This window comes from Pyrgilauda ruficollis, unplaced genomic scaffold, assembly GCF_017590135.1.
Source record: "Pyrgilauda ruficollis isolate IOZ18807 unplaced genomic scaffold, ASM1759013v1 scaffold25, whole genome shotgun sequence".
Lineage (NCBI taxonomy): Eukaryota > Metazoa > Chordata > Aves > Passeriformes > Passeridae > Pyrgilauda > Pyrgilauda ruficollis.
In genome coordinates this window covers 9,037,189-9,325,546 of record NW_024523822.1, presented here as the reverse complement: position 1 = coordinate 9,325,546, position 288,358 = coordinate 9,037,189, and the positions used below count along the sequence as shown (strand labels likewise).

General features: G+C 43.9%; 3 protein-coding genes across 3 annotated transcripts; 2 read left to right on the top strand and 1 right to left on the bottom strand.

Moving 5' to 3' along the window:
• Positions 1-5,849: 5,849 nt before the first annotated feature.
• On the top strand, positions 5,850-63,952 carry NCALD (neurocalcin delta). The gene is made up of 4 exons (XM_041470813.1): positions 5,850-5,951; positions 46,862-47,258; positions 53,547-53,652; positions 53,850-63,952. Exons 2-4 carry the CDS (start codon positions 46,881-46,883, stop codon positions 53,945-53,947), a joined length of 582 nt encoding a protein of 193 aa, XP_041326747.1. The 5' UTR covers positions 5,850-5,951; positions 46,862-46,880; the 3' UTR covers positions 53,948-63,952.
• A 6,579-nt stretch (positions 63,953-70,531) lies between these two features.
• Positions 70,532-223,414, bottom strand: GRHL2 (grainyhead like transcription factor 2). Its single transcript, XM_041470564.1, has 19 exons — positions 223,358-223,414; positions 221,034-221,951; positions 132,125-132,182; positions 131,104-131,193; positions 118,429-118,661; positions 115,429-115,496; positions 113,509-113,893; positions 110,972-111,024; positions 107,591-107,744; positions 105,473-105,584; positions 100,349-100,443; positions 91,475-91,633; positions 85,912-85,999; positions 85,686-85,825; positions 83,635-83,666; positions 82,435-82,529; positions 77,343-77,428; positions 72,031-72,095; positions 70,532-70,820 (listed from the first exon to the last, which is right to left on the bottom strand). Exons 1-19 carry the CDS (start codon positions 223,412-223,414, stop codon positions 70,706-70,708), a joined length of 3,003 nt encoding a protein of 1,000 aa, XP_041326498.1. The 3' UTR covers positions 70,532-70,705.
• ZNF706 (zinc finger protein 706) lies at positions 221,446-226,908 on the top strand. Its single transcript, XM_041470702.1, has 4 exons — positions 221,446-221,602; positions 224,552-224,688; positions 225,884-225,991; positions 226,604-226,908. Exons 2-3 carry the CDS (start codon positions 224,554-224,556, stop codon positions 225,977-225,979), a joined length of 231 nt encoding a protein of 76 aa, XP_041326636.1. The 5' UTR covers positions 221,446-221,602; positions 224,552-224,553; the 3' UTR covers positions 225,980-225,991; positions 226,604-226,908.
• The last annotated feature ends 61,450 nt before the right edge of the window (positions 226,909-288,358 follow it).

Sequence of the window (288,358 nt, the reverse complement as noted above, 5' to 3'; positions counted from 1 at the left end):
TCATGGTTCAAGATGCTTTTCCCATCTAAAGTGAAGCTGAGGGAGTTTCCCAGAGTGGAGGTGGGGGCATTGCAAGGGAAATGCAGGAGAATAAGTCAAGAAAGGAGCGGCTGGCATAGGGGAGGAGATGCAGGGGGGATGCACAAGCCCCAAAAATGATCAGTTCCTATGAGGAAGCAGGTGCAAGCAAAACTTTTAAAAGAAGCTGTTGCATATCTCAGCAGTAGAAACAATCAGTGCAACACTGCTTAAGGATAGATGATGGCATCATTAGGCTCAAATGCCAGAAAAGTTGTTGCAGACCAGGTGATCCTTTCTACAGAATGTGTCACAAAAAGGCAAATCTCACTGCAAGAGCCTTTCCCACCCCTCAGCAGAGGCCTTTGCTGGGACCAGGTCCTCACTGCTGATGCTTAACCCTGGCAGAGACTCCCTTCAGTCTGGGGGCTCTTCTCACCATTAGGAAGGGTGCTGGGGCCCCCCCCCCAAAGCCACTGGTGCTGTACAGGAAACAAAAAATATTGCTTTGGAAAGCAGAATCTTTCACCCTCCCTGGGAACAGGAATTAGTGGCAGTAAAGAGTCATGCCAGATATATGGAGAGTGTAGGATCTTCTTACGGTGCTGCATTCCTGGAAAACCATCTTCCACCTGATTTGACTCAAACAATAACTCTTTCACTGAGCCACCATCAGTGAACAGGGTGGGCTGAACCACTTTCTCTTCTTGTTTTTGTTTCAAAACCCCCTGTGCTAGTAGTGCCATGACAGCTGTATCAAAACCAAAATGTCTTTTCCTGAGGGTTTTTTTTTCCATGTTGTTTTTCTACAAGAGCAAAAGTCAACATGACAAGTTTGCTGAGCCCTGTTTCTGTCTCTTTTTTATCTATGTAACCAATGCCAATGGAAACATTAGCCACTCTTTCAAACAGCAAGCTGCAGAGGCCAGCAAAACACATGTGGTTTGTTCTTTATTAGATCAAAATCATGCCTACTTGCCTTTTCCTTCCTTTTATTTTTAAAAACAGTAAAAAGTAGTGGATGTTTGAGGGAAGATTCCAAGATGAAACACTTTCTAAGCATTGTTTTGACAAGAGGAAAGCCAATAGTAGATTCTCAGCTGCTTGCATGGATGTGGCTCCTTCCTGAGAGCGGGGATTGACGCCAGGGAAGATCTAGTCTTTTGGGTTCAAAGAGCAACCCATATAGAGTTTCTGCTCCCTGCATGTCTTCCATTTAATGGGCAAACAAATGTTATCTATTGTTAGCTCTGCAGAGACAAAAGAAGTGCAGGGGGGAAAGCTGGATGGTGCCCAGCCTTGTAGTACTGCATTTGTGTGTAAGTTCCTACACAGATACATGTGTGTTTTAGGCCTAGGTGTATGATATATCAGTGTGTGTATTGTGATACATACAACACACTTTGCTGCAGTCAGTGAAGTTCTGGCAGACTGTCCATCATCTAAGGATGCAGGAGCCAGCCCCTGTTCCCTCCTACTGCCCTCCATGGGCCCCAGACCTGAGGGGTGGGAGGGATGGAGCTGCTCCCAAACACACAACAGAAACCTCTCCCCTGGAGGCATCATATTCTTGCAGCAGGAGGAGTGCCTGTGTATCACGGTCCCAGATGGATGCAATGCATTTGTTTCTCAGCAGGCTTCAGATTTTTAATTGTAGAATGTTAAGGGTAGGAAGGAACCCCAAAGATCATCCAGTGCTGATTCATATTCAACCTTCCATCAACCAGGACCCCCAGGTCCCTTTCTGTGGGGCTGCTTTCCAGCCTCTCATTCCCCAGCCTGCCTGTACATCCTCTCTACACCCCATCCCAGGTGCAGAATCCTACCATTTCCCTTGTTGCACTTTAAGCTGGTGATTGTTCAATCCCTTATTTCTCTTCAAATTTGTTCCTTTTGATGCAGCCCTGAACTCAGTTGGCTTTCTGGGCTACCAGCTAAAACAAAATGTATGAAACTAAACTAAACTAAACTAAACTATAAAAGAACTTTTAAAAACCCTAAGCTTTCTAAACTAAACTAAACTAAACTAAACTACTCTAAGCTTTCTAGACTGCCAGCTCATGTTGAGTTCTTTATCAGCCATCACTCACAAGTCGTTCTCTGTTTTGTATTTTTCCTGTCAGTGTTCATGGCCCATGGCTTTGAGCTTACTTGGTTCACTGAAACTATAGAGGAAGCTGGTTTTATGTTGAGGGTTTTATCATGGAAAAATTAATTCAGGGAATATAGGTTTTTCTGCCACTTTTTGCAGGATGCTTCAGCTTTCTGAAGGACAGATGCTGCTGCTTTCATTTCTGCATCTGTCTGATGGTGTAAGTCTCCCTTGACCCTAGTCCTGGAAAGCTTTGACAGTTACACCGAGAAGTAGGGATTCAGTCAGCAATTTAGAAAATATCCCTGTGGAGGAGCCACATCACTGGGGAGGTGCAGGAAAACTTCAGCCAAACCTTACTAACTGGGAACATCCAAACCTACACTGCCATTATCACATGTTCTTCAGAGCATTGGTCTCTCTTTTTTTTCACTTAGTATCTTTCAGCTGGCTGAAAATTATAACCCTCTCAACATGTAATTAGTACCCCCTTATAAACACTGTGCATGGTTTAAAAACTCCTCCAAGCTCTTGTACTGCAGCAGAAATATCCTGTAAAGGTGAGTGAAAGGGATATTTTTATGCTAGAGGACGAAGGTGCTCTGCATACCCATGTGTCTGCAGGCTTGGAGGACCAGATTTACACAGGAGCAGAGCAGGTGCAGGTCCTCGAGGAACTGTTGGGGTTCTTCAACCTGGAGAAGAGAAGGATCTGGGGCGACTGTAGAGCAGCCTTCCAGTACACAAAGGGGTTTACAAGAAAGATGGAGAGGGAGTTTTTACAAGGGCATGTAGGGACAGGACAAGGGGTAGTGACTTTAAACTGAAAGTGTGCAGACTGAGATTAGATATTAGGAAGAAATTATTCTCTGTGAGGGTGGTGAGACACTGAAATATGTTGCCCTGTGAAGAAGAAGAGAAGTGGTGGGTGTCCCATTCCTGGAAGTGTTCAAGTCCAGGCTGGATGGAGCTTTGGGCAAGCTGATCTAGTGAAAGGTGTCCCATGGCAGAGGGATTGAAAGTAGGTGGTCTTTAAGGTCCCTTTGAACCAGAACCATTCTGATTGTATGATCCTGCCTGGCTGTCTCAGCCAGCTCTTTAGGGAATCAGCAAAATGTTTTTTTTGAATGTTTTGTGACCATCAAAATGCAGGTGATGTATTGTCCCCTCTTGTGAAAAAGCTTTTATAAGAATTAAGAACCATTAAAATCTCTCAGGTGCAAGCATTTTTGTCAGACCAATAGAAAGGAATGCACTACACAGTGTGGAGAGATATCTTTTTAAACTGCAAACCCAAATTTTATGTAGTATTGTACAAACATTGCCATTAAGTGAAAGAATACATCTGTAAGTTATGATACAATTTTATTGGTGGGTGTTGACATGAAGTGTCAGCCTTCTATATCGGATTAATATGTGGGATTATGTGCAACACATGTAGTAATCAGTGGGTTTCTAAAATTCATCACATTATTCTTGTTTTGTTAAACAGTCACAGGTTTCCTAGATAATTGTGAATATCTTCTTTTTATGGCATGAGTTTTAGACAGTGGGGGCTGCCTTATTCTATTGTAATAACTCTTTGAGCTCTCTTCACTGCTTTGCACTGAGACCCAGGGGGCAGCTCAGGATCTCAGAGGGCTTTGCCCCTAATACCAGCTGCCCAAGAAAGCTCCAGTGCAGTGCTGCTGCTGGAGAGGTTGTTGGTAAACTGTGCTGGAGGTGCCCTGCTCACGAAATGCTGTGTAAACCAGCGTTGGCAGTTGTTGATCCCAGGCTCACAGAATGATTAGAAGGGCCACTGAAGGTCATCCAGTTCAACTTCCCTGCTCAAGCAGGGCTCCCCAGAGCACACTACTCAGGATTGTGTCCAAAAAGCTTTTCAACAACTGCAGAGAAGGAGACTCCACAATCTTTCTGGGCAGCCTGTTGCAGTGCTCTGTCACCCTCAGAGTAAAGAAGCTTTTTCTCATATTCAGGTGGAACTTTCTATGCAGTTTCTGCCATTGCCTCTTGCCCTATCACCTGGCACCACTGGGAAGAGCCTGGCTGCTTCCTTTTGATACCCTCCCTTCAGATGCTGATAGACATTGATAAGGTCTCCTCTCAGTCTTCCTTTCTTTGGGCTATACAGGTCCAGTTCCCTCAGCCATTCCTCAAAACGGAGATGTTCCAGTCCCCAAATCATCTTTGTATCCCTTCATTGGACCCACTCCAGGAGTTCCATGTCTCTCTTGCACTGAGGAGCCCAGAACTGGACACAGCACTCCAGATGTGGCCTCACTAGAGCTGAGTAGAGGGGCAGGGTCACCTCACTTGACCTGCTGGCCACACTCTTCCTATCACCCCAGGATACCTTTGGCCTTCTTTGCCTCAAGGGCACTCTTCTGGTTTATGGACATTTTGCCGTCCACCAGGACCTTCCCTGCAGAGCTGCTTCCCAGCAGGGCAGCCCCCATCCTGTACTGCTGGGGTTCTTCAGCAGGTGCAGGATCTTTGCCTTTGAGTTTCAGATGGTTCTCTGCCCATCTCTCCAGCCTGCCCAGGTCCTTCTGAAGGGCTGCACAGCTCTCTGGGGTATTGGCTGCTCCTCCCATCTTTTTGCCGTCAGTGAACTTGCTGAGGGTGGTATCTGCCCCTTCATCCAACTTATTGATGGATAAGTTAGATGATACTGGACACAGTATTGAGCCTTGGGGAACACCATGAGCTGCAGGCCTCCAACTAGACCCTGTGTCACTGACCACAATCTTCTGAGATCTGCTGTTCAGTTTTCTTTCCACTTCACTGCGCACTCATCCAGACCTGATGAGCTCAGAAGCATTTTCTTGCTGCTGACACTTTGTCTTTCCTCCCTGCTTCTCACAGGTGAGTCTCTTCTCCAGCCTCTTCTGTGTCCTACTCCTGGCACATGCATGTGTTGTGGGGCTCTGGTAAGGTGGAGAGAGAGAGAAAAAAAGGAAATTAGGAGGAAGGAGTGGATTGTAGCTAGAGTTACAAGGGAATTGGAGACACTGGTGTTGTGTCTCTTCCTGCGGGAGTAGGCAGCACAGGTGAGTCAGAATCAGATGGAAACATGTGCTACTTTGTCCTCCTTCCCGTGATGTTTTGCTGAGAGCAGCTGGAGAAGCATCCCGTGCAGACTAGCAGAGGGACCAGATGCTGAGGCTAAGGGCAGAGGCCGAGCTGGCCAGGCAGCTCTGGGGGCCAGCCCGCAGCCCTGCACGGCCGCTGCCCACATCACTACAGCAGGACCACTGCTGCCTCGCCCGGATCTGGGCACAGCGTGGGTGACCAAGCATGTGTCACTGTGGCTATGAATAAAACTTCAGCTGCGTGTCATTTAGAAAGACCCTAATTTTAGCTAGCCAGCATGTCACTGCGGTGCCCCAGCACCCTCGCGGGGCAGCTTTTGTGCCCCTTTGCTTGGGCAAACCAGGTGTATAATGTCTTTTTTTCCGCCGGAGGTTGGGGATGCAGGAGGAAGGGAAGAGCGGCGGTCTCCCAGAGGACAGGGTTAAGGGAGGGCCGGCGGTGGGAGCAGCCCCGTTGCAGGCAGCCCCACAGCCCGCGCTGCTGGCGCGGTGTGACAGATGACCTGCTGCCAGGATTTGGGAGCAGAGCCGGCGTTGCCGGGACAACCAGCGCTCCCGGGCCGGCCGGGCCGTGTGACGGCGGCCTGACGTCAGCCGGAGGCTGAGCCTGCGGCCCGGCCGCCCTCGGAGCCGGCAGAGGCAGAGACAGAGCCCGGTGGATGCTGCAGTCATCCCCGCCGCCGCCGCTGAATCCCAGGGGCTGCCAGAGCATGGACTATTAAAAACTTGCATTTCTGCAGTGTGAGGTAACCATTTGCTTTATGTTCTCATCAGGTTTGGATTATTTTCCTTTAAAGAGAAAAAATAGAATAGAAAGCAGCTTGTATCAGTGACTGATTTTTTTTTTTTTCACTTGTTTGTTTTGGCTGGAAGTTTGCCTTGATGATCAAGCCCAGCGCTATCAGATAAATGCAGAGCAGCTTCCAGTTACTAATTCTGTGTGTAGACGGCAAAACGGTGTTAAATATAGGTTAATGATCCATAAAAGGAGAATAAAATTATATCGTTCTCATTTGACACTTTAGGAATATAAATGAACGTGAGTAATCCTAGGCTAACGCATTCAGGAGTTAAAAGAAATGATGTTTCGGCACTGTGTTTTTTATACCTCTGTTGGAATTTGTTATTTTTTAGTTCTGCCCGGCTCAGGCGGGTTTATACCCAGCGTGTCCAGTGAGGGGGAAGCCAGCAGTCAATGCAGCCAGGAGCAGCTTAAAATCCAACTCTCAAAGTTCAGCATTTAAATCATCTTTGTTCAGGCGCAGTCCCTGCGCCCTGCACTCTCCCCGGGCTTTCTGCCCCTCTCCCGGGGCACGCGGCACCCTTGACTGTGTAGTATTTGCAGGGAAAGAATCAAAACCTTCCTGAAAAATTGTCTGAAATATACCAGGAGAGCAGCGTTGCTGTAATACGGGCTTTTACCCTTTTTCTCACAAGCACACACACACAGGGCTTGTTTATTCTCTCTCTCTTTTTTTTTTTTTTTCTGTTGTGCATTGAGATCAGTTAGAATAGCTAAAAAAAGAACAGCAGCATGAGCAGCATGATTTTTCAATCACCACAGTGATTGAAAAATAAAATTCTATTTGGGTCTTTTTGTGAAAACAAGAGGGAGTTTGTGTCTGTTTCTGTATTGCGCTTACTCTGAGGTGGCTGTTGTGGGGAAGGATATCCCAGAGCTCCTGAAGTTTAGTGCCACAGGCTGAGTTTGTTTGTGTGGGAACATATAGATTTGTTTTAAGAACAGATTACAGCTGAAGCATCATGTGCGTTGTTTCCTGGAAAAGTATGTTAGATCTTTCTTATCTTCTCTAATTATACACTCCTGTTCCCTTCCTCCCAAAGTTCAAAGGGTTTATCAATAATGGTAATGATTCTCTAAAGCAGCTGCTGGTCTAACAGTGTGGAGCTACAAAACAATTTAAAACACAGAGCAGTAAAAGATTTTTAAAAGATCTATGAAAATGATTCTATGTTATATGATGTTATCAAATGCGGCATAAGTAATTGTTTCAGAAAGAGAGCCAAGACAGATATTAAAACTGAAGGCACTTCTCTAAGGAAGTTATGGCTTAGTGCTCTGGATTTCACTGCATTTGGCATTCTTAGCAGAGAACAAGGATAAATGCTGAAACATCTGAACTGTCTAAACGGTCTGAAATATCTAAACCATTTCACTTGGTGTTATCTCATCAGTCCTTTCCTGTTCCACTGATGCCCTAAGACATTATTGTTGGGGGCGGCTGAAATATTTCAAATTGTCTTTATTAAATTCTTCACCTGATGCCACTGCAGCAGTGCATGGGGAATCTCGCCTGGCTCCTCACAGGTGAGTTTTACCCAGGTTTACAGGAGCCTTGCAGCATTGGAGGGGGTGGCACCCCATGTGCAGCCTTGCCACGGGGAGTGAGCTCTGGATGTCCCTGCCTGGTGACCTGCCTGGGCTGAGCTGGGCTGCTGTGGGGAGCTGTGCTTCAGCCCGTGGCATTCATCCCCCTCCATCAGCATGTGAGTCCCCAGAGTGTAGAGGTGGGCTAGCAGGGGAGGACAGGGAGGTGGTTTATACAGCCCACGACCCTCTGAGGTCTGCTTGTTCACCAGTTTATACAGCTGGGGCAAGTCTGCAGAGGGACCAAGGCGTGGAGTATGGGGACAGATTTGAGCTGAGTGGCACCTGCCATTCAAGAGAAGTCATTCATCATCATGTCTGCAGGATTTGACTCTGTGTGTAGCTGCTGTCACCTCCCAGATTGGACTTGAATGATGGTGCTCAGTGTGGGCTGAGGCTTATGCTCATTCATTTAGGCTTGAATACAGTGTCCTATAGCATTTGATGCCTTGAAGCCACCTGTAAGGGGAAAAACAATTGATGCAACTTTTGCTCAAGAGCTATTCATTAGAAATGTCTTAAAAATACCTTCCTCATCTCCAGATGGAATAGAGATGTCTTTCTTTACTTGAAAAGGCTCTAACTTGACCTTAGAGTGAAGGATGGCAAACTGCTCCACATTTTAGCAGAAGGGTCCTGTACATGCTGCTGCAAGAGGTCTGAGAGGCAATGTCATAGGGGAAGCGGGTAAGTGCCACTGAGGTTGCACAGGGATGCGTCCTGCCTGGAAGAGTGACACCTCCGTCCCCTCTTGATGAGTCTTTGGGGGCTTTGTGCATCCCATCACCAGGCTCCACCCGTTTTGCCCCAGAGATGGGAATGAGTTGCAGGCAGGCAGCTCACAGGCAGTGCCAGAATCTGCAACTGGAGGTGACACAGATCCCTGCTCAGGAGGGAAGGGAATGGTGTGTGACAGTCATCCTGGGACTGTGTGCCTCTGCTTGACTATTTCATGCTCTTGTTATCACTGGTCAGCTCTGTGGCAAACCCTTTGGACAAGCACTCGGGTTTACCTTGGCAGGGTGTGAAGCTGCCAGGAAATGTGATGCTAAGCATCCCTCCTTCTCTGAGCTGCCACGCTTGCATGCCCCATGAGAAAAGAGCAAACAGCCTGTAGGTTCCTTCCCACCACCGAGAGGGGAAGGTGGCTGCATCCTTCAACTTCTGCCCAATGCCACAACTGACACTGCCAGCTTCCTTGGGCTTGAAATCCTGTGACGTAAAGAGAAAAAATGTGAGATGCACATGGGCTTGGCAGCACTCCACCTTCTTTTAGGGAGTCTAGACTGACCCTCCAACTTCCCATCAGCCTTCATATCATTTGCAAATGTCACCCCCTTTGCACACACACGAGGAAGGGACGATCTCTTCCTCCAGTCTCCATGTCCATGGCGAAGAGCGAGCAGAGCAGCAATTCCCGAGGAGTTGGAGCACTGCACCTTAGGAGAGAGCTTGGCTAAAGTCACATCTGTGATCTCCTCAAGTCACTTCTCACACAACTGCAGACAGCAGGAAAATCAAAACCAGATGTGAGCTGTTGATGCCTCTAGCCTCATAATAATAACACACTCAGTGTGCTCTACCTTGGTCTGGTTGAGTTGATGGGCATTGACAATCTAAATTTAGGCCAGTATCATAATAAAACCTAAAAACCCCTTGCAGTGCGGAACACTACTCCTTGAATTTTTTCAAACAGAATGCAATTTCTGCTGTCTTTTTAAAGGTCCTAGCTACTGCTGAGGCAATATTTATGGGGGGGAATAAAATCCTCTGCAGAGGGTGGCAGTTGTTAGTGGGAACTGGTGCTTCAGTATGGAGTTTCAGCATCTTAAATTACTTATTGCAGAAGTTGATTCCCACTCTGCTAAAAATCATTACATTGTGCTAATTTAATGTCTGCATCAACATTAGGAACAACTGGTTTAAATGATAGCTGATCTGCAATAGAGATTTGGCATTTTAACCAACAGTTGTTTTTCCAGTTAAACACAGATGCCATACGTAGGGCACTCTGCAAAATAAAAGCTGACCTGGCTGTTGGTTCCAAGCTAAAGCAACAAAAATCCTAACTCTGGAATGTTTTTGGTAGTCATATTTTAGACATAATCTTCTATGGTGAGCCAAAATCTGTACAGACAGCTTTAGTCAGATAACAGTTTAAAAAATAGACTATGTTTTGGCTGTACTTTTGCAGCTGTTAAATTTATCTTCTTAAATAGCAGGGAGTATGAGTTGAGGGTTGAGAAACAGTAATTTTGTAATTATTTTATATGGATTGAATTATTCTGTCATCAAATTTGCATTTCAGACAGCATTACGGTATGAAAATATAATTAGAAACTGTAATTCAGGAATTGCTGAATGTGATATTTCCCAGAGGGAGCACTGTGAAGAAGCTGCCCTTACTACAACTTTAGCAAATGTTGAAATCCTATAGGTGGAAAATGTGAAGGCTGAGTTGTAAAGTTCCTCTCCCTTCTGTGGTCTTCACCATACTGTCAACTTTCTGCTTAACTTCATTTTTCATAAGATTCATTTCCACAGAATTATCTAATCATTACGAGCTGAAGGGCTCAGATCCTGTTCTGCTGAATTTCAGACTGGCTGTGCTGATAGCTGCTGAATTGCTTTCAGCCACAAAATGACACTGAGATAATGTAAGGATCTGATTTACATGCAGAAAAACCAAGAAGCTTGACATTTGGTCTGAAATGCTGCTTTCAATTTGCCCAGCACCTGAAATTCCCAGCCACACCTCCTTTCACAGAAGATAGCTGAGGGTGGGTCTTGGTTTAGCTTTATTTGTCTTCTTTTGTAGTTCACTATTTTTTGCAGTACGTGTTCACAGTGTTGTGCAAAGTTTTAGCTGTATAAAACCCACTGATGTCAATCCTTATGGTTTTTATTCTTGTGATAGTCTATGGTTCATCATAGACATAGTAGCTGGAAACAAACATGTCTGGTGTTTTTTAGCTGGGCTTGTGTTGATAAATCCCGTGTGCTTTTATTTGAGATGTGCACTTTCTAGGAGAGCATCTCCATGGCAAATTTTTCCCACCACCTTGTTGGGGCATTGGTCAGGTCCTTATGTGAAACCAAGCCTGGGATGCACAAAGCAGGGATGGCATTGGGAGGAGACAGAAGCTGAGTGTGGGGCATGCTTGATGCTTTGAAGTCCCCATACATCTGTCACAGTCCTGCTGAGTGACAGTCACAGTGCTACTGCAGAGGAAATGTCAGGACAGGAAAAGGAGAAGTGTGGACCTGTGACCCCAAGGATGGCATGGATACATGGGCTGGCTGGTGACATGGTTTCTAGTGAGCCAGGGATGCTGTCACCCCCCGAGTGCTCTGAGGATCAAGAGCTTTTCCCATGGCTGCCCAGGGCCACCTTCCTGCACCCAGCCCTGTCACTTTGCCTGGGTGCTGGGGAAGATGTCGGTTCCATCACTCACATTTTGGGTGATGCACATCCTGCCCCTCATGTCTGGTATTTGCAATAGGAGCATAGAACAGGAGCTTCAGGGTGTCACTGCAGATGGCCATTTCTGTAAGGAGGGTGCAGTAAGCCAGGCTGGCTCTTTAGGGACAAGTGGCCTTGTTTGAGGTGCAGGTGCTGGTTTACAGTTGGGACGTGAGCAGTTCCTGAACATCACAACTGCATTTTTGCACATTTACTTAGGAACTGCAAAGGAGCAGGAGGCAGCATTTCAACTGACAGTGTCTGCACAGGTTTATACCTGCCACATGTGTCACAAAGCCTCTTAGCTGTGTGCTGAATTTCATTGTCAAGAGAATGGGTTTGGGAGCAGGCCAGAGCCAGGCTGCCCAGCCACAGGGGCGGGGTGGACCAGCAGGGATGGGACGAGGGGGGAAGAAGAGCCCTTGGCAGGGCTGACTGAGTGTGCTGGCAGGATGTGTCCAGGGCAGGCTGATGTTCTTGCACTGCTGCATCTGCCCATGCAGGGAGCTCTGGCAGTGCTGCCTCATGTCCCTGGGCATCTGCAGAACAGGACAGACAAGACTTTTTGCTCCATGAAACAGAGCTGTCAGAAGGAGTTGGGAGAGTGAAATACTCTGCCTGTGTTAGCAATGATGCAGTGATGTTGTTTAGCTGCCATGTGATGTAGCTGTGGCTAACAGGGCTGCACTCTCTTCTGGGCACTGGGTTCGAAGAAGGGCTGGAGGAACACTGTACAGTCAACCCTTGTGCAGTGCCTGCTACTTAACAACAATAGCTTCATGCTTGTTCTACTATTATAAATAGATCAGCTTTTGGAGACATCCAACATGACTTGTAGAGAGATTTTATTAGACAAGCAGATCAGGTGGTTTACAGGCTATCACCCAAGAGAAGACAAGTTAAAGCTGAAGAAGGTCAAAGTTGGCTTCTTTCCTTAGCAAATTCCCTCACTCCTAGAGCAGCAAGGTTTCCTGATTATGCCTCACACAGTCTTTCTGCATCTCCTCCAGGACTGCAAAACCACAATGGATCCAGCACATATGAAGTATCTAACTTCAGCTGAATAACACGTAAAGAGATTTCATGAAGCAATTCAGCCTGAGAACTTTTAACTCTAAAGAAATATTCTGCTCACGTTGTGCTTGCAAATCCAAGATGCCAGGGGGATGTGAGCACAAAGCTGTTGATTATTTCCACAACTGCTATGTGCTTCCTATCACAACAGTATTCTTTTGTGCAGAATGGCAGCAAGATTGCAGAGTCCCCATCTTTGCAAGCCCAGGTCCAATTAGAGCAATTATATCTCAGCAGAAGCACTGTCTGTTGTCCTCTGGACCTGTCTGTCAAGCATCCTATTCATTGCTGTTTATCACGTATGAGGCTTTTCATGTAGAGTCGTTCTGACCCTACTGAAACAGTCCCACCAGAAGGGTGGACTGTGTTTTTATTTCATCGGCTGATGTGGATGAGAAGAGTGCAAAATTATGGCTGGCCAAGGATACATCTTTCAGTCTAACCATGGTCTCCTCTCACTTGAGTATTATTGCTGGTTTGACACAGCACACAGCTTTCATGTTCAATTATTTCACTTCACCCTTCATTTTCAATTACTTTACTGCTAAAAATTGAGAACATCAGAACTCACACTTCTTCCTTGCCACATTCAAGGGTTTCCTTAATCAAAATCCCCAACGTGAATTGCAAGGCATGTAATGTTTGATGGCACATGATATTAAATCACTTACAGCTCTGATGTCTGTGTAGACTCTCTGGTCTCTGAGTTACAGGATAGTGGGAACTTCTGCAGAAAGACCATTTGTGTTTTGCTTTGCCTGTCCTGACAGGGCCTGATGAAGGAGCTGAGTGACTCCTGCTAAGGAAGTCCCCCTTGTTACCACTAAGGTAAAAGCTGAAAAGCAGAACTCAGTGAAAGGCAGAAGTGCTGAGACTTGGGAAGGTCAGAGGGAAGGTAAAGAGGAACTGTTTCTGAACAAAAAAATAGATATTTACTTTCTCCTACTGCTCTTGGAAAGGAAAATCCAGGGAGCAGTGTTTAGAGTCATCTTTATGAAACAAAGAATTATTTCTGACAATTCAGAAATGAGACTGCCTGTGAGAGAGCATCCCCTGTCCCTGCTGCTACCTCCATGGCATCCATGGTAGTCCTGGCCAGCATGCACAGCAGCACTTGGGCAGAATAGGATTGCTTTAGGAACTGAAAACATGAGCTCAGACTTTGGTTGTTCTTCCTTCAGTATCATCAGGGCAGTGGTTCCCCCACATTTATTTCCTATTTTGCATCTCTTCTGCTAGGTTTTAGCCCAGAAGGGCTGCTTTTGTCAGGTGGAACTGCAGGGCCATCTGCAGTAGTGGTCCAGATGTCACCTGTACCTTCCCTTGGCACAGGATGCTGCAGGCAGGAGAGCAATGCCAGCCCTGACCAGGGCTGCAAAGAGACCTGCCCAATTTGGCCATACCATGGCAAGAAAAAGTGAGAGCTGATCAAACAGCAGTATGACATGCTCCACATCTGCTCCATGGGGGTCTTGGTGAATTTGTTAAAGATGAGTTTATACTGCTTCACTGGATCTGCAGCTTGGCAGATTCAGTTTCTTTTCTTGCAGTGATGGCGTTTTCTGTGAGAACATGGGGCAGGGTTCTCTGCTGCTGTGCAGAGTCAGACCCCTCCACTCACCATGGATACATAATGTTTGTGGTGCTTCAACTAGAAAAATACAACTCTTTCAGAGATGGCCAAAGGTGACAGAAGGACTAGCAGGGTGACTGCTTGACTTATATGCTTTTTGTTAGACACTGGGACCTTTGCAGAAACCCCTGCCTCAATTCAAGGAATCTGATGAGAAATTGAAGAGTATTTCACTATTAGCTCACCAGGTGCCAGTTACTAGTGGGCTGTGGTGTTGCTCCAAGAGCCTGTAGTAAGACACACCCTTCCTGCATGCCACTCCCACCATGAGTGGGAGTGGCACTCCAAGCAGGGCGTTGGGGAGGCAGCTGGGAGAGAAGGAGTTAAAACAAGCCACAATTACCAATTTGAGATGTTCTCAAAAATAGCAGCTTTTCTTTTGTTTGCTGAATTCCCCATGCTTTTACAGTGCTATTCCCATTATTCTTGTCTTTCCCAAAATAACATTTTTAAGCAGAAGAATGACTTGAGTGGGGAGAAGAGGGGATCTGCAGGCCAAGTGGGACAGCTGCATGCTCCTGTGTCTGCAGTGAGGGGTATTTCAGTATTTCAGGCAATTCTGCTTCCTCACTGGCAAGCCCAGTAATTCCTCCCTGACAGCCCTTGCTTCCCAGGGGCAAGTGTTGGGCAGTGTGCTCATGCTGTCCACTGTTTTCATAGCCTGACTTGAAAAGAAGCATCTCTTGCTGGTGGATCCTCCTTTGAAGAAGAAGGAAAGGATGCTTTTGGAAAAATAAGCCTGAAGGAGCCTGGCTCCAGAACTAGTGATGTAGGCAGATCCCATTGAGCTGAGATGCAGTTCCAACATCAAAGCACCTTGTGTGTCCCACCCTAGACTGCTGGCCCAGGAAAGCAGCTGCTCTGGAGGGGCTCCCTGACAGCACCCAGCAGGGCTGGCCGGGTATCCTGCTCCCTTATCCCTACAGTCAGGCATGCAGCCAAACACAAACAGGGTGAGCTCCAGAAACACGTGCCAGCAGCCTTCCCCTAGGGCTACAGGGAGGGATAGTAGCAAAGAAGCTCTGAGAGGAATTAAAAATTAAACGCTCATGGCAGTGGCTTCCTGTCACCACATCTCAGCAGTTCACCTTCACCGTGGCTGGCTTGCTGCCCAAGCACTGGGCAGGAGCAGAGAGAGGAGCATCCCATTCTCACTGCCTTCCCTGGAGATCAGCCAGCTCTCCTGTGGTCCTGGTGGATGAGGAGGAGCTGCTTCACTGCTGCATGCACACAGAGCTGACCAGAACAAGCAGCATGCCTCTTGGTGGAAATCCCCTGAGTCCTACTGAAAGGCATCACGCCCGGAGGTGGCCAGCCCCAGAGGAGTCACATGCCTCTTGAACAGGTGTGGCTGTCCAAGCGCGGGGTGCTGAGAAGCTGAACTGGCCATACCACAGCCCTCTCTGTGGTCTGGAGTCTGCAATAAGCCCAGCAACAGGTGTGCTTAGTGTAGGTGGAGGCTGAGCCCACAGAGACTGGCATTTGGGGTGCAAGGATCAAGCCAGCCAAGGCTGGTATTTGGAGGTAGAAGGGCTGAGCTCCATGGGGACATTTGGCCCTCCTTGGCATCCAGTCCAGCTCCTTGGTGTGCACATGCCCTGAAACCCCTTCAGAGCCCCAGCAAATTCATCACTGAGCCCAAGGCCCCTTGCAAAGCATGTCCCAGGTGATTTGAACTTTGGGTCTAGTTCATAATCTTCTCTTAATATCCCACACTAGGCAAGCATTTACTTGCCCCAAGGCTTGATATTTCTTGTTTTGACACTAACATTCAAGTAGGTGACAAGCTATCCAGTTTCCTGAGATAATGGCTGTGTCTGTACTATGGCCACTGGCTGTGTCCATAATAAATGAAATAGGGGGCAACCCCAGCACCAGAGCTCAGTAGTCAAAATCACTTTCTCTGCAGAGCAGTCCCTATCCCAGTCTAGCTCCCAATCAGTTCCTATCTTCCCAGCCTGTCCGCTGGGTCCATTCCAGGGGGCAAATGGCACACAGTCACTTTTCAGGAGGGTGCAGAGTTCAACAGCACAGACAAGGGAACTTCTGTGCCAGTTGGCCCCATGCTGGGGAATGCACCCAGATGCATTTGCTTCATAGTCACAGGTGATGTGCTAAATGCCATTGTGCATAACTGGGTGAGAATCCTTGGGAGGGGAAAAAGAACCTTAAAAATAGAAGTGTTTTTTCTGAAGCCCAGGTCTAGGTACAGCTCATGAGCTGCAGGCTCTTGCCACAGCCAGGAAATCAGCCCGTTGGAGTGTGACAAAAAGGCTGGCAGCTCCAGTCTGTCAAAAACAGCAATGGGGTTCTAATAGGACCAAAGTGAAGGAAATGAGGAACATGGCTGGAAAAAAGGATAAAGAAAAGCCTTTGGTCCATAGAGCACCAGGCTCTTTACTCCTCTGTTTGTACAGAGGAACATTATCATGTACACTGATGACCTGACTCTTTACAGAGAGTGGGTTTGATGCTGATTTCATGTTGTTTCTCAGTTCTTTCCCCTGTGAGGCTCAGTTTTAATTCTTTTCTAGTTTACAATCCATTTATTTTTATATGTGAAAAATGCATAGGTCAGTATCCACTACTGTTCTACCACTAATCCAGAATAACTAAATTATTATCTGTATTAGACTTCTCAGAGAGAGACCAACATGTTCCACTTTTTTAATGCTGTCTCATGTCTAAAATCTGTTTTCCAAATCCTCCTTTGCCTGAAGTAAGCACTGTGCACTGCACAATGAACTCTCCAGCTCCCTGGGGACTGCCCAGCCCCACGTACAGCACTGCCTTTGGCACACAGCACTGTCAGGAATTTCACATTTCACTCTGCAAAGAAAGAAGTGGTGTCCAGGTGCTGTCCTCCTAAAACTTCAGGGTTGAAAGAGGTCAAAAGCAAAGGACACTTCTGAATGCAGTTTTCTCCCAGTACTTCTGGTTTTGTTGAATTCAACCTTTATGTTTTTGATCTTGGAGCGTAATGTCAGTAGGATTTGAGAGAGCCAGGGGAACATTTGCCTATCTCTTTGCCTGAGGCTCTTCAGGTAGGTTTGATTATTTTAATTACCTCCTCTGTTAGACATGGAGTGTCTTCCACTTTCCCTGAATTTCCCAGTCATGTCTGGTCACAGATCACTTTGTGCTACATGGAAGCCATCATGGAACTCTGATATTATCTGCAGATTTACATCAATGTCCTGCACAGCATGAGGATACTGGCTGAAAACTTTGAACAGTGGGGTTTAGTAAAGCAGGACTTGGACATGACTGTGTGAAAGCATAAAGTTTTCCCTTTTGACTTGCAAACAGGAGTTGCTGTGCTTCTATTGCTCCAAATAATACAGGAGATTTGAGAAGACTAGCATTAAGACAGTTTTTCAGAGTCATTGAATATGTTTTAATCCTTATTAGCCTTGAGCAATTGGCTCCCAGTGAACTCACGGAAGGAGAGGTGTAATTAAAGACCTGTCTTGCGTGGCCTGCTGTGCATTTATAGCTCTGCAACTGCTTTCAGTAGTGAAACAGAAATATGTCTTTCAAAGGAAAGCTCAACAACAGGAAATACTTCTTTCAGAAATATGAACACAAGTGTTTCTTCCAAGAATCATCAGATAAAAGCAAAAATGTTCTTAAATTTCTAGTTCCACTAAGCACCTGGCTCTAATCTACAGTTCCTTGACTTTGTTCATTTTTTAACCCAAAGGGGATCCTATTTTAAGGCATTGTTATTTCATCTGATAATAAAAGTCTATTCAACCATTTGTGTGTTTCATCAGTGTTTGCATTTCTTGTTCTGTACCGTATTTTGCACTTTTCTCCAACCTTTCCACTGAAGAATCAGTGGTGTCCGAACTGCCGCTGCTCAACTGGACATAACTCCCTGTTCCTTGCTATTTGAAGCTGGTTACCTAATTCTGCTGGTGGGTAATTTTGATAAAGATTTCACAGAGTGCTACATTTATCTGCACAGATAATAGAATGACAGGTTTTTCTCCCAGCCATTGCAGAGGTTTATGATTGCTGCTTCTCAGGTGTCTGGCACAAATGGAAGTGGCACCGTTGTGGGACGTGCTTGTTATTCAGGCATTAGCCTTGAAAAAACCTGGATTATTGCATGGTTTGTCATGTCTGTTTAAGCACACTATTTCTGAAACTGCTCCTCCTCCAATCAATTAGAAACTCCATTAAATTGGATAAACATATTAAGAAAATTAAGAGATTTACTCAAGAAATCTTTATTGCATTTCCTTATAAACTACTGATTCTAATGTACAAAGAAGATTGCTTTAATTATAAGTGGACAAAAGAAAGATCTACTCTATGTTCCCATGAGGCAACTATCAGCAACATGCACCTTCTTCATCTAATGCAGTCATGACAAGTAATTAGGTTTGGTAGTTCTCCTGGGAACAGCAGTTACCTGTATTACGGAGCCCCCAAGAGACAATGACATCAGGTGGATTTGATGGGTTTTGTGGGTATCTGTTTTCAGCTGTTTTTCCTTGCCCTGAGGAAACTCATGAGACAGCCATAATGTAGGCAGAGGGTTCAGATGATGAGCTGTTATCTCCCCATCTCATCTCCAGCCAGTTTCACTGCACTTGGTGCTGCCCTTTGGAAGGTCAGAGGATGGCAGAGAGCTCTGGTGGCCCTCTGTGCTTGCAGACACGTGCATGGCTAGTTTTTGTTGTGCAGAGGGAAGTGCCTTGGTGCTATTCACTGTGTTGTACTTTATTACCCTTTCACATCCCGAGCAAACAATTTTCAGAGGAGAAGAAGGAAGAGGTCAGTCCAAGGTGGTGTCCTAGAACAAGAGCTCCCTGCTGCCTGTGTTCTTCCCTGTTAGGTAGACATTTGACAATGGAGTGAAGGTCTGATAGGCAGAGAAATTCCTCCATATCTGTCGTGGTGTGGCTTGGGAGGGAGCGTGAGGCAGCATGGTGCTTTCCCACTGTCACAGCTGAGACAGTGCTAGGCATGCCCTGAGGCAGCAGGATGGCTGTCAGGAGGTTTAGGTGCCTACAGCCTCTGAGCCCAGGTAGGGTCACAAAGTGCCTGATGAGAGTCTGCTCTGTGCCATCCTCCTGTGAGTCTCTGCCAACCCAGAAATCTTGAAAACTGACCCCAGCTAGCCCAGGAGCACATGATCAGCTGATAAAGAAGTCATACAGGTGAAAAAAATCCTTTCCTCCCTCTTCCTGTGCCTCTGTTCAGTCAACACTGTAGTGCAGCTGTCACCCAGTAATTTCAGTGAAGTCATCAGAACTCTTCAGAAGAAAAGAATGGTATTAATAAATTATTGTGTTCCTTAGAGGAGACAAAAGGATGACAATAAAGAGGTGAAATTTTGTAGAAAGCTTGAATTACTCAATACTGAATAGAGACCAGGCATGTCTGTAATTCACTTTCTAAGAAAATGCAAAACTTACTATTTCTTGATTTGGACAACAGCCTGCTAATCCTCTTGACTCCAAGGTTAAGCCCAAGCAGCTGTGAATTTTATTGAGGTTACTTACAAATCTTAATTTCAGTTAGATTTTTTGCAATAATGTATTGCTGCTCTCAGTGCTATCTGATGCTTGAAGTGACAGAGCTGGCCAGGTTTCCTGACCTGTCTGTTTCATCCTGGCACTTGTTCCTCTGCTTGCCTAAAGCTCCCCTCACATTCCTGCCACTCCCCATCACTGATGTGACACTGCCCGCTGTAAGAAGCATGCTTGTTTCTTTGGATGCTGTTTCCCTTCCAGAAGTCAGGACAGCAGGGGCCCTTCTGACTCCCCCAGTCCACTGCAGGTATCCATGTCATATAGACCCTATTTGTGGAGTTTTTAAATTGCATTTTCCCACGACTTTGGCTCTTTGTCTTGTGATCTTTGAAGAAGGCTGTTCCACAGACTTTGCTGCTCTGGTGGTTTGAGATTTGCTTCTCATTCCCAGCCAAAATTTATTATGGCTAGTTTATACCCATTTGTTCTTTGCCAGCATTGTCCTTCAGTTTAAACAGCTTTTCTCCTTCCCTGGTGTTTACCCCCTCTGATGTATTTATAGACTTCAACCATATCCCTCTTGGCCTTTCTTTAGCAAGGCTAAACATCCAAGTGCCTCTGGTCTCCTCTGAGAGCACAGGCTTTCCATTCCCTTATTTGGCTTAATAGCCCTGCTCTGCAGCCACTGCAGGCCAAAATCCCTTTTCCTCAGTGTGTTTTCAACCTGTTTTCCTGGCCATGTACTACAGTAATCCAGGTGAGCCCTCATTTTTTCCAAAACCTGCTCATTAAGAGCATTGGTATTTCACCCTCCCTGAACTCAACAGATTGGTCTCAGCAGGTTCATTAGAAAGCATCCCTTGTGTCCTGCAGGACACATCATATTGGTATTTTCCTGTTGTCTTATGGCTATATGAGTCCTTCAGCTCTTCCTCCTGCTCCATCATTTCTAGTTAAGAACATCAATTCTTCCCACTTGTCCATCACATGGTGCATTTTGCAATAAGGAATTTCATCCCTTTGCACGATTCCAATGCTAAAATTGTCCCATTCTTCTTGTGGGGTAGTCTGGTGTCCACCTGATGGTGCCTGTCACCTTGGTGTCATCAATAACTGCACTGCTTTGAGATGATGCATCCTGGCTATTAATGAAAATGTACAACTACATCCATCCCGAGACTCAGCTTGGAAGAACCCTACTGTAACCACCTTCCACCTGAGATTTCTCCTCTGATTTTAATTCATGATCCTGAAAGAGGAAACGTCTGCCTTACTCTGTCCAGCACATCCCCAGAGGAGCGATTTGCTTTGATTTTACCCACATGGTTTTGAATTAGCCTTTCTATGTACATCCATGTATCTATTAGAAATGAATGCTTATGTGCGGGTTGGAAAGCCAGTGCAGGCAGACTTCCTACAGAGTTTCCATTTAAGGTCAGTTCGGCCAAGAAACTTCAGTTTTAACCTCTAACATTTCTACAGCTTCAGTCTGAGATCTCTTCAGCAGCACTTGCCAACTGTGGTGCTCAAGTTGGGGTGTTAGCAGATGTGTTTTGCTCTGCTTCAGTCTCCCAGTGGGTTACGAAGCCAAATTCTTGATTCAAATGACTACACTTATTTTTCAGACTTAGTACACTTTTTTTTAATGGAAGTTTGGAATGGGGTGAAAATTCTTTTGTGTTCTGGCAAGTGTCCCTCATATCTTGGCCTGCAGAGGAAGAGCAAAAATTATATTTGTACCCTTTACATTCAAAATGTGTGAGATTATAAATATCTTGTAGTCTTAAAACATTCCTGCTTGTTCTTCAATTAAGAATGTGAGATTTCTCTCTGAACATCTCCCTGTGAAGTCTGACAAATATCTGATTGTCTTCTTCTTGGTGCCAAAGGGCTTAGAGACTTTTGGAGGAGTTGGTGGTGACATCTCACAAACCAAATAACCCAGCTACTTTTCTTTTGGGCTCAAACAGACCAACAGAGGAGAAATGATAGAATATTTAGCTGACCATTTGATGACAGGAAAATCAGTCCTTGTCCTCCTTCCCATGAGTAGTTCAGGTTTTGTATAGCTCTCAATGTTATCAGCTACTACTTCTGAATATGTTGTATAAATGAGAACTGAATGAACTGAATGAGAACTAGTTCCTTTAAAAAGAAGAGGAAAAAGAAGAGGAAAGGACCTTCAGAAATGACAAGTCAGTCTAGTTAAGTTTGTTCCCTGCTTATAATTTAACTTTTTTATATGAACATTAGAGCATTCTGTGATCTAAACAATAAGCTTTTACCTTTTCATATTGTGGGCTGGCTGAAAAGCCTTTGCCTAGTGGCTACATCTGAGATGTTGTAAAACCAAAGACCAGATACTCCTGTGAAGTTCCAGACTTCATCTCATTGTTTGATGGACCAGTTATCCTGGATGCTGCTCAAAGAATAATTTATTTGAGGATTTGTCAGCTAAGCAATCAGGTAGAAAAGTCTGTTTTGTCATGAAGTTTCATTTTCCAGCCATTTTTGCTAAAATCAAGGAACTTCACATCAAGAAGGAATTATATAACTCAATCTGACACTCCATGTTGAGCAAACTGAGACTGTGGTCTGCTCAAGCAATTTTGCGAAACTAGATTCTCATATTTCTGTTTCTGCCAGCCATAAATTTGGAATTTGCTCACTCACTCTCTAGATTCCATTTAGAGATGGTATTGACTAGATTTCTATAGCTTGTATAGAGACAGTGAAATTTAGATTTCTGGATCTGGAGTTTTCTGTAGGTAAGTAATGTGGAGAGTTTGATACTAAAACAATCTTCTCCTGAGCTGTTGTTGGAGGATGTATCTTGTTAAAGGTCGATTCTAGATTCAGAGCACTCAATGTGTACCTAGACACATTCTCTGAGCCAGTCCAGCCCCCTTGCTCTGTTCAGGCAGAACAGAGTGGCTGTGAGTGCCCAGTGGTGGATCCTTTCCACCAAGGAAGCTCCCTGCTGATCTGAACCTTCAGAGGGAACACTTTTGCTGGTCTCTGCCTCTCCTGTCAGTACAGGGCACAGACTGGAGATGAGCAGAGCTGGACAGCTGGGTCCCCAGCACACGCAGAGCTCATGGTATCAGTCAGAGAGGTCCCTGGGGGCTGCAGCCCCCGTGCCACCCCACGGGCTAGTGCGGAGTCACAGTGTGCAGCCAGGTGCCTGGAACCAAATTCTTCTCCCCTTTCTTCCCTTCCCACGGCATCATCTCTTGCTGAGAAACTTGAATGTAGGAAGCACCCAAACCAGAAGCATAGGCAGGGGAGTCTGCCAGTCTGCAACTGCTTAGCATCTCAAAAGGAAGACTGAATTCCTTGTATCTGATGATCAAGATGCAGGCAGTCACTTTATTGACAGAATTGGTTCATATTCCAGTCCATCATGTGTACAGATAATGCACTGTGGGATTAAGCTACTGTAGCAATAAATTTCCTAACCTAATTTTAAAAGATAAAAGCTCCAGTGAAGTGAGGCTTCATGGCACAATCCACTCCATTCAATTTCCAGTCCTTCAGAAGAGCAGGCGAGAGCACCCTCCCTCAGGTTGCTGCTCTATGTCTCTGACCTCCTCCTACAAAAGCAAGTTTTCCAGGGAAGGAAATAGAGCAGCACTAAATCTCCCCTCCCTCTGGCTACCAGCATCTGCTGTCACTCTTCTCAGCTCACGTGAAAGGTCATATGGAGCTGGCTCGTGGTCCTTATGGTCTGAGAAGCCCTCCAAGTAAAACAGGGAATGCTGTCTGGCCCCAGAAGATCTGCCTCTCCTTGTCTGCATCCTCCCCTCTTCTGCAGCATTTCCTGACCACCCTACTCTTCCAAGGAGTTTTAGAGAGCCACAAGCACTGCCAGTCCACCGTGCCTTTGATCTGGAAACAGGAGTGGCTTCTGAGTGCTGGTGGCACATGAGGTGCTGGTCCCCACTGGCTATTGCAGCTCAGCAGCAGAAGGAGGGAGAGAGCAGCCTGTGGCACAGTGATGCTGGGTAGATATCTCAGGCCTTTGTTCATGTTTTGGGCTCAGGGAGGGCTGAATGCACCGGCATTGCACAAGGTCTGATGGTGTCTGGGGATTGCTCAATGCCCACAGGCCTCCCGTGGCAGTAACTGAGGGACAGATATTGCAGCCATAAGGAAACCCCAAGAGCTGAGCATTTTAGGCTGGATGGCATCTTAAATCTCAGCAGGGCAACTGCTGAACTCGTCCATCTCTGCAGCCTCAGAGATGGGAATGGCTCTGCTACAGTGTGGTCAGGCCCCAGGGAACGAGGTGGCTGCGTGTGCCTGGAGCAGCTGTGCAGAGAGGCAGACAGGTGCCCCTCAAGGCATCACAAGTCAGAATCAGCAAATAGTTGAGGCTGGGAAGGACCCTTAAAGGTCATCTAGTCCAACCCCCAGGTCTTAACAGGTCATTGATTTCCATTCATGATTGAGCTGCCTTGCACTGCTAGTGACACCAGAGTTTCTTGGAACTTCACTGAATTAAATTTTCATCTGGCCATGCTGCTGGGATGGTATTGTTAGAAACCACAGGCATGAAGCCCGTGTAATGCTGGTGGCAGTAGCTTTATTTCTCTTGGCCATGCTGGAGGAGTTCTCAAGCTCCAGCAGACTTGTCTGAGAAATTTGTTGTCTTCACGTTTGAAAAGGCAGCATTTACACTGCAGGCTCCAGCAATGTGCTTGGTATGTACTAGTTTAATATAATTTTAAGTCATTGATTAGGACAAAAAGGAATCCCTGTGTTGGTGTGTTGTCTTTCTTTCTGAAGGCCAAACTGTTTGATGGTCCAAACAGTGTGCTAAAAGCATCTGCAGTAAGAAGGCAGTGGCATCTTGTTCACATGGAAACTCCTGGAAAAATTATTTATGGCTTCTTTATTAACAAAATCCAAATAAATTAGTACTTTTTGTGCTGTTTGCATTCTTAAAGTGCAGTTCAAAAGGAAATTCATGCAAAAAAATATAACATTTTCAGGTATGAACCCTGCCCATAATTATTGCCTGCATAGAAGACTGCTACAACCTATTTACTTGCACCAGCTTCACAACTGGCCTCCAGCCAGCAGCTGAGGTTCACCCCACTTCTAGATGTGAACCTCAGACAAGGTTTACAGGAAACCTTCAAAAAATACAAGTTGGTGGTTTCAGTAGGGCTCGGCAGCACCAGCTCCCAGGGCCTTCCTTTGCCTGCTTATTTTCATATTATATTTTACCATCTGCATTTCAAAGAGAAGTGTTTGCAACTTTTTTATGAATCAAGATTGATATTAGGCACTAAAGCGGACAAATGCTTTTTGCTTGGATTCTTTGGCCAATATGCACATTGCTTACAAGTTCCCATTTGAAGCAGTTGTGTAAAACAGGTAAAACACTCTGAAAACCCTTTCCTTCACTGCTGGCTCTTGCTGCAAGTGGTTCCAGTCATTGTGCAGAGCTCTAGGGGCTGCTCATCATCTCTGTGCTCAGCACACCCATGTCACCCACCTCCACCTCTGGCTCAGCTTATCTTCCCTGTCTCTGCTGCGATTCTTACTTTACTGGGCTTTGTTTGGTTAATGGCCTTGTTCTTCTCCACTTGTATGTGTCTGAGGAACTGCAGTGCCTAGTGGGGTGCAAGCTGGAATGGACTGTGGCCACAGGCAGGGCAGAGCTTGGGGAGGCACCAGAGGCAGTGGGCCAGGTAGTAGGGTGTGTCAAGGTCAGGTGGTTTTGAGGAATCAGATCAGTTCTGTCAGTTCTCTCTCAGCCAAGCCAAGGAGGTCTCTGGGCTCAGTTCTGCAGGAGTTCCAGAAGTGCTGCTGGACATCACTCTGGTGTAAGCAGTGATTACTTTGCTGATCTGAGGGAGGGAGACAGCTGCATGTTAGGGAAGTCTGGCCCATTTCCATCCTGCTGCATTGTCATTTTCCACAAAAGTATTTACCAGCAGTTGCTCCAGCCACTTGCCAAAAAAAGAGGAGTTTTTCTTCCTTCAAACAAGAGTGAATGGAGCATTAGAACTATATATACATATTTTTATACTTGGTAGTTTCTCACAATAAGTGTACCACATGACATAGAATGGAATTGTTTTAGAGGAACCAGCACACACATCAAAGCTTTGATTGTAAACTTCCAGCTCAGAGAAGGAGATGAGCAATCTCTATGTTCAATTATAACTGCAGATATTTCCTTTTTCCTAAGCTGGTGTCTGTTACCATGGCCACAACCTTCAAAGTTTTCTGGCTGTTTTAAAGTCATTACTAGGAGTGAAAGAGCAGATGTTTAATTACATTCTTCTTATTCCATTCACTAAGTGCAGCTGACATTTTAGAAGTCCTCAGTAAAAAAATAAATCCTTTTTTTATTGTTTATCATTTTCCTAGAGAAAAATAGCAGAAGTTAATTAATATATGCCAATATGCAGTTTGTCTACAACTTCTGAGTAGAGGTGAGGAAAGCAGTTTCCTGACATCTTAAGGACTGGGTATTGGATTGGTATTAGCAATAATCGGAGGTAAGTGAAAACCATGCTGTAGAAAGTACAGCAGTTGTTGTCCTGGTCACTGACAACCCCAAAGGATTGAGACTGTCCTTTGAACACTCTGGTTTCTACCCAAAGAAGTACTGTTAAGCCAGAGCCATGTATTTGTACATCACAGCAGAGTCCTGCACAGACCCTGCTGCCCAGGTGTTGTGACTGTCACCATCCCCACTGTGTGTACAATCCTCTGGGATTCATCAAAACACAAGACTTCACCAGAAACTTCTCCTCCGCCACATTGTGGCATTTCTGGTTTGTGGATAGAGACAATAATTACTCAGGAGATTGCTCAGCCAACAGGACTGCAGGGAACCTGGTCTCCTGGATGTCTCATGGATTGTTCATGGTATGTTCCTCTTTACTTAGACAGCATTACCACTTGTGTCACAGAATAGAAGATTTGTTCATTAAAGCTTCTTGTACTCAGGTTTGCCTAAGTTTAGCATTTTGTCTGTAATGTTGGTGACTCCAGTATGTGAGGAAAGCTTTGTCATCTCCCTGTGCACACCCCTCCCCACTAGACTCTTCTCAGGCCAAAAGAACAACTTGATTATAAGAAAGATCAAGTATGAGGTAGGTCTTGAATCCTACTGAGACTGGTATGTAACTTGGTTAATACTGAGAAATGTCACAAAAAGGCAGACTGATGCCTGCCCACTTCCAGGGACAAATGGCTGCTGAGCAGGGACTTTGGGGTGTTTGGCTTGAGCAGGTTTGGATAGAGCAACCCCACTTCTCTTCCCACTCTTACTTGAAGTGGCTAAACTTACTGGATCTGTGTTTTGTTGCTCTGTGTCTGAGCTCTTCACCAAAGACTTCCTTGATGTACTGAAGTGTTGGGAAGGTGAATGCACTAGAGAAGTGAAAGATGTGAATTCTTATCTTCATATTCAGGCTGCTCTCCTGTTCCCTTCTACAGATAGGTGTTCTAGACCAATGCTGTTAAACACCCTCCTAAGTTTTCTTCGATCACAGCTCCTAGGCATCAGCTTCCTAAGGAGTTATGAGATCTCATTTTTTAGCTGTTTTTGCATAGCTCCTCTCGGTGGTGGAATTTGCTCTAACTAGTACTGCTACCAACTTGAAGGTATTAGTGTATTAAGAGGATCATAATCTCATCTACAATTATGCTGATGAACACTGATTTAAAGATTTTGCAAATTGGAGCAAAGGACGGTGCTATCTCCCCCTCAAAAGCAGAGCTCACTCTATGGAGGGAGACCCAGAATGGGACTGGAACCCCAAGTGGAAGCAGAGATGCCAAAAGAGGGAGTTTAGTTCAGGATCAATGGCTGCAGAAAATCCCATGATAAGAGATGCTTTCAGTGTCCAGCAGCTTCTCAGCATCCCTACTGCTATGTGATGCTTCCAGAATGTCCCCACACAGCTGATGCTGGGCAGGCAGGGGAAGAGCTGGCCAGCTATGGATGTGCCTCTCAGCCACTGCGGAGAGAGTGTTGGCTGCCCAGCAGTCCCTTCTCCTCTGACCATGTGAAGCTTCGCTGTCATGTTTTTGCCTTTATTTTTGGTTATGCAATTATTTTGCTAAGTTGCAGTCTCTTGTGTTGCTGTAAAAGCTGCTCTTGCCTCTGCCGAGTCTGTAATTAAATATGACCCCTCTCATGTTGTGCCTACAGTACACCATGCACTATCCAAACCTCTCAGTTCCTTACACTTTTTCCCATTCGCTTGTTTCTCAGAGACACCAGTGTCATTTCCATGGTTGCAGTGAGTTCAGCAATAGAAGGTTGATCTTTGGGCTTTAGGAACTCATTCCTTGTAGAATAGTAATATAATGCTGCAGACTTACCCTAAGTAACCCAGCCACCTAGTGTGGCTGAGCCATTGTAGGACAGAAACAATCTTCTGCCTACACAGAGGCATAATCACCCTTGAGCAGGAAAGGAGACAGGAGAGCATCCATGGAGAGGACAGCACATTTTTAGGCAATCCCTTACTTAAGGCATGTTTTTAGTTTGCAGTGCTGGAAGGAAAAGTAAATGCCTTGCTTACAACATCTGCTTCACGCTCCATGCATGAGTGCTCACATCCCTGTCTGCAGCAGCTCAGCAGAGCTGCGGTGCCAAGGTCATGGGAAGGTGCAGGGGGCTCTGTGCTAAGCAGCTGTGACAGCTGACCTCAGATCTGCCCCATCCACCAGTTCTGAAGGACCCATTTGGTTCTCTCTTCAGGGCACTCACAGTTCAGTGTGGCATCCACCTCTGCACCCTGCTCCCCACTCTGAGTTGTACTCACCTGCATGGTAACCTAACCAGGGGGTGTCTTGTCTCCTCCTCTTGAAAGGGTGTCCCTCCAGTTAATGCTGTATATATTCACATATGTCGTGTATATAGTTCATACCTGTACATATGCATATATTACATGGAAAGATAAAGGTGGATTTTCAAATTTAAGTAGTTGGAAAAGCTGAAATTTGGGTGATCTGTGCTTTCTCTCTCAACTCTTCTAGTGTGCATCTCTTTCATATAGTAGGAGCATATGTATTAGTGCAGTCAGTTTCCAATATGCTTTCCAATATGCTTCATTTTTGTGACACCCCTTGGAAAGTAGTTACAGAAATCCAAGAGTGGGGTCTCTGTGAATAAGGAAGATGGCTTCAGCCAGGGGGGATTTACTTACAAGTCAACAATTGCACACCCCAGAGTCTTTGATTCAGTGCATTTGCAAGCAGAGAGGGTCCTGCAAATCGGTGGAATCTGCCCAGCATCACACCACAACTCTCCCCGCAAATAATTTGAGTGTACAAGGGGCTTACATGCATTACTGTCCTTCAAAGTGTAACTTTGCCCATTTGCTCGAGTCCTATCACTATATCAAAAAGTATCTGGAGAATTTTCCATTTTGAACAGTCCTGTCTATGTGTCTTTTTCAGAATGAAGATGCATCCGTGTTCCATAGTCATTACAATGCACCTTTCAGTGGTGTCTCAGTGTTTCTAGATCATCTCATCAAGGACCTGTAGTTTCTTCTGTGAAGGTGCTATTCTACACATTTTTGGTCAAATTTTAGTTAAATATGCTTCTGTTATCAGCTAGCTTTGTAAATGAAAGGGATCAGAATATATAAAAACTTCAAGAGTTCCCAGATGAAAAAGCTGATGTCTCAAATGGCCATTGAATAGATACAGGAGTGATAATCTGCTGAGATAGATTCCTGCAGGGGGAAAAAAAAATCAACAGAATAATGCTTTTTTGTTTGTGGCTACTTTCAAAGTTCACATACAGAGGCTCCTTTCCTTTCTTTGAGCATCTCACACATATTCTGCAGAAAGAATATTTTAATGATGAACCTGAGCTGTCTAATCTTCCCTGAGCATCCTTGTTTACTTTGGGCCCACTTCAAAGCTGTGCTTAAAATATCTGTTTGGTTTTTGTTTGTTTTTTTGTTTTGTTTTTTTTTAATAAAGAGCAAAACTAGCTTCTAGGTGAAATGTGTAAAATACTGTCCATGCTTGTGACTGTGCAAGGGAAGCTGGACAGCACATTCTGTGTTCAGTGTAAGGCCCCACCTGCTGCCTCGTGCAGGGGGCATGCAGAGGTATGTCCCCAAGTTTTTGGAAGATGTTTGGACTAGGAAGGTGAGTTCTGCCTTCTGCCTTGGGACAGAAGGAAATAAATCCCCTGCATGTGTTCATAGATGAACAACATAAAGTTGAATATGAGTCAGCAGTGCCCAGGCAGCCAGGAGTGCCAAGCGTGTCCTGGGGGCATCAGGCACAGCATCACCAGCCAGGCAAGGGAGGGGATTGTCCTGCTCTGCCCTGCTCTGCACTAGGCAGCCTCACCTCCAGTGCTGGGGGCAGTTTAGGCACCACAAAATAAGAAAGCTGTAAAGGCATTAGAGGGCACCCAAACAATAGCAACAGTGTTTTTTTTTAATAAAGAGCAAAACTAGCTTCTAGGTGAAATGTGTAAAATACTGTCCATGCTTGTGACTGTGCAAGGGAAGCTGGACAGCACATTCTGTGTTCAGTGTAAGGCCCCACCTGCTGCCTCGTGCAGGGGGCATGCAGAGGTATGTCCCCAAGTTTTTGGAAGATGTTTGGACTAGGAAGGTGAGTTCTGCCTTCTGCCTTGGGACAGAAGGAAATAAATCCCCTGCATGTGTTCATAGATGAACAACATAAAGTTGAATATGAGTCAGCAGTGCCCAGGCAGCCAGGAGTGCCAAGCGTGTCCTGGGGGCATCAGGCACAGCATCACCAGCCAGGCAAGGGAGGGGATTGTCCTGCTCTGCCCTGCTCTGCACTAGGCAGCCTCACCTCCAGTGCTGGGGGCAGTTTAGGCACCACAAAATAAGAAAGCTGTAAAGGCATTAGAGGGCACCCAAACAATAGCAACAGTGAAGGGCCTTAAGGGGAAGCTGTATGTGGAGCAGATGATATCACTTGTTCTGTTCAGCCTGAAGAAGAGGACACTGAGGAGAGACTTCAACTTCCTCATGAAGGGAAGAGGAGGGGCAGACACTGATCTCTGTTCTGTGGCCCATGTGACAGGACCCAAGGGAATGGCCTGAAGCTGTATCAGGGAAGGTTTAGGTTGGATTATTAGAAAAAGGTTTTCACCCAGAGGCTGGCTGGGCACTGGAACAGCTCCCCAGGGAAGTGGTCACAGCATCAGCCTGACAGAGTTCAAGGAGCATTTGCTTCTTGGGCACATGGTGTGACTCCTGGGGATGGTGCTGAGCAGGGTCTGGAGTTGGACTTGATGTTTGTTGTGGGTCCCTTCCAGCTCAGCTTATTCTGTGATTCTCTTACTTAGACCTCCTAGTTATTAAGATGATGGCAAAATCTGCTTGTCTGCAAGGTGAGTGTTCCCACTCAGAGTTGCCTTCTGCCTTTTCTCCATGCTATATTTCACTGTCATCAGTCAAGAATCAGAGAAGTGATCACATGGTGCATGGACATTCGTGCTCATACAGTGTGAAACAGGTGCTGTCAGCAGGATGGTTTAACAGTATAAGAGACTTGTAAGGGAGATAATAGATTTTTATCACGTGAGTTTATAAGCTGTGAAACAGCAGAATCTACCTTTGGCATACACTATTGGGTGTTGCAGGCTGGCATCTACATGAAGAGATCATTAAAGAATTTCTGCCTCAGCTGGAATGAGGTCACACCTGGAAATTAGTTTCTTCCTGAGGTCTCTCTCCCACTTGGTTTCAAGTAGTCCCCCTCCTTTCCCAGTTCATCAGCTGAATTCAATTGTCCCAAGAACCAAGAAGTGTCAAGTGAGATGAGGCCTTGCCAAAGCCCCCACAGTCTTCAAATCCAGTGGATTCCAGATGAATTTTTTACCAGATATGATACAGATCTTCTAATGCACCATCTGGCTCCTTTAAAATGAAGGTGAGACTGCTCCACAGAGGTTAGTGACAACCTCCTTCTCCACCAATATCCCTCTCTGCTCCAAATGTGCTAATTACCCTTTTCTGTCATGCTTATAGTGCATTAACAATGATAAATTTGCAGGCCACCTGTTTCTCTCCTATGTTTATCTCAGGGCTTACTGCTTTGTTTGACCTGCTAAGGCACTTGAGAGAGTCCATTTATTTTTGCCTCATTAGGGGGTCAAATAAAAGATTTGTTACGGCCCCCCTTCACAAACACAGCTTCTTAGCAGTATTTAACCCATCTCATCCAGTTCTGCAGTATTTAGCCTTTTCACATGCAGAAGCTGGTGAGGACACCCAAGCTCTGTGCTAGTGAGGACAGCCAAGCTCGTACTGGTGAGGATTCTCTCCTGGTACTCTGCCCAGGAGCAGCACATGCAGCCTCTCGGGGGCACTAATGCAGATCTTTGGTCAGAAGACAACCCCATGATGGGATTCCCAGGTGCATAACTAAGCAGTGAGTGGAGAAGGGTACACAAAACTTGTTTAGAAAAACCTTTTTTTTTTTTTTTTTTTTTTTTTCCCTGAATATCGAACAGGAAAAATCTAAGTGGTGAGATGTGCATTATTTCACTACAGCTTTCCACTTTGTGCTTGAGGTAGCAACAACTGTTGTGCAAGGACTCCATCAGACCATGTCGCTGCCAGCACATATCCTCAACCCTTGGCCCACACAGGTTTCTTACCACTTGCTGGACACACACAACACTTTGTTGTGGCTAGCCAGCATCATGGGTCAAGTCTTGTCCTCCTGACAAGCAGGAGGAGAGAGACATTTAAAACATGAGACCTTTGTTTTTATAAGGCATGACACTGAGAGTGCAACAGGTTATTACTGCAGTAAGAATGGGGCATATGGGGCACACAGAGCAAGAAAAGAAACTGGAACAAATGTCAGAGACAGAGCTCCATTGGTGGGATTATGATTACGTGAGAGCACATGTCACTGAAAGGATCTGAAATATTTGCCATCAGGTAACTGGTAAATCTTTCATTAGCCACAGGCAAAATATTCTCATCAGAGTCAGCATCTCTCATGCCAGTAGTCCCTGCTAGGGGTCCTAGCATGTCCGTGTCCTCAACTCCTTTGGATGGACCTATAGACGTGTGGCACGTAGACTGCTCCCAGATCTCTGTGAGATAAATCAGGATTTATTCAGGGACTGGGAATGGAGGGCTCAGCATGGGACACCCCTGCCCACACAGCAGTGGTGCACACTTGTTTCTGTGCACATACAAAACTGAGAGCAGAAAGATCCCATCATTTAAGTGAAGTACATGTAGTCGAACTTTGGCCTCCACTGCTTTGACTACAGAAGAAAACAAGGGTCTAAAAATAAGGAAATGTTTGCCTCTTGGAAATTTTCTAAGCAATTAATCTAAGAATTATTGATGTTTCTAATTTTGTCAGAAGAGGGAGGACCATCAGTCACACTCAAAAATACCAGCTCTTTGCTGATAACTCATAAAGTGGAATAGCTTTTTAATGAAGTTCCAGAAGAAAGGTTTGCTGCCAAAATAAAGGATATTGCTCTATCCCACTCATATTACTTCATCAAGGAAACTTCCAAGAAAATTTTGACTTTCTCCCAAAGTTGTGTGGGACTTTGCTTTTTTTCTTTTTTCTTTTTTCTATTTTTTTTTTTTTGAGCGCCTGAAAGCCAACTCCAAAGCCAACTTTACTGCCAACCTGTAAAAGAAGTAATGACAATATATGCTAATAGGAGGTTTCACAAATCAGTATGAGATCACTGAAAGCGGTTCCCATCTGATCACACATGAATGAACAATGTGTGGGTTTGAACTGTGTTCATGATATGATGATAGCTCCATCTTTCATTCAGACTGAGATCAAATTACTATTACCAAGAGCTGGGTGGTAAACTGTTGATAAGTCACTGTTTTATCATCCTGTGGAGACTAATTTGAAAACATCCTGGTTTTAATGTAACCGAGAGATAGATTTTAAAGCACCTCTCAATGAAATGGATATTGTTGCTTAATGTGGCTCCCTAAAAGCTATATGTAGCAAGCAGGAGGAGAGAGACATTTAAAACATGAGACCTTTGTTTTTATAAGGCATGACACTGAGAGTGCAACAGGTTATTACTGCAGTAAGAATGGGGCATATGGGGCACACAGAGCAAGAAAAGAAACTGGAACAAATGTCAGAGACAGAGCTCCATTGGTGGGATTATGATTACGTGAGAGCACATGTCACTGAAAGGATCTGAAATATTGGCCATCAGGTAACTGGTAAATCTTTCATTAGCCACAGGCAAAATATTCTCATCAGAGTCAGCATCTCATGCTTACATACATTTTCACTCCTCTCTGTGTCTGAAAAGTAATGCTTCCCAGGAAAAGGAATCAGATCATCAAAATGTGAATTTGTAGTTGACATTGGTGCTGATGCTGTTCAGAGTTCAGAAACTCTCTCTTAAAAACAGCAGTACTATTACCATGAAGGCAAAAGCAGCAACGCAAAGCATGGTAGATGAAATGGTAACAGTTTTCTATTAATTAGATACCAAATACATCTTTGCTACATATTTATTTTGGATTATTTAACCAGGGAGAGACACAGAGATTAAGCTATAGATTGTCTTCTTCCAAGGTTTCCAAGCCCTGCTGCTTCAAAGATAATATATTTTATTGTTAGGATATTGTTTTGATGGTGCATGGCATCAAAAATGCCATTATTTGCAAATGCTAATAGTAAGAATGGACATGCATGGTAAATGCAGAAAAACTTAAGAGAAATTATATGACAGACTTTTCAGAGATAGTAGGAAAAGTAAGAAAGATTGTGTTTGTTTTTGGGAGCTGAGGAATAGTAGTAGAAAGTAAGAGGTAGGGGAAAACGACAAAGTATAAGAAAGAAAGGACAAGGTTTTATATACTAACACAATAAATAAAAGTCCTAGAAATTGAAAAATGGGGAAAGGCACTAAAACTCACATACAAGAAATCTCAGAGAAGCTGACATCTTGAGAACAGCAAAGAGGCAAAAGTGCACTGGCCTAAAAACGTAACAGCTTTTCTGTTTATTTACAGTCACTAGGAAGTGGTGAATAGTGACATTTTAGTTCATGTTGGATAGAATCTGGTTTTCCTAAAGTTAAACTTTGGAAAGAGCTTTTTGGTACTGGCACTTCTTCTTTTCTACAAGAGTGATACAAGTTGTTTGTTGTTCACATGAGAAAAAACAGTTCGTTTGTTTGAAGACAGTTATCTGATGGACTTTGTTTACTTCCTCAAAGGATGTTAGTAGTGAAGGAAGAAGTGCTGTTAACCCTTTCTTTTGTGAAGGAGTTCATCTTAGTTGAATTTACTGAAAATTTTCAGTGATGGCAGAAAAGTTTTCAATCTCATAATTCATATTGTCCTGGGTTTTATACATTATTTCTTGTTGCAATTTGTGCAATGCTATAAACTTGTAAAAAAATTTCTTGAATTCATGCAAACAATTTTTTACTACACTCTGTTTAATGACTGTATGATACATGGTGTTTCAAGAGTTCCTTTGTAAACCAGCTCTGTATGTGAGTGTTTACTACCTAACTTAATATTGAGAACTGCTGTGGTTTTGTTTATTGATAACAAGCAATAGTAGCAGCATCAAGTTTATACAAGCATTTGTTTACACGTGTGTGACAGACAGACAGAGAAGCATGGCAAATTATTTTTGCACCTAATTTGTCAGATGTTTTTCTATGCCTCTTAAGGGAGTTTGCTTACCGACCTTTACCATGTTGTTCAAACTCCCAAATTCATTCCTGTTGAGTAATTTCTAAAACCAGGCAGCACACTGTGTTATGCATGAAATAGCAGTTGGGTAAGATGCAGCTCTGGGTTTTTCACAGCAGGCTGACTTTCAAAGTGAATACAAATCAAAATCTTCTTCCAGTAACTTTATACATTATATCCAAGCTAAGTTTCCTAAGCTAAGGTTTTTTTTCGGGTTTGTGTACAAATGGTGCTCAGAGGGAGCAGAATCTCCACATTAAATACCTGTTGTGCACCCCCAGATCCATCCCTCCCAGGTCAGCTGTCCATGCAGAGTGTGGAGGAGGTGCTGTAAGGTGGCTTGGTTAATCATCAGATTGTCAGGAAAGGGAAGAGATACTGTCATCACCGATGGTAAATACATCCTTGTCTGTGGAAACTTCTCAGGGGGCACAGCAAAGAAGCTGAGCCGGGGTCCTTGGGTGAGCTTTGCAAGCTGCCTGCATTGCTGGACCAGCTCAGGGGCAATTACATCATTTTCCTGTACCCTATCTGCAGCATGAAGGTTGAATGTGAAGACAGAGAAGAGGTCTTAGGAAAAAACAGCAAAGACATTGTTTTAAAACAAAATTTAAATATTACTTTCATTTGTGCTAAAATCCTTCATGTCAGCATATCTTCTCAAATAGAATTCATATTATGACTTTTGTGGATGAAGTTAACTTTTGAAATAAAATATATTTATTTAACTGTTAATGTTCAAAAATGGGCCTTTATCATGTAGCAAATATTCTATTTAAATTATCAATTTAAAACCTTTGTAAAATGGAAGTAGCTTGCTGCACTGCAATTTGGGAATTACAAGTTCCTTTCAAATGTAGGAGCTGTAGGCTGTGCCATATGTCACTGGGAGGATGTTTTCTCATATATTCACAGGAAAATCTTGGATTTGCAAGATGAATTCCATTAACTTGGCAATAGAACATGAGGAATAAAATAGAAGTGGCTAGCCTCAAACTCCCCTAGACAACTAGAAGCTAGAAACTTGCCATATGTCATTGACTTCCATGAGCAATGCTGAGCAGTGGAATATCACCCTCTCTTGCAGCATTAAATACTGCCCTAAGTCATTAATACAAAGCAGATGGCTTTGTTGTTGATTAGAGCTGGTTAGAATCTGAAATTCCCATTCCAAAGGAAATTTTGACATTTGTATTTATTTTCACTGCATATTGGAACAAAACATCAAAATTTCCCAGTGGGATGGATATTAAAACTGCTCTGGAAACACCAAGTTAGTTCACTTCGTTGGTATTGAATTGTTTTCTCAATAATACCAAACCAGTGTAATTCTAAAATTAATCAAATATAAGTGCCAAAACAAAATTAATAAACACATAAAGTAACACTGAAACATTTTGCCATGTTAAAAGGGAAAGATTAAATTGAAATTATAAATTCTGACATTTTTACAAAATTTGTTTTCTTGAATGTGACAAAATGTTTTGATTTCTAAGCATCTAAGCTGCATTACCCTAATGAAAACGGGCTCTACTGAAAAAATGTTCACCCAGTGCTGTTTGTCCAGGGCCAGTAATGTACAGGATCATCTTGCAAGTTCAAGGAAGTAAAAATTCAGAGAAATAAGACATTCACAAAGAGAAAATTAACACATATATATGCAGTTTGGGAACATCTTTGAAGACTGCCTTAAAAATTCCTACAACTCCCACAAAGTTCCTTTAGTCATCTAGATCTTTCTTACATTAGCTCTCTTGTTCAGGCACACTTGAGAGTGTTAAATGCTGGACAAATCATCCCTGGCATGGACCTTCATATTTATGAACTTGCAAACTCTGACATTATCTTAGTGAGTCTTGTTTCCATCTCCTTAGCAAAATTCTGGTCCTGACTGCCAGAACCTCCCACTCCCAATCTCCAGTTGCCTACTTTCCTGGGGAAAGTTCCAGTATCTTTCTTCAATATGAAACAAAAACTCACAGTTACTGTCCAGGTAGGAACCTTCACAATCATTCCTTTCCCTATCTTAAAAACATCTTTGAAAATATCTAGTTTGCCAGCTAATGGCTCCATTTTTTTCCAGTATCACGATTTCATTTTTTTCTGTCAACACCAAGTCTCTGCTGTGGGATAGGAGACCATCTGTTAACAATTTTTTTAAGGGGAGTCTAAGCACAAATGTCAGTCTTTCGGAGTCACATGCTATTTATTTACAAAGATAAAAAAAATCAATATCATGAATTCACATCAGCTTCTCATCTTACTTTGTGCAACAGTAGCTTTCTGCTTTAGTTTCCACTACCCTCCACCGAGGTATTGCATATAAGATTACATAAAAGAACCAAACAAGATGCAGGACAGATTAGAAACCCGATGAAGTAGCCGCTGGATGAGCTTGGTGACTGGTGTGCTCAGGTGCACTGGGGAAGATTATGTTACTACTGGTGAGTGCCCTGCACAAAGGAGAGAAGCCCTGTGGAAGAAAGGAGAATAAACTGGGTTTGACGTGGCTGGACATGTGGGTATCAGGACAAGGACAAACAGCAGTGACGCACGTGTGTAGGAAGGGTGGCTTTTCTAAAGCACTCAGGCCCTTAGTAGGTACCAAAATCAGTGGTGCTGCTTTCTGGCAGGTCTCAGTTTACTGCATACAGATGCTTTTTGAGAAACTACCTATTGCACAGGTGCCAAAAGGGAAGGTGTGTTTCGTTTGACAAGCCCAAGTTTAATTGTGGGTACTGGGAACTTGGAAAAATGTGACCTTGAGCATTTTAGGAAATGTGGCCCAGAAAGGTATTGTTAATCAAAGAGACTTCAGGCTCACAAGTTGCTTAATAGGAAACACAGTAACTGCAGAAAATTTCCATCATTTGGATCTTGATATATGGTGTTCTGAAAGAATGCTGATAGGTAAAGTCACCTCCAGATGGAACAGGTGAGAGATTTTGGCAACTCCCCTGCTGTCAGCTTAACACTCATGTTTATAAATACTGCAGATGTCCTGTGCTTAGTGAAACAGCTGAATGCAGTAAAATCTGGAAAGGCAGCCTCCTGAGGGTGGATCTTCTAATGTACTGTTAGCAAAGTCTCTCTTGCCCTTTGCCATACAAAATTAGGCAAAGGCAAACATACTTTTACAAAAATACTATTTCCGTAGAGTTTTAAGAAATCAAATACATAAATATATATCTAATTCCCAAAAGAGTCATTTGAAGTCTGCCAAGACAAAGAGTTAGTTATTTTAAAGACCTTAGATCATTCTACCCAGGGTTAATGAACAAAATGTTGTGGTTTTTTCTTATTCACCATATGGTAAAGTGTTGTTTCTCAACTTCACAAATGAATGATTATGAACCAAAAAAGCATGTGAATATTGGCATGGTTTTTATTGTTGTGAGTTCTGAAAGAATTAGGAAGAAATGAAATTAAATAGCAAGACCTTTTCTGAGTGTAAGAGGAGGGGTAAACAAATCTGTATGAGTTCTTCCTCTTTTGTCTGGTTTATATTTTTTTTTGTTTGCTCATTTCTCTTTAAGGAAGAAAAGGTTACTTTCAAGCCATTCTGGATGGGTGAAGCCTTTGGTGGCCCTGGGGAATGACTGTCCACCACTTTTTGCATCATTTTTTGCCCTGCTCATACAGTTATGGCAGCACTTCCCAAAGGGACTCCAGACAAAGCCCAGGACACTGGGAAGGGCTGAAGTGCTAGATGCCTCACTGTGTGCTCAGAGGAGCCCACATTTAACTCCAGACACTTTGGAGGGTCACTGTAGGATCTGGGATTGCTTTATATGTATCTCCAGCAGCCCTTTTCCGTGTGTCTTCACTGCCTGATGTTAACTGAGCAGACAATCTTCCTAAAGATGCCTAGGTGTGCTCTGTCTAAGCAGCAGAGATTTTGTGTAAAGTGAGAGAGCTTCATCCCCCACTCTGTTGATGCAGCATCAGCAAGTACCTGACTGCCAAAAGGTTAATGACAAACCTGATTGCCCCATGCAATCAAAATCTAATGGGTAGAGGTAGCCCATTACAGAGACTCCTCCTTGATGGATAGATGTACACCAAATTTCAGCCAGGAGCAGCTTCAGAAAAATGCAGGACTTTAAGATGGAAAGAGTGGCCAGCCATGAATGAGAGAGGAGTCAGTGCACACACTACAAATGCACATAACATGCTCTTTTCCCCAGCTCCCAATATTAGAAATGCTCATGTGCCCAGTCATCCTTTTTGTGCCACACGCTCCACCTTTCAGGAAATGCTTTGGAAACAGAGACCTTTTCTGGAAGCCCCAGTGATGCTGAAGGTGATGCAAAGGTGAGGGGTGTGCACATCAGCCCTTTCACTGCTTGATTCTGAAACAGTGTATTGGCCTCTAAACAACTCAGCCGGGACTGTGGGCACTGCTGAGAGTAACATGACAAGCCCTGGGCCATTGTCTAGTTAACCCAGCGGTGCTGAAGACCCCAGCATTTACTGATGGGACACTGCCTTTCTGCTGCATCCCCCTCCTACACCCTCACACCAGCCCTCGTTGCTAAAATGCACAAAGGAATGATGATAAAGAGAAATAGGAGATGAAGTGCAGCAGCTGTAGCATTTCTCTGCCAGAGCAAATCTGAAGGGAGAAGAGCCTGGGCTTTTGATGTTATCCATGAGCACCTCCAAGTTTGAAACATGGGAACTCTGTGCAGCTGCTCCTGCTTGGACTGTCTGCCTCAACCAAAACACAGAGCTATAAGGATTTGCTTTTATTTCTGGTTCTGAGTTCCTCCTGGGGTAGCAGGAAAGCACAAATTCTGTCAGGAAAGAACAAATTCTGTCAAAGGAGAAGTTAGGGGCACCTTTGGTAGGGGAAGGATTCCCAGTAAGGGGCTAGAGAAACAGGAAGGTGACACTAAACAAAACAGGAACTTAGAGCAGTGAAAATGTCAGGATCCTGGAATCAAACTAAGATCCTATACAAAAAGATGAGTGAATATTGTGATGAACATGTTTGGAAGTACCAGTGGGCAACTGGATGGCACATGACCTCTCTTCTACTGACAAATAAAGCATAAATACTGAATGATTATCCCATCCACACCTCTTCCTTGGGTTTTCTCCTCTTAATTTCTTCATTAGTCTTCATTCCTCTTTGATGTCAGCTATAGTTTTAGCCAGATGTATTTGGGTACTTGTTTACTCCACTGCAGTCTGTTTACTGCTGTTTCTTCTGAATATTGTAAGAGAATGTCATATTTTTTTTTTAATCTTGCTCATTAATTTAATTCAGTTTTTGCTCTTTGCCAATAGAAAGAGATAAATGGAAGGTGCAAGACTCAAATTTTTTTTCTGTATGTATTTATTTTTTTTGTTAAGTCCCTGTGTGTTTTTTAATAAATTTGGTTGTCTTTCAAAAATATGTTCCAAGATGCTGTTAAAAAATTAAGCAAAAGCCTTTCTTGGCAAGCATCTCCACACTGGTTACTCAAATGAATGTGTGAAAACAAACTAGAAATGGCCAGGAGGAAGCTAAGTGGCTGCTTCCAAGAGCCTGAGGGGTTGTTTTCTGTGGGATGGAAATAAAAAAAAAAAATCTCTTGACCAGGTAGTGCTTACACTTCACGGCAGGAGACTAAAACCAGAGGAGTTATTCTTCCCAGCACAGGTGCTGCTGCTGTTGTCATGATGCACAGTGTCCCACCAGTGGGATCCTGCACTGGAATTTCCAGTGGGACAGTGGAGAGTGGTGCTGGAGGTGGCTCTGAGGCTGTGGATGGGAAGCTCAAGGATTGGTCAGAGTCTCCTGGGCTGGAGCACACCAGAGATCAACAAACACATCCCTGCCTTGCTCAAGTCTCACTGGAGAGCCCCAAGATCCCAAGAGAATGCCTTGCCCACATTTACTATTGGGTTTGCATTCATGATGAGGCCATGGCCACATTGGTATTCCAGCCACAGGGAAGCAGCACACACAGATGGGGAGGGACTGTATCATTTGAGAATTTGAGATAGCTGTTGCTCTGAACTGTCTCATTACATAGCTCATACAGCAGCTAGCAGCATTACAGCCCAAAGGAATAACTGACCTCATGAAAGAAAGTTAAGCTTTTATATCAGATGGTGTTCACCAAGCCTTGACTTTTGTAAATACACATAACTTCCCCCTTTCTGTAAGGGCATGGACACAGATGAACCAGAGCTGCATTTGGAAGTATGTGTACACTGTATGTGTACAAATAACAACAGAGTTTGCAGAGACTGACACATTGTGGTGAGCTGGTACTTGGTACCTGAAGCTTTACCAAGCAATGAGAGCAGCTGGCAGAGGGGAAGGGAGTAGTTCTAATGCAGTGAAGGGAAATAACAGGGCAAATTTTGGCCAGGAAGCCCTAGGGATGCATCCCCAGACAAAGTCTCATCCTGTGAGATGCACCTCAATCTCCCATCGATATCCCTCCTCTTATTGCATGTTAAGGGGATGCCTTTCTGCAAGGTTTGGTCAACAGGACAGAGCAGCACCCCTCCTCTGAGCTTGTGAGAGAGCTGAGTTGCACAGTGACAGCAGAGAAAGAACTGGTAGGGGTGCCAGAAAGTGATGGCAGAGGAATTTGCTTGCCAGAGCTCTATCTGCTGTGCTGTGGAGGCTGGTATGCAGTGACAGAAGACTGCTGGTGGGTAGGACATGAAAGATGAGATCCCTGCCATTTCCAGATGTGCAGACAGCTTAAGAGATAGGTGGTGTATATGGGTCCACTTGTCACACATCCGAATTTTCAGTAATGATCTGACAGGAGGAAAAACCACAGCAGGGATGGTGAGTGGACAATCACACTTGTACGTCAGAGTGGCATTGCCACAGGGGACTGACTCATGCTGGAGCACTGCTTTCTCACCATTGCCAGGTAGCAGAGCTGGCTCAGAGTGATGCTGTTGTCCTGTTCAGCCTTTAGTTCATTCCAGCAGTCATCAGGATCTTGTGCAGCTGCTTGGCAGAGATTGAAATCCCACGATTGCTAGTCTCGGGAAAATTCTCAAATTATGTGTTAGAAATATATTAAAGACAGCATTGCACCCATAAGTGGATTATTTCTTGGAAACAGGTCAAACTGTGTGTTAGAAACCAAGAAACAAAAGTTTCTGAAGACAAAAATCACAAAATTGAACTTTCATTGCTTCTTTCTGAAAAGTTTTCTGCTTTCATTTTTACAGAATTGGTGTCTGTAACCAAGCCTATGGTGTGACTCACCTTGCTGCTCCCACCAGAAACAGATCAGGCAGGACTTTTTTCAAACTGGTTCTTTAGACCTTTGAGGAGCTTTGTGTCCTGTTAGCTATGAAGTACCCAATAGCCTAAAACTTCCATTTTTAGAACAAGGCTTCCCTGCACAAATGCCCCCTTCTCATAATACTTTTTCCCAGCAGGGGACTTCCCCTCAGATTTAGGCCTAAAGGAAAATTAAGAAGTCTTGTTGTCTTTGGCAGACTAAGCTCAATCCAAAAAAGGAAAAAAAAAAAAAAAAAAAAAAAAAAAGAAAAAAAAAAGGAAAAAAAAAGAGTATGGAAAACATTTTATATGATGGGTGTCAATTTTGAAAAGTAAAAGCACTGTTAACATGTGTTGCTAGAACTTGCTTACTATAGCAACATAAAAAAAAGAAAACATTTGTTTTTTTAAAGAAATATGTTTAGATGTTTGCGTTGCATGTTTGTTTGCATTGCACTGCACCCGTCGCAGTGGGCTGGCTGTGTGCTCCTGGTTGCTTCTTCCCTCCAGCTCCTGCAAGGCTGTTGCTTAAGCAGGCAGTGTTTGCCTTTCTCTGGGGTTTCAGATTGAGGTAACAAGTGTGTGTGAGCAGCAGCAAGCTGCTGGCAGAGACACGTGCTAGCAGAGGTGTTCCCTGCCCTGCTGCCCAGGCAGAGCTCCCTGTGTGCGGAGAAGGCTGGAGCTGCACACAGGATCTGCGGCACTGCAGGGACAGGCGTCGGTCACGGCAGGGTCACTCTCGGCTAGTGCTGAATCACCACAGGCCAGCTGTCTGTCAAACAACTCTGTCATCTTCATCTTAAAACTCCACACGTGGACCTGAATAGAGGAACTGTAAGTGTTTTCCTTTCAGGAGTGTGGCCTATGACATTTCCTCCCATAACCAGTGAGCAGGGATTCCTTCTGACGCTTCACTTCCTGACATTCTGTAGTTGTTGGCTGAAATGGTATCAACCTTTCAAACCATAAACATATCACATTCTTTTACCAAAAAATATTGCCTTATGAATTAAGACCTTGGTATTTTGATATGTTGTTCTATGTAGCAAGTCATTCACGTATATTATATCTAACACCATTGTATCAGAGGAAGAAATTGCAGAAATGCACTTAAACATATTCATTAACCACTTAATTTGTCTTTCTTTTTGTACTCCTACAACATCCATTTCTCAGTATTGTAAATATTTTACTTTGCCACTGTGATTGCTGTTCACTATTTACTTGCTATATTTAGAACTTTTAATAATTTTTTAGAAATTTGAAAGGTCTACAGGAATGATAAAGTGTGAAAAGGTGTGAAAATCAGTTTCAATTTCATTTTGTTCTGTGCATTTATTGCTGTCATTGTTAGTTGACATCCTCTTAGCTTACTGCACTCTGCCCACAATCTAATCTATCTCGAAGAGTCAGACAGCAGTCTATGAAGTAATTGTAATGATCTTCAAGTGTCTTCAATGATTTTCTGTACTTGGACTGCAAAAGCATTTTGTTGTTGATAGATAGAATAGGCACAATAAATCCCATTGTTGTGGTTCCTAGAACACCACCTATTAAAAAGGAACATTCTGGAAGGGAAAGAACATGATAAAAATTCATCACAAGTGGACTGAGGAATAGTGCTACTAGTTTTGCCTGGTCACCTGGCATCACAACAGCTGTGGATTTCATTCTGCAAGTCACATATGGCTAGCTGTCCCTTTCTGCCTGGAGAACACTGGGTTTTCTGGTTGTGATGTTCTGCAAGGCAGTGCACTCTACTCTTCTGTGGTTTTTATTATTTGGCAAAAATACGTTGCACCTACAACACTATGCAGCTATAGAGGCATTCATTTTTAGAGTGAAATACAGTCTTATTGGCCACCTCTTGAAGGACACTGCCTGCATCTTACCTCACTATTTCATTTTTCAGAACACTCTCAACTAGAAATGTGCAAGCCGAGTCTTCCATTTTCAAATGTTTGAGTTATTAAAAAGCAGGAGGGGGATTATATGGCTAATTCTAGCTCATTCCCACCACAGCTGGCTTGCACCCTAGTCAGCAGTCTTCCTTCCCTACTCTCTGGTCTGGAAAGTGTGCTGCCCCTGGCACTGCGGAGGAGCTGCCAGCCAGGGGTGTGGGTGTCTGCTACCTACGCTGGGGATTTTACTGGGGGGCTTGTGTTAAACTGGTGCCACTATAAACTGACCCTGGCCACTTCCAGTTGCTCTTCCATCCCACTGGCAGACCCTGATCATGTTGTTTTGCCTGACATAAAGCCCTCTGGCTGCCCTAATGTAATCCATTCCCTCGGCTAATTCCCAGGTTGTTTATTATGGGCCCCATCCAACACTCATGGAAGGCAACACAACGTTCAGCTGCCTTGGACTGCCTATGAAACAGGGAGTTTTTTGCTATTTTCAGGGCATTAAGAGCTTGGATTGCTTAAAAACTGTACAGCATGTTTTGATCAGGATGAAAAGAGAAAAGGCAGTAGAAAAAATTACCTTTGAGGTGGCATCTTCCAGTTTTCAAGTGTTTTGGAGACACTTTGGAGAAAAAGATACTGTTTGGTCAACATAGACAACCAAGCCCCTGAGATTGTCAGCAGATGGATGGGCTCCCATGGGGCAGGATTCTTCACCCTTCCCATCCTCCTGTCTGTGAACAGGGAAGCCTGTTCTCCACAACCATGTAGGCAATATGTTTAGACAGCACATACAGTTACCAAACAGTCATGCTGTTTGGTTTTTGCCTTTTTTCTTTTATATGTTCTCTATATTCTTTGCACATATATTTGTAAATCTGCAGCGTATTGTATTAGTGACTAGTTTTCCCAGTACTTTTCCATAGCCTTTCCCTAGACAAAAAGACAGAACAAATTACAGAACTCCAAGCCCCCGGGGTACAAGGCCCCCATGCTATCTTGGTTCTTCCTGGGAAGCAAGGCTGAGAGTGCTGAGGAGAAAACTCCAAAGAAAGGACTTCACCTGAAGGAAAATTGCATCACCACTTGCATGTCCTCCTAATTGATGCTTTTTATCAATTATGCTAATTTCCTAAAACCCATGAAATTTATTCACCCCTAGAGGGGGTAGGCTTTTGTGGACGTCTTTCAATAACTGCTCCTGAAGGCCTTCAAATAAATATCCACCTGTGTATTACCTCCTTACTAAAATTATTTGAGTTTCATTTCCAGGCTGGGAAAAAGGCAACAGCTATATGCTGCCAGACAGCCATCAGTGAATTCTGGAGACACAGATAGATCTAGGATGGATCCTGTAGTTTTCCACTTGAGAAATACAACTTTTTGGTCATTCTGGTCCAAGAATACAGGAAATTAAGGAATCAGTCCTCTAGCTGCCTTGGGGAGTTCAAAGTCCTTGGGGAGAAAGGGACCTTTCCACAAGAAAAAAAAGTAGCATCAACCTAGGGAAACCTCAGTTTCTTCTTCCCAGTGTCAAACAGAAGAGACAGTAGATTAGCTTCAAATGGTGGTACATTTCTCAGTAGCTGCTCCTGTGATGTATCGATACTCTATTATTCTTTGTCTTTTAAAAGAAATATCTTGGTTAAGAAAGGACATTTCATTGAATGCTCATTAGCCATTCCAGCCATCATTATTAAATCCATCTCTGGGCCAGAGACTCTGTTCTGATAACAGTGTGAATCATGTTTAAATTATTTTTAAATTCTACTTTAGCTATCCATACATCATATCTTAGTTGTGACAGTCATTTGTGTGACAAATTCTCAGGCAGGTTTCTGTCAATAGAGAAGGGCTTCCCACAAATCAGCATAATGTTAAGCTTTCAGTAAAACTGATGTTGCCTTTTGGAGCAAACATACTCAGGCTCCAAAACTTAAAACCCAAAGGCATCCATCATTATAAATGTGCTGCACAATGTGATATGTACCAACTTGACTCAAATGAAATATAATTAAGGTGATTAAATAGAGACTGCATCCAATAATACTTCTTAATGGTTAATTTAAGGGAAATGAATTTCCAATTTCATTGCCTGGGTACAAAACACAGTAACAGTTTGAGTGGGGGAATCCACTGTTGATAAGATCTCTTCAGATTTTATCTTAATTTTGAAGTAAAATGGGAATTTATTTATGCCAAACAAAAGAGGCAGTTTCTGAGTTGCTTTCTGTATAAAGATATATATGGAAGGGCTTTGGAGCTACTGGTTTCAGCATACCCTGCAGTCACACCTTGATCCCATTTTGGAACAAGACCAAGGGAACAAAGGCCTTTGTACCAGCCTGGTTTCCACCAGAGATACAGAAGTTGTGTCTCCTTAGGCCAGGTCCTCAGGACAGTCGGGTGACTGGGATGGAGGGTGTGCTGCAGCTCGCAGCTGCTGTTAGCTGTGCCTTGCAACAGCCATCGCTTGCCTCGTGATTTCAAGGGCAAAATAGGATGGCAATGAATACAGTGTAATTACTGCTCTCCAGACTGTCAAAAGGCAATGCAATCAACATGTAGATTACGTTTATTAATTTTTCCAGAGCATACCTGTAGTTCTGGACATTTTCCAAGGTTTTCGTTGATACCCAAGAGTGAACTACCATCAGAAAACTCAGAATACAGCATACTGTTCTTCTACAACCTCCAAGCTAATCAGTATCAATAATTAATAATAATTCATATGTGTTTGTTTTTGCTCTGCAGGTAATACTTTAACTCCAATATGGGAAAGCAAAACAGCAAACTACGCCCTGAAGTCATGCAGGATTTGCTAGAAAGTACAGACTTTACAGAACATGAAATCCAGGAGTGGTACAAAGGCTTCTTGAGAGACTGTCCAAGTGGACATTTGTCTATGGAGGAGTTTAAAAAAATATATGGAAACTTTTTTCCTTACGGGGACGCTTCTAAGTTTGCAGAGCATGTATTCCGCACTTTCGACGCCAATGGAGACGGAACAATAGATTTCAGAGAATTCATCATAGCCTTGAGTGTAACGTCGAGAGGAAAACTGGAGCAGAAGCTGAAGTGGGCATTCAGTATGTACGACCTTGATGGGAATGGCTACATCAGTAAGTCAGAGATGCTGGAAATCGTGCAGGTATGTGCTGCTCAGGGGCACCCTGGGCTCCCTCCTTGGGAGCAGATTGTGAAGCACTGTTACACTGAATGAAAAACTGGCAGCACTGGTTTGCAATCTTCTATAACTGCTTGGATATAAAATGCTGTTTCATTTGGCAAAGATTGTGTTGCAATTCAAACTACAGCTTAATATCCACTGCAAGTTCTTCCTGAGCAACAGGCTGCATGGATATTTCCTCCCTGGGAGCTCTGTTGGGCTCAAGCTCAGCAACTAACCTGCTGATAAATGTGATTCTCTAACCCTGTCAATTAATTATGATAAATTGCAGTTGGACCAAGTAGGTATACTAGAGCAAACTGGCAGTGTAGTTTTAAGGAAGGCAGGCTCCCTCCACAATAAGAAGCAAATCTTCTTTGAAATCATGTTATTATGAAGAACCAGCTCATCTCACATATTATAAAGGTGTTTAGTCTGCCTAATTCCAGTGGGGTCTGCATTATTAGATTCATACTAGCTGTCTTCATACTAAGTTGACAGTATAGATAAACCTTATCTGAGTAGATGATGATTCCATACATAGCTTCTTTGGTTGTGTTTGCTTGTAGTGTTAGTAAGAGTCCCACGTCACTGGCTTTTTCCAACATGTTTTTGCCCTTGAGGCACATCACTCTACTGAAAGATTTAAAACATTTTTTATATGGCAATGTATTTACACAGCTTGAATCTGTATAATGCAGCACCGGTTAAAAAAAAAAAAAAAAAAAAAAAAAGCCTGTTATCAAGATCCTTTCCTTTCCCTGGAAATTTTGAAGTGCTAACAAGGTACTGTATTATTCAGACTTGTATTTGCACTGAAAACCAAGGGAAAGTAATGCACACAAATTACGGGCTGTGATGGCCAGCTGCACGTAAGGGTCAGCCTAACGGGTGTGCTCCTGTCTTTCTACCAGAGCCCTCCTGAATCCTTCAAACAGTGGCCAGTACCAGCACTTGCACTGCTTCAGCAAGACCAGATCCACAGCTCAGCTGCAAATCTAGAGTTTGTTGTCTTTCACTTGGTCTGTTTTGTGCTCCTGTGTCTGAGTTGAGGAGCAGGACCTCCCTGTCTGTGCCACGACAAACCCCATGGAATATTTGCATTAGAAGATCCTCTGGTCCTTACAAATCTTCCTCTCCCCCAAGCAGGGTAAACAGACTGTCAATTATTGTTTTTCTGGCTGTATTTCTCCACATGACAAAACAAAAAGAGTCTCAAAAGAATTAACGTAGTACACAGGAAACACAGGAACCAAAGCGGGGTGACCACCCACTCCTCTGGAGGAGGAGACACCCTGTGGGCTGCAGGACCCCTCAGTGCTGCTCACTGCCCAGGAAGGCACCGTGCCAACAGGCAGCACAAACCCCCAGGGCAAGGAGAGCTACAAATAGGCAGAAAAAGGCCACAGATTTGTCCATGTCAAATGAAATGAAATTGCTGATGGCTGTATTTGCTGTAGTGAGCCAAACAAGGACCAGAAAAGCTGGAAGCTTTTTCCAGATCTGCTTGCCAGCAAGTCTAGAGGCTGAAATGCTCTGCCTCCTCTTCATGTTTATGTCAGTACCAAATCATAGCATTGTCCTTTACAGCCATGATGCCATCATCAAACAGAATTGCAGCTTAGGGGTCGGTGTGGGGCAGCATTCTGCCAACATGTGCATCCAGCACCAAGCAGCACTTTGGCTGGGCACAGCCCCCAGCCTGGCACTCCAGTGATCCCTCTGCCCTTCTCGGGAGATTTGGCTCTCTCCTTTCAGACTGAATGTGAAACTCAACTGCATGATGCTTATAATCTCACCTCATTTTGAGGGACCCAATTTTGAGGGACCACACAAAAAGCAATTATGGAAGTGAACAGCCTGAAAACCAGTTATTTCTGTACCATGGACTATCAGCAATTTTTAAACCACAAACCCTTTCTGTGATGGAGCTTCCCATAAGGCAATGTGCCTGTAGGTCTCACCCTGTTCTCTTCTGTTTTTTTGTTTTTTTGAATGCATTAGTCTCCCTGCATTTGCACTAGTCACCAGGAGGTCCTTCCAGTGGGATGGGATTTGTTGTGTAGTCTCTGGAAACATGTTCAGCTGACATCTGAAACTGAAGTAGATGAGCATATTTTCTTGCTTTGTTGAGAAGTTCCTTTGATGTAGAGTGATTAGATACAAAAAGCCAGCAAACAACTATCACTTTCATGTATGAAAGATTGTTGTTTTTTCATATGGAATGACAAGATTCTGTATCAAATGTCTTCCTGGGAGGCCTCAGCCATCACAGTTTTTCTGAGAGTGAAAACCAGAACTCTGCCATATCTCTATGTCTCAAAGGAACCCATTGCAAGTCCCTTATCTAGCATAGATTTTCAGATTGATAGAGCGGGATTATGTTTTCATTGGGATTTTTCCTGAGACAATACATCAAAATGAATGCTAAAAGAACACCTTTAGTCTAAAAGTCTTAGTTCAACAGAAAAATACTGTCCCTGTTACTGTGGGATTACTGTATTTTAAGCAGCATAGGGGCAAGGCACACTTTTCTTCTCTTTCAGTCTGCTTTTTTCTGTGCTTTGAAACTCCTCTCTCTGCAGTGATTTTCACTGTTGTGCTGATGCTTCCTTGCATTGTCTTTCCATTGCTCTGGCCGAATCTAACAGCCCTGCAGGCAATGCAGGCATTGCACTCCTGCATTACATCAAGGAGATTGAGGTAGCAGTGGCAGCAGCAGCACTGGAACAGCAGAACTGCTGGCTAAGATGTCCCAGCAGTGACTGGCCAGTGCCAAGGAGATGAAGGTGAATGGTCCATAACAGCTTTCTCAGGCCTGTTTTCCTTGCTAGATGGCAAAGTACCTGCATTCCTTTAAGCTCTGTACACCATCATTCCCTTAACCACGCAGGCACAGCCCAGTGCACTCACCATGCCTGTCCACCAGCATCCCTTGGCCAGTCTCCAGAAAACCCTGCTTAGAGATCCACATGGAGCCAGCTGCACAGTTTGGAAGATGAAGGACTTTAGTGGTGGGCTGACAGTTGTAGAGCCTCAAAAAAGAAGGTCCACAGGATACTGCCACGCTCACCAGGCATAGCACATCTGCAGACTACTGTGGGAAGAGGCTTCATAGCCTGCCCTCTTGACAGACCTTGTCACAGCTCCTCTCAGATTCATGTCTCAGGCTTTTCATGTCTCCCATATGTTTACCTATAATCTAAATAGCCCAGTCCACTCAAAAATAGCTGCAAACCAGTTAGAAGATTTGTTCCCCTTGCTAAGCAGGACATATTTGGCTAGTCTCTTAAAATAAGAGTTCAAATGAGAGATGGAAAACCTTGCTCTAAGGATACATTTTTTCACTGTATGGACTCATAAGGCATTTTAAGAATACTGAGCAGAGACAAGAATAACACTTTCAGTTTAATAAAAACAGAGCACACACGTTTCACTTGCTGGGATAGCTTATTTGCAAGCTAGGAAGAAAAGAAGCTGGTATGGGAAGAAGCAAAAGTTGATATGGCTCTGTAAAGACAGTGTCAAAAATCTCCACGACATTGAGAGGAAAACAATTTTTTTCAGGCCAGTCATTCACTTCATGAGACTTCTAGCCATTAGAATTTATTTCAAAAGAGTAAAAAGGATCAACTGAAAATTTTTGCTGTCATTGCTGCCACCATCACCATAATGAGCTTTTTGACAGTTTGCCAAGCACACCAGGAAAATGCCCTCACCAAAGCTTCTGGCCTGAGTGCAGCAGTGGCAGCCTGCAGCTGGGAGCAAAACCTGTGTGAATGGGCAAAGGGATTGGATTTGCCCCAAAATCACCCATTGCTGCTTATCCACGTGGAGCTGGAAAATCAAAGGAGAGAGTTCAGCTGGGCAGCAGATGAAGCTGGAGCCGGTGCTTGCTCCAGTGATGCACACAGGGCTCTGGAGGCACAGCTTCCTGGTGGCATTCAGGGTGCCAGGGAGCTGTAAGGAGCACACCTGACAGAAGTTCACTTATTAAAGCTGCCCTGACTCAGGAGACTGCTGACAGGTATCAGCTTGCAGTGTGGAATGCCAGTGATGGTTTTCAGCCCAGGTTCTGGGAGGCCGAGGAGTTACACTCCATGTGCAGTGGAACCCCTGCAGCCTCTCAGTCCCAGGTCCTAGCCCAGGACTGGCACAGTACAGCTCTATGTAATTATTGCATGAAACCAAATTCCTTTCAGAGCTTGCTCTTTCAAACATACAATAAAGAGTTTTGTGTAGCTGCACTGAATTAATATGGGGCAAGTCTCAAGATTCTTAATCAGCTTTAGCTGGCTTTTACTTTGGGAAAACTTCCCAATGAACTTCTGAGTAAGGACATAAGAATTTGTCCAGAGTAACCATTTTCAGCATGAAAAGAACGCTCACTATGTTATTCCCATCTGGCTTTCCTAGAATATCTCATCTGTTATTCCCTTCACACGCCTCTGTGAAAAGGACCCTGTAGGATGAAGTCATCCTGAAGTGCTTTTTTTGTCCTAAAAATCTGCATATTCTTACTATGGTTACTTTGATCAGGGTAAACATGCCCTCACTCCCAGTCTGGGGCATTCCTCCCACACTTTCAATGCAGATTCTCTGCTTTGCCGTCCTCTCACCCAGAGAGAGGGAGTGACCCCTCCACCTCTCTTCCTACCCCAGACAAAAGCCAGACAGCTTCAAATGCTTAAACACTGGCAGATTTATAAGCCTCATCTCTGCTCTGACCCTTGCAAGCCTTGCATGCTGATGAGGATGAGCAAGGTCTAAATTCTTACTGTCCACCCTCTCCATTTTTTTCCTTCCATATTGCCTCCTTCCCCCAATTCCCTCATCCCTGTGTTTCCGTGCTTGCATGTTCATCCTTTCTTCTGTGCTCCTGGTATCAGAGTATCGTGGTTGTGTGGATAGCATCCCTGCCTCTACTGAGGCTCTGCCCAGTACTCTGGAACACTAATTCTCCTGGGAGATGTCAAGGGTGAGCTGCTGGCAGAGGAGAAGCCAGCAAGATGGCCAAGGAAGCGGCCGCTCCCTAGTCTGAGTGTAAAATGTCTGTGCTGCTTAGTGGCACCCTCCATCTGTGCTGTCACATTCCTGGAGCCAGTCCTTGGGGATCCTGATCCAGATGATCTGAGCTGCTAGGCAGAGTGACTTCGTGAAGGGAAAGAGGGGAGAGGGGCAACCCAATGAGAAATCTTGGCTTGCACGAAGGCCCCCCCTCCCAAAGCAGGAGGAAAGGAAGAACAAATATCTAAAGCAGTCAGGTGACAGCAGGTGACAGCCAATGAGTTGCAGTGGACAGCAGAAGGGGCCAGTTGGACAAGGGCAATGCTGCCTTGGGCTGGGATGTGCTGCCCCTCCACATGGCTGGGAAGAACCCCCAAGGCCACCACTCTGCAGCCCTCTGAGTGCTGCTGCTCTCCCAGGTGTGGCACTGCAGAGACACCTGACACAAAGCCCTGGTCTCTGCTGGTGCTGCATGCTTATGTTTGCCAGCAAGGTTTGGATAACCAGTGCAGAGAGAGATCCTCATCCTTAAAATTAACCCCTTCTTTCAGGGGCAGCTAGTACCAAAGATGGCTAATGCATTTGTCTGTGCAGAGAATAGCTATGGGTGGTAGTGGTGCTCCGTAGGACCGGAACATCTGGTCTCTGTGGAGAAAATTGTGGAAGGGATTTTGAGCTGTGCACACACCAACCCCCAATAAAAAGGTCACCTCCTTGATGGTCCAGTCTTTGTTATCTGTGAGATGCTGCAAATGCAAGGAGTGACTGCTGTCCCCACAGACAGGATGCTTAAGGGAGGGAGAGAAAGGAGATGGGGGAGAAGCAAAGGCAGGGTGAGGAGACAGGTGTGATGAGGGTGAAGCCTTGTGTGCCCAAAGCATGGAGATTCATGACAGTGTGGGACAAGACCTTGGTGGTCTGGCTGTTCCTCCAGGCTCTGGGAGCTGCCATTGCCCAGCGTGTGGTACAGATATAAATTTGTCCAAAGGCTGTTTTGTTAAGGAAAAATGTAACCCTAGTCCAAACCTACATGGTGTTTGACCATGACTAAATAAAGAAACACAGTATTTCATAAACCAGTGTCCCACTGAAGAGTGAAGCTGCATGTACTGGTGCCACCCCACACCCTTCAGCATCCAAGGAGCAGGTGTTGCTGATGCTCCGAGGATATTTTCTGCCTCTTTCTGTCACAAGAGGATCATTGTATCCTTTCATCAAGATAACGTGCTTCTTACCAGCTTTTTGCTGCTGTCTGTCACACAGGCAATCTACAAGATGGTTTCTTCTGTAATGAAGATGCCAGAAGATGAGTCAACCCCAGAGAAGAGGACCGAGAAGATCTTCCGCCAGATGGACACCAACCGTGACGGTAGGCGCCCTGCGGCTGGGCCGGCTGCGGTGTCCCGGCCAACACGGTGTAGGCAGGCAGGCAGCTCTTCACCTTGCAGGGCTGCTTTCACAGGGATCTTCCCAGCTTCCCCAGCTTCCTTCCATCATGCTTGCCCAGAGGCTTGACAGGCGTGCTGCAGCCCACCACGTGCTCTAAGCAAGCGTGTTTCTTTTCAGGAAAGCTCTCTCTGGAAGAGTTCATCCGAGGCGCCAAGAGCGATCCGTCCATAGTCCGTCTCCTGCAGTGTGATCCCAGCAGTGCCGGGCAGTTCTGAACCTGTACTTTGGATGAATTATGTATCTGCTTTTTTTTTTTTTTTCCTTGCCAAACAACATTCATGGTAGTGTTGCCTCTGTATGGCCAATTATGCCTTCATTTGTGGCATCTTATAGCTTATTTTGTTGTGGATTAATTATAAGAATGCTGAATTGCTCTTAACAATTTGTCCAGAGCATGGGCAGTACTGTTCTAAACAGATATTGTGGTGTTATCATTGTTTTTAAAATTTCATTTTGTTTTTTTTGTTTGTTTGTTTGTATTGGTTTTGGAAAGTAACGTGTTGAGGAGGAGTAAACCAACAACAAACCCCTTGGCAGCAAGACACACTGACAGATTTTAGATTGCTGCTTTAGTTGTTAGGTATTCACCTGCAGGACCTGAAAGTGTAGTAAGGCTGAACCAAAGGGGTTGTGATGAGTGGGGTAGCATTCACCTGGAACCTCCTCTCCTGTCCAGGAGGCACCAGTTGAGATCAAAGACAGGATGGGGAAGAAGTATGAAAGTGCAAAATGTGTGTGGGGTGTATCATCCACTCCTATGCCTTGTCGTTTCAATGCTGTGAACACTTTCCAGGTTGTGAAGAAGGGACAAAATGAAGGTTGACATTTTTTTACTAGGTTTACAGTGGTTGAAGTCATATGGCTTTATCTGAAAATTCAGCAATTTGCAATCCTGATTTCCAAATCCACAACTGACAATACCTCTTGCCGTTTGGGATCAGCAAAAGCAGACACAGATATTAAAAGCTGGGTCTTGGCAATGAATTTAAGGGAGATACGTGTTGAATGTGAAATTTTCAGGTTAGTAATAAAGCAGTTGCTACTAGCGAGAGTGGGCATTCACATGAGGAACTCACAGACACCTGCAAGCAGCTCCAGCTAAGGCACATCTGCTGTTCTCAATGCTCTTGCATAGCAGGAAGTTTTGGGGGTGTTTTTGTCTCTCTCCATGTAGCTAACAGAGTTTCTGGGCCTGCTCTTAGGGGAAGGCTGTCATCAAAACTTGTTTTAAACATAAAATTGTAGCATTTATATTTCATTTATTTTAGTAAAGTTCAAAAAATCTGTACTGAAATGAGGAAATGGTACGCTTTATGATATATTTATATATATAAAATTAAAACAAAAAAAGATCAGCTCTTGAAAGAAATGTTGAATGTTTATCTTTCCGCCTAGGTGCAGAAGTTCTGAAATTTGCTGCTGCAAAATTTTATCCTTTGGTCAAAGTTGCTGTATGCAAAGCTAGTACACACATGTGGGATTTCTGAGGGACTTTACAAGCACTGTTGCAAAAGAAAAGCTGGAAAAGCTTTAGCAACAGGAGGCATTATGCTGACTAAATTGGCATTAATCAGTCATTAGCTGAAGTCTGCTTTGTGATCCTGCTGGAGAGCTACCCATGCAGGCAGCACACAGTGTTGGGAATTCATGAGCTCGTTAGAGTAACCTTTGTCTGACAGGCAAAGTTGGCATTTTGTCAAGTGACCTTGTAGATGCTAATCCCCAGTAGCCTTAATTTAAAATAAACCAAGTAAAAGAAGTCTGCTTTGCAGATGATGATTAGCTAAATACTAATTAGAAGTCACGAATAAGTAGTTGAGCATAAATAATGTTCTGTGGAACACTAGCTAGCATGTACAATAACTGACAGAAGCAATCCTATACCTAATTTTTCCATAGCATCTGCTTTGCCAGGTGTTAAGGGCAAAGCATTTTAAGAGAAAATAAAAGTAAATTGAAAATAACGTTGTTAATCAGTTGTACTAAAATTTTTATGAGTGGCTAATGACACTCAATAAATGTCTTCAAGCAGACATTTTTGTCTCAAACAATCACAAAAATCCAATTGATGATATATTTCCATTAAATTCATCAAAATACTGAGCTGAGTGTGGGAAAATAAGAAAGCAAAGGGGGCCCAGACACAGACACAAACAGATTTTAATACCCAGCACTTTCAGGTGTTAGAAGCAACACTGGCAAGTTTTGCACCAATTCTTCTGGCTGATGAAAACATTCCCTATCTCCTTCTCCCAAATCCTAATTAGACACCATGTGCACAAATCTAGCCCTTTGAAGGATAGTCTGTGCCTACCTTCTTCAAGGTAGTGGCCCTCTCTTCATGTCCATCACCTCATGGATTTTGAAAGTCATGTACTTGAGGGTTGTTTTTCAGCAGAAGAAGCCTGGCCAGACTCTGGATTGCAGAAGGAAGGTCAGTGGGCATGCACAGATCAGCACACCCCTCTGCCAGATGGGAATGACCCGTGCTGCCGCCCCAGCCTCTCTGGGTGCTCCATCACCACCCCTGTGTGGCAGGACAAGGTGACACCAGAGGATCCTTGCTGAATTTCCAACCTCCTGGCTCAGTCCAAAGCAGCCCAGACCTGTGGAAGCTGGCATTTACTGAAGGTGAACTCAGATACCTTCTACGGTTCCACCTTCTTCTTCATGCTGTGAAAGCAGTTGCATGTGACTGAAGCTTTTAAAATGTTGTCTTTTCTTTAAGTGACTGCATACCACCTCTTTTTCATTTTACAAGATACTTCTGTCTCAGAACCTAATCTCTCAGTTTGTTTTTGCTCAGTAGTTTTGGGGTGTTGGGGCCAGGCTTGCCTCCTGTGTTACTCCCATACAACACGTGTTTGAAAGCACAACCTGTGCTGTGACCCCAACAGAGATGTAATGCTTCCCACAGTTCACAAAATTTGGAATAATAAGAATTAGCTTACAGCTGCAGAGGACATAGCTGCAGATAAGGCTATTGTATAAACATTTACAGAGTGAGCTAGGGTTATTCTTTTACCTGACTGCCACTGATGATTGGTACTATTTTAAATTATTAACTATCCCTTTCTTTCTCTGCCTCTGCATGTACTTAAAGAGTGATTCGTAGCTGAAGCTGTGATAGGAACATTTGCAGACCTCAAATCATCAGGACAGCAGTGGTGTGCTGTGCCTCAGATTGAAATTTTCTGCTTTGCTGTCATTTGCATTTGTAATCATAATTGCCTTCATAAAGCTTTTGAAGGCAAAGTGGTGTATCCTGTATAAAATAGCACAGTAAGTCAGACTTTTGAGTGATTCATTAGCAATATCTCCACACAGGAAGGATGGCAGACAGCACATACTATTTCGTATGGCTTCTCAATTTTGTAGATGCATTCTCTACTTCTACTTGCATGTGCAAGAGGCAGCCTTCACTATGTGTTGTCCAAAGGAATTAATGAGTGTATGTCACATGTAGACTGAACTCATGGAAAATGCCAGTCCCATTTATCTGACATTCCCAGTCAGCTTGTAAGACTCCAGGCCAGAACATGTGAAGTGAGGACAATGACTTGTGAATTTTGCAATACTCTCTTTGTTTTAGGGTGCTTTGGGAAAGGAAAAGGGAACACAACCCTTTTAAAACCAACACAGGTGTTTGTGTGAGCACTTCGATTTTGAGAGGGACTGAAGAAATATTTATGTTTCAACATTATTTGAAGCCCTGTCAGTTCGCAGTTCAGTGATGTTCCTGAGGTACCCAGAGCTGTGCTGTTCCCTTGCAGTTATTACGAGCTTGTAGGATTTTTTTCTTTCTGGAGCATTCTTTATTGCTCTGTGTTATAAGGCATGACCTCCACATTTTCTACTGCTTAAAACAGTAAGTCAGAAGTGTGTAAATTTCGTACCTGAATGAGGTCTGTGTGCACAAATATTGCACACCAGCACAAGAAGTAGTCACACACGGCCAAGTCCCTGTGGTTTGAACACTGCCCCTGGGGGATGAGCCCCAGGACTTCTCTCTTCACTGATGGCAGAAGTGCAGTAATGCGGCTCAGCTTGATTTTCTTTCACTGCAGATCAGGTTAAGTCGCATTACCTTGCATTTGCTGTGGGCAGAACCTTGTCTCAGCTGACTCATGGAAACTTGGTGAACTGTGGTAACTTGGTGCTGAGCCCTAATCTGCAGACTAAGCTAAGATGAGAAGATGGCCTTGGCCATACGTCTCAGTACATGTGAACCTGAGAACACGGTGACAACTGGCAGGTCCCGGGGACATGTGGCAGTGAGAAGGGAATCTCCTGCGCCAGAACAAATGCCCTGAGCTGGGCTGCCTCCTCCTTTTAAAACTCTCGTCTTCAGCACCACTGCTGTGAGATGCAACATGATAGCAATATAGCAGGTCAGGATCGAGGAGGCATCCTTCAAGCCTTTGCAGCTTAGCCTGCAAGTGCCAAGTGAAACAATCAGACCAGTCTGATTGTTGGCTGGACAAGTCTTCCTGAACACCCAGTACACCAGCAGCTCCTTTCATCTTTCCCCTGGTGTTCCCTCAGTTTCCAGGCACAGCAGTCCTTGGGCTCAGCAGTTAGATGTCAGGTACCTGGTGTAAGACTGGTGGAGAAGGATATTTCACCTGCCCTCTGCAGAAGTATTTGGATGCATTCTTTGCTCTGTGTCTTACTAAGCGGGATCTCATGCAGGAGTCGGAAAGTGGGAAAAGTTGGTTCTCTTGGTATCACAGGCAGAACTTGCACTTAGACATGCAGAGAAACTTGTCAAGTGCCAGAGAGCTGAGCAGTGCTCAGAGCTGAGCGCAGAGTTCTCCACTGACTGTGCAGCAGGCGGATCAGATAAACAGCAGTGATACGACAGGCACATGGGGCAATGTGTTTCGAGGTAGGGCTTGACTAGAAATGGCACCTTCTATGTGAGCAGCTCTCTGTCTGCAGCATATTCTGTCAGAGGCACTGACAAAATACACTCTAAAATTAAGCAGCAGAGCTGTTGACCATACCCTGGCAGGTATTGAACAAACAGCTGCCAGGATGAGCATAAGGCTTTCCTAAGTGCAGCTGAGGACAAAACGTTGCCTATGGGAGTTCATTCCTGGTCGTGATAGAAAAGAAGAAGGGAAAGCTCCATTGTCTCTCAAAGCCCAGGTGTCATTTTGCAGGCTAGGGACCATGGAATGAACATCTGTGTTTTAAGCACATAGAAAAGACAGCAGGGATTGTAAACTGGCATGGAAGTCAGTGACATTAGAAACCAGGACCACTGCTGAGGGACTGCAGAAGCCATTAGGTGCTTCTGGCCTTCAGAGCAGCAGAACCATCAGTTGGATGTGCAGCCGATCTCCTTGCCCCTTGCAGAAACTATACCTGCATACTATGGGTATCTAAACAGCATCCCTTATTCTATCCTGGCTTTTGCTGCTGTTGTTTCCAAATTACACATACTGAGAAGTTGTTTCCGGGTGAGGATTTTCACAGGATAAGATATAAAGCTTTCCAGATGTACTGTCCGTATCTTAACAAGTTGGAAAGGCCAGATGCAAGGGGCTTCTCATTGTTTCTCACAGGTTGTGTTATTTCAATGTGTAGCTGGGATTAAGCTATCATCTGTAAAGTGCTGACTAATGCTGTCTAATAAGTAAAGCAAAAAAAAGAGCTTGAGTTGTAGTGAACAATGTGAAAAGACTAGAGAAATTAAAAACTGTAAGGACATCCCTGCCTGTAGCCCAGGGTCTGAATTTGCACAGTGAAACCCTCTTAGAACAGCTCCTCTGCTCCAGCCCAGTCAATGGTACCTCCTGGGCTGCTTCAGCTCTGTGTGGTGAGGCTGGGGACTCTGGGTCCTGCCACATGGTCATCTGGGATTATTGGGCAGGCTGAGGGCTTCCTAGATCTCGAGGCACACAACAGCCACCCACCCTCTGCATAGTATTCCCTTACTGTGCACCTGAGATGTTTTAGATCTTCCCCTCTTGCCCTGACCTTATACCAAAGACATTCTCACCTTCCCAGGGCATGTGCTCAGGGTGTCCAGCTCTCCAAGTCTTTGCAGCCACCTCCCAGTTGCCATTCCCAGCCTCTGTGTGAACAAATAACAAACACCAGCCCTTGACATGGGGAGGAGCCAAGCTTGATGCACTTAAATGGAACAGCTTCATGTGGTTTCCCATCTTTGGCCCACCTGTGTGTACCAAACTATTTATCTCCTGTTATTAAGTAATGGCAGTATTAAACATTTTAAGGGCACACTGAACCTCTGAAACAACTTGGTTTTCATTATTGTGTATGTGTTTGTTGAGGCACTGCAGACTGAATGCGCCTGGTGCTCGCTCTCCATGCCCTGTTTACTCCAGGGTAAAGAGCTGGTTCCTTCCAGGCTGCTCCCAGCAGCACCTTCCCAAACATCCCCGTGCAGTGTGTGGGTGCCCCAGGCCTGCGGGAGCACCCAGGTGCTGTGGACCAGGAGATAATTTTGGTATAGTTACATCAGGCAGAAACTCTTCCTGCTATCTGTCAAAAACAAGTGTTGGGGGTGTGGCCTCTGGTTTTCTCCTCCCTGGGGACAGGGGTTTCAGCGGCGTTCAGGGCTGGCCTCACGTTTCCCTACCAAATGGGACAGCAGGATGATGGTGATTAGTAAACCCACCTGAGTAAATCCTCTTAGATTCTAAACTTCATTTGTGCTGCTCATTGGCTGCACTCAGAGGGAAGATTAATGGGTCCAGTGTGGTGCTTTGGGGGAGAACTTGCAGCTCCTTGCCACCACCACCTTTTTATCTCCTGTCATTATTCCCATTTCCAGGGCAACCAAATAGTTTTTTATTAGTATCTAGAAGAAAAAGAAAAATCAAATCCAGGGTTTCAATCCAAGGATCTAAGGAAGGTTACTGAAGACATCATGCTCAATGTTAGTTGTACAAATGTTCCACAAAGTAATGTTTCATTGGTATTTTCTGTTTAATTTTCTTATTCATGTTTCAGGCATGTTTGTGATTTGTTTCATTATTTTGGGTCCTCTTAGATGTAGCCCTGCTGGTCCTTCAGCTCTTATGCAGAAGTCCCAAAGACCTCAGGAGCAGAACTGACTGATCAATTACTAGTGAGGTGGGCACGTGGTGCCTGGTAAAAATGAAGAGCTTAATTACCTTAGGGATTTTTTCTGTCTACATGCTTGCTTCAAGGAGACAAATTGAGCTGCATTTCAGTATGTTTATCTCTTCCACTAGCTCACTTCAATTCCAAGCAGTCTTGTAGTTAATATTTGTATATTCAGCAGTTTTTTGCTCTTGAACCTGAAGTGGCCAATATTGTCTTCCTCTGACAGGAGTACTTAATACCTTCTGATTTTTAAATATTGCTGAGTGATGTGATGGATGCGAAAGTAGTTACACATTTGTGTGCTGGCTTTGGCTGTGATAGAGTTAATTTTCCTCACAGTATCTAGAATGAGGGTCAGTTTTGGATTTGTGCTGGAAATAGTGTTGATAACAGAGGGATGTTGTCATTACTGCTGAGCAGTGCTCACATGGTGTCAAGGACTTTCCTGCTTCCCACCCCATCAGCAAGGGAGCTTGGGCTGCACAAGGGAGATGGGAAGGGACACAGCCAGGACAGCTGACCCCAGCTGACCCCGGGGATACCCCACACCATGGTGTCATGCTCAGCGTACAAAGAGGTAGGGGAAAGAAGGAGGAAGAGGGTGACAAGTTCAGAGTGATGTCATTCGTCTTCCCAAGTCACCACTACCTGTGATGGAGCCCTGTTTTTCTGGGGATGGCTGAACACCTGCCTGCCCGGGGGAATTGGTGAATGAATGCCTTGCTTTGCTTGTGCATGGGGCTTTTGTGTTCCTTATTAAACTGTCTTTATCTCAACCCATGGGTTTTCTCACTTTTGCCCTTCCAATTCTCTTCTCCATCCTACTAGAAGGGAGTGAATGAGTGGCTCTGTGGGACTTAATTGCCGTTTGGGATTAAATCACAACTTTTTTAAATTTGGGCAGATATTTTTGATGCTGTAGAAACTAATAAATTGAGATAAAACATGGCCAAGAGCTGAATGGATCAAAGTGTCCAGTTCCTATTTAAATCCATGACCATTCCACAGGGAGAGCTTTCTCTGTTCCCTCAGGCTGTTGCCTCATTGCAGCACAGAGTAGACGTAACAAATCGAACTTATAATGATCTACTGTGAGCAGACTCACTGCAGCAGCATGGAGTTCAGTATGTCCTGTGTCTTGGCAAAATTAGATACCTCTCTAGATGAATGCTTTGTAAGCAAACCTACATATCCTAAGGAAGACTTACTATTCAGAAAGGAGAGGGACAACTATGAATTAAATTAATTTGGTCCGCATATTTTTCTTACAGCTGTCTAGAATTGCAAGTGTCCTCTGTGTTGTTGCCTGTAGCTGTTGTGATGTGTTACTTTCCCCCCCTGGTTCTGTTGTGAACTCATCTGGTGGTATCCTGATTCTCCAGCTGGTTCTCCGCCAGGCAAAGCCCATGAGAAGGACATGCAGAGGCGAGTGGCTTTCAGGCACACCAGGGACAGCTTCTGGGGATATGGCCCTGTGCTGTTCCATGCTTTGGGAGTCTGTACCTACAGAGCAATATGTTAAACCTACCTGATAAAATGAAAGTAGATGATCAGGTCATCAAAGAAGACGGAGAATTCGTGAAGGGTTGTGTATGTTTTGTGCCCCCCAGCACGTGCACGGCTCCCCCAGCTAATAACTTCCAGTTAGGACCTTTCCTGAGCTCTTAGTGTTAGAATAAAGATTTCTTCTGCTGATAATGTATTTGTATTATGCAATGTACTCTGAAAACAGAAGATTATCTCTCTATGACTGTCCTCTCCTCTCGAGAAGCTCTTCTCCTCTGTACATATGATATGCAGAATGTATGGGAGTCTTACCAGCGTTGGTTTGCATTTTTAAGACAGTACTAATTAATGTGTGATACTATTGTGTTTTTGTAGTGGCATCTTTGATGTAAGATGTAAAAACTATTTAAATTTTTTTTTTTTTGTTCAGCTTTTAGAGATAGCACCAAGGACTGCATGTTCACTAGAATCAGCCCTTTCCAGGGGCTGGCATAGCTGCACGCAGGCACCGGTGTTTCACCCGGCATGTAGCACCTGCGTTCCTCTTTTAACAGGGGTCAGTTTTGAGTGGAAACGAATTCTTCCTGAAAAGTCTAGTTTTGTCTTTCCCTCTCTCAGATTCAAGCTTCCCCCTCCCACGCTGTGTGCCAGCCCTGGCCCCAGGAGGAGACCTGGGAGGAATGTCTCCTGAGCCAGGGCACCCCGCTGGCATCGGGCTCCCTCACCCCGTAGCTCACTCAATGCATGCTCCTTGGAACTTGGTTTTCCCTGGAACTGCTGGCTGTGCCAGCACAACAACGGTGGGCTCACATTACAAGACAATTTGTGCAAGTGACTTTAAAATGAATTAACTAAAATTGAGGGGAATTAAGGAAAAGAGCCTGAGCAGCAATTTTAGGGTCAGAATCTTATTGGGGTGCTTAATATAGCAAGAACTTGGGGCCAGTCCCTAAAAGGACCATTTGAATGGCTTAGGTCTACATTTCTTGGCAGGTTTGGAGAGTGAGGTGGGACTCAGATCCAGCCTTTCGGGCAGAGTTGACTTACTAGATAGACTGAGTCTGAGATGCTTCTCCAGATTGTGTCGTGGGCCAAAAACAAGACATGCTGCAGCTTAGGAGTTATTTTTCTTTCAGGTTCTCTTTTTTTTTCCTTTTTAATGGAGAAAGCAGTTCAAACTGTACCTGGCAAAATGACTGACTTCAAAAGCATGTTTTTCCTTGTTATATAGACACTCACAAAACAGCATTGTGTGGCTAAAAAGGCACATTTGTGACAGTTTCTTTCTGAGTGCCAAAATATATAAGCAGTATTGTTTGAAGGGAAATACAAATTTTTTTACTGTATTGTTATTACTGTTGAACAAATATATTGTTTTTAAATGTTAGATTTTGAAGACTTTTGTATTGTAAATTGTTTTGTGACACGGTGCTTTTTCATACTGGAATTACTGATTGCACCTAAATATTAATTATTGCTTTCTTATATAAATATGTGACCTTGAACAATCTTGATGAAAACCAATGTGTGGTGGATACCAACAGTTCAAAAAAATTCACCTACTGAAATCCCCTAAATGTTCTTTCCTACTAATAAACATTCTGCTGCAGCTAGTGACGGTGTGCCATGCGCTTTACTCCCTTCACGGTGGAGCCTTAAATCCTCATGTAGCTCCTTGGTCTGGGGAGAAAACCCCAGAGAAGCCTTTGCCTGCTGCCTCCACAGCTCCTGTCCTGCTGACTGCTGCGGGCACAGTCAGAGCTGTGAAAGCCAGTCTGGAGGGCTCAGCCAGGGCTAAAGCTGTGCACGGGCGCTGGGCTGGCACGTTGCAGCCGGCTGGGCGCTCCACCGCTGACACAGTTTGTGCTCCAGCAGCTAAAGCAGCTGGGCAAGGAGCAGGATATCATGGAGTGGGTTATAAAAGCAAAGGAGGGACAGCACAAGGCTGAGAGCCCTGGTCCTCTGAAGCTGGAAAGAGCAGCTTAGCTGACTGACAGCAACTTTCCCTGCGGTAGATAAATCCCTCTCCAGGTTTAGGGGAGTTTTTTACCCCCTAATGACTATCACACCATCAAGGGAGCAGGATGTGGCAAGGGAGCATGGGCAGGGTGGTAGCTGTGGTTAGTCGCTCTGAGACGAGGCTGATGAGGCAGCAGCAGAGCTTGTCACAGCAGGGACTCCTGCCAGCCTCAGACAGGCTCTGGAGGGGGCTGGCTGATGCTTCTGTGCATACTCCTTAAACTCCCCAAATTTTTACCTGGGTTACATTTGGAGCTGGGATTAGCTGAGTGCAAATGTAGTTTAAAGCCTCCTGGAAGGTAACAGAAACCAGTGCCTATTTCCTTTTGAGAGGTTAAATTTGGACCTGGCATTAGCTGAGTGCAAAAAGTAGTTTAAAGCCTCCTGGAAGGTAACAGAAACCAGTGCCTATTTCCTTTTGAGATTAAACAAAAATGCCTATTTGTGGAACTAGACATTAATAAGAGCTTGAGACAGGCTGGAGCCTGAATGAAGCACCAGTTGCAGTATTCAGGTATCTCCTGTGCTCAGTGCAAACAGGCCTCATTACACAAGCTTCCAGTGTGCCAGATTCCCTGTGATGTACATTCCCCTCACCCTCCCCTTAGGGCCACCATACGATTTTCTTTTAGCAGAAAAAGACTGGGTGTAAGGAGGTGTTTATTTGTACAGGGTGCTAAAATACTCCACTTACCACCCTTGCTGTCCCTCCTCTCGCTGTGCAAAGGGGTCTGCCCCAGGCACTGGAGCACACTGCACTCCCACAATCCCGGAGTCGACCTCCCACCACCTCAGGGAGGAGGGAACCTGTGATCCTGCAGCTCATGGCTCCATCTGGGAAGTAGCGTGCTCCAGAATCTATCAGTGTTTTCTGCAGCACAAATTGAGCCAAGAGACTGAGAAGGTGCTGAAAACAAAGCTTTGCTGCTCCAGTGAGTCCCTAAAGTTTCAGTCAGGAGCTAGAGGTGGAATGTTTTGCTTCCTGCTCCTAGAAAGGGGTGAGTTCTTCTCAATGACCTTTAATCAAGGTGACCCAAGTCACCGTGCTAGAGCTGGCTCAGCCATGCCAGACACAGTCCAAGCCCTGAGCACGCTGTGGGTGCAGTGGTTCCCATCACTTCTCCTCACCCCTCCATGGCCTCGCAGATGGAGCACTGCCAACCACGCAGCTTTAAAGCATTTGCATCATAAGAGCCACTCGGTAAAACCACTTCCTCTAAAACATAATTAAACATCTATCACAGGCAGTGCCCAGGAAATGTGATTACCTTAAAGGGCTCCATGGGAGCTGATCCTGGCTCATCCCGAGCACTGAACTCCTCCACCCCACTGTAAGACAGGGCTGTCCTGCTACTGTTTGGGAAATCAACCTTTGCTGAGTGAGGCAAATACACTCCCAAGCAATTTCCCACCGACTAAGATATTCTCACCTCCTGAATCTTGTTTGAAAAGCCAAACTGAACTGGTGGAGAATAAAATGTTTGATGGAAATGTTTTACTGCAAGATATGTGGCCAGGTATGCTTCCGTGCTTTTGGAGTAGATGTGGGTAAGGATCTCAACTCAGGTGCCCAGGAGTCACAAAGATGTAGTGTCAGTGCTTCCAGCCAGGTTCACAGGACACTCCAACAAGTCACAGAGTCACAGAACAGTTGGGGTTGGAAGGGATTTCTGTAGTTCATCTGGTCCAATCCCCCTGCTCAAGTAGGGCAAATGAGAGTTGTTTGTCCAGGACCATTAAATATCTACAGGGATAGAGACTCCACAACCTCTCTGGGCAGCCTACTCCAGTGCTTAGTCACACAGTAAAAAGCATTCCCTGATTTCAGACGGAGCCCCCTGTGTTTTAGTGTGTGTCCACTTGCCTCTGCTCCTGTCACTGGGCACCATTTAGAAGAGCCTGACTCCATCCTCTCTGCACCCCCTTCAGGTACTGGTACATACTGATACTCTCTCTTCTGGAGACGTGTAGTAATACACACCACAGCAACAAAAATATTATCTCATACATAGGAATATTTATTTTTTTCCTTCTTAAAAATGTACAAAAAATAAAATAACTGTATTTACAGCTTATCAAACCCCTCTCCCAGTTGCAACACTATTAAGTTACATGAGCTATATTCTTAATATAAAAGCACACTATTTATACATTAAGTTTTCTTGTTTGCCAGAAAGACGGCTTGTCACAATCTTTGGCACAAACATTCTTGTTTGTATCTTGTCTCAATTAACAGGAAATGGAAGAGCATATAAACATTTAATAAGCTTTACATTTTATAAGTCATAAGATACTCCTTTCCAGTTCCACTTCAATCAATATACAGCATCTCTGACAGCTAGAGAGTTTAGATTTTACTAACTGTTTGAATTAATTTACATTTAAACAATTCATAGAACAAAAGAAAAAATATATAAGAAAGACATTTGATCTCTGAATTCCATTGACCAAAAACTTTGTGAGAGAGGACACACATGAAAAAAAACATTCTTTTCTTTGTAGTTTACACTCAGTGTTAGAAATCCTCCAAAATGTCTTGATGGAGTGATCATCGTACATCCACAAAGCTTCACTCAAGGGATGCACTTTATTTTGGGAATATCAGCACCTGACTGTAAGAAAGAACTATAATTTGAGAATTTGAATGGGATTTCATGATAAAACATCAAATGGACGGACAAAGTGCCAAATCTGCAGCAGGAACCAAAATTAGAAGACTGTTCTCCTTTTGTACATCTCTGTCTAGAGTCTTTCAAAATTAACATCTACAGACACTGCATTGCTACAACTCTTCACAGGGAAAATGCACTGAGCAGCAAGCCACTCTTCAGGCTGCACCAGTTAAGATTCAAGATTGCTGTCTTGAACAAGAGAAGGAAATGAGAATTTTGTTCCTTTAAATAAACAACCACAGCAGTGCCACAAAGAGACAAAAGGAGGCAAGGCAGATATTCCTGTCCCCTGCTGAACAGTAGCCAAACCTTACTTCCATTTTAACTCATAATATTTGGAAGATCCAGCATTAATCAATATTTTTGATCAAACAAAAGCAACATGCATATTTTAAACAATATACATGTAAGCACTGTGTACTCCTCAGGATGTCTGAGTCAAGCAGGGCACAAGGCAGCCACTGCTTCAGAAGTTTGCATTACTCATACCACTCTTGCCCCTTTCCCACCACTCTGATGGGCTGATTTGGACCAACGAGGTGAACCCTGAGAGCTTGCAGCTTGCCACAACCAGCATCCAAGGTTCAGGGCTCCTCCAGCAGCTGATGCTGTAACTACAACTGAAGGGGTGCAGCATGGATATTCAGTCTTAGTGCTTGTGATGCACCTGCATCTGGAGCAGAGAAACAAAGTCCTCAGACCCTGGCAGGTAAAGTAAAGGGTGATCATCCTTACCTAGCTCTAGCTGTTGTTTTAAAATAATCTTACCACCAATCTAGGCACCTTCCTGATAACTTCATTGAGACTGTAAGAAGGAACTAAAGGCAGGAGCATTAGCTTTCTACTATTAGGAATTTGCACACCTTAAGATATATTTAAAATAGCTTTCAGTTAATCTTGGAAGCAACTTTCCTTTTCTGGACAATGGCTGACTGAAAGCTCCTAAACTGACAATGGAAAGCTCCTTAAACCCCAGTATTCCTGGAGCATTGCACTTCTCTGATCCTACATGCTCCTCATCACAGGATGCTGCAGCACCCAACAGATCTCAGCTCATCTTGACCCAAATGTAAGACAAAACCATCCCAATAACCTGAGTGCTGGTGCTGCCAGGACTGCCTGTCCTTCTCTGTGATCCCTAAATTCTCACTGGCCTTTCTTAATGCAGCACATTCCAACCCAGGCCAGTCCCAAGTATTCCCTTGGACATCAGGTTTGTTGGGGGCAGAACTAGGGCTCAACTCCTGCATACATTTACTCCTTTGCTTTACCTGCAGCTTCTGCCCAAACATCTTGACCAGCTGAGATCCCAGATTATATTCTGAGGATTCCAAACACCAACAAAGAAATACAAGAACTAATGGCATTGCTCACCAGTCCTGTGTGCTGGTCCCAGTTCCTAATGCCTCCTGTACCAACTGTCCTCTTTTTTTCTTTAAGAAAAAAATATCTGGGATAAGTCAGCATAGACTTTTTATCTCAGTCTGAGCCAAATAGAAACAAACTGAACCATCATAAATCTCTTGTATTCCCAGATTGTTTGCTCTTGAGCAGCATAGCAAGAGCATCTTTGCTGGAGTGCATTTTTATTTAAAGTTAAGGAAATTACAACAGAACCCTGCATCAGAAGGGGAAAGAGTGCATGGCAAAAGAAAAGGGAGGAGAAAGACAGAATACACACTGCACTTTACAGACATTATGTGAATTCTGGGTATGTTAGTGCTGATGCTACCAGCCTGAACCTTTTATAGTTTCTGATCTCACAGAAACCTTGACATGTACTTAACATTTCTATTAAAGAAAGAGATTTTAATGGGATGCTACTGCTAATGAAGTTAAGAAAGTGTGAACTTACAGGACAATTAATGCAGATGTGGCCAAATCAGACTGGTCAGTCATCCCAGCTACTTTGCTTGAATGTGAATAGCTCCACACAGCTCAAAACACTACATGAGCCCTGTTAAACATGGCAGTGTTTCTTTCTGCCATTAACCACCAAATAATGAAGGTTGTGTGACCAAACGAGAAAAGGTTTTAGAAGGAAAAGAATAAACTCTAAAAGCTGCATGTAGGAAAGGACCCCCACTTCTGTCTGTCACACAGGATCCGTGTACAGCGCATAGAGAATAAAATGCAACGAAAACCATGGAATTATATGCTATGTGAGGAGCTCTTCACAACAGCCAGGGGAGCTGGAATAGAGACAGAGATGCTGGGTTTGGATGTCATAGGGATATTCAGGTCTTGAACCCCTTTCCTGGTATGATTTTAGCCTGCACAGCTTTATCTCTTCACAGAACCTGTAAGGCAGGCGTGGAATTTGATGGAATAACCAGGTAGTTCAACTTGGGTTCAGATGCAGCCCTTGAGAGTGAGACCAATCTCCACTCCTCAGTTGTGGGATACTCAATCTCCAGTGGAAAAATTGTTCCAGTTTTGATAAAATATTTACATCAAGCCCAGGCTTGGATACTTCCAAGTGTCCTAGGAATCACAACAGAATCATTCAATGGAAATACAAGAGCAAAATACACTTAAAAGGAAGAGTTTGAAGTCCTGTTTCTTACAGTCTAGAGGAATGCTTCGATGCACAGGCTGCTGCAGAAAGAACCTTCCCACCACATGTTTGAGAAAAAACCACTTTAGGAGCCTCTGCTTCATCAAAGGAAGATGACCAGGAAGAATTCCCTTCTGGACCTCTTGGCAAACCAGGGAGCAGACACATGGTGTCTCTTGGATTTTGTTACAGCTGGATGGGAGACTCAGGTATCTACAGCTGGACTTGGACACCAAAGGTGGGTCCCATTGTGCCAGAGCATTGAAGACCCAGTAGCAGAGTCTGCTCTAATATTTCAATATACAATTGTGTGAGCAAGGATGGAGCATATGAGTACAGATTCAGTTATCAGCTCCTCAGTACACACTTCTTGACAGATTGCAGCAATTTAATCCTCTAGGAAAGATTCTATTAAACCCTAAACCAAATACATACAAAAACATAGTGGCAGTAAACATGCCCACATACAGTAGTTAAAATATATTATTGCATATTATAAACATTATATACAAGGTTAAAATGGTTTCTTTACCATTTACTTACATTTGTGACATTTGTAGCTGAATGCCTTACTTACAAGTCCTCATTGCTACGTGCTGAGAACTACCAGAGGTATTTGGCAAGACTATACAGTATAGAGAGATACGAAACAGTCTGAGCAAGTGAACTGTCAGCCACTTTGCTCATCTTTAGCACTGCAACAGATTTTTAGCAATGACAGAGACAACTACTGGTGAAGTGATTTATACCAGATTTCTGAAATTAGACCAGCATAGTTACTGAATGTGTTTTAGAATAAGCTTATCCACACTGAAGTATGGATTAAAATGCTGCATTTCACATTTGCAGTGGGTCATCTGGTTACAAATCTGGGGGCTGGTAACTGCTTGTACACTAGAGAGTGAGGAACAATAAATAAGGGACCAGGTTACTGTGAATGGCCTTGTGTTTGACAAACCCAAGTCTGTCTGCAGTGGGTGCACAGGTGCACAATGGACAGTATTTTCAATGCAGTCTTGTAACAGTTTCTCTGATCAATGTCTGTCAAGTTTACGGGGAATCTGCTTTCCAAGAAGGATGAAATGCTGTGGTTCCTTACAAAATGGCTCTGCCTGAGGCTAGATCTCTGTCAGTGTGATCTTGAAGCCTTCAACCATGTTCTCCATGTTCAGGATGAATGTGTCCTCATTGGAGTAGTGCTCAATAATGTTGTCATCCATGTTTACCAGGATGCTGGTGACAAAGGCAGAAATCAATGTTTTTATGTACCAGGACAATGAAAGGAAAAACTATACACTCTGCCACATGTACTTGCTTCTCTACAACACAAAACCAGACTCCAGCACGTGTCAGTACAGGCTCACTAGCAGGAATTATCAGCAAGATCTGCTCTGTAAGTCCCTTATAATCTTTCGATCAGAGGCTGCTCCTTGCCAGAGCCATTAAGGGACACGCCAGTGCTGGGATGTTAACACACTTAGGCTACCTACAGATGAGCTGCACTTCAGATCCCTGGCAGACCCAGCCAGCTGGTGCTTCCCATGCCTGGTAGTGGCTCCCACAGGGACACATCTGTGCCACTCCTCAGGCACACCATGTGAGCTGCTGCACCTCTGTGGTGTGAGGGCTAACACGGGGAAGGAGTGGAATTTGTGCTTTGCACACAGCTCACAGACTTAGAAGTCAGCTTGGATGTGAGACTATCAACAATGACTATTACAAGTGTATATGAGTGTTTTCCTCACTCTTTACCTCCAAGTGTTTCTTCTGTCACTTAGAAAGAAGCAAAACATGAGAAGTTTCACCTGTCTTCTCAAAAGCTAAAGAAATCCCCAGACAACAATGCCTTAAGCTAGTTACAGCTGAAAATAAATGACTGGTTTAAAATTATAATGCTACAATATTGTGGTTAAATAGAACTTTAACAAACAGTTGAAGTGGTGAGATTTAGTTTTATGGCAAGGAGCAGAAGCCTAGCTATTCTAAAAGTCCAGCTGTGATGTTCATGTCTAAATTTATTCATCTGAAATGCCTGCAGCAAACATTGCCTGCCTGTCTTTCAGAGTAAGACAGTGGCCTACTTCTTCCTAACACTGCAGGAAAACTCCACACTGCATTCACAGCAAAGGCAGCATCTCCCATGCTGGCCCTCCATGATGTTAGTAAGCATATTGTCTACAAAACAGACTTTATCCACATGTCTTATCCACAAACCCTTCCTTCACAGTGAGCTTATGAATACTGGTCAGACACAGATTGGAGATCCAGGTTTCCTCTTCTGCCATCCCTTACAGTCTCCATAGACATGAAGATTTCAAGCACATGGGTATGTCTCCTGGAAGAGTTTGTGCTGCCCAGCATCATGAGGCCCCAGCTATAATTGGGATCTCTGAGTACTTCTAAAGGATCCTGCAATAGATCCTTAGTTAGGTAACTAACTTACCCCTTTTTACTCTTCTTATAAAGTTTTGCAATCTTTTCAACTGGCAGCCCATATTTCTCAGAGATCTGAAATAATAAAAAGAAAAGAAATATTACTAAAGATTAATGAAAATTATAAAAATATCACCTCTTACCTTACGTAAGACATTAAAACAAAATCTCTGCAAATTTTGACAGGATAGCTATATAGAAAAGTCTGTCACAATCATACCATGCTTTCATTTAAGGATGACTTGGAGAGCAACAATCCTGAACAGCTTAATCAAAACCCACAATTGTCTCTACCCATAAGCTCAAATACTATAGTTTTATAGGGTGTGAGTCATCAGAACTGCCCCAGCATCTCCTAGTGCTCTGCTCAAGGAGTCAGTACTCTTCCCAGCTTCAGATTTTACCAGGGAATTTCTGTCTGATCTTTCTATTGTTCCTTAATCTGATTTCTTGGGCTCATGGAAGCAAAGGCTTCTCCACCAGGCAGAAGGCAGACACATGGCAACCCAACAGGAGCTGATGGACCAATGGAGCAACAAAAACATACACATTTCTATTTCTCAAAGACATTTCAAGCTTTATTAAGCTAACAGGACTCTCCTTGGTGGTACTTCTGTCTGAAAAGTCTCTTCAAGGTACCTTTTATTGGGGGAGGACTACCAGCATCAAACACACAGGACTAAGAAGCTTCTGTATTGTTGGGAAGGTGACTCAGTCTAGTTAATAGAGTAGCAAATTGAAAACACTATTTGGCTCACAAAAAAAAAAAAAATCATCTGAGTGTATAGATAACAAGATGAGATTTCACAGAGAAGTGTGTTATCAAGGTAAAGGACTTCTAAAATAAACTTTGTACTAAAGCAATTAAAACAATAAAGCAGAAAATACAGTAAAACTTTAGAAGGAAGAACTACTTAGCTGACAAATTACCCATGCCAACAAATACTTCACTGGGATGCTTTGGCATTGCTTTGCAGCAGTGTACTTGTAACTTTTTTGGATGTCTATTCTGCAGTGAGTCTGTGGTGTGCTTATGAAGATGGTGTCCCTGGGCCCTTCATCTGTGCCAGGTTTGCTTTCCAAATTATGATTCTTCTTTGAGGGAACAGGTCTCACAGTTCACACTTTAGAAGAAGATTGTCCCAAAAGGCAAAATAGTTACAGAAAAATTACTTTTTTTTCCCCCAGTGATTAATGTTCTGTGGTGCTCTACTGCCAAGCAAAGTAAGTTTCCAGCTTTTCAACTGAAATGAAGTTGCAGCTAAAGAGCTGACTGCTTATCTTCTGCATTAGAGAACTGAAATGCATAATTAAAAATCCATTTAAGACTGGCAAACATCAGGCACTGTAAAATCCTTTCTTTGTGTTTGCATTCAGAGTTCTGCTGAGAAAAGGTATTTTAGGGAAGTACATTAAAGCAATTATCACAAAAGAGAAAATGGAATGGATAAACTCAGCACTGAGGACAGATTCAAAGAGCTACAGGTTGAACACCAAGCACAGCTCCCATCCAGACAGCCAAGATTCTCTGAAAGAGAGAATTAATTAGGCTATACTTGTCTACATCACCTAAAATAGTATCATTGTCATCTTAGCCCAGATGCAATTTTGTACCTAAAAACTATCCCTAATAATACACAAGCTATCAGCTTGACTGGCATTCTATAGCATAACTCCAGGACTCTGAAGAACCAATAAAACTTCTCTTACACTGAAAACAGTGTCCTCTGACTATTAGCATATATCAGTGGCTAAGAGAAAGGGGAATAACTGTTGGGGTACAATAGACCCATCCACTCCCTAAGTTTTCTACCTAGCAGAGAAAAAATACAAACTGAATTTGGGTGGTATTTGCTACTTCAGTTTCACTTGCACCAGCATGTTTCACTGTTCATTTACTCTTTATTGTCCTCTGGCTTTGCTTATCATGAACAGAATGACATCAGATAAACAATCTGGTGTTGAATTTTTATATCTGTGCTTCTGTTGTACCCCTAACTTTAAGTTTTCATGTAAAGCAATAATAAAAATGGCTCCATTTCATCAGACAGTTGAAAAAAATCCTTTGTAACAGGCATTGGAGAAAAACTGGCAACCTGAAACTGCAGAAAGGGTCACAAGTGTGTGAACATGAGGAAATTATCTCCCTCTCTGGGTTGTTAACTCTGAAGCCCAGTGATATTGTAAAGATCAGCACTTGAAGACACTTTTCACTGACTCCATTCAAATAAACAAGCCGAGCAAAACATTTCTTGCCAAGGAGGCTTAATAGCAGCTAATATACAGCATTCTGCACATTCCAGCATAAATCTTCCCTAGGATATTTGGCATACCTAACACTCATGCATTCCAAATGTTGCTCAAAGCACTTTGGGACTATGGGACATCACTTCCTACATAAACTAGGAGAGGTTGGGCTGAGAAAGCCTTGCCTGTCACACTGCCTATGACAGGTGTAGGATTTATATAACATGCAGGGATTACTGAGCTTTGCAAAAGACTTCCAGCTGACTGAATAAGCACATTTCTCAGGAACCCCTGGGATTCAATCAGTTATACCAAACAGCAAGCTGTGGAAGCAAGGCTTAAAGTGGGGGTATGGGAGAACCTCCCCCTCATAGTCTCCAGTACAAATGTGCTAAGTCCTGCTGCAGAATTGGAGAAAGCATAGGGTGAGCATCTGCTAGGGCATCTCACTTAACACCCTCTTCTCAGAGTGTTTGCTGCCAGCACAGGGGGACCACCACTTACTGCCAACTTCCATACAAAACAACAGGATTTCTCACCTGAACCCAAGCAGGCTACATTAAATTTTAAAAAGGTGTCTTTATTTGGAGGAATATTTTTCGTTATCATCTCAATTGTCCATTTGTCAATCTTCTGAGCAGAGATTTCTTTCTGTTAGGATGCCTGAAGCAGTGCAACAGCCTTCTGAGTGGCACTGAAATAGCATATGGGTGTCCCTGTGGGCTGCAGTCCGCTGGCATGGCAAGTTTGTCTGATTGCACAAGCCACCAGAAATGCTGTCTGCTGGAGTCAGGAAACCAGAAAGGGCAATATCTGGGTGGGCCAAGGCATGTAGGAAAACACCTTTGCCAGCTTATTTCTATTAAATGGTCTGGTCTGTTGCCCTACACTGGCTGGAAGATCACATATATAGGCAGGTATCTAATAGTCTAAGCTAGCTCTATTGAACTCAGCTTTAGCTTTTAATTATTGAAAGACTTTGGGAGATGCTTGAATTTCCCAATTTGAACTGCCTTCTGTAATTTGAATAAATATGCAATTTTGCACAATGTAAGATTGAGGTACCTACTGAGATCCACAGTTATCCTGACTTTGCATCAGGCTGAAATCAGGATGTAGAACTGGTCAGTCACCACATATGTGTGATGTTTTGCTATTTTCACTTGATCAAGACTGATTAGCAAAAAGCAAATATCTGAGTCGCTTCCTGAGACATGCTGCACTTCTGAAACCCAAAACCCCTAGATATTTGCCAAAAGAAAGATATCTGAAAAAGAATCTAATTGTTAGTTTAGAATGGGGGTACAGGAGAGAATAAAATGAACATAGTATCTGAGAAAACCATATCATTAATAACAGAAAGTTAGGGGAAAAGTCAAAGATCGGGAATAGTAACTAACAAAAAGAAAAAAACAAAATCCATAATCAGAGAAGGAGGGTTATGACTTAGGATCATTGGAGCTCCCTTTCAGATCTGGGGCTCTGTAATACTCAGAGGCTCAGTTCCTAAAGTCTTAATACTGAGAATAGAATGACGCATTTAGGATATGCACAATTACAAAATTACATGATTTGCTGCAATGACTGTAGAGAGAATATTTAAGAATATGCAGTTTGACAGCTTTTTGGCATTGTTTTATCCACAATATCCTACCAAAGAGAATTAAAATTTTCTGAATGTGTTCCTTCCAGTGAACTGGGACATTTTACAACAGATCAGATTTCTCTGGTGCTGAAAACATGCCAGTGAGTCAGCAGCTGCACTGACTGAGGTATGCAGAAACCCTTCCTGCTTCTGCACCAGCTTTGTTTTTGTTACATGGTGGCTGGAGAACAGGCATGGAGAGGCACAGACTACTGGAGATAAAATATTCATGCTAGCTTGAACAGTTATAGAAGGATTATAACTACTTTTAACTTCCATACAAAGACAAGATGAAATCCTGTTGCAGTTTACCATGAATCAGACTGCTGCCTCTTCAAGCAAAGCCTGGTTTTTGTTATCCATGTGCTCTGCCTGACAGCTGAGCTGCAGTCACAGCTAACAACCAGCATCAGCAGAAGCACAGTTAGGACATCCTTAGCATGCCACTGACTCTCCTCAGAGATACCCTCATCTAAATAGATGCTTTAAGCAACTTCACTAACCCATAAATCTTTTTCTGCCTTCTGCTACTGGCCAAATATTGACCAAATAACTCAATCTTTACTGCATTAAAAGCATTCAGTAAATGCAACAAGATACTGTGATGGTTTTAAGAGAGTATAAATATACACACATGTAGCACTTGGCTGAGCTCTCTAGGGGCACTTTCATCCATTTCCGTCTTCTCCCCTACACGTAAACAAGGCTGGAAATCAACTCAGCATCCCACATGTCAATCTCACATTCCTCCACTGATTATTTCTTAACTCTTCCCTTACCAAATTTCATGAGCCATCAGCTCATATAAACAAGATTAAACATGGAAACAGCAACTCGTATGATGACAGCTAATGGGTAACAAGCAAAAACTCAAAGAAGCAGCAAAGAGGCAAGTGTTAGGTAGGTCACGCTGTAAGTGAGGACTAGAGAAGGAATTTGAGACAACATATGAATGACAAGTCTGCACTGGCTCAGCACCTGCTGAACAGCAATTGCACAATGGCCACATGAAATTCCCACAGAAACAGTGCATCCTTGGGCCTCTTCTTGGAAACCAGGCTGGGAATGTACTGACAAGCATTACAGGAAAAGATTCAACAGGCTCTGAACCATCAGTTCAGAAAGAAGCATTTCAGAAAATGAAGCTTGCACCTCTCTCCTTCCCTGACACTGGTTAACTACTGCAATTCCTCAAAGCTCAGGTCTCCAATAATCAGCTCTGTGATGCTGTTTAAACCCAGTAACCTGCTGATAACACTGAATTAGGAAAACGCCAGCATTTCAGGGCTCCAGAAAGCCTTTAAGAAATGTTTTAAATGCACTTGAGAATAACTTCATCTTTATATTATGGTTTATCTCAATAATACATGGAAAGACTCAAGAATTTCTTGCCAAGAAAGACAAATAATGTGAGGACATTGGATACTTACAGCTTCCATTAGCCCCTTCACTGTGGGTGATTTCAGCATCAAGGCATCAAACACCTCATCTGTCTCCTTCCTCACATACAAAAGCACTGAAATAGGGGAAAAAAAATCAAACTTGGAGCAGGTTCAGTCAATTGCACAGATGAAATACCCCACACTGAGCAGAAAAATATTAATCCATGACAGATAAAATTAAGCACTGAAGATGGTTTGCACTTAAAAAAATGTACCATTAATATAATCAATGATCTAGACAAGGACAACATATACTAGTCACATTGAAAATACAGTATTGAAAATTTAATTCAGCAAATTTAATCTAATGTGAAGAATCTCTGTCTTCCAGAATCTAAATCTCCATTTACAAAAGAAGCTGAAAAGCACTGGGGCCTTGTCCTTTGGTTATAGAACAAAACACACACATCTAGGTCTTCTTAAACCTCTGTCTTGGCTTGCACCTCTCCAGGTTTCATCTAAAAGGCTTGGAAAGGACATTGAAAAAAGGCAAATCTGGGTTGCCTTTAGCTGTGCCTTTGAAAGCAAAATCAAAGAAAAGGTAAAGAAATAGTTGTCTCTGACATTACCATGCAGATGACTGCAAATGGCCTGATCAGTATGAAAATAAACACTGAGAAAAATGAATTCAAAGTAATTTGAGACTTTACAGGGGAGACATTCAAGAGCACAGCTGGCAGGCAGGCATTTACCAGTGTGCCCACCTGCTTAGGTACCCAAATGCCATCTCTGTTCCTCTTCCTCCCTCCGATGTTAGCTGCTAGCTGTCCACAGGCACAGTGCCCTGCCCTCTTTAGCTTTTGTTTTCTTCACACTTGTACAGATAAATGGAGGAACCTTGCTATAACATGGCAGAAGCAAAGCAGACAGGTACAAAGCATATAAGCATAGACACTAGGAAAGTATTTTAGGCATCATCTCACACGACTGATAAGTAACAGGTTGAGTAAGATGTTCTGCAATATATTTTGTTTCCTAAATGAACTGACTTTTCAAATAGCACTGCTGCACATGAAATAAAAACACACATGCACTGTCATGTCTGTGAGACAAATTACATTGGTAACCCTTTTTTTTTGGGGGGTAGATAGAAAAGGGCATCTTTTGAAACTACAAATTCTCATGGTCCAAGAGATCTTCACCACGTAACTCAATAGATGACGAGCAGATGAACCAAAAGATTCATATAGAAGTAATTGTGTAGAAATTAATTCTCAGGCCAAGACTCTAGCAGGATGGACTCGGGCCCACTTGTGGAGAATTGTAGCTTCTTTGCCCAAGTTTTGAAATTACTGAAAAAAAATAATGGGTAGTTCAGTTCCCTCACTTGGCCTAAAAACCAAACATGCAGGACAATGTTGGGTTTTTTGCATCTTCAATTCAAAAATGTGAGCCACGAAACTGCAACCACAGCATGCAGAGCCACATCCTTTTCACCTGTATTTTAGCAACTCTTTGGGGCCTGGCCTGAGAACATCGTTTTAATGGAGTTAGAAGCAGAGACAACTTTGGGTCACAACTTAAACTGTCAATACAAAAAATTTTTAAAATTTCCACACCAGGAGTTAAATTTTACCATGCCTGATATGTTTAGTTGCATGAACAAGCTCTCACTCAATGGACTAATTTTACCAGTACTAACACTTATATTAACTTAGTAAACATTTTCCTTGTGACTAGAGGGTTGTCCTGTAACTCCTGGCTTTACAAACATCTGGAGCTCTACCAGCCTTAAGAGTTACAAATATATCTGAAAGGAGAAAAAAAAAATAATCACTTGGCCCAAAGTTAAACTTGGGTACATTACACAATCCCGGTGCTGAGCTTTACATCTGTTGTGCTTGGTGTGCCAGGCAACATTATACACACAGAGAGACAGGATTAGTAAGCACAAGGGGGCTTGTTAGGCTTTTCTTTACCCTGACAGGTGTGAAACTCCTGGCTTTGATTCAGTAGAGCACTCTTCCACAAATGACTTGTGGTGACAGTGATGCCTTAGGAAGCCCCTGTCTCATCCCTGTCCTTACACCCTCTTATTCTGGCTCATCTCAACGAATTTTCCTGGATGACAAACTCTCTCAAACAGCAGATGTGAGTGAAAAAACAACCCTTTTTTTGAGTTGTTATTCTTCAGACAGATCAGATCCCTGCCTCAGTGTACAATGCAGCCCCACAAGCCTTCATGCTGGCAGAGCAGCAGAGAGATGGCCACAGCAGGAGGCACAGCCAGAGGGGAGCGAAGAGGGCTGCAAAGGCTCCACTGGGCTCAGCAGCAGCATTGCCACTGCATGACTGTGACCATGTAACACAACTCATGTCCTCTGATCCTACTGTCATCACATTCACAGCATCTAGATGGACTCACACTAAACAGTACAAATTACAAGATTTGGAGGGGAACAATGGGGAAATCTTGTACAAGGTAATGAGCTATTTTTGCCTGAAAGCTACAAGATAAATTCAGATTTGTCTGATCTACTCCCTAGTCTTAGTCCTTAACCTTCTTGCCAGCACTGAAAACTACTGCAGACCTTAATATTCTTTAGATGTTAAAAAGAATTGCAAAAGATGGGGGGAGATAAATTTGTCTTCAGTTACTTAAGAAATAGCCCCAACACACCAAATTGCAGAGGGGCAAACAGCCTTTGCTCAAGGCAAGGGATGTTGTTGCACTAGTGAGACTTCTGGAAGCCAGGCCACCAAATTGAGGGTTTATGTGTGAATGCAGAAGAACCATGTTAGATACCTCTTTTAGAATTGTTAACAACATACACGAGGAAAAATGAAACTAAGGACACAATGAGTCAGTAAGACTTGGGGCATTAGGAAGGCCTGAGCCTGGGCACTACCAGTGCTGTGACTGGCACCCTATGAACAATGACTACAGTCTCTGTCAAGTAGTGTCTGGATAAAGATGTGGTACATCTTAGTCAAAGAAAGAAGGGCTGGTAGCTGTAATTTAACTTTCCTTTCTCACATCTGGAGTTTTCGTCATTGCCCAGGCAGAAATTCCCTTGGATGGCTCTCAACCCTCTGACTGCAATGAATCCAAAATGTTTCAGAGTAGTTTAACATGACTTTCCTAAAAGACAAAAGCTACACAAAAAATTTACTTTCTTGAAACTGAGAACTACAGGACTGGAAATCCACCTGATCTGTAATTCGGCTGCTGGATTTATAATTAACGGTAAACTCCCTATGAAATCTGAAAGGGAAAGTGAATTTAAAACTTACTGAGAACTCAAAACAGGAAAAAACCAAGTCTAGCCAAGTAACTAGCTGTGATGCACATTTGGTACAGATTAACATACTTCACATTTCTGTGTTGGGCACTTGGACTTCCCTTAGAGGTCATGGAGTTGAAAGAATAATTGAGGCAGCTACCTGAGTGAGAATATGAACAGTGCTTGCAAATCCCTTCAGACCTGTTCTCTTGAAGGCTGCCTCTTAATATTTTTAATTCCACCAGACAATGTTACAAGTAGGTCCAGAAGGCAGGGGTGAGGTCACACACTTCCACTTCAGTTCTTCAGTGGAGCTTGGACACCTCACTGGCTGCTATTTACCTGCACTGCTCTGCCAATAAGACACCTTGGGATTACATTGCTTTTAATGCATATTTCAATGTATATTTTCACATATCAGACCTGCTCCCTCTCAAACATTACACCTACACCCCATCTACACCTACTCTCTAGGAGTTATTGATTCTGCTGTACCAAATAAATCTTGAGAAAAGAAGCTTCTAATATGGCAATGCTGGGGAAAAAACCTCAAACATTTTAATACCCAGTGAATCCGCTGGCAAAGACAGCATGATCAAATGGGTAGATTCAGCTGAGCTGCACGCCATCAGCATGATCCCAGATGCAAGGCTCCGGATGGCAGGAAGTTCACCAGGGCAAAGGCCACACTGGAAAAGCCTTGGCCTCCAGCCAGCACAGTCCAAGATGAGAGAAACACTGAACAGGAAGGGGATGTGAAGAAAGCATCCTCCAGTTTCTCTGGTTTGTGCCTCTCCTGGATTTATTAATTTTACACAGTTTTGCCACCAGCTAATTTTTTTTTTCTTTCTAATCTTACCCTTGAAATGCTTGCAAGTCCTGAATAATATCAAAACAACTAACTGCAGCAAAGAACAGGAATAATCAAAGCAAACCAATACCTCCTTGCAGGCAACTTCCTAGGCTTCCAGCTGGGAAACCCAAGAGAAATTGTAGGAAATGATAGTTCTTTATGTAGCCCTCATGGCTGTCATCTTCTGCTTGATAGAGCCCTGATAAAGTGAATTTGGCCAAGGTCTTGAGTCAACCAAATGCAAATCCATGGTCAGTGCTAACCTCACATAATTAATTTAAGATTTAATTAAAAGAATCATATATTCACATTTATTTCAAGAAGATATCAGTCTCCATCCTATAATCTTCTATGGTTCCCCTGGTTCAAGCAGACCACCCTAACCAACAGATAAACTCTGCAAATGTGGGAAGTCACTTCTATAAAGTTCAACTACAACTGTAGTAATACCCACCTGGGCAGCAAAAACAGATAAGGGAAACAAACCTTTAAACAATTCAGTTACATCTGCTGGAAGATGTCTCTCCTTGTTATATTTCTAATGGGGTAGGAAATTTCTGATTTTATTCTACCCAATCTAAGTCTGCAGCCAGCAGGAGCTTGCCTGTTTAACGTCTCTGTATTTGACCCAATGCATCTTGCATATTTGCTTGTAATTTCAGATAGAACAGAAAAGATGAGCAAAAATTAAATAGATTTGCTACTAGAACTTTCATAAACTTTGAAGCTTGGCCAAGAGCCAAGAAACTTTCTTAGTTTTTTCTACACACTTGTGTCCTGATCCCTTCTTGAGAAAGCACAGTCCTTTTTTTTTCTTTAAGTAATTTTTAGCATTTGTTAAAATGCCTCCTTATAGACTGCAGATGCAAAGATCTCTTCTCCCATCTACCCATATTTGCACTAGCATTCTACAACTGACTTTGTCCAAACCACACCTGCCCTTCCCAGCTTGAGGGTTTGAGTTCCACAGAATGATTTTTAACTGCTAAGAACTGATTGTTACCTCTTTTCAGACCTTCTTCTTTGATTTGTTTCAAAGGGGAAGGACCAAATTCTTCCTCCACAGGCCGGAACATCCTTTTGACCAGGACACTGCTACTAGAATACACAAAACAGGGACCATGTCACAATAAAACCGTGCTCACAGCAGAAGAGGAGACAACAGCAAGTCATGACTCACCTTGTACTCTGGCAAAAACACCCACTAGCTACTCAAGTAGCACCAAAAGCAGAAACTGCAAGGATTTAGCTTTTGATGCTTATCTGAACTATCCAGGCCTCTTAAATTGCCAAGACTGACTGTCTGGGACAGGTGACAGGAAAATATGTTCCAATGTTACACACTAATTTGAAAACCCCAAAGGCCCTCAACTGTTTAAATACTGAGGGAAGGGGGGTGGTTATTGCTTGATGCAATACACCCCTGTGTTTCTCAAATTCCACTGGAAGCCTTATGAAGATCATTAGTTTCAAAAAGAAATAAAAAGGGCCTCATGTTTTCAAATCAGTGTTGACTGCAGGTGCTTGGCCACTCCCTAGCACAGGTCACTAGAATTGCAGATTTATGGGAGTGTAGTTATGTTAGTCCAGAATCTCAGACTTCAGGGTGTTCACCTGGGGATTCAGGCAACTTGCAAAAGTATGGGACTGGCACACAGTGTGGGCTGAAGTTCAGCAGCCCATATTAAAACCCTTATTTCATGGCACCTCTAACTATCAGAGGGACTTTCATCAATTCTTCCAGTCCCTCCAAAGTCGGATGGGGGTACTCCCATTTCCAACCTTTGTCCTTCCCAGGTTCTCTCTTCTCTTTCTGCCTTTCTCTTCTGGCACTTGGCCATTCTGTCTGCAGTTCCTGTATTTGTTGCATGCACATGTATGCACTGCTAAACAGCTTTCAGGAATGCAGTGAAGTTCAGTGCTTCAACAAAAAATTCCAGTTTTTTAAATTATTTGAGAACTCTCATGCCGACATAGATGGCACTTCATTGTCATATATATTGTCCTCTCCCTGTACGAAATCTTAGGACTCTTTTACTTGGAAATGTATTAAAATACAGACATAAAAAGCAAGCAGTTTACACGGAAGAACATGAGGGAAGGGGAAGAAAGGGGTCAGTTTTATCTGATTTCGTATTTTGTATCAACTTTCTTTGAGTTTAAACTGTTAACTGCAAAGCTTGTGAAACAATAAATATCTTACCCTTCTCTCTCGTCATCTGTATTATAGTAAACCTAGAAGGATGGAAATAAAAACCAATTATTCCCAAAACTCAGGCACTTGCTTAACAGAATAACTTCAAAAGAGAGAAAAGACAACAAGTGTTTTGCAGTTTGTCATATGTTAAAAATACTTTTCCTCCTAAAAAGCACAAACACCTCTAGTTCTAACTGTTATCTGGAAGAAGAGTGGCTTAGAGAAACTGCTGTTGAATACCATCTACTGGAAATACATCAAAGTTTATTTGAGAGACATTACCCTCTTCCCTGCTTTATATCATTTTCCCAATTATTTTACAATCCTCTAAACCAGATTGCTACTCACCTAAATAAACCCTAATACAGTTTAAGCCACAACACTCAAAAGCTTTTGTATGTATTTAATACTGTCTGAAAATCTAATTAAACTATAAAGAACAAGATTAAACTTCAGGCCTAATGGAAATACAATTACTAAAGGTACAGCTGAACATTTGTTGCACAGGCTGTGGGTAGAAGCCCAAGTCCAGTTTTGTGTAAATCCACGTAGCTCAGAGTCACCAGGACCAAATTTACAACAGCAGCAAATGCAGCTGACAGTAGCAGGGGAGGTATAAAATCACAGTCTCTTGTCCAACACTTTACAGAACAGTCAGCCAAACTCCTCACAACATTCCCACACTGCAGGTCTGCACCAACAAGTGCACCAGCCCTGCAGCTGCTGAGCTGCGGTGCAAGCGCGGGCCGGGGGCACAGGGCACCGCAGCTGCTCCTGCTGGGCAGGGCAGGGCATCCCAGGCAGGCCTCCAGCACTGGGGCTGGCAAGACACTCAGAGCACACTCAGCTCTCACTGGGAGCCTTCACTTCTGAAACTGTGCAATGAAAATAGCTCAGAGGTGTGTGTGTGTGTGCAAAGCTGAGGCCTGTAACTATGGGTTACAGCAATAAAAAACATGGCTGAACATTGCCTGAGAGCTAGGAAAAGGGGATATCTTCCAGTCAGTTTAGAAAATTATTTACAGGATTATATATACTAAGGAATGTTTCCACCACCTCCTGTTTTGAAACAAATCCACATTTTGGTTTGAAAGCCATGAGGACAGAAGGTACCCAGCACTGATATGTGAGTGGGCGGCTTTCCAGTTTGGGAGAGTAAGCCCGTGACAGCTGTGATTACAACGTCTGTGCTCTTTGTGCTTTGCTCAACCACAATTCTCCCTGCTTCAAAATAACTGACAATTCCAACACTCAGTTTCATTTAATCTTTGTCATTTTAGTATTTTCCAGCAAGATGCATATTAAATTTCCTCATCAACTATTTGTCTTTATAAACATATGCATAAATGTTTCATTCTACTCCCTGAGATGTTAACATGTTCATAGTAACAAAGTTGTCAGAGCTGACCCTCCAGTTCAGGTTTTCAACTTCCCAGCAGGTGATAAACTAGAAAATAGCCAAGTCAGGAAAGACTTCCTTATGTTTACTAATGATAATAACGGCCAGTACTGAGTATTAACATTAGTATGATGGAGTTTTACCTGGAAGAGTGAAAATATTTTTTTCAAGAAATTTCTACATCTCTACGTGATGCCGACAGAAAATGGGTAGTGGTGTTTACTGACCCTACTCTTGACCTTTCTACACGGATAAGAGCTTGGTCTTTGTGTTTTCAGCTCTGACAGGGAGGGGGATCTCTGCTACCACAAGGTGGCACTTCATTTCACCAAGCCAAAGAGTGCACTCAAAACCAGATTGTGTTTCAGTCACAAATCAGCCTTATACTTGAAAGCAAAAGAATGACAGAACTGTAACAAAACCAAACTAGTCAGTTGTCAAAGAAGTATAAACTCCTTCGAACCCAGAACTCAGAAAGGTACTTGTCTCTTGTAAGGTCCTCTATAAGTGATGTGCAAAAACTGCATTTACCAAAATGAGAGCTGAAACAAGTGAAACAAGTGGCCCCCAGGAACAGTTATTTATCTCCCTAAAACCTGCCCCAGAGCAGAGGCAGCCAAGCAGCAAGTGGGCACCTGCTCATCTCATCATTTCCTACCTGTCCAGTTCTTTGTAGGTTTCCAAAGTGAACATCCGGTATGAAGAGAACGGGCTGGGAATCCAGGTCAGCCATTGTTTTGAAGAAGGTGATATCACTCTTTTTCTGCAGAGGGAGTGCACTCAGCTTCCCTTCAGCTGCTAGGTGGATCACAAAGCACAGGGTTGTGAAAGAAGACATGTTAAGCCTGATTTAGCCCCAGACCAGAAAGGACCACTTCACTCACCATTATTACATGAGGCTTGGGATGCCTGGCCTTTGCCTTTCTTCCTGTTCTGCTTTCTCTCTTCATCTCGGATTTTCCTTTCTGCTCCCTGATACAAAAAAGACAATCCATAGGTATTATCCAAAGAGGAACCACCATGAGCACTGTACTCTGCAATGCCTGGAACTACAGCATCAGACACACAGAAATGCTAAAAGAGAAACTGGTCATTTCATTGAAGACAGTTCTGTCCAGTCTGTTGGGAAGGTTACCAGGCTTTGCAGGATCACCTGTGCCTGAGACTCAGCTGGCACATCCAGTAGCTCCCAGGACTGCAGACAGCAAGGAGAACAAATCCACATGTTGGTTTGGAGGAGCCAGGACAGGCAGTATGCAGTCTGTAGCAGGACTGATGCCAGCACAGCTTGTGCAAAGGGCATTCCAAGCCCAGTGTCTCTGCAATGGACAGAGTGCTCAGGCCAAATATTTTGTGTATGTAATGGCATAAAACACCTGCAGGATTGCTATCATTTTACATAATGTCTGTGCTGAGGTCTTCCCTAAACTCTCCTCCACCCACTTTGTCTGGGGGTAGCATTGCTGCACTGTAGCCAGCTGTGCAGAGCCTTTGAGAACTGACAGTCCAAAAAGGCTGTGCTGACAGCTTGCCAACATTGCAAGGGTTCTTACAGAAAAATACAGGCATTTCAAACTGGGAGAAGCTCTCCAGAAATAGGAAAGCAATGTAGCACTGCCCTATTAGGCACCAGGAACTCCTGGGAAGTTGCAGGCTTCTGTTATGTAAATACACTCTCAACAAGTTTAAAAAATAAAACTTGTTATTGACATAAAAAGCAGCAACACCTCCTTTGAAGTTCTCCTAATTTACTTTATAAATAATACCTATCACACTGTGAAGGGTAATGAAGATCCATATGCTCCCAGACAGTTGGCATGCAAGATTACAGATTTTTTTTCCAAATTAAAATTAGAAGTTTCTTGAATAGAAGGGGAGAGGAGGGAGGTAAGGAAAGCAAAAACCACCCACCCAAGATGGTAAAATTCACACATGAGTCAATGAACCAAGTTTAGAAAGAGTGCAAGGAAAGATGTACTCCTGGCTGTGATCTATCAGTAGATTTCCAGAGGCTGAAAGAGCTGGAGGAAGAAATAGCTCTTTAGGAAAACATGAATGTGTCAAACAGAAACACTGCCTCCAGATCAGATCCCAGTCCAGCTGTCACTCACCAACCTCAACCACAGAAGCCAAGAGATTCAGAGTTGTGCACTCACCAAAATTTTAAGTGGCCTTTAAAGCCACCTGTTCTTTCTAAGAAAGGAGCAAAAATACACATCCCAGTCACTGTTCAGCAAAAAGCACATCCTGAGAAACCTGTGCTGCACAAAGGGCTCTGCCAGGTGGCCACAGCCCTGCCTACCACTCAGTGCTGCCACTCTGCTGCTCACAAGGAAGGGGATGAACCACCAAAGTATTTCATACACAGCAGCAAGAGTGAGCTTCCTCTCAGGAAAGCAGAAACTGAGGAGGATTCAGCCTTTTATGCATAATAAAAAATACATGTTTTACTGATTTTCTGTAATATTCCTTGTAACCATGAACTTGGTGACACTTCACAGCTTTCTCTTCATTCATTCATTCAAGGCAACACACCCCAAGATCTCTGGGGTGCAGGCAATCCCTGAGCTGGGCAGTCATTCCCATCCACCAGTGTTTATTTGTGCCACAGCCACTTCACAAAAGTGGCACCTGCAATACCCACAAAATTACCTACTAGCCCTTTGAGCTTGGAGCAGCCCACATGGCACACGGCAGGGGCCAGTCAAGCCTACAGGATGAGACCACAAAATTATTTTTGCATACTAGAGCATTTCTGCTGCATAGTTTTGACAGCTGAGCCATGTGACACATACCTAATAAACCACACTTTGCACATCTCTTCAGGACAGAAGAAATGACCCTCCTACTGGGGACTATAAACTATGCTGTGACCAGTGAAATAATGAAAGGAGTTCTTAATTTTTTCATTGATATCTGGGCTTTGTATAAATGCAAGGAGTACTTCTGCTACTAATCATTAACAAAATGCAGCCTTCAAATTTCAGGTGATTCAAAGTATTTTCTTCCTAATCCTTCAACTCATTTAAACTTAAGTCTTGCACCACTCTGATGCTCACGTGTACTCTTGCTTCTAGTTCCAGGCTAAAGCATTCCAAATCTCATTGGGCAGGCACACAGACATAGGCTGATAGGCTGATGTCTATGTGCCTGCCCAATGAGATGTGGAATGCTTTAGCCTGGAACTAGAAGCTCTCTCCAAAGCTGAAGATTAATAGGCAATTAGAGTTGCTCAATACTCTATGATAGTCCATTTTCTCTGTGATGTTCCGCACCAAAAACAAGGATGTGACAACTGCACATATTTCAAAAAACATGTATTTTTTAATGTTAAACAAATTTGGATTAATTTATTTTATTTTGGATCAATGTTATGGTATTTGCCAAGTCAAGTTCTGTTTCTTTTCAGCAAAGATAATCACATATAGAAAATCAAGTAGCTCTGAAGTCCCAGTTCTTTCATACACAGTGGCTAAAGCACTGTGCAATATATAAATATAAATAGGCCTGGTAGCAAGTTTCCCTGACAACCTACTTAAGGGATAAAAATTAGATATTCTTATAATGCAGCATCAGTGATCTGCTCTGATGACTGCAAGGCAGAGAATTACCACTGACAAAACAAGATGTGGACTGTAACAAATGCTTTGAAGATTGCTTACTGAAAAACAAACATGGACAAAAGATTGGATGACAAATAGGGAGTATAGACTCAAATAAGGAGTATGGTAAAGTTAATTTGTTAAGTAACATTTACAGCCTTTGCAGCATTTATCTCCATACATTTATGTCACAAAGCACATACTGGATGTGAGTTGGTGTTGCTCTCTAGCTTATATGTAAACTAATATTAAAATCAAGGAATTGCCAGAATAAATACTGATATATACATAATATGTACCACTTAGCTAAATGCAGTTTTATTTCTTTAAAGATATCTCTCTCCACAACAGCTATGCTGTGTTGCAGCTACAAGACATTAATTTGTCAGTGAATGGTCTTAAAAACTGGACACCTCCACCTGTGATTTATCCAAGTGAATATACAAATACACTCACTGGTCCTAAAGAGGCACCACCACTACAGAAAGAAACATTTTTAATAACATCTCAGGCACAGAAACATTTTTTCTTCTTCTTCTTTCATGTACCAGAATGAGAAACATTTCATACTTAGGGAGGAGGAATTTACTGTGCAGTTCCACTAGGCCAGGTGACTGTAATAAATCAGGTACTTTTGTCATCAGCTTCTCTTTGAGGCTGTCAGACTGGGGCATAACAGTGCAGTTCACACTTTCAGAATATATAAAGATCATTACATGACTGCTGGGTGGTTTTTTTATGTTCCTATAGTACCTCTTCAATTCATCATGACAAGGAGGTGGGCAATAAATAACAGTCTCAGCTTCATGGCCTTTCCCAAGGAGGCAGCAAGCTTTGTCCATGTCACTGTGGGGAGAGCCACAGGCTAGCAAGAGAAACTGAACCATTTAGCACCACCTTAACCAAAGCCAGGGGTTTATTTTGACACCTTGGAAAGATGAGGATACCCAGCCACACCAGCTACCTTCCTCTGAGCACAATGAATTTTCCCAGTGCCACCAGCAAGTGGAACTTCTCCAAACATTTATTTACTTCCAAAAGCCCTGTGACAAAGGGATGTTGGTAAAGATCTGACAGCATAAGTTTGGGGAGAAGCAAGAATTTGTCTCTTACCAAGTGCCAATTAGCACAAACTGTCATGTGCATTGACCTCGATAATTTTCATTTGCTCAAGTCACTTTCACACCCACATTAACTTAAAAAGCTCTACATGTGTGTATACATTTATATTAAACACACATCTAGCCTATTATCAATACCCTTGAGCCCTTCAGTTCCCATTTCTAATACATTTTTGATGTGTATAACACTTTAACTACCCCTGTGATCTTTCCTTCTACTTTGAGACAGTTTTGATTAATAGACTCAACATTCATTTCCTGCTTTTCGGTCTGGCTATTTGAAGCTCCAATTAAGCCAATGGATGCAATGAACGTGTATTATTCAAATTCTCCACCAGCTGTATCTAGAGGTTGCCCTTGATGAGTTTGTGCTCTGAATTGCCTTCCTTTTTTTAAAATAATTCAAATTTTTCTAATTGCTCTTCAGAAACAGGTAGATGAAAACTACTTGTTACTTTGATATTTACTGAGCTTTTAAGATCCAGCTGTAGCTTCAAATCTCTCAATATCTGACATTCAAAGTTACAATTAAAAGCATAGCATTTTGGCTGTAAGAAGACGTTAGTGCATACATTTACATTCATTACTTCCAAAGATTTTCCTCCACTAACACAACTGACTGATTAGCCCTCAAGATGTCGTTGTCAAAACAGCAACAAGGGAATGAACTGAAAAGGGGGAAGGAGCAGCAACACAGAGACCTGAAACAGTTGAACTCTTACCCTTTCCATTAAAAAGTTAATGTTATGTTTTGCCTGGGGCATGGCCTTTTGTCTTTCTATTCCCACTTGTAGGATGGCAAGACTAATTTGGATAAATTTCCAAGTCACTTAAATAGATGTAGGCTTCTGAATCCCTGAACCTTGACTAGAATCCAGGCATCAGCTCCCCTATGAAAGGTGTTTCTCAGCATGGAGAAAGTAATCAGCTGGCAGATGCTAAACAAAGCTGAAAAGTGGTTGCACCCTCTTTGAAGAATCATCACTGACATTTCTGAGCAGCTGTTTCTGCCTGGTGATATACACTGCTGACCATGACACTGTCTAATTCATTCAGGCATGACCTATGTCTGGGCACTGAAACATCTTACTAGTCTCCACAGAGGAGCAGTCATACCTACAGCAAAAACCCAAAATTTTGCTAAAGAGGGTGTGAACACACACAAAAAATAGTTACTGAATTACAAATTGGGAATGGCTAAGGAAAACCCATCAGCTGTGTCACTGGAATTTGCTGGTTTTCACTGCATCATAAAAGGGAGCCTAGCAGATTCTCACTGAAAAGTGCATTTTTTTCTGTCAGAGAAACTGACATGAAGTTTACCTGCTCTCTATCCTGGCTGTCAGTTAGAAGGGATGACATCAGCAGACTGCCACTTATGTGAGTGAGCCTGTGATCAGCACTGACCCTCCAAATAGAGATATATTAGCATTTGCACTTTCTATTACTTTTTTGACATTCCATAATCATGACCTATAACATGCTGTCCTTAAACAGTTCAACTATTGCTTACAAGCTGAGGAATCAGGGCCAAAAAGACTGCAAAACAGTAAAATAATTACATTATAATCAGTTTGATTTGTGATACCACACGGACCAAATGCTATGATGAAATACAATTCTTTAAGGAAAGAACCAGCATTTAATTAGGTCTAAAATACAGCAACAATAAACTGCCTAACAAGATTCCTCCTTCATCCATGGTAACTGTGCTTTGCACTTACCTTGTCACAAAAAACCTTGATCTGGCAGTAGGCTCGGTGGATAGGTTTATTGCTGCGGTTGTTGTAGCTGTAAGTATCGATCTGAATCATCAAAGGAAGCCCTTTTACTCCTTTTTGTGAGGAGAAGTCTGTGCTCAAGCAATTCACTGTGATGAAAATCTGTGTGCCAGAGAGATTACTTTTTAAAATGTGGTGCAAACAACAATTAAACTTCCAGAAATACATGACAAGAAATGGGAAAATAAAATTAAAAGGTTTTAATTCAGCTATGATGCACACTCTGGCAATTCACACATTTATTCTCCACTTCTGTCCAGCAAAGACACTCCCACCCTGAGAAGAACAGACTTGAAAGCCATATATTGGTGTTTCAGTTTGGATCAGAAGCTCACATTTGACGTGAATCATTTGGTTCTCCCAACTTATCCTGCTTTGGTTCACACCAGAGCTCAGAATACACGAACTGGATTCTTTTTGGAAGAGTCAGACCATGAAAGATATATTCCAGGAGCACTCAGATCCTCCAGCTGCTCACAGTTGCTTAATTCATGGGAACTAACTACAGACAATCTGAGATAAAACCTCCTAAAACGTGCCTTATGTGGATGTCAGGTCTTTAGCCCTTACTTGTTCCACTCTACAACCCTGTTCTGCACGTTTGCACTATTTGTTGATACAGATCATCATGCTTCATCCTTTCCAGCTGCCTTAGGTATGGCCTGTTCATCTGACAGCTCATTCAAATTCAGTGGGACAAAGATAAACTCTACCCCTTTTCTTCTATTTTAAACATTTTCTTCACACTCTCATCGACACTACTGCTTTCTCCATCCCATCAATAGATACTCCTGTGTTTCACTTTAAGGGCCCTTCACAGTCTTTCCTCAGTTTTAAAGATCCATCACAGCCTGTCTTTCAAACTGGGAAGGAATTTTTCAAATATTAAAAAACTACTCCCTTCCTCTTCTCAGAAGTTCTCTTTGTTACACAGCATCCACATAACTTGACTGCATTCAGAGAGTCACAAAGTCGTCTGAGCTGGAAGGGACTCAGAAGCATCATCGGGCCCCGCTCTTAGTGGCCCATCCAGGTCCCTTGCTCTCCTTCTACAACACAAACTTACAACCTGATAGCCACTAATCATCTCCCTCTCATTAACTCAATTGGCACCATGGGACAAGGTGTGTGTCATCTGTACAGGCCCTGGGAGGAGGGTCTCCCACCAAAAAAGCCTTCCAAGGACTATTCTGATGTAAAGCAAACATTATGAACTGAAATACCACCAATAGCTTTCAGTGAGGATGGCATTCATAAAACTCAGAGAAGAAACTAGATTAAAAATCTAATTTTCAGCCCAATGAGGAATATGTGCATTACATAATAATTTGGGGCAATTGTCTATCAACCTGATTCTACTTTTCACTTGCCCTTAGTTTAAAAAGCAACAACAAAACACCAAAACAAAACAAAACCCCAAAAGTGTGAACCAAGGAAAAGGACTGAGAACACTAGCAGTACATACTCCTGAACCAGGAGGATGTGAAACCTGCTGCAGAAGAATAAGGACACTCAGGAAAGAAGAGATCTCAAACTGGTCTCTCAAACACATCTGATGCACACCTCACTGGGCAGAGGGGAGGGCAGCAGGCTCCCGGGGTCTGGGAGTATTCCTGAAGGAAGAGCATGAAGGACATCCCCCCTCCTTCCCCTCCATTCCACAAACAGGGAAAATAAACCAACAGGGTGAGCAACCAGAATGCAACATCCCTAAGAATGCAACATCCAAGAAAGACAGCTGAAAATAAAAAGAAGGGCTCCAGCAGGGCTGGTAGGGGATACTTTACCCTCCTGGCAGAAGTTAACATTACAGTCAGGGTCTTTATGATGGAGCCAGAGCAGCTTGTTTGCCTGACTGAGCTAATGGCCCCTCCTCTCTGCTTCTGATTGTATCACAAAGCTGCATTTACAAATGAAATAGTTGAACTTTAACTGTGGACAGAAGAGGGAGGCAGGGAAAGGCCCTAGGTGAAACTCTGATTTTGAAGCTGATAGTGTTATTTCTGTTTCAAATTACAAGTTGATCTCCTCCAGCTCCAAAGATAAGTGTAGACACAGCAAATGCACCTTTGAAAAATGACAGCCTGAATTTTCGTTTGCCTTCAGAATCATTTATAGTGTCAGGGTAATGGTTTAAAGTGTGTGAACACACGGTAGTGGAACGAAGTCCAGCATAAAACAGAATCTGGTCTCTCTATATTTTAGCCCATACTTCTACACAGAGAATTTTCTAAAACGTATATTCAAATATGAGAAGACATGCAGGCTTTGCATCTACCTAGCAGTTTGTACTTCTTCCACCCTTGCTGAACACTCAGCTGAGAAGCAAAAAAGATCTTGTCCCACCTTAATCAACTACACACGCTGCATCGTCTCTTTCACTGCCTCCACAATCGCAGAGCAGAGTAGGAACGGCTGGGGAAGACAGACTTCATGGTTTCAAGAGTCCCCATACAGCAATAACAGATTATTCAGCATGAATAATAGATAGATGCTGCAAGACTCAATATCTTGTCCTGACACTGTAATACATCAGGCTCCCTCTGAGGAGCAATGACTGTACATTCATGCACGTGACGTGTACTACACTTTCTGTCATATCATTTGCACCTCACAGACAGACACATGGATTCAAATTAACACAGATCGTTGACACCGGGGAAATTTTCTGTCTCCATGCAATGTTCTGTTAGCTTTCCTGTAAAGCAACACACTGACTTTGGATTTGGAAAACAAAGGGGTGTACAGAGGGAAAGGGAAGAGGGGGAAGAGGGCATCGGTTCTGTTATTTATTTTAGGGTTTTTCTTCTTTGTATGATTAAAGATTTGCACCAGTGCAGCAGGCTGCTATGGTGAAGAGGACCTGAAGAAACATCTGGACAGTTCCCTTCTCTCTCCCCTGGTTTGCCCAGAAACTACCTCTCTAAAGCAGTGATCTGCTCTGAGCAGCACTGATTTCAGCCATTTGTCCAAACACATCCTGCTTTGCCCTTTGCAACTCTCACCTTCCCTCTCTTTCCAGCTCCTGTTCATAATGCATGTACTCCCACTCTTGATGAGACAAGGGGCAAAACAACTCCATGGGCAGCCACAAAATGGAGTGCTATTCTACTTTTCTTAGAAGATACCCAGATTTAAGATCTCCTTTGCTGTGGTATTTTGCATAATAGAATTAACATGGTTAGAAAGTGTAGAGTTAAGTAGAAATTACAGTAGCAGGAAGAGAAATCACTGTCTCCCTCCCAAGCCCTGTCTACACTTGTCTTTGAACTGTATTAATAAAAGTTAGTATGATTGTACCCAAATTCAGATACAACTTTTTTTTTTTTTTTTTTTTCCTGTGCAAACTGGATTTTAGCAATGTTTTGCTATCTGGAACACATTGTATAATTGTCATTATAGTGATGTCTTTTTTTTTTTTTTTAATGTCAGCATATAGTAGATTAAAGCAATTAATGGCAGAGTTCCACCCATCTAGTCTCCAGCTCAGGCATGCCATTGGCAATTAAATACTAATTTACAGAAACATTTGGTGCTGAGAAAGTTTCACAAGTGGCCCAAGATAACGACAGCTCTTCTATTTGTTATAGAGCACGCCTAGAAAAAGCACTCTATCTTTTGGGGACTACTCCTCCACGGTGTAGTTGCTATTACGAGAACTACTGTTTGTTAAATACTGCAGCATAATTAGGGATGTACAAGACACAAACACAGTAAGCTGCCCTAGGGGAAAGCAAGGCTCAGAAGTGCATTTCCCTTTTTATCATTTAATTCAGCTAACATGACTCTTGCTGTGGTCTCACAGCTTATACACTAAAGGTCTGCAGCTACGAAACTTCTAATATTAGCCTTTTATTACTATTTACATTTCTGGCTCCCATTGTCTCAGAAACTGCCAAGGGCAGAAGGGAGGCACAAAATAAGAAACTTAAAGCAATTTCTCTACTGAATACTGGCAATACATAGAACCCTGGTGACGGGTCTCTTAAAAGTCTGCTTCAAAAGGTTCCTCCCTCCAGACCCTAACAACAAAGAGTTAACTGACTTGTCTCTCAAATGACTAACATCAATCCTATCATTCCTCATATACACAGAAAGTGTGGGTTTATAGTTTCTCCTACCAGCCGTTACCTTATAAATCCCACACAAAGGTAAGACCTTTGTTTTATTTCAATACAAATGTCTCCAGCAAATGTTTACACTACTCTTTTGAAGCTTCCTCAACCCACACCACACCCCGGCAACTACATAAAAATGCCATTTGCTTTGAATCCCAGATGCATACTTACCAAGCCATTTGTATACACTGAATTTCAACATTATGTGCTACCACAGGTTAACTCTTCTCTAATATATACACGTGTGTGTGCATGTCTCACATCTATATATACACTCATATATATATATATATGCACACTTGCACACACAGACATGGTCTATTAAAGTAGCTGCCAAGTCTAATCCTACATAATTTCTGCTACTAACTCCCCAAAAAGAAGCATATTTTCCTTCAACCCCTACATTTTTAGAGTAGAGAAGATGTTAATTTCCTTCCTAATTAAATTAAATTTGATATAACTTGAGAAGGAAATTCACGATTAAGAAAAAAAAAATCTTATACTAGTCAAAGCCTTCCTAAGTATCACTAACAATGTTTAAGAAATATGGATTGCCACAATACAAATTACTGCTAGAGATAGTGCTGCTCTATAAGCTTGACTTTACTATTGTACCCACTGGAATTGGAGCTCACTTTGGCCCACAATATCCAAGAACCTAATCCTGCAAATCAGTCACTCTTTGAAAACAGCTTATTACTGTATGAGCCATGCCAAAACTCATTAAATAACTGGAAAGGTTCCCAGAGGCTTCAGCATACTTTGGATTAAAGATCTACATTTCAGTTAAATATAGCAGGGCAGTTACTGCACGCAAGTATACACAACAACTGTTCAGCACACAACTCCTGCACTCACTGAAATCACCTCACTCATCTGCCAGCACCTGCCTGAATAATACAGCCACAAACATGTCTGTTTATTGCATGCCCAAGTAGCAGTGCTTAGCAGAAATCTGCAATCTCTTGATATCACAGAAAACTGCTTGTCTCTTTAAAGTGACATTTTTTGTTAGCAGCTGCTCATTGAAGTAATATCCTTGATTTTAAGGCTAAAAAATACTTTCCATAAAAATATACAATTGTTTCAGAAGTAACACCATCATAGCCAATTTAAATACGCCAAGTACCTACCAGAGAGAAGTCATATCTCAAGGAGGTAGTATGGCTTATGACAAATATATTATTCCTTGACCAAGAGAATTCTGTCTCTTTAACTATCTTTCTTGCAAACTAAGTTCTGCCAGTGCTAACACTGCAAGCAGACAGATGAATGTCTACCAGAAATGAAGCTGAGTCTGTTCAAGAGCCTCCACTAGAACTATGTCCACTCACCAGATGCTGCAGCAAAATCTTCTATAGGGCAGCAGCAAGGCAACTACATATCTTCTAGCATATTATAAAGACACTTCTAAAAGATAGTTAAAAAGTCAGCCAGTTGTTGTTAATTGTTGTTTGTTTCATAATCTTTAAAAAAGAACTCCTTTAAAAGTACCAAACACAGCATTTGTATTCAACCAAAGGGAGACAAATAATCACCTCACCCATAAATGCTACATGTATATAATAGAATTAAATATGGGAGGGAAAAAAAGAGGGATTGTACAAAACCGTTCTTCTCTTCCTACCCCTGCTCCTTTATAGCAATATTTTTGTCTTAAGAAAGCACTGAGTTTGACATAGCTATGGAGCCTTCCCCTCATTTCCCTGGATCCTACTCTGAACCACAAGCCCCCTCTAGAAAACAGTCCCAGCAGAAAAGGATGCTGTTCTAGGAAAGGGTAAGGATACGCCAGGACTAACTTTCCTCTGCCAGAAGGCAAGGCAACTGCTGCTGTCAACCAGGCACAGCAGAGAGAACACTAGCAGAGTGGTGTTTCTGACTTTGGTGCTGTTTCCTTAGTTCACAGAAAGCAATAGTGTGATTATTCCACCTTTGACATGCACTGCACAAGATTCTGTTTCCACTGACTTGTTCTGCCAAGCAGCAGTTGGAAGATGAGGCACCAAGCATGGGGTGAATAGGAGCCAACAGCCCAGTTCCATTGACATTACTGGGAGAACAGAGAGGCCTCTGCCTGTACCCTCTGGATTCCTGTTTATTCCACTAAGACCCAACACGAGATGCTGCCTTAGCAGCCCTCAGCAGGCTTTCTGGTAGCTGGCAGATTCTGACTGCCACACCCATTCTCTTATACCTTCTTCCTGAAGGGCTGCGAGGGGAAGGCCTGCTCTGTCTGTGTGTGAGAGGAAAAGTCTGACTTCAAATGAGGAGAAATATGGCTTTAAATTAGCTGCCATCCAGGTGGAGTAGGAAAGTGAGAAAACTGATGCTCAAGATAGATCTTCTAAATGTGGGATTTAGTTTCACAGCAGGGAGAGGCAGATTTGGTTAGGTGATTTCTACTACTTCTGTTTGATTTCCCACATCACTCCCCAGTATACTTCCAACAAGAAGTTTTTCTTTGCTTCTTCCAGGGCCAGCAGAGTGCTTCATCACATCCCAACTCAGAGGCCCTGAAAAGAACTGTTGTGTGATAGTCTGACTTGGGGAAAAAAAAGGCTTTTGTGCCTCTGAAGGGGTTAAGTTTCTGAAAAGAACTGTTGTGTGGTAGTCTGACTTGGGGAAAAAAAAAAGGCTTTTGTGCCTCTGAAGGGGTTAAGTTTTAATCTTGAAATTGTGGTGAAAATGGAAAATAATACTGAACAGAAACAATGGAGGCAGTTGAAAGATCATCATTCAAAAAGCTTAGGAAAAGGGAGTCTGTAATTATGCCTTGAAATTCTTCATCTTCCAAGGATGAGGTAATTGCTGGAGAAAAAACAGCCTTCAGTGACGTGCCTCAGAACCCACAGCTTTCCAACACCTCAGGGGCATCCTATGGGAATCCCCAGACCCAGTGCAACCAGTTATTGTAACACTTTCCAACAGGAGCAAGCATGTACACATACTTGTGTGTGGGGAGGGAAACACTGTAGTGCAGACAAAGTGATAAGCTTTCAGGTACAATCTGATTTATACCTGATAGCCAAACACTAAAGCACGTCATGAATCCTCTTTTATCAATATATTTACAGTTCAAGCTCCTAAAAGATCAGATATTTAATACCCCAAAATAAATATGCATAAGCCAATTTGCATTTTAATCACTATTTCCTGCAGAAATACAAGCAGCTTAAATCTCAATCCTAGCATTTTTTTAATCCAGAAGGAGTCTTTATTTTAAAATCTTAGCTTGTTTTGTTTCCAGTGATCATTGCAAAAGTTGTGTTCATAATGTTCTGGCACCCAAGGCAAGAGCCAGGTGAATGGTGTGAGATTAGAAAAAAACGTCCATGGTTAATACTTGACATTAATGGATGTGACTTCCTTGTTCCTAGATCAACACGGGTGTCTTGCTGAGTCTGGCTTGGGGCTGCAAATGCAAATGTCTTAGAGAACTGCCAGGCCCGGAACAAGACTGCCACGTTCCAGCCCTGGTAGTGCTTCTGTAAAGGTCCTCGAAGAAGACTGCTGCGTTGGAGATCCCAAATTGGTATTTGCTTGCACAGTGATCACGCACACACAACAGTCGCCTATTGTGACTACAGAGGACAACCTACTGCTGTATTTTGAAATGGAAACACATAATAGGGAAATATCTGGGGCGGTGAAAATGTAATCACTGCATGAGTAAATACAGCACCATTAGCAACTGGGACAAGTACAACTCTGTTTATCAAGGCCTGCTTTTGAAAGAGCTGTGTGATTTTCAGAACTATTGTCTTTTCTTTTAAGATGCGCATCAGAGATTAAAATCCCTGTTACTATAAACAGCACCTTCAGTCAGGACAGTGAGTGTTAATGCTACCACTCCGTGTTCAATACAAGTTCTCAGAGGACTCACTCTGATGATGCAACCTCTCTAATGCTGCTGGAAATGCAGTGGGCAATTGTGCATGAAGAGGTCTTTGTATTTGAAAGAATCACAGCTCTACTTAAATACTGGACATTTTGTGTTCAACATGAAAACAGTATCAGGAGTTTGCTGAGCTCAGTGTTTGCTGTTTATTAACCTACATCCCCAAGAGTACTGCATTACCCCCACTCATTTTACACAGCCTATTTCCCTTGTTTGCTTTCCGGGGGCCAACTTCTTCTTATAATTACCGGCAGTTTTTCATTTCTCCCACACTAGTCCATGCAGTTGAAGCACTCTGACAGCCTTTGTACAACCTTATCTGTAAGAAACTAGTTAAGGTGTTCTGCTATCCTGGTTTATAGGTCCACTTAAGAGTCACATTCCTGAACGAAGACCCCATGCCTGAGGGTACTCGACCATTAAAAAAAAAAAAAAAAAAAAAAAAAGTTAAAAAAAGCCTCAGTCCTCAAAAATACATTAATTCCAAATTGCAAAATGTTCTGTGTAACAATATAAAAAATAATGGCACCAACACACGGGAAGGCATAGTCTAACTTACAGAATATGGATTATGGGAGATGCTTAGAATGCACAATGAAAGTTGACAACTTGGAGAAAGAAAAGACTCAGCTTGTGTCTTACACCTGGCTTTGCAAATAGGAAAAAAATCTTTCACTGTTTCTCAGGCTGGGCACCTACCAACAAGCCCTCTTATTTGTCAGAAAGGAGAGAAGTGGAACTGTGCCTAACGATGGATGGTGCTTATAAAGGGATGCCGTCTGCATGGCTTTTCCTCACCTTTGCCTCCTCATTGACATCCCAAGTAAAGGACACAGCATTGAATGCAATTTCTTCAATATTCCCAATGGTATTAAAACTCTCCTTGTAATCAGCTGTAAGAAAAAAAACAAGAGTCATGAAAAAAATTGAACTGTTTTACAACTCTGATTTTTTGCCTCTTAAGCTGTGTTGTCTAGTGCATCAAAACCACCTCTTGTATTGTTTACAGTTAATTATGAATAATCTTAATTGCAAAGAGGTAATATAATGCAACCTGAGTCTTATGCATAGTGTATCACTAGCTAATGTTCTTGCAAAATATTGTTGGCTCTCGAAAAGGAGTGTGACTCTACTGGCAATGAGTCAGTGCATTCATTAGCTTGGCCAAGGAATGGCCAAAACTGGAAAATTAACTGAAAACTACTGAAGCATTTAAAGGGACTGTTCAAACAAGAACATTCTTTATATTAAGAAAACACATAGTAAATCCTAAAGAAGCTTTCTAAAAGTCTAAGAGCTATGACTGGAGGAAATCATCAGCGTGCATTCCAACTTTCCCAGGAATTACTGCACTGGAAGCTGGATTAATATTTATATATTATTAAAAACAAAATTAAAAACCCCACAAAAAATCGAAACCATGACAAATCCCCCACAAAGAACCAAAACCACAAAGATCCTTTTTCCAAAGTATGTGCACCACTAAAACAGCAAATGAAGAAGAAAAAAAAGAATTTAATTTGTCTGACTACAAAATCTGCACCTTCTTCTTACTTCTTCCCCACGTGCTGTTATTATTATCATCAATAAACTAGCATTTTGGAAGGAATGCAAAGCAAAAGGAAGGAAGATTTAAAAGTTTACTAACACCCCCCCAAAACAGTAAGGCTGGAAAACTATGTAAAACAGACAACTTTCAAGTCCTCTTTATAAGAGGAACAAGCACTGCTTTTCTCTCACTTTGCTGGACAGTTTAACACCTTTTATTCCTTTTGATGACAGATTAAGAGAGATACCAGGTAATAGCTGCTTGATTAAAGGAACTTCCAGATCGTTCACACTAATGGAATAACTCTCTCTGGGACAAACATTTCCTAAGAATTCCTCGAGGGTTGTAATTGGACTCAGTGCTAGAGGGCTGAGATTACACTCCTGATCTAAAGTTTGCCCAAATCTGTGCTTCAGAAACATGCTGATTCTTAGCTTTGTAACCAGTTATAGAAAGAGGATGTTTTTGTATTCTGTGCGACACACAAATGATTCCAATATTCATTTCCTTTGCCTAAATTGTTGGTCTCTAAAAAAGAAATTTTAGATAATAACTGCTTTAGCATAATTTATAACAAAAAACGTTGCTACAAGAAGAATTATTTAATGTTTGAGACTGGCAATCAGTATACTTTTCTCTCATTTGAAACACAAGAATGCTGGCATCTCAGTGGGCAAGTAAAATTGTGTTCCTGGGACACACGAATGATTTTGGATACAGTAAAAAAGAAGCACTTTAGACCATAGGAACAGCACGAGATATTTGGTGATGTAGCAAATTAACAAAGTGTTTGAGAGGGCAGGCAGGCTTTTCATTCCCACTTTGAATGCAGATCTCCTTTTTAACTGAAGTCATTGGCTTCACTATCTAAATTCAGTGTGGGGATGCAAATGAGAGGAACTAGAAGACACATAAGTAGTTTAATATGCATGTGCACACATCCACCCACCTCTTAAATTTATGATTCACCAGAAAGTGCCTCGTGCAACTGACTGCTGCATATGGGCGTGCTGTGTAGGTGCACTTTGGAAAGACATGAACAAGATGCCTGGTAAAGACACCTGTTTTCTTGTCTTAAAAGGCTGTCAGAACCTCACATCCCACCAACCCTTCCCTTCTCTCAACACATGCCTCTCCTTTAATTGCTATACACAAATCTCATGGAGTGTCTATGTGACACTGTTAAAAAGGAGAAGTGCATCCTATTCCCCTCAATTTACAGGCAATTAAAGAAGGATCCTCAGTTGATTAAGAAGCCATTTACACCTCAGAATATTTGAAAGCTGTTAGAGTGACTACAACTTTTCCTCTTCTCCTGCTGTGAGTTACCAGAAAGAGAAAATCAGCATGTTCAATAAGCAAAAAATGGCTGCACAGGAATTATTTCCTCTTTTGTTACATAAATTGCATATTAAACAATGGCAATTTTTTTATGTTAAACATTAATCATGCATTACATGTCATTGCATACTTTTGTATTGTGCACATAAATAATACAAACTATGCTGAAAAAAACAAGGGCAAGTTTCTATGGAGCACAAAGCTTCCACACCTACTCTTCATATTTGAACCTGTTCTAGTATGTCAAATTATTGTACTTATTTTAAATAATCAATATCCACTGTGATTAAGTATTGTATTCTTTATTTGAAATTATTTTAAAAGAAAAAGTTAGTGACCCAGTGTCACAGCACTGTGAAAATAAAGTTTTTTCCCCCTGCCCCCTTATTCCTCCTACAAAAAGTAAATATGCACCTTACTCCTTCTTCAGAAAAATCCATTACAGTACACAGCCTAAATTTTGGAAAATACCTTACCTTCTTGCTTAATAAGTGTGAAGCCCTCAGCTTTATTCTTCAAGCACTAAGGACTTGAATACATGTAAGTACATGCTTATCTTTATTAATATCAACATATCTTCAGACCTGTCACTGCACCTAATCCACCGAAGCATCCTTCCTCCCAGGAGGTGCACCAGCCAGTACACAAAACAAATTAAAGCAGTGACCCCTGTGTGTCTGGAGTGAAGGAGCAAGCCATTATTTCCTCTGATGTCCAGAATATAACTGCGGGCCAGAAAGCACACAGACAGATCCCTGCCACAATGGAAGGCAGCACAAGCATAGTCCCCATGTCTGTGCGAGATCTAAACAGCTGGAACTGGAGCATCCCAAATTAATTTGATCCTCTGCCTGCTAAGGACCACATCATGCTCTAGATTAAAAGTACATTTACAAACAATTAGAAAGGATTCACAGATGTTAAACATGCTACAAACATCAAATTAAAATAAGAGCAACACCTGTGGAACAGGTCATGTCGAGTTTTGGACATGTAATTTTCTTTTCTTACTACACAGGGCCTGGACATTAACTCCAAGTGTTTAGAGGACCCTTCGGGGATCTGAATTTTTAACGTAAAGGGAAATCTTCATAGAGTCATTCAAAATAATTTTGCATGGAAGGGACCCCTGGAGGTTATCGGTTCAAGCAGGGCCAACTTCAAATTTGGATTAAGTTGCTCAGGTAGATCATTTGATGATAAAACTAGAAGATTTTGCTAAGTGCAGCTTGATACTTGGGAGCCATTCTGGCCTAATTAGACAGTTAGCCGTACCAAAGAAAATGTAATGTACTTCAGAAATACCATACTTGTAAGAGCTAAGGCTATATTTCAGTTGTTCTCAAGAAAACTCTACTGAGCAACATTTAGGTCTTCTTTTTTTCTGAAAACTGAGGTGAACCATGCTCTTACAGCTCTTATATCTGACAAAAAAGGGCTATATCAGTAAGTCTTACTACACTGTGCTTTGCTCATGTTTGCAGTGCAAACAAAGAATACACACCTCAGTATTCAAAAGTGCCTCAAAAGTCAGCGCAGAGCTATTTCACCTCAAACTAATGGAAAATTAAAAGGCATTCACTTTAACCCAGGTAAACACGCAGCTCATGCACAGCACTTATTTTGCAGAGCACTATTTTTCAGAATATGTATCATAAGTTAACTTGTTGGGGTAAGGCAACTGAAATGTGCCAGGACACCACAAGTGCAGTGGAGTCAGAGGGTGCTAGCACTACAGTGCAGCGAGCTGCTCAGCACATACTTTTCAAAGGTATGAGCACTACTACCACAACCTTGTAGGGACTAGCACAAAAAAAAAAACAGGCAGCCTTCAGAAAGAGTTGTGACGTGGCTTATTTCTTCTTTTAAGGTGTCATGATAAAACTAATTTGTTCTGGGGTAGCAGTTTTACTGAGTTAGGTACCCGAACGGGCAAGAAGAGAAAATGGGGGCAAGGGGAAAAAGAATGAAGTTAATGAAACAGTTCGGACAGAATAATGATGATAAGAGGTAGAAAGGACATTCTGGAACAGCTGCTTGGACAAAATACACTTGACCTTAAATAACACCAGGCCTCAGTGGAAACTGCAGCATTTGAAAATCTACAGGCAGCACAGTGATTAGGACCGCTTGGGTACAGATTCCCTGATCACCCAGTTCAATCGCCCCTGAAGTGTCTCAGTATTCTATAAAGTAACCCTGCTTTGGTTTAGCCCCCCTCTCTGCCCCCTCTCATTCCTGCCATTCAATGGTTTGGTTCCCTCAGGCGGTCAAAACAAGATAGACTTTGTCTGCTTTGGTCTTGCCGACTCCTTTGACTGGAATCCGTGCAGATGGGTGCATGTGTAAACTGCACGTGGGAGGGGAGAAACGCTTGATGTCTAGACACTGCCACTGACTACAATTTCAGGCTCCTTGGCAGCAAGTACGTGTTCTTCCTCCCCTAAAATCTCCCGAGCACGCAGATAGGACAGCTGGGGCTGAAATGGGCTAGTAAATACTTTAGATGGGATGAACGGTAAACAGGTCTCTCAGGATAGCACACCAGTTTGCCTCTCCCTCAGTGCTGACACTGACAAGACTCACACCCTAGGGGTGTAGGAATCCTGCACGCTCCTTTGCAGTCACCACAATGATGACATCTGCACTCTCAGGCTGCAATTCCACATCAATTGGCTAACATAACTGTTGCAGGATCAAAGACTGGATCACCCTTTGAAAAAATAAAGGGAACAGATACTCTGCCACACCTGAGGAGGTGCAGACCTTGATTTCCCACAAGGAGGTACACCACTGAACACACATGGCAAGGGGCAGCTCTTCTGTGTAAATACTGAGAAACATTCTTTCTGCATGGTCCCTACGCAGCTCCAAAGACCCCATAGTCCTAGCAGGAATGAGCCATTGCTAAAAACTCTGCTACAAGCCAAAAAGCCATTGTCAATATATTCCACCATATTCCCGTGCAAGGCACCAGAGCTTTCCATATCTGAAATCTTCCCTGAAACATCTGGAGATGTTCTTACACTCACCAATGTCAAGGACTCTCTGTTTAGCTGTGTGCTGCCGGGAATGCCAGTACTTCCAATATTTCAGCTGTTCATCTCTGTTTTTATCCTCACTGAAAACAACCATGACCACACTCTATGAAAAACAACACCAAAATAATTAATAGTCAGGAACACAAAAATTAAAATCTCCATATGCCTCTAATTCTGATCCAGCCACTCTCACAGTACTTTGGTTGTAGAAGATTGGGTTTTAATCAGTCCAGTACTACAGTGTACTTAAAGACTCAGGACAAAAGAAATGTAGCTGTAAAATAATGCAAGGCCCAGAATTATGTTATTGACAGTCCAAATAAAAATTAATCATATTCTTAGTTTTAAAAAGTCACCTTCACTGGCTAAAGGCAAGATATTTTCAATTTAGTATACATAAATACACTTTTTGGGAGCAGGACTCTTGTATATATATGTGTTTAATGACAAATTCAGTGTAACTATTTACTGATTTTTGCTGAGGTTTTCAATTCACGTTCTGAATTCACTTTGTTAAATTGTGATTCAAAGGAAACAGATTGAATTTTTATGCAATATTTTACACAAGCAATATAGGCTTTTTGAATAAGCCCTGCTGTAGGCAAGCAAAACAATACAAAACAAAGGAAGAATGATCATACAGTTAAAATCAAGTGAAAATAAACCAGAGAAAAAACCCTTCACTTTTAAATATTCTGTTTGATTTTCACCCTGAGACACTAAGCACAAAAAAATCACTATCAAGCTGCTTTATAAGCCAAGGAGGTAGATTACAATTGATTCATCATCTGCGACCCTCCACAAACCACCACCACAATCCTTCATGCACTCTCTGACCTTCTGCATTCCACCTATAAAAGGTGAACACCATCACCACATCTTCCTCTCCATGGACACGAGGCAGTACACACCGTGGAGGAGTCCTGGGTTGTGCCTGTATATACTGGGTGGGCACCAGGTGTGTGTGGCTGGCCAGCTGATGCACTAACCACAACTGGTCGTGCAGACTAGCTTTTCCACCAAGGACACCACTAATGTTTTTATGAACCACTTACAGGGAACTTGTAGAAGTTTAATACCTTCAAAACCTCTTGCCCTTCTGTTAGCTTTGGATGGAATTGGCAATAAATTCAACAGTCACTTGAGGAGAGCCCTGACAAACAGAACATGATTGTGAAAGTTGCACACAGTTTCACAATCTTCTGTCAACTACATCCTCCAGAAGGATGCAATCTCACCTCTCCTTTATAATTTCCACCCTTCTGCTTCCACGGCTTCAAAACTCATGTGGCAGTGCACTGAACCAGGTACATGAGGACTGGTTTTCAGTCAGACCAGTGACCTCCTGACTCCTGTTTCAGCTCTACAAGTGCTAGAGCTGGAACCACAAAATGGGAAGGAATGGGTGGCAGGGAAAGAAATTGTTCAGCAACAGAGATGTCTTACTTTGGATTCAGCCAACAGCTTAACATCCTAAGGAAACCAGGCTAAAAATTAACTGCTAATTCAGGTTTCCAAATCATTGCCTCTGTTTAGGAAGAGTCTCTCTAAACTTCACGTATGATAGAAACATATAGGTTGCTGTCTGCTTCACTGCTCACACTGACTTTCATTGGTTCCTTTGACTAAAGTCACAACATTTTTAGAGAGCTTCATGTATTTGGATGGAAACATTTTTGCAGCCTCATACATATGCAGCACTGCCAGCTTCAGGGTAAAATTTACAGGGCTCATTGCTCATTCCAAGGTTACTGGGTTAGGATTTATGAACTCAAAAACATTACCAAGGAAATCAGGAGGCCCATTCACCAGGTAGATGTTGCTGAATACACAAGCTACAGTTCTACGCACAGAATCTAAGATGCAAACAATTCATTTTGTTACACTTCTGGGTGAATGTCAAGTGAAATCTCACACTTATGAAATGAAAATTATTTAAAATTTATGTCACAAAGGATGGATTCAACTCTTCATGTTTTCTCTGAAATGCACTGGAAAGCAGCTGATTAAATGCTCCAGCGAGAAAAAAATTAAATTAAAAGCCAATCAACCACAACCATATCTATCTGCAGAGCTACATTCCCACCTAGGAAAGAAATGGGACTATACCCTGACTTTGCTGATGGGATGTCGGAAGCATTTGTTGTCACCCGTCTCACTCAGGGTGATGGCGTAGAACTGTCCCTTGTTCAAGTAGGTCATGGGTCCTTCCCCTTGCTTTTGACGCAGAGACTTGGTAGCTTCTAGTGTATACTGAAAAGTGCTGCTGAAAAGACAAGGAGAGAAACACCCACAAAATCCATATCACTTTCCCCTTTTCTCTTTTATTATGTAATTATTGCATTGAATAAAGCATAAGACGCTAATAACAAAATTCCAGGAAACTGGCACATGGCAATTTAAAATTGCAATTTTCTTTTTTTGACTTCATCAGATCCCGCAGTCAAGCGTAAAACTATCTGGACTGTAAGTTTATTGGATCAAAGGCTAGATCTGTACTATCTCTGAAAGGAACCATTATGAATTATGAGACTGTGTACCTCACAATGAGAGTGTCAATTACCAAGAGGGGATTCAGTATGATTTGCAGGAAATCATCATCTCCACAGACATTTAAACTTAGAAGAAAGTTGCAGAAAGAGAAATAAATAGGTTTTTTAAAAACCCAACCAGAATAAAACATGTTACAAAAGATGGACACAGAGAATAGAAAGTCCAGCTGCTACTTTCAGCACAGTTCAAACAAGGAATACAAAGAGAATGGACAGTAAGTTCATTTGTTTACATGCAAATCAAGGTTTTTATAAGCTTTCTTTTCAAAATTAGCCACACTGAATGAAGTGCCTACATTTAGCTTTATCTTCAATCAAGTAACCTCCCTTTAGAAAAATGTCAGGGAAAAACAGTTAGCTCTTGTGTTGAAATTTTAGATCTTAAAAAGACCTTCCTTCACAGAAGAACTTTCCAACCTCAAAGCACTTCTCAAACCATGAAAAGTTAAGGCTCCATTAACTAGTGAACTGTTAGCTGGAAACAATTCTCACTCAGCCTCTTCAGCCACCACCTCCAATAATGGGCTTGAACAATAATCCATAAAAATTATGCCTGCAGCTCCTCACATTCTCTTACATTAAAATAATGTTGATTTTGTAAAAAAAAAAAAAAAATATAAAATTTCAAACTGCACAGGAACCTAAATGCAAAGTCCTCCTGAACTGAAGATACAGTGGAAGCATTTTCACAAAGGTTCTAACTCAACAAAGTATTTAAGCAGTGCCAGAGCAGAATCAACAGGAGGAATACGTTAGTCCAAAACAACAGTGTATCCCTAAGTTTCTAATTCAAGCAAATACTCTAGATCATCATAGTACTGCCATAGCAATATAGAAATAAAGGGAAAACAAAAGATATTTTAACTATCCAATGGGAAAAATAACCACAACAAAACACGTAACTAATAATTACATTTAAATCTCCACTCAAAGAGAAGGTAGGAAAAAACCAACAGATCCAGTCTTTCCATCCAAAAGGAGCTTCAGACAGCTTAGTATCAATTATTCAGTTTAGTTGCAATCATTCAATCAAATGAAGACAACTTATTATTCCTTCTCAGCTTATAAATTGAAATCCAGTCATTTTTCTAGTTGCTTAAAAGTTACAAGTCAAAGCAAAACTAAGGTAATAAGCAAACACTCATCTATACCTACCCAACCCAGCGATGGCAGCACTGGTGCTTCCACACAAGGCAGCTGCTGCCACCATGAAGGCTCTTGCACACAGCGGGAAGGCAGCACAAAGGCACTGCTGTCCCCTCTGCTGTGGTGTGTGCTGGCACAGGCCCCTGTCCTGTGTGCAAGGGGAACAGAGGCACTGCCAACACCGGCAAGTGTGGACCCGTCTGAGTGGATTAGAGCTATACCACCAGTGCTGCAGAACCAGCATCTATCCTGCTGCACCACTTGTCCTACAGATGGACCACCCATTAGAGGTAGGGGCACAGCCTTGATTTAGCATCACACGTAGGGACTGCAGATTTTATGTTCAAGACCACTTCATGACACACATCAAAGCACACTGAATGTCCTGGGAGATGTGCCTCAAAACCTCACACCAGACAGAAGAACTAACGGGGATATGTGCTGAGAAGGGCTTAGAATGATCAAAGTCAGACACACACAATGTCTTAACAGAACTGCCTACAGTCTGCCACGGGCTGGTCTTCTGTTCCTTGGCATTCTGCGTGTTTCAGTCAAAAAATGTAAATCCCAGACACACTGCACTTGGCCAATTTTGGAGCCTCTCTGTAGTACCATTTCAGCTTTCTCTTCTTGTTTCCAGTTGGCAAGCAAACCATGTCCTATAGCAGGAGAATTACTCTCACTCTTAAAGCTTATTGCAGTGACTCAATTACTATAATACTATTATGAACCTCACCATGAGTCTCAACTAAACCCCTGTGTAGTCACAAAGAGACGTGCTAGCAAGCTTTCAGTTACTTGCATATTCACCACTTCTTTTTTCAATCTGAAATTCTCATTTCTGAGCCTTCCACTTCCAGGTAAACTACATACATCTTTCCTGGGAGTTTTCTTAATGTGCATTCAGAGGTTTCATTCTTAATGTAACCTGGGCCGTAGCATGAAAGACCTAAATGTGTGAGAATTGTTAACAATACCAATGCTTCAGGATTCAATTTTACAGATATTCAGTATAGTGAGTGAGCAGCCTTTGCTAAATATCAGCTTCATATCTTTTGTCTATATAATGACTCCGTTCTGAGCTCACTGCAGTTAATGATTGTTTTAACATTCTTCAGAAAAAATATCAAGCTGTAAGGAACCTTCAGCACAGTCAGAGCCATATGCCTAATCCACGAAAACTACGCAGGCATGTTCCTGATTCTAAAGTGAGAGTAATCTCTCAGATATAAACAGAACCATTCACAAGTATGAAATAAAGCATCAGTTTAAAATCTTCAGTGATTACAGTCTTTCCTAGATAAAGGGACCCTGCAGTGTTTGCCCATGCTACATGCACATTCTTCTGTGCTTAGGCAGAACAGTATTCTTTTCAAACTTTAATTTTTGAAGCTTTTTCTTGAAGCTTTTCAACTGTCCTGGACATTTGACTTGTGCATTCTGCCATCCTGAAAAGATTTTTCATGATCTGGTTGTCAAAGCTATACTCTTTTACCTGGGGAACCAACTTCTCAACAGCTTTCATCTTGCATATCTTGGGCGGGGGAGCTTCAGAGGAATTACGAGTTTAAAGCAATGCTGAGGGAAGGCAACAGATGAAGATATAAACTGGCCAGATCCAAGAGCTAACATGAGCCGGAGAGTACCGGGAGAATGATGCTTGGCAGCATCAAGGGAGCCCTGCAGGTACCCCAGGGGGAAGAAAGGAAGGGTGGGAAGTGGACACAGGCAGCTGCTCCTCAATACATTCCTGCCTGATGCCAGTCAACACGCTGCAAAGCTTATGCCATACCTTGTTTGTTCATAAATATATTCTTCAGCCCCCACTGACACACTCCGATACTTCTGAAAAATAAGACCAATTAAATACTGTTTGATAAAATCAAAATGCAAATACCAACAAAAGTGCAGCTATGTTTATTTAAAGATAACTCAGAAGAAACATCAACCATTTAAAACTCAAAATACCTAAAAACTGGAGTGGATATTAATAAGCTAGTCACATTTTATATGAAGGTTAGAGATTGACATTGTAAAAAACATACAATTTACTTACCTAACCTCAAAGAATTTGTTTATACTATAAAGAATGAACAAACTAAGCACAGCTAAACAAAAATAAAAATTAAAGAGATGAGAACAGCATATTTGTAATTGTTAAAACTGTAACCAAAGAACACAGCAAGCAATTGACCAGTGTCCACTACCACAGGGATCTATAAAAACTCATCACTCCTTCAGTACAACACAACTAAGTCACTTCATAAATGCTTTGAAACCATTCCTAAATTTGTCTTTATAATGTGTTTGAAAACTGAGTAAGTATTAGAACAAATCCAAATCCAGTCATTCTCACCAGTACTTAGGAAATACTTTGCAAGCACTTATGAAAACTAGTAAGAACAACTGCCTTCCCACTTCTAAACACTAACTTTGCCTAAGTTTCTTTCAGTATGTTTTGACATTTTACCTTATGGTTTCCCCACACCTGCTCCATCCAGCTGCGCCTACACAACAGTGGCTGGAGGAGCAGTCAGAGCACAGCCAGGCTAAGCACATCCTGGGGTTTGGGCAGCTGAGAAAAACAAAGGGACAGGCTCAGTGCTGAGTGAGGCTGCAGCAGGGTGGCAAAGCTCTGACTGCTCCCATGCCACATGCATGTGAACACTTGGGGCTAGAAGGCCACCAAAACAGTGGCACACATCTCCTCTAACAACTATGGCAGGGGGCATAAAGTTAATTGTCCAGTGTTCCTTGTAGAATTAATAGGGGAAGGGAAGGTGGAGAGGAGTGCACTTAGAAAACCACTCCACCCACTTTTGGCAAGCAGATTTGAACTGATTCTGTCTCCACAGACTGCACAGAAATCCTAGATGGCAAGTACTGCACCCCATTATTAACCAATCATTTTAAAAACATGTAACAATATATTACAAAAACATGTAACAAAGTTACTATAACACAGAATTTGGGATGCAAAGCCAACGTATAGATGTAAAGTTCCTTTTTACGTCCAAATTTAACAAGTTTGCATGTTTGACAGCTCTCTGCACAGGGCAGATGGACTGTTTGGGAACCACTCAGCAGCATATCCCAGAACAAACCAATAGAATGGAATCACTCTGCTACAGCACTCCAGGGAAAGCCGTGAGTATGGCAGCATAAGAACCATTTACCAGTGACATAAAAACTGCCAAACTAATATTACTTGGTAATGCAGAGCAGTGTTTCTAATCCAAGGTTTGATCCTACTGATTTTACAATGGGAAGCTAGATTTCTTCATTATTTATTCATTTAGTTGACCTGCATGTGTTCTATATCTGAAAACGGATTTCACCTCCAGACATCCTGGATCTATGTCGCTCATGGAGACAATGTATTTTTCTATAATACACAAACACACAGTAAATTTCTCATATACTAAATCAGGACAGTTCAGCCTTAATGTAGCTTGCCTTGTACTTTTGTTATGTTTACAATTTTGTAGAGTTGGGAGGAGAAAAACCCTAGGGGAGCTTTACCATCTAATATCTCTAATTATTTTCAGAGGTACTGTCAGCTTTAAATTGTCTTTACCTTTCTACAATTCCAGCTTGTTTGCCTTATTCTGCAGCAGGCAAAAGCAGCCAGAGGGTACTCACCATACTTTACCTGACTGTAAAATTACTTTGACTGTAGCATAACTGTAAAATAGTTAGAAGGAGCTCTCCTTGCCTTTTTTTCTCCTCGTTCCTGTACATACACACGCAGTTGTTCCTTGTCTGTTAAATTCTCTGTTCCCCTCTATTAGTCTAATTTTGCTACTTTTTCTCACTTGCTTGTGTTGCAGAATAGAGCTTAGTGCAATAAACAGCTTCTGAATAAATTGCTTGGGCTTATCCAGCAGCAGAGGCTGTTGCTACTCATTTGCATTTTCAAAAGGACGTCTAGAATTTCCCTGTTACAAAGTAGCTATTTCTTACTATTCTGAAGGCAGATCTTGTTAATGGTAAACAAATCTTCTTTCAGAATAACAACTGTCTTCTACTTGACACAATATCCCCAAAGACAAAAAAAAAAATCAGTATTTATTATTCTCAGAATTTTCAATAACATCTTTAAAATTGTCTTCTGAAATGCCTCATGATGCTCCCCTTTAATCAGAGCACAGACTGATGGAAACACAGCAAGGAGTAGAAATTAATTTGTTGAAACAAGCATCACTATTCTTCTAATGGCTCTTGTGGACAGTTCAAATCTCCTTATCTTGTTTACAAGCTCAAATATTCTTATCTTGTTTACAGCTTTTTATTGCATTCTTAGATGCTAATTTGAGGTGAAAAACTTACTTCTGTTCCTCCATCTTTGAAGGTGTCACTGTAGGTGCTGTCAGGAGTACTGCGCTGATCATCTTTAAGATAATTTGTGTGGGGAGCAATGTTGGACACTTCATATGGTTCAAAGATAACACCTCGGTGCTCCTCATTTTCTCCTCTTGCATAGTGTGTTTGTGGGGTCATAAAAACAGGGGTGAATTCTTCTGCTTTAACCACAGTCACTGCAGACCCTGTGATGGGTGTTGAGCTCCCAGACACATTTGTGTTGTATTCCCTTTTGGATGACTCCAAAGGATCCTGGTTCAAGGAAAGGTTAACTGGCACTGTCTTCAGGACTTGCACACGGTTCTCTCCCCCACTTAAGTTATTCTGAGCTTCTGTGGTATTAAGACAATTTCTGTGAGACAAAACCAAAAAATATTATGAACTGTCCTGATAGAGGAAATCCTTTTAAATAACTTAATGGTCTTAGATGTCAAGGAAGAAGATTGTTCAATTCTGATAAGCCACTGCCATAAGAAGTAATACATTAACAAATACTAGGCAAAAGAAATTGTGAGGCAAGCAGAGAGGTGCAGAGCTCTTTAACATCTTTAACAAATGGGGAAAGATAATACATTTGATTTTATTTGTTACAATAAATTCTGGGTATGTAGCTTATAATTTGGATGGAAAATCAATCCAGCAGTACAACAGCCTTTAGACACAAAATAAGAATAAGGCAGGGCATGGATTACTCACAGTAGATATCTTGCACATGAAATAGGCAGAATATCAACAGCAAAATTCATATGCAGATGGCATGCTCTTTCAGACTGTTAACAGGCCACTACTGTTTGCTTAACTCTGGTAGCAACGCTGCTCTAAAAGAGCAAGCCCAGGAATTCCATTGTAGCAGAGTAGATCAGTAACTATAGTGGCTGTAAGGTAACCTCAGCAGCATTCCCACATCTACCCACAGCTGCTGTTGAAAGCAATCTGATAGTAGTTGCACTGACACAAAATTGTTAACTCATAGAATTTTAGTAGGTGTAACATTGTTTTGTTTTCAACCCGGGAGAAATGCTCTGACACTACCCAGCGCCCAGTTCCTCTCTCTTGGCTTTCCACTGAAGCCAGATTTGTCAATTACACTCAATTTAGGAACCAAACATCAGGAATTTCTCTGGTGTTCGTAGAAGAAAAACTGTCCAAAAAACATTTCATAGCCTATTTTGAAACAATAAATTTACACTATTGCCTATTGAAACAATCACCTTACCAACAGCTAGTGGAGACCATCTAAGGCTGTCACAAATTAGCTACATTGAAACAAACCTTGCATAGCTCATCTCTGTCATAATTTTATATGGAGATACCTTCCAGTATGAAAAACTCCTTTGTTTCTACAAAAATATACACTCTTTCTTTCCTGCAGCTCTTAATAGTTGGAGGCAGCTTCCTTTGACTCAAGTAACTTTTAGCCTACAGAGAAGAGCTGAAATCTGAGAGGAGAAAAACATTCTAGGCAAATGACTTTAAGAGTTACTTTATTTGCTGGGCAGTTCCTAAATTATGTTAAATAGGACTCTATAAATGAGATTACTGAGGCCAAGCTACTCACTTTTTGCCCTACAACAAGAAAATAAAGAAAAACAGCCAAGTCAACAACTGTCAAGATAATCTGATTTTACTAATCTCAGCAGCAGCAGCAAAACACCACCAAACACAAACAAGGAGTGAAACTCTCAGCTACCTCCCAAACTGCATGTTTGAGAATACTATCCATTTTTTTCTAATCAATTGAAAGTAAAAAGGAGTAAAATGTGCTTCCCAAAACAGCCTTCATTCTTTTAACTTTTGAAAGAAATCCATAAACCCCTGAGGCTCTCACAGTTCACAACTGATCAACACTTTCAGTAGCTGGGTGTATGATTTTGAATAATACTGTACCTTTTATCTTGGTCTTCTTGATTATCACTCACTTTGTTAACAGACAACAGCCTTTTATCTCTGGGAACCTGAGAACAACACCGGGCATGGGGTCAGGTAAATGCAACTGTCAGGCATTTGCAGCTTCAGACTGCTCTACTGCAACAGCTAGAAAAATGTAACTCTATCAGTGTTGTCTAGTTCACAGATGCCAGGAGCTGTTTTTCTTTGGGAGACTGACTGTGAACAGAAAGAAAATTTCCAAAGACAAAAAACATAGGAATTGTTTTCTTTTCCAGTTCTTCAGCACACCAGTTAGGAGCAAAGTGCTCTTCTTTATGCCCTATCTTTTGAATATCAAGCTAGGCCAAGCTATCTCAAAATCAAATCTCATATTATTCCAAAAACACACACACACTCTCCACTGAATAAAACAAGATGAGAAGGAAGATACCATGCTTTGATGAGCTCTGCACTGAGACCATTTCAGCTCAGACAGAAAAGGCTTTTCAATTAAACCCTAAGCACCAGGTAAGTCCTCCTGTTAGAGAGAAGCCTGGAGAGTGCAGGATTCACACTTTGAAAAAGTTTGTGGATCTTTCCCTTTCTTAGTATGGGGACAGGTCAGGGCATGCTGGTATGTCATCAGAAACACTTACTTCTGCTTTGCTGATTGCATCAATAGCTATCAGAAGTAAAAACCCAGTCAAATCTGGCCCCTTGACAGACTCAGAATTGACACAAAGTGACTTTAAAGATTTGTATTCCTACACACCAGTGTCCTGACACCAGCACAGATATGAAATCACCAAGTGAAAAGTTGCTGCCATGACCATATTTTTCTTTTCTTGCTGAGCCATTAATTTGGGAGCTCAAACTTCTAATCTATCTTTTGCACAAGACATATCCACTCCATCCCAGCAATTAACTCAGTATTAAAGAGCAAGAATAGACTAAGAATGGGCTAAAGCCATGCTTTTTACTTTTAAATATTTTAAAGAAACATTGGAAAAATATCTGACTTTAGAGGAAAAACAGTATTACAGTGCACTCCAGTAGCCAATGATAACATCAACAATAACTGCAAGACAGCAGCACAGTCAAGAGTTCTATCCAGAGCCACTCTTTCTTTTAGGGACATCCCCTTTCCCTATTAAGCATCCTGCTGGTTAAAAAATTTCTTTCATTTATTTTTTGAACTGGGATAAAAGCCACAGTTTACATATGCTGATTCCCCTTTTAAGATTATATATTTTTCTCTGAATGATGTTCTATGTTTAGGTAAATATCACTACAAGGAAAAGAAAAGTTAAAAAAAAACCAAAACCCAAACCGTTAAATTTAAATCATTCCTATTGACTGGACAAAGTAATTAAAAAATATTATCCAGCATGTCAGAATGAAGGAGCCAGATTATAAATAGGGACAATTCAAGAGTCTCGTGCATTGGAAGTCCTCTACACTTCCCCATTAGAGCATAGAGGTTAAGTTTTAAGTTTGTGTTTGGGAGTATCAAAAAGAGTTATCATTTTATCCCTATCTAAGACAAAAATAGGTATCACTGAATGCTGGAAATGGTTTTGAGATGTTAATCCCACCTTCTTCCATCTGAACCCCAAGTCTTTAGCAACTGCCTGGAAAAAGGAGCAGATATGTCTTTTAGAACATGGTTTTGAGAAGGAAAAGGGCTATTTTCTGGTTTTGTTATTAAAATCCATCAGATTAATGAACTGCTACATACAAAGGTATTACTAAGACAGAAGCCAATACTCCAGATACCCATACACATCCTGAATTTTATGAATCTGTATTAATTTCACAGACTCTGGCACTGTGGTAACTATGTCAAGCAGAGAAAAGGACCTTTTTTTCTTTCTCACTGGGAACAGTTTTCTCTACTGACAACAACACACAAAAGCAAGGAATACAATCAGCAAAACAATCAAAACAATATTTAACCGTAAAGTCAGTATATGGCATCTTCCCTACAACCCCTTCTCCTGAACACTCAATTAATGCAAAGAGATTAAAAAGAGGAGTCCATTCATTAAAAGCATTTATGCTAATAAATACTAAAAGCACAGGTTTTTAATTCCCATTCCTGTTACTGCTTCATTAATTACAAGGGGACCTGGCATTGCTATGCTGGCTTTCACAGAAATCATCTGTCCAAGGCAGCCATAGCTGACTTCAGGGGAATGGAGATTGTTCATTTCACTATTTCATACTGTTGTGCTTGGGAGACAACACTGATTCTGTAGGCAGAGTACCAAGGGGTCAGCATGGGTTTCAGAATGACATTTTTGCATTACACAGAGATGCATTCTCTAGGACTCTCCTCTGATGTCATCAAAAATCTCAAACATAGCTTTACTTAAACACTATGAAATATATATATTAAAAAAAAAAAAGTTACCAAAATAGTAAGTAAAACCCTGGGTTTAGAACATGACAAACTGAAACTACATCAGTGTTTTTCCTGTAAATTGACTTAGATCTCTGGCTTTGTGTCCAGCTTCATTTCTGTCCTGCAAACCGCCAGTGCAAGGGCTGGCCCTCGCTGTATGTTTGTATACAGCCTACTGCAATCATTATACAAACAAAAATAACATGGGAAATTGTCAGATGAGAGATACCCCAGTTAAAGAGCAAACTAAAACATGTGTGGAATGAACCAGAAAAGCAGACAAATGTACAGATGGACAAGGCCTCCCCTTTTACACTTCAGTATTTCAAGTATCATCCAATGTTCTTGCAAAGGAAGAACACTATGCTCAAAAAGAAAAAAAAAAACATGGTATAAAATTTAATATGGGAATTCTGAGATTGTTTTTTTCTCTCCAGAATTAAATACATCAAAACTCTTTCAGACAGGCTTCCTATAACAGAATGGGTGCATGATGGACACATTAGAGAGAAAACAAGATGCAGTGACTTCTGTCTTTGAAAACTGGCTCTTTTGATGCCTCATGAGTGGTCCCTGCTAGTGCAGCAGGGAGGGATAATGACAGAATTACCTACTTTATAATAGTCATACAATAGGCCAAGAGCAGCAGCACTGTCCTCATCACCATTTATGCTCATCATAGCCTTGGTAGCTGCTGTTAGGGGATTCTCCAAATACGACTTCCAGGCTTCATCTTCACTGGTGTAGGCTCGTCTGGTGTTGAATGAAGTGTCATTGGGCACTAAGGCCACAAGTCGCTTGTTACTGCATAGACAGGAAGAATAAAATTGTGATCCAGAAGGGACTACTTTATTCACAAGGCATGGTAAAGAACATCAAATAGCTAAATTAAAGTTATATGATTACATCAAGCAAGCATCTCTGGGTTACACTTGGTGACATAAATATTTATCAGTATTAGCTATCTTCAGTTCTTAAGAAAAATTCAAATGCGTGCAGATCTTGTGATAATAATTCAAATGTATTTTAACTAATACACAGACAGAGCTACAAAAATTTTTAAACTATTTGGAAAAAAAATGAAGCAACAATATAAGAGTATTTTACCCCAGTATTCTTGCTATGTGTACACTTGATTAGGGAAAAAAATCCAACATTTAACTGACATAAGAAGACATGAATGAAAAACAAGAAAAAGCATCTAATACTAATCTAGGGTTCACCTAAACAGAGTATAGTTCAGTATTTATTAAGTAGGTACACCTTAAAATTAAGCTATTCTGTGCTTTTAGAATGCAATTTGTCAGTAATCTCAGAGAAGTTTTTTGTAACAGGTCACGAGCAATAGGTCCAGTGGATGGAACAGAAGTAAACATATTTGGTCTCAATGCACACTTTATCACTCACCACATCTAATTATAAACCCATGGTAACACACACAAGACCATCAGTGAGTGGCATTTGCAGCCAGAGCAGTTTCCTCCAGCCTGAGAGTGGTACAAACTGACCAGTGCCCGTGTACACTGCATAAGAAGCTGCTGCACAACAGCTACGGCTGAAATTTCCAGTATAATGGAAATATAAATGAAGATAATAGCACTTGCTTTTGCAAACTGTTCAATAAATTTATTGATAAAAGAACTGCATTGAAAAAAAAAAGGTTGCAGGCCTATTACATAAGACAGTAGGCAAACAGATTAGGCAAGGGAAATAGTGGAGTGAGGAGTGTGCTGCTTCATGGGTGTTACAAGAGCACTGTCAAGAATTGTGGCTCAACTTAGAATTATGACGAAACTTTTAACACATTACAACTTACAAATGTGAAAGTTGCAGAGATGGTAGTATAACTAAATATACCAACTTAACTGTTAAAACTAGTAGTTACTCCTGGTGACCTTCATAAAACACCTTTTGCGATCTTCCACATAAAAGCCAGTTTAGTAGTCAGCCTCCTCTTTCTGTTCTGCCTTACCTGCACCAGTGCCAGCTCCACAGATCTAACCCAACCAACTGCTGCTGTTGCACAGAGAGTGGCATTTAAACTGTGCAAACAAGACTTTTATTTGTTTTCCGAAATAGGATTTGATAAAAGCACAACTGAACCCACAGAGTAAATGCTCTCAGATGCTGGGAACATGCCTTGCCTGGCTCCCAAGCTGCAGTGACCAGCAGAAGGCTGGGGTATCACCAGAACTGTGCTGCAAGCCCAACCTGCAAAGTGCGTGCTCCAGTGCTTAAGGAAGAAGAGGGGGATGGTGGAGATTATAATCTCTATGGTACAGAGCACTGTTTACAAGTTTCTTTATTTAATGAAAAACAAAATAATCCATCTTGTACACAGAGCACAGTTTTATGACCTCTGTGGGGGAAGAGAGCATTTCATAGCTTCATATCAGAAAATACAGCCAATTACAGTACCGGTTCTATTTTCCTTTCATATAAAGTAACTGGATTTCGGAAACTACCTTTTTGTTTGCTTTTTTTGTTTTTGACAACACTTCCTCCTGGCCTTTTGCTGAAGATTTTTGTCCCTCTTGTTTTCACATATATGTTTGTGTTGTTACAGGTTTGATTCAGCAAGTGTAGCTGAGCATAAATGAAGAGCCTAAGGAAATACAGAGGCACCTGCTAGGTCTGCTGCCTTTTCAATCCCTTATTGTTAGCAACTCAAATCAGATTTGCAACAGCCCTGCTGTTTGTGCCAGAGGTAGCTGAGGGCCTGTTTCCACTCTGGAGTAGTCAATTCTCACTGGCTCAGAGGCAATTATTCGAAGCAAGGATTCTCCTTTCCTCAACAAAGCTCCCCTTCAGCTAAATCTGGGCTGTTTCACCGCATGGGCAGCTGCCCATTGCAGCGCACAAAATCACGCTCACTCTTCCTCCTGTAGCAATCTTCCCTTAAAATCAATAACTGCCTTTTGTTCTCAGAGCACTCACACCATGCAACAGTCATAACTGATTTATGAGCATTACAGTCAGACAACAAGATACCTTTAAAACACACCTTTTATGACTTGGGCTGTGCTTGTCTGTAAAAACGCTGGAGGGGAGGAGTCAATCTCTGTTGCTCTAACTTAGTCAAGTTGATCTTAGAGCAATGACCAGAGTGCCCGTCTCTCAGAGGTGCATATCTGATTGTCAGGGGAGAAGCCAAAGCAAAGGGGATAAATGCTCTAGAAACAACAACTCAGTAAGTAAGCAGTGGGGATGGTTGGAATGGCACAGGTGCACAGACCTAGAGCCTTCCCAACATCTTTCCAGAACATTTTTTTCTAAAACTCAGGTTTTCGCATTTGACAACGAAGTATCTGTCTCCTCTGCTTTGAGAGATGGTCTGCAGCATAATCAACTGCCACACTCATTGTGTTTACTCTGCAAACAGACTGAAACAATAGCACTAAGAAAAATAAAAAACTTCCTCATCACCCCTATCCCTGTAATCAGCTCTGTGGGAGGTTAATGGTCAGAGCTAATTATCATGACTTAACATAGTCAATAATTTCAAAGATTACAGCCAAAGTAGTCAGCCAAAACAATTGGGCTCACTTAAAGGAAACTTCTCTATTAAATAAGGCTGTTTGGATGAGAGGGAGAGTTTCTCTGAAGAAATGAGACTTGTGCATGCACACACATTCCCCTTCCTTCTTGCAGAACTGCTGAACCTCCTTGGACGATTTCAGCTAAATGTGACAGAGGGTAGCAGAGTCCTCCATAACCAGAGGAGATAAATACACTGTATTTTAATATACACCAAGAAACCCCAACATCCTAAGTGAGGTTCCACACAGACAAGCTCCTCGGTCTTGTCATACTTCCATGCCAGGGCAGCCCCAGCTGTTCCAGCTGTGCAACTGATGTCAGCTGGCAGCTGCCTGGGAGGGAAGTGACTCTGGTGGTACCTGGATTGTGTGGAGGACAAAGCGTGACACCTACAAGTAACAGCAATCCCACGACAGAGCTGCCCTGACCATCCCAGCTGAAAGAAAAGCCTAATTTGGAGCCTGCAATTAGCAGATCCATAGATCTATGAATCTTATCAAAAGCTGAAAATCCATCAGTGACCACATCCACCAAGAACCACACACTTAAGGAAGAAAAGATAGGCCAAGATTGCAAGACTCCTACTCAGCCTGACCAGCAACACCAGCAAATACCCGCTGTAGCTCCAGTCACAACTAAAAACCTGCTAAAGAGCAGAGAACACGAGCAACCCCTGCTGTGCCCATTCCTCACCCGGGCCAGCCCACCACCCCTCTATCTGGGAGTCAGGATGTGTGCTAACAAGAACACAGCTGCGCGGGACACACTTGCACAAGCTGAAAGAACATCCTCGTTTTATCGTGGAGGAAGAGATGAAGAATTAGGATACTTTGTATCTAAAAAGTAAATGTTTCCTTTCAAGCTACCACGTGAGCTCCTCATGAATGCAAAATGCTTCCACTGTATTATGTCAAACAGTAGTAAGTGTGGAAGAATGAAAGGTCTTTTCTGGGCAATGGTCTAGCTAGGAACCAGATTGCTCTGGCAGGGGAGCATTTATGTCAAAACTAAAACTTCAGACGGCCTTTATTTTGCAAAATCTTTTTTTTTTTTTTTTCTCTCCACTGCTTAGTAGAGATTTTTCTGTTCATACAAACCAATTGGAGAGGTACATTGTACTTAACATCAATAATGCTAAATGGAAAAGGCCAGCCTTTCAAGCTCTTCCTCAGATTAAAGATAATGAACATACAAGAGCCAGCCCTTGGGGCTACAAAATCCTACTACAGGCAAATTCTCACCCAACTTCATGCAATTTTCGAATTAGCTCACAATGAATCAGAACTGCCCATTAACACACTCATGAACAGTCGTAAAAGGCTTGGTGATCAGAGCTTCCTTTTTATTCAGAAACAAGGTGTCCTGCCTGCCAGTCTCTCAAGTCCAATTTTGATGCTCAAGAGCTTTCTTTTTAATTTGGAAAGCTCAAGCAGCACTCAACTTCTCAGCTGTATCTGCCACTGAACATAAAGCAGACTGAGCCATGCTGCATCAAGTACATCTGCATCCTGCTGCATCATATGCTCAGCATTACATCCTGATCCAGTTGGAACTAGTGGGAAAGAAAGCCTCTTCCTACCTGCCCCATATCTTTTGCCTTGCTCAGGAAATTCAACCCTGAAATCCAAAGCAGATTGTGTAAACTGCCAAGGTGGGCACCCAGCCCAGGCATTTCCATTTTTTAACTGTGGGGTGTTGTTTTGTTTGGGTTTTTGGTTTGTTTGGGGTTTTTTGGGTTTTTTGGTTTTTTTGGTTTTTTTTTTTTTTTTTTGACATTGCATTTGTTTTTTAAAAAACAGCTGCAATCAAGATGTTCCATGAATATACCTGCAGACTTCTTCACCCTGTGACAATGCAGGAAGACTTTCCCCTCCCTGCAAAGGCTAGATGCCAGAAGGGAACACACAAGTAATGTGTGTGAGGCAGGAGAATGAACAGGAGAGGTCCCAATTCCCAGGTTTCAACCCAGGCCTGAGCCTGCTCATTCTTACACAGGTGAGATAAAAGAGCACCAGGCCCTTCTGCACACATCGTCTGCAAACTGTTCCTTCAAGAGAAGGGAGGGACACAGGGCTTTGGCCCATACAGCTGTCATAAAACATCCAGAAATTTTAGCACTAGTCAAATAACTGGAAAAGGCAAGACAGACTCACATCACCCTTGTTTCCAGCCCAGCACATCAAGGTCATAAGATATTTATCAAAAGCTCCTTGTTAGTTGCATGATAAGAAGGTGACCAGGGCAATTGCCTCCAATCTGCAAATGCTGGGAGAAACACAAATTCTAAAACAAGGTTCTAGCCAAAGGGACCACTTCTGTTGCACACAGACATACATCACACACCACAGTGCATTCTGGTCTTTCCTCCAGTGCAAAGTCAGAAATGGTGAACTTGTAGAACACGCATGTTTCATTTGGTGTGACAAAAGGTACAGGAGCATACTCCAGACACATCCAAGAACCAGAAAATAGAGCAGAAGTTCCCACTTCAGTTTTGACACAACCAAGGAGGGCAGAGTATGATCATGTACAAACATTTCAGTAGCTCTCAAAACCTCTGTAAGTTTATTTTACACTTACACAAATCTTAGTTCAGCTCTAAGACAACTATAAAACAGATCTAGAACAGATGTTAATGCAGTTTGTCTTAAAATTAATGCACATACATATGAATTCACAGGCACAAAATGAAGTACTATGACCATTTAAAATGAAGGACAGGTCCCACAGAAGCTGCATAAGTTAAACTTCAGATTCCAGATCATAAATGTCTGCCTGTGCTCATTACACAGAGAAGTATAAATCAAAGCTAGTCCTAACACTTGAAACCATTTTTTTCAGAGATTCTAATGTTAGTTTTGGCCCAAGTTTACTACTTTCAGAAAATTATTTTGCCTACTTGACATCAAATTAAAAACAAAACAAAAACAAAACAAAATTTAAAAACCAACCAAACAAAATACCACCAAATAAAACCCCCACAACTTGTGTGGTTCACTGCAAGTTTTGATTTATTTGATTAAAAAAAAACCCCACAACTTGAGACACGTCAGGATTTATTGCCAAAGGTATAATTAAATAGTCTCCAATACTGTTGTTTCAATTAGATAATAGGGTTCCGTTAAAACTACAAAGGAGCACAAATATTTAAGGAACAGGAAAATTACGGCCCATGTGTCTTAGCATTTTGTCTTTCATAGCTGACAATCTCATCATTCCCAGAAGCACAACAGGTCTCCAAAATGTACTTAACCAAATCCAGTGACTATATAAATATACAAATGAATTGAGAGTGAAGGAAAAAAAAAAAAAGGATTTAGACCACCAGGAAACAAAAAGGTAAGATGCCCTCTGGCCCACAAGTCCATATCAAGGAAAAAATTCCCATTAAAGAGGCTGAGTCATTTTGCCTTCTAATGAAGGCAAGTTTGGGACTCTTGCAATTTTGGGACAATTATACTTTTTGAGCACAAGATGAATCTGAACAAGACTACACACGTGAAATGATTAAAATAAATTATTTTACCATTACTAAACAGTCTGAAAGGAAGTAAAATAATATATTAAGAATAGCAACAATGAATGGCAAAACAGACTAGTTTAACAATTAGATGCCTAGTAGAAGTTTTATTTGTTTTTACTCTGAACCAAAATAACTTGAGCATGCAGCAGTGATCAAGAGATTAAAACAAATAGGTGATTCATTAACATTGACAAAAAATTATTATTAACTATGTCAAAGCGGAAGTATGAAAAAGAAATCTGACACAAGGACTAAATACATACAATAAATGCCTACTGAGGACTAGTTCAAGTAGGCAATTACTCTGGGACAGACTTTTTATACCTATGATTTCAGAGACTTTGTGTTTCACTAGTAATAAAATATTATTTCTACCAGACAATCTTGTGTTACTTGTGTACTAAGGCTGTTGCTTTTATTTTTTTTATCAAAACAAACAGTCTCAAAAAAAGGACAGGTTTCAGCACATTTGTAAAAAAATCAAAACAAGGAAAACCTGAAGCTCACAGCATTTCTACAGGAGCTGACAGAGGTGATCAGAATTAGCAATTATTTAGCAGCTTCATGGCAGGCCATACTGTTTTCCTAAGAAGAGTACTTCATGTGTGCAGCACCCGAGGTTGCTTTAGCTGTCTTGAAGAAGCTAGAAGCATAAAATTAAGAACAGGTCATGACAAGGCAGCCCAGACCTCCTACAATTTAACCTGACCCTTGGCCCCGTGGTCCTTGTTCATTCACTGCTTCCACAGAGTTAATGGAAATGGAATAGTTACTTCACTGATAGCACTGATTGCTGTTTTTTTCAGGATATTAAACCTTTTATGTAGCTAGAAGGAAAACATGAATTCAACAAGCAAACCTGGGAGTCAAGATTTCCCACAAGTATTTTTTAAAAGTGTACAAACCTGAAAATATACTTTATAGAAACACTTAAATACTTTATTATGGAATATAGCATTGCCTCCCCAAATTAGGAAAATTAACAAATCTATATATAAAAATATATAGCTATAAATAGATAAATATATATATAAAAGAAATCTATATACGCAATCTTTGATGTTCGAGACATACTTTCAAACTATAGATACATTGCAATATTTGACTTCACAGTTCAGATGTATTTAATATGTTTTCCTTGGTTAAATATTGTGTAAGCAACTACTGTCTTTTTTTATTATGTCAGCACTGTAGAAGAACAGAACAGTATCCCTGCATACTAACATGTCTGAAATAATTACTTCTTATAACTAGCTAGTACTGTCCCAATAACTGATCAAAAAGCTAATGAAGATTTACCCCAGGATTAATTCCTAGATCAGCATTTGAAAGTGCAATTTTGTGTGTGTACAAAGAACAGCAGCTTAATTGGCTGCTTCCTAATTAAAAAATACTTAAGGTAACCACTGCACTGGATTAATATTTGTGAAAATGTTCGGCAACAAATGTCAACTGGTGTAATATCATTTCCCCTTCAGATGTCCCAGCCAAAACAGGGACAATGATGTCCCTGATGACCCTTCCACAGGGAACACGTTATGTGACCATTACAATCAACTTAAAGCGACCTGGGAAAATCCCCTCCCTCCTCTTCGGCTTTGATCTTCAGTCTGGTCTCAGACTCCAGTGCCAGAGAGACAGTAGTGTAAACAGCAAGTCCTAACCATTTGATACTCTTACTCCTCTTAGCTAAGCTTATGGTTGCAAGTGCTATTTTTCACCTTCCTTGCCCAGAAATGGTTTTCTAGGGAACATCTGTGACAGTATGTCTGGCATTCGAAAAGCACAAGAACTAAACACATCTAGTTCCTGCTTTTCCATTCATTCCCAGATGAGTAACACTTTGGAAAATTAATATCTCACTGGATGCCCTATTCAGACAATTGGCTGTGGGGAAAAAAAAATAATCGATTTGTCACCTAATTGCTACTTAATATCTGCTGATGGAAAACGTGTTTGACTCTCAAAGAAAAAATTAAGAACAAAACACAGAATCACATTGTAAATGACAAACACCCTTTCTGTTACAGCATTAGATGCTTAAGTTAAATACGATGAAGGCAGTAAATTTACACACTGAGGAGAAAACAGTAAATCAAAATTACGCTGTGAAGAGCCCAATTTCAACTTCTGCCACATACACTACCAAGCAGCAAGCTGGATGCGAACATGCCTCCACTGACACATGGGAACAGGTCTGAACCCATTCCCACCTACGGGTTTGCTCTCCACTCAGTTATTTACTTAAAGCACACGCTCTGCTGCAGACCCAGGCTGCCCCAAACCCTCCTTTGCGTGGGCAGCCTGAGCATGCCCCAGCCCCAGCTACCGGGTGTCCTGAGCAGCTCTGCACAGCCTGGGCTGTTGGGAGGCTGGCCGGGGGCAGGCAGGCAGCTGCGCAGCCAGCAGAGAGCCCGGGCAGCCCGCAGAGAGCCCGGGCAGCAGTGTGCTGGGGCCTGCCACCAGCCTGCCCTTCCTGCAACCACTATCCCAGCACACCTGGGCCTTCACACAACTCCAGGAGCAGCAGGGACACAACTGTGGCATTTACAAGACAGATCCCAAATGGTTGTACAATTGCTGCTCCTCATTCACAGAAGTGCTGTCAATTTCTAAAACCCAGTTAAGTCTCACAAGTAGGAAACTCACTGATTTGCTCCACTAATGCACTAGAGCAGTGACTCTGGAGTTTTGTGTTGATCACTTTTTTTGTATGCTACTAAAGAACAACTTTAGCCTATAAATGCAGAAGTGCACCCTAGAATAATCTTTTCACCTTGCAAAAGGGATGCTCCATCCTTCCCACCCCGTGTTCCTCAGCCTTCATCAATGCCCCGGTTCCCCTCAAAGGATCTGGAAACTGGATAATAATGGAAGCAGCACAGACCCAGAAAACACTCAGAGTGGGAGGGACATGCATTTCCTTTCAGAAATAGTTTGAACAGTTATTTTCTTAACACCTGTCATTTGCTTTCACCCCTGCTGCATATGAACCTAGACCAATGAAAAATGGATGTCAAAAATAACACCAACTCTGAGCCAGTTCTCCAGCTGCACAACAGCTCTACTGACACAGCTGAGAGGTTGGAACAGAGGTAGAAACAAGTGGCCATAGCCTGCTTCAGTCGGTATTACCTCTGAAAAATGCATGTGCAATCATGCCTTATCTCTCCTGACCCCAGAGTTTGTGGAAACAAGCAGAAAAGACCCAGTTGAGCTAGAAAGACTAAAGGGAAAGACAGGGAGATAGTACACCTATCTCAAGGATAATCTCCCCTTCGAAGCTCCTCAATTAGCGTTAGAATCAAACACCTGGTACTTTAGCATTTTCACCTAACTGTCCACCTTCCTCCCTAAAGCACTACAGAACCTGTCCCCACTGCTCCCTCCAAAGACAGACACTGCAGGCAGCTCTGTGTAGTGGTACAGAAGGCTCTACCACCTCTCCAGCAAGGTGCAAGTCCCACAGAACGTATTTTTCCACACTTTATATCCCCACCCCTGCTTAGTCCTCCACACCAGCACTTTAGTAGCACAAGCCCCACAAAAACATGTCCAATGACTCTGACAAATTAACTGACTTCAAAATAATGAGCTCCACTCTCCAGTCTTGCCTGTAGGGAAGATCTGGTTTTAAGTAAAAGAAAGGCCATGTGGAGGAGAATAATGTACTCTCTGGATTAGGTTCTAATTGGATATAATTAGAACCTAAAAAAAAAAAAAAAAACAAAAAAACAAAAAAAACACCAAAAACCTTCCCATGCAAACTCCTCACACCAGTCTATTATCTCATTCCATCTGGTCATCTCTTCTGGAAACAAATGTATTTGTCTTCTCATGTTACACTTGTCTATAGAGAGCACAGGGGATTTCTTTACTCTTCATTTCCTTTTCAAACCCTTACCTATCACCTATAAATTCTCCAAAAACCTTAACCAGAAACAGATCACAGGCATACCTGCAATGGAGCAAGTGCTGTTACATGAGGTGTGTTCTGCACTGCTCTTAAGTTCCTCACAGTGGTAACAGCAGCAGCACTACACAGAGCAGGGGATGAAGGGCATTAATCTCCAGTCTCAGTAGTTTACACGTTTGCCATACTGTTGCTGTTGGAAAGGATAGTCCAGTATCTCAGTAGCATCCCAGACCCAGCGGGAAACCACTTTTGCCCTAGTTTCTTACATGAGTTAGGTTTCCTCTCCATTGTTTTTCTGATCCAAAGCCGACTATGGTGCTAAGTTGCTCTTCTGACCACCCCCCACCCCCCCCACCTTTCCATATTCCCCTCCCACTCCCATTAACTGCTCTTGATCTGCCGCAGCCTAGTTTCTGGCTGCTGGAACTACTGGCAACTAGACTTAGCCAGGAAGTAACTTACAGGCCCCTTTCACCTTCACGCCGTTCTGGAACTGCCCATTGCTTTGGGATGCCCTCTATCACTGCTTATCAGCTCTTCCACAGCTAATTCGGTTCCCCTCTCAACTGAAGGACTGCTCTTTAAGCTGCTCCTTCACTCACCCGCACCCCTCAGGGCTCTGTCGTTATTCCCTTCCTTGCACTTCAATCATTTACTGCTCTAATCCGGCCACCTAAGGCATTAGTTCCCATCCCAACTCAAATGAACTCCTAAATGCCACTCTCAACTCCTACCCAAATCGGTTCAATTTCACGTCAGTAGCTACCTTCGTACAATCCCACTGTCAGCTGATGTTTGAAAAGGCCAGGCCTAATATTTTTGTTTACTCTTCTCCCTCTAAACCGTCCTATCCTGTCTGTTCCCTGTCGGGGACCCAACCCTGCTGTTTTCTTTTGTCGGGTAATCTCCTTCTTTCACTCTTTGACAGGCAGGTTGTCACCAAGCCTCCCTCCAACATCAGGCTCCTCCTCTCCACCTCCTTTGGCACAAAGGCTCTGGGCAGCCCAACCAGGGCTAGCACCTGAGCAACACCAAAGGTAGCCGAGCTCACACCCGTGTTTGGGGCACTCCTGCCTGCACCAGGGCAGCAGTAAAACAAAACAGCCACCTCCCGCCCTCCATCTTCCTTACCCCGTAACTCTCGCCAGCCGCCTCCTGCAGAAACACTAATCACCCGAGCAGGGAAAATGGCCTTCCCGCCTGGCTGCCTCACGGCGGCTCTGGGCGCCAGGCCGAGCCACCCGCCGCCATGGCGGGAGCGCGGCACGGCCCGTGCCAGTTATGTACCGGGGCTCAGGAACCCACCCCCGGCCTGGGCCGCTGGGCACCGGGCGCTGCCGGAGCCGGGGCGGCAGGAGCGGCGCACGCCGCGGCCTCCGCGCCCACCGACGGCTCCTGGCGGTGCTCCCGGTCCCGGGGACACCGAGCCCACCGCGGTCCTGCGGGTCTCGGGGGGGACCCAGAATCTCGGTTGGGGGCTCCGGGAGACAACGGGAGTACCCCTGCACCGCCCCTCTGTCCCGGCCTCGCTACCGCCAGGCCGGGCGGGAGAGGGGCTGCGGCGGGCCCGGGGCCGGCAGGAGCGGGAGGCTTCCCTCTCTTCTTCATCCTTCTCCTTCGGCCCCGCTACTGGGAAAGTTACTTTTTAACCCCGCCGGTCTCCGGGCAGCCGCGGGCCCGCCCGGGCGTCCCGCCGGGAAAACAAGGTCAGGACGGCGAGGCAGAAGGCGCCGCATGGAACGGCCGGGGAGCACCTGGGCCGAGGCAGGGCCTTCCTCCCGCCGCCCGGGCCCCCTGCCCCGCCGGCCCCAGCCCAGGGGAGGAAGATGGCCGTCCCCGGCCCTTTGGGGATAAAAGCCCTTTGTTGCGCCAACACAAAAGCCAAGAAGCTCTTTACGTCCGAGGCCTTCGGCGGGCGGAGGCCGCTCCGCTCTTCCAGGGCGAGGAGCTCTCTCTCACGAAAAGCGACCCTCGAGGTGAGGGGGGGAAAAACCAAAACAACACAAACAAATAAACAAACAAACAAAAAAAAACACCCAAAAACAAAACCCCTAAACTAAAAGGGGAGTTAAACAAAAAACCGCGCAGCCCCACGGCCAGGCGGAGAGCGACGTGCGGGGCCGCGAGCCGCAGCCTCGTCCGCGGGCTCTCCGGAGAGTCTGTGCGCCCGCTCCGGCGTCGCTGTAGGAGGGAGAAGAGGGAGAAGCGCCGTCCCGGCGGGTCCGCGTCCGCCACCGGCGAAGGGGAGCACGGCCAGCCCGGCGGGCCGCCCCGCGCAGCGGGCGCAGCGGCGTGCCTGCGATCACTTACTTGTCCGTCTCTTGTGACATGTTTGATCCAATGAACTCTCTCCCCTTTTCCCGGTGCCTCCGTCTGCCTGGCGGAACTGGACTTTCAGGTCTGTGCAGGTGAAGGTGTGCGTGTGAACGCCCGGGACGGCAGAACCAGAGCTACTGGTAATTCTGCTTTCCTTCCCCCCCTCTCCCGGTTCCACAGCCAGCCGCCGAGGCAGGACAGGTAGAGCCCCCTCCCCCTGGCATGTGGGGAGCGGCGGGGCTGGGGCGCCGGCGGGGCTCGGCACGGGAGAGCGGCCGGGCCGGGCGCGCACAGGTAACTTTCCCGAGCGGCGCTGGATTCTTTCACTAAAGGAGCGGGGAGAGGGACGAGCCGCGCGCTGATTGGGCGGCGCGGCCGCCAGGTGCGCTGCCATTGGCCGAGGCGCGCACAGGTGAGGAAGGAGCCGCCGCCGAGCGCCAGGTAACGAACGCACCGCGCGCCCGCGCCGGGAGGCACCGCGGGGCCGCCGCCGGCGGGAAAGGAAGGAAAAGAAAAGGGGAAAAAAGAAAAAGAATAAGGGAAGCCGGCGCTCGGGCGGCGGGCAAGTCCACCGTCCAACGACGCCTCCCTGCCCCCGCCGCGAACGGAGGCGCCCGGCCGGCCGCGCTGAGGAGGCGAGGAGCGGCGCAGGGCCATGGGTGCCCCGGGAGGCTGAGGCGGCCCGCCGGCCTCACCTGTCGGGCTGCCCCGCGCCCGAAATCCCCGGCTTCGCTGGCCTGTGGCTGCCGTCGAATAATGCCCAGAGAGGTGTCGCCCTTCGCAGGACAGTTTGGAAGATCGGTTTTTTCCAGGGTTTGGGGATTTTTTTTACTTTTTTTTTTTTATTTTTTTTTTTTTTACTTTTTTTTTTTTTTTTTTTTCTTTTGATCTTACTACGGTTGGGACCGGCTGAGTTTGACGTTGGTGAATGTCTTTTTGCAGAAGGCATCTCACGGCAGCAGGATGAGGTGGTGTCAGGTGATGACACCCACTGTGTAGATCTGAGAGCTGATACCTGAATTGGGGATGTTGATGACGGGTGTTGAGGGGTCTGTTTTGTCAGCAGGCGAAAGCTGGAAGAGAATGGAAAAGCTGGAATGGAACATTTATCCAGGCTCTGTCATGCAGGGATGAAGTGAATGGAGACGACTGCAGATCCATCAGTCACCCTACAGCCCAGTACAACCTACTGTGTACTTTGCCAGAGGACCAAAGTGGGTTTACAAGGGACAACCAGATCGGGCTGTGGGGGCAGCAGCTTTGAGCCTGGTGGAGAAGGTGGGGAGGGGACCTCCTTGGCTCAGTTTGAGAAAGGTAGTGGAATGGTAGCAATGGGGCTCTCGTCTACTGTCACGCATTCTCAGTCTCTGTTCCTCCATCAGACAGGCCAGGACTGCATAAATCCTTCCTGCTACCACCTGCCCTCCTGGAAACAGCTTTCTGTACTAGGCATCCAGCCTGACTGCTGACAACCTCTGCTGTACAAATTGTGCTGAATGTGTGAATAATGTACCAATTTGTGGGGTAGACCATTATGTTACTTAGCCATCTTTGCAAGACAATTACCTAAATTATTTCAAACCCATCAAATTTGTAATGTTTTAGGTGAAGGGAAATTTCCATTTCCTACATTTGATTTCATAAAATCATAAAATACCCTGAGTTGGAAGGGATCCTCAATGATCATCGAGTCCAGCTTCTGAAGAGGGGAATTTCCCTTGACAGCGGAATGTAGTAGGAGGGATATTAATGGAAATACATATTTGTATAACCAAATATATATGTATACACACAGACACACATACATATATACATACGTATAAAGCATGTTATGGTCTGGGGCCTCATCTTCATTTGCCCACTGCTGCAGTTGAAATCAAACTTGACTCTGATAAGTCCGTGGTATTATGGGATCACAGTCAGGCACAAATATCTATTACTGGGTCTCATTCCTTATCTGTGTACATAGTAACTAATCAAATTTTAAAAATTCAGTATAAATCAGTTTTAAGTCAGCTTAAACATAGTCTCATTAAGATTTGTCACTCTAACTAAACAGAAATAGAAAAATACTTTCCCTAGATCAATGACTCTTTGATTGAACACAAGATACTAGTTAACCAATCTCTTTGTTCATTTACCCGTTCACAGGAAAGGAACATTATACAATCTGTGAATCCAGTCATGAATTGTTCATGGTGATGCTTGTATGAATTGTTGTGTATAGCACAAGAGAAACAGAGTAATTTATTCATAGCAAATGATGCAGTCATTTTGAATACAGAATTCTATATAATCTTAAAATAAGTTGGACTTCTCAAATACATTACTATATATTGTTTTCAAGAAATAGTGATAGAATGCTATAACAATTTAAGTTACTGAAGCTCTCCCTGTTAACTGCAGAAATGATAAGGTTTCTTTCCCAAATAGTTGTTATGCTGAAAGAAACTTTGAGACCTGAAAAGGTTACCTGTTTGAGCACCATCAATAGGATTAACGCTAGTTCAGGTATCCTCTTTCTCTTTTTTAATTTTTCAGTTTTAAGAAACATTTGGATGTTGTTGTGTTCATCCTCTCCCCACCCCTCCCCCTTTTTTTTCCAATATGAAATGCATAGGAAGAAGGAGAGGAAAATCAGTGATGAGCACATTTGAAAATGCCACCTTCCCCAAGGTAGAAAGGCTGCTGATATGTGATTTTACAAGAAAGAAAACTGCATTTGATGCCATCTGTAGTCCTGGACCAAACCCAAACTGTAACTCAAACTGAAATGGAGTTTGTTGTTCTAGTACTGGGTCAAATACAAAACTGCCTTTAGCAGCCTGCTCTCAGGAGAGATCCTCTTAGAATGAGGTAGTCAGGAGCCTGAATTACTGCTCACTGTCTTAGGAGTAGTTCCAAGGTCAAAGTTAGGAATAAAAGTGGAAAACGCAGTAATGAGCTCTTGATTTGAGGTAGTTGGAGATGACAACTGTTATTTAGTTAGGAGTTGCTTATATAGAAAAATATACCCTGAAAATTATTTTAAGTAGGAAAATAGGCATAGGGCTCACAGTTTTCTGGATGAGCCTTTTGCTTCACACGGCAAGCTGGAATTAAATTGTCAGAGTCCACCTCTAGCTGAACAGGTCAAACAAGTCCTACTTAATCCAGCCTGATGCTCATTCTTCATGATCTACAAGATTATTATAAACTAATCTGTTAGTCATTGAAACATCAGATAATGTTATTTCTGGGCAGACCAGTCTCTCTACCTGTAGAATCAAGGCTGTGTAGAGCAAAAATAGAATAGTCATGCCATACATTATTGAAAGTCTAGGACTTGTCTTTGGAGTGTACAGGAAATATTTAAGATGGTAGGCTACTCTTTTTCATACTGTGCTTGCTTCTTTGTTTGCACAGTAGCTGATAGTTTTTTGTGGCATCATAAGGGTTCAGTGTAGAATTCAACTGTCTAAAGCTTTACCTCATGTTTATGCTATTCACTCCATAGCAGTGAATGTCGTTTGGACTTGCCAGCACTGGGTAAAGGAAATCAAGTGTACAAATAAGGCTTAACTAGGCTTACTAATTGCACCAAGTACTTAAAATACACTTCAGAAAACTATTAAAAGAAGTCTATGAGATAAAAGATGTTGGAGAGATATTTATGTCAAAACAGTGTTGTAAAGCAGTTCAGTGAGAGAGCAGATGTTTGAAAACAACTGTTTTCAGTAGGCAGTGATTACCACGTATTTTTATTTGTGTCTTTCTGTCACTGATGGCTGTTGATATAAAATGTATTCTCTCACAGTAAGTTCAAAGACAACCACCTACTTACTAGTTTTGTGATATATGCAACATTTACTGTTAGTCTTCCCTACAGCCCTTCCTTTGTAGTCTTCTGTATGAAACTGTATTGGAATTTGTGCAGACCTTGATCCTCAACTGACTTCAATGAAGCCATCGTGTACATCAAAATAAGCTTAAAAGATTGCAGAGCAACCTTCCTGTACCCCAAAACAGGTCATTCTTCTGCTCTAAGCATGAATTGCTGTGCACTGTTAGCTTCAAGAAAGTGACTCTAAGTAACCATGATGCTGGTAACAGTTGACTTTTAATGCTTCACAATTGACTATAAAATTCCTATTGGAATAGGAGATTTTGTGATTAATGGCAAGTACTCGTGGATTTCTGTAATGCTGCCTGGAAACTGCAGTTTGTGCTCCCCAAACAGGGCTGCTGGGAGCCTTTTAACAACCACAAGCTCTTACGCACCTCCCCATCATGTATGACAGCAGCAGCTCAGCCATGGGGAGGATCATGGAATATCAAGCATTTCCTGGCCACAGAATCAGGTGTGAAGCTGAGTGTGGCACTTTCTATATGAAATGCTGATTTGCATTTCTTTCAGATTCATCAAAGTAATATGTAAATATATAAGGGGGGAAAAAAAAGAAGATTTATTAATTTTTGTCCTGCTCATTCTGAATGTAGACTTCGCGGTTCTGAAACATGACAGAGTTATAACATGACTATCCTACATATCTGCAACTCTGCACTGAGGCAGTGTGGCACACACAATGTTGTTTCAGCTTAAAACAGAAGTAATTTTTAGTGATGAAAATACCTCACATTATGTCAGTCCTTTCAGGACTGACACTGAGACAGTCAGTGATACAGGTGAGAAGGTGACAAAGCCTGACAATCAATTGGAATATTAGGTGCAAACTTGATTAGCAGACATTAAAGTACCAATCTATTTCATAAAGATTACTCATTGTTTTGGAACCAATTCAATAGAATTTAATAAGAATGATGGCTTTTCTGCAGATGCTTTGGTCTGCCTAGTAGAGTTTTTAGTGATTCATTCAACCATTTTTAAACATTGGGAAAATATAGTTAGGTGCCCTAATGATGGTAATTTTGCAGTTAGTGTAAAACTGTAGTGTGAAAAAAAGAGTAAGAAGACATCTCTGAAAGACAATTTCATGTGACGTGGGAGCCAACACTTTGGAAATATATTAATTATGCTGACATTAAAATTGTGTCCTGTCTTTATGGGGTAGTTCTAGAGAGGGTAAATAACCTGACCAGTGAGAAAAATGTTGAGAGTGCATCTTCCTAAAGCTTTGTCCAGCTTCTTGTGTTAATTGGCAAGGTCTTTGCAACATCATAGAACAAAATTGTGAATTCATAGACACATTTTGAGTCATCCTAATTCGAACTGGTTTGAGATAAAGGTAAAGTGCTGTTGGTTTGTTTCAGTTGTAAACAGTTCCCAGGGAATGTAAGAAGATTGTCCTAATACCTGTATATATATATATATATATTTGTTTGTTTAATTACTAGATCATTTTTAACTGCCAGTAATACTTTAAAGCCAACTTTTAATAAAAATGTTTACTTTTTTCTTCTTTTTAACAAAATTTTAATTTTCTCCTTTTTCTTTTTCTTTCTTTTTTTCCTCTTTTTCTCTTTTTCCTTTATCCCTTCCTTCTTTTTCTCTTTTTTTCATCTATCTTATCTTTCTCTTTTTCTCCTTATTTTATACCTTTTTTGTCTTTTTTTTCCCCCTCCCCTCTCCTCGCCTCCTTTTCCTCTTGACAAGGCAGAATTCCCTCAGTTGTACAAAATCAGCCCATGGTTGTTCTTGGTACTGCAGTGGGTGTCTGGGGGAGATGGGCTGGTGTTCTCCAAGCTCTGTGGAGGCCCAGACTGAAAGCTCTGAGTGCAGAGTGGGAATGGCCAGGTCTGTGTTTGCCACCAGGGATGCTGCTCCCAGCTCACATCAGTCACTCCTTGAACCATTATGACCAACAGAGCACCATTTTAAAGGAACCTGAAATAGGGATGTGATCAACGTGGGGCAAAAGCAAGAGCTTCAAATGTATTTGCATTGGTTATAAGTATGTTGAGAGTTTTAAAAAATAGAGAGGCTCCACAGGTCTAAAATATTGCCCTGCAACAATAAGCTTTCTAAAAGCCATGATGAATGTGTCTTTTTGCTCCAGCAGTCTGTCTTAAAATAGGTATAAGTGTTCCAGAATGCAGAAGGTGAAGGATGGCATATAAACAATTGCTTGTTTACTTTTCCCACACTCAAGAACTAGAGTAAATGCAGCCCATAGTATCCACAGAAATACTAGCAGTAGGAGTTGGGAAACAGAGCCATGGACTCACCAACCTGTTTGCTTAAAATCAGTGTAGTTTTCCCTTAAAATAGGTCAATACTATAATCAAAGAGAAAGGTATTTAAAAAATCACAGCAAGTAGAAAAAGCTGCTTTCAGAATTTGCTGAATAAGAGGTGGGGTGGACAGCCACTAGGCTATTGCCCATTTTTCCTTGTGGATGCCCTCACAAGCAAGCAAATGTTACTTTATTTGAAGGGCAGAGGATAAAGAGGATTGTCTGGTGGCACAAAAGGAACCAGTGTTGGAGCCAGGGCACCTCTGCAGCGCCTTGTTCTGTGGAAAGGTCACCAGACCCTGTGTCTCTGTGTTTCTGTTTAAGCTTTGTCAGCTCTGCCTTTAATACCTTTACAGACAGGTGTAGCAGTGTCACTTTCTACAACATTTTGGTATTCTCTTTTTAGATACAGGAGTATTTCTGAAGAAAGCCTCCAACCTGTTTCATTCATAAACATAAAGGCAGTGTATAATATTACTCTATCAAGCATTTTTGGGCAACACAGGATCACAGCTTGTTGCCATAAGCTTTGGCCTTTCTTACTGCCTAGGTTTGGTTCTTCAGTGCTCAGGAGTTTCAAGATCATTTAGTCCATGGCTTGGGGAAGACCCCAGTTTGAGATCCCCTGCAGCTGCTTCGTCAGCCTGTCCTATCAGGTTTGCCATCTCAGTGATACCGCGTTTACACAATGCACATGCCCTGCATGCACCTACAAGCCTGCTTTATCTCTACTCAGAGTGCTGCAAAAGTAGATTTTACTCTTCCTCTGCTGCTGGAAGGGCTTCCCTGACACCCAGGGAGAGGTAATAATTATTCTGTCTCGTTCTGTCCATGTGTTGTGGGATAGCCAGACCCAGAAATCAGGCTCTCAGTGGCTCACTTTGATGGGTTGGTTCCAAGTTCCTTTACACCTCATTTTTTGTTTGCAGTAACTCTGTTACCTGTGTGCACTATTACACCACCTAATTCATTATTTCATTGTCTTTTAATGCAGATTGAGTAATTCCAACTTCTTGGAATGTTACATGCTGCTTTTACCCTACCTTTCCTAGTTTAAGAAATGACCAGACAAAACATCTGTGTTTTTTTGATGGAGAAACTTCTTCACGTGTCATGACCCAAGACACTGTGTGTAAATAGGAATTGCACTGCAAATTTTCCCTCCTTTGTTTCAGTAGAGAAACCAAATCTTTTAGAATAAACAAATTTACAATATCTATGCCTTTCCCTTACATTTTTATTTCTATTCCTTTTTCCCAAGTAAGAGGAAATGCTAGCTTATAGAAAGAATCAAGGTGAAAGCACTCTGCAGCGAGGAAGTTTTACCTGACTCCAGGACAGAGATGTTGAGTATTTGCTTGTCTCTATTTGACTTGAAAACAGTACCTGGAGATGGCTGTTTGTTTATATCAAGTGTCTGGGTGTGAGGGGAAAAGCATTTACATTTACATTTCTTCTCTGTTTTTTTCTCTAGCTCCCACACATGACCAATAGCCCTGCAGGGAAGGGTGGGGCAAGTTGTGCATGTTGCTCTTTATTTCACCATAAACTTTACTCTCAGTACTAGGACTTTAAAGGGAAAGGCAGACCCTGCTTTAACACCACTGGAAGTGTGCATAAGTCTGCATAATCAATACCATGGTTAATGTGCCTGGGGAGAAAGGCAAGTAAAATCTGCATCATTCCAGACTGAACTAGGTGCAGGAGGACACTTTCAAAGGTTCAGGAAACCTTTGTGAGAGGGAGCCCAAACCGACACCACAGTCTCCCAGCCCCAAGACAGAGACATTTGGTATCAGGGAAAAGTTGTTTAAACTCTTTCAGCCCAGGCACCATCTGCCAGAGGCAGTTCTTGAGCTTTGATGCTTTCAGGGAAGGTGTGCAAGGCAGACACGGGGAGGTAGCAGCACCTCTCCATTTTATACCTGAGGTTTTTGAGCAACAGACTTGCCAAAGGTTGTGTGGGGAGCATGTGCAAAGCCAGGGATTTATTACCCCTTGCCCAAATCTCAGGCTGATGCCAAATACAGCTGGGGAGTTTGCTGAATGCCTCAGCCTGACTCCTGGAAAGTACTCCTGCAGTCCCAGTGAAACCAGTCAGTTCCTCAGTTTAGAATGCATTTATTTTTAAACTGCACAGACAGGGAATACGTTTTGACAAACATGAAACCTGTTTTGAAACATGTGCCAGAGTGTTGAGTGCTTTGTGGATTCTTAGCCCCTGAAACATCATCATGCCTAACTTCTCATTAAACCTGCTGCCTGGCAGCATCCATCAGTCCTCCTGTGAGCTCCCAGGCAGAGCCTGAGAGAGTGTGAGGTGCCTTTCTCAATTTAGCCTTGCCTTTTTTGGTTTTTTTTTGGTTTTTTTTTTTTTTTTTGTTTTTGGTTTTTTTTTTTGTTTTTTTGGCGTTTTTTTGTTTTTTTTGTTTCAATCACTAGCCAAGTTGAAAGTAGAGCTTACAGAGGGAGAAAAATTCCAGGTGAGTTCCACTCACAAAACTGACAAACTACATATGAAATGTGATATTTTAAACCTCGTTTAAAATCTCATTTTATCAGGGCTAATTGGTTCAACCTATTGGTGCAGCACAGGTTGAATTTTGAATGTTGCACTGGTAACTCTAAACTGACACCAGTATCTACACAGGACAGCTGATGATGCAGTATCATATCTGGCTTCCAGTACACATCTCACCTTGGGCAGAGTGGAGTCCTCTCTCACCAGAGTTTTATAGCTCTTGATGAAATCTTTCTCAGTGTAATGTATGTATGATGTGCAGGTGGTGGACTCTGAGCTTGGTACCACTACATGCAGCAAAATAATCCTACAGCAGTGATTCCTGTGATATTTATCCCTGAGGTCACAGTGATGAGCAGGCAGCAACTTGAGGAAAAAAGCAAGACACAAAAATATGTCAGAAGGTCCTGTAACTTTGGTTATCCTGGGATCTTATTTGTAGGGCAAGGGGGAATAACTGCATGCTTCTACCCTCCTCCTTAGAGTGGGGTTGAGTAAAGCACATCTGTTTGAGATCCCCAAGAAATCAATGTGTTAGGATCACCACTGGTTGGCTGAGTCTGGTAGAAGAGAGTGTGGCTGCCCAAAGGGGCTTTTTCTCTCTCTTACCCAGGTCATGCATTTCTGCCCTCTGGTGTCCCAGCAGGAGCCTTGCTCTTTCATCTGCCTGAAGCCTCTTTTCATTTGGTTTGTTTTTTTTAATCGGGTTAGTTTTCAGGCAGGTACATAGGTTGGTTTGACCTCTTAAAATTCCACTGCCAAACTGTGGGAATGCTGGACCCAACAAAAGGAAAGAGACCCACCTCTTTTGGCAGCAACCCAATTTTAGCTTTGAGTTAAAGTGATTGTGAAAGTGCATGCAAAGCAGTCTCTTCTGTTCAGGGTGAACTAAAGCCTTCCAAGTGTAAGCATAGGGAATTAATTACAGCATTTGCACAGCCCTCTTCTCCTAGAGTCTCACACATGGCTGGACCACATGATGTTTCTTGGCATTAGCAGCAGATGAGCCACCACCAGCATCTCTGGGAGCACCCATTTCTTGTTTCAGCTCCTCCAGTGGCTGGAGTGGTGGTGAATTTCTGCAACTGCAAGATAGGATCAGCATCATACAGTACCAGTGAAGCTTCTGAATTCATAGAAGCGTGTGGATGGCTGCAGTTATCTGGTCAATAAGGTATTCCATTAGTCACAAGTGAAATTACCATCTTTTCGTTGAAGGATGTACATACAGAAGGTGTTTTGAAGGATGTACATATAGAAGGTGTTTTAATAGATAGTATCATGAAGAATGCTACTCATTTAAGTTGTCCTTTGTGCTGCATGTCCATTCTTTGCTTTGGAAGTGACTCCATTGCTGGTTAGTGCTCCAACTTTGTAAGGTTTAGACAGTAGATGCCTGAAGTTAAATTTGATGCTATGGCACTCAAAACACGGCAACGTGGGGGATGGGGAGCAGGGATTTCCCCTTGATCTGTGCTTCTCCCTTTGGCTTCCATCAGGGTAGGGAGGGGGAAGGGAGACTAAGGATATCTGAAAATCTCCATTGTCAACAAGGCCAATTATACACATGCCAATTACCTCAGTTTAAACAACCAATCACAATATAATGGGGAGAACCTTTAGAGCCTGAGGAAGGTGCTTTGAAATGCCTCTGCTCAGAGATTCCCTATTAATGCAGAGAATTGCACCAGCAGCAGTTCTTGGCTCCAGTGACTGGAGTCTGGTAACAATGACAGTGGAGCTGGGTGGACTGGGAGATGGATGGGAGTGGTATGACAGTACAGGAGTTGAAATTTCCACTGCAATGAAGCAGTAGCCAGTAGCAACCTGTCTGCATGCTTCCTGTATCAGCCAACACAAATCCTTGATAGCAGTGTGAGGGAATTGGAATTTTTTGTTACATGTATGTGTAGTCATTGTCTTTGTGGCCAGGAAATTGCTTAACCTGCACTTTGCTGACCAGTCACTTTCCCAAGAATTCTGCAGCTTCCTCTAGCTTTGGGTCTTTCTAAGCCTCAAGTATAATTTTCTCCTTTGAAGCACTATACTGCTTTTTTTAGAAGGCCTGATCCTGTAGTAGATGGAGTCCACTGAGAATCCTTCTAATTTTGTGAGCTACTGATGAGGCCCTATATGGTTGAATTCAGTCTGTTTGCAGGTGAGTGCTGCTACTTGCTTAGTAAGGCTCCTCACCCTGGTCTCTGTTTTTAGAAGAGGATTCTTCCCATGCCATATGACTGCTCCTCTTCTAAACTTCCCCAGCATTCACTGTGTGTAGTCCCTGTTCAGTCTGGGACTGATGTGCTGGTTTTGTCCTCCTTCGTTCAGCAGAGCTGCATCATCTGCATCTAGAGGTGACACATCAGTGCAATAAGGGCAGACATTTCTCCTGTACATGTAGAAGTGAATTCCAGTTTTAAAGCAGTACTTATGTGATGTGTCACATTTTCTGTGAAAAAATACACCTCACACCCAGGTAATATAAGTGTGTCTAACTGTCAGTTGGCAGAGGACTATGTCAGTTTAGGCTAATAGCTGCCAAATAATAGACACACAGATGCTCTTAAATTGGTTTAATTTATGTATGCTGGCCCTGACAATTGGAAGAAAAGATAAATATACACAAAGCCTTCAAAGCTTGGGGTGTTGTGATGCTAATTGAAAAGTCACCAAAGGAAGCCTGCATGGTGTGTGGGAATCCTAGTGCCTGAGATTAGTGGCTAATTAGTGGCTGGGAGCTGGAGGGCACTCCTCCCAGCTAGCTCACATTGAGAACAGACAGCTTGGCCCTGGCAGGCAATTCTTGCCCTGATACTGGCGCTGAAGCAAGTGCTGTGGACAGCAGACAGTTGTGGAGATGGGAAAATACACGTAGTGTCAGTGCTGCAGCAGAGTCTGGGCACATGCACAGAAGCAGCGCCAGAGATGCTGCTGTCTCGGTGGCTTGCTGTGTCCTGAGCCACAGCAAAGATACAGGCAGCTGAGAACTGAGCTCTTTTTTTCTTTTTAACAAATGCACAATTCCTGTTATCTTACTTTCTGCTTCTTTTATGCTGTGTTTGCAGCAGATGACAACACACTCTGGAGGCCCTCAGCTTCAAACCTTGCTTTAAAGTCTGAAGTGAATGCATACAGATGGTGGCACCCCCTTCTTTGCATCGTGCTTTAGAATCATGACATTTTAAAAATAGAGGTTTCATCTGTCTGCCAGTGTCTCGGTATTTCCCTCTAAAGATTTTCCCTGAAGTACAAATGAAGTATGAGAATCAGAGATTTAAAGAATACACTTCTGTCATATGACTCTGTGAGGGTGGCCTTTAGAAAATTGTAGGAAGTGGTATCGCTGATGCATCACTGACACCACTGAACTAACCAGGGCTTGCTTTGATTAGGCAGGCATCTCTTTTTCTCAACTGTTTTTCATCCATTTGTGAGAATCCCTTGTTTATTTCTGAAATTAAGAAAGGTTGTTTTGTAACTCTAAAGAGTTACACTTTTTCTCTTTTTTTTGTTACATTTGCTTTTCCAAATCTGAAATGTGTAAAGATGGCTTTAAATTATTGCACAACCTTTAGATTAAACTAACTGGTACCAAACCTCACACAGGCATCAAGTACCAATACCAGGATGGGTCACTTCTGAACACCACAGAAGCTAGAAAACTTTCTGTGTCACCAGCTTTGTGAATAACACTGTTTTGCTCAAGCTGAAGTCACAAATGGGATAATGTCATAAGCCTGTGGCCACCAGCAGTGGCCTGGGACCATGTGAGCTGTTGGTTGTAGTCAGCTTTTCTGGTGATCAGTGCATGAGAACATCTAGTCCAGTTCCTTATCCCTCAAGTCAATCAACCCTCTTCAACAGCTGTTAAAATAAAGCTGAATCACCAGTAAGAGCTAATTACAAAGTGCACATTGCCGTGTTGTAAAATTGATGCTATGAGGAGAGGTAAGGTTTGCTGGCAGAGCTAATACATACTTGTGAAAAGGTAACAGGCTTTCAGACACAGAAGTGCTTCTATGAGTCTGAAAAAGAAAACCAAGTTATTCTGGCCCATTCTCAAAAATTCTGCAGAAAGAACAGGCATGACAGCTCTAGACATGGACAGTCAGCTCTGTCACAGATAACACCAGCTTGCAGGGCAGCCTGGAGAGCCCAGGTGCTCCAGGAATCTTAATAGCCTATGTGAAGCAACAAATTCCTGAAACCTTGCTCTTCGTTCAGTAAATGTTTGTCAAACCAGGAATGAAAGATACAGGAAAAATCAGCATTTTCTGGTGAAATTACTTCCAGCTGGTTCTAGGTGGGTATTAGTAATGCAGCTGTCAGTTTCCACATGATGGCTTTTGAACAGACATCCTTTTATTAGTCATCTTTTAAGGTATTTTCCCTTTTTATCTTAAGCAAAATACCTATGGGTACCATTATTGATGGTTTCAGATGCTCGTGGACAGTGCCATTAAGATGATACCCATGGAAGCTGGCCAGTGCAGTGATTGATGCAGCATGGGAATCTGGTGACAGTGCTGCAAGCTGAAAGATATTCCATGCTGGAACCTGGCACAGAGCTGGGAGCAGATAAGGCATCTGAATAATCTCCCTGTAAGGTGAAAAGGGAGAAGAATCCCAAATTCAATATATTCAGATGAATAGAGCTTGTGAAGGGACCACTGTTTGCTTGAATAGCTTTTGAGAGGAATCTTAAGAGGACAGACTGGCCTGGCAGGCAGGTTCCCTCTGCCAAGATGCTGCTTTCTTTTGGGAACCACAAGAGAAAACATTTCCCTTTTTCTTCTGGCCCTATTTAAACAGCCCATTCTCCTTCCCTCCTGCTCCCTGCCAGGCTTGGAATATCTCTTGCTACTGGGTGAGGAGAAGTAGGGCCAGACCAGCTACTTCTTCACAGCATCCATGTAAAGGCAAGGCTTGACAATGGTTGTGTGCCCATCAGATACTGCAGGTGGGTTCAGCTGACCACAAGCAGTGCAGCCTTCTCCAAGAGTGCACAAGAGCCTCTGGGAGAGGGACTCATCCACACCTCGATCTCCAGATGCTGTGTCTGAGCAGTTCCTCTATTGCTGGGCAGTTTTGTGGGGTTCTGACAGGCTATGTGTGTGAGAGAGACAGGAGAATATCGTGAAGGAGCTACAGAGAAGGAACTGCAGAGGAGTTTCCAATTTCTGTGCATGCCCCTATAGGTCTGCAGGAGACCAAAACTGTGCTCAGTTCCATGAAACCTGTTAGCTCAGATATAGATACCAGGATTTCTTCTGGTTTGTGAGTCATTTCCTCATCCTTTAGAGAAGGTACTGGACTCAGCTGAACTTCTGCAAGCATATCTGATTGCTTGTCAGCTAAAAACTCATCAAGATCAGCACAAAGTGCTACCCTGCTCCAAAGAAAAGCACCAGACCTCATTCTGCAGCTTTTGTTGCAGAAATGCCATTAGGGTATTCAGAGGGCTGGAACACCTCTTCTGTGAAGACAGGTTGAGAGATTTGGGGTTGTTCAGCCTGGAGAAGAGCAGGCTCTGGGGAGACCTTTTAGAGTGGCCTTCCAGTACCTAAATCTACAAGAGAACTGGGGAGGGACTTCTGAAAGGGCATTTAGTGATAGGACAAAGAGGAAAGACTTTAAACTGAAAACTGATTTTGATTAGGTATTAGGAAGAAATTCTCCCCTGTGAGGTGGTGAGGCACTGGAACAGGTTGCCCAGAGAAGCTGTGGATGCCCTTTTGTGGAAGTGTTCAAGGCCAGACTGGATGGGGCTGTGAGCCAACCTGATTTAGTGGAAAGTGCCCCAAACTAGATAGTCTTTCACCCAGCCAAAACCATTCTGTGATTACATAAAATAAAAAATTGAAATGCTTCTTCAAAGAAGGTATAGAAGCCAGTTTGCCTTGCAAAAGCTCTCTTTAACAACTGCTTTCTCGTGGTAATTTCCAAAATAAAACTCAGCTATTCCAAAATTAAAAACAATAAATTCACGTATAAAAATGTTAAAAATTATCCATTCCAAAATAAAATTCAGTGTCTAAGATGACATCTGAGAGATCTACATATGTCTGGTTTAACTGGAGCAAAGCTGAGGTGAGAGACAGGTCAAAATCAAGTTTACCATGGAGGCTATCTGCAACCTTTGCAGAGAAAGCTTACCCTCTTACTGCACAGATCATATTTCTGTTATTACCAATAACAATGTGGTTTATACTGTTTACTCTCCCCTCTTTCCTAAGCTATTGCCTCTGACACAACACCGGGGGTGAAGCTCTGATGAGACTGAGTCATGTTACTGATTCAGAAGTGTCCCAGATCATATCACCCACTGTGAGAATGTGTAGGTCCTCTCCCCAAGGTACTCATCGTCCAAGCCAGAGAGATTGTAAGGAGGAGGGCCATGGTAGAGTAGGGATAGCTCTGCTATTTTGAATGTTGTGACTTATAGCTGTAGTTTTTCAATGAAACCCATTTTTTTAAATTGCATTTTGATGTTAAAGCATATGAAATCTTACAGCTATTTAGTGAAACAGCCTGCTTTTCCATTTATGCTGTGAGGGAATGTCTTTTCTATGCAATTAGCCAGGAGGACCAAACTTTATGATGGAGCAGTTTGGACTGAGCTGCTTTCTCCCACCAGCCTGCTCAGAAAGCTCTAAGCGGGACAAAGCCAGCCGTCTTTCCAGCCTCAGTGGGTGACAGGAACAGGCTGCTGCCTCTGGCTGTGTGCAGAGACCCCCCTGCTCCACAGGAGCTGATCCTGTTATGCTCCATGGAACAAGTCTGAACAGGGTGAAACGAAGAGGAAATGCCAGTTCCAGGCCTCCCAGATGGCTCTGAGTTACTCTGCACACTAACTTTTTCACCCTCAGGAGGTTTTGCATATTAGTTCCTCACCATCCACAAGCTGCTTTTGGATCAGCCCTGGAAAGCCACCCCACTCAGGGGATTCGGGGACGTGAGCTCTGTCGCGTTTGCTGGGCTGCCTCTCTGCTCTCCTGTGTTGGTAATCCTCTGCTCTCCTGCAGGTATTAACACGTACAAGAAAGCCTCATCACAATAAATAACACCACAACTTGCCACTTTTTTCTGTCCCTCAAAGATACCATCATACTTTTAAATCAGCCCCAGTAAAAAATCATCAGTGGGGCTGCAGAAAGGTCAAAGGTTTGCTGGTTTAGGATTTCGTGGGAATATACACTTGTTTGGACTTGGCCCAAAAGCTTCGTTTACCTGTTTGACAGGTAACAATTAGCGAGTAATAGCTCTGCCGGCTGGAATGCGGCTCCAGGGCCAGCGGGCCTGGGTTACCCGGTGGGCAGGTGTGGGTGCAGCGCCCTGATAGGTATGTGCATGCACAGCATTCCTGGGAATCAGTTTTCCCTTAAAGATGCAGCGATGACTGCAGGGCACAAAAGGGCTGGGCTTAGCCCAGGCTCCAAGGCACTGGAGCTGTTTGCAAGGTAAAGAAATAAAGTAAATAGTGGAACAGGAGAGGAGCTGAGGAAAGGGCTGCAAGAAGCAGCTGCCCTTTTATTTCCTTCCCTGAAGAGAGAAGAGTTTTGATTCTTCCCTGAGAATCCTGATAACAGACAATTTAGTGTGATAGCTGCCATGGGAGATAGAAACAGAAAGAAGGGAAAAACCGAGCTCACTTGGCACAGGATAGACGTGAAGTGGGGAAACCATGTCTCAGCTGGTTTAGAAACGGTTAAACAGCTTATGTGCAGCTACCTCAACTCTGCCATCCGCGGGAATCCAAGCCTTATCGGTTTATTGAATAAAACCACTTTATCTGTGGCAAATGGCCCCATTTCCATCTCCTGCAGCAGTCAGGAAAGATTGCTGCATCAGCCCCTCCCTCGAGGGAAGCTGGTATAAATTATGTAGACAGTCAGGGACTTTGCAGGTGGGTTGAAAATGTTTGATTTTTTTTTTTTCTAACCACTGCAGGTGACCCTCCTCTTTTAGCTCTTTTAGGAACAGAAAGGTTTGCTCATTCTTTTCATATTTTATTCCCATTTGTGAACAGGCTTCTGTGTTTGTATATTTTCACTTTGTTGTTTCATATTTGACAATTGAGCTATTGTGTGACTTTGGAGAGGCCACATCCTCCTTCCTGGTCTCTGTATTTTCACCTGCAGAGTTGGAATAGCAACTTATTAGCCACAAAAAAAAAAAAAAAAAAAAAAAAAAAAAAAAAAAAAAAAAAAAAGCAGATTACAAGTACTGCTAGTTATTAACATGTATGCTATTACAGATACATATAATAAAATAATTCTTTTGAATCTTATTTTATTGTGACTCCAAAGTATTCTATTTTTAATTAAAAACACATCCTTTTTTACTTATAAACAGCTTCTCTGGCTGAAAGAACTTTGTCCTTGGAGTACCAGTTGATGTCATTTGATGAAGAAGAAATCCAAGTATAATTTGAGACCATTTTCCTTGATCTTAAAGGACCCAGCATCATTTTGAGTAATTATGCATTATTTGTACGCTGTTATTTAGTAGGACCTTCATTAAGAGGGAGTCTCTTTGCTCAACAGTGTGTGGGCCAGTAAATGGTCATTAAGCCTGACTACTGGCTGACACAATAGCAAGGTTTGTATTTATTCTCATGAACTCCACAGGAGCCACAGGAAAGCACTACAGAAGCACAGAGACACCTCTGCACTGGGGATCAAACCAAAGCAAAACACAACCCTTTCTCAGAAAATGCTGAGAAACACATGACGAGTCCCGTCCCTCTGTCCACAGCCACTGCCTGAGAAGCTGCAATTGGCTATCCTGGCCTGGGCCAGAGGCTCACACACTGCACTGCACACCTCTGAGAGCCCCTGCCCCTTGGGAAGCAGTGAGCAGCATTCTTCCCCTTCGAAGCACCCTTCATTCTGAGTCTCAGACTTCCTCAGCTGGAGCTTGGATCTGCATCTCTGCATTTCACATTTCACTCTGCTTCATGGATAGGTCTGACTGCCATTGGAACCCCTGTGTAGTTTTTACCTCCATAATGTTATGCAGCCATGAGCCCCACAAGCTGTGATACTTCAAATAATCTTTTTGTTTATTATAGGCCACATTTTTGACTGCAGCATTTGGCATCCATGGTACTGGGTGAAACAGCAGGCAAAATAATCTTTTTGCCTCCCATTTATTGCTGGCCTATCCAGCCTGCAGAGTCCTGCATATTTTGGAGTGTCTTCCAACCGTGATCATTTTGACTTTGTAACATTTCCAATCACGTGCCCTTTGGAAGGGGACTGCATGCAGTGCTCCAGACCTGGGATGCTCTACATTGCCTGGTGATGTAACAGTGATTTCTTACATTCCTGATGTTGCTTCAGCCCTGTTGAGCATGGGGAGCAATGCTTCCACCAGACTTCACGGTCATGATTTTGCTGCACAGTTGTGCTGCATAATTTTGAATTAAGCAAAGAACTCTTCTCCCTCCTGCAACTTTCTGCCCACCCCTAGGTTTTGTGTTCCTGTCTGTTCTTCATCACCCCACCACTGGAAGGCAGTAGAAAAAGTTTCAGCAAGACTGGGAGTCCTGGTAGCATCCCTTGTTAAGGACAAGAGGAGTTGCACAGAGAACCTGAGCCATGATTAGTGCTGAGTGACGTGCTCTTCTGGTGCTCTTAGGAATGGGAAATTTCATGCTCACAGATTTGCTAACATAGAAAAGAAATAAAGTGGCAGCCAGTGACAGCCTGGTGGTTTCACTGGTTTCACCAGTGGCAGCCTGGTGAAAATGTTTTGCCTCACCTTTCACTGTGATAAATTCTTTCTGTGAAAACAAGTAATTCAGCCTTTCAGTTTGGTGCTGCTTTTTGCTGTGTCAGCACTTTAGCCAGAACAGTTGGAAGCATTTAAAGAGTGGCATTAATTAAAGGTGACTCAGAAGCAAATGGGATATGAAGAACTTGGAAAGAATGGAGGAGTAGCTATTGTACAAAATGCTGTCTAAATGAACACCTGGAGGGATGAAGCTATGGAGAGCATGGTTTGGGAAGCAGCCTTCCCACTGCAGCAGTGCAGCCATGGTGATTAAATACACCTTTTGGAAGCACACACTGTTTGGAAGGGGCTTTCAACCATCACCAGGTAAAGCTTACAATGAGTGACTCGTTGCATGTTAAGAGGCAGGGTGACTCCACTTGCTGTTTGGGTTCTGCACAAAAGGTTAGCAGTACTTCAGGCTGAACAAGAGGACTCTGAAGAGTATAGCAAGGACTCTGTTGTTCACTGGGAACTACCAAGAAAGAGTCCACTAGATGAAGTGGGTCATATACGGCATCTGAAGTAGTGTTTCCCCCCAGCAGAAGATATTCCAGCAGAGACACGTAGGAAAAGGATCAACTCAAAGGAATTCACCACCACATCATCCTTTTTTTGTGTCCATAATGGTTCTGCTCTCTGAGACTGGGCACAATAAGTATGATTTTAAAATCTCTGGATTGCTATTGATACATTTTAATTTAATGTTTATAAACCACGTGGCATCATCATTACACTGCTTGGTATGATGGTTTGAATGAAGTCCATGTGCTTGTTTCCTTCCAAAACGATCCTCATGTGTTTAATGCAGCTGGAAGACAAAGCATGTCTGACACATCAGTGGGGCTTATATATTCTGTGTGTCTGAATCAGAAGGCACTGTGCAAGGAGTTGTGTGTTAAAGGGAAATATTTCAAATAAAATTAGTTGAATAGTCTGTTTTGGAACTTGTTGTTTTAGGCTATCAAAACTGCTAGATGTTGCATTGCAAGATTTGTCTCTTCTACTCATATGTCCCTCTGAAATGCCTGCAGCAGTGATGACCAAGTAAAAGAATCCTGCCCTAGGCAGATGCATTCTCTGCCTTGTCAACTCTCTTCAGTATTTCTGCTTACACTCGATATTGTCTCTTCCACGGCAGCTTATCTATGTACAGGCTTTCCTTTCATGAAATATCTTTCTGCTTTTTCCTCTCATTTTTCTCCTAACCTTTTTTACTACTAAATTTGCAAAGTTACAAGTTACAGGTTATTCCCAGGCAGCATCGCTGCCTAAGGAGGAGCAGAAAACATGTGGCCTTATTCTCTGTGAAGCGTTTGTGGAATTTTGGTCACCATAGCACTGAGTCACCAAATACAGAAAGGTCCCTTCCATGATTCATAACTGAACCCACAGTGGCCACTGCTGTTTCCAACCAACCTTCTGGCTCTGCCCAGTGGGAAATTGCTGAATGGAGCTTTGCTGGACACCTGCAGGCTGCTCCATCCTCCCGGCATGCTGCAAACAGATTACTACACCCAGCAACCCTTTGTGAGCTTCTTCTGGGCAGGTGAAAAGAGCAGGTAGTTCTGTGGATTATTTTACAGAGCCATAGGTCAGAGAGACTTCACCTGCTATTATTAAGGATTCAGAAACACTGCATTACGAGATCTTGGGTTCAGATCCCCATGTCCACATCTATTTGGGAGGAAGTTTTCTGAAACAGTTATCAGTTTGAGGCTGACAACCTAATATTAAGAAACTTTTAGCCAAATGATTCTGCTGCAAGTGGCAGTAAGAGTAGGGAAAAAGAAACTATTTTGTCCAGTTTTGTTGTTTTCACACATATGAACAGTTCTGCCATTCCCATGCTTCAGAGAAAGATGCTGAAAGTTAGCATGGCATCAGGAGAGGCTGACAGAAAAAAAGTACTGCTTCAGGAGTCTGCTTTGAAAAATCCCTTTGAAATTCACATTTGCTCAGCAGTAGTTGTTAATGTCAGCAGCTAAATACATCTGGGCTTCCATCCACACTGAGCACATGCCAGGCTATGTGTGGCCTAAGAGCAGACACCTCTGCCTCTCCACAGCTCTCCTGCTGGGATGACTGCCCTGGAGACAGAAGTCCCCTGTGAAGACAAGCTGCCCAACAAAGCTTCCTGGAGTGGGGACAGAGGAGCAGACCACAACAAGGAGCAGAAGGGGAAAGAAGGGGGCTGAGAGCTGAGAGTGTGAGCAGATAGGCTGCTGCTGGGAACAGAGCATGGGAAGCACTGGACTGCTTGGATGAGGCTGGAGAGGGGGGTGGGGACCTCTGGGCACAGCAGTAACAGAAGGGCTGAGTGAAGACAAACATGTGGGCATGGGAGGGACTAGGACTTTTGAACTGCAGAGAACTAACAGAGGTAGAAGGAAAAGTGGTGGGGTTGGTCTGTGAGGAACAAGGGCTACTGATGGCTGAGCTTTGTGGTGGGGACCTGCTCCAGACAAGACCACTGACTGTGTGTGGCCTCCTGCTTCAGCCATCCTGTTTTCTGCTTTCCCCAGGTACTGGACTGCCCAGAGATCTCAACACTACTGACACTAATTACACTACCAGGAGTTTCATCACTGCAGGAAAGTCACTTTTCATATGCAAACTGGATCACAATGGCTGCTGTTTTTAATGGTAGAATCACAGAATTCTAAAACAGCCCAGATTGGAAGGAACCTTGAAAGATCATGTGGTCAAACCTCTCACACAGATGGGAGCCTAGATGAACTTGACTCCATCCAGTCACACATTGAACACCGCTAGTGATGGGGTCTCCACCATCACTAGCCACTGGGATGCTGCAGAACGAGACACTGTGGGTAGGAAAGCCAGAAAATGGAGAATTGGATTAACAGTAAGTGGATGTCTTAGTGGGAGGTTGTCAGTCAGAGCCAGAGGCCAGGAAGCTTTCCTTGACAGCAGCACGACAATGGGCAGCCCTGTTGTACTGCTGCAGGACAGCATCTCCAGCCAGCAACTGCAGGGCTGAGGCCACTCTGGAAGGGAGTGGTGAGACCCCAGGGCATGACCTGCCTCATTTTGCCTCAGGATGGTATCCTAGACTCGTTCTGCACAGCTGCAAGGAGGTACTAATACATCAAGGAAGTAACTACCAAGGAAACAAGGAAGGAAACAAACACGATTTAAATTAAAGGGCAGTGTTGTCACAAGGACAAAAGGGTACAAATGGACTTTGACATATTCCAGGCGGTAAAGAAAGGGTGGCATTTAACCAGGTGAGAAGTGAGTTACTAGAACAGATCTCACAGGAGCAGTGAGAACAAGGGGCTCAGGGATGCAGTTGGGTTAGGACACACTACCAGAATCATTTAGAGCCAGGGCTTGGTGGGAAATGTGAGCCTTTCCAGACCACTTGCTTGAGCAACTTCCATTTTGGCATTTCCTAACTTTTGAGTTGTTTTTGATCTTACAGACCTTTGGAAGAGCATCATATTCTGTCTCCTGCAGCTTTAACTAGAATAAGATCTCTTAGAGACATAATTATGTACTACTAGTAGGGAAAAAAAAAAAAAAAAAAAAAAAAACAACAAAAAAACCCAGAAAAGCAAACTATGTGTACTTAACAACTGAGTTCTGACACAAAGAACTTGTCTTACCCAAGGCTGGTTGGGACAAAGCAAACAATGTGCATTTGACTGTACCCCAGCTAATGCTGGAGCCTTTGTGGAAAATAAACTGCAGCCATCACAGCTCAGAGGATTCTTTCTCTGCCAGAGATAAGAGAAGTTACGAAGGATAAAGAAGAAACATCTCTTGGACTGCAGTATATAGTCTCAACTTCATTCTGGGGAAAGATTAAGAAGTAGTGCCTTTGTTTCATGTTTTATGCTGGAAGAATTTAGATTGTAAAGGATTTGTTCCTTAAGTGATACATAATTTATTAAATCTTTTCATATCTGTGAAATAAAGAGCAAACAAATCCTCACACCCAAGCAGAAACACAAATAGGTTCTTATGCAACTCCACCTCCTCAAGCTCCTCTTTGCCAGTTTCATCAATGGCTTAATTTAAACAAAATCCCAGGACAGATGCACTCCAGGATCTTCAGCATGACCTCTGCCTGAGCTTCCTTTTAAGGTGGCAGGTCCCAGTGTTTCCTTCAAAAGCATATGTGCTTAATGGAATCCTGTGTTGTCTGGGGGAAGGTCATGAGACCCATCTTATTTTCAGATGGGTGTATGCTATGATAATAACTGTGCAGCTTGGACTGCTGTTAATGTTTCTTTCTTTGTAAGAAAAAAGGAAAAGTATTTGGAATTAACATGTCATCACACCTACTTCTTCCTTCCTCTCCCCACTGTAAGGTTTATACAAAGAACACAGCCAAGCATAAACCGTGCATTGCACAAAAATAATATTCAGTCCAATATTTTATAAGTAATTGGAAACTGATAATTTTTATTACATCATTGTTAAACATAATAATAATAATGCTTTCCTTCTATAAGCAGTGTAGTGGCACTGTATGAGAGTTTAAACCTGGATAACAAATATCACAGATAAATGCCTGCACCTTCCAGATCATCCAAATGGACAGGCAAGCTCAGATGTATTTCTAGTTCCAAGAGCTGCCACAGTATGTTTTGCCTTTCCTTCCTATCAACTCTCCAAGGTTTTCCAAGCCTTCTTTTCTGTGGCTTCTCTAGTGGGTGTCATGATGTTCTTAATCAACAAGTGCAGAAGTCCATGGGAGTCTTTCAATATTTATCAGCAAGATTTGGAGTCCTGCCTCTAAGAATGGTGTGGAGACTGCTCTTAACCATGCTCAGCATGGTTAAGGCCCATGCTGCTGAGTGGAGGCTACAGGAGAAATGCTTCCTCCCATTAGGAGACTTGGTGGTCTTCATAAAACAACAGGTAGCATAATTTTCCTCCTTTTGCTTCAGCTTTTGACTATAGAGAGGACACCTGCACAATCATTTAATGTGTAAAAAGGCATGCAGGAAAATTTCATAGATTCTGTCCTTGAATGCAAATAGCAGAAGCTGCAGAACCTCAGCCATACAGATTTTTTAGCGAAAAGACTCCCTCTTTCCTTGTCATAAATGAAAAATAAATGTTGTATGCATTTTTAAAAGATCTCACCACTCCACACCTGGAACATGATATTAAAATGCAACATGAAATTATGTTTCAAAAATTAAGTTCAAAATATTAACCTAAAAAGATGTAAAGGTGGAGGTGGCTCAAGAAGTCTGTCTCTGTCCCATCCTGTCCCACCCCATTCCATCCTTAATCCTGGGAGATGAGCAATGGAGCAGCTTGGTCTGCAGGAAGGCATTTGGAACACAAAGGTGGATTTTTTTGGTGCACCATTAGCAGAAGAACAGTGTTTCTGTCTGGAAGGGGGGTTGCTGTTGGAGGTAGCAGAAAAAAATAATCACCAAGCGCTTTGGGTAATATTCAGGGCTTCTGTCAACACCACCCAAATTACCAGAGCACTTACCAGAGAGGCAAACCTTGGGAAACCACGTCAAGTGTTTAGCAACCGGTGACCTCATGGTTTTTCTTATTTGAGCAGTGCAGGATGAAAGCCTCCTACAAAGCCTGAGCAGACAACTGACATGTCCCAGCCTGTTTCCTTGAATGGTTAAAAGAAATTATGGCAGCCATTTAAATAAAATCTCCCTTTGTCTGTGCAATTATCTCTGAAAACAGCACAGGGTGTTATGGGCAGCCTTCACAGGTTAGAGATATATCTGAGGTCCTATGCAGCACTTTGGGCTTGGGAAGCAGTTCAATCTGCTCTTGGAATGTCTCATCATACTCATTTAAAAGAGACCACTCACCCTGGATGTCCAACTTTTGAGGGAGAACAGGTGGGTTGCACAGACTAGCCCATGCAGCAGATGACAGAAACTTTCATGAGGAAAATCTGAGTGTGTTTCTTTACAGAACCTTGTCCTCCAAGCCCTTTTAAGCCTCCTTTTCTGTCAGCCAACAAGCCCCAATGGCTGTGCCAAGGCACGGTTGCAAAGAACAGTTATGTGACAAGATTTATTAGGAAATAAACCAGGAGCACCTGATGACACCAGACACCCCACAAAACACGCAATACAGGATTATCAGGTTCAATCTCCACTCCAAAGCCAATGATAAGCAAGGCTGGTGAACATCTCCACAGTCCACTCCTCCCCTTTCTCAGATGCTGATGTGTAAATCTAGCCTTAGGACCTATGAACTGGAGAACATTTCAATTCCATTTATCCCTATTGTCTTGTGAAAACTCTCATGATCTTTACAAATGCACTCTGCGAGAAGCTGAATGAGGCATGGAGTCAAAAGGAAATTCACCTTTCTACCCCTGAAAATGGTCGTGCTAAGAACTGAAATAAGCTCACTTTCGGAATTTTTTTCCCAAAAATTCACAGACTGAATGGGGTTTTTTGAAAGAATGTCTTGATTTAAGTGTAAGAAAGATTAGATTTTACTCCATATTCTAGTGATTCAAAAATCCTTAGTGAAATGTCATGTATTTTCAGACAGGTTTTGCAAATAAATTGGAAATTAATATTTTAAAGCCTTCTTTCTCTCTCCCTAGGAGCATAGCCAGCACTGTGAGATGCCCTGGAAGAAAGGACTGCTGTGCAAAAAGTTATAACTTTATGACTGTGTAAAAATAAAAAACCAACTCAAACAATTATTGTTATACCTGACACTTATGTATGAGTGCACAGAAGCAATTTGACACCTGTAAAACCCCTTGCCAACCTTGTTTAAGCTCACCCTGCGAAAGAAATTGAAGTTAGTCACTTTTATAACTTGCTGTGCAGAGACAGAGTATTTTAGAACCTGTTAAATAAGTTGGGCCAGACCCACAGATGATGTAAAACAACCTCCTGTAGTTACTCTGACATACCTGACAGTCATTGCTCAACTGGAGCTGCCCCAGGGAGCTCTTACATCAGGTACAACCTCCACAAGCTGCAGACACGGCAGTCTCCTGCCTCCAAAACTGCAGCTTCCCACCCCGTGTCCCTGGTGTCCCTGGTGGAGGTGCAGGAAGAAGGGGCCATGGTGCTGGGAGCTCTGTTGGCCAGCCAGGCTGGCATTTCAGCCCCGTCTGGACCTGGGGCCCAGCCTCATCATGCTCTCCTGAAGTCTCTTTTGGAGCCCTTGTGTCCAACCCCATCCATCCCTGTTCCCTTGCTGCTGTAGTGCTGCATTCATGAAAATGGCATTTTTTAATAGATCCAGCCGTGGTGGAGAAATGAGCATTTTTAGGGGAATGTAAGGACCAGTGGCTGTAATATGTGTTTCTCCTCCCTGGGAAAAGGGAGGAGGACCTGCCTGCTGGCAGCAGGTTGTGTTAGCACAACACTTCAGGATGACTAAATCGCTCAAGGTAAAAGGGTGGTGAAATTTGATTTGAGCTGCTGTCAACTGTGAAAATGCACTTATCACAGACTTCTCCCACTGCCATGGAAAGGGACTGCATCCAAGCTTCCAGCAGCAGCCCGTACAGCTCGCTCTGTCCCGCTCTCAAATGCCATGAGACTGGCGTGGCAAGAATACGATGTCCCAGCCACCCTCTCCCCTGGCTGAGCTCGAACCAGAGGCAACTGGATGCAGTCTGCAGCTGGGTTCTTAACTTCCATGTAGCAACACAAGTTATGAAATCCACCTCATGAGACATCATGAAAAGCAACTCTCAGCTCTTTCCCATAACTTCTAAGGTTTTATTCTCTTTTCATGGATAATTCTGCCCACATATCCTCACCCTCAAAAGTGGTGCCTGTCAGTGTCATATTTCTGTCTGAGCAGCTCCCAGCCCAGCTGAGCTCTCCTAAAGATGCCACAAGGAATATTTGGTGTGAAAGTGGGATTCCCCCAGCACTATAATGGAGAGGCCACTTCTTGCAGCCAAAATGGAAGACCCAGAGGGTCTGCCTCTGCAAATCTGTAAATCCCAGTGACTGGAACTTCAGCCTGCAGCAAGTTGAGCAGGCTTGCTTTTAGTTTTCTCTTGAACAGCAGCATCAGAGGTTAACAGCTCTTGTGGTGCTGGTGCCATCTAGTCATAAATTTAAATCAGAGTTTGACTCTGCATCTGCCCTCATGGATTTTATATCTCAGGTCACTGTTTCCCAGAAGTTGAGGAATGAGCAGTTACATGTCTGAACTTGCAGTCGTAATTCTGTGGTCAGTTATCAGACATGATCCATCAAGTAGCTGCATCTGATTAAAAATGACTGTGTACACATGCCTCCTCTTTAGCTGCAGTATTCCTCAGTCATGCTGAATGTGTGACCTCCTGAATGATGCTCATGTGAATAATCACCTAAAAGAACTAGAGGTTTTTTGCAGCTGGCTCGCCCAGATCTGCCTCTACCTTTGTTCGGGAAGGCTCTTTTCCTCTTGCTCCCAGTGTTGGCTCTTTCTCTTAGCTTTGCCTGTATTTTAGGGATATGCTGTAAGTGTCACTGCTTTCTCCAGTGCCACTGGCACTCATCTCAGAATCTTCAGTCCTGGTGTGACTTTTAAATGTCTTTTTTCCCTTGTTTTCACACACTCCTACTTGGACTTGATGGTCTGGGGCATGCTGAGTTTCTGGGTTTAACTGAGTTTGAAAACAGTTCTGGTCCTTGGTCCCCATCCATGTCTCCAGGGCACTGGAGACTCCTGCACGCACCAGCCTCTTCCACACCTGATTTTCAAATAATGCCTCAGTTGTTAGCAGCATCCTGGGAGAGCTGGTGTGTGTTTGCAAAGCTTCTCTTAGCAAGGGGACAGGGCATTTGCAGTTGCAGCCAAATAGCACAGGCCTCCCAACAATAAAAATATGTTACTTTTTTCACCTCTGGACTGTGACAGAGTTGAGGAGGATGACTGTGGGTGCAGAACACTACAAGAAATTGGATGAGCATTCCACACACCAGCTGAGGGGTTCATCCCCACCCCTTCTCCAGTGAACACAGCCTGATAGGCCATGGACCATGGCATGTTTTGTGTCAGATTAATAACTGGTATTTGCATATAGAGATGCACAAAGCCTACCAGGATTTTAACTCTCCAGATATATTTTTCACAACACTACTGAAACCACTCCTAGTAGCAAAGTGTGAGACCTCTGCAGGTTGCTGTAAGGTCACAGTGATCTCTGGGAGAAGGCTGGCAGCCACTGCCTCTCTGTCCCAGGCATGCCGGCTGCCTCACCCTGCACAGCACAGCCCTGCACAGCACTGAACAGCAGGCAGCCTGCGCTCATAGCCATGGTGTCTGCTCTCTTAGGAAGCACCTCAGCAGCACACAGTGTGTTAGGACTTCTTGAGAAATATTTTTGCATTGCTTCATGCCTCAAATAATTGCTTAAGCCCCCTTCCCCCCACTGCATTTCAAATCCTGCCCCATCCCACTTTGCCAATTTTCCTCAGGCTCATCGTGCAGAGCAGGAGGTTGCATGCTGCAGCATGGTGCCCACTCCCTCCCACTCCCAGGGAGACCTCTCCCCTTTCCCAGCTCACCCTATAAGCAGTGGCCCTGGCATTTGTGCCATCATGCCCCTGAAGGAGCAGCTGACCCTGCAGGGGGGAATGGAGAACCTCACCATATGGACAGGAGCTGTGCTTAACCACCCATCCCCAACCCAGAGAGCAGACACAGCTTATTTCACGTACAAGTAGTGACAAAGGCATCCCCAGCTTCCCATCCAATGCTTGTCCCTGTGTCCAGAGAGGTCTGTCCCTTCACAGTGCCAAGCTCCCCGGGAGCCCCTGCTCTCAGTGCCTGCTGCAGCACTGGCTGATGCTCAGGGCAGCTGATCCTCCCCAGTGGCACCCACTCTGCTCCTGATAACCACTGCCAAACTTCAACTATTTTAAGATTAAACTGTCCTCGGGGTATTTACCTCCAGCCTGCAGTTGAGACTTAGGCAGGATTGGTGGAATGGGCTAGCCATTTGCAGGAGGAGCCTTGGGCCAGGCACCGGAGTGCTCACCCTGGGAAGAGCAGATGGTTTTATCACCTTTCTCTTGAGATGTCCTGACATCGCTCTGCAGCTTGGCATCGGACATGGGTCTTCCTGTGCATGTGAAAATCCACCAAATCCCAGTCAGGTCACAAGCTGTTTAAAAGCATCCCCATATGTACATAGCAGACCTGAGTTCCTGTGGGGTTTTCTGTTATTAACACCTGATCTGGCTTCCAGGAACCCGTAACCACCAACCTGAGGCTTTTTTGCAGCAGGAAGATTTTGAAAACTGCTATTCTCTGCATACCCTCTGGTGAGTGAGGGTAAATTACAAGCTCTTGTGGCCACTTTTTCTACAGTCTGGTGGGTTTTTTTCCTCTCTTTCCTCCCTCTACTCCTTTATTTTGTGAAAAAATAGGTAGCTAATTATATGTCTGGCATCCAGTTGAGTCAGCCAGTGGCTTCACAGCTCAGCAGGGGATGACAAGCAGATGAAGAGCCAGACACACAGACACACACACCCACACATGTATGCACACACATGCACACTCACACATGACGGCATCAGCCGTTTCTCTTCGAAACCTGGATCTACAGCAGTGATGGAACTACAGTGGTTTTGGCCAGCAGTGGACATTTGTCAAAGACAGTGACCCTTGGCCGGGATGGAGAGATGTCACTCAAGGGAAATGGGGCTGGCTTTCCCTTTTATGCTTAAAAAACCCCAACAACTTGAACATTGTTCAATTGTTCTTCAAAGACTGACATGCTCATGCCACTGGACCCCTGCTCAGGCCACCCCCAGGCCCTGCACAGGCCCCAGCTGGAGGAGTGCTTTTGGCTTGACCCGAGATTTTGTGAACTCCTATTGCATGTGGGTGCTGGGGCCCCAGTCCTGATACTGCCCAGCTGACGTGTTCTTGTGCCTGCTTTGAAAGCCCTGGCAATACTGCTCTGACACCCTCTGAAAGCCCTGGCAATACTGCTCTGACACCCTTTGAAAGCCCTGGCAATACTGCTCTGACACCAGCAGTTATGAGAATTATTTCACTGCTCTCTGTGGGGCAGATGTGTACTCAGGTCTGGAGCATCACTGATGAGCCCAGAGGAAAGGGAAGGCAGAGCAAGGTTTAATTTAGGGAGTTATAAATCGAGCACATAGGAACACAATGGGAATAGATGGGTTATCAATGGCAGTATTCAGCATACTCCACATTTTCACTGGGCTGGGGTCCTGTGCAAAGTGGATACACAGGCATCATTGAAAAGGGACCTCTAATCCATGCAAGTGCAAGAAGCGGGAAACCCAGCCTTTGCAGGCACCTAAATTTTGGGGTGTGACACACAAATAAGGAAAATTGATTTTTCTACCATGCTGATAATCTCATGCATAGGAGAAAAGTGTCTGCTGCCTGCAGAGGTTGTGCTGTCAAACAGGCTGCTTGCTGCTATGGAATCTAGTCCTCATGCAAAAGACAGCCTGAATCTATCTGGGAAAAGCAAAGCCACAGATTTAACAGCCACAGGTTACTCAAGACACAATGTGACATTTACAAGATTCAGGTTTATTCTGATTGTTGCACTCCTGTAGGATTGATTGCAGGTAATAATCAGGGTTTGGCATTCAGGAGAGAGCATGGATACAGAACCTACAGTTTGTAGATACAAGAGGAGGTGACTTGGTCCTCAGCAGCTTCTTGGGTTTGTGGCTGTGCACAAAGCCTTGCAGACTCCCAAATTTCTTAGACCAGAGAAATGAAACAGCTGGAGAGAGCAAGCAAGAAAGTGTAAAATAGAAAGTATTTTCAAGGAGTTCTTGATCGGTCTTACAAGCACCATGCAGAAAAGCCTCAGCCAGTTTCACATGGAGAACTGTTGTGGTTTTAATCCAGCCAGCAACTAAGCCCACACACCCACTCACTTCCCCTCCATGGGATGAGGGAGAGATTTGGAAGGGTAAAACTGGGGAAACTCGTGGATTGAGAAAACTATGTGCAAAGCAAAAGCATGTCTTCCTTCCTTCCTTCCTTCCTTCCTTCCTTCCTTCCTTCCTCCCTCCCTCCCTCCCTCCCTCCCTCCCTGTTGTAAATGCTGAGCACGATCCCGCACGGTGTGGGATATCCCTGTGATCAGCTGGGGTCAGCTCCAGTACCATCTGCCACAGCAATGACAAGTGTCCAAAGGTGTCTGTACTGGGCTCGACCAGGAGCTGATCTCAACAAGGTCTGTTGAGAAGCAAGTTCAAACACTTTAGGAATTGCTCTCTAATTGCTGACTCTATTAATCATCAGCTGATGAGATCTGGAATTTGGATCAAGGAATGGCTTAAGCAATTGAGTATTGCAACAAAAATAGAGAATTCACACATGAACGTTATTTTTCACAAGAATGAATCTAAGCTCGTACTCTGCCAGTACCATGCAACCGCACTAGTTACTTTCAGAAGTGGGTTGGAGGTGGTTGTACTCCACAGAGGGCTTTGCTACAACATAGCAAGGTGAAAGGATTCAATTTTAGTCTGAGCCAAGATGACCTACAGAGACAGGTCTTTGTGCCTGGTTTTGCTATTGCTGACTTCATTCATGGGTATGTGCACGGGGAAGTTGTGCAAGTCTGGTAATGTGTTTGCACATTTAGGAGGCACTGGTGCAAAACCACATTCAAGTCGCAGCTGAACACACTTGATGGAGGAGACATTGATAAATTTCACTATATTTAGATCAGCCTAGATCTTCTGAAAAAGCAAAAACAGCAAAAAGGAAGTAGGACAGAGAAGGCATTTTCCTTCATAAGGCTATTAAAGAGTAATGAAATGAAAAGGGCAAAGAAAATATTAACACTTACTTTGCACTCTGGCTGCATTCATGTGTGTCCACTTTATTTAGAATTTGAAATCTCCTAAACTTGGCAAAGTAATGGAAGACTTAACAGAATGCCTGTATCTCCAGCCTGGCCTGTATCTGTTGGAAGAACTTGTTGAAATAATGTCTCAGGGTCTGGCTTGAGGACATTCTGGGGTGGTAGAGGTTATATCCTTATTGCTTTCTAGGTAACAAGGGAGTGATTTAAGGCTTGGACTAGAACAGGCTCTTTTATAGAGAAATGGAAATGTCAATCCCAATTTTGAAGTTCATCCCGAAAGGCGATCTGGAAACTAATTTCTGAAAGAAGCAAAGCGATGTTTTATGGGCATCTTCCTCCTTCAAGAATGCTGAATACTTCTCATACCTTTAATCAAAAGCAAACTGTGAGAGTAAAGAAAGGAGATTTACTCAGCCAAGCAAGCAGAGGCCAGGGATGCGATGCAGCACCTCGAGGGTCACTCTCCACTGGGGCTACACTGGCGTGTGCAGAGTGCTCAGAGCAGGAGAGACCTGCAGGGTCTCCCTTACATCCTCTGAGCTGCTCTGATGAAGCCCTTTCCCTCCCCACCCTGCCACCCAGCTCCAACCTCCAAGTGGAGTCTGCTTCCAAAATCCCTACAAGAAAGCCCAACAAACAAGGCTGCCATTCCTGCTTTTATCTCAAGTTGCCAATGGTGCCTCGGCATTGAGGAAGGAGTGCTTTCAGCTAGATCCTCAGCTGGCTGGGGCTTCATTTAGCAAAATCACGACCTGGAATTGCAAACAGCAATTCTCAGACAGATCGTGGGGCCTTCAGCTTCAGAAGCAGTACAAGATATAAGTGTTAATTTGTGGTTAAGGCGTATTTATCTGGAACAGCACTGAAGAGTGTCTTGGCCTTTCCTGTAGCACAGCACTGAACTGCCAAAATAAAGAGGCATTAAAAGTTAATAAAAAGGTCTGAAACACGTTCATTAAAATACTTGGAAAACTTCGCTGTTTGGCTTCATACCATAGAGTGAGTATGTGAGAACTTGACTGGGCTTGCCTGCCTCCCTAGCAGACTGTCTTGACTTAATACTTATAAAAAAATCACCTGGCGCCTGATTCTGTGTTAAAAAGCCCCTACCATGTCAGGTACTGTTGTAATTTGCCCTGGAAATGCATCTGAAGCAAAGGAATGCATGAGCACAACTTCAGAGCTCAAACAGGGAAAATACTGGCTGTTACATAAATTACTGGATACAGATGACATTTTCTTTATTTTAACCATCAGCCCAAAGTTTCAGGGGCTGGTAACTTTGTCACCCCACTCTGGTTCATCCTGCGTCTGGATGGACGGATGCTGTAGCCAGTGCTCCCAGAGCAGGTCCTGTGGATACCACATTTTCAGGTGTCCTGGCCATATCTGGAACCATTTCAAGGAAAATCTAGCCCTGTATTTGACCTCATTGTTCTATTTACTCACCACACTGATTAGGCTGGGCAGAGGGAAGGCCAACAAGACCGGCAGGATGGACTATTTGCATAGCTGCAAGAGGCTTCTATCTGATGGAGTGGAGTGGATTGAACTATAGGTGGATTGTGGGTCAAGAGGTTGTTTGACTTTCACATCCAGGGATGCCCTCTCCACAGCCAGAGCTTTTGTCAGCCGTTCCACAGCACTCTGTGTTGCTGCTCAGCCGTGAACTGGGGGCTGGATTCAAGCTCCTGGGGATCAGGATCGCTGTGGCTCTGTGTCCATGCAGCACCCTGAGGATGAACCCTACAGTGCTTCAGTGGAAGCGCCAGTGTCCATCTCAGCCTATGGACTGCCTGAAAGCCTGAGCCTTGGCAAAAATTTGTCAAAAGGTGCAGCCATCTCTGATCTACTATTTACTTTTAGGGTAAAAATTAAAAGATATATGAAGCACAAGCTTGGGATTCTTGCCTAGTCCTTGATCCTCTTACCCCACCCATTTCTCTGGGATGCCAAGCCTTTGGCTAACATTCCACTACCACATTTGGGATTATCCTGTTTCATAGTGTTTGTCCTGCCTCTTTCAAAATGCATTGACTACCTTGGGACAAAGACACAGTATTGAATTTTTACACCTATCCTAGCATCTATGAGTCCAAGGTGTTGGAGTTGGTGGCCTTTGGCCTTTTCCCTAGATGAGCTCTCAGAGTTTTCAGGTATAACAAAAGCAGCCTTATGGGTTTTTTGAAGGTAGGACATATTTTATCAAGGAAGGAAACTAGTTCGCAGTTTTTCTTTTGCCTAGGTGAAAGTGTATAATTATGCAGCACTTGTTCAGCAGTGGATTGTTGTTCCCAGACATGCTTCCATTGGGAGCCTACTGTAGATTCAAGCTGCATGTCTCCCACACTGCAAAATCCCAAGGCAGGGCTATGTGGAGGCACAGGACAAGTTCAGAACAGGCAGGCTGTGTGTGGAGGTCACTGGGACCCATATAGCACCATGTCTAAGGAAGACAGGGGAGAAAGGATTTTCAGCCTTCCTACCCACATTCTCTGCCCAAAATTACTTCTGCCTGAAGAGCATCACACAGCCAGCATCTTGTTTAGTTTGGGTGACTGAACCCAAAGTCTCAGTGGAGGAATCACCCATTAGCATCCCTGCATGGGAACCACAGCTCTTGGGATACCCCATTGTCCCAAGTTTACAGTCTTGGGACTGTAAACACCACCACAGTCCTCTGCACCCTGGAGCACAGAGTATCAAGTATGACTGTTCACAAGGTCCTCAATTCATGGCAAGAGCAGCACCCAGCTTCTCCAGATCCAGTCACCTGTCTCTTTCCTTCACAGGAAGCTCTCTGAAAGACTTCCTGATAGGGAAAGATCACTGCTGAAGAGATGGAAAGGAGCCCACACAGTGGAAGGTATGCACAACTCCTCCTTCTACAACTTCTCTACTATCAGTAAAGAACAAAGAAAGAGCAGATGTATATCTGTTGTGTTTATATGAAAGCTGCAGTATTTACTGATGCTTTTAAGGTCATATTTTACTTCAGTCAAGCATTAAAAAAATGTAGAGAATATCTTGCAGTTAGTTAGCTAAATATCTTTTCCTGCCTTTCTATTGGGTAAGACAGACACTCACATTAAACTTTATCTGGGAGACAGTTCAAGGAATTGGCAAGAGAGCCTAAAATCCCCTAACTCAAGGTCATTCATCCACTCAAGGTGTCCAGGCTGACTGAGGAATGGCCATAAATGATCCCATTTGACACTGATTCAGTGGCTTGTGTAAAACATGAGTGAGTCTGCACACATGCTCCTGTGGGAGGAGCATCACCTCAGACTGACAAGCTACAGAGGCTTCCATGAGACTCCTCTGGGCACAGAAAGATAACTTTCCACCTAACCCCTGGGAGTTCTAATCAAAGCATGTATATACACAGGAGCGTGGACAAATCTGTTACCTAAGCCTATTCTGACTTATAAATCCAGGAAACTACAGTCTGGAAACACAGCCAGGACACACCCTGGGTACTCCTGCCATCAAACCAAGTCCTGGCAGGGGACATTACCTCCTGTCATCCTAGTAGCTTTCTGGGAGCTATGTGGTATCTGTCACTATGGTATCCCAATATGTCCCAGTGACCAGCAAGACAGGGAATTTTACAAATAAAGACAGCTAAAGTGAATGGCCTGTTTTCTTGATGATCCATGGTTCAGATAAAAAAAAAAATCTTAGGTCTCTTGAACAGAAATTCAATGTTTCATGCATCAAAAACACCCCTCCTAGCAATTTACTCTCAGGCTTAGTAGTTAAAGCTCCCCACCTGCTTTCTGGTCTGTCAAGAAACCACATGGAGAGCAAAGGTGTTCCCAGTCAGCTCCAAGGTCTATGGCCCTGGTCAGTGCAAGAGGCAGCATACTAACTAAATGGTCCAATTCTGATCCAACTGTTGTCCAGTTATGGTGCTACTTGAAGCTTGCATGGAAAAATTAGGAGAAAAAGCAGAGTTCCCTTTTGTCCTTTAGAATGGAAAGTCCGAAGCCATTTTACACTGTTGAATCCCTGTTATCATTCTACGCTGCCCACCATATATAAAAACTGATGTGATGTGAGCTAGAGCAAAGCCTGTTGGGAGGTACTAACACAAACATAGAAACCTCCTACACCAAATGAAACCAATGCTGTGCATGTGCTAAGACCTGTGTGAGAGAGACTGCTTGTAAATATTCTTTGCAGTCTGCGTAGGAGTCATGTGGAGGCAGCCTGAAGACCTCCAGCAGCAGAAAAATGTGATAAATGGCATTTATTTAGCTGAGCATCTGGGGAGAAGAGTTTTAATATGTGCTAGAAGAAAGTGGAGATTGTCGTTACCAAGCTCTGTCATGATGGACTTAAATAATAAAGGCCTGAGCTGCCTTGTACAGCTCCTATCTCACGAAGGAGGTTTCAGAAAGGTGAGAAATAGTCTCTCACCATATCTTTTCTCTCTTTGCTTGGCAGCTTTCTGTGTTTCATAGCTAAAATCTCACAGAAAGCTGTCACAACTTTTTGGGGGGAGCACCCCGGGGAGTCCCCGGAGAGCCCCCTAGGCTGTGAGTTGGCTGGCAGCAGCAGGCAGGCAAGGAGACTCCACACGGCTTTTGAGGATGCTGATTAGAAAAGGGTTTATTGGGGGTCCCATCCCCAGGAGCATGGTGGTTACTGAGGGGGAAGAGGAAAGGGGGAGGGAGGGGGAGAGGGAAAGGGCCTAGGGGAGGGACAAGAGGGGAGAAAGAGAGGCTAAGAGAGGGGAAAGGCTGAGAGAGGGACTGGTCTCGCTAGCACAGTTTAAGAGGGGGATTAAAGTGGGCACGGAATCAGACTTGGGCCAATGGGATTACAGATACAGGATGGTTCAGGGCAGGACCACAGGCTTGGGATATACCATACATTTTGGACGGGTGAGACAGAGCACACCATTTAAATAAAATGCAACACTACAACAACTTTTCTTGTGCACAGCAAACTTCCGCTGCCTGGAAAGACCCTTCCCAGCTGAAAGACTCAGCACTGGAAAAATAATTTAGCTGTGGGAACCATACAGCCGTGTTGTGCCAAGGTGGGGTGCTCCCGGCAGCGAGGGACCGTGCGAGCCACGCCTTCGCACCCGCGGCTGCTCCGCGCCTCCTGCTCCGCTGCTCCGTGCCCTGCGCGATGCCAGCCGCTGCCTCTTCCCAAGGAAATCCTTCTGCGCTGCCTCACCCACTTTCAGTCAATTTTCTGCTTATCTGGAGCTTACGTTTCCAGCCAAAATGTTTAGTGCTATCAAGAAAAAGAGTAGGAAAAAAGTTACTGGCCTTCATTTTTCCAAAATTAGGTAAATGTGAGCAATTTTTAATTTTTTACGGAAAGGTGGCTTCTTCTCTTTCTTGTTTTCCTTCTCACCAATATATCAGACCCTGTGGTTTCCAATACCTTCCCAGAGCCAGAAAACGTCTGCTTTTCTACATCTTTTTTAAAAGACTAAAGTCACTGTTCAACAACCCAATTAAACAATTTTCTTTTTTAAAATCATACAAAATCCAACACCGAGGATAAAACATTTCAAATTTAAAGCTGCATATTTCACAAGTGATAGCTAACCAAAAATATAACTATTAAGGGGAAATTTCAGACATCTCTATACCTTTCTCACAAAACTATAGACCAATAGCAGACCCATCTATATTAGAATAAGGATTAACTATAACCTATTTAAATCTATTACATGAGTTTATTTTGTTAATTGTAGAAGCTGCATTACTCCAGAAATCTGACAGCTCGTGAACATTAAATATGAGCTCATTTCACAGAGACAAGCGTCTGGTTACACTTCATCTTTGTTTCAGCGCAGCATAGAGGCGGCTGGGTGCTCACAGAAGTGTGCCTGGCAGCTGGACCAGAGCAATGGCAATATTCCCATTTATGTGGAAGGAATTGGGAAAACTGATGCCACCTCTACTTTGTGCATGCTACAAGTTGTCAATTTATAGCTGTAGCCAGTTATGCTGACACAATTAAATTGCCAAATATGGGTGCAGCCTAAGAAGGTTTCTTATGTAAAACAATGAAGCATTTTTTGTTGCTGGTTTAATCATGTGTCACAGGAATCTTGAATTTGACAAGCTGACTTGAAAGCTAGGTCTTACTAACACCTGCAAAAACACCGTCATGCAGGATTTCCCCTACAACGACAGCCCCTCCTACACTGGGCTTTGGACACTGATTTCCATCACTCTTCTGGATGTGATAGGTCATGGGCTGACAAATGACATTGCAAAGGAAGCACAGGAATGTCCTCCTGGGCATCACTGTACTAATGCCCAATTTAACTTCAACAGTGTCTTCCCTGTGGTCTCTCCAGAAGGGGAAGTGTGATCATCTTTGAAATTATTATGTCCTATAATGTAAAATTAGTATATCTGCATTTGAACCTAGAAACCGAGGTGCTGCAGGCTAGGCTGGATTGGGCTTTGCACAAGCTGATCTAGTGAAAAATGACCATGCCTATGGCATAGGAGTTTGAATAGATGATCTTTAGAGGCTCCTTCCAATCCAAACCATTCTGTGATTCTATGATTCCATGATCTCTTTTCCACTCCTGAACTCTTTTTAGATACCGATACATATAAATACACCTGCATGCACACATATATGCACAAAGATACGTGCATTCATGGGCCAAAATGAGACTTCAGAAGCACTGGCATGAGCATGTGCAAGTATTGGTATAAAAAATATACAGCATGTTGTTTTTCTTATTTCTTCAATGCAGTGTTACTGCTGGTCTGGCATCCCATCATCTACTGGGCCATTCTCAGCCTTGCACATGAACACATACATATGGGAATATGTACCCAGGAAACAGTACTGGCTGAAGACTGGATAGGATTTATAAATCAGTCAGGAATTGCATCACTTCCTCCTTGCTGTTGTGATACTCCCTGGAACTTGGGTGTTTCAGTAAGGAAGGAATATTTCTCAAATTTATTCAAGGACAGCTGCAAGGTTTGATTGATTGATTGATTGATTGGTTGGTTGAAATCTCACCTAATGTGAAATAACATAAACTCACAAAGAACTGGAAAAAGTATGGCAGGTTAACTTTGTAAGTTGTCTATTGTAAGTTATCATAGGTAAATATGTAATACAAACATAAATGAATCTATTTAAAACATGTTAGGCTGCTTACCCCACACTGTTAGAAAGCAAGCCTAGGCGGCATCACATCTCCTAATCTCATTCCTGGAGTCATCTGTGGACAGCTCTGTCTTTTACTTTTGGCTTTATCTCACCTCTGTCCAGACCTTGAAATGCCCAGACCCTTAGCTGGGCAGCAGTCACATCCCACTTCACCTCATCCTGCCAGCTGAAACAAATCTGACACTCAGCTCTCCTCTCGTAACAGGCTTTCTATCCCCTGCTCTTTTGTGATGCTCTTCTCTGCACCTTCAAAAAATCCCTTGGGAATGCAGGCAAACACAGCTTTCCAGCTGACATCCAAATAGCCCTGAACCAAGGCATTAAACCAGCCTTGCTTTGCTGGTCAGCTGTTCATGTTACACACCCTGGAACGCTGCTTCCCATGCATCCATGGCTCACAGTCATGCTGTGACTGACTAATGCAGCATGACAGCTCCTGCACCAGCTCCAGTGGGACACACTCCCATCCAGCCAGTCACCTCCTTCCCCTGGCCAATGGCTGTACTCACAGCAAATGGGGCCCAAGAGCTGAACATCCTCACCCTTACAGCAGCCAGCCCAGAGCCCATAGCTCCTGCTGCCCTGTTACATTTCACCACATCTGTTACCAGCATGGTGTCATCAGTTTATGTTACTGCCTCCTTTCACTTCTGGTGACACAGTTGTGAATAAAGCATTAAATAAAGTCCATTCCAAGTCCATTCCTGGAGCTATTTCTCCAGTATTCCTTTCTGGCATGTTTTTTCTCATTCAGTCATAACCCACCATTTTATTCCTATTTATCAGTGCTTTTCTTATATTAAAATTCATGTTTCTGCAGTATAAGAAAGAAGTTATTTGGTTTATTTCAACATCTTAGTGCAGATTGCATATGCCTTGCCTGAAAAGGTGAGCTAGCTTATAAAAAAGGCACAATGTTAACTTGGCATGATATACTTTGAGCAAATTCATGTTGTATTTCCTCCCATTTTCAGTTACCTCCTGTCTCTTTCCTTCAGCAGAGTCTTTAGTCCCGCATGAGCAGGAGGGGAAAAAAGAGGAAAAGCTGTTGCCCGATTTCCCTGTTTCCCCACTGTGCTCTGTACCTGTGACATTGCAGTCACTGAAGTCCATGCAGACAGGCTAAAGCAGAAGGAACAGAACAAGGAGTAAAGTCATGACCTCACCCATGAAGGTCTCCCATGGAGCATGAACTGTGAATCCTTCCTGACAGAACCTGTTGCCTCATGAAACTCAGAGCTTAGTCAAATATCTTAGATAGAGATGAAACACTAGTAATTATTAAAAGACAATTAAAAGGATTATCTTTCTTCACTCTCCATAAACTGTTCTTTAGCTGGGCTAGAAGGACATGAACTCCTTGGCTGAGGATCTCTTGTCCAGGTGCACACCATGAATTTAACAACATTCTCTGGGCAGTTTGGGCACCACCCAGAGTAGATACCACTGCAGATGAAGAACTGCCCTTCTGCACCAGGGCCATGGCTGCATCTTCAACTTCCTCAGTGCCTCTCCATAGCAGACACACCATTTCTGGAGAACACAGTGATATGTGGATACAGTTTGCTTTCTATACACTGCACTTGGCAGTAGACAGCATGGCAAAGCCACTCCATGCCAAGGAAGAACAAGACTGGCTGGAATAGGTGCTGGGTTTGGTAAGCTGAGAGGCTCTAAAGGGATGGTGTCTATCAATCAGGGCACGTAGACAGGTAAGCTGCAGACACAGAGCAAGGTTTAAGGCTCTGCAGCTCTCTGGGAGTGGCTTTGTGAGAATGCACCTGGCAGGTGCACCACGCACGTGGCCAGCACTGCAGAGCGGTGCAGCACCGTGCAGCCCCGGGAGGCCCTCACTGCCCTGCCCCCCGGGCACACAGGCATTTGTCACAGCAGCAGCACAGGACACTGCCAAGATAGCAGGTGGCAGTGCTTAGCATGCCATCAGCTTCCACTGTCTGGAGAAGCCTGTGGTTGGGTGCTTCAGGAAGGGGGGCAGCCCAGACAGGCAAAGCCTGTATGCCCCTCCAGCTGGGCAGCACTATGGGACTGTCATCACTTGTGCTCCCAAATGACCCACAAATGAAGAGGTGGGCCAGCCTGCCAGCTAAACGTTCCCAGAAGACTGGAAAAGGAGAGTAAGGGAGAAGACAGCTGCGGTCTTGCCAAGCGTGTCCCACCCCAGTTCCTGTGCGTGTGCAGCCGCTCAGGGAAGCACTGCCTTTGCAAAGCTTTGTGTGCAGCACTGAGCACTGCCTCAGGCACCCGCCCCTCACTGTGGTGCCATCCTCCCTGCCCATTCACACATACCCAGCTCTTCCACCACAGCTATTCAGAGAAAGAGTGATGGGCCTGCTTCCAGACCTCCTGGTGCAGTGCATCCTTTCACCCCACAAGCTGTACATTTCTTAGCCTCAAGCTATGTCTGTGTTCTGCAGATCACAATGCCCAGGAAGGCATCCTCAGGGACCAACAGCAGAACACAGCATGCCTGGGAAGGGCAGTTTAAGACTGATTAGTCCTTCAAAACCATTCCACACGTATTTATAAAGCTGCAGTTTCCTACACTGACAGGACCTTCTATGAGTGCAAACCCTTCTAACATTCAGTGAACATCAGCAATAACAGAAACAAATGACAGATTATTCATGTACAATTGGTATGTTGAATGGAACATAATTTATGCAGTTGAAAGAAAAAAGTGCAGTGGTAGAAACAACAACAGCATGAAGCTGAGGCAGCAGAGGTTTAGGTTAGACATCAGGAAAAGGTTTTTCATCCAGAGGGTAGCTGGAACAGGCTCTTCAGGGAAGTCATCACATCACCAAGCCTGACAGAGTTCAAGAAACATTTGGACACACTCCCAGACACATGGTGTCATTCTTGGGGTGTCCTGTGTATGGCCAGGAGTTGGACCCAATGATCCTTGGGAGTGCCTTCCAACTCAGCAGATTCTATTATTCTAATTAAAAAACAATTCTCACTTCATCTCATTATGAGCTTGAATTTTACAGCTGACTATCACAAAATAGAGTAGAACCTTTTAGCACTTTTGATACTGTATAATCTATAAAACCCTTTACTTAGAAAGAAAACTTAAAACATATTGAGAAGAGAGCATTTTCCTTCCTGCTGTGAAATTAATGTACTAGCTCCCTCATGGCCAAGTGGTAGAAAAATATAAAAGTGATTTTGCCTAAATACCAATTTCTCTGCTGCACTTTGCTAAGCAGAGCTGATACATCACTCCTGGTGCTCTCTTTGGATAATGTCAAACAATAATGAGGCAGAAAATACAGACTTCAAATATGGCAGGACAATAATACTATAATAAAATAACTGTCTCTGAGTTTCTTTAACAACATTTATTGTTAAACAACTGCACTGAAATCCACCCCAGCTTACCAGCTTTTGAATGAAACAACGAACAGTCCCAAAACTGTTGACATTTTGACTATGACTTTTAAAATACATTCATCTCTATAAAGGTTAACCTAAAATATCTTGAGAGCTCTGTCACTTTCTTTCAATTTATTCAAGTCCCTCAGCAACCAGGACATAGTCACTCCACATAAACTATGCCTCCTAAGTGCTAGATTTGAAGAGGATCTTGCCTCAGAAGACACTGCATATGGTGGCAAGGGACAGCTCTTGTTTTTCTCGACATTTTCGTAGCTTGGCATTTCAGAGAAAAAAGAGCTTGTTAAACAGCTAGTTAATATGCTGGGAATGACCTTGCAAAGGGAAAACAGCATGAGAATAAAGTTCTCATGAAACTCATACTTATGTATGTCAGCTTGGATAGACTGAAAAAGGATGGAAAATGGTGCGGAATATCCAAAGTTCCAATCCACCTACCTCTGACTTTGCCCAAGCAAGCTGTCAAGCTGCCTCCCTGTATAAGAAAGAATTTGATGGCCAGATCTTACATGCTCTGTGCTTTGCATGAAGGCTGGTGCCCCATGATGGCCACCCTGGAGGCTAGGCTCCAACTGTGCCTTCATTCCAATTAGTGATCCCCAGCCCATGCTGACCACAGCAATAGGAGCTTCTCCCAGAATAGTTTGGTGGCAAGGAATATATTATGTTTTAATTTAAAAAGATTGAGAAATGGAACCCAGCACGTGGAGAAAAATTCTTTGGAGAGAATACATCTGTGGTCTGAGACCAATCAGATCCCTCTGTCTTGCTTCTGCTGCTCAAGTGGAGAACATGCCCTTAACCAGAATATATCCTCTCCCTCAGGACTTAATACAGATAAAAACTTCAGGGACCAGATTCTCAGATGGTATAAATTGGCATAATTTCATTAACTGAACCAGCTAGACCCTAATATCTGGTTGCTGCAAGCTGCATTTGGGATGCTTCTTTTCCCACACTTTTCTGGATGACTATCATCCTTCTGTCTGACCATCACTACATTATGGTAACCACAGAAGAGTGGTTTTTTCCCTAGACAGAATCTGACCACAAAACAAAGAGTTGTCAGAGGCCTCAGGAAATTAGCTGGTCCATCATCTACTCTGCATCAGGATTAGCTGTAGTTGTACTGTAGACTTGTTCTGTATCTTCAGATACCATAGGCTATGGATACTCACAAGAGTTTTGGTTTTAATGGCTGAGCAATTTCATTCATAGCAAGACAAAAAGCAGAAGGAATCTGAACTTTTACAGGTGCAGAGCAGATTTGGAGGCAGGTGCTCACCAAGACCCGCCTGGATATTGGAGTGGGATTGGGCTGGGAAATAGGAAACACTGGGATCCAGCAGAAGCACTTGTTTTGTGTTTGTATAGGCAAGTGTAGCAAACCGGCACTGGCTACTGCTGTCAGTGATATTCTGAAAGCTTGGAAGAAGTGGAAGATACTCTGTGTGGTTGGGACAAGGGATTATTTGGGTTAAACCGATGTGCATGGATTAAGGACTCAACAGTTTTCTGAAGCTGTGGGAAATTAATGATTATTCTCCTTCTGAATGCTTGTTGTTTGTTGATTGTTAATCCAGCTGTCACACACAGTGTGACACAACTGTGTCTTAGCTCTCTCCAGACCAATTTTTTTTTAAATCTGTGGCAATGTGTTCCTGATGGATTCATGCAATGATTTATCAAGCACAAAACTAGCCACAAGAAACAGACTGAGATCTATGAAAGGTCATTTCTTCAGGTAAAACCCATGAAACTGAATTACTGAATGCAAAGAGTCCTCCAGGGAAAGTGTTTCTGTGCAGAAGAAAATAATTGCCATTTTTCATTTGTTCTACCAACATTTTATCTTATGCTCAGCTGGAGTTTGAAAACCTAAACCAATAGCAAGACACCAGACCAAGTGTCCTGACTTTGCAGTAACACCCCCACAGCTGAAAAATAGTGGGCTGACTACATTGATGACACAGACAAAAAAGAGAAGTCCTTCTTGCCAGTAGAACCACTACCATATGATTATTAATTTACTTTAAGTTCAGCAAATCATCCTCCAGTAATTACTAGTCTAATCTAATCTCGCTTGCATTTTAACATCCAATTAAAAAGACATATACCACAATAAGCATAAAAAATCAACCAACCTGCAGCAGCACCAAACACACATACACGTCCACAAACCTGAACGGGGAATAACACCTGACAGAAGTTCTCAAGAAGATGATGTTATCTGTCATTCCTCTTGGAGCCTCACTGTTACTTAAATCAGAGTAGACCATGCATGGACTTTTTCCAAAACATACAAAGGCACAAGTCATAACCAAAGATTTCAGTCAATTTTTTCTGAAGGATCCACAGGGAGATGGTATCGTATGTTTTTAACTGCTCCAAAGTTAAGTAAAGTACTGAGGCTTGCTGAGGTCCAGGATAAGTTAAGTAAAGCTACTAAAGTACTGAGGCTGGCTGAGGTCCAGGATCTGGGCATGTCCATGCCTGTGTGTGAAAGGGGAAGGTAAATAAAGCCATAAAACAATACAATGTATCAAGATATCAATTATTTTTTCCAGCAATTACACTAAGTCTACACCTTTAATTAAAATTAAATTATAATAGCTCTAGACCTCTGACCCATGTCAGGAAAGACAGTCATCAGCTTCTCGATGGGGCAATGTCAGACAGGGGATTTCTGTTCCCCAGGGGTCAGCTGTAAGCTGAAGATCTCAGCTGAACCACCACTGTGTGTTATTTGGAAAGTAGCATCCTCCTTTATGTGGTGGTGTGGAAATGCAACAAGACTTACCATAGCAGCTCATAGAAAAGACCAGGACACAACTAGAGGGCCAGGCTCCTGTTCCTGTAATGGGGGTGATGCAGTGATCCCATGCACTGAGCTAGGATTACAAGGCACAGCCTGAGATCCCGATCCTCTCCTCTTTCCTGCACTTCTTTGCCTTCTTGAAGTTCACAGTCTTCTCCCTAAGGAGATACCTGGCTGAGCTGAGCACTACTTTTTCCCAAAAGGAAACCAAAGGAGAAGTGACTGGCACGCTGTTACACGATAATTAATGACTGGTGAGCACTTGCCCACAAAGTGGAAGGTCACCTCCCAGTTCCCCCTTCTCAACATGATCACAATTCAGGCTTTCCTCTACCCACTTATACATAACCTCAGGCTTTTTCTCTCTTCCTGCTCCAGATCTGCCTTCCTGTCTGGGCCCAGCTCTGGTTTTGCCAACCCCAGTGCTGGTGGTTAGAGAATACAAATCGTGATGAAAACCATGGTTTGAATGCCTTCAGGATGGATGAGTATTGGATCCAGGTGCTTCCCAACACTAACCAAGAATGCCAGCCATTATGCTTGAGTGGCAAGCAGAAGTGCCACCAATGATGGCAGCAAGAGTGCTTTGTGGTGATCTCAGAGATGTGCTCAGGGGCAAAACCAGGCTGAAAAATGGTGGACTTCAGGTCTCTTCATGCTAAAAGTCTAGATGCTGAGGGAGTTTATGTGTGCCTACTTTCTCAGTGCAATCCCTTCATTTCCTGCATGTCTAGGGAATACAGGTACTTCACAGAATCACAGAATATACTGAGTTGGAAGGGACCCAAAAAATCATCAAGTCCAATTCATAAGTGAATGGCCCATACAGGGATCAAACCCACAGCCTTTGTGTTATAGCACCAGGAGCTAATAGAGTTAGGCTGTGCTGAAGAGAATGCCTTTTGGATTGCTTTCTAGAGGTAAGGTACCTATATTTCACCAAAATCCAATTTCACTAAAAGCTACTACTAAAACAGATACCTAAGAGTTTTATGTCATAATAGCAACAGACAGTCTTGGTTTATTGGGATAGGAATTAGAAATGGCATTAGGTGTAATTTTAAATTAACTCAAGCTAAATATGAGAAGACAAATATTATCATTCTGCCAGGGTGCTTCAAATCATGTGTTATATGCCTGGTTTTAAGCATTGGACCTTAGGTATTAAAGATAAAGGTATATACTGCCTCAGGAGAGTTCAGCAAATCCCTTTTTCTAAAATATGTAACAACCAAATTTAGCCCTGGTGTAATTCTGGTGCTTTCAATCCCAAGAGCTCATTTTGCTTGCTGTGTATTTCCAAGTTGGGAAAAGACTCAGGAAACAATAGGAAAAATGCCTTTCTGTGTCACAGCACCTCTCATGCTAAAGCCTAGGCACACACACAAGATCTGTGACATATCTGGTGTACCATGGACCAGAGAACTGTATCTTTCAAGGGATCTCCTAAGATTAAGCCTCAAAACATTCTGTGTGACCTTGGGAAAAGCACTTCATTTTTCTCTGGCTAAGTCTATTGTATAAATTAAACCCCTCCAGGGGGATGTTCCAGGGCATTGGAATTCAATCCTGTATAAACTGTTGACATAATCCTTGGCATCAGTTTTGCTGAAGCCAACTGGCAGTGTCCCAGACAATTCCGCACACAGCTCAAGAGTCAGCACAACCCAGGGCCATCCCTGGCAGATGTGAAGAAGGCCAGCCCCTCCACTTTGGAGGGAAACTCAGGGAACACAGCCTGCTCCGTGCCAACCTCTGTGCTCAACAGCGAGCCTGGGCATGTTTTGTTGATGAGTACAAACACATCTGATCCACCTAAAATGGGGATAATGTATTGTTTCCTTTATAAAGACCTGTGTGATTTAAGCATGCAACTACCATTATAGTTATTGCATACATATAGCTGGACTCCCCATTAGATTATTTGAAAGCACTTGTAAATGAACTGTTTTTTCCCTCTCTGAATACCAGGGAACAGCTGCCAGAAAATACATCCTATAGGAAATTCATGCTCACGCCTACAGGTAATGCCTGCCAGAAAAAAAACAAGGGAGTAGCACGGTGGCCTATAGGGCAAGATTTCTAATTTTCTGCTTTGTAGGTGCAGGAGAAAAGATGTTTATGCATTGTTCTCCTCCCTGTGAGAGAGCAGGGTGGTCTTGTCCATCTCCAGAGATCCTTTTCTTTAACTGATGCTCTCTTTCCCACCTGGCAATCTTGCCATGGCCATAGGAGGCATCTGTGCTTGTGTGATGGATGCACTTTCATCACTGCAACAGCTTTGAGCCAACCATCCCCTCTTCCAAAAAAGAGCTCAGTTGTAGAGCAGTTGGTGATGCTGCAGATCTGCTCTAAAGGCCAGAAAGCAATAACCTGCAATTGATGCAGAGGAATGGAAAGGAGGAATAAGCAGAGAGAAAGCCCCCACCTCCTTTTAGAGTCACTGCTTCCCTTCATCCTTGCCAAGTGTTCTGGAGCTCTTCACCGTCTGAGCCTGTCACTTGAAAACATTTTACTCACAGATCCTACCAGATGCACAAACAATTGGTATTTCCTCCAAGTGCTTTGGACTTCAGTGGGTTAGGAGCTGGGTTCAAAATTCAAGTCATATTTCATCCACCATATTCCAGCAATCAGTGAAAGGCATCACTTATGGGATGGGACACTGGAGGTTTGTAACAGCTCCTTCTGGCATTAATTACCAGCCTCCACAGTCAAGGACTACCTTTTTGGCCAAATGGACACACGAATGATTGCCATCACTAAGCCACTTCTGTTTGCTTATCCTGAAGCAGCAGGCTCTGTCACTGTCCCACACACTTCTGCCAAGCAGAATTGAACTGGCTACTCCTAATTTAAATTTATGCAACTTTATATGCAAGTAGTCTTTCTAATCAAAACTACATACATATATTTGTTTCGTAATAAAGAATAATATGGTGTGCAATACCATACTGATACTTTCAAACAATCCTATTTTGGAAATGTGCCACTCTGAGGCTTTTGATCCCAGCAGCATACACACAATTTCCTTCAGCATTGTCAGCCTTCACCTCTATACACTCTCTGTGTGCAGGTGCATTATAACAGGAACTATTTTTATTAAATACTTTCTGTGTAAAAAAACCAACAAAAATCAAATTAGTGATAATTATTATGGCAGTTCTTTCTCTAAGATTATGGAAGAAACCAATCTCTGACAAAGGAAGACACTTAGCTATGTCTTGATCCCTTAAACAGTTGTCTAAGTGTTCACTAGCCCATTTTACAGGAGTTGTTTGCAAGTGGCTTTCATCCTAAAATCATGCCCTCTGCATAGATGATCCTGTTGCCTTCATGATCTGCTGCTCTCTCGTCTCAGTTCTGAATGAAGGAATAAAATTATTCTTGCACACTTTGAAGGATCAACTTCCAAAGAAATCTTACAGCTGCACAGAAGACAGAATGGTTCAGCCAGTGGAGAATTGATGGACTGGCTGTAACAGGACTTACTCCATCACCACACCTCTCTCTCTTCTGATGGCAATATAAAAGTAAATAATGAACCTACAAAAGCTGAGTTTGGCACTAGTTCTGTATGAAAAATGAGGATGCTTCATTGCTCTCAGAAATTTTTAAATTAGATGGATTATCAGCTACTAGGCAGGCTACTTTTTAAAGTGTTCTTTTGGCGAAGTGCCCCTGTAGACTGTAACAAATTGTCCAAAACCTTCTTCTACCCACTATTCCAAAAGCTGAAACTTTCTACAGCATTTGCAAACAGCTGCAGTTTTCAGAAAGGCAGAAATACTCTCAAATTTAGCTACATGTTTGGCAACCTCTGTCCCAGACATTAACAGGACTCCAGCCATTGCTCTCCCACCTCACAAAAAGAATTGCTTTCGACTGACAAAGCTTGAATTTTGACTCAGCCAAACTACAGCAGAGGTACATACAATCCGTGGCCAGTTGGCACTAGCTCAGTCCTGGAGCTGATGGTACCTGCCCTTCAGATTTTCCAAAGGAGAGTAACCCTTGCGTCACACTACTCAATGCCTCTTTTGTTCTGGTTCTAATCCTGTGTCCAGCCATGGGTTTATGTGACTCCTGAATTGCTGTCAGCAGGAAAGATGCCACTCCGTGCCATTTACAAGAGATTCAGCACCTGCAGGCTCAAGCTATGAGTCAAAAACCACAATTATGGGAAAGTAAGTCATGCACAGAGCAGCGAAAGCAAGCGTATCAGAGTAATGCCTATTATACAGAGCGAAAGCAGCGAGATGAAGGAACCGTGTTGTTAAGAGAGAGAAAGAGAGAATGAGAGAGAATGTAGGTATTTAGGGTGAAACCAACTCCATTTTTATTTTTTTAAAAATTATGTGAAAAAACCCCATATTTGGGTTATTACAGAAAAGGAGACACTTGGTCCAAGTCATACTATTTTCACGAGACAAAAAGTTTAGGTGGTATCACTTTTTTTTAGTGAACCAGCTGTGGAAGACGACGGTCCGGGATGGGTGAATCGGCCCCGTCTGGGCGCTCAGGAGCTCCCGGGCACCCAAGCGCGGCCATTTCCTATTCCTTCCCAAGGCCCAGCTCCCGGATCCCTCCCGGCGCCCCGCGGAGCTCCGTGAGGCGGAGCGAGCTGCGCGCGCTCGGCGCCATGGCCGCGCCGGGCCGGGCGGCGGCGCAACGCCGCCATCTCGCGGCGGCGGTCGCGGGGAAATGGCCCCCGCGGGGGGAGCGGGGCTGTGAGGGGCTGCGGGCCAGGGCCAGCGGGCCAGGGCCAGCGGGGGCTCCGCAGGCTGCGGGAGCGGAGCGGCTGGGAACAACGGGGGAACGAAACCCACAGGATCGGGGCGCCAGAGCGCCTCCTGAGTGAGAGCCGGGCTGCGGGCCGCCTGCATCCCTCCATGAGCAGCGCGCCGCTCGCCTGAGGCGAGCAGGGCAGCTTTTACTTGACATAGAAATTGACATCTTCCCGGAAAATTTAGTAAGGGAAAAGGAAAAAAAAAAAAAAAAAAAGCAGATCTACATCTGATGGGAAGAAAGGACTTTCTCGCTCTTGCTGGCTCTGTCACAGCCAGATGCGCTGTGGTGTTATTTCACAGAATCACACAGTCAATTAGACTGGAAAAGGCCTCTGAGATCATGAGTACAACCTATGAGCAAACCACCACCACATCAACTAGACCATGCACTGAGTACTATGTCCAGTCTCTCCTTAAACACCTCCAGGGACAGTGAGCCCACCTCCTCTCTGCGTAGCCCATTTCAGTGAATGATCGCCCTTTCTATGAAGAAATTCCTCCTAATGTCCAACCTGAACCTCCCCTGGCAGCTTCAGGCGATGTTCTCTTGTTGTGTTGCTGGTTGCCTGGAAGAAGAGGCCAATCCCCATCTGGCTACACCCTCTGTTCAGGGAGTTCTAGAGCATGATAAGGTCCCCCCGAGCCTCCTCAGAGCTCGCAGATACCATGTAGAGAGAGGGCTGCTCCACCCCATTTCCCTGCCAAACTGCATTGCTTTGAAATTTCTCCTACCATTTTCCTGCCTCTGGCTGAATTTCAGCTTGAAATTTTCAGCTTGAAAAATTTGTTGTGCCAGGACCAGAACTGGTATGGGGTGAAACACTTCTTGCCCATGTTAAAATCACGTACAGTCATTTTGCACGATCAACCACCACAAATTTGTGCAAACTTGAGTGAGTTCCTACTTTGAGGCATGAATTTGGTAAGGAGCCAAAGGAATGTAACTTTAGCCCAAACTATTAAAATGTTAAAAGATGTAGAAAATGTTCTTCACAGTAGGAAATTTTTAGACTTTGGCAGCTAAATTCCTTGGAGATGTATTAAATTCTAGCATAGGACCACCATGTATAAAGGTGACTTTCCCTTCCAGTGCTGCCTTTGGGTGCTGCAGGCTGCTGCTGTATGGTTGGGTGCCTTGAATTCCTCCATTTGGTGGTTTGTGTGCTTAACTACCCCTAGTGATGGTTCACAGAAAGTGGCAGCTCAGTGCCATCAGCTCAGGGACTGTCACACCCTCTGCTCAAGCAGAGGTGGTGTCATACCGTAGATGTTTCAGCTGTGACCCGTGTCACCCGCGTACCATGACCCATGCAGGTGTGGATATGAGGTCATGTGGTGGATTTGTTTTCCAGTTTGGTCTTGAAAAACCTGGGCAGTTAAACATTCACAGAAGTTAACATAAAGGTCACAAAGCCACATAAACCACTCCAAAACACAGAGGCTGGCTGTGCAGCCATCATTCCAGCCCTTGTGCATCAGCATTAAAGGGTGTCTGAACCTCACACTTCTGGCTTTGGCTGGATGGGGTTCGGTCTCTGGTCCCCTCTATATCACAGTGATGGGAGCCCTGGGCATGTAAAGATCAGTGCTGTGATAAGTGCGTGTGAAACTGAAAGGACCAAGCCAGGGAGTCGTGCAGCCAGACCGCAGTCCTGCCTTCCCACAGCCCCCTTGCCACGCTTCCTCATGGGCTAGGCAGGCTCATGCTCTTCACGGGCATGAGCAGGACCAGTAGTTTCCTGGTCTCTGAGAGGTCACGTTTCTGAACCTAAGGTGGACGTCAAGAACCCAGCATTTCTGCTGTTAAAAAAAGTGCGCCGCCAAAATACGAGAGATCACTAATTCATACAAACATGCCTTTTCAGTTTGCAATGAGCTCTGCTGCTGAGAGCTCCGTGACTTGGAGGAGGACAAGGACGTTCAGCTTCTATCGGAGAAACCAGCTTTCACCCTCCACAAGGACACAGCAGGACAATGCCAGAAACGCGGGCCATCGCAGCCGTTCTCCGCCGCAGAGGAGTGAGTCGGGCAGCAGCGGGGATTCCCTCTCCGTGCGCGGTCGGAGCCCACCCCCTGCTGGGGGCTCGGCTCCGGCTGCCGCCGCGGCCGCGTCCCTGCCCTGCGGCCCCGCGCTCCGCAGGCTCATGCCGTTGGTATCCGCAGCACAGTTTCCGTCTGGCTGCACAGCAGGCAGCTCTCTGGAGCACAAATACCCGGCTTGCAGTTGACAGCACGCTGCTTTCCTACACACAGCCGTGCTCTGCGGTCTCCAGCAAAAACTGGCCAGAGACTCAAGCCATTAATTTTGAGGACTTGTGAAAAAATTTATATCAGAAGAATTTTTCCCTTCTACATTTTGTTATATGCAGATAATAATGAGTTTGGTTTGTTTGTTTGGGTTTTGTTTTTTTTTTAATATATATATTTGGTATAGTTTTGGAGTTCACTCAAGATGTATGACTATCCGACATCATTGCTATGGCTCCAGTAAGGAAGCAGCTTATCTGGAGGGTCAGGGAAATCCCAACCTCTGGTTGCCCTGGTTTCTTTCAGTGAGGAGGGAATGAAAATTACCAGCTCTTTGTCAGTGGAATCTCACATGTTTGGGAAGTGACTAAGCTGTGGTTTAGGGGAGACTGTCTTTTATAGATGAACAAGAAGAAAAAAATGCTCAATGTGTGTGAAGTTAGAGATCAAAAATCTGAAAATGGTAACAGAGCTCAGGAAAACCTCTGGAGTGGGTTGTCTGTAAGGGCCAGTAGGGTGGAGAGAAGGCACAGCAGATTTCAGAAACATTGCTTGTGTAGGTTTGACTTCTTGGATTGATTTTTCCCATGAAGACAGACACAGTTTCAAACCCTGAAACCCAAGTGCTTAGTACACTGCAGGTCTTCCTTTATATATCCAGTTGTGATACATATGAGAATATTGCTTGTATTCCACCAGTTGACTGTGGAAAGACAGTACAACTATGCTTCACAGGGCATGTAACAAAGATCTTGATAGTCCTATATCTAGAACAAACCAGAAAATGCTGTCAATTGACCAGTTTCCTTTCAGACAAATTCATAAAATCATGCTACCTTGCAGTTCTCAGGACAAATCAGTAACAGGCTGCAGAGAGACCTCCTGTGAGTTTCCGTCTTGCCTGTTCAATAGCACAAGAAATTTTTCTGGGAGCTTCTGGTGGGAAGACCATTTCCACTGTAGCCTGAGATTACCTAGACTACAAGGCTTCCACAAGAAACTGCTGCTCCAGAAGGTCCCACAGATCAGCTGTCTAAGCAGAGTGAGTCTTCCTGCTTTACTTGTGTTTGCATTGATTTTCAAGAGTGCTCATGTTTCTGCCAAGGCTCAGTGGAAGGAAGGCCTGCAGGACTTAACCATCCATTTGAACTGAATTTGTGCTGACTCTTGGACCCACAGGATATAATTTCTGGTCAGCTGTAGCCTTTCCTGCATGCTGGCACATTAAGTGGTGGCTCTCTGCATTTCTGAGAACTGTAGGTTATAATTTCTAGTAAAATCAACCATTTCTTCCTACTTTTCTACTATTCTTCTGCTTTACCAAATGATTCAATAAATGATTTTAGCTCCAATGTGAAGCATTGCTGCACTTTGCCTAGAAGCCTGAACTGGCAGCAGTGAGGAACTTCCATCTGTAGGACTCGGCTCATCTTGTACTTCTGTTCTCACCTTTGGCTTATCCAAATGTAGTACCTCTGGGGCAGGAGCTGAATTCTGCCTTGTGTTTGTCGCACCCAAATGATCCTGCTCCTTAAACAACAGGGCTTCTGATTCTTTAATGCAGTGTCATAATCCTATGGGAACCTTCAAGTCCTGCTGGGGTAAGAGGTGCCACATTGCCAAACAGCCTGCAGGGTATGTGGTGGCTAATTTATTACAGGGTGACCCAGGCTGATCTGAGCCATAGCCTGCTACTGCATATCCATCCAGGAAATATGGGGTGTTCTTTCCAAATTTTTTAATTTCCTGGTTTGGCAGGATTCAGGTTTTTTGATAAAGTTACAAACTCCGTTGACAGGCTGAACCGAAATAAGGTCAAAGTACACAGAAATTATAACTGGAAATAAAGCTTGGCAACTCTGAAATAAAGACCTATTTTGACCTCTGATTTTTTAATAAAAGCAAGACATTTAATTTTACCTCACTTTCCACCAGGGTAGCTAGCAAGAACCAGAACAGAACATAACTCTGACTAGTTGTGCACATGCATAGGTAGGAACCAGATACTAAGCAGTGTTCATAGCTGAGTGGGATGGAAGGAGCCTTCAGCTGGGGCTTCAGGGTACTGCTACTGTGTAAATTAGAAGCAGCTCCATTCTGTCTCCAGCATAAGTGATAAACAAGTCATGAAAGCGGTAAGGTTGAATTATGTCATTCTTGAGCACAGTAAGCTCCTGTTAGTGGGCTGAAATTTGTTCTTTTGAAGCTTTGGAAGTAGCTTTGGAAGTTAGCATGAGGTGTCTCATGCTTTTGGCTAACAACGCATTTGTTGACTTCTCAGATGTCATGTGAAGGGCCTGCTCTCTGTCTTCACTGTCTGTGACATCATATAGGCTATGCCAAAAATACAGCCAAGACAAGCACTTTCCTCCAGATGTAAGCTGCCTCGATTGTAACTCCTGCACACTGTTAATAGGCTTCAGTAAGTTTGAAAACCAGCATAAAACACAGATTTCTCTGAACTTAAAACTTTGTTGTTTTTACAGTGTGTTATGTTTCTGGGCAGGAAATCTTGATTAGATGCCAAGTTGGTAGGATATTCAATACCCCCCTATAAAATGTTTATAGTTGGGCGTGTATATCTAAGTGGACCTTTCTGTTGCTAAGTGAACATGATTAAAAGAATCCCTCATCTGAGAATCAGCTACAGAGTGCAGAGAAATTCCTTCCAATAAACAGTGTAAGCATAGGAGAGCCATTCCTGTCAGAGCCTCAGGTCCAGAGTTCTTCCCAGTATCTTCAGCATTTCCTGGTGTATAGACCTGAGCTTTAATTTAGTTCATAGAACTAAAATCACAGAACTGTGATTAAAGCTATGCACATAATTGGCTTTCACAAGTATGAACCAGAAGCTTGATCCTACCCTAACAAAGGCAGATCCTTAGGGGTTCTACTATCACAACCACAGCAGTAACTAAATAGCAGACATCAGACTATTTTTCATAAATATGTGCTTTTACAATTTTTCAGAAGTATAGAATTTGCATGTAAATTTGTAACTTATGTCTGCGGCTCAGTTGCACAAAACAATGTGTCTTCTTATACTAGGTAATACTATTCACATGACACTATTACAACTGTAGGGTTGTAGAAGGTCAGCTTTACAAATACCCTGCCCTCATTCATATCTTATAAGGACATGCTAAAACATCTCCATTATGTAGTTTGCAAACATGCCAAACTAGTGTATAAAATATACTCCATGGTTAAATGATCTTACTATTCCATGAGCAGAAACTATGTGATCATCCTCACATTAAAATTAGCCTCTTTATGCCACTTTTGCATTCAAAAATATTTGCTCATTTATAGAAGCTGAAATACGTTTTAGAGAGGCTTTTCAAAAGTATCCTTGGTTTCCGTTTGCTACCCATTATTGCAGAAAGCCTTTCTATAAGCTGAGTATCTTAGTAAGGAGACGCGACAGAGCTGGCACACAGATGTGCCAAGTGAGCTCCTCCCAAAGCTGCGATGTCCTGCAGGACAGGCCAAACCTCCAGCAGCCATTGTGAGCGCCCAGCTCTGGGTGGTTTTCAGTCTGGGTGCCTTCAGGAGTCCCACCTGTTGTTCAGTGTCTCAGGCCTTGCAGAAGTCTGACTGAGGAGCAGATCCACAATGGCTGTGACCCCTGGCCGCACGGTGGCTGTGTCACTGCTGTCCTGCAGCCTGTGTGCTGCTTACAAGGGGTCACTGATGACAGTGCATTTGGTCCTGTCACAGTCTCTTTTTATGTGTCTCAAACCCCTCATAGAGCATGGTACATTAAGCAATCAGCTAAGCAAATTGGACCCAGGAGTGTAGTGGAGCATACTGCAGAGAAAGGCAGCAAGCTGCTGGGAAAGCTGCATGTGTGACCTTACACAGCACTTGTCCTTTTGTGACTGGCTGAGGCCAGCGATGCTCTCGGGAGGACAGCTGCATACTCACTTCTGGGGCGCTGGTGCCAAGCCACTGGAATTCTGCCACTGTAGCTAATGAACTCCCTTAGGAACCTCTGAGTTAGGTTTAACATTTTGCACAATGCTTTTATTCCCAAATGCACCAGTAAGGATGTCCAGCTGCACAAGACTTCACAGGACACACACTACACAGCCAAAGGTTAATAAAGCTGAGATACAAACTTAAAACTTTGTCCTTTGAATAGTTCCCCAGATAATGTGATTTTCCACCAAATTAGCAGCAGATGAATTACCAGGGTTCTGCTGGCTTGTCTGACATGAAACCTGTTCTGCTTGAGGAAAGGAAGAACTTTCACACAAGGATGCTAGAGAGCATGCAGTTGGGGAGCACTGCCACCTCGCTGTTAGTCAGACAGAAGAATGCCCCTCTTCAACACAGACTCCAGTTCAGCCAGAACACTCACCCTAACAGTCTCTGCCAGGTTCCCTAAATACTGTCTGTAAGAGCAATGGGTAAGTAGAGAACTGGGTGCATTTAGTCTGCATTTAGTCTGCTGTGTCCTGGGTTCCAACACTTTTAGAAAGCTCTTATGCTGCAGTTAGTACCTGGACAAGGTAAGTTGTGACAATCCATTCCCTTGGCACCCAACAGGCACTAATGCCCATGCAAAAGAACATGTAGGTACTTCTGTTCAGCTCCAAGCAAGCAAAAAACACTCCACAAGCACAGGATGATGATAAAACCAAAGGGAATTTTGATGTTGATTTTGACCAGCACAAAAGCACATCCTTTTTGTTAGAGACTCCATGGTGAAATTAAATTGTCCTCCTGGCTCTCCTGCTGTCCCTGTGGGTAAAATCGTGTGTGTTTTAGCCTCTGCCTAAACCTAAGGCTTTAACTACAGTTTACCTTTATTCTCTGATATAACTCCTGCCCTTAGGTACTTTGCCAGTAGCTTCCTTAGAGTTTAATGTACCATCTTTAGCCTAACATTGGCATGACTTCTCAGCTCTCTCTCAAAGTTCATCAGTAGAGAGGATTATATATTTGTAAAACATTACAGTGCTTTAATAAGTGAAAAAGTTAATGGTGGAATTTTTGTACTTAATGCTATCTCTGCACGATCATTGTTTATCTTTTCAGAGGGAACCTGCAGTATCTGTTGTAAAATCACACAACAAAGGAATACTTCCTTTCCTGCTCTGGCCACACCAGAAAATAAAGGGTGGCTGGCTGGAAAAAAGGTAGAGATACAGGAATAACCATAAGTGAAGTGGTCAAGAAGCTAACAACATTTAATGTGTGCAGACTGAGAGAAGAAACAAATTTATCTGCATCAAGGGTTTTGAAGAATTTATGTAAAATACAGATTTTAAAATTTAGGAGTGCTGCAACCTGACAGCAGAACAGTAAGCACCATACCCATGCTTACTAGAAACACAGATTATCTTGGCAGAGAATTATCAGTGTTTCTACAATCATGAGCAAGCCTTAGAACAATTTTTGATGGGAAGAATAATTAAGACCTAAAGGTAAGTAAAAAATTATGTAGATAAAATGATTAGGGCAAACTCAGCTGGTATCTCTTGTTGATTTCCCAGGCATAACTTTTTTACCTGGATGCCAACCTGTCAAGCTAACTTGCTAAGCCAGGCTGATTTCATCACTTACGGTGATTACGGTGATTCTTGTCTTGGACTGGTCAAATACCTTTAGAACTTAGTTATTCACTTATTAAAGTGTATAAGGAGCCAGCACAAGACAACATGGGCACGCAGTTTCTGAGTGGCAAGGAGAATGATATTGGCATTCCTCAAAGTGTTGTACCTGATAATCTTAAATGTTTTCATTTATTACTGTGGCACAGGTGAGAAAGTTTTGAAGCCTTGTCAGCATGAAAGACGGATGGAATATTAAAAGCACTGCATACCACTGGTACCTAAAGCAGTGCAAATAAGGTGGCATTTTTTGGGCAGAATACAAGGCATATATGAAAGCAGGAGCTATTTGGAGGTTAAATGTCAAAAGCAGAGAGTTAATTAGGCTTCTTTGTTAGTGATACAGAAAGAAAAGCACTTCTGGAAGTTCAGTCTTATTACTTGAGAAAATTTCTCTAACATTAATCGCCTGTGGGAGGTGTTCATGCACTGAAAAGGTAAGTATGAAACCTACTGTTCAGTCAGCTAAAGCTATGTCACATTAGTCTGACCCTCAGAAGAGTGTCTGGTCCAAAAAGGCCACTCATAGCTCTGAGAGGCTGCAGCAAGGAAGGAATGAAGGTAGTGGTTGATCACATCATGACACTGATGAGATGGTTGTGAAAAAGGCAGACACTTTATATATCCAAAAAGGTTTTTCTAAAGCAGAGTACTGACTTCCCAGGCATATATAACCAGAACTCAGCACAGTTCGACACACCTGTACTCAAGGAGGAACAACTCAAGACTGCACCATGGGCAGAGAAAGCTACAACCATCAATGGGAGAATGAAAAATAATTTATCAACACTGCCTAAATGAACTGGGCTTGTTTCCTCTCACAGAGTGAAGGTTGAGGGGGGCTCTGTCACCTTTTTAAATGGATCATAGCAAAGGAAGAGCTTTTAAAATTCCTAATATTATGTTGGTGAAGGATTATAGTCTGGTTAAGAATAAATTTGAACTCAAAATACAAAGTTCTGAAACTATCAGAGCTTTTGGTATTGTCCAATGACCATTTTCAAAATGTTGCTTGATATGTTTGTAATCAGGGTTTTTTTGGTTTGGATTTTTCTCTGAGATAAATATCATAGCAAAGGGTCCTACAGAAACAAGAATGTTTCACTATTATTAAGACCCTTATAATGGGATCTTGCTATCTCCTCTTTATTTCTGGTTCAGGCTTCAATATTGTACCTTCTCAAGCATGTTCCCAGTATCAGTCTATTAAAGAAGTTTTAGTTGGAAAGGTTATTTCCTGATAATAATAATTATCAGAAAGATAATTTCCTGATGAGTTTTGCTGAGCTGCTAGTGTTGCCTGAGAAATACTTACCAGCAGCTCACTCCCAGAAACTCCTGTGCCCAAGAGGCAGGATGTCAGGGGAGTTCTGATGCTCAGTATACATAAATAGCAGGGTGACATCAGACATTAGGAATCCTTGGTAGGCAGTAAACTGGTACTTGTCTGTGACAAGTTACCCTAGCAGCCAGCAGTTGCTTTTCAAGTCAGCATGTGTTGGAAGCTGAATGAGCGAATGCTGTTTCTGAACTGTTTGCAAATATGCTGACTTGTGGCCATCATTAAGAATCAGCCCCACTAGTCTGGGTTCAGTGTGTAAGAGGTGGTACTTCCTTTTGTGCTGGCATTTCCACAGCATCCTCAGGTAGAAATTTGCAAGTGCAAATAAAGTGGAGGAAAGAAAAGGAGCATATTAAAATTTTACTTTGAAGAATTGCAACCCAGCTCTTTTCATGAGCTTTTAAAGATCTTCATTTCAGTGATACAGGTGTTACCTAATGTTTGATTAAAATCTAACATACAGACAGATTAGAGTTGTGAACTCAAAGTGGTTGCCACAGGTCAGACTGTCTTCTCCTGGAAATACACTTCAATTGATCCTCTCTCCTAGTACAGGGTAAGTCAAGGATTTGCAAAGATAAAATAGATGAAGGCAGACTCTTCTTGAGAACCCTTTCTCTGAAAGAAAGGGTGAACTGGATGAGATGCAACAGAACAAATCACTTAGTTCACCGTTGTTTTCCCATCACTCTGCTCTGAAGGATCACGGAGACATGGGCAAGTGTGTCTTGCCACCGGTCGGATGAACGTCTGCAGGTTGGGTCCTGTAAGAAGGATGCCAAAATGCTATTTACATTGCAATTTTTGGTCTGACTCTATGAAAAGGAGAAGATGTAATAGAGTTCTGGACCATGAGGCCATGAGGTTTGGCTCTCAAATTTTCCAGTAGTATTCTTGATGGGTCTGTTGTTGATGCAAACGTCTTTGGTATGTATTGGTGGCATGCTGATAGAGCTCATCCTCTGACCAGTAATGAAGGCCTAAAGTGGAGTTTGCAGAATACTTCTTTATTTTCTCTGCATCATCATTTTCTGTACAGAAATGCAAAACCTTCTTCCTGTTACATGCTTGTGAGATTCATAGAAACTCTCAGATTACTCTCCTTCTCCACCTCATGCAAGTCAGGCTCAGCTCTTACTCATGCAAGAAGTGAAAAATGTTGTCTGTCATCTTTCGATTTCTCTTTGTATGGCTTAATGAGTGCTGTGGTAGTGCAGGTTGCTCAGAATTGCTGTTGGGGGCATTGTGAGAATGCAGTGAACTTCTGCAGTTTTCCTAGAAAGTAGGACAGGAGCAAAGAGGCAGCAAGAAGCAGCTCTACAAGGCAGTAAAGAGGTGTGAGACTCCTCTGCGGGGGCTCTTCCTCACTGACTCATCTGAGAGCTGTACTCCCACTTGTCATTTGAAAATGAACCTCTACCCCTCCCTCGACTGTAGTTGTCCCTAACAGTGTTGGCGTCACCTTTACACCTCTCTCTCTCACAAGCGTGTGTGGGTGGTGCCAGCTTTGCACATGAAAACACTGGCTAGTGCTCAGCCTTGCTCTTTTGTTCTGGTAGTGGCCACCATTGGATACACTTTCTTTTATATTGTCAAAAATGTTTCAATCATGGCAAACATAGGGATGGAGACTACTGAAGGTGAGGTGCTCCTCCTAGCACACAGGGGGTAGCACCAGCCAGCAGAGACATGGGGGAAGGTCTCTGCTCTGGAGTTCCAGCACCTGCCTCGCTTTTTAAACACCCGAGAGACAGTCTTGCATTACATGTGAAATGATTCCATCAAAAATGATGACAGGGGAACATGGATCAAACTGCCAGATGGAGGAAAGGCATACTTACAAGACTCCTTGCTAATATTACCAAATGTTTCAGATGGGAGCACGGTGACTCACAGAAGGAAGCTGCTCTTCTTCTGTCCTCCATGCAGGTGCACTGATGGTGACAGCATACTGCCATCCCATGTGGGCGGCGGCTCTTTGAAACATGAAAGAAAGGAGTAAAAAGACCTGGAAATTTGAATTCTAGAATTATTTACCCTTAGGTTAATTCAGCCCTTCAGGCTTTCCATTGTCTCCTCAGGAGTGAAACAAACATTCTGATTCTACAGCTGAATGTGATGGCCAAGTCAGAACTTGGCAGGTCTGTCACTACCCAGAGTCAATGGCCTGAATCCTAAATGCTGACTGCAGGCACATCCCTTGCAGGGAGTGGCCTTTCAGGGATGTGACAGATGTGACCTTCCAGCCATGGGCTCCTGCTGCCCATGAGATCCACATAAAGCATCAACTTGTATGAAAAATCACACTATGAAAAGGCAGTGTCCATAAAGGAGACGGAGGAGTCCTGCAACTTTCTTGGAATAAAGGGAGAGAGTCTGGTGGTGCAAATGCCCGCAGGGCTTTCTCTCTCAAGGTTTTGGAGGGCACAGCCTCCTTTTGTCCTAAACTTCCAGCTGCATATTGCCCTCTTCCTTTCCCCATTGGCTGAGGTACTAGGAAGGTACAACCTTCCCAAACCACCTACCACATATTCCCACCTTGAACCTGTAATTTCTCCCTGAAGTTCAGAAACTCACTCAGGCTTGTGCCAACCCATTTGTCTATTTCAGGAGTCAAACTGTCCGAGTTCTGTAACAAACCTGTGGTTTGAAGTTGGTAGAGATACTAAGACCCATTTCAAAGACATTAACACTCATGCCCTCACCAAACATGGAGTTGCTTGTAAAGACATTAGCACACATCTTTCCTATCAAACTCATGTAAACCTGTAATCTCTTGGAAAGTTCCTGAATGGTGCTTAGCCTTTATGGATCGAATCCTTTACAAAGATTAGAAGCAGTGAGTCCAAGCATCTCTAGAATCACAAAATCCTGCTTCTCAACCCAAGGCCATTTGCTGTTAGAATGGGCACACAGGGAGCAGGAAACAAAACTCAGCCCATCACTCCTGCACAAACAGGATGCAGCACCAACACACCCAGAAAGGTTCAACAACATCTCACCTGAAAAATGAGTCAACAGATCAGCTTTTTGAGGACTGAGTAGAAATTTTCTGTTCCCAGGACAACAGCACTAAGCAAGGCTTAGAAAAGTGATGTTTTCTATTATTGTGGAAATGCAGTCTAGTCTGCAACATCCAGGATGGAGTCAGGCTGATTTCAGCATTACAGTCAGAGCTGACTTAATCAATGATAGTTTAATATCCTTCTCAGCTGCTGTTGTCATGGCTGCTGCTTCATCTTAGCAAGCATGTCACAGCCCAGACCATCTTAGGCCAGTGTGGTTTCCTCAAGGATGAGTCCCTTTAAGACATACCCACTCCAAAAAGTGGTATCCCATGTAAAGACCAAGATCAGGCTTGCAATATCCAGCATGAAAAATTACACAGGAACTCAGTGGTAATTGGAGAGCTATTTCTGTCCACAAATGTTTCATGGGTGGTTTTGGATTTTTTTTCCTAAACTGTAAAAATAGAAGGCATGATACTGAAGAAAGACATGCTTCTTTTAGGCTCTGGAGAAATTGTGCAGCAAAAATAAAAATTTATGCAAAGATTAATCCTTAAGTAGGAAGATATGGGTCTCTTTTAACACTACTTGACTTTTCCACAGGAGGTTTTGTATTTATAAGTGATTGTTCCTGCTCACACTGAAAACTTCTGCCTATTTATCTGCGTCCCTGGAGACTTCTGAACTTGTCATCAACCTGATATCCAGTCAGAGGAGCCCTTCCCCACTGTGCAATGAAAATTTATCAGCTTGTCCTTCAGCATGTCTCAACAACTCAGAGATTATTAACTCATCTTTCAAGTGATTAATACTTCTGGGTGTTTGAGAGGCATAACTCTGGTACTTGTGAGGTGCTGAGAGGCCACAGAAAAGACAGAAAGGGAATGCAAAGTGTGACAGTTTGGCTTGAGGGGCAGACTAACCCTGCTCTAGTTCAAGTCCTGTACTCACTCCACCTGGTCCTGTTTTAAATGGCCTCTGTAGCCCCTGCACCACAAACAGCCAACAGCCCCTTTTAATCTCCTTCCTTTGTATGACAATCCAGATCTTTGGATTCTCAAGGGAGTACATCTGAGAAAAAGTCATTTCACTTAGAGCTGCCTAATTATAGCTATGTTGACAGCCACAGTTGTAACTCCTCTGCTAAGAGATTTTTAGTATTCATTGGTAGGCACCTCATTGGTTGCTGCAGAGTACCTGTCAGTCATGATAATTACTAATTTGTTTTAACTTGCCTCAGAAGCATTCCTAGAATTTATGGCTGTGCTCTGAGTTGATACAGGCCTTGTTATTCCAGCTTTGCCTTCTTCTGTGACAGAAGTATGGCAGAAATGCAATATATATAGTCATCATGGCCTCTCTACAAGTGATGCACTAAGAAAATGCGCAACCCCAATGTATAGATGTTTCAGCCATGTACAACACCCAGCAGCACCTTACTATGAAATCACCCCTAGGATTGCTTTTGTGGCTCTGCCTGCATTTTGAACATACACACTGATAGGTGTGTGTATATAATTTTCCAGAAAAGCTGCTCTGTCTGTCCTTGCACATACGACTGAGGCAGCTAATAGGGCTGCTACATTCAAATGGAGTCAGGTCAAGCAAAGAAGAGCAAGGCAGGACAAAGGATAAAGACTTATTTCACAGCCAGGCAGGCATGAGTGCATGAGTCCAGTGCTTTTGTCTAAAAACTCTCATATCTTGCTCCTAAACTGACCCTGACAGCCTTGCAGAGAGCAAAGTTGCTTCACAAGATTGTCATGCCCCCTGTTACAGAAGGGGATGTCCACAACACTTCTTTACTGGAATGCAGTGGTACCAGTAAAGAGCACTCAGATCATGTAAAACACAGGGCAAGAGTAGCATAAATACAGAAATCTGTGCTATAATAAAAGGCTAATGTTCTAACCATAAAGTTGGAAATTAAGCAAAATTTCCCTTCCCCCCTGCCACATACTGCATGGCAAGCCTAGACCATGCTTCACCCCAGCCCGCACACCAGGACTTCTCCACAGCATGTCCCTGCCATTGGCCAACAAGCCTCCCCAGCAACTCTGATGCCTGTGAATTGTTCCCCCACAAGCCTCCCCCTCCACTTCCCACCCAGCTTTCTGCCTCCCACAGATATTGAGTGGCTTTCTGAGCCATGATGAGCATGAAAGAAGCTTTCCAGCTTGGCCCAGTAGAATTCCTTCCCCATTTTGTCTCTAATTTTTGAACCCCTGCAGTGGTGAGCCATGGCTGTCAGCCTGGAAAATGCAGTTCTCTGTGAACTTCCCTGAATTCCCTATGCATGGCAGAAGAAGGGATTTACATTCAACACCTCAGCTCTGCTGTGCTACTGGTCTCAGGAGAGTTCCCCAGGGATGTATCATAAATTGCTCTAAGTGTGCCAGAGTTGTGATTTTTTCAGCTCGGGTGCCTGTTACCCCTGTGTCCATCCTGACCAGAGGCAGTTTCCTTGCACACCCTGCTCCAGGTGCTGAGCTTTTGGAAGTGCCCTGGGCATCTGTGTTTAGTTGTAGAAATTCCAACAAGAGTAGCATGACATTTTTCTCACAGCTAGGGAGGGAGGAGTCCCTGGAGGGAGTGCAGGCTTACTTAGCATGTGGGCTACCCCAGTACAGTCATTCTGCCCAGATCAAGATTTCCCTCTACCAGCACCAGCCCTTTGCAAGAATCATCTGGGCCATAATCCCCAGTCCCAAAGTCTGAAGCATGGTAGCCATTAAGAATTTCAGAATTTAGAAGAGGTTCACTCACTGTGTCATATTACAGATATGCTGTTAATTATTTTGAGTGGGTATTGAAGCAGTAAGACTCTGTGTGTTCCCTGCAGGAGAAGAGTGCTCCAGCAGCATCACCCTGGCTTTTGATGCTATTGTTTTAACTCAAAGACCCATCATACAATCAGTTCTGCTACTGGTCCTTGAATCCAAAGAATTTCCCTTCCATCAAACAGAAAGTTTAATTTGATGAACAGACAGACATTTCAAAATGTGACCTTTCCCAAGGTGAAGTACTCAGTGGATATATTATTTATTGGTTTTCAATTTTTCCACAGGCAGACATGTCTATTTTGTCAGGAAGGTTAAACAGGAAGATGTTTAAAAATTCATTTAAGTGCAAATGCAGTCCTTACTAGTGTAGTAATTCTTTCTCTTAAGTACACATTTAAGAGCAAGATGTGCTTATACAGGAGGATAAATGATAGCTTGTCTGAGGCAGTACTGACAGCTTGCAGATATCCACTGCTGGATGCAGGTGCAGTTTAAATTGTCTCCAGCCCTTTCCTTGGGCTCGCTTGCCATCCATCTGCTCTCTGAAATTGGACCGTCCTTTAAGTGTGGAGTACCTCGGTTCATCTCAGCGTCCAGGCTCAGGTTCTTTGGAGGGGACAGCACTTGGGTGCTCCGAGCAGCTCCAGCCACACCAGCTGACCTTGCAGGGCTCTCATTAGCTGGGCCAGGGCCTTGTGCAGGGGTGCAGGTGAAGGAAAGGCTCTTCATTTTGGAAACATTGCTCTTCTTTCCCTCTGGGGTAGGAGCAGAGGTCACCTTGGAGGTCACATGCAGGCTTGTCTCTTCTGGCTCCTAAGCATCTTGATAATTGAGTGTGACTAATTCACAAGATTCTCTTTTCTTCCAGACCAGTGTAGCTTAAATTCTTCCCAGTTGGTTAAATAATACTTCCAACAGATGCAAGCAAAAACCCCACTAGTGGATTATGGCAAAGTAGAACAATTTCCTGAGAAATTAGTTCATTTGATTGGAAGTAGTACATTATATGCAGTAGTGAATCCTTTAGAACTAGGAAAATGTGCATGAATGATGCAAATAAGAGCAGCATTTTGTACTCATCTTTCTGGGAAAATAAGTCCTGACAGCTTGCTGGATTTGCCTCTTCTGGCTATTTATGATTGTGACTTAGAAACTCTTCCTGATTGAGTGTTCAGTCAAGTGAAAAGGAAGAATAAAACCAGCACAGGCTCTTATATGTTCTGTTATAAAAGCTGAGAGTGCCTGGCCCTTATTCTCCCGTGCCAAACTGGGGCTGGGCCCCTACACAGACTTTGTTCCGGAGCTCTGGCTGCTGACACCATCCTCCAATTGACACTGTGTAACACAGAATCATTAACATATGTTAAGCAAGTTTAAATTCCTTCATAATCAGGAGTAATCAGTAACACAGGATAAAAATAGTAAGTAAAAACTGCAGCCCAAGTGATAAAAATAGCTTGACTGAAGCAGTGAAGATGGAAAACAGCAGAGTTTGTGGCTGCAAGGCCAGGACTTCAGAGACCTCCTCTTTCTCTGCCTCCCGTGTGCACATTTATAGTCTCAGTGCAAGGTGCCATTAATGCCCCATGGACCGTGAAATGGAGCTTTCTGCACCAAGGAAAGGATTTTTCTGTAAGCTTTCTAGACTCTAGAAGAAAGGGCAGGTTTGATAGAGTTTGCATAGCAGGCATCACAGCCCAACTCCCCATCTCACCTCTGGCCCCCAGCGGAGTCCCTGCACAAGCAGCCAGACTCTGAGTCTGACCAGTCCAGCATATCTTTTTCACACCCACATCACCTCCTTATCCTTTGGCAAGAGCCACCCTGGTGCACGCTGGCAGGTGGGTGCTGCACCACCCGGGTGCTGCACTGGGGAGCAGTGAGTGCTCCAGGTGCCTGCAGCACAGCACCCAGCACGACAGGGTCAGCACTCGCAGTCCTGGTGCAGCACTCCTCTCCCTCAAAACCCTTTCAGATGAACCAGAAGCACTCTGAGCATGAAGCACTGTCCCCTGACACTTCCAGAGCCCACTGCAAAGTCCTCATCTTGCCGCTGGAGAAATCTGGTGGCATTGTCACATCCTGCTCTTTGGGCACATCAGTCTTTGGAGCTGCATGAGCTGCAGAGGGCAGATCCCCCAGGGCACAGGAAGGAGTGCCTGTCTGTGTGTCTGCACTGCAAGTGAAACATGGTTAGCAGGGTGTGGAAGATGTAGGGACTTCCAGTCCTTTCCAGTCCTTTCCAGTTCTTTCCCACATTCTTAGCATGGGTGTGTAGAAAACGAAGAAATTAAGCATCTTGCTCTGCTATTTTTCCTCTCCTGTGACCCTGGCAACAGTGAGTAAGTGTAGTGCCCATGATATACTCTTATTACCATAGTAACTCAGCCAAGAGCTGATGATTGCACAAGTAGATGCCAAAAGGGAAAAACTGTCTAAGGAATAAATCAGCTCTCTGCTAAATGGGTGCATCGTCCCTGTCTGCACTTACAAGGCAGTGGGACTCCTCTGGCACACAGTGAGAGCAAATCACACCTTAGGTCTAAGTCTGTGCTTGCAAAGCAATCTTCCTGAAGGATCTAACATTTTACATCTAAACAAAAAATTACCCACCCCTTATTAGAATGATTTTCAGCAAGGGTCTGCACTGCCCTCTGCATTTCTCCTATTTCCTTTGATGAAAGGACGTGGGGTGCAGCTCCAGCTGTGCCACCTGTGAGAGCACAGGTCTGTCTGCAGTTCTCCATAACAGCAGCTGCTCCATGCAAAGAGGGGCCAGCACTAATGTTTCAGCTTAGTGAGAGCAGCTGGAGCCTCCAGGCATGGGATGCCCTTGGCAGCCCAGTGTCTGATCATTGGAATCTCTGCTCTAGCTCTGGTACTCTGGGATGAGAAGGCCTTAGAAAGGACTGTGGTGATGACACAGCCCCTTGCTCCAGGCTATACCATCTACCTGAAAACCTCACAACAGCAGCTGGTGTTTCATGCTCCTGCCATCACCATGCTCTGGGGGGTCTGAAGTCACTGTCACACCCAGGCGAGTAAGGACTGAAACACAGAGAAGTCAGCCAGGTACCAAGGCCATCAAAGGGACATGTAGCAGGGCAAGGATTCGAAAGCTCATGTCTCAGGTGAACATAGTATGAGTCCGTAGGTGATCTCAGGGTCATGCATCCTTTTCTAAAACAATTAAGATCAAAGAGGACTACTTCAAGTACATGGAGTTTTCTTCATATTTTCTCCTTAGTTTTGCCTTTTGGGTAGTAATCTTTATACCAGCGTTAAAACTGCTGGTTGAACAGTCATGACTATTATTCAGGGCCATAACATTTCTGCTTAGTATCCAAGGAGTGAGAGGGACAGAGAGGAGCAGCATTAGACCATTTTGGCAGTCATGGACACCACAACTCTGTGAAGACAACATCAGATAGTGACCACCCTTCCAACTCCATCCTTCCCAACAGCTCAGGACACCTCCTTTGATAAGACAGGAGAAAATATGTCCATCACTGACATTATATTATAGTAGAAAGCAGCAAAGTCCTGCCACACAATCCTGCCTATATGGATAAAAATATGTCACAAATATTTTCATAACTTTTCCACCAAGTACTGTTAACAGGTACAAGGGCAAGGCTCAATTGTGCAAGGTTTCCACTGAAAGTTTCTGGTCAGCAATAGCTCAATCTCTTCACTACTGCTACCTAGAATACTGCAAAAGGAAAACCTTCTCTTGAGTCCTGAAGCTGCACCAAAACCAAAAATATATATATTGTGGAGGAGAGGAGAACTTTCATTTGGGAACATACAGAACATAACTCATGTAGATGAGCTATATATGTATTTATATATATGTGTGTGTATATCTGCCTATTTGTGTGTATAAATCCTGAGAGATCTCTCCCCTGCTGCTGTGGATAATAAACCTCTGTCCTCTCAGGCCATGAGGTGGCAAGGCTACCTGGGCTCCTGTCCCCATCTCACACTTTTCTCTGTCTTTGGCCCATAAAGGCACCTGCTGACATTAAGAACACATTTGAGCAGAATAGCCAAAGTGCTTCACCAGGAGCCAGAAGCAAGTATGAAAGAATCCTGTCACTGGGTCTTCCTGAGCTTTACCCGCAGAGAGCAACAGGTGATCATGCTGCTGGCCCATTGTTTCAGAGCCACTGCTGGAGCCAGGACATGCCACAGGGCCAGGCAGGGTCTCAGCACACACAGGACAGACACAGTGTTCTTGGATGGCCTCTCCTGCTTCCTGTGCTAGCCACTCATGTAAACCAGAGCCCAAAGGCACTGCAGTCACTGGGGATCGGGAGAGCTCTGCCAGGGCAGAGGCTTGTTTGAGCAGGGCTGCTTGAGGGAACCCACAAAACATCTCCCAAAGCATGGACAATGGCTGCAGAAGGCACATGACTGATAGTCACACCGAGAAGGAAGATGTGCTCGGCCAGAGCCAAGACTGCCAACCCAGTGCTGCCGCTGCAATCAGACTGTGCAGTACCTATGCTGAAAAATAAGCGTAAACTGGAAGAGGGGCCTTTCATTTCCCTGCACCTGAGCTGCAAGGAGGACATTCCAACTTGAAAGAGAAGTGAATGAATGAATGAATGAATGAATGAATGAATGAACGAGCTGCTGCTTCTGTCACAGGAAAAATTAATAGCGTTGTCCTAAGTGTCTCCACAAATCTCAGTGACAGTTGCAGGGGACTATTAGGATTTGATCTTCCTTGTCTCACACCTGTTTCTGGGCAGCACACATCACTTGTATGCCAAAGCCTGACAGAGTGCCTGCCGCCCAAAACATACCAAGCAGAGTATGTAAGTTCCAGGTTAATTGAACTCAGATGAACAAAGACACAAAACTTTCGAATGAGTGCACCCATCATGGAAATACAGAGAAACAGCATCAGTCTGGTCTGTGCTCAGGTCAGAGGAGGTCCTAAGGAAGACCCCTATTTCATTTACCTCCCTCTTTAGCAGGTTGCCTTTCTTCTGGAGTTAAGCTTTTTTTTTTTTACATTTCCTGAATCTTGAAGGAATTCACCTCTGCTACACAACAAAATCTGAGCATGCACAACTTAAACAGCCCCTACCTGGATGAAAAACACTGTCTCTGAGTCCTTATTGCTCATGCATGAAACTCAGTGGTGAGCCATTGAGCAGTCAGGAGGTGTTGGCAGGGGAGAGCAGACACTTCTGGTAGCCACTGCTGCTTTCACAGCAAAATCTGAGGGACAAATAGGCAAGTAAGTAAAACAGGGTAAATGTGGCAGTGAAGAAGACCCTTGTCCTCTGGCAGTACAGCTCCTATGATGGCACATCCAGTCAAAACCAGACTTGGACAACATACTCTGGAAGCTAATGCATTGTTTCACCTACTCTTCTCCTGAAATACTCATGCAAAAGTACTTGGGGGGATGCCTTTAATTATAAGGCTTATGTATAAAAGTCTTGTTGCAAGGAAGAGCCTTGTTGCAAGGCTGCCTGGACAGCTCATCCCTCCATTCCCACTGGGGTCAGACACCAATAGGTGTTGAGTCTGTCCAAACCCCCAGAGCACTTGCCCCTTTTTCTTCACTAAAATCTCTTTACAGCACGACAAACCAAAAGGTGACACATGCCAGCCCCAAGCTTCTTTCTAAAATACTAATGGAAACAGAAAACGGGGTCAGAGACAATGTCAGAACTTTATATATGGCAGCCTGCACTTAAGGAATCATACTGGAAAGAGTTCAGGGCAGAGGAGAGATGAAAAGGAGAAGAAAGTGGAGATAAAAGTCAGTTGAATGGCTGGAGTGTGTGCTAGAGCTGGGGGAGACTTGGCAGCTAATGATGAGATGACAGTGTGCAAAGAGATTTGAAAGTGGAAGCCAAACTGGGAAGTCAGATGAGAAGCTGGAAAAGGCAGGTGCTGAAGTGTGTGTGATCGTGGAAAACAGTGTGGAGGGAGAATGAAAGTGGAAACAGCAGAACAGAAAGGTTTTCTGAAAGGAGAAGAGACATCTGTCATCAGCTGTGCTAGGCTCAAAGGAAAGCAAAAGGGGTCAGTGGCATCTCAGCCCTCTCTGTAGCAGGTGGCTTGCAGGCTCCCTCCCCACCAAAGCTCTGGGGAGTCACAATTAAATGCAATGAAGTGGAATAAGAAAGGCTGGAACATTGTAGGGTGGCAGTGTGTGAAGTCTGGAAGGTAGTTTCTAAATCCACCTGGAATTTGTTTCTCTGATTTGCAAGGAAAATTGTGTTCACAGACCAGCTAAGAGCCAAAAAAATTAAAAAAGTTCAAGTTTACTATATGGTGGCAAAACACTGACTTCTGTAGTAGCAAGGGAAGGAGCTGTGGGTGGCCAAAGCCCTGGGACAGACTGAGTGTAAGCCTCCAGCTCCTGGGCGCTCTAGGGATCCCAGGAGCACTTCTGTCAGGGAATTCTTAGGAATAATCCTCCTTCTCAGGTGTGAGGACTTTGTGATCTCTTCACAGCTGTCTGCAGGCTGTTTTGTGAGGAACAGAGGGCACTGAGGCATTGTGTGTACTTTGTTTTCAGCAAGGCCATCTTAGTCTCAGGTGTGTGGAACTGGATATTTAAGCACCCACACTGTCCTTGCACTGACTGTCAGCCCAGTTGGTTGCTCGCTGCTCCGGCCCCACATGAGAGACAAACCCAGCCCCTGAGGTCTCCCTTTGCACAGGGGTAACAAAGATGCCTGCCTCCATGCACTGGGATCTGCAAAGGGCCTGCTTCCAATAAAACCAACAGCAACCTGCCCTTGGGACAGACTCTGAGCATCCTAATTCCCATCTCAAATGACAATGGGAGCAGGAGAGGTGTGAGCCAAACACATCTGGGGAGCCAAATGCATTCATCCCCAACTCTTCTTTCAGGCTCCATAGCTCTGCAAGCCTGGGTCACTGTGGTGGTTTAATCCTGGCTGGACACCAGGTGCCCACCAAAGCAACTCTATCAGTCCTGTCTTCAGAGGGACAGAGGAGAGAAAATATAATGAAAAGCTTTTCAGTTAAATTAAGGACAGGGAGAGATCATTCAGCAGTTATTGTCATGCACAAACAGACTCAACTTGGACAAATTAACTGAATTTATTACCAGTCATATCAGAGTAGCATGAAAATTAAACCCAAATCTTAAAAATACATTTCCCCCTCCCATCTTCCTGGGCTTAACTTTATTCCTGACTATCTACCTTCTGCCAGCAGCGCAGGGGGACAGTGCAGGGGAACAGGGAATGGGACAGGGAATCATCACATGCTGTTTCTATCATTGATCCCCCCTCAAGGAGGGGACTTACTTCCCTGCTCCAGCATGGGATCCTTCCTGTGAGAAAGTCTTCCATTAACTTCTCCTTCCCAGGGGCTGTAGTTCTTCACAAACTGCTCCAGCGGGAGCCCCTCCCACAGGGTGCCATTCTTCAAGCACAGCCTGCTCCAGTGCAAGTCCCCCATGGGGTCTGAAGTTCTGCCAGCAAACCTGCCAGCATGGGCTCCTTTGCCCACAGGTTCACGGGTCCTGCTAGGAGCCTGCTTTAGTGTGGGCTTAACTCAGGGGCTGAGCCTCCTTCAGGCATCCCCTGCTGTGGTGTGGGATCCTCCACAGGCTGCAGGTGGATATCTGCTCCACCATGGACTGCCTCACCATGGTCTCCAGCGTGGGCCTCAGGGGAATCTGTGCTCCAGTCCCTGGAGCACTTCCATCCCCCCTCCTTCAGTGACCTTGGTGCCTGCAGAGTCATCACTATCACATAATCTCATTCTGGTCTTCTCTGGCCACAATTGTGTGCAATAACATTTGTCTCATATTAAATACATCATCCCAGGGGTGCTACCACCAACACTGATGGGCTGAGTTTTCCCAGGGGTGCTTCCATCATTGCTGATGAGTTCAGCCTTGGTCAGCCACTGGTCTGCCTAGAAGCTGCCTGGCATTGACCCTGTGGGACACAGACAAAGCTTCTAGAAGCTTCTTGCAGAAGCCAACCCCTATAGCCCCTCACCCCCACCCATCTCCCCCCAAAACCCTGCCACATAAACCCAATACATTCACTTCCTGGATCAGGAATCCATGACATCCAGTGGTTGCTTTAGCACCATCAGAGACTGTAGAGAAGAGTGAATGAATGTTCATCCCTTAAGGCTGAATGTCTCATAGTGGCCAAAACCACAGAGAAGTAGTATTTTGAACGTGTCCCATCACAGCCCATGAGTTAACCTCTAGGGTGGCATTGCATGCTGGTGGCCATGAGGAATCCCAGGCACTCACCAGTTCAGGTCTTCCCATCTCAGCTTGGGGTGCTGTTGCCCACTGAGACATCAAGGACTCAAAGATTCCTGCCTTATCTGTGTACTGGCACCCTTCACTGATGCTCCAAAACTTCATTCATATATATATATATATATATATATATATATATATACACACGTTTTTAAAAATATTTATTTATATATTTATATACATAAATATATATTTTATATATATTTAATTATATATATATATAAGCAGCCCAAGTCGAAGGTTCCAGCAGTTCGAGCGATGGGAACCTGGCAGTATGTTTAATCTCCCTCCTGAGTGAATCATACACATGCAACTGCTCTGAAAGATCCAGTAGCTAAGTTCCCAACATGAATATGCTTCATTAGTTCCATTTACTTTTGTTTCTATTAGACAAACGTTTCTATTTGTCTCATCATGCAACAACACCCCCAAAGCAGACAAATAGCTTTTGCCAGTTTCACACCAGCAAAGACTAGTTATGCTGGTCTCAGGAAGTCGACCTACATCGTTTTGCCTGATACTATCTCATCAAACAGGCCAACCTTATGCTAGCTAGTTCTTGCCCTGTCTTGTTTCAGTCAGTTTGCATAGTGGCTCTTTTTTCAAGGATTCACATTTCATTTGCATAAGAACGTTAATGGAATAATTTCAGAAATAAACACCCAGATTAACCCTGCTGTACCCTTAGGAAAAGTCCTCTTCACTGTGAAGACTTTTTGGCATTTCCCTTTTCCTCTACTGGCTAAAAAAGAGACAGGAGAGAGGTCAAGCTCCTCTTTGTGCCACTTTCAAAAACAGTGGCTTTCACAATAACAAAACACATCCAACATTTTCTGTCTGGCTTAGGCTAAAGTCCTAATTTGTCTTCTCCCAACAGACCAAACAACTATAAGACCAGAGGAGGCAGGCCAGAGAATCTTACTGCTGGCAAACTTCTGAACTTTACATTCAAGGAGAGTATTGTCAGCACACATGGCTGTACCACATTCAGAGCCCTGTTTTGCACTTTTCACCTGAGGCAATGATGTGTACTTAGAAAAAAACACAACAGTCCCAAGAGTTGAAAATCCCAAATCTCTCTGCACAGGGCACAGAACCCAACTGTTGGGTTTAGAACCAAACACCTTCTGTTTCTTGCTTTGTTTCCCACGATTTTTGCATCCGTGGCCACACTGTAGTGTTCCCAGTTCCAGCAAGGAAAGATTAGAAAATCTTTCTTTATCCTTGAAATAGCTTGTACCTCACTGGTTTCTGGGAGGAGGTGGTGGATGTGTGCTCAGGCCCCTCCAGCTGAGCAGATATTCCAAGTGCCAGATGCCACTCTCCAGCAGGAAGGGAAGCTGGTGCCTGTTTCATCCCATCCTTCACACTCACTTTCTCTTTTGCTATGAGCTGTAAAGAAAGATTGTGCTTTGTCAAGGTTAATGAGATATTTATTCTACATTTGATCTCTCAATTTATAGCTTAATTACTGCCCTAGAAGGCTCCAGTCCTTGGAAATCAGCATCTGTGAGTAACAAAAAGATGGAGCCCTCAGCTATTTCACACTATATGAAAGGAGCACCATTGTCAGATCATGTTATGAGCTACCTCCATTACCTGTGAGTCAGTCAGTCCTAGGTTTTCCTCAAGCCCGTGTTACCCCCCACTGTCATCATCCTCCTTCCTTGATGCTCCCTTTCAAAACAGTCTCCTCCCTCCTTCTCTGATGCCCATTTGAGGACACCCAGCTGTGGTGCATGGTCCCCAAGACTGGGAGATCCTTCAGCCCCTCAGGGAAAGGTTTCCTTGGCATGGAGGCATTCCCCTGTTTGGTTGATAGTCCCCCTCCAGAGATACCCTCGAGCTGTCTGCATGATGTGCTACCTGTCTGTCCCCTGGAGGGGTGCATGCCTTCCTGGGGATGCCTTCCCTGGGATATAGCTGTGGGCCTTGAGCAACAAGGAGAGGAGACACAGAAACCCAGGAGAAGCAAAAAGGGTCTCTCCAAACGCAGGGCTAGCTCCATGCAGAGCCTGTGCACACTCTTCTGCAGAGGCTTCTGGCTACACCAGCCTGGTGCAAGGAGTGGTCTTGCACCTCAGACATCTCCATGCAGGTGCCTGCTGCTCCCACTGCTGCTGCTGTCCCACACCAAGGCCTTGTAATGAGATTTCAATGTCACCTCTGGCATCTCCATACAATCTGGGTAACAGGGCAGAGCCAAGTCCCATGGTGTTGCACTGGGGCAAGGGGGCATTTGAACAAGAAAAGCAGAGGAGGGCCCTGCCTCCAACACCCTAGCACCACCCCAGATCCCACTGACCAGTGATGTCCACCCAGCAGCTTGCAGAGCAGCCAGCACACCCTGTCAGGCCCGATCCTGAGCCCAAACATTGCTTTGCTTGCCTTCACTTTCAGAAGGATAACATGACAGCAGTCCATTAGCAGCTGGGGCAGCTCAGCTTCTGGGCTGAGGGGTTTTGGGTGTCTCTGGTGTCCATCACAGTGGGGGTGCACAGTGTGGCACCCAGAGAACAAGGAGCACCAGGGCTGGCACAGTACAGCACGAGGCACAGGCATGGATTTGACACTGACATCAAGCCCCAGAAGGAGCAGTACTGGATCACAGTGAGTGTGCAGATGGCACTGTGGACTGAGAGCCACTGACACCTTCATTGTATGGCCAAGGCCCTCAGTGGCAGATGTCACCCTACACTGCACTGGCCCCATGGAACCCAAAACCAGGACACTGATGCAGTTACTGGTGGGGACCTCCACAGGCTGGGGACCTCCAGGGGTTGGGGGACTTCTAGTGGGAGATAGGGACCAGCATGGAGATGTCTGAGGGAGTTTGGGACACCTATGGTGACAGGGACCTCTGGGTGGCTAAGGACCATGGGAGGTTAGGGAGATCCATGGGCTGGGAACGTCCGCATTCACAGACACAGACACAGACACAGAAGACATGCAGGGAGGGGTCAGGAGTGGGTGACGCCCCTGCACCATGTGACCCTATATCCAACAGCATGTGCCTCTGCTCCCCCCTGCATATGGCTGCAGGGGTTGGGGGACCACTACCCCCCTCTGTGGGGATGTGTTGGGGGGACTACAACCAAAAAACCACATCAGGTCAGAAGCTTCTGCCAGGCAGGATGCAAAGCAGCACAGGCCGATCCTCCAGACTGCGTCAGCACAGCACGTTACGCTGAGCTGCACTAATTAGTAGCCTAAAGAGAAACAGCATCAGCATGGATGAGTTCTCTCTGAATCAAGTCTCCCTGCAGAGACCTGCTTGTGCATCAGCCCTTTCTGCAGGCATTGCATCAGTTTCCAGCTCTGGCTCCAGGTCATTGTGTTGGTCTCCCCTGCTGAGGTCAGGTGCACCTGGCAGGCAACTTCATGGGGGTCAAGGAGAGCTGTGGGGTCACTCAGGTGCTTAGAACCGAGATGTGCTGGGCAGGAAGCTGAATGCTCTTTTGGAAACACTTCTGTTCTAGCCCCACAACCTCCCGAGGAGGCAGGGTAAATGGGTCAGTGGGAGGTGCGAGCAGTGACTCCTCAAGTGTCAGCATGGAACATTTTCACTGGGATGTGTTTCTGAAGTCAGGATTATGTGTATTCTCTGAGCTTTATATAGTTGCTTCTGTAAAGAGAGGAACTGTCATATGTCAAATGTCTTGAAAGATTTTAACAAGCTTGTCACCAGAAAGAAAGTAATTCTGAGCAATTATGTTTTCAGTATGGCCCATGAATATATAAATATAAATTATTATATTATAATCGAAATAGTGGACCTCACTCAGCAAGTCTGGTTCATGGCTCTTTGCAAAACACTCTGAAGGTAAGGGAGCAGTTACGACTCATCAAACATACATAAACTATGGGCAAGAGAAGACATTTTTAAATGTAGCTGCATGCCTCTTAAAGACTTGCTATATTTAAGAAGTCAGTGTTCTTCCAAGGCCACTGCTACAATTGCAGTTATTCACAAGGAAAAAAACCACTCAGCCTCTGTATTTCAGTTTGAGATGGCTTGGTGAAATCAAATCCACAGTATGTGTCCAACTTGACTTTTCAAAGCTAAATTTTTAACATTTGCTCAGATACAACATAGTTGTTCTATGGGTAGTTTAGCCCAAATTGATTTAAGATTTCTTGGTTACCTAAAGAAGAAGTAAAGAGAACAGCAACCAGCCCTGTCCCAGCACTGCAGGAAGGGAAGAGCTCTTTGGCTCTCTGTATGAAGCTGTTGTTCCCCCAGGGAAGGACTATGCAGTGCTGCACGGTTGTGTTCAGTCTTACCAGGGAAACATCAGTTTGTGACACTCCACAGTCTCCAGCTGAAAGCTGCAAAAAGCTCTTGTTTAATGCTTGCCTTAAACTATCTTTTGCTGTATTATACTATCAGCAACATTTATTTGAGCCATTTGGAGTATCCCAGAACAAGACACTATTGCTCCTTTTTCAGGCCTCATGTTTAAAAATAATTACTCAAATTTTAAAACAAACGAAGAAACATACAAGCAATAACAAAACAACAAAGAATCATGCAGTAATAATAGAGGTGAGTCTCTCGCCTTCTGTTGCAATAACAAAGTTAAACAATTCAAGATGTCATCACCGCTCTGAGAGGCATTCCTGCTTACAACAGCTCTGACGCAGGCAGGGGGAACTCCTTTCGGAAGTGTCAGGACATGCCCAGCAGTGGCAATGCGTAATGCTTCCTGTTATCATGGGATCTTTCATTAACTGTGGAAGGAAAACAAGGTGTGTTATGCTGGAAAAGCCATGTTCCTTGTACTGTAGCCACAGCCCGCGAGGTGGCAGAAGGAAGCGGGTGTCACCGCAGGCTCAGCCAGCTCAGTCTGCGCTACTCCTGATCACTGGTGTTTTGCATTTTGAAAAGAAAGGCAAAAGAAAAAACAATTGAAGAACAGAAGCATGCTTAACTCTCATGTACAAACTTTCCAGAAGAGGAGGATAAGCTACTAAGAGGATAGTTTATATATGTTAAAGACAGAGAGAAGTCCAGAAAACAAAGTGCACACTTTTAGCACCCTTTTAGCACTATGTATCTCAAAATAGTAAGAGAAATAACAGCAATGGCTAGAAATTATTTCATGGCTCTTTGTGAAGTGATGACTGCCAAGAAGATGCCTTCAGATAGCTCTGTTGCAATATAAATTTGCAACAAAATGATCAAACGAGCTCTCCACTAAGCCCACCTGTCCTGTATGTTTATTGACTTGTTTATTGACCAGGTCTATAACTAGAGGTAATTGGTTAAAAAAATAAAACACTGAGAGCTTCTTCAGCTCTTCAGTCTAACACATTCTGAAATCCTGAAGGAATGCAATACATTAATTTATTCAGAAATCAGCAATTAACTTCTGAAGCTCCAAGAAACCTGGGTCCTAATGAAGCTTCTGGGGGAATCCCTCCACACACCTTACCCACACATGACTGCAGCTCTCTCCTGCTTAGAGAAGACACGGTGGTAGTGTTACTGAGTAGCATTCCCCATAGCCATGTACTTGGATGATTTGCTTCCTGGCAGAGCTGTGCCTCAGGTAGAAGGGTCCTATATATATTTCTTAACTCCCTTTGCAGGATTCCCAGCATGTCCTGCATCTGTTGGAATTATCTGCTGAAGGAAGCTCATGCAAACACCTGGTTTCATCCTATATTGCAAAGGAGATTTAAATCACAATTTAGTGCAAGATACTGCTCTCCCAGAGATATGGCTTTACTATTAGTTTCTTGAGAAAAGACCACAGAAAACAGAACAATAATCTGTTTAACTCCCCCAATTAGCAAAGGTAGGGACGCCAACATGAGCTTAGCAGAGAGCAGAGAACCACAAAAAAACTTCTGTGTGTCTGCATCCTGTGCAATGTTGTGCATACCCCAAAGGCAAGGCTATGATGAGAGCTTGTGCTGTTGCATCCAACCACAAAGCATAAAGTCTCAGAAAACCAGTTTTACTCAGCCTGTCCCTCACTCCTGCATGCACTGCTGCTGGCCTGACATCATGTGTTGTATTTCCTAGATAAAAGTGAGTGAGGTCACCTTAGACTGTCTTTATAGTAGATCTTAATTAGACTGCCCATGGACTATGTCCTTTCCTTGCCACGTCTGCTCTGACAAAGTATGCTTGCTGGCCATTACCTGAGGAGTTCTGTTGGCTGGCTGTACTCTGGACTCCCTGGAACAGGACCCACAGCACTCGGTGCTCACTGGCTCACGCTGCAATGCCAGCCCTGCCTGCACAACCTGCAGGAAAGCACTTTAGGAAGGGGTCCCCTTTGCTATGACAGTATTTCTGCTCCATGTTCACTTCATTAACTTAATTCTCCATAGAGCTCCCTTACCAGCAGGCTGACACCACCTCCTCAGGAACCTGCAGCGCTTCTTGCAGGTTCAGCACAAGTCTAAAGCACCCACCACTGGGAAATGTTCCTGCTCTGGTGCTCTTCGTGTACTAACTTAGGTTCTTCTGCCTTAGGAAACTCTTGGTCCTTTTTAGTGGAGCCAGCTTTGTGCTTTTCTGTCACTACAAAGTTCAGTACACTTACAGCACCACTGTGTAATTAACATTGCCATCACTTTCTGACAATCTCCATTTGTTTCTCTTATGCTGCAGTTTTGGGCTAACGCAGATATCACCAGCAAAAGGAAGACAGTAAAGTCATTTGTACCTGAGAGTTTCTTTGGATGTAGAGCCAGCGCTCTTAGTTATAATAAACTCTTACCTTAAAAGTTAAAAAGCAGTTGAGCAGCACAGTTAAGAAATCTGTTTTCCCACGGATTTTTAGCTGGATTCTCCAGTGTCCAGCAAGACACAAACTCCCCCCAAAAATTTGCATTGTTGGGACACAATGTCTCTTCCATGTATATTTTGTGGTGCCTGAGAGCAAGACTCACAGCGCAACTCTCAGGCCCTGGGGAGGATGCTGTGTGCATGGATGGCTGCCTCTGCTGATTAACTGCTCCCTCAGATTCTGACTGAAATCAGCCAATGTATCCAAAATTCCTAACAGAACAGACTGAATGGTTGTATAAGCCTCCTCTCCGTGGGAAAATGCTCCAGAAGAATACATGGTCAGACCAACTGTGCATGTCACTAACTGTGCTCTGAGAAAGCCAATTTACCTCAACCAGTTTGGTCCTGTTAACAAAATGCAACTACTAATATAGGAGACATGCCAGCAAAGCCTAAGTAGCTCTGATAACATTGTGTATGGAACAGACAGTTTAAGATAAAGTCAATGGAAAGAATTTAAAGCTGGGTGAGATCTAAGGCTGAAGCAGAGTCCTGGCATGGTTGGGACTCCTGTACTCAGCTGAGCTTTTCCATTTCTGTGGCAGAAGGATCCCCTGTGCTTGTAAAGGCTTCTGCTAAGAGGAGAGACTGCTGGGGACTGATTGCAGGGTGCTATACTCCTCCTGAAGAGAAATCCCTTAAAATGTCATCATCATCTTAATTGCTGATTATATCTGTTGGCAACAGAAAAGTAATGAGAGCTACTTCTGAGTTAGTGAGCTTGCATGGACTGTGTCAACATACTGCAGAAGCAATGGATGTTGTGCTAGAAATAAATTGGACTCTATAGCTTGAATAGATGCCAAGGAGCAAGTCTGATCTCCAAAACTGCAGCTAGCAGACCATGAAGAGAAATTGGCAGAAAAACACAGTGATCTGCCATCGAGAACTACAACACATCCTGCAGATGAGGCGTTCAGGGCTGGGTACCACATTCTCATACAATGCGCAAGCTGCAAATGAACAATTCCACCTCTTTGAAATTCACTTGTGAGCCTTCTGGAAAGAATTAAATACAGGCAACAGCACTCAAACCAAAAGTAGAGGTGGGCTGGATTTCTGCCAGTATTTATCATACATAAGACTTCATTTAATGAAGAGCAGAACCAGAGAAGAGGTCAAGTACATCTGTTGAATGAGCATTTGCCATGCTCTTAATGCTAATGGACCTGAACATATCAATGCCCATGAGCAGTGCTGCCCACAGTATGATGCAGGATTATCTTTTAGAATGATTTGCAAGCAAACCAAAGTTCAGAAATTCTTAGTCCCATCTTCCTTATATGTTAATGAATAATGTTATTCCTACCTGACATTATCTGACATTATCTGTCCTTATGCAGACTCAGGCTGGCTAAGGCTCTGCTGTGACATGAGCCACTGAATTGCTCTGAGCCCCCTTCAAAGGCAGTGCCTGAAGGGCAGCAGTGGAGATGTTATTGGAGAGCAGCTGCCCCCAAGGGGTCAGGGTTTAACTTCTCTAGGCTCTGCTGTGTCTGTGGTAGAGACTTGGACAGCAGGCTGGAACACGTTTGCTAACACCAGACTTATCTGGTCTGGACTCAGCCCTTTCTTTCAAGAATGGATATTGGATACTTTTTGAGGATTACTGGTATTGTGCTGGATATCACTGCTGCGGCCCTTCTGTCACAGCACAGTGGAACAGCTGTTTCCTCCTTAGTCTAAGTAACAGGATCTTGAGAGCCTTCCTGGAGGCCATGTGACTCGGTCAGAAGTGCCATCACTAGACTGTGCCAGGGCAAGTAACCCTAATACTCCAAACCACTGTCTCTCCTCTCACAAGCAGCAGAAGAGCTGCAGGCACTCAGGAGCAACCAGGCTTTCTGCCATGTGATCAAGTTGATTCATCATGTCTGCTCCAGTAAATCCCACCTAAAACTCTTCAGGATGTACTAAGGTTAGATGACAGGCAACATGCAAATATGCCTGCTGGTTTAATATCTCCTGGCCATCATGCTTTGTCCTAACTGTTAAAAACCAAGTATTTTGCACTGAGAAGGTTGTTGGCTGAAGTGGTCACAGGTTTCCAGCCACAATGTCTTTGCCCAGGGCAGGATGCTGAAGCCTTGGGGTCTCTGTGTGTTGTGCAACATATCACAGAGACACTGCAGACACATCTAACATCAACACTGAGATTTAAGAATGCAGCTGTCCCATCATGAGCCAGCTGAGAGCAGGGGATCCAGCATGTGAGGTCAGTGTATTCCACAGGATCACAAAAAAGCAGAGTGCATAATGAGCCTGCCAACTGTGTCCTTCACTGGTTTTTCAGCATTGCCATATAATTTTCCCCAACAGCCCTGAGGAAATTCACAAACACATGACCAGAGTCTTTCCTCTTGCCTGGGCTGTCCTAAGCACAAGGGTGGTTCCTCCCATCTCCTCCTTTTTCCCAAGACAAATATTTCTGCCGTCTTTGAAGGTGGATGTGGTAAAAAGCCACCTCCAGTGCTGAGACAGCAGAGCCATATGTTCTTTCCCATATCATCATGTTTGCCTAAGCACCTCGCCCTGCACAGCACCTCTGTGAGCAATGAGAGCCACCGGCTCTCCAGCTGTGTAGAGCACTAAGGTCGTTTCCTGGCCCAGGGTGGAGTTGTGAGCTGCAGTGCCTGTGCAGAGCATTAGCAAGGCTCTGTGCTGGCAAGGGCCTGCAGGGTTAGAGTGATGAGGAAAAAGGGATCCAAGCTCAGAGTAGCTGTGTCAGCCTTAGTCCCTGCACTGGTGTGTTTGACATGCACAGCTGCACCTGGGTACTGCTGGAGGCTTCCAAGTCAACAGTGGTGTCAGGGCATCCACAGGAACTAGTGAATGTCAGGCTTTCTAGTGTTGGTTGTGGAAACTTTGCCTAGCATATGGGAAGGGACATCTAGAGAAAGATCTGAGGACGACCCTCGGGACTTCAGGGCACCCAGTAAAGCAGTCAGGACAGTAAGACCTGGACCTGGTCACCGTGGGGGGCAGGTTCTCTGCAGCACAGTCTTGAGAAGTCAAAAGAGAAATACAGGTGTCCTGTTTATCGGCTGATGGAAACCAGACTGGGACCTGACTGTACGAAATCTCAAAAAATAATTGCTGATGGGAAGCCAGCCTCGCTGCCAGTCTTTTTTGGTAGTGCTAGTCCCATGAGGACCTGTTCTTACAAAGTACTATTCAATACTAGTTTAAGTTCTTTGGTTTACCAGACAGAAAAGTAAAAAAAGGATTTGATCCTGATTTTAAATATCTGTGAAAAAGATTTCTCTCACCAAGGAACTCTTTACAGTAACAGAGAAAAAAATAAAACCAATATAAAATATGAAACCAGGCTAAATTTATTTTGCTTAAAGGTGCACATTTTAAAATAGGGAACAGGTGAAGTTTGCAAAGGCTTATGTTGTGCAGGCAGCCTTTGGTTTGGGCTTTGAACAGGTGGAGTTGTTACCATGAATACTGGAACATAGGGGACAGTACCAGGAAAAGCCTGGGACAACTGGAGATGTGGGAGTAGGAAGGCTCAGGTGAAGGATGTTAAGGGGTTGCAATCTTGGTTTGGGGATGGAGAGAATGAAGTTTGCAGGTATTTAAGCTGCTTCTGTCTATGCTTAGACAGGATCAGGCCTTTGTCTTCTTGCCTATTGGAAGCACTGTAAAAGACACTTTTCCACTGGGACAAACAGGCATGTCTCCAGCACCAGGCATTTCCACTTCACTTCTTTATAACTCTTTAGCCAGGTTACAAGAGCAGAGTTTTTCAAATCAGCTTTGCAGACCAGTAGTCAGATTAAAATTAGTCTTTTTTTCTTTTTCCTTTCCTTTTTTAACCAGGTAATTTAAATGAGAGCTTTACATTTTTCTAGCCTAGGAAATATTAATAGGCAAAGTCTGTACTTATTGTTACCTCACAACCAGCTCTTGGGACTCTTCTTTAAGTGCCATTCTGCCTGGTTAGAGATGTGCACAGAGTGTTTTCACAGAAGCATTAATTCATCCTCCTTGGTTTTCTCCCACAGTTTCCAAGGAAAAGCCAGGCTAAGGGACAGAGTGAAAAAACAGCCAGCCCTCTGCCTGTGCTGCTCAGACACCAGCCATAAAGCAGGAAAAGGATTTTCCATTCCTCCATCCCATGGCAGTTTGTCCCAAGAGTACACTTTTGAGCATCTACAGAGACATGACTTTGTATATCCACAGTAACTCAGCTGCAGAAGTTCTGTCAATTAGCACAGACATTCTGTCTTGCAGCCCCATAAGTAAAGTCTTTTACCTCTACATAGCTGCCATCTTTTGGAATTGCTGGCTCCTTCCAGGAATGTGTTTTCTGTTCTGCTCCACATCCCATAGCACATTCCTCTGGTGCAGCAGTCTGCGATGTTTTGCACAAAGAAATGGGATCCAGTGGCCTGGTGCAAACCAAATCATTCCCCTGATTTCTCTTGCCAGGTCCTGTTTATCCACCAGTGTTTGTTAGCTAGACCTTACTATGTTCCAAGCGCTGTCAGCAGCTGGCAGGAAACACTGGCAATCAGAGCAATCCCCACAGCTCACTTTGCAGCAGGCTCTTTGGATTCCTGCCTTTAAGTCATGCAGTGATTCCAGAGTGAGTGTAATGGGGCATCTGAAAAGGAGAAAGTTGAAATCCAGCAGATGTTTCTCACTGATCTCTTCCTGAAGCAGCAGACTGCTGGGACTGAGCCAGCACTGCTAACCTGGGAAAACCAGCAGTGCGTGTGTGGCACTTTTGGATGTCCAAAGCTGCTTCCCTTCCATGAAGAATATCCTACAGCTGCAGAGCTCTTTCCTGTGTACTCTCTGTGCTTATTCTCTCATGTGGAATTCTGACATGCACCTTTGGCCTTTTGCTTCCTTATCCTGCAAGATTTTACGTGCTGTTTGGAAAACATGAAGAGCTTCCCATCCTGCCCTTAGCAGTTCCAGAATGGCAATGAAATCTGCACACGGATAACTGAAAAACAGATGGAGAGGTGGATGAGAAGTAATTGCCCCTTCCTCAAGGTACAATAAGCAGCTACCAAAATATTTCCAGTACGAGGCTGGAGCATTGCAGATGGGCTGAAGAAGGAAGCAGAGACAGTGAACTCTTTAAGCCACCTTAACACAGAGTCATCTCTGTGATGTGCAGCCATTCAGAAGCACAGGCTGAGGGATGCATTTCTCTTCTTGAAGCTAGAGGCCACTTGTCAGCAATGTTGGCATGTTTGTGAGAGGTTTTAATCACAATTGTTCCAGGTTTTAACATGCACGTGACACAGTGGATGGATTTTCTTTATGCCTCATACATGTATTTGTATTGATGGAGAGGAGGGAAACCTTGGTATTCTGAATTAATTTAAAATGTACAGATGTATTTGTTTCCATGATAAGACAAGGACTTGAACACATACAAGATTCAAAAGCATGAATGGAGGGCACAGGCAAAAAAAAGGGAATGATTAATTGGAGTGCATTTAAAAATAGTAACCGTACGTAATGCTGAGCAAAGCTAAAATCTATTTTAAACTGTTTATACAGAACGGAAGCGTATGTTCTCAAGGTCTCCAGTTTGTCTATGTGGGTTGGTCAAAAAATTGTGACATGCTGAGAAAGGCATTTGTGCTTTGTTGTTTTTAGCAAAACTCACTTCCAACAAAATGGATTTAAAAGAGGAGAGACTGCAAAATACGTAAAGGTCACAAGGCAATCTTGGCCCATGCTCTCCAGGAGGTGCATCTGCCTTGAAACATTTCAGGAACAGCATCTCCATGCTTCTGACTGCCTCCATCTGTCATTCTTCAGGAGCCTTTTCCTCAAGCCCTCACATTTTTGTCTCTCAGAGGATATGGGCAGCTCCTTATTGCATCCTCCCTTGTACATTTTTTTGCCCTTACAGTAGAAAGGAATGCTCACTGAAGCAGCTCTGTCCATTCTTGCTGGAAAGGGTCAGGCACTATGGGAAGAAAAAAAAACAACCACCAAACCCAGAGAAAGGACAATTAGCTGTAGTCTCTGTGCCACCAAAATCTACCATTGACTTTGGGACACTTCCTTGGGTTTGTCCTAATTTAAGGTTTGGTGGCAAAAGTATTTCTGCAGGCTGCCTTGCTGCACTAGAGCCTAAACCCATGGAAGTGGCGAGGTAGAAGTGAGAGTTATACCAACTTTTGGAAAAGGTTTACAAATGGCCAGCTGGTACACTGCCAGCTCACTCGGGGTGCAGAAGAAGGGGGCACTATCCTGCTAGGAAGGATAATGTCATTCTTATTTATGTGCTTCTGGAGTCTGCTGATGGGACCAGGAGTACTGTGAGGAGCTGTACAGGGAGGCTGGCAATGTGGTGGACATCACCCGAGGTTGTCCTTGTTCTGGAGGATGCCATCCATCAGGTGTCCCTGGAACAAAGAAAGCAGCAGGCAAACTGGGCTGGTTCTTTCAAGCTAGTGTGGAATTGCAAGGGTACCACAAGCATGAGGTGCCCTGCCAAGAGAGCTGTATTGTTGCGCTGGCTTCTTTTCAAAACAGAGCTTAATCTTTGGCTTTCCTTCTCAATTTGTTCATTCTCCTTTTTTCCTACCTTCATTTTCCATTTTTAAACCTTGTGGATCAGCATAGTGTACACTACAGAACACCTAGTTCTACAGCAGCATGCAAAAGAAGGCAGACCATCACGTCCCTTAAAATACATATTTCTGCAGTATATATATTGTGACTTGATATCATCTCATGCCAGTGCAGTGCTAAGAATCTATTGAATCTATGAGCCAAATATGTGATTTAAGATCTCACACTTGTTTGGGATTTGCCACAAGAGCAATACTGTTCAAGCCCATGAGGTGCCCACACCCCAGCTCTGGAGAAGTAGCACACAGCAATCGGGGTCAACAGAGGGCCAGGAGTTAATGCTGTGTCAGGGAGGCGTGAACTGGATGTATGAAAGCTGGAGCTGTGGCTGTGAAAAATGCCTTTACAGGGAAAAGAACAGTGTGCAAACGTGTGGGGGAGGGAGGAAGTGAAAGTCCACAAAGCAGAGAAAGGGTAAATGAGCAAAACACCACTTGTGAGGCCCCCAAGTTGGATAGGCACTGCTGCACAACGTTTTCCATTGAACAGCACTAACTACAAGGATTACAGCCTGGCTGGGGCTCTGCCTGCATCCATGTCATCCTGTCCCTAATATTCAGCAATGCTGACTCTGATCTACCATTGCATCAGCCTTGACTATTCTTTCAAAGGCTATTGGGTTCAAAGCCAATCTCTCCCATTCTGTGTTTGTGTCAATACTGGTCTGCATCCACAAAATCTAGTGAGCAGATCACTGTCACTTGCAGGCCCAGGGCATCTCCTTCCCTTTCCTTCACTTCTTTAGACGTGACAAGGGCTCATGTGGGGCACCACATAAAGCCCCTCAATAGGAGGCACACGGTACCAGCATGCTCCTCCCTGCGAGCGAGGGCCAAGGGCAGCCCTTGGCCACAAGCCAACATTTAGCCAGTTGAGATGATGTTTGATGTGACACTGGGTCAATAGTGAGCACAGGAGCAAACAAACAGGAAAAATACACCACAGTAAGTGCAGCACGGAACGGCAGTGGGAGGACCTGGCAGATGCACAGGGGCTGATTCAGAAGGGAGATGCAGCCCCACCCAGGCTGTTGTGAGCAAACTTGCCCTGCACCTCACGACAACTGCTTTCAAAATGGGTTTAATAACACATGTCAAAATGCCACCTGGCTCCCAGCAGGGAACTGTGGTGTGGACACCAGTCACACCAGGGTGAGACAGCTCAAACTGACCTGCAACAAAATCCAAGTGCCAACAAATTGCTATTGAGCAGAACAGGCATTTTGACCTAATGGCAGAAATTGCACCCCTCTGAGGGCACAGGAAATGATGGAGGGGTGGAATCCAAGGGGATGAGAAATAAGCATGAGAATAACAATCATGACTGTTTAAAAAAAAACCCAAGAAACAATTCTACCTCACAGCACTGGTCCTTCCAGTTTCCTTTGCTGCTTCCCTTCTCAGTAGTCCATCATTTTGGGGTTTATTTGATTATAATATTCAAGCTTGGGCTTAAATTGAAGTCTTGTTTCTCATCAGTTGCCTTATCGTGAGAAGATAACGTCTTTCTTTTTTTAAATTTTGACCATTTTTAGGGGCTACATAAGGGCTAAAATGCCTTATCCTTAAGGAGATGTGTTTTCGACGCATATGGTGCTTCTATAGATTTCAGTGAATTGTAATTTTGTTAGGCTTGGCTTGGGGTAATAAACACCTTGCATTTTGTCTACCCTTAAGTACTGAGAGATGTTCTTGTTTTTCTCTCTATTTTAATGCAGAGAACTTGATAATATTTGTGGGGTTTGGGAGATGTTTTTAAATTAGAAAACAACAATTAAACAAGAAGCACACAGAAAAGTGCTGCAGTGTATTTCTAGCAATTTTAAGATGCGACATTTCAGTCTAACGTTTCCACTTATTTTACATTTTAACTTCTGTTTATACTTTTTTTCATACACTCCAGCTTGTTTCACCTCATGTGGGAGCAACACAGAGGAGAGGAAGTCCACAAGCCAGATAAACTGTAATTACCACAGGTTCATTTTGTCAGAGCTACGCAAAGCATGGAGCGCACAGGCCCGCCCTGCCTCTCTAACAGCTCATTGCATCTACCCCATGTGTCCTTGCTAACCTGCACCTGTGCATGGAAATACCCCCTTTGGTGTGACAAGTAAGTTTCAGGCAGTGAATAAATTTTTAAAAAATTATCTACAGTGAGCGGGAAGTTTTCCTTGTTATCTGAGTAGTAGAAATCTCAGCTTTGGGCACTTATATTCTTCTTTCACTGTGGTGTTTATTTATTTATTTATTTCTAACAGTCTCTTTGGAAGGATCGCAATTGCAAAGCCATGATTTGCAATCACAGGGACCAGTGATGTGACCAGGACCTACAGCACAAAATGACAGAAGACAGAGCAGAAAGAAAAACAGCCACAGTCCCCTGTCCTGCAAGATCTATCCCTTGTTCTTGTAAAAGCAGAAAAAGCTTCCAAGACCAGCCAGAGCTCAGCATGTACTTGGGAGATCCACTTTATCTGAAATTCTTGTCTAGCCAGATGTATAGCAATGCCATAGTATGGGAACGTGACCCTTGAAAAACCCTCTCCAGTTTCACATATAAGGCCAAGAGTCTTTAAAAATAGCATCAGCCAGGACAGAAGCTACTTTTTCACTTATCAATCTCCTCCCTGATGAAAGCAAAACTTCATTCTGAAAGCCACCTGCTTGCAAGCCCAGGACACAAAATGCCTCCCCCTCCACACCACCCCACAAGCCCATGGACATAGACACTTTGAGTGGTTTTTTTAATAGTTGCTTATTTCCATGAAGTTCAGAACCCAGTGACAAGATCATTGTAAGGCAGTGTGGATTGCACCGTCCTCGTATAAGCATTTTCAGTGCTATCAGTTTAATGTGGAAGACATAGTTGCAAACAGGAATATTAGGAAGATTTTTTTTAAAGGAGAATGTTAGGAAATTAATTTTTTTTTTTTTTATTACAGGCTTATGTTTGACTATCTTAGATATAGTGACATCCAGACCAAGTGTCAGAAATCTACTACACAGATCCCTCGTAACTGCTGTCATGCCCTAGGCAAGATAATGGTCTAAAACCTTCACTGTATTCTTTAGGGATTTTTTTATTGTTGTTGTATTTTCCTCTCTTAAGAGGAGATTCCTCTACAATCATTCACCCTCAGCTCTGCAAAACATCAAGCCAACACTTTATAGTTCCTCTGGTAGGCACATTATGTTTGCAGTTTTGCCCCAGACACAGAAGTGTTCAAGACTCCAGGTTTGGAATCTCCAACAATCACTCATGGAGTGGCAGAATGTCATCTCTAAGCAGAGATGCTGCCTGCATTTCACCTTTTCCTAACAGGTGCATAAACTGAGCAGGCACAAACATCCAGCCTCCCTTTGGCTGAATCCGAGGAAGAGGTCCATGGAAAACAGAAAATAAAGATCTCATTTATGCCTCCTTACAGGGCCTGCCTACATCTGTAGCCATGCCAGTCAATAACTCAAATCACATGTGCAAGTGGATACAGCCTGTAAACTTCCTCTACGATCCTTGCAAAACGTGTCCAAACCAGATCTACTGCACTTTAAACTTGAATAAAATTCTTCTCATCGCAGGCTGTTTCCTCTACTTCACTTAACCCTTCAAGCCTACACACGGGCCTCCGCTGTGAGCTGCAGCCGGAGCAGAATGCCCTCCTCTGCACCGCCTTCCCGAGAGCCTCTCCGAGCCCTTTATCCGGATGCCAGCGAGCAGGAGCACCGCTATTTTTAGGCCGCGCCCGTACGCTGAGCACGGAGGAATGTGGCTGGGAGCGGGAGGCAGCCCGAGCCCGGCGCTGCGGCCCCGCCAGCCGCGGCTCCACCCGGGCTGCGCTCCCGGGAGCCGGGCGGGGCAAGGCCGCCTGTCCTGGCTGATCCCGATGCGCGCCAGGACCGGACCCCGCCCAGCGCGGGACTCCGCCGCGCCCCTGCCCGCAGCAGCGCAGGGAGGTCCCGAGGGTCCCGAGGCCGGGCTTGGCGGCCTCAGCCACCCAGTCCGGCTGCTGGCGGTGGAACCCCGCAGGGTCCTCCGCCGCCGGGACGCGAACCCGCGACCCCGTAAGCGCCGCGGCCTCCCGGCCCCGCACCCGCGGGTCCCGCTGCCCCCCCACGCCGGCGTTATGTAACGGCCGCGCGCCGCCATTGGCCAGCGCCGCCCGAGGCGCGCGGGCGCGGGGGCGGGTCCGGCGCGCGCGCACTGCCGGTCCCGGTCCCTCCTCCTCCTCCTCGTTCTCCTCCCGAGCGGCGGCGGCGGCGGGGCCGCGCGGAGCCTCCACAGCGCTCGGCAGGGCCGCCCAGCCCGGATCCCGCACGGGTGAGCAGCGCCGGGGAAGCGGAGCCGAGGGGAGCGGGGTGGGGTGGGGCGGGGCGGGGCGGGGAAAGGGGAGCAGTCCTGGCCCGGGGGAAGGGAGACGGCCCGGCCCGGCAGCGGGGCCCGCTCCGCTTGCGGGCCGCCGCTCCCCGGCTGCGGCCTCCGTCCGTGTGTCTGTCTTTCCGTGGTCGCTTCCCTCCCGCAGTGCACGTGGTGGGGCTGCGGCCGCCCCTGCCCCGCCGGGCCCGCCCGAGGGCCGCAGGCCGGGGCCGGGGCGTCCCTCGCGGAGCGGCCGGCCGAGCCCCTCGCTCCCGGGCGGGGAGGCCGCGGGGCCTCGGGCTGCTGTGTGCCTCTGGAAGTGACAGCGGAGGCAGCTGTCGGTGTCCAGTTTTAGGACTTGAAACTCCGCTCGGATTCTGGTTACTTACATGGAAATGACCCCGTGTGAGGTATGGCTGTGCTGCGGGTTTCAGCCCCGCTTCCCGACAGTGCCCGTGCTGCTGCTGTTATGATTTGGCAGCAAAAAATCCTGTTAGGATTTGGCAGCAGATTTTTTTCCATGTGTTCTGTTTCCTACGTGCTCGCGCGTTCTTTATTTGGAGACAGCAGGCTGTTCTGCTGGACTCTCAGAGGGCGTGCCTGATAGGGAAAACAACACTTACCTGCCTTGTGCAATTGAAATTAGTGATTTGGCTTTGTAGATGAACTCATCGTTCTTTTAAACGAGCTTTGGGATTATTTTTTTTTGTCACTTTCTTGGAATAATAATAGTCTAAACCTTACTTTTCTCTGTTTCAGAAACACTTTGTTTCAGCTGTATTAATGTAACTTGCAGTATTTAAACTCTCGGATTTCTGGTCTTGGACACTGTGTGGTGGTTGATATTTTTGAGCAAATGTTTGTAAAGGTCGTGTTTTCTTGTCTGTGACTTAACTAAAACCAGCAGTTGCCAAGTACCTAAAAGCTCAGTGTGGTTGGCTGTTGTAATGTAGTACTTATCAAAGCACTAAAATACAAAGTAATGTGCAAGCACTTTGTGAAAAGAATTCTTTTTTGTTACATCTGAGTGTTTTCTGTCAGGAACTGTCTGACTCCTGGACAATTGCTGTAATGCTGGTAAAATAGAAGTGAAATAAAACCTACTGTTCCTTCTTGTGTATGCAAAGCTATTGGCAATATATCTTCTTTTTATTTTTTTTATTTTAAGTGGGAATCCAGTGTTCTGATTGAGCCATGCTGTATATAAACAGCATGACGACGCCCTGTCTGGGGTGTTCTGAAGTAGTTGTGGCATCCAGTGAAACACAGACTTGGCACTGACATTGAGTGTTGTATCTTACAGAGGCTGTTGGATGCCACATGTATTTCTGTCTGTTTGTAAATGGAATTTGTGTTGTGTTCAATTTTATTAGCTGTATGGACTTCTGAATTCTCTTTTAGAGAAACTGATGGGGAAGAGGAGGGAACACTGAAGATGTAGTCTAATACTTCTGCAGAGGGTTACATGGTGGTGTTTGTTGCCATGAAAGAGCCGGGCTGTGGCCTCGGAAGTGTCTCTCAATCCACAAGAGCTGTTCTGGGTCTCAGGGCCATTGTTTTGCTCACATGTTAGGCACACGTCCAAAAATTCCCACAATACTAGTGAATTTTCACATGTTGTTAATGTTTCCTAGAACTTAATTTTCGTAATAGTTTTTAAGGGCTTTTCGTGCATATTTACTAGAGGTCGGTCACTGTTTGGGTAGGATTTTCTCTCACCTTGGGAGGCCACCTGTCCTGATGGGAGGGATTGCATGACAGGCGTGCTGTAGCCATGAGTGTGTCTGTCCCACAGGTACCAAACCTGGGACAAGTGCCCAGGATACCCAGAGGGGCAGTGGCCAAGCAGCTGCCCTCCTGGGAGCACAAGACTACTAATTGTCCTGAGAACAGTGGACTTGGAGAGCTGTCCTGTGCTTGGGCAGTGTTGTGCTTCTGAGAGCTGCACAACTGAACCGTGCGTGGGCCGTGAAGGACTGGAGAGACACAAGAGCAGAAATTGGGCTGCTGGGTTATATAACCACATGCTGAATCCTGTTCTGTTGGTGTGCCCAAATCCTGTCTGGTGTCTGCTCTGGGCGTGGGGTAAAGAATGAATTGGGTGTCCTGGTGGCTGCGTGCAGGTGGAGTGCACTGCTGTGGAATGTGATGTCTTGATGCTCCCTGAATTGTGACACTTTTGTCTCGTTTTGTCTTCTGGTGGACCTTGCAATGGTATACGGCAGTAGCATTTACTTCCTTTGTGCTCCTGTGTTAGATGCAGTAATGGCTTCTGATGGGGGCAGTCTTTTTTTTTTTCAAGAAATCATATGCACATAAATGTGGCTGAAAACAAAAACACAATAGCCACCTGTAAAAATCACTTTCCATAAAGAGGAGTGACCTATTGTTCTTGGTGTTCCCAACTTCAAAGCAGCTCACAAGCACCTAAAACAGAAGACAATAACACATCTTGGGTAATACTTTGATTTGTCTTTCTTGAAACTTCTTTCAAGTTCCAGAGATAAAGGTTGAATCTTAATCTTTAATTAAAAAAAAAATTACAAGCAACAAAATCCCTGAATTTTTCAGTACCTTTTGAAAAAGAAAGTAAGCTTCTATTAACTGTAAAGGAAACTATTCATTATTCTGACTCTTGAAAACACTTTACAGAAGTAGAGCTTGAATCTTAGTAGAGGAAGACACCTTAGACTGGCCTAGTAATTCTGGTGTTTATTTTAAGCATGATACTGAACCCAGAGGCTTTACATAGCAAAGAGCTCGAACAGATGTCTGTTGTGTTTGAGTTATGGGAGTTGTAGGCCTTGTGGACCAAGCATACGACTGCATTGTGCTCATGGTTACAGCTCCTCAGTCAGATAGCAGCAGTAGTTTCTCATGTTTGTAGACTAAATGTCTTCTTTTTGTTTGTAGATATGGCTCGTGGACAGCAGAAGATTCAGTCGCAGCAGAAAAATGCCAAAAAGCAAGCTGAGCAAAAAAAGAAACAAGGACATGATCAGAAGGCTGCAGCCAAGGCTGCCTTGATATATACCTGCACTGTCTGTAGGGTAAGAGGAACTAAAGTCAAAATAGTCTTGTAGGGAGAGGTCTGTCTTCCTGCCTAGAACAGGATTTTTAGAAGATTTTATAATGGAAACTAAAATACTTAAGTGGTTGTCTAGCTTGTTGCTGTAAGAAGAGTTTTCATCTGTTATGTGACTTGCTTACAGATTACTCAGCCATACTGGTAATTGAGATAGAAAATCTTAGAGGTCGTGTTCAGGTCTGGTTTGGGTAGTTATTTTGCCTTTTGTATTACAGTGGTCTGCATATGCTCTTAGTATGAGATAGAATATGTAAAAAGTGTGCTGTCAGTTCTTGTTTAGTCTCTACATGGAAACATATTTTGTGATGGAATTGGCCTGTCTTGGAATCAGTGGTTATGGATGTTGCTGTAGAAAGGAGAAGCTATGTGCCAAAAGCTTTAATGTAAGCTTGATACACAGTGACTTTTGCTAGAATAACGTACTTGACAAGAAAAAGGAAATTTGAGTGCTGATCAGATTGTCCTTTTCCTTCTGGCTGGTTTTCCTAAATGCTTCTTTTGGAGCTGAAGGAGGTACTTGCCATTTTCACTTCAATAGTCAGTCTCAGAATAGATCTGCCACTTCAAATGTCTTAAATAGGATTCCAAATTGAGGGTTGCTTACTTAAGTACTTGTAACCAGCTCCTCTTGTTGTGAAATCAGGCTGTAGTATCAATCACTTTGGGCAGTTGATGCCTGCAACTGTGTCGTAGCAAAGGTCTGAGATAGCTTGTGCCAAGTAGAGACTCGGTTCATGCCATATAAGTTCTTGGCTTACTGGTAAAATAAAGAAATGGCTTTCATGAAGATTTTATTCTGTAAAGGATAAGTGTTTATCTTTAAGGTGTTGAAAAAGAAAATGGTGAGGAGGGAGGTTTTCCACCAAACCAGCCTGTGAAGTGCAAGATATGCAGAAAGATACCTAGCCAGAATAACACCATTGATGACCATGCCAAAGCAAGTGTGACAGTAGTGCTTAAAAGCACCTCTGAAAATAGGCAGTTAAATACTCCATCTTACCCTGCAGCTAAATTAGTGGTGCTCTGTCACTATAGCAATGTCATCAAGGAGGGAGTTGGCTTCTGGGGAAAGAAAATAAAATATAGTGGGGATTAGGTTTTGTAGTATTACTTAACTCTTGTACTGTGCATAAAGTTCAATGTCTCTCTTTAATCAGACTCAAATGCCGGATCCCAAGACCTTCAAACAGCACTTTGAAAGCAAGCATCCTAAGACTCCACTTCCTCCAGAATTGGCTGATGTTCAGGCATAAAGTTGTCTACAGGTCATTACCTTAATTTTTAATTGATTGTCTGAGAAAGGTATATTAAAATTGGTTTTTTTACCACCAACAACTGTGACTTAAAACTTGCTTCAGTTCTTTGAATACGAAAACTGCTGTAAGTAATAGTTATACCCCTGAACTGTTAAAAATAGAAGAAAGAAGCAAGCTAATTCTTACATGGGTGAAATGGCTGTGGCATTTCACTGTGCCCGGAGGTTGTTTTAAGAGGGATTAATGTTATTTCAAATGGTCATTCTTAGTGTTGTAGGAATACTTCATTATTTAGTTCTTGCTTTGAAATGTTAGTTTTGCTTTGAACAAAATACATCAGTACAATCTGTCTGTTACTATAAAACATATAATGTAAACAGTTGTTTAGTATATTTCCAACAATTGAGCCTTTTTGTTCCTGAAGTGAATGCAGAAAAATCTGACTTTCTGTGTTGACTGTAGAAGAGATTTCCCAGTAGGCAGTTGTTAGGCTGTAACTGAAAGTGGTTATAATAAAAGGCTGAAATAAGGTAAAAAGCAGTACTATGGTATTTCATTCATCAGAGATAAGCAGCATTGTGTAATGGTTCAGCTTAACTGAGTTGTTCTTGTTTTTTATAGGTGAAGTCATGACACCTATTGACTCTTCTACTGTCAGACCTTACATAACAAACCTGCAGCTGCTTTTCTAAAACTGTTGATCAGCAAAAATGAAGGGGCTACAGAAACATTCATATTTTTATGCTGTTCCCTCTTGGGCTTCATGCAAAGACAATTCTGTGTAAATGTACAGTTGTGCCCTATTTGGAAATCCTAAAAAATCAGTCCATACTTGTTATAAAAAATTTTTTACAATTGTAATTATATTGATGTTCATATTGTGTAAAATAACTCACTTAATAAAGTAGTACTTTGATTTTACAATATCACAGATTAACTCCTTGTAGAAATTCTGTTTCACCTTTCTGCATTATCTGCCTTATAAAATAATAAAATATACAAAAGTGGAATTTTCCCCATCCTGCCAAAACATGAGCAGTATCATTCCACTGCAAGTAATGTACATTACAGTAAATTAATCTTAAAGTGGAGAGGGAAGCTGCTCAGATTTACTGTCCAGTGTGCTGCCTGCTTGAGCCCAGCCACTAGTGGTCAAGCTGATGGCTCAAGGTGCAACACACCCCTGAGCAGCTGCATGAGAATCATGAGACTTCCTTCTACATTTTTGTCCTGTGTACTGGAGTCTTAAGTACTGCAAGCCATTTCGAATGGGATTCCTTTACTGTGAGGGATCATGTTCCTTGAAGTCATGCACTGGAGGAACTCTGGTTATGCTTGTTATCCTTTCTATTTAGGTAGATGACTGAGGAAGCTTGAGAGGTGGCAGGATTTAAATGCTGGCTTGAAAAATGCTTGCCAAATACTAGGTTAAAGCAACTCTGCTCTTAGTTGAAAACCGAATTTTAAAATATTTTTAATGATATTTTGAGCAGTCAGCCACACATGTTCCCCCTCAAATGTGTCTGGTTATTTCTCTCTTGAAGGAATATGTAAAATAGCCAGCCATTAATAACCTTCCTTCACAACCAGCTTAAAATAAGCCTGTTGGAAAAGAGCCAAAGTAACTAAAATAATATGGCTACTTAAAGAAATCGGATGTGATTAAAGTTGCAATGACAAGAAAAAGCTGGATAATAACTCTGGTCAAGACCATTTGAGCAGATAAACATAATTACCCCTAAAGTGTTCTGGGCTGCATTCTAATCCCAGATGTACAGCACAAAAGTAGTGGAGAAATATCTGAATTGTGCTGGAAAGGTCTACTATACAAAATCCCATCTTAGGCATTTTGGAGGGGGCTTAAGAGCTTTAGTTTTGACCCTGCAGTTAGAAGCAGCGATGTGCGGAGTTTACAATGGATGTAAAAATTCCAGCAGTCCAAGCAATCCTTGCTATGCAGCAGGACTACACATGTGACCTTCAAATGGCTTCCTAAAATCTAGGACCATAGTCTCAACGACTCATTCACTTAAAAGAATGCACTTGGTATTTTATTATATAAAGTCAAAACCTTTGTCTTTGTCCACTCATTTGCTTTTTATTGAACTACTTCTGTGAGACTAGCTTCCTGTCCTCTTTGCTGTGACAGTATCTCTGTAAATACTTACTTTGGCATAAAGTTTCTCTGTATTATAGTCACTCTGGGATAACCTGTATACCACTTAACTTTTATAGATAATGTTATTCTCCTCGGCGTAATCCACTACTGCACTTGTACACCTGACATCAGAATGTAACAATTCATTTCTTTTTCTTTAATGTTATCAATACATACATCCTAACAGACTGGCTCCACAAGGCAAGAAATCTGCTTTCAACCTGTGTGCTGTATGGGGGAGAGGTTCTTCAATGTTCTAATGCTGTAGTTTGTCTAAAAATATGCTGAGTAGAAATGGAAAAGATGTTTCTTGCACTGATTGGTATTTGATAATCTGGTTTTACTCTGGAAAATGTTTGGGGATGCATCCCTAAAGCTTGGGCCTGAGGTGAAGTAAATGTTCTATTCCTTCAATTCAGATTGTGTAGCATTAAATAAAAGACTTGTTTCATAAACAATCTTTGTTAATGAGCACTGAAGAGCTGGAAAGCTGCATCATTACTGGGATGGTTACCTTCAGTTAGAATGGTATTTTCAAAATTCTTAGGATGCTCAAGTTGAAAATGCCGTCTGAAATGATGGGATTTATATGTTGGAAAGCAAGGGTGATCCTCAGTTCAGTAAGATCCCCAGCTACAATAACTGTCATCTTAATTACAGAAGTAAATGAAAGCTGTGACTGAATTGTTATAAAGGCTGTACTAAATGTGGCAATAGCCCTCAGTCAGAATACCTGCAGTACCTGTACCTAAAAGATCAGAGGAAGGACTGACTAGTTCTCCATCATCTCTTCCTGATCTAAAAGACAGCATACCCTAGTACCTGGCTGAAGACACAGTTGTGCATTGTAATGTGTCTGATTAAAGAGAATTAAAAATATAAACCATAAAATGTCATATTTCCTGCCTGCTTTTGCTGTACCTAGAAAATTAATTTCCTGACTGTGGACAGTCGTGTAACTTTAAGCTGTCTAACTGTGCAAGAAAGAAAAATAGACATGGAATGTTTCCTGTATTCCCTTGAGAAATATTAATTTCTGTGCAGGGTCAGCTTGTGGAGCAACTTTAAGAGGGGTTTTGGATTTTCAGAAACCTTCATCTTCTGGGAATCTCTTTAAGCAGCATCTGAAATTGCATTTTAAATGAGGCTTAAAATATTCTGAAAAAAGTCTCACCTTAGAGAGTAAAAAGTTAGCAGGTATGGTTATGGTGAGGCCATCATCATGGGGACTACTGAGTAATCAAGAACAGTTTTGCAGTTTTTGTTACTCAGGCGTATTTCTGTGCCTCTGCTTTACCTATCTCAGGGCTTCTAGTTTCTTACTGTCAAAAAGCTGTGTGAAAAATCCAAGATAGAAGTTGAAGACAGTTGCCGTGTAGCCTTAGGAAAGCAGTTTATGCAGTGCTCTTGAAACATCCCTGGACACCATCCCTGTGGTTATTTGCTGAAAGCACTTCTGCTCAAGTAAGTAAAGCCAGTGACCACGGGCTGTTTGCAATCCACATAGCAATGAAGGAATTTGTGGCATTTCTATAAAGTGTACTGATTTATTTTCCCATCTTGGTAAGAAGTGCTAATAGGTGGGATGTCTTTTATCATCAGATACTGATAGGCTTTCCCATTTTCACAGAAACAAGTTGGGAGTTAGTGGGCTTTACTGGAAGTGTGATCTTCCAGGGTCTGACAAGTAAATTTGATTAGTCCTATAGGAGCCACAAGCAAAGTAAAGGTCAGTTTGTGTTTCTGTCTACCCAGTCACCTTCTGCTGTGTGTAATTTGGGGGCCTTTGATTTGCCTGTTTAGAACCTCATAGGTTTTGGAGTGGGCTTTGAATTCAACTCCAAATCTCAGTTTGTGCTGGTGTTCAGTGTGTGCTTTTGCTCTAGTCCAGACAGTGGGAGGGTGTCAAGTGCTGTCTGGAATTTTTCTGTATGTTTTTAAAATTATTTTGAAATCTTTTAATACATTTTCTATTGTGTTATAGGTGTTGTATAGATAAGGCACAACAGAGGCTCACTGAGGGAGTTGAGTTATCTTGGGAGCTTTTAAAGAAAAGTAGATTAGGTTATATGTATGTTTTATAATTCTCTTATGTAGTGTTTCACGCTGGGGTTCCTGGGAAAGGAGGAATCTGTAGTTGTCCCAACATAGTTATCTAACTGTTCAAGCTGTGTCTCAGCTTTTTTAGGAAATATGGCACAGCTTTCCCCTGAGAACTACTGTCCATTAAATATATAAAGCCAAGGTCCATGCAGCACTTTGATGTTATGGCACGCATATTTTTGTGTTCCTTCTTTGTAGCTGTGACAATCAGCATGCAGAGCATAACTGAAGGCTGGAGCTCTTTCAGAGGACTACAGATTAAGGGAAATCTCAGGAATGTATCTAGTCCATCTCCCTACTCTGAGATTGGATAAAATCTGCCCAGACAAGCTACCAAGTGTTCCTCTAACCCGTAAAAGCTTCCAGTGAAAGGGATCCCACAGTCCCAGACCTTGTAAGCAGCATGTGTCGCTGCTGTAACCACTGCTGAAGTGGACAGTTATCACAGCAATTTATCCCTGCCAGTTAAGTCAATTGCTTACTGTTCTTATTGGCAGTAGATGTGATGAATAGTGCCTTTATTTGAACATTGCTACTGTGTTCTCCTAGTCTTCAGAGTAAACCCAGTTAATTGAATCACTCTTCATAGGTCACGTTTTCTAAGTCTGGCAATTGTTGGTGCTCTGGATCCTCTACAGTTTGTGCTCTTGAATCATATGGTCCAAGATGTGACCCAAAGTGCTGGCTGAGGCTAGTGCAGAGTAGCTGGAACAACTAAGGTCTGGCACTTGCATACACTGGAATTATATTAGGCTTTCTGCAAAAACATCACAGATTCATTTTGGTACCACTAATAATTTCCACTTTGTACCTCTGTTTAGTATCCACATACCTGCCTCTCAGGGATCTCAGACCAAACTGTTTACCAAGTTCATCCAGGTGTGGTATCATGGAGGATATTGCAGATGTCCTCTTTTACTCTTTAGTCTGTATTGTTCATGAGCACACTGATGGGATACATTGCAGGCAAAGCCTTGCAGGACCTCACTTGAGTATCTCGCTAGACTCCAGTAAGCCTTTGGTAATTCTTGAGAGCACTTTGTACTTCTGTAATTCTCTTTGTGGTCAGTATGGATTGTAGCCCCTTACCTGTGAGGACTTTGCAGACTGACTATGTTAAAGGCATTTACAACAACAGGGAGATTTGGATCTTGTGTGCCTGTGGCAACCAGGCCAGTTTTCACAAAGAAATGAAAGGTAGTGAGGTATGGCATAGTTTGTTCCTGAAAAATCCATATTGTCTAGCTGTTGCTTGGTTACTTCTTCATATGCATTTACAAAGGGAATTCTATAAAAATTATCCTAGCCCTTTCCCAGGTTCAGATTGACTGACAAGAGTCCCTTTATTTTTAAATTACTTGTGCTTGTCTCACTACTTTCTTGAGCTCTTTCCTGTGCTCTGTGAGTTCTCAGAGAGCAACACTCATGGTCCCTAGTGACATGGCTGATTGCTGGAGCATCCTAGGATAAGAGTTATTAGCTGTTGTCAACTTGAATTCCATCAAAGTCCTCTGACTACTTTAGCTTATTCTTTCACCTTCTTCACATGGTTTGTTACTTTTGAGTGAAATAAAAGATGGTGTTGATTACTTATTTGTAAATCTTATCTTTCATTTTCTTTCCTTCTTCATCAGCTAATGGACCTATACTTAACTTTATCTTTCCTTAGATACTTGTTGTCTTTGTTTCTGCCTTTAGAACCTCAGCTGTATTTTGGATGTTGTTAATGAAGGTGTTACTGTGTTGACTTTTGAGTCTTCTAAATCCCAGTCATTTGTCTGTCTCTCAGGATCCACCCTCTTATATTTGCAACCACTGTGGTGAACTCTTTGGAATGACTTTTTTTTTTTTTTTTTCATGGTTTGCCCACTGTTGAACTATCAGAAGCTTTATATACTCCATCCTGATCCATTCAAGGCCCCAACCATGCAAGAGCATTCTCATTAAAGTTTGAGTTCTACTGAGTGTTTACTTACCCACAGGCTAGCAATGAGAAGGATCAGGCTGGCCTGATAAATCTCAATGTGCTATAGTAGTTAATGTTGGATATAAAACTGCAGAGCACTAATTAGACTAAATGCTTGAGTGACTTTTCATCAGACATCATTCTGGCCATTTCTTCCTCTGGTTTTCAAGACTGTCCCTATACTTTAATAATTTCTGCCTGTCTTTTCCATATGGATGCCAATGTAATCCAGCCCCTCACAAGAGCACATCGTATCTGTCTATTTATCCTTAGTTTACTGAGAGGAGAGTAATACCCAAGCTGCCTCTGTGCTTTTTTCAATGCTTTGCAAAATTAAAGTATGCCTGGACAACAAGTCCATGTTAATTGTCCAGTTTACTTGTAGACTGTCAGGATAGGCCTTAATTTTTAATTTCTTATTCCTGATATGCCTTCAAATTTCAGTGGCCATCACCTACTGATAGTTTTTACTTTCTTTTGGTACTTTTTCTTTCTGTTGATAATCACTGCATATTTTTCTATAAATGATTGCTTTATTTATTTCCTGTGAACATTTGTAGATCCTTTGAAGAGGGAAAACTTAAGTATTTCCAACCAGAAGAATAATAAAATAATGATGTCTTCTTAAAAAAAAAAAAAAAAAAAAAAAAAAAAAAAACACACAGAAAGCCTAAAATGTTTGATTCTGTCCTCATGGAATTCAGAATTATTTTTATGGTCATTACTCACTTTTGTTACAGTAATGCCTAATGCAGTTGTATTTTCTGTTGTTTGGAGGCACAACTCAGATTTTATATCACTATGGGGTATGTGCAGTAAGGGAACTGAGAAGGATGTCAATGAAGCTCCTTTTTCTTTCCACACAAACTGAGGGAAAAAGAATCTTTATTTCTGACTTGTTTTCTCTTGCTGCATTTTTATTTAGAAAGTAAATTTAGAGTCGTTATGACTTTACAAAAAATTGCTTAACCCTAAGAGATTTTCTAAGTGACATCTGCTGCTGTTAGCTCTTACCAGATCAGTGCTAGAAGAGAATGCTCTTCTTATTGAGGTCTAATAAATAGTGTTTATTGAAGACCATGTTAAGTAAGGTTAAGAAATAGTAAACAGCTGCTTTTTGCTGCTGCAGTAAATCATTCAAAGAATTTGCTGTTATGCAGCTGAAAACAAGAGCTGTTAGCAGCTGAAAGAATGTGACACTGTCTGCACTATAATCACCAATAGCGAAGGGGGACAACTTCTCAGCTTCTGGGCTGACTTCTAAACGGACAAAGCCTGCCTGTTTTTTCTCAAACAATAATTGAATTCTACATCACTGAAGTCAGTAGGAACTTAATTTTCTCTTGTGCTAAATACTTGCATGTGCAGAAAGCTGCTAGCTTGAACACCTTTGTAAAATCTATGTCATGTGTTACTAAAATCAGTGTAACTGATCTCTGTATATCAGAAGACAATTTATATGTGGCTGGAAAATGCAGTAGTCTGTCTAGAAAACATATACACACACTACAAATTCTAATTGAGAAAGTCAAAAGATGTTTTTGGGCTGTAATCGCCATCAGTCCTCAAAATTTCTCCTTTTATCATAAACCTTTTGACTGGAAACTGTGTGGGTAATACGACTCTGTGAACCTCAGAGAGGTTAGTACCCTATGGGCAGAGATTTGGATAGCACTCTCTTTGACATTTCTGAAATGATATACCTCTCTTGCTTGCTCTGTGACTCCAGCCATTTTTTCAGGACTCAGCTCTCTGTGTTGTGCCCCGTTTCCTCACTTTTGGTGGGTGAATGAGTAGGAACACAATAATATAACAGTAAAATTGTCCAGTGCTGATACTGCCTTGACTGTGCTATTTTTAGGCAGTGGTGGCCAGACTTCACCTTTCACTCCCTACAAAGGGACAGAAAAAATCTGGCATCTGCAGAGGTGCTTGCCTGGCAGGTCACTCCTGACCTGCCACTGTCTGGAGATGAGGCTCGTGGAGCCACACAAGCAGTGAAACTGGTCGTGTCTAACTGGCCCTAGGCCCTTACTGTTAAAACCCTTGGCTAAGGACAGCCAGATTAGTAGAAAGAGAGGTATCTTAAAGGCAATTCTATTGTTCCTCTCTGTGGAAATGGCTGGGTAGAGGAAAGGCTTTCTGTCATTATGAGGGATAGTAAAGGATTAGGGCTAAAAAATAACTTCCTGTGGTGCTGGACGTAGAGAAACACTTGAGAAATGCCCAAACTACAAGACAAATTGTCTTTGGTGCTTGCATTTTTTTAGTCAGGAAGGTGAATTCACACTGAAGCCCCTGGTATGGAATCCCTTTCCCAAGTTCAGGCAAGTGAGCAGTCAGCCCATGGAAGAGTCTGGCAAACTGAGCTGCCTGTGTGGGGAAGCTTGTGTTTGGGAGCAGGGAAGCAGCAGGGAGTCTGCATTTCTGGGGGAGCTCAGCAAACACAAACACCTTTCCTTCACAGCTGCCCTGCATGAGGAAAGGAGGAGAGGCAGTGGCAGGATCCCAGTTAGACTGTAAGAAAGTTCACTCTGCATTTGCTTACATGAAAGGTTTGCTTTTGAGCACTTGAGGCTGGCTCAGGATTGATTGATTGCTAATGATGGTTAGGGTCCATTTAAAGGCAATAAACTAACAACGTCTTGATGAAAATGTGCTTTATATGGCACCCATGACAGATATTTTGCAAGTACTGACACACCATCCTTCTAACTAATGTGGTAATGACTGTGCTGAGTGCTTGAGTGTTTGGGGATTTTTTCTCCTCCATCCCTCCTTGTTGTGGGTATGTCTATACCAGACCTCCTTGTGCTGCACTCCTCCTTACCCAGATACTCATCTCTTCAAGTACAATTGAATAGGCTTGTATATAATTGGTGTCTCAGGAAGAGAAAAACTGTATGGGAACTTTAATAAAACTGATGCTGACTTCATTGTCAGCAGTGAAGTTTATGAGCTGCTTTTGACCAGAATTTGACTCCCACAGATAACGTGCTGTAGAGCTGGCAGGGAGAGAACAGAAGTCCTTCCATTTCCAGGAAGCTCTGTGGGAGAAAATGAACAGGAAACCCCAGTGAAAGCAGTCCCCGTTCAAGAGAAGACTAGATGAGAAAAATGGGAACATTGAAAAGTTCCACCAAAAAACCAGTATTGTCACCTATGAACTTGACAGCCAAAAAGTGCTGCTTTCTAGAGTTTTCTTTGCAAGAGGTCCTGGTTCTTGGACAGATGTAAGCTCTACAAAGAGCTCGTTGCCATTGTTGCTAAAACTGATTATAAGAGAAAGTGTTGAAATGTTATTCCTCCTGAAGGTTAGTTGTCCAGTTTCTTAAAACAAGTAAAGCTGTTACTGTCCCCTTGGAAAGTGAATGGAAGCAGATTATAATGAAACAGATGGTGCAGATTTTAATTTAAAATCAAGAGTCTTACTGAGACCGGTCTGTCTCAAGCCACTCTTGGGGCAAATTGATATGCAGAGACATTAAACAAATAATCCCAGTGGTCACCCTTGGATCAGTTTCTTAGTTAAAGATTTCAGAGTGCAGGACACATTGTTTATTTTTTGAGGAAGGCATCTCTTGTTTTTCTTAAGCTATAGTAAATACCACCTGTTTTAAAAGGTTGATCCTAATCTGTGGATTCATATTGTGTAGAAACAGTCCTTCTTTTAATTTAGCAAGACCTATCAAAACCAACATTATTTATAAATATTTTTTGTCTTCTGACCACTGCCATTTTCTAGTTTCTCCATTCTTACAGCAGTCATTTCTTTATCCCCATTTTCAAGCAGCTTTCTATGAGAGCTGTATTAAGTCTTTTCTCTACAAAGACATGAGTGAGCTACCATTTATACTCCCAACAACTTCTCAGTCTTCTTCTTTACTGTGGAATGAATCACAGCCACTCTCTCTGACATTTCCAAATGAATGTCTAACCAAAAGCTGTAGCTCTGTACCCCTGAAAGAAAACTCTTAACCTCTTGCCCACAATGCTGGTACCCCTTAATCTTTTTTGCATTGCTGCAACTATCATGTCCCTTTGGATTGCCCATGAGCCCTTGGTTTGGTTTGGGTCTCCATCTAGATCTCTCTGTATGAGTTAGACATATTGCCAGTTCTTCTGCATTCCTTAGCCAGTGCTTTTCTCCAGGTCCTTGACGTGTCCTCTGTGCAGCACCCCTCCCTCTAACATCCAGCCTTCACATACACTGCCTGGCCCTGCTCATTTCCACACTCTTGGAGAGTGTCAGTGCAAAGAGCTGCCCAAAGGATCATTGTCCTCACCTGCTGTTTCCTGTATTGTTCTCTCCTCACTCTCAACCTCACTTCTTTCCTTCAAAACTTGCTTTGCCAGGAAGCATCCCAGAATCTGGTAGCAGCTGTCAGGCTGTTCCTGTTAGCCTCCCTGTCTCTCTCCTATTTCCCAGCACTTCCCAGCTGTCTTTGCAGCATCCATCTGTGGGGTCTCAAATAGCACCCACCACAGTTGCCTCCATCTCCATGGCCAGACTTCCCATATGCATGGTGGTCACAGCCACACCATGCCGTTTCTCAGGTCACATTGACAACTCTTTCCCCTGCAGAACAGGTACAGAAGTTGTTGCAGCTGATAGATGCTGAAACAACTCTTTCTCCTTCTCTCTGTATTCCTCACTGTTTATGAGCAGCAGAGGGGCTCCTTTGCTCCATCTTCACTGAGTTAATTGTTTACTCCACAAGGTCTTTGCTTTCCAGACTATATGTTTTTTTAATTCTGATTTGGCCTTTAGCATTCAAATTCATCTATGTTTTTTAAGACCACATTTCCCTCTGCCATGCTGCCCTCTCCTTTTCAGCCCTTCATCACACATGTGGCCTTATTTAGTGACAAGAGAACTGGCAAGTGAGAGACACAAAGGCAAGACTTGGGTCCAAATGGGGCAGAGAGCAGAGCTGCACACCCAGAGCCACCCCCACACGATGCCCTCTGTTCACTGCTTGCTGTGCAGTCATCAGTATAGCAGTCGACAGGTTTTTTACTGCCAGTTAGGTTTTTTACTGCTATATGCACCTGGTAAAGAGTTAACCCAGAGAGGAGGGTTTGGGCTGCTCCCAAACCCTGCTCTCCCTACATTTAAACCACTGTGAACCTAAGCAGCCCTTGTTCTGAAGTGAGCAACCAGACAGCTTCTTAAAAACCTTGGGTGTGTTTCACACTATGTATTTAATGTAATTAGTTCCCAGGTCAAGGCTTGCCACTCTGGTTTTACCTCAGTGAACCCTGAACTGACAACACCTTGCAGATGGGCTTTGCTGAATTTCCAGCATCTCCTGCCCAACCTGCTTACTTCTTCCTCTTTCTTGTGCTTCATCATCTCATTTATTTTTCATTTAGCGTCCTTCTATCTGGAGGCACCTGCTTTGTGTGAGAGGAAATGAATCCCCAGCCCACCTGCCCTTCTCTTCAGCACAGTGCACAAGTGAGAGTGGGCAGTATAAATTCCACGTGAGGGATCCCACCTATGCAGCTCAAGTGCTGAAAAAATCTTAGGATCAGGACTTGCTGAGTCCAGCCCTTGCATTTTGGACACTGGGGCAAGAGCTGGCCTTTATTTTGCAGCCATTACTTTTCCCTTTAGCATCCTTTCAGGATCATTAATATGCCTTAGTCCTCTCTGTTATCCAGATTGCAGTTTTCATGTGTGTTCTGCTGTATCCTGTATTTTCCAAAGCATCATTACTTTCTGGGCATAAGCAGTCCGGTGCTGGATTTGCTCAGCTTGACTGTGGCTCTGCATAAATATAATTCATGTATGTCTTGATATGGGCCTATCAATTGACAAAAACATGCTTTGGATGCTGATTCAACTTCAGCTGTAGGATTTGCTCAAAATTTGTAATTGCATTTGTAGGTGCCATCTCTTCCTGCATGTACATTTTCCCTTAAAAAAAAAAAAAAACCCAGCTGTTTATAATCACAATTTAATAAGCTATATTTTGAGCCTTAATCTCTTGCCATTTCAGACAGATCTGCAGGAGTAATTCTTCAAGCAGCTACCTGGGTATTCCCTTCCATGGTGATTTAAATTAGCCAAACCGTAACCCCTTCAGTGATTAAAACACCCAAGAAAAATCAGAACAAAAATCTTTCCGTTTAAGTCTGTGTTAAACCAATTCATTAGAGTGACATGATTAAAATCTTGGGGCCAAATCCTGCTTGTCCTCTTCATGTAAATGCTGCTTTTGAGAGCAAAGGGATGAGTGAGAACAGCATTTAGTCCATACATTAATAATGTATATCCTTTGACTGACAGGGAATGGGCTGGCAGAACAAATGAAAGCACCCTGGGGTAATAGGAAGAAAGCCTCAGTTTGTTGCTGCAAACTGCACAGGAATAAAAGTACATTTTGTTCCACTATTAAATAAGGAGACTGGGGATATAATACTGTCTCTTCAGCAGCACTTCCATTTTCTGCTCTTGGCAAAGAGGGTAAAACTGTCCACAGCTGTAATTGTTCCATCCAGCACTCACATGCCTGGGAGAATTAATCGTGATCTGCAGGATCTGCTCCTCTTAGCTGTGAGCAGCACGCCCGAGCACAGCCAACACCCGCTGGCCTGTGAGGGGCTGCGCGCTCCGGGTCCCCGCTGCACCCTGCCAAGCTGCGCCTTCACGCCTGGGGTAGCTCGTGCTGGGCATCCAGAGCCTCCTTTTCTCACCTGGCTTTGTCTGGGCAGAAGGCCATTGCTCTCCTTCCTTTCATCCAGCTGCTTGGAAATGGAGACGAGCTCATCCGACATGAGCAGCCCCTAACCTTGTGGCTGCAGCGAGGGCAGGATGCACTGGGGGGTGCCTCCAGCTGGTGGCACAGGGCTCCTGCTGCCACCAGCAGCCAGAGCCAGCCTTCCTGGCTTCATCTGTCTCAGGGGGTGTCATGTTGTTTTGAGTTGGATTCACTGATTACCTTTGTTTGCAGGAAGGCATTTTTTGGGTTTGTTGTTGTTGTTTTCCTGGGGGTTTTATGGGTTTTTTTTGTTTGTTTGTTTTTAAAGAAGAATTCTAGACAGACATTAATACTACGAGAAACAAAGCAAATTCCAGGAACAAATTACCTCAAATTTTGCAGAGTGTAATAACACTACACTTCTACTATCTTTCCAGACATTCAGTAGTGATTGTTATAGTTTGAATTATTTCCTAATGTTCGTGTTTAGCTTTTGCCAAAGCAATGCTTCCTTACTGGGCTGTTTCTCTGGGTGATTTTTGTATTCATATTGTACCTGGTATTTTTCATGCCTCCAGAGCAAAGCCAGAAAACTCCTGCATCAGTGCTGAAGGTAGCCAGGGAGGATGAGTCAGCTTTTCATTTCCAATCATAAAATTAAGACACAGTAACCAATGAAAACCTGCTAATCAGGGTAAGCACCTTGCCATTTCCTTAATTTTCAGCACGTAATTTCTACTGAGATACAATTATTGCAAAAAAACATAAACATACTAAAAGAAGCATCTTTGGATGCTTCACCACCCAAAGGCAGGATGATGACCTTGCACCTGGGCACCCCTTCAGCAGAGCAGCTGGGCAGACCCCTGTGCAGCTGCATTTCTTTGCCAGCGTGCCACCACACATGGTCATTGCTGGGACACATGCCCACGGTCAGCTCAAGGGAATATCTGCAGCTGTCGAGCCTTGTGGATGGATTGGGGTTTCCACAACCAGGCAAGCCTGGTGTTGAGACCCAAGAGCACGAGGGAGGACAGCAAGTGTTCAACACAGGGGTGTTGACTGCCCCACATGATGTGGGATGTCCTTGGAGTGAGGTGGGCACTGTGAGGGTTGTGCAAAATAATAGCCCTGCTGGTTGGGCATGAATATGTAACATCATAAATTCTTTATAACACATAAAAACTACTAGGAAACAAAAAATGTGTAATAATCATGTGCACTAGTTTCCCACATACCATTTGAAAGCTTTCTTCTTCAGTGGCTGAAAAACGAAGTGCCTGGATTGAAATCTTCCTTTGGTCAGTGGGAGAAGATACATCCCTGAAAGGCACAGCTTCATACCCAAGGTAGAGCTCAGGATAAGGGAAGCTGTCTTCTCAAGGGACTTCACTCCTGTATGGATTTTGACAACTAGTTTAGAAGAGGCTTGATTTCTAGAAAGTCAATGTGCATGAGAGCAGTCCTGCTCCTGAAGTTGAAATGGCTTTAGAGCATGACCCAGGCTCCTGGGTTTTATGGATAAGCAGATACACTGTATTTTAGAAATACAGGTAATTTTTAAAAATTTTTCTTGCTGAAGTTTTTTTTAAAGACTTTTTAAAATCCTACTCAGCTGTCTGGCTGAAGCTTCTCCAGAGCCAGCCAAGCTCTTGTTGAGCAAAAGCAGGGGATATTGCAGCTCTGCAGTCCCAGTGGCAGGCTGAAACCCAGGGCAGGTGGCACGAACCAGCCACTGATGACCAAAGCATGCTCAGGCCATCCTCAGCCAGGGCTGCCTGGTGCTGGGTGTGTTAAATGGTGTCAGGCCACTCAGCCCTGAGGTTTGGGGAGCCTGAGGCTGGCTGGCAGGAGATGGGAAATGGCAAAGAAAGCAGAGAGGGGACAAACCAGCAGCAAAAACTGGGACAGTTTGATTGACCTAAAGGAGAGCAAGGAAATGGGGACAGGTTGAATGACCAGAGACTGACATCAGTGGGGAGTTGAAGGAAGTGGAGTGCTGCTGAGCTAGGAACAGGTCTTGGCACCCCCTAGGGATGTCCCCTCCCAAGGACAAGATGGAGCCCAGGAGTCCTCTGCTGTGAGCAAGCCCTGGTGGAACTGGGTGCCCATGGCAGGGCAGGGTGCCAGGACCATGAGCTGGGCGCTCTGTGCAGTGGCCCCAACCAGCACTGCAGGGCTTGCTGAGTTTGGTGTTTGGTGGTGGAGGGGTTAATTCCACATATAAAACCCTGTGGGAAGGTAGCAACGCCAGACACCCACAGCTGGGAAATACCACCTACACAAACCTAAATTCAGTCTCTGGAAACCAGTTCCTGTGATACTGTCTCTAACGGCAGCCCCACAGGCATCCGTCGCTGCAGCGCAGGCCCAGGCACGCTCCCTGTGGTCCCATGGCAAAAGGAGATGCAATCTCCCCCCAGGGACACATGTTATCTAGCTCAAGGAGAGAGGCAACCCCATTCTTCCATCACTGCTTCATTAGAACCTGATGTAAATTTGAAGTGATGAAACCATCAGGGGTTGACAATCATTCAAGCCGGATTTACTGCTTTCCTTTGTTTTCTCCAGGACACCCTCAGTTGCTGGTCCATCAACAGGGGAAGGCACAAGCCCTCAATTCCTGCCTGGTCCCTGGCCAGCAGCAAAGCTCCTACCAGCTTAAGTGTGATGGATGGTACCTAAGCTAGGTTTATGCCCAGGGGAGTTCCTGAGCTTAAGACCCCATTTATTAGTACCCATGTTACTATATAAAAATCAGGAAGGGCATGACCAGCAGATTGCCAGTTTCTTCTCCAGCAGGCCTTTAGCAGTTGACCACTAGCAGCTGATCCTCAGGAGCTGTGTGTAAAACATTTTTTTTCAGCAAAGGGCTGGTGTGTTAGTTTGTGATGCGCTTCTTGCATTTCACTCCAAGGCAGAAAAAGCAGACTTCTCCATAAGGTGTCACAAACTGCTGGAGCATTTGAAAAATCAAACAAGAAGCTCCTAGAGAGTTGTCAGATGCTTGAAAACAAAACTTTAGGTTTTATTTGGATATCTGAAGTTATGACTTGGTTCATAATTTCCATGTAGCATCCCCACTGCCTTGGGCTTGCGAAGTTAAGGTGCTCTGTCTGACAGAGGAGTTAGAGGCAGCAAATAATGGATCTTGTGTCCTGGTCACTGGCAGACCAATGCCAAAACGCTAATGGTGGGACCGAGGCTGGGGCCTGCTTCTACACTTCAGGATCTAGCTGGGTGCTGCCAGGTTTTCTGAGCCCAAGGATCAGAGGTGTAAATCTGACTGACCGTGCCAGGGGCTGTCAACAAGGTCTGGTCTGTGTGACACGGTGCTTTTGGGGTGAGCTGGGGCCAGCACAGCCTGGCCAGGCACAGCTCTGAAATCAGGTATCCTGTGACACCATCACCCACCCAGCACCAACCACTGCTCGTGCTCCAGGTTCAGAGAGCTTGAACCTGGAGCTGGTGGATGCCTCCAGACGAAGAAGGACATGCTCCTCTCACTGAGTACTCAGGCCTGAGCAGGAGAGGTGGATAGACCAGCTGGAGAACCAAAAGGAGAGTTTTGGCATCCTCTGGGAGATAGTCCAAAAACTGTGGCTTGACACCCCTTACATTATAACTCTGCTCTTTTACCTAGCCAAAGGCACAGGGGAGGCAACACTCTCTCCAAGGGCTCCTGTGGGCTGCACTGCTCCCATCTACCTGAGATCTCCTGTGGGAGCTGCCTCAGAGGGGGTGGAGGTTGTGCTCTGTACACAGTGAAGGGGAGCAGAGAGATGCTGTGCTTGTGGCTGATTCACGAGCTGGCTCAGCTGAGTTAGTTTGTTCCTCATTTAATGTTAGATTTTAGGAATGCTGGATATTTTAGATTCTCAGAAAATTAATCGTCAGGGTGATGCAAGACCTTTGTGCTCTTTACTACTAATCAAAGCAAAATATATAGAGAATTTCTTTCTTGAACATTTCAATTTTAAGATTTGCCCAAGTTCCCTGAATGTTGCCATGATGCAGTCAGTGGCACTGCTCTTGCTGGTGCATTGGTGTCCTTTTCTCATCCTTTCTTCTTCCCAGCTCACTCATCTGCTGGGACCCTCATGGCCCCACTCCCTTGAGAAAACTTGTCTTTATGCCCATAACCTGCTTTTTTTTTTTCTGCTTTTCTCCCTCTCCTCTTTTCCTCACACAGTTCCTGGACCAGGGATCCTTTCCAAGCTGCCCCAGACCTCTCCAGTACTATACTACCTTTCTTCCATTCCCTCAGTGCCTCGGGTGCCCAGGAAGTTCCCTTAATTAGGGCATGCCCAAATCCCTCCTTCCTTCTGAAAACCATGAAAGACCTCACCTACATAGGTAAAGCACAGAGCCAAATCCACAGGGCAAACCAACCACCCAGCCAGTGTGCTGCCCACCAGAGTCTGCAGTAAGGCAGGGCTTTCCCTCCTGCCCTCTCCTCCTTTCACCCCCTCCTTTTGCCTCAGAGCTCATTTCAGATGGCCCCAACATGGGCTGCACAACCACACAGCTCTGGGAACCAGCACCCGTGGCACATGCCAGCATCTCAGAAGAACATGCAGCATTCTGGATGGTGTCCCTCAGTATTCCAATATTTGTATGAAGCTGGGGCTCCTGCACTGTGTGGTGTGCTGGAAGGCAGTGGGGGTTCAGGGCATCAGCATCAAATAGGGTTATTAAAGCATTCCTGTTTTATGGCAAAAGCTCTGCTGAATGCTACAATTTGCATCATGATGGACATGGACCAGATGCTGTAAATAGGGCTGAAGCTACATACATATTTCAGACTCAAGGCAGTGAAGCAGAGGAGGCTGAAAGTATCCCTTTATCCTTTGCTTTCATTGGAGAGCTTTCACATGGTGGCGTTCTCTGGAGCTTGTGGAGCGCTTCTGCTGGAGCCTCAGGTCAGGACCTCAGGATGCCAGCCTCCCTGCCCTGATGAAGAAATCTCACTACAGATGCTTCATGCAGAAAGAACAAAACCCCACTGAAATCCACCTTCCTTTGGTATTTCTGGGTCATGGTGAACCTGGTGTGGTACTGGCAGAGCAACCAGAAACAGGTAGTGCTGTATAAATAGCTACAGAAAAACCCAAGAAAAAGCCAAGTTGGCAAGATTTGTCCAAAATGACACAGCCAGTGTCAATCCTGCCTTGCAGCCGCCTGATAAGTAGTAAGGTATTCCAAGACACTGCCAGCTCTGTTTTCTGTGGATTCCATTTGTCAGTCCCTCCCGTAATTGTCCTATCTTCAGTCTGGAGCTCTGCCTGTGGCTGGGGCTCATCCTCCTCCATGACCAGTTCCTCAGAGAACAGCCACTCTGGCTTAATGGGGCCAGGAGGTGCTGGCAGGGGGTCCCATCCTGCTGGCAGCTCCTACGGATGGTCTTGGATCTGTTGCTGGCCTTCTGGAATACAAAGCCAAGCTCAGGGGAATGTGCAGTATATCTTTCCTTGGTGAACATGTTCCTGGGGGAAGTGGGGCAGCAGCAGTTTAGCACACGGTCCTTAACCTGGGGAAGGAAATGCAGCTCTGGGCGAAAGGGCAGCATCGGCTCCTCGCAGTCACAGGCTCTGACAGCAGGCGAGGAGGGCGGCAGCTGCATAAGCAGGGGCTGAGCCAGAGGCAGAGCATCTCTCACCTCTGCAGCGAGGCAATGGGCTGGGCTGTGGTCCAGCCATTCCCTCAGCCAGCTCAGAGCACAGTGAGCCATTCCCTCAGCCAGCTCAGAGCACAGTGAGCCATTCCCTCAGCCAGCTCAGAGCACAGTGGCCCCAGCCCCAAAGCCCCCGGATGGCTGTGGAGAGGGAGCGTGAGCCCACGTTTGCAGCAGGCAGTGACCAGCAGCAAGCTCCAGAAAGACAGCTCTCTTCTCTTTGCATCCTGCCCTCAGAGAAGCTGAAAACAATTCTGCACCATGTTTGACAGCTCGGGCATCAATTCTGAAGGCTGCCAAGCTGATAACAGCAGCAGAACCCAAATAACCCACGTTTGCTGGAGCTGAGCTCCCACCCTAAGTGCTGCAGAGATGCTCATGGTTCTGACTCATGTGGTTTATCACAGTCTCCCCTCACTGTATTTCTGCAGAGCAAATACCTGCTCCCTGCATTCTCCTGTCTCTTTTACCTACTATCTCTTTACCTACCATATCTAATACATATTATTCTGAAAGATTATTTTCGTGTTGCCAGAGGTCTCTGGTTTAAGAAGGCCAGTATATCTAGCCTTGGTCTATATATAGTAGCAGTTCTTCCTAACCTCACTCACTGGAACTGTTTGTACAGCATAGCCAGGGTTCAGCAATATCAAGGCCTGTACAAATTTGTTTTGCCATTGAGTTCTTGTAGCAAGTAAAGAAACCAAGGGGTTATGAAGTGATCCCATGAGAGCAGAGGTAACTTGGCTTAGGCTATTGGCATGACCTCTTGCAACAGCTCCCCTGAATATCTCTGCCAGCAAAGCACAAGGCTCGGAAACAGGGACTCCTCCAGACTGGCTTACCTGTCAGGGGTCACCACCCCCCTTGCTGGCCATGGCAACATCTCTGATCAGAAGATGCTTCTTCCCACAAGACATCTGAGGGATATGCAGGCTATGGTGCTGGGACAGCTGTGTCCCTTGGAAACCAATAAGCTGAGTTTTATAACCCGTATTCAGTAAGTGCCTTTACGTAAGGTGAGGTTGGTCACTTGGGGTTAGGCCAGCTGGGTGTGGGAGCTGCCTGCAGCAGAGCCCGTGTGCTGACAGGAGCAGGGCACACCCAGGAGGCACTTGTCCCAGCACTCCTCCAATTTCCAGCCATTTTCAGGTGAATAAAACAAGCCACAGTTGGCTGACATAGTCTTTTTTTTTACCTAGTGCAAATTTCCCCTGAGCTGCGCTGTTGTTATTGTGCAAAAAATAGAGCAAGAGATGTATTAACTTTCAAAGGAAGGGAACTAGAAAAGAAAGCAGGAGCAGGGCACCCTCATTAACTCCTCTGGATGAAAGTGGGGCACTCACCTGCAGCAGCAGCAGCCTCTGCCTGGGCTGGGGGGGAACATGTGGGGGCCACTCACCCATCAGCCATGGGCAGTGGGTAGGTGAGAGGGGCTGAGGGTCATACTGAGATATCAATCCATAACCCTGCTGCAATCCCAGAACAGGAGGGACCCTAAAGGGCCATGGCCTGGCTGACAATCCCACCGGGTGCCACAGAGGGCAAGTCCTGGGTCTTAGGCAGGGATAGGCAGGGATGGGTGTCTAAAACCATACTATCACCCTGGTTCTGCAGCACGTGGCGTTTCCATCAAGTGCTAGAATAACCTTTTCTTACAGCTGAGCAAGAATAAGGGGGTTTCAGTGTGATGTGGCCTCTGTTCTGTGCAGCTCCTCTGTGTGAGTGCCAGTGGGGAGGCAGCACCGAGGGTCCCTCAGCCCCGGGCAGGCTGAGCTGCAGCAGCCATTAACCAGCAACAGAGCTGCTGGCAAAGCAGGCTCTGGTCTGTACAGCATGGGGCATGTCTGCTGTTCTCTGAGACACCTCCAGCACCTGCCTGTTCTCTTGTCCCTCCATAAAGCACAGGCCCGGGCTGAAACAAGGCTAGAGACTCAGCTGACCTCCCTGTCTCCCACAGTTAGGTGTTACCAATACCCTAAGGACCTCTTCTAGCTCTGTTTCACATTGAGATTCAAGGGCGTGGTACTGCTGGAGAGCTGCAGCCAGCACGTCAGCCAGCTCAGCTCAGAATCTGGAAATCAATATGGGTCAAATTTTGTTCAGATCCATTAGCAATTGCTCTGTTGGATGTCATGATGAAAATTAGGATGTGCACTCAGCTGGTGAATCCCTGCTTTGTTTTGTGCTGGTCTTCTGGGATCAAAGTTACTGGTGGCTGCATTTACTCTTTAGCCTAATAATGGCAAAATGTTTAGCATATTTTATATATTCTGGCCTCAGCTTTAGACTTGGGTGACAGACAGTACATCCCAGAGAAGCAGCAGCCTTTGAGCAGCCCAGCATGATGCATTGCTGCAGTCTGAGAGGGGACATAGAGCAGAGTTGGAGCAGCAAGAGAAGCCTTAACAGGAAAAATAATGAAGCTATAGCACAATTTCTGGTTATTACACAAACAATATTTGGCTGAGGTACTCAAGCTCTCATATTTCTCTGTGAGAAAAATTCACAGACATTTTACTCATAGATAAACTGCCCATCTTGAATAAACCAGGAAAACTCCACTGGGGCATCATAGGGGAGTAGAAAAATAACTGTAAATCCAGCAGAAGGTAACTGAGCATCATCTCCTCCTGTTCTGCTTTGCTCAGCCATCTCAAGGAAGAAGTGTTCAAAGACTCACAGGAGGGGCTTTAATTCCCCCTGGACCTGGGGACTGGAGCTCAAGGATGCTCAGCACTGTCAAGTGGGGTGCAGGTATCCAGCCATGGGCACTGCAGCATGGGGAGATGCAGGAGCAGGGTACATGGCCTGGAGACACCCTGGGAAGAGGCATGGAGCCACTGCTCTGCTTTTGCTTAGGATTTTGTGGCTCTCCCTGGCTATATGTACACAAACATTTAATGGGAGTTTTGTTTGCTCTGCCAGGAGACCATGACACCATGCTGGGATCCCTCAAAATTCATCCCCTAGCTAAAATACTGGGAATTATTGCTACTACCTGCCATCCTTCAAGGTGAAAAGACAGCACTGCTGGCAGCAGGATCATGGGCTGGCAGGGGGCACAGGCTGGGGGGAGGGGGGTTCATAGGTATTAGCCCCTGCCAAAAAATACAGCCCAAGAGCTTGCAGGCCTGGTGCTGCAGTGCCTGCTCATGCTGGGGAAGCCATACATTTGTTTACTGCAAATGTCTCCATAGAAACTCCTTCTCCAGGGCTGAAGATGTGGATCCTGGAGCTGTGTGGAGTGAGCTTTCTGCCCTCAGCACACCTCAAGCAGCCTTGGCAGTCTTCATGGCAGGATTGTTTGGCAGGAAATAATTCAGACTAATGTATCCCCCTGTGCTCCTAAAATTGTATGGAATTTAAAATGCTAAATGAACTAAATCATTCTAAGTGTGCAAGCAGTGTAATTGTGAAGAGAGGTGAAGTATGCCTGCCTGTTCCAATGCTTTCCAATTATAATACTTGAAACCATCTAGCTTCAAAACAGAGTGAGCTGAGAAGCAGAAAAACTGCACCAACAAAGAACTGCTCCAGGCTCTAAAAAGGGACAGCAAACTTAGGACTTTCAAAGGACAGAAAGAGCTGGAATGTTTGAATTCCTACCCCTTCCTCAGACAAACAGTGTCCCATGCTACCAGGAAGGTCCCAGTTGCTGACATGGGCATGATAAAAATGCCATGCCACTTCTTGGCCTGTGACTGATGCAACCAACAAGCAAGAGAACGCACAAAGCAAAGGAAAACATGAAAATGAACAAGATATCTAGAGAAGCAAAGGTGGCAAATGAGAAGTAACGTTTCGAGAGGCTGCACTGGGAAAGGGGAGATGAAATGTATGAGAACAGGAAATGTGGTGAGCAAGGCACAGCCTTGGGTGTCAGAGGGTGTTAGAGTCTGTAATGCCACAATGGGATCATGAGAGAGAAGAACGCAGAAGCCGAGGGCAGGAGAGGGAGGCAGCTGGCATCCCAGGAAATTAACAAGCAGCAGAAGGCACAGTCCAGTTCTCCTTTGGACTAACTCCTTTAAAGAGAAAAGAAAACAGTTATGGCCTGTTCCATGGCTTCTTCCTCCCAGGAGAAGCCCTGAGGACAGGTAGGGTCCCTGAGGCAAGGAGCAAAGTCCAGGAAGCACATAACCCTCTTCCCTGGGTTACACAGCCAGCTGCCTGCTGCAGCTCTGTGCCTTCACCCTCACCATTCACAGGGCCTTCATTGGGAAAACTGCTTTCCTGTTTTAAAACCTTTGTATTTCACTATCTGGAGAAAGAAAATCAGGGAGCTTGTAATGCAATAACCCATAATAGGGCTGTGGTCTTACACCAGGCTGCACTGCATGATAGCTTTAAAGATGGTACCATGTGGCAGCCCCGAAATGACCTTTTAATTCTGCCTCCCTCTGCTTAATTACTTTATATATATATATATAGATCTGGATTGTATCTGCTCTGAAGTCTCAGTTGCCATCATCTCCCCCTCCAATCCTCCTGACCCCACCCACTACCCAGTGTTGTCTCCCCCAGAGCTGGGATTTCACTGTGCCATGCCTGCTTGTGGAGCTCCCTGAGGAGCCAGAACTGCCCAGCAGGAGAGATCACACAAACATAAATGCTCAGCTGAAAATAAAGCAATAAAAAATAATGATGTTAACAACAAGTTTTGGCCTCACACAAGTGCCCATTGTAGATCACAAACTTGTCTTTGCCACATTTGGGAGCAGGAGCTGGCCCTGGCTGCAGGCCTTTCCCACCAAGCCTGACAGTCCTCTCATGGCAGCTGGCAGTGCCCAAGCCCTGTCTTTCCACCTCCAAGGGACAAATCCTGCTTCCAAGTCCCTGGGCTGGCTGCTGGCAAGCTGTGAGCAGGAGGAAAGGGAGGAGGTGAGAGCCAGGGAGAGGCTCTCCTCTCCCTGCAGCCCGCAGAGCAGCTCCACCATCCTTGTTGCCACCACCCCTCACCCACCCAGAGGGGCACCTGGGCCCCAAATGCCCTATGCCCAAGGGGACAGCAGACCCCCACCACTGTGTCCACATGGAGATACCAGGCACAGGGAGCTGAGGAGGAAGACAGATAAAGTGACACTCTGCCAATGTCCAGTCACTCTTTGTCCCCTCCTGGGGCTGGAAGCATCACTGGCACAGCAGGTGCTGGGCACCAGAGACAAAGGTGGATTTGGCAGGACCTGTTGGGGCTGTGGCAGGTGCCACTGTGAGCAGCTCAGTGGGTGCAGTACACTCAGTGGTACTCAGGCTTGGCCCCATGTCCCCAGCAGCTGCCAGCCTGGGGCAAGGGACATGAAGGTGGCTGCTTTTATTTTGGTTCTTCATGGTTCCACTGCTTTTGGCCTTCACCCTGACCAACAGGAACCTATGGGATAGAAACTAAGCCTATCTTGGCATTGTCTTCCCCTGCTGTAGGTTATGCACCTCCAGGTTTTCCCAGGCTGGTTCCTGGCAATGTCCAAGTGTGAATCTCTGCACCCCCAGGAGGTGCCACACCTGTCCCATGGTTCCCCTGCAGGTCTTGCAAGCTGCTGCCAGCGACAAGTTTCCCCTTTTCACGAGCCACATGGATGTTGCCAGCATCACACACACACCCTGTATTGCAAATAGATTATTTGTGGGCCCAGCCTCCCTCTCATCAGGTACTAATGAGGTTTTTGTATACAGCCGCAGTGCCTCGTGTGGCAGATGGTGCTGGGTTGGATTTGGATTATTCCTGTTCTGCTGGTTTGTCTCTCCAATATGCTAACTCATGGATAGCTTGGCTGTACTTATTGCAGGAGCTGCATCAAGGATCTTTTCAAAACACACCTGCCCAGGTGTTTGCTGGGAGCTGCATCTTTGTCTAAAATGGAGAGCAAGGCCTTCTGGTAGTGCTGAAAATAACTATTCAGCTCAACTGCTGGCTGGCTGTTCAGGCACTTGGAAAATATTGATTTTCACTTCTGCTAAAATAAACAGGTTTTATTGTCCCTTGTGATTTCCTTGTCTGGAAATCAGTATCACAGGTGGGCCACCAGCACTGTGCCAGCTCTGGGGCTGAGTCAATCACCACATGTCCATTCCCACTGCTGGCAAACAGTGCATGGGCAGAGCACAGAACTGTAAGTCCCACTGAAACACACCATGATCTCTTGCTTTGGAGTTCAATACACATGCTAGGAATTCAGACTCTTCTGTCTTAAAAAAAAAAAAAGAAAACATAATCCTGTAGCAGCCTGCTTGAAGTATGGCTGAACAATCCTTCAACACAAACTTGCTTTGCTGCCCAGTAGAGAACACCCGGGGCACCCCAGGAAGCTGACCTGTGGCTAGTCCTCCGTTGGCTTTGTCTTCAAACACCGTGACACTAAAGCCTGGCACTGGCAAAGCTGGGCAGGAGGCCCTGGGCTGTGGCCAAGCCAGCGGCAGTGGGCAGGATCCCCCAGGCACCAGGCTGCTGGGCAGCTCACTGCACTGCGCTGCAGGCTGCCCTGCAAGGGACAGGCTCCTGAGCAATGGGAAACTGATGACATCTCAGGTGATGCCAACAGGCACTGTCCCCTCGCCTTCCCAGTGGCACCATCCCCACATCACTTGGGCTGCTTGCTCATTTCTCAGCAGATTGATTATGCTGCTTGATGAATTCATCAAATTCTTCTGTCAGAGTCCTTATTTTTTTCTGTCTGCTACTGACATGGAGAAGGGCTTTATCAGTCTCACAGACATCACCTGTCCCATAGCTCCTGCACCTTACAATTAATTAATACTGGTAACTCTCATAGCCATCAATCTTGTAAATAACACATAAACAGTATTTCCCCAATCTTGCAAACAATTAGGATATTTGAACTATACACAATTTTTTCAGGGCCAATTAAAACTGTGCTGTAAACTGCCGGGTTCCCTCCAGGACCTGGGAACTCCTGTGGATGGCCCATACCTATCCTGCCATGAGGCTATACTTTGCTTTTTAATTTGCCTCCAGGTTGAACACTGATGGTTAATACACAAGAGGTTTGGCTCCTAATGGGTTCTATTCAAACAAACAGTGTGATGTGCAGGACACAGGTGCACATTCTCAGGAATCTTGAGTCCCTGCAAAAATGCTTTGAACAGGTCATCCCTTGCTGTCCTGTTTCCTTGCCTATCCCTCCAATAATGATTGTACAAACACCAGCCTGGCTCTCCAGGCTCCTGCTCTGTGTCTCTCTGCTGAGCTGGCAAAAACAAAGGTCAGGACTCGTGCATGTTGCTGGGAAGCTGAAGCTTCTATTCCTTGACGTCCACACCACCACAAATCATCATTGCTCAGAGCTGCTGATGCCTGTGCTAGCTTCAATGTGGGGACCCAACCACCCAAGGCCTCAGGATCACTGGTGATCTGCCAAGCCCATCCCCTCTCCTTTCCTCCTTCCACCTCTGGTCTGAAAGTCCCATTCTGGCTCCTGCCACTGCAGCTCACAGTCATTTCAGGATAAGCATCTCTTCGTTATCATTCATTCCAGGTTGCTCACTCTGAGAGGGAGGACAAACAACTTCTGCATCAAGAGATACCTTGCTGCTGGGGTCACATGCCTTACAAGGCAACTTCTCTTCTGTAAAAGTAAACAGAAATTCATCTGAGACTGCTTGACCTTGATTGCATAAGTCACTTCCACTTCAAAATCAAACAAATATGCCCATTTAAAATGAAAAGTTTCCTAAAGACAGTCATAAAGCAGCCTGTAGCTGGAATAAAGCAAGGTACCCATGCTCCCAGAGCCCTCAGAAGTCCCCCTGGTCACTCTATTTATGTTATAACCAGTCCACTGAAGTGTAAGTTTTGCAGGCAGAGTAGCAAAATAAGAGGTGCTCCTGATTGTATGTGGAGGTGAACTTCAGTTACATGCCAAGCACTATCTCCATGGGAATTCTGCAGACTGCACAGCAACAGCCTCTGCCTCCTGCATGAGAATGCTTCTCCCAGCGCCTTCTGCTCCAGCACAGCCCCAGAGACCAGGCAGGAGAGCACTGAACAGCCTGAGGCTGCCCATGCTGGCCAATATACCGTGCCCTGAGACAGTCCTAATGTGCAGAGCTATGAAGTGCTATTGTGAAAAGAATCTGTGGGCCCCAAACACGTGCTAGAACTTAATCAAAGCCAAACCTGATTCAAAGGGCTGCATTATCCAGCCTGTTCAGATTAAATATATCCCATCATACTGTAGGCTCCACAGGAAAAAAGTTAAGCAGCAATTTTCTTTACTCCTACACAGGCAAAGTCAGAAGGACCTGCAATAAAAGCAGCTGATGTGCTCCAGTATAAGTAAAACCAGCTTGGTACAGTCCCACAGCTTGAGCACTAGGTGATATTTCAGTGTCCAGAGGTTTCTTCTGTTCATGAGAGAAACAAGGTGCAGGTTGGGCAGCTGTGGTGCAGCTGTCGCAGCAGCTGCTGGCCCTGCCACATCCCCGGCCACTGAAGGGGCCCACAGGACAGAGCTGCTTCCCTCAGCAGCACCGAGCAAGGACCCTGTCCCCCAGCTCCCTCAGCTCCTACAGACCACTGCTCCTGCCTGTGTGTTCACCTCCTCTGCCTTGCTTCTCCAGTAGCGGTCTCGTGCTCCTCCAGTGGCATCCAACACCCTCCCCAATGTAAAGAAACCCCATTACTCCATTTCTCCACATTAGTCTGCATGTTTAAAAAGGCCTTGATTATCATAGAATCATAAAATAGAGTAGTTTGGGTTGGAAAGTCATCTAGTCTGAGCCCCTGCAATGAACAGGGACATCTTGCTATATGATATTTTATTTCATTGTTGCCTGTCTTAGCTGAAGTCCTGCACAGCTGCTGGCTACAACCCTGGCAGGGATGGCTGTAATGCAAACATAGGCCTAAAGCCGAAGTCTTTATCCAGGTATAGCCAGGGCTTTGATCCCAGCAGGATTTTGCCCAAGCATCTATCAGAGTTTTCATTGTTCATTCCTGGTGAAGCTCTACTGGTATTTCACATCAGAATAAACCTAAATTGAAACCACGTGTAAAACTCAAGAGTTGAGACTGAAGAGCAAATGGAACTGGGAAGGGAAGTGCAAGAGAGAGCAGGCAGTAATGAGTGCAGGCAGTTGCTGTCATGATGCATCCCACATGCCTGTAATGAGATGGTCATTGTCTACTCATGCTTTAGTAAAACGTTGGAGACAAGACAAGGCTGAGCTTGAGAAAATCTGGAGGAGGCTCATTTTTTACTCCTGATCTACCTGGGAACAAATTATGACAAATAACTTCACCCAGTGTGGTTATGGAAAACTGCATCTCATCCTGTGGCAAGGCCAGGCTAGCAGAGTGTGCTACACAGCCTCCGGCTACTGAGCCAGACTCCCCAGGATCCTGGAAAGCCACACTGTGGGAAGCTCACACCCAGTCTGGGGAGACATCTGTCAGACTCTGGGATGGAGCTTCCACAGTTTCACTACTGCCAAGACTTGCTTCAAGTAGATTACTTGTGACTGACCACCATCCAGCAGTGCTGGGGCACTGTGAATGGGGACACAGGGCCATTAAAGTGAGGTTGCTAATTACAGCTGGTGGTTAATGACATGGCCTCTTGAGTTACTTATTTTAAACAATCACTGCATGCAAAAATTACGGCTCTGGCTATGAGAGATCCACAAAGCCATGGGTATCTCCTGTGAGAATCAGCTGTGTAACTCAGAAAAGGTGATTTTAAAGCAGCACAGTCAATCCAGGAGACTTAGAGCTCTCTGTCATTTTAGGAACACCTTCTGAGATAGACCAGGCCATTCTGGGTGAGCCTGTGTCCTTTTCAAGACCTTCCACTTTCTCTTGAGGCTCATTTAAACTAACAAATAAAGTATGGGAAAACACCTTATGGTTGCAAAGATACACATTGTACATACTGTTTAAAAACAGTGTGAACAAACACAGAGGTGCACACATGGAGAATATTGACTTGCATACCAGTAATCTGCCCAGTTCCCGTCATGCTGGTCAGCACTCTGCCCCTGGTTAATTATTTTTCCACCCTATTAGCAGGTAAGGACAAGTGCTTTGACCTTGCTGTAAGTGGTATTTTGTTTCTCTCTTACAGCTTGATAGAGCTTGGGTCAATCTGTTTTGAGTGTTGCCATCCAGGTCTGACCATGGTGCTGGGGAGCAGGATGCTGGGTGGCAGGAGCAGGAGCTGGTGCCCCAAAGCACAGCCCAGTGGCACCCCCAGCACACCCCGAGCAGGGGCTCCCTGTGGCCTGACGGGAGCAGTGACCTGTGTGTGTAAACAGCCACACTTCAGACTCTGGTTGGCAGCTGTGAGGAATAAAATCACTGAATTTTACAGTGAAAGCTCCTTTGCTGGTGCTCTCAGGGGCTGGGTTAGCAGTGCTGCACACACACATGCATCCACATACATGTGCTTAGCACCAGCCATCTCTTTTACAGTGTTGCCCCACCTGTACAACCAGGAAGAACTGCATGGAACGTTCATACCTGACCTCCAGGCAAGCTAACCTGAGCCTCCAAGGTGTTAATTGTAGCTTGACAACTATTTTGAGTTAAATTCCCTCCATGATTTCTCTAAAAAAACCAATGGGATTTTTTTTGTTTTATAAAAAATTAATGTTTTTCTTGTTAAACTGCGGATCTTGGACGCAGTAACTCCGTGCTGATTTTCTTCTGCCTGTAACACTTCTGCAACTTAATGCTTCCAGCTTTCATTCTCCCTTTGTGTTCCCCAGTGACTCATCCAGGCAGGTATTTTCTTACCATCCTATGCAGCCTCTTAAGAGAGATGTTCTTTCCAGGTATGAGCTGAAACTGCAACTGCTCAGAATAGAGCAGAAATGGGAAGGCAATCTGTCAGTCTGGAATGAGCAATTCAGTTCTGTGCAAAGCAGAGGTTGTTTTTGTTAAAAGCAAAAAAGGGTGAAAAGATCTTAAAGGCAAAATACCTTCACAGCAAGTTTTACATTAATGCATTCAATTCACTCCTCAGGTGGAGTCAGAAGCAGCTCTTACTCTCCAGTACTCTGCAGTGGCAAAACAATAAGTATCCATAACTCCTGTGTCATTCTGCCTGCCTTAACATCCCAGGAATACAATTTTCAAAGAAATAGGTTCTTCCTGGAAATTAAATAAATAAGTTTCTTATAAAAATTTGAAATGACATTTCCATGTAGTTAAGAGCACATATAAAGTCATCTCCTTAAGGAACTGTGCAGATGAAGAGTACAACATTCTCCTTTTACACATCGTATTAAAAGAGGATCTCAAATGCTGTCTTCTGGTGTCCAGGTCTCAGCATGAGTGCTGCCACCCACAGCACCAGCCACAGGAGGTCTCATGCAGACTTCATCCTGGTTTTGAAGGACTTTTTCTGTAAGATGACATCATCCAAACTAATTGAATCCCAATTATTTCATAGTGCATGCTAACACAGAACAGGAAGACCAGACCAGCCTTGAGCCCAGATTTGCTTTTCTCTGATCAAACTATAAATAAAAATTACTACTAAGCCATGAGGTTTTCTTGCTTGGGCAAATTCAACCACCAGTGCTGAGGTCCCAGCCAAAGACTTGAGCTCCCACATTTGATTTAGGGCACATAAATCAAGATGGCTCATGTGATGAAAGCACTTGTATTATCTGTCCATGCAGAGCTGCCTTGCTTTTTTAGTTCTTTATTATGGAGAAAGATTGTAAAGGCTCCCCAAGTGGAGAAAATTACATCTCTTATTTCCTGATGGCATTCAGAATGAAGATTTTCTCATAGTTTTTAAATTACAGTATCCAAACCCTAAATTAAGACTATCCATGGATGTTCCCAGTGTGGTGTAGGAAGGCTCTGCAAAGGAGGTAATCCTACCTCACCTAACTGTCCTGGAGGAGTTCAGCATGTTCCCTCTGGAGGCGCCTGACAGCTGGATCCAGTCCATCCAGTTGTGGTTGGTCTTAAATGCCTGGCAAGTTTCCTGCCTCATTCACCATCCTAATGAACATCACACTTTCTGGGAAAAATTACTTCAGCTCTCTGAAGATGCAGGGGAGCCGTGAAAAACTTGAATAAGACTCTTACATTCTTCAGAGTTCTGAAGAGAGGGACGATTTCCAGCTCCCTGACTAGCAGCTCCCTTGCTGAGATGATATTTGGCACTTTCTCCTCTTCTTGCTGAGAAGAGGCAGCCAAGGAAGAACCAGCCTGCCTCTGCTCATGCCCTGGAGATGTGTTCACACACTCACACACACACACAGAGATATGCACACTTGCACACTCTGCCATGGCTCCCCTTCCCCCAGCTCCTCCTGGCACTTTCCCTGTATGTGGCAAGTGAATAAAATTAGCTGTGGCTGCTGCAGCCAAAATAAGGCAAAAACATGGAGAGGGAAGGAGCAACAAGAATAGAGGCAACAAAGGCACAGTAAATCTACAAAATCAGGCCAGGTAAGTGGAAGGAATGGGGCTAAGCTGGCCAGTTTAATTCCTTTGACTCCCAGCAAAACAGCATGGCCTTATTGGAGGCTCAGCAATCAGGCCAGAGGAAGATAAAAACCTTGCTCTGGAATGGTGTAGTTCTGACAGAGATGTCAGGATTGCCATGCCCACAACAACCACACATCCCATTTTTGGCCATGTTACCCCAAAGCCACCCCACCAGGGATGCCTCCTGTGCAGCTCCTTGTTGTCCAGCCCTGTATCACCTCCATGCCACGGCCGTGCTCTGCTGGGTGGCTGAGGCCCTGCTGGGTCAGTGTGGCTTCCAGGTTTCTCATGACTAGCACCCATCAGCCTGTCCTGTATCTGCCTGCTCCCAGCCAGATGGAGAAGCCACTGGCTTGCACAGGAGCACATGCCCCAGCCAGCCCCAGGCTTTCTGCAGGAATATGCTGCACCTGGCCATGGGTTGTGGCAGCTATTTGGGGTCAGAAAGCAATCCACTCCATTTCTGTCACAAGCAGGTCTAATCAAAAAAACACAAAAGACAAAAGTTGGATGGGACCTCAAGAGGTCTTTTGTCCAGTCACCTGTTCAAGCAGAACTGCCACTAAGTCTAGGTCTTTACAGTCCCTTCCAATCCAAATCATGCTATCATTGAGAAGCTCCTTGTTTAGGCAAGCAGTTCTTCCACTGGTCAGACTACTCAGCAGTTCTTCCACTGGTCAGACTACTCAGCAGGAAGTTATGTTTCTCAGCTCTTGGTGTTTTCTATAAAAGTTGTCCAGACTCTTGGCACCTTTTCCCCACAGGTTTCCAAGCTTATTCTGCCTAACAATTCCCTAAACAAGCCCAAATCTGCTCTCCTGAAGTAGAGACTCCTAAATCTGCAGCTTGCCTACTGTGAGTCTCCCTCCAGAGCCTGCACCCATTCACCTCAGGATGAGGAGATGGTCCCATGGTCTCAGCTGTCAGCTCACACACAAAGTGATTTTCTTTCCTATTTCCATTACTCACTGAGTTTAGATGCAGACCTGCACTGATGTTTGGCATTTCAGTGCTGGAAGAGGTGCCTTTCTGAGCACTTCTCAATGCTCACTCACAAGGGGCTGTGTTGTGCTTTACCTCATCCATGTAGCAAATAGAGACTGAGCAACCAGAGCTACAACACTAGCAACTCTGACAGAATGTTAAAAAATGGGCAAGAAAACAAAGCATCAGTGCAAATGGTTTGAGAAAAGGTGCTCCAACACTCCTCACCAAGGTACCTGGTGGGATCAAGGCCTGGGGACAAGAGCAGCTCTGCTCTCCCCATAGTTTGAAAGGAAAAAAAAGTCCCAGCATATTTTTCTCACTGGACTTCTCTGCCCCAGGAAGAAGAAGCATTTAAGTTAGAGTAATCCCACATTACAGTGCTGCAGCTTTGTACGTTTCCTTTTGCTACCTGGTTGTCACACCCAGTCCTCAAAGATCTTACTCCTCTGGTTTCTGCTGTGAGAGGGCTCCTGCTGCCAGAAGCTGCCAAGGGTTAGTCTGACTCAGAATCCAGGCCCTGCATAGACTCCTCACGCTTCTCTTTGAATCAGCAAACTTGTCCTTTCTCAGCCTTCTCCTTGCAAAGCAGGACATGCAGTAACTGTGTGTACAACTCAGTACCCTCCCATGGGGCTGCAGCATCTTTGCTGCCTCCTCTTCCAGGGATCACTCCTGATGTAACTGCTTCCATCTGCTTTTATGCCAGGGTAAATCTGGGCCATAATTAACCTATTTTCTATTATGTAACTAGTTACACCCATGAACAAGAAATACGATTGGTTTTATCCAGACCTCCTGCCTAGGAGCTTGGCCTCAAACTGCTCTCCCAGGTCTCCAGGGAGAGAGTTTTTGGTGGTGCTACGTTCTAGGAGGCAGTTCCTGTCCCTGGCTCTGAAGCAGCTGCTGTTGGAGACCCAGCCCTCAGAAACACAATTCTGCAAGCCTGTGCAATCAATTGACCTAAATGTCTACTTACCTGCATTTGGTAAGGCAGGTGACTAAACCGAGGGGCTGCAGCTGACAACCTTTCACCCTGAAGACCAATAGCTGGGGACAGCGTGTGGATGTTCTTGAGATCCCCCACGGGCACCCACTGCAGCATAAACAGAAAGGGAGATGAGCGGTGTCAGAAAGACAGGCAGCCTTCTTCCTCCTCTGGAAAAGGTATCTCCTGGGAGGTTGGCATTGCCCAGGGCAAGGGGAGGCAGCTTCTTCTGAGAAGCCTTCTAAATGGTGGCAGGCAGGCTGGCCCACGAACCTGCCTTGAGGTACGTGCCTGAGCACCAGGCACAGCTGTGTCCATTTTTCTTCTCCTGTTTATTAGTCCAGTGGGTGCTTGATTTCACTATGCAAAACAGGAGTTTGGGAGCACTAACTCTCCCTCTAATGGTAAGAGCTGATAGCCCAGTTGGCAAAGGGTTCTTGGGGATTCAAATTCCCTCCAAGAAGGACTTGCATTCTATTGGAAAAGGATTGGTGAGGCATGCCTTCCATTCTGAATGGCCTGGTACTTCCCCTTGTCTAGGTTTGGAATAAAGGTTTTGGGATGTAACTTCAAGGGGAAGAGGGAGATAAGGGCAGCAAATTCTGAGTGCAGGATTCATATCTCCCTCAGATCTTGACAGTGGGCAGAATCCAGCCCCAAGAGCTGTCCCACATGTTTCCTGCAGGCCACCATTGTGGGTCCCTACTTGGCACATTTTTTCTGGGGATCCTGCTTGGTGGACCCTTCTTCCCTGCCTCCAGTCTGTACTGCATATGTTAGAGAGTCCTGTCAGGGCAGAGTGCCCAGCCTTGGAGCATCATGGCCTGGCACCAGGAGTTTCCAAGTTTCCAAGCCAGAGGCAAGAATGGAGAAAAGCTGTTGCTGGTACCTTCACCCAAGGGAGCACAGCAAGGCCAAGTAAATGCTGTTCCACTCAGCCTTCTGGGGTTTGTCCCCTGTGCCCCACACAACACATGCCCACTCAGAGGGTTGGTGCTCCATGCTGGGCCCTGCAGAGACAACTGTCTGCTGCAGAGGCTGCCAGCATGAAAGAAAGTCAAGAGGAAAACCAGAATTGTACAGAAGCATGCTGAGTTCAGGACGTGGGCTTTCAATTTTTCCAGACTGGGAGCAGGGTGCTCATGGCATTAAGTGCCTCATGCACATTTCCTCTGGGTTTTTTGACAGTGAAATATGAGCATCATGTTTATCATTAATACATACGCACTATGCTGGAGTTAGGTGAGCATGTTCATAGCATGCATAGCCCTGGGGACTCCCTGTTTTCCATGCAGGACACCCCTGTGCAGCTGAACCTGCACTTACACCTTGGAGTTCTGCATTGCTGCCAGGCTTGCAGGGAACCTATTTTCTCCTCCTTTCGAGGCAGCCTTTTCAAGCCCACCGACCACCTGGGGACTGAAATGTCACCATTTTTTCTCATACTAATCCTGATGTTTGTACTGAATTTCAGCTGGAGTCCTTCTGGAGTCAAGCTGAGCTGTAGTACTGCTGGGATGCAAGGAGGGACTTGTGTCCCTTGGCTGCCACTTAGATTTCCAGAGATGTAGTTTTCATTCCTGTCTCTGCTGCTCACTATTAAGCAAATTATCTGCAGTCAGGTTTTTCAAACATCCAGCATTCACCAGCAAAGCTCGGTCTTCAAAGCATGCAAGTCTTGCTATTGCATCATCATGGAGGGACAGATTTTAGTAGAAGATTTTAGATATAGATTTTTAAAATTTTTAAATTTTTTTTTGCCAATCAGGGTACTGCTTTATTAGAGTAGTCTGGCTCTCTGCATTCTGTTTTCTCTCTGGTTAGTCCTATACATAAAGACACACAACACTCAGAATATGAAATAATACCGAGTCAAAAATACAAGTTCAGGCTTCGTTGGTTTGAATGGTACTCTCAGGCTTTCCTGAATGTAATTGTTATTTGTAAGTGTTCTCAAACACTTGAGAAAAAAAAAATTATGCTGTGGGTTGTCTGCAAATGTTCATTTTGACAAGTTGCTGTCTGTTACTGGTATTGGACTAGTCACACAGTGTATCTTATGTTCCCTAACTGGATGACAAGCTTGGAAAACAGAAGAATAGCAAGTGACAGATACTAGCATGATTTCTGGTTATTTTTTATAGTTCCTGATTTCATGGGCACTGGAAGCTCTACAAATTTCATGAACAAGATATTAGGAATGAGGAACTTATTGGGAAATATGGCAGCCATGGCAACTTTGTCAGAAAATGAAAAGCTTAATGATGAATCAGGCAACTTCCCTTCATACAATGGCATTCAGGTACTGAGATGTACAAAGAAAGGCTTGTAGGAAATAATCAATAAGATACAGTAAGGTTTGATATGTGAAAGATTTATCTAAGTACTCCTGGCACATCAGAAGAAGTGTTTCATAGGTGTTTCATACTTACTTAAACACAAGGGAGGAGAAAAGGAAACTTCCTTAGAGCTCAAAACAACAGCCTAGCAGCCCAGACACTAATAATCTTTTTGCCCTCTTAAGATGTTCTTCATACCACTCTCTTTCCACTCTAATAACTTCAACATAGTTTCAAGCTAGAACAACAATCTTACAGAGGCACCTTGTTCTCAGAAAGTTCTACCTAATGTGTACACAGCGAGCACCTGGTTTCCCAATCAATTCTTGTATAGAACTGCAGTAATTAACCATCAGATTCCTGGGTCACAGTTCAGTGCAGTTTACTGGTCTGACAAACATATGCCATCCATCAATCAAACAAGCTATTTAAATTAACTGTAAGAGTTATAGGTAATAGAATTTTAACTGATTTTTAAAAAATGCATTTCAGAATAAAACTCATGCTTAAAATATTAATGTTCAGCAAAAGGGATTGTAATTTGTTCCAAAGAGAAACTGCAATATGGTATATGTGGCTTTGGTGGCATTCCTTAACCACGAGAAATTTGGCTTGGCAGGATATTCCCCCAGAGCTTCTGTTGCAGTTATTCCCCAGACTCATTTCTTCTTTGCTCAATGCTTCATATTCCAACCTGTCAGAATCATGGAAAGGGATTTTGAAGCTGAAACATGACCTTCAAGTCAACAACAGAGTGTGTCCAAAGTGAGAGGTGGGTAGTAAAGCAAAATGTTCATTTCAGGCCCCTTTTCCTTAAAGCTCCTTATAAAGAAAACAGGCCTCCTTCAGAGGCCTTGGACCATGGCATCAGCACAGAATGATGGGAACCTCTGGTTGGTATCAGTTGGTCCAAAAGGTCTAGTCTTGTACCACAACCTGTACGGCAGTAACAGATTTGGCCTGAATTAGGGTATCAGTGTAAGATCACTATTACCACAGTGGAAAGACCATGTCCATATTATCCACACTGGATAAGAAGCATTCTTTCTATTATCCATGCAACTGAATTTTCTGGAACTCAGACCTTATGACTTTTTGGTGATTTGTGAAAGATGAAGGTCAGGTGAGAATATCCACAGATGTCAAAAAAAAAAAAAAATTCGAATTAGTAAATTTGTGACCATAGTGGTGAAAAGCTTTGAAGAACCTAAAATAATCTAGCTGAAAGGAAACTCAAGGCACAGGAAATGCAATGCAGATAAATGAAAGCAAGCACCTGCTAAAAGGAAAAAAAAAATCTACACATTGCAGAGTCCTAAATTAATCGATTGACTGTGTAAAGACACGTGGATGTAATGCTGTGTTTAAGCAGGGGCCATATAAGTAGCACATAAATGACATGGGAAAGTCTGCATAAAACCAGAACATGATTCATACACCACATGGCCCCTGCCAGCTCACTGAATGTGAGAACCAGGATGAGGAAACACCAAGGGCCCAGCAACAAGGCCTCTCTGCCTGTGCTTGGCAGACATCAGCAATTTAGAATGGACTTAGAAGGCCCCAGTAAAGAGCAGATCTCTCCTATAAATGCTTTCTGCTTGACTAACACTTCTATAGACAGCTCTCAAAGATGAACAGCACAGGCTTAGAGAAGTGAAGCAATTCAAATTTGTATATGAATGGTGAACAGAAGTCAAATGAAAAAAGAGGATCCCCAAGGAACTATTTCAGCCTCTGTACTGTTTAATTCAAATCTCATCAATTGTTATGCCAACCATATAGGTTTAAAAGCAGAACTACCCATTTCTGATGGGGGATAGTAACTGAGGGACTGCAAGTGTCATGGCCCTCTCTGTAAATGAGAGAAAGGCCTGAAAAGTACAAAATTTACCTAAGTTGAGGTGGTTCTGGAAGTCATTCCAGAAATGGCTTCCAGCAACTAGTGCTATCTTATCACCACATATTCAACAGGGAAGGACAGAGCTGTTATTCTTCACTTGGCAGCACCCCAGACAAGGTGAAGTCACCCATCAGCAGAGGCAGAACTCACCTAACTCCAAGCAGGGAGAAGCTGGAGGCTGCTGTGTGTCGGCTGCTCCCAGCTCCGCTGCAATCAGTGAGACAGAGCGGGCACTGTCACAGTGACTCACCGCTCCTCTGAGAGGTGTCTGAAGTAGGTGGGTGACTCATCCTTGGGGTGGTCCTCTCCACAGATGTTCTCAGGATCCGAGATCACAGCATAAGTTACATGCCTGCCTTTCTGTCCTGTCTTGCATGACAAAACATTTGTTTCTCTGTTACCTTGCACATACTTAGGACTTCTGGAGGAATGCACAGCCTTTTCTGGGACTTGATGCACTCAGTTAAGGCCTTATGTATGCAAGAGGCTAGAACTATTAAATGGTTTTCACAACTTTAGACAATTTGTGCTTCAGTTATGTTACATCTCGGGCTTTTCCTTTCATGTGATGGCAGTATGGGCAAGGTCAGGGTGAGGGTAAAGCCCAAACTCTGGCAGATGACCAGAGCAGGCAGCAGGACACTGGTCATCATGTTCTAGCCAGCAGTGCAGAACATTTTATCGCTAAGGTGGTAAAACATGGGACATTGAACACAGAACATTTTGACATCCTATCCTGTTTTCCATCTTCCCATGAATCCACAGCATCGATAGCAGACCTGCTGAAGAGTGGATTGTCAGCAAGTCTGTAGTCTTACATTTATAAGAGCTTGTTATGTAAAGACTAAAATGGAATAAATTAGAAAGGCTTAATAAATAGACATCTAGCAGTATTAGAACCAAGGAAAAAGTTCTTAAGTTAGGTCAGATGCAGAGAGAAAACCAGTAATTATCTGGAAACTGAACCAACTCAATAGGCCTGGGCACCTGTGGCCAGATGTCTCCTCTCCACTTAGAGGCTGGCAGAAAAGCCTGCACAGGATGCAGAAAACAAAAAGCAGGACTCAGAAACAGTACTAGGATTTCCTTTTGGGGAAATCCAGAGATCTGCCAGTGGGACATGTGGGATGTCACCTCTACTCTCTGATCTTTTTCTGCTAACACATATCTGAATAAAAACCATAAAGTCCTCCTAAAGGCAAAAAAAAAAAAAAAGTTTTCAACATTTATGGAGTCAGGCCACAAGGAAGGGATCCAGAAGCTTTGCTTTGCATCCAGATGTGCTTTTTGTTGATATCTTCCCTAAGGGGATAAACATTTTTCTGTCTGTCAGACTGTGGTTATGTTAAATGCTTTAAACCCACGTCTCATAATGAGCACCACTGAGAGCACTGGCTCTGTACAGCAGATGGCTGCAGAACATGATCACCCTGAGAAATCCAGGGGAAGGTCTTGAGCTGTGTTTTTATGTTATCTGCCTTCAGCTGGCACTGGAAAACCCAATCCATCACTTTGACACTGAGGGTGCTAAGCCTCCAGCAGCAGAGGTGCTGCCTTCCCGCAGTGCACAGTTTGGAAATGTGATTTCACTGCCTGTACACGCAGCAGTCGTTTTCACCTGTAAGGACAGGTCACTTCTGTGCCTCTCAGGACTATCTGTTTTTTACTTGGCACATTTCACAATGACACCTTTCTGGGCATCTTGGAAATGTAGTAAATAAAGAAGTGGATCAAATTTCCTGTCTTTGAGTAGAGGGACACAAAATAGGCACTGTATTTCACAACTGGTTAATAATGTTCATGGAGGGCTTGATTCCACCAAAGTTAGTCATGCTGAGTAGTTGCTTTTTCAACAAGTAGCCTATTCATCTCAATTAGATTAGTCACAGGATAAAGAGAACAGAATTGGACTTTGAATAATTTCAATTAATTTTCTGCTGTAAAAAACACTATTAATTAATATTTCCCATTTCCTCGGCATTTGGCAAATATGTTTTAACTATGCATAAATATTACTAATTTTCTACATTTTCTTCTCATAAAGCATTTTTGATAGTTTGTCAAGTCCCACTTAGCTTTTTAATACAGTTTTTTGTCTAAGCATAATTCACTGCATGATCTAAAGTGCCAGCCCAGAGCAGGCATTGCTTTATTCTGCTAAAGTTTAGAGTACTTGAAGTGAGGGCCAAATTTTTTGTGTACAGAATTAGGAGAATTATTTGACTGATCTAATGAAATTACCAACATTTAATGTTATTTTTTTTACATCTTTAATATTATCTTACCCATGTAGAGAAATGTTGAGTTCTGCATTCAATCCTCATGGTCTAACACAATGCAATTTTGAATCAAAACTCTCTTCCACTCTCACATGCTGCTGTGGGTCTTCTACCATGCAGGATAAGATGTCCTCCTCTGAAAACCCCAGTGTGGTAAATAAATTGCAGAGTATCAGTGTGCAGGTATCTCTAAATATAGGAGAAGGATATCTTGTGGAGTATCTAAAGCATACATGTGACCTTTGGATCAGAGGTGGTGACTTTGCTCCAAAAACATAACTGAGGGAAGGAGCTGTGCTTCCAGAAAGAGGTGCTACAGCTGGATAAAATTCCTACATCAGAGGGCAGTGCTTCCCCTGCACTCAGGCAGGAAGGGAGGGGTACTGATCTCCAAAAGCAAGGGTGAGATGTTGTTCCTGAGTTTAGCCCTGCTGCTCCCACATGCTAAAGGGCTCTGTTTCTCAGTCTCTGCTCCTGGTCATAAGCAAGGGCATAAACAGCTTAATGGAAGGTTCAGTATATGCTTCCAGAGGGAAAAGGAGGGAGATTCATCTGCCATCAACAGCACCAGTGGGATACTGAGGAGGACAGGGCAGTCAGGTGAACTTTGGGATTGGGGTTCTGACAAAGACGTTCCTGGACCACTTCTGCAGACAGAGATGCTCCATGACTTGGTACTGTGGGGAAGGGGTGAGGTGCACTGATTGTTTGCCTGATCTGCTGCCAGAAAAATGCCAGTACTTAGAGGCACCTACACAGCTTCCCATCAGAAGTATCTTTAGCTGATGAAAATGTCTGACCAGTTCTGCCCAAGGGAGTCTTCTGCAAGAGCCTCTGGAAACATCTGAACAACAAATTCCACCTGCTGCCCACATATCCACAGGGATTTTAGGTGGCATTTGATGGAGTCCAAATCTGTGCTTATGCCTAAGAGCTTGTCTTTGACATGCAACAAGTGACTTATAAAGGTTAGGGGAAAATTTGAAAAAGGGAAAAACTGGTTTCACTTGATGCTTAGACATCTCTCTTTTTAACTTCTCCTGTGAAACTGATACCTGCCAGCAGATTCATGCTGCTTTCTTACATAACGATACCAATTCTCTCCCCTGAATCACTGCTCCTGACAGACACAAAACCATCCCCTCCCAAACAAGCAACTGATCTCCATGAGGCTAACCAGAAACCTAAGGAACCAGATTGAGAACCACAAAGCAGAAAAAGAGGTCCCTCACTTCCATTAATTTCTACAGATGTTATGCTGTGTTATAGATCAGGACCTCAGTTCTTCTGAACACAGAATGTAAGCAAAAGAAAAACGCATGTTGTGAATACAAAAGAGGTACATTTGTTTCACAATGCTGCACTGGGTTATACAGATGACATTACAGAGGAGTAGCTTCAGGGAAAACAATGTTTGTCAGCATCCTTGAATACTGAAAATTTAAAATCCATGAGCAGAGAAACTAAAGAGATGATCAGACCTCCTCAACCAGTCATCCAGAATGCAGTATTAATTTGCTGCTCTACCAAACCCTGAAATGCCATTCTTAATAGGTGGGGAGTGATTTGCTGAGATCCATGTTATTTGCCTCTGGGATTTATAGAGATAACAGCAAGATCAGATAGAATTAACACCTTATCTTATAATGCCTCATTTCTCTGAGAACATCTGAAAACACTTTACAAGCAGCAGTGATCCTTCACTGATGCGTGGTACACTGAAGACACTGTCACCTCAGAAAAATGGACAAAAGACTACTGTTGCTCTCCTCCTCAGCGAATATAATCATTGGCAAGAAACAAGTACAACTTTTATTCACAGCTTTGCTTCATGGACATTTCTTTGAGAGTATTCCTTGTAAAATAATTAAAAATAAATGGTGCATATAGGTACTATTTTTCCTTACCATAGAAAAGGTTTTCCCATAGGACCAGTAATGGTATACTACAGCAGTGATACTGGCCTCCTTTATCTCAGAAGCATTTTCTAGTTCCTGACACTGAACAGCTGGTCTGATTTGTTTCATATAACAAAGACTGTATAAATTAAGTTGGCATGTGAATCAAGAATTAATCCCCCCCCCAAAAAGATATACAATACCTGTTACTTAGCTTTGCACACTAGAAGTGTTCATGATACTGAAACCTGCCATCCTGCAGTGAGGGAAAGATACATATTGGACCATTTCTTTGAACACCAAAGACATTTCTTTAGGCTTTAAGAGTAGGTGAATCCATATAAAATATGGATTTTTATCTTTACAACTTTAAAGAAATTTCTGCTGTGTAGCTGTGTTTTTCTTCAGCAGTGTAGGTTTTCCTCCTATTTGTCATTCACACAAACACAGTCATATGCGGAGGTTAATGAATATCCAGTTTGCTGATGGTACCCCAGGGACCTGTGTTTTTGTTGTAAGGATGCTCCTTCAACAGATATCTCACTTACCCATCAACTTGGAGGTGTAAGACTAAGGATTTCTGTATTCTCATTTCACTTATACAACTACTGCTTTTAAAAGAAATTGTTTCTGGCAGCAGTCCACTGGAGTTTCTGAATGACCTAGTTCCCTCCTGAGGCATGACTCCTAAAACCACTTAATTCAAAGGCAGTTATCCTTAATTCTTTAAAAACACTTTGAAAAAAAAAAAAAGAATCCCAAACTGGGTGTTGTGTTTATCTGGCCAGCACTTTTGTGCTGGCTCAGAAGTACCTTCAAGACAAAGTTCATTTTGGCACATCCAATCAAGTAAGGGATTAATGCCTCTCATGTGGGAAAATAACAAATAGGCAGCTTCAAAGAGTCATCACACTGCCTTGCTCTTCAATCATTCTTGCTTTTAGAATATTGGCTTTTGTCTGCCCTTCCAGCTGCCAGCAAGGGAGGCAACTGGAACCTCACAAAGAGAACAAATTCAGCCTAGCTGGACCACCATCTCCTTTCTCTTTTTGAGCAAAAACCCCTCTGAACCCATCAGAGGGACAGGCCCTTTCTCTCAGATATTTGAGCACATATCTACATAATTTCCTCTTGTGGAATAGTCCCGTCACATTTCCCTTCTTGGAAGCATTTTCCCAGTGTGCAAAGGCCCTTACTGCCATGCAGCCCGCAGTGAGGGATGTGCTGGTGGCTGTACTGTCTGAGGAGCAGCACTACTGCCGTCCTGCCCACAGCCAGAACCTGCTGCCTGGGTGCCCCCAGATCCCTGTGGGATCACAGGGAGGTTTCGTGGAGGGAAAACGCTCTCTAAATCCTGCTTATCTGGCAAGAAGATTTGCAAAGAAGCCCTCTGCCCCCTCATCTTGCACAGACGGTCTGACTCACTGGACTCAGGATTCCCATCTGGATGTCTCTTTGAAAGATGGGCGCAAGCCAAGGAGTTTGTCTATTCTTAGCCTTATCTGTTATAAAGATAGTTTTCCCCATAAAAATCTACTGTCATTCAGCCATCTCAGAGAACACCTGTCTCTAAGCAAAACCAGCAGCAGTGTGAATCCTATTCCCTGCTCATTTTAATGCGGTGTTAATATCAGAGCCTGATGGAGATTATATAAGTGCTGACATAGCTGAGGAAAACCGTGAAAGAAACAAAAATAAATGGAAGTCAAATAATTTGAACCCTGTCACCATGCAGTGCCAGCTATAGGAATGTGAATGGCACTTGGAGGCAGAAAAATCTTCTTACACCTCCTGTGCTCCAGAAATGACAGCACTTTCTTGCCAGCTTCTCCGACCAGCATCTTCCCACTTTCTCCTGTGCTGCCTGAGGACATGGCATGTCCTAGCTGACGTGATCCATGAACTGTGCCTCACTGTGGTTCTCTGCAGCGCTGCTCCCCTTCCCTGGCGCTCGGGATTGCTGCGGGAGCTCGGCCCCTGGCAGCCAGGCAGCAGCGGAGAGGGATGCCAGAGGGGGCAGTGTATATTAAAAAACAACACGCAGCCTCTTACACCGCCTGCAACAAAATTGTGCAATAATTGGCTTGTGCAACCATGTGATCTTATCACTGTGAGCCAGGGTTTTCAGAGGAAACTGAAAGGAGTGAAACACCCACTAGATCCTGCCTCTGATCATCTGAAAAACTCGGCTGTTTCTTCGTCCTCCTCTCTCGGTGTGTTACATTTGCTCGTGGTGGTATTTCTCCCTGAGCTCCCGGGAGGCCAGGCTCGTTGCCAGATCTGTTTGTACACACTCCCAGGGTGGGTTTGGGTTGTTGGCCACTTTCCTTGTGTCCCGGCTTTCCCTGTAGCTGGGGGCTGAGGCAGCCCTGGTCACCTTCCAGCAAAGGCTGGTATGGCCTGGCAGGGCCGGCCAGGCCCGGGCTGGGATCGGCCCTGTCCCTAAGGGCTCTGCAGGCTGCCACCCCAACAGGGCCGGGGGCACGGGGGCACCTTCAACAGTGATGTCCGAGACAGACAAGATATGGAGACTTAAAAGGCCTGAAGAGAATGAGGAAAGAGAAATCTTCCTCACTGCACAGTTAAGACAGAAAAATAAGAGTCTGTAAAAACAGGAAGAAATTATAGCAGAGCATGATGGTGCGCTGTGTGGTTCCTGTGCTGGGTTTATCAAGAGCATTCAGGACCATTGTGTTTCTAGTCTCCTGGCTGTCCATGACAAATGCCTCTCACTTGCCCACAAATGTATCTTGCAGCTTGCCCCACCTTCAGAAAGGATCTCTGGTGGCAGCACTGTGTGTTTCTGCCGGGGTTACACGCTGTGGCTGACTCTGCTTCCTGCCCACATGTGTTTCCTGAGGAAGCTGCGATCAGTCAGGGATGCAGGGAGACACGAGGGGCAGGGAGAGCAGGAGGATTGTGTGCTGGGATGGGAGCTCCAGAACAAAACTCTGGACTCCTCTGACAGTCATGGGAGAGAAATCAACATATCCAGAACCTGATTCCTCTAGTCCTTGTGCACACGCAAAAAGAAGATCAGGCAAAACACCTTTTGAGTGCTTGTTTCTCTCTTAACTACAAAGGGAGCTCAGTTGCCTGAGAGAAGAGATGTGAAAAGCCCTGAAATCAGGTGGTATCAATCCCACCACATCTTTAGAAATCAAGGTAATTTCACACAAGGACTTGATATATGGCACTTTTATGTGGACACATTTATGTGTGGAGACACTTGCATGTGTAACATTATACCAGTGTGCATGGGGAACTGTCATCCTCAAGATGGTACAAACATACCCTTAATAGCTTTACCATCATATGGCCACTTAGTACTTAAAACTGTGTAAAACACCAGAATGTCTTTAAAGAGTCATCAGGATAATGCCCAGAAGTGATCTGGGATCACAGTGACGCCCAGAGCTGCCCAACCCCAAATTAGAAGAGTGTGGGGCACGAGGCCTCATCTAGAAGTCATGCATGTGCCACACTTTTTTTCCTTTTTTAGTTCAAACTGCCTTTGATTAGTCATTGACCTGGTTTAGAAGTTGCACTGCTACCACTCAAGCTGTGAGTGGAGTACATATTTAAATATAATAGACTCTGTGATCATTTTAAAACTGGCCTAGATCTAGGCCCACGGGGAGCTATAACTAATTTGATAGAAGCTGTAACTTCTAAATAGAATCACCTAAGACCTCTCCAGAATTCAGCTATGGGGTTCACTGTTCCAGCACAAACTCTCAGCTCAGCTCCCCTGACTTCTTCACAGCCCTTCTCAGCAAACTGAGGCCGATTTGGGGAGCAGCAAAAATCAGTTTCCTCATGGGTATCCTTCCCAGTGGGAATTATGAACCAGATGGAGGAGGGGAATTATGATTTCAACTCCCCAAACCATTGAAGGGCTGCATTTTTGCACAATTTTGAGTCAAAGCCATATTCAGCTCCACACTTTTGGCTGTGGTTTTCCTTAGGTTTTTTTTGAGCTAACTGCAATAGTGACTGATCCAAAAGGTAGGAGGAAGTAAAGTCACCGTATGTTTTAAATCTTCTATACTGGAATGGTTTTTGCAGTGTGCAAGTCCCGTTTTTAATGTCAGAAGCACTTCCCACCTCAGATTTTCACTTCTTCAGCACTGACTAAGCACCTCTGAAGACTCAGGGCTAAATATCTGCCTTTTATCTGCAAGCACAACACTGTCAAGCAATTAGATTTGTGTATCTGTAGTGATTTTGGTCGAATTACTTGCAATAGCTAGTACTCCTATACCTTCCAGACCAGAACATCACAGGGGCTGGCTCTACAGAGTGAACAAAACTTCAGCTGATGGTGGGTGGCACTTCAATGCTACTGAAGCAAAAGCACCAGCCTTCAGACAGCACCATAGCTGAGATTGCCTTGCCCATCTCTGATGTCTACTGAAGTGGAAATCAGCCATTGCCCAAGGCTCTTTATTCAAATTTAATTTCTTTCAAATTTCATCTGTTCCCTCTCCAAAAAAAAGGTTTAATGGAAGCTTTGTGTGAGAGTGCTGCTGTGTTTGCCTCTCTTTTCCACTCCTGTACCATAGGCTGAATACCATAAATCCCTGAAAAAAAGAGACAGTAAAGCAAGTGTTAGTGATACTGACTTCTAGGATAATTTTTATCCACAGAATCACAGAATGGCTGGAATGGATCTCTGGAGATCATTTAGTTCAGCACCCCTGCTAAAGCAGGTTCATCTAGAACAGGTTGCATGGGATCATGTCCAGGCAGGTTTGAATATTTCCAGAGAAGGAGACTCCACAACCTCTCTGGGCAGCCTGTTCCCCAGGTTTTCTATCACCCTTGCAGTAAAGAAGTTTTTCCTCATATTCAGATGGAACTTCCTGTGTTTCAGGTTGTGCCCGTTGCCCTTATCCTGTCACTGGGCAGCACTAGAAAGAGTCATGCCCCATTCCCTTGACACTTTCCCTTAAGATACTTGGATGCAACGGTAAGATCCCCTCCCAGCCATCTCTTCTCCAGGCTGAACAGGCCCAGCTCCCTCAGCCTTTCCTCATAAGAGAGCTCTTTTATCATCTTCACAGCCCTCCACTGGACCTGGGCCAGTAGCTCCTTGTATTTCTTGATCTGGAGAGTTCAGAACTGGACCCAGCACTCCAGATGGGGCCTCACCATGGGCAGTAGAGGGGCAGGATCACCTCCCTTGACCTGCTGGCCACACTCCTCCTGCCACCCCGGGGTGGCCACAAGGCACACACACTTCTGGCTCATGGACACTGCGTTGTCCACCAGGAGCCTCTGGTCCTTCTCCCCAGAGCTGTTTGCAGCAGCTCAGCCCCAGTCTGTACTGGTGCATGGAGTTATTCCTTCCTGTTCATCCCTCCCCAGGTGCTGGACTCTGCACTGGCCTTTCCTGAATTTCTCTCCAGCCTGTCCAGGTGCCACTGAACAGCAGCACAAGGCTCTGGGGTGTCAGCCACTCCTCCCACCATGGAACCACCAGCAAACTCGCTAAGGGGACACTCTGTGCCTCTGTCCAGGTCATGGTGAATGAGGTGAAGAGGCTGGGCCCAGTACTGACCCCCAGGAACACCCTGAGCTGCAGCCCCCAGCCAGGCTGTGTGTGTGAGCACAGCCCTGTGAGCTCTGCTCTCCAGGCAGTGCCAGCACCTCCCTCTCTGCCCACCCAGCTCACGCTCCCTGAGCTTGCCCAGGAGGATGCTGTGCCAGGCAGTGCCAAAGGCCCTGATGAAGGTGAGGAAGACAACACCCACTGTTCTCCCCTCATCTACCCAGCCAGTCATGACATCTCAGCAATCGGGTTGGTCAAGCATGATTTGCCCTTGGTGAGTCCATGCTGGCTACTCCTGATCACCTTCCTTTCCTCCATGTGCTTAGAGATGACATCCAGAATGAACTGTTCCATCACCTTTCCAGGGACTGAGGTGAGGCTGGCTGGCTGTACTTCCCTGGGTCCTCCTTCTAGCTCATTTTGAATACTAAAGTGACACTGGCTTTTCTCCAGTCCTCAGGCGCCTTTGTGTTCTCCACAAACTTTCAAAGATGATGGAGAGCAAAAACATTTGCCAGCTCCCTCAGCACTCATGGGCACAACCCATTGGGCTCCACAGATGTGTAGGGACACATTTGCCTAAATGAACTCTAACCTGAGCCTCCTCAAACAGTGGGAAGTTCTCATTTCTCCAGGCTTTCTCTCTTGCTGCCAGGGTCTGGGATTCCTGACAGCCACCTCTTCCAGTAAGGACTGAGGCAAAGAAGGCTTTCAGCAACTCCACCTTCTCTGTATCCTCTGGCATCAGGGTGCCCACCTCATGCAGAAGCAAGCCCACATCTCCCTGTTTTCTTTTTGCTGCTTATTCATTGCAGATGATGCTACAACACACATTCTGAATCCAGTGCTACACAGATGACCAAATATTCCAGTGTAGGTAAGGTTCACCCATAAAAACATAAGTATCGAGTGCAACTTATTTGCTAACTTTTAGCATCAAATGTAAACAGACATTCCTGAAATGTTGATTATGTTATGCCCTCTCCACACCAGCACAATCAGTGTTGCAAAGTCTGCAATATTCATAACAAACTCCACGTCCCTTAGACCCTCATCATTAGAACTGTATCATGCCCTTTCTTGCCTGGGGCACAGGAGTTATGCAAAAGGGAGACTTTCCCCCTGGATTTGAATGAAGGATGGATGTGGCTCACTTTACATGCAGACAGGGTTAATTTCTTCTTCTTCCTGCATTCTTTCGAACAGCCATCCCGAGGAGAAGTGTCATATTACCTTACCTCTCACTCCTAGGCTTCTAAGTTGGACCTGGATTTGAATCTCCCTGGCATTAGAGAGGAGTCTCAGTGTTCTGGTATGGGTCCATTGCACAATGGTAGGTGGGAACTTCACATGAAGGGAGTTTGATTTGCTTATTCCCCTTCCAGCCTCTGGTTTTACACAGATCCTCTGTCTAGTCTCCCCCCTTTTGTGCAGCTGTGGCAGATACGGGGACGAATCACTTCTTTAAAGAGGAAATGAAGCATTGCCTTCCCACGGGAGAATTCCTGAAGACAGAAAGACAGGGTGGTTAGCACTGCAGCCTTGTCCTGGCTTGCCTACACATGAAAGTTATTTCAGAAAAAGCCAGGGGTTGAATGTAAAGCAGCATAGGCATTCCACAACTGCTGAGTGCATTGCTGAAATCTCAGCAGAAGCAATGGGCTGAAGTAGCTGCACGCTGATTCATTGGGACTCTCCTGTGTCTTTGTTAGCTGTGTCCAACAGAAAGAAACAGTCGAAGATTTTTGGGACTTTGTGTGGGTGCGATAGATACAAAAGCAGAAGTAAACTGCTGCAGAGTAGTCGGGATTAAATGAAGAATTCTTATTTTCCTAACTTTCTAATACTGAAGCAATGAGACATCTCTAGGACTTCTTTTCAGAGTAGAATGAGAAATCAAGATGAAGACACATGGAAAGGTGCCTTCAAACCATTTTGTTCCTTCTGGGTCCCATACCAAACATATTCCAGTCCTGCCTGTGTCCCCTTCAGCTGCACCATGCCTGGCCCGAGCACAGCCAGTGGGAAGCTCACAGGTGCTCTTCACCACTTGAAAGGCACACGGTGGTGCAGGATTGCTCAAAGGAGCCAGATCCAGCCCAGAAACATCTACTCCATTTCCCACACCGACACAGATGCAATTCAAAGACAAACACTGCCTGGCATCAGTTTAGCCAGATTTCACCCAAGTATTCTATGCTAATCTGAAGCACCAAAAGGTTTAGAGATGGCTTTTAACAGAAACTTCATGTACACCATGTCCTGAACAGTCTGGCACTGCACCTTTGACTCCACCTCCATCCCTCCCAGCTGCTCGCTGCAGGACAGAAGGAGGGCAGTCAAACCAACATAAACCCTACCTTGAGAGCAGCGAGGCACTGGCACAGCTTGGCCAGAAAAGCTGTGGCTGCCCCATTCCTGGAAGTGTCCAGGCCAGCTGGGTGGGGCCCTGGGCAACCTGGTCAGGTGGAAGGTGTCCCTGCCCATGGCAGGGGGTTGGAACTGGATGATCTTTAAGGTCCCTTCCAACCCAAACCATTGTGTGATTCTATGGTAATACATTGGAATAAAATGTTTTCAGAAGGGTGACTGCTGAAATGAATACCATTCCGTGTGTTCAGCATAAAATTAATGTGTTTTTAACATACTTTCCTCCCCCGAATATGGTAGACTTCAAACTTCCCAGCTGGCTGAAACAGAAGCATTTTATGCCCCCCAAATTTAGGAAATATTTCCCCTGGATTTATAAGTATGCACATTTTTGTCTTCCCTAGAATGTGATCAGAGACTAATGAACAAAATTTAATGTAACAATTGCTTAAAGATTTGTTTGGGGTTTTTTCCCCAAGAAGTCCTATGCTATGTGTTTACCTGGAATAAAAAAATGTATTTTAATGTACTTATAAAGTCCAAATTGAAATAGGTTTTCCTACTGTTCTGCCATAAACTGACTGCTAGAACAGGGGTTAGGTTCAATTTTTAGAGGGTCTATCAAAAAAAAAAAAAAAATAAGAACACTTAGGCATTTTTTGAGCTTTCATGGAGACATCTGGGAAAACTGCATTATATTACCTGCCTCATTGTGTGAAACACCTCCAACTGTGAGCAATAAAGTAAAAAATGTATTTGAACAGACATAACATTTTTGGAGGGGGATGAAAGAAAAGCTCAATAAATCACATCAATTTGGTAAATCTGAACACCACTCTCCAACACCTTTCACTTGGCACGTTGGCAGTAGTCACGGATATTTTCTCCTTTAGCTGGAACTGCTCTGCAGTGAGCAGCTCCTGCCCTCTCCCTTCCCTGCTCTCCATAGTACTTTTTCTCCAGCTCAGAGAAATGCAGTCACAGAACATGCTGATGTCTTGCTCCTGTTTTCTGCAGCAAAGATATAATTCTTTAGTCAAACACATCAATTCTATAGAGGTAAAGCTTCAAAAACAGACATACGCACAGTGCTCCAGAGAAGATGTACCATCTGCCTTCCCCTCTCCTCCTCCTCCTCAAAGGAAGGAAGAAAGAAATGTAGCAGAGGCTTAGCTCTTCATTACCTGCTTGCACTGACATTCATGAGATTCCCTGCAGGATTTTTCTTGCTAACCAGGCAGCATGAACACCCACAAAAATTGGCAAGGAGATGACTTTTAACTCATTTTCACAAACTGGCTCTATTTCAAGTAGACAGTGTCTCTCTGGTATCAAACCAGGAAAAAATTTGGTTTTGCTTTCCTCTGAAAAATAGAAAAGGCAAGTAGCCATCTTACTCTTTGCCTTGAATGCTAATGGTGAAACATGATGTTTCAAGGATTAAAAGGCATTCAATTTCACCTCTCAAAGCCTGATAATATATTTTAGCTGAGCATTGTAAAAACCCGAAGCAGAGTTTGCTTTTTGCACTGTCTGCCCCCTTGCCACTACTCTAGAGGTGCAGGCACTATTGCTGGCAGCAGGGAACACTCAGATGTCGAATTCAGAGCTTGGACATTGCATCAGGAGAGAGCTGGCACTGCTACACCAGTCATCAGAGTGCAACATTATGCATCCACATGATATTTGTATCCTGGGAATATCAGACTCAGTACAGAAGCAAAAACTTAACTTTGTTGCGATAGGTTTTTTGGATTGAGAAAAGTTAAACCATCTCCTTTGGGAAAAAAAAAGAAACTCAGAAAAGAAGACAAAATAAAACCAACCAAACTTCTTTTATCCAATGTACCCTGAGTAAGGAAATTTACTCTCTTGGCAGAACTATACACGGCTTGACAAGGCTTGAGATAGACTTGACAGATGACTCAGATCAGAAACACAAAGAAGCAGTGGGTAAGAAAGTAGTGTTGTACAAGTGTGGCTGCAGAGTTACTCAGTACAGGAAAGCATGCGCGTTCTCAGATAATATTAATCTTAATTAGCTTTAATTTAAGTCAATTTGTTGTCTGGGTGCTACCAAGAAGTGTTATGCCAAACAGGTTATCCAAGATACTTCCCTACTGTGGAATGGTTACTTCTGGACTTTGAGGTACAACTTGGCTGCTTTGAGTCTCTTGGGGCAGCGAGGTTCTGTGGCTGCATGTAGGAAGTGGCATGTTTGAGAGACAGCAACCAAGCTCTGCTTGGAAATGACCAAATTTGCTGTATTCTGTCTCTTTTGTGTGGCTCCTATTGCAAGATCAGCTAGCAAGACTCTGGGAGGAAGCAGCACCCAACAGAATTACATGATTGAGGCTTTTATGAGTTACTGGAAGTCTTCCACAGCCTGAAGAAACAGTTGCCGTTTATTGCATCAATAAGAGTACAGTTTACATTAGAAAGTAAAACTAGCTTGTTTGTTCCAGGAAATTATTGCCATAGCTTGACACCACTTACTACTTTGAAGGTGAAGAGCAATATCACTACCTTGTAGTCATTAGCAATAATTCTGAACAGCTCATCAACCTTAATGCCTCCTGTGGCAGACAGGGAAACTTTGACTGCAATTGCTACCATTTACAGGTACAGATAGCAAGTAAACTCCTGAATATTGGCAACGGCTGGATGGATGACAAATTTTGTGTTGCTACAAATACAGGCAGCCTTGGAATCAGTCACCTTCCACCACTTTGTCTTGATCAAGCATGAGATTTTAACTTACCGTAGGAATTTATATGGTTGCCTTTTACCTATACTTGTCAAAAATATTATAAGAAATACTGGTGTTTCCTGTTTAAATACCCTCTATTTCCTGGCTTCTTTTATGTTTCTCCAAGGCCACGTTAGGTAGGGAGTCTTGCTCCAGGTAAACACAAGTTGAATCAGCTTGTCTTGAGTGTGCTTAGCTAGCTCCAGGTGGTCCTGCCACTGCATCTGGCTGCTCTTTGCTTCAGATTCAATATGAATTCAAGAGAAATCCGTTGTTCAGATTTACCATCACTTCTGGCCTGGACATGGTCTAGAAATAAGAAGAGATTCCTTCTATTTCATTCATCTGTGATGAAGGTTTGAACCCGAGCCCCAAATCCACATACTCCAGTCACCGCAGATATTTGCATTTTGATCCTACACTACAAAGGTTTTGCTAATAACTACACACACCACTTTTCTGTAGGATGGAGAAACATTTTACATTAGCAATGGAGACCTGTTGCTGCTGACAGAGTTAAACCATCTCCCCAAAAAATTCAAGCTATCTAGCTTTTTTCACTTTTATGTGTTGTGTCTGATTTGTCTTTGAGCTCCAGGAGAGGTGCCAGCAAATCTTTGTTAGTGAGAATATTGGGTTTTTTCTACTCCTGAGCCAGTGGGGCTGTGCTGGGAAAACCTGGTATCCAGGAGCTGCCCTGCATGACTCCAGTCCACTTTCACCTCCCTCTGGGCAGACTTTTCAACAAAGGATGTGCAATATCTCACTGCAGGCAACTCACCACGTCTCCCTCCCCAGATCACTGCAGCTGCTAGGAAAACCAGTATCCCTCAAATTAGACACCTACTTTAAAGAAGAACAGTGTGCTTCACAGCAACAGACATGATAAATGCTGTGAGTAATGACAGATCCCTGTGTTAACAGCACTATCAGCCACCTACTGGCTCCTTTCTTCTTTTGATAAAGGCTTTTCTCCCCTGGTTTTGCATGAAGCACCTACTTCTCGTGTCAAGGTGGATCTCTCTGCAGAAGCAGTGGGAGCAGAAGGCAGAAGTTCTGAAGTCCTGACTGCAGCAGTGAAACAGGCTCAGTGCTGATCAAACAGCTGGGGTTCTTTGCCCCAGTTTCCCCACTTGTAATAGGAATAATGTCTGCATTGCAATCCTACTGCAAGGTGCAGTTAATATTTGCACAGTGGAGCTTGGGAGATACCAAACATCAGATATTCCCAGGATACACCAGTAAATCAATTGTATCTGCACAGTGAACAAAAGCAGGCACAGATGCTAGCATAATGTTATGTATTTTGGTGCAAAGTGAAATAAAAACCTTGCCTTCTGTCCTCAGATTTCTTGTCAAATATCCATTGCTTCAGATGCTGGAGCAGTTAGTAATACAAAACATATTTCTATCCTACTTTATTTTACACTAAAAAGTGAAGAACTATGATTGAATCTTAATACAAAAAAAAAAAGGGCTTAAGTTACATTCTCCTGGGATCATCTGTAGCAAGCATAATAAGTTTCTCAATATCTGACCTAATTATATCTGTCCTTCTAAGTTTTGTTTCCCATAAGAGCTAAATGTCTGGTTAAAAATAACATTTGAAATTCCTCCAAGTTCCAACAGAACTTTTTCAGCCTCTCTCAAATTTTATACCTATTTTTGCTTTAATTTTCACCCAACTTTAAAAGTTATGGTTTGAAGGCCGGCATTCTGCTCTGTCATCCAGTTCGTACATATGTTTGCATCAGATAGACTTGAAAAATAGGGGGGGAAATCATATTATGTGTGTCTATTTCATGTTAGAAAAATATGGCAGCTATCAAAACAAGTGACAGATACACATGGGGAAGGAAGGATATCTTTGTGGTTGGAAAGGAATTGGCTGTGTTAGAAATGTACCTTCTGATTCTCATCGAGGTCTCTGACAGAAAACACCAGGCAGTTCTGCAGTGGTTGTTTGTGTCATCAGTCCTAGCTAAGCACCCAGTGTGAGTCACTGCCCCAGAGCAAAGGTGATGGAAGGTGATACAGGCCCCAGGCCCTGTGACCCATCAGTCCTGCTTAGAGCTCCCCATATCCAGGCAAGAGCTGGCAAACTGCACTACTGTTGGGATGGCAGAATTCTTCATACTCACCTCTTCCTGCTGGCCCTGGTATGAGAGGGCTGACACAGACCTGAAGCTGGAATGTTTTGCATCTAAATCCACTTCACACAGCAGCCAGGGATGCCGGTGGCCATTTAAGACCATTGTGCCTCAGTTTCCCACCTGTAACCCATGGATAACAGCACGGACCTCCCTGAAGAGACATCGCAAGGCTGAGGTGCTAACATTTGCCAAGAGCTAGGAAATCAGGTCTGAAGTGTTAAAGAAATACAAAGGATTATTTTAAACAGTTGCACTCCATTCCCAGGGAGATTGATAATGAATAATCTTTATACAGCACCCTCCACTGTGAATAGGCCAAGAAACAAGAGAGTCTGCAAACAGAGATACAAACAGGATTTATGGATGGGAAATTCAGATTAGCCCTTTTCTACTGAGAAGCTTTTTAGGCCTTGTGGAAGGAAGAATGTGGAGATCAGACTGACTATTTGAACATCCAGCTTTGTGCACCTGCAGGAGTTCTGCATCCATCACTGTGGACAAGCCATAAAGCCCATCCTGGAGGTCTGTAAATGGTGCTGCCTGCTCACAAGAGCAGAGCTGGTGTGAGCTCTGTTTTCACGGTTCAGCTCACGGGAGGGGGGCGCAAGCTGAACAAGAAATGCAGGTTATAATTGCCCAGTCGTTCTGCTTCAAGGGTCTGGGACACTTAAATGTCACAGTATATAAATGGGAATTGTTGGAAGAAATAGAGCAAAGTGATTTCAAAGGCATCCGAGTCCAGGGCTTTTGCTAGTTCATAGTACAAGTTCAAGGCTGGAGCAGATTGCTTGAATTCCCTCAGAGAGAGGCAGTGAAGGGCTGGAGGGTGAGGCAGCAGCTCCTCTGTGGGTCCTGTGGTGGAAAAGTCTGGTTTTGCTGGATGGGCAGTTTGGTGGTTACAATATTCCCAATGGATGTGTTCAGATCCCTGCAGGCTGAGACAGGCCAGGCTCTCCAGTTTCACTGGCCTTGCTTTAGCTGTGAGGTTATTCTGCTGGTGCAAAACCTGACTGCAAGCTCTGAATCCTAACAGAACTTAAGCATTTGGCTTTTCCTTAAGAATTCCTGTGAGGGACACTTTCATACCTTTCCTGTGGGCTGCCTTAGGACCAGAGGCTGCTGTGAGTACCCAGCTTTAATTGCAGCACTATGGGGAGCTCAAGGCAGAATCAACCGAAGGCTCCTCAGAAGAGCTGCTGGCACTGAGAATTGCTGTCCTGAGAACAAGGGGCCAGGCTGAATCGTTCCTGCCACAGGAAAGGGAAGGAAGGGCAGCACTGTGATGGAAAACCAGGCTTGCTACTGCCACCCCTACTGCAGAGATAGGAAGGGTGAAGACAGAAATGCTATTGCAGGATGGGGCCCTTCCTTTGCCCCCAACAGCAAACACTGCCCTGGCTCCCTGCGCTCCTGTGCCGGCCACTGCAGCCATGAGCACCAAGCACCAAGGCTGGCAGCTCAGGAAGTGTTTGAACAATGCTCTCACACTCATGGTGTGACCCTTGGGGATGGTGCTGAGCAGGGCCAGGAGAGGGACTCGATGATCCTTGTGGGCCCGTTTCAACTCAGTTTATTCTGCAATTCTCTGAGCCTTGTTTCCCAGGGCTGGTGCCTTGTGTTGCTGTGACAGCCTGAAGTCCTGAGCCTGTGCTGTGCCAGCACTCACCCCGTGTGGGGAGCATGTGGCAGTGTATGCTTCTCTGGGAGTGGGGGACTGCATCTGCAGCATGTCTGCACTTGTGACAAAACACTGTCTGTCCCTGCAGAAGGCTTTGCTGATATCTCATATCTGCTTGGACTAGATGATCTCTGTAGGTCCATTCCAACAGAACTATTCTAGTCCAGTCTAGTCTAGTCTAGTTTAGTCTAGTCTAGTCTAGTCTATCCCATGTCTCAGAGCCACCTTACTCTTCCCAGTGATAGGGTCCCATACAGCAGGCACTTTGCAAAATGTCTGGAATCAAGGCCTCCCCTCCTGAGACAGAAACCATCATGGGGTGTCTGGGGCTGGCAGGGAGCAGAGCATCCCTTGTTCATCCCCAGAACAGCAAAACCACCAGGCAAAGGAGAGAAGAAGACAAGACAGCAGAGCTGGGCTTTACTTACATGGCATTCCAGCTAGCTGAGGAATGGAATACAGCAGTGGTAACCTGGCTCACTCTTAATGCAAAGGGGATGTTACTTGTGAATTAAATACAATGTGCTTCTGTTCTCAATTGTCTAGCTATTCTCCCCTGTATAAGGTGTTGATATTACTTTATTTCTTCTGTCCATCTCCTTTTTTTTTTTTTTTTAAGAGTAAAGCACAGTAGAAATTAGGGATCCTAGACACTTCTGAAGGTTTAAGTAGCCCAAATTTTGGAAATTGAGTGGGGGAGGGAGTTTCACTAAGATGTTTTCTAATTAAAAATGGTTTGCAAGCACCAAGCCCATGATGTTCTTTGATGATCTGTCACAGCTCTACCACTACCACTTTGAGAAGCAGTTCGCAGGGAAATAGCTGTTATAGAAAAGCCAGTGAGATAAATCTTGAAATAATTTTACCAACATTAGGCATCCTATTTGAGGAAGAAACTGAAGAGAGGAATTTTTTTTTCACATAAAATATTGATATTTCCAAAAGCAAGATATTCATAGGTGATGAGACTGATTTACAGCAATAGTGCACACAAACATTCACTTGCTCCTAGATTGTGAACAGGAATGTCAGGCTCACTTCTAAATTGGGCAATTGCACCTGTATGTGTAACATTCCAAACATAGTAGGTGCTTCTTACTGTTTCCCTATGTCTGATTTTGAAAAATATGTTCCTTGCTAGATTGAACTCCTTGCTTCTCAAGTTTCTTCTCTAAATACGAGTTTGCATGTGATGTTCATCCAGGAGGTCTCTACAGATTCAGTTCTGATGCTGTTCTTTCAGATGTTATTTGTTTTAATTCTTCCATAACATTTTTCAGTCCTCCCTTTCATTTCTATCTAGCTCTCAATAAACCTTTATAATCCTGATATGCTGTTTTCATAGCTTCTCCAATAATCTCTTTGAAGAGGCTGGACAAGCTAGACCATCTCTCAAATGATACAAAACATTTTCCTAATGTGGATATTATGTGTGCCAAGAAATTCCTGAATCACTTTGAGTACTCCCATACTGCATTCATGAATGTCAGCAGCAGTCACAGGAGCTGTCTGTCCTTGCTGGAGACTCCTTATTCCCAGGAAGGATATTCTGCACCTCTAGGTTACCACATCTGCCACTGCCAGTTCTAAGAAAGAGTTTCCTATCCCTCAACAGGAAATATTTGATCACCCACCCAAAGCACATCAGGCCTAATTCTATTCAGTATCTAAGCAACAATACAGATAGCAAATGTTGGGAGGGAGGGGTAGGGGGGGAGGAATTTATGGCCAAATACTGTCCCAATGTCTCTTTTTAAACAATGACTTTTTTTTTTGCCTCTTGCCTAGACCAAGTTCTGATCACTCAGGAAAGGCCAAAGCAAAGACACTTTAGGCAGAGACATGAAACCAAGATCGTGTCCCATGGTAATTTTGGATTTCCAGCAGAGCTGCTCTTCAGCTGTTGCAAGAGCCTTTACACAACCACTGTTCCTCTGCTCCTTTCCCTGCCCTGTAGGGAGGTTTCCTGCCCTGCCTCCCTCAGCACCCAGGCTGTCACAGCTGACTGGGGCTGTTTGTGGCTCTTTGTGGCTGTGCTGTGCCCTGGCTGGGAGCAGAGCCCTGCCCAGAGCAGGACCCTGTGCAGGCAGGGCTCCTGCTGCTCCAACTGCTGCAGGCCTGCTAAAGGCAACGAGGGCTTGTTCTGCTGTCTCTATTTGTGAGAACGTTCAAATACCAACGTTAAATCCAGGCTTATCCTCTCTTTTCTTTACATAAAAGCTTCCACTCAAAGCAGATGTTCTCAAATATATTATCCTCTATATTGTTCATATTGGTTCTAATTTTTCCCACGTTGCTCAAAGCTCTATCCTCAGGTGACTGTTCTCTGAGCTTTCCCAGCTCAGCTTTAACTTTCAAATAAGATTTATCCATTAAAAAACAATTCTACTGCTTTTTGCAGCTATCATTTTGTCACATATGGATTTATTCAATAAAAGCTTTTAATAGCAACATTTCTAGGCTTTGTTTGTCAAGAGCTGCCAAGGCTTTTACAAGCTGGGGTTGGCACAGATGCTGAATTGCCTCTCTGAACCCAGGGGAGAGCTTCCTGCTGGTCATGACAGAGGTCCTGCACACACAAGTAAATGAAAGGAAATTAAAAATATGGGTAGCTACATAATTCACAGCAAGTAAATGGTGAAGAGTATCAGGCTTCCAGCAACTTCTGGACTGCAGCAAAGCTTCTAGTAAAAGCAGGGATATGTTATTTTAATTTGCAGTTCCAAGATGTACTGAAAAACCTAAAAGCCCAGTTTCAACACAAGCACCAGGACAGGGAACTATATAAAGGCCATCAGCAAGAGCAAATTCAGCCAGCCCAAGGGCACTGGGAAGTAACAGCTGACAGGACAGAGGAGAGGTCAAGATCAGTATGCCAAGAATCTTTCATTCATGGGTCAGCCTGAACTTAAACAGCATTGCTGCTGCCTGCCTGCTGCGTGCTGTGGGGCAATGGATGTCCAGTATTTGTGTCTTGGTGCACCCTGCATCCACCCATGCAGGCCTTCACAGGTGTCTCTTGAGCAGCTGTGGAAGGTGGTGGTTAAAAAAAAAAAGAGGGAGTCTTTCCCTCTCTTCTGTTCCCCAGTCCTTTCTGAGGTGTTCAGATGTCTATTGCTAAAATGTCCTCCTTGAAAGTGGCATAATACTAAGTTTGTCTAAAGCAAAATCAAAAGATAAAAGAAAATACATTGCCTAATATTGTTTTTTTGGTTTTTCAAGAACTCTAAACTTGTTTTGGTGCATCTTTTGCTTTCTTTCAATGAAATATTTAATACAGTCAGACATTAATAGGATTTCTTTCTGCTTCATTCTTTCCATACTTACCCATTCAGTCCCACAAGGACTTATTAATTAAATTCTCTCAGAACAGTGTTATCTCTCTTTGACTATCTCTATTTTCTGTACTGCAGCTTGTGTACATTGTAGAGAGGAACCAGAGAGAGCAAAGAACCAAATAAAAAGATCCCTCCAGGAATACAGTATTCGATTATACAAAGAAAACCAGCAGTTCCGATTGCTCATCCTTATTTCCCAGAGGAGGCCTCAAATGTCTTTGTTCTTTGGCTCTTTAAAAAAGAATTTCCTTTTCTGGTAAAATCATTTTACCTATGAAGTGCAGGTCAGGCTTTTGGTCACTTTCACCTGCTTCTCCATTAGCAGCTGTTACAAATTGTTCTTCTCCATGCTTGGCTCCAACAAACAGCTTTGGGATATTTTGCAGCTCCCCATGGCTTTGTGCCTGGGCTCCAGGACCTTCCACCAGACCTGGGTTTCCAGGGGGGAACATGGCCTCATGTGAACCACACTCTTCTCACAAACATCAGAGTGTCATAAATGCATTATTGCTGACAACAGTCATGATGAGATCCTGGAAAAAAACAAAAAAAGAATGAGCATGGGGCCCCAAGCCACCTCTCATCTCCTGAAGGGCTGTACCTGTTTTGTGGACAAAGAACAACTTCTGCTCCCAGAGTTGTCAAAGTCACATCCCCCAGTGCTAAAGTGACCACAAATAACAGAATAACTCTTACAAACTTAAATGGGAAGTACAGTAGTATATATAATTAACCGAGCGTTTCAAGCTGTGCACTCGCTGTCTCCTTGAAGTCCACAAGTTTTATGAATCACAGCCATCACACCTAGGGCACATGTGCACACATATACACGTCTTGGTATGTTCAGCATTTTGTTCTTGTCTAAAAATAAGGTTACAAAATTGAATGGGAAAATCCATGTGCTTCCTTACACTGGGAATCTGATATTACCTTCAGTTTACCATTTCCCAGCTAGCTAGATATGGTATCATTTATGTTGGATCTCTCCCAAGGTTAATGGCATCATCTGTACACTGTTAACAGCCTAATCTTGCTAAATCTCTTTGTTTTGAATGTGACTGTGCCTGATCTTCATTATTTTAATTGTTTAATATATTATAATTAATTAGATCTAACAGATTCCAGTTCAGCCTGACACAGTCACATCTGTTTGTGACCTGTGGGCAGCACAAGACAAACCAGGTTGATTCCAGCTTTTCAGTCCAGAGACCAGGTACTATTTTTGCCACTGCCTTGTTTATCTGCAGGCAAGTCATCTATCTTGCTGTGTCTCCCAGGGATTCCAGCTTGCAGTGTTGATAGCCTAGCTGGATCTCAGCACAGGCTGACATCTTGACACGGATTGTTGTGGAAGCAGGAATAACAACGCTCAGCCCATCCCATCCACAGCTGCCTTCCTAGCGGGACTGGCTCCTGGGTAAACCGAGCACAGCAATAAAGATTGTGAACATGGACACTTGTGAGTATGGATGGTGTTTCAGCATAAAACATGGAAACCTCCCTTTCCTCCACACCCACCTCATGTCAAGTTTTGGCAAGATTTTGGGACTTCCCACAGGACAGACTTTCTGCCCACACCTTTTACTTGCCGTGCGTGGCAGAGCCCCATCAGTCATGTCAGTTTTTTCCTGAAAATGCTGCTGCTGTTGCTGCTGCATGCACAGGCATCCAGACCCTTTGCACCATCTCTCCAATGGTGCATCTTCATTCTGCCCACATCCAGCTCGAAGCAAAGAAAATTTTTTTGCCGGGGATTAAGAGCTATTTGTTTCTTCCAAAGGTAGAGCTGTGAGAAGAGCAAGCTTTCCTTTCCAACAGTGAATGAAGCTGCTTACCTTCTCTTCCCCATCACCTTAACACAGCACTTCAGTGGGAAGAGCACTCACCCAGGACATGGAGGACTCCAATTCACTTCTCCACCTCAGAGAAGGCAAATCCATTTCTTCAGGGCACACTCTTGCTATCAGTCTCCACAAGGGGATCTTTAGCTCCTGCTAAATGTTTGTTATGCTTGTCCAAAAATTAATAACAGAGCACTGATCCTAAGAGCAACAGCAGCCTGCTGGTCTGCTGTCCAGAGCTCACAAACAAGGGTGAAAAGATTTGGTTCTGCTTTGTGCCCTAAGAACTGCTTTTGCATCTCATCTGGTGATTACTGTGTAAAATAAATTCAGGATATCTCTTCGAGGAGTATCAGGGTTCCCTAGCACCCTCCTTGCAGCAGTAAGCAGTACAGTGAAAGACCAAACCCCCCTTATGTATAAAAAATCAGACCTTGACTGAATTCATCACGAAAAAGAAGATGGGAATAAACAAACATATGCAGAAACCTGCCACTGTCATCTCCACAAGAAAACCACGTGTTAATGCCCCCCAACCTGATAAAAGACATTCCCTTTGGCGCTGTGGACAGCCAGCTGCCCGGGGTCCCCTGACAGTAATGAACAGATGCTCCAGGGAAGACACAACAGGTGTGACGTGAGAAGAGCAGCATGCACTTGGTGCAGCAGAGATGGCCCCCCCAAGGTTACAGAACAAGTGCCCACCAGCACCACACAGCAGAAACACTGCCTCTGCAGTACCCATGGTTTTGTGGCAGCCAGCCTTCTCTAGAAATGTCTAATCAAGATTAATTAAGAGCCTCCCCCCAAAACCCCAGGAAAAACATTATCTTACTTGGGGACCTTGGTACAAAAGAGCAGAGAAAAGGGTCTCTAGCAAACATGGAGATTGATTTCAAAACACTAGGGGAAAAAATGTGCCTCCTGTACTTTTGAATCTCTTTAATAATTGTCAGATCTGTAAAAATATTCAGTTACAACAACTGTAATCAAAATAATATACTGTGTTTTTGTCATCTTGTTTAGGGATTCTTTTCCACTCCCAAAACAACACAGGCTTGTTTTTGGATAGAGACACTTTTCTTCTTGCAATTTATTTTTCCTCTGAAGAAAATGCACTTTCAAATTATATGCAGGGTAGATTAATGAATTTGAAGCAGTTTCCAGGCTGTTAGGGGTGCAAAGGGAGAGTTTGTGGCATTGGGGCCAGGTATGCTCACATCCACCCCAG

Bases quoted from the DNA above. Each gene is read 5' to 3' on its own strand.
- GRHL2 (XM_041470564.1), bottom strand. From the start codon at position 223,414: ATGGCTACAGCACGCCTGTCATGCAATCCCTCCCATCAGGACAGGTGG. The intron at 131,194-132,124 runs GTATCAGCTCTC...TCACCTGCACAG, and splicing joins CATCAACATCCCCAATTCAG to ACCTGAAAGTCCAGTTCCGC. The intron at 70,821-72,030 runs GTAAGTTAGTTA...CTTTGTCACCAG, and splicing joins TATAAGAAGAGTAAAAAGGG to CATCCTGGTAAACATGGATG.
- NCALD (XM_041470813.1), top strand. From the start codon at position 46,881: ATGGGAAAGCAAAACAGCAAACTACGCCCTGAAGTCATGCAGGATTTG. The intron at 47,259-53,546 runs GTATGTGCTGCT...TCTGTCACACAG, and splicing joins AGATGCTGGAAATCGTGCAG to GCAATCTACAAGATGGTTTC. The intron at 53,653-53,849 runs GTAGGCGCCCTG...GTTTCTTTTCAG, and splicing joins GATGGACACCAACCGTGACG to GAAAGCTCTCTCTGGAAGAG.
- ZNF706 (XM_041470702.1), top strand. From the start codon at position 224,554: ATGGCTCGTGGACAGCAGAAGATTCAGTCGCAGCAGAAAAATGCCAAA. The intron at 224,689-225,883 runs GTAAGAGGAACT...CTCTTTAATCAG, and splicing joins ATACCTGCACTGTCTGTAGG to ACTCAAATGCCGGATCCCAA.